The sequence below is a fragment of the Amphibalanus amphitrite genome, unplaced genomic scaffold (genome assembly GCF_019059575.1).
Source record: "Amphibalanus amphitrite isolate SeventyFive unplaced genomic scaffold, NRLGWU_Aamphi_draft 000076F_arrow, whole genome shotgun sequence".
Lineage (NCBI taxonomy): Eukaryota > Metazoa > Arthropoda > Thecostraca > Balanomorpha > Balanidae > Amphibalanus > Amphibalanus amphitrite.
In genome coordinates this window covers 660585-895619 of record NW_024881572.1, presented here as the reverse complement: position 1 = coordinate 895619, position 235035 = coordinate 660585, and the positions used below count along the sequence as shown (strand labels likewise).

The following is a 235035-nucleotide window of genomic DNA, read 5'->3' as shown; positions in this document are numbered from 1 at the left end:
GTCGTCACGATACTGTCCCAACTACCTACTTACTAGTTAGGGTTGTGTGATACCTAAAGGTTATGGTCAGTTTTACATTTCAAATTTAATTATGTGTAGGCATTAGGCGACTCTTGGGACCAGTTTAGGTTACGTTCTGATGAAGGTCAGGTCAAGGTCACTGGTCAGGTCACAAAAACTCAAATCTAAAAATTAATATTATGCATAAAAAGGGTATCGATTCGATTTCGATGCAGCTCGTCACGGGGAATCAAATGGTGCACTTAGTTTTGCAGTGGTCTAGAACGTCTAAAAATGGAGTTAAAAATTTTGTGACATTAATTTTGAGGTTTTCTCCGCCATTAGCTTGCCAAAAAGAAGCAATCGATCCGAAGTTGAGCATATTGATGGTTAACCCTCGCATGTGTGGGGGTCGGATATGGACCCCCCATGGTTTTTGCGAATAACTCGCGTAAAAAGCGGCCGATCGCGACGAAACTTTCAGTACCTTCGCATTGATCCATTATACACCTACCCTGAAAATTTCATGACCCTAACCCCAATGACCTTTGACCTGTGACCTCTTTTCCGAGACCATGTTTGGCCGGAATCGCGATTCCGCGTATGTCGGCTCGCATTAGCGCGCGTTTGCAAGCTTTTCGTGGTTTCAAACGTTCAAACATGTGACTTGATGCTGCTCCCATGCATTAGGGTGGGTGTCAAGGTCACATGAAGGTCAGGTCAGGTCATTGACCTTTCAATTTTTCTGACGTTTTGGGGGGCCAAACAGGCCACTTTAGGCCTTTGGGGGGGGGGGGCCATGGCCCTAAATGCCCCCCCCCCCTGGATCCGCCAGTGTTGCAAATTTATCCTTATCGCATTGAAGAGCTTTGAAATGTCTGTTTAATGCATACCTAGTAGGTATATCTGAAATGATAGGAATTGGTTCAGTGTGGCATTTTATTCAACTTCATAATCGGACATTGTGGGTTTGACGACTTTTTGCCCCACCAGCTTCCCTGGAAAAGCTCCAACCATGCCCAGCACCAAAAGTGTTTATGCTGTTGTTATCGATCTCAGCTCAGCATCTCTCAGAGGCGAACATGAACCTAACAAATTTGCCTGCCTACCGGTATTGAACAATGGATACGAGATATTTAGGTCGAACTAATCACCGAACTGGCATTACGTTTCCCGGAGATTAGGGCTAATTTCTATCCTTGGGACATACCAACTCATATGCCCCAAGCAGAAAAAGAATTTTTGTGCGCCTGTGTTAAAATGAATCGACTCGTGACCTTTTGTTCCTTCGCCGCGCTGTCGGCATGAGTGTCGTTTTGTAAAGGCTTGGTAGGGCCCGAGCCCTACCAATAATTTCATAATTTTAACATTATAAGGCTACGGCGGTGCATGGTAAGAATGTCTTTGGTTAACCATTAGAACCCTACCAATAAATCTTGGAAAGTGACGCCCGTGGCTGTCGGCCTAACTCTGTCGGATATAGGATATATACCAGTGAGTCGGGACGCCAGGCGGCCGATTAGGTATATGACAATTGACAGCCGTCTGTCACGAGCTGTGGCGCTGCGGCTCAAGGAAAAGGACACTTGCCATCTGGAGGGTGGTGCAGTCGGCAATGGGAAGTGTTCGAAACGGCCGCGCCACACAGGACATACCGCCCGATGACCTGAACCGCTTCTTTGTGTGTGTCGTATGAGAGTCGAGTGTGTTTTAGGGGAAGAATCTCACCAGCTAACAACTAATGAGATTCTTTTTATCAACACGACTGCCACCAGATACTGAAGGGTAGTGAAGGTGAAGGGTAATAAAGGGACCAGATAACGAATAGATCAGAGTTTTCAATGCGTGACACTAAACTGAAAGAAGCGGATCAGTGCTGCCCTTCGCGAGAGAGAGAGAGAGAGAGAGAGAGAGAGAGAGAGAGAGAGAGAGAGAGAGAGAGAGAGTCGAGAAAGAGAGAGAGAGAGAGAGAGGGGGAGGGAGAGAGGGGGAGAGAGAGAGGCGTAATAAGTAATATATCATTAATCCATCCATCAAATATCTAAAATAATTAGGCACCTAAGCTACAGCTATACAGTATACTCTATAACGTTTAAAACCTTGCCGGACCTATCGAGTATCGGTTTTGGTGCAAATGGCCGTAGGACATAAATTATTCCCCTAACCTGATCAGGCATTACGCTTCATGGTGGTAGTCTGGCATTGTTCCATGCTATATGAGGCTGGGGTTATTGACAGGTGCGTCGTACTCTCCACACCAGTCGGGTTAGTAGCAGGTGCGTCGTACCCTCCACCCCAGTGGAGCGCCGCATCCCGCCGGGCGTGGCGCGTCATTGGGCCGGTCATTGCGCCAGATCCGGTCCGCGCCGGTCGTCCGACTGCCGAGATCGTCCCGCCGCGCCGGTTCCGATCCGACTGCCGAGATCGTCCCGCCGCGCCGGTTCCGAGTGCCGGGCTCGTCTCGTCGCGCCGGTCCCGACTGAGCCGCTCGCGCTGCGCAGGATAACCACATCCGCAGCGGCTGTGACCGGCAGGCTATGAGACCGTTAGGCCGGCGCCGTGGGCTGCTTTAGGCTAGTGATGCTGGAGTGATAAAAGGTTAATCAAAATCGACCATTGACAGAGCAATCCCGATTTTGCTACATTTATCGGGAGCGGTAAAGAAACGGAAGAAATTCATGAAATTTAAAACGTGAATGAACGAATTCATTAAAAGGCAACTGTATTTCCGACTTTGAACTTTCAAAAACCACTGAAATAAACTGCATTGTAGGCTGTACCATAAGGCAGCCCGATACTAGGAAAGTGTTTCTTATTATTGTAGCTCTTATTATTATAGTTATATTAGGTATACACCATTTTCGATGCATTTTAAGACAAATGAAGTCCAATTTAAAACAGTTGATTTCTGAATTAAAATAATTGACAGGCGGGTTAAAACACGTGACATTCAGCTTAAAACAACTGACATGCTATTTAAAATAAATGACAAGCAAATTAATATAAATGACATGCAATTTAATCATAAAATTATAGTTACTTCAAGCTATGCTGAATAATTACGTTTTAGTGCAATTAAAATAAACAATGTGTTCGACTACATATTTGCAATTGTGAAGTTCGTAGAACTTTAACATAGCAATGCTTCATTGGATTAAAAATTCAAAATGACTGGCGTTAGAGCTTCCATACGATGACATTGAATCGTACACTACACTGTCCTTCTCCTTAACCCGCATCCCGCTGGGGGTCCTGGATTTCCACGCCCTGCTGGGGGGGGGGGGGATTGAACTTTGAACACCCTTCCCCCATGGGCCACGCAGCGATACGCGGCAGGCAGTGTGCGAAAGAGTGACAAACAAAATGACGGAACTACTTCAGTCACTTTTTTGCTCAGGTCAAGGTCAGGTCACCAGAGGTCATTGAAGGCCAAATGTTGCAGATTTTCAGGCCAAATGTCAACAATTTTTAGAAGCCGACACATAACTCGGGAACCAAGAGAGCTACAGCGCCGAGGAAAAGCGCATTTGATAGCCCACTTAACGCTCTCTTTGAATATTTCTCCCTGCATATTTGATCTATGTAACGTCAACGTTCTAGCCTGCAGGTGGCAAAACTGCCAAAATGGACTATTTTTGTGGACAGTTTTTTTTTGCACTAACTTTTGACTCAAGCCTTGCACGAGCTACACTTTACCTGCATCGTGTTCCTCTCGTCAAGACGCATCGAATGAACTATAATTTGACCTTGAAAGGTCAAATTGAAAAAAATACCTCAGGCCAAGGTCTTGACCTGACCGGAAATGGTCATGCTGCGTATCTGCCGATCCGTATCGTGGAGCTTAACAAATCTAAGGCGTTTTCATCGCTCTAACATGCCTCTATCCAAAGTTCTTTGCTAAAACCTGCTAGATACCCTTCGTGACCTGACATGACCTCATGGGCATAAACAAGGGTCACGGGTGCTATGTATTTTTTGTTCATTGGGTCAACTGTCAACGTTACTTGTAATTCGGTGTTTGAAAGTGTTTAGAGGGACTTTCGTCCAAAAGAGGCGTCTTTCAATTTTCTCCCTACAAATAATCATGTAGTCGAACACAACATTTTTTTTCATTTGCAGCAAAACATAATTATTCAACATAGCTTTACGTACCTATATTTGTAGGATTAAGTTGCATGTCATTTATATTAATTTGCTTGTCATTTATTTTAAATAGCATATCAGTTGTTTTAAGCTGAATGTCACGTGTTTTAACCCGCCTGTCAATTGTTTTAATTCAGAAATCAACTGTTTTAAATTGGACTTCATTTGTCTTAAAATGCATCGAAAATGGTGTAGTTCTAGACCCTGTATGGTGTGATCAGCGTGTCACAGCCTACACGTTTACTGCATGGAAAAGCTTGGAAAAGATACCTATCCTTTTCTTCCACTCGGAGGCATAAAGTCATGAAGTCTCTACGTATTAACTTCCTCCCGTGTAGAGATAAATCAGATGTTGACAAAGTGTCACCTATTTTCTTCGGGTAAATGATTAGGAATTAGAATTAGAAATTAGAAAACATTTTCTTTTAATTTGTTTAGTTTTGGGCTACCCTGGGGCATAACACTATTATCTTTAAATTATTTTAAATAATTCATTAACAAATAATAGCCGTTTTCACGACGGGTTATCCAGCGAATGCACCAAACTTGGCCAAATGTGCCCAAGATCTGTTTTATAAGAAACATCTACACATCATAAATTTATTTCACTGTTTTAGGCAATCGAAAATAATCGAAAATAAATAATCAAAAATAATGTCTGATGATTTGGAAAAGCAGGTATACGGGGTACCTATAGGTATAAGCCTGCATCAAATCTGCACCAAATGTGAACCGAATGTATACCAGATAGCTGTCGCAAAAACGGCTAAGAATAATTTGACCAAGTGCTAAGAATAATTTGACCAAGTGTAACCCGTAACTAAACGATAAAAAGAGACATAAATCTTCCTGTTCGTGTCCCTTCCGATTTCATATACCCTACCGTCTTGAGCAAATATGAACAGTGGCGGCGGAACACCTTCAATTAAAGGTGTGTGTGTGTGGGGGGGGGGGGGGGGTCTTGCCGATGCCGACTTTCGGTCCCATTCTTTCCATGCAACGCCTATAGGGCTAACATTTAAATGTCAAAATCAAAGGGGGCACGGTGCCCCGGTGCCCTCCCCGTTCCACCGCCTAGGAATATGAGTGGCGTTAGGAATATCCAAATATTAGTAAAGTTTATTGTAGGCATGCATATAAACAAAATCCGACTACTTCCTCCATTTCGTTGCACCTAATGCAGTTATATTGCATACCTACCATAAGCGCGTTTTTCGGCTACGTATCAAGGACAGAACATCAGCCTTTAAATCATCATGATAATTGGTTTTGGCAGCATTCATAATTATTAGGTATACAAACTTGATTCCGAAAGGAATGCCCGAAAGGACTCATTGAACCAATAAAGGTAATATCATTTAAACTGCCTGTAAATAACGTTAGGCTGCAAAAGGGGAACAAGTGACTTCCCAACTGATGTTTTAGCTGAAGGGTTGCGAAATATCAACATTCGACATACGCCTTGGACATAAAGGGTCTAGGTGCAAGCTAAAAGAAAATGCGTGTTAAAGAATTCAAGCAATAGGTAGTAAAAAGACTTTCGCCGTACTAACGAATCAAACGGCTGTGTTGTTGCGGTGTTGAAGAGCGCGGGCTAATCGTAATTCGGAACATTTCCCTATACTGGACACTATATGCAGTGCTTTGGTCTACTTTGTTATTTTATCTCTATTGTGTTTCAGGCTATTGATGGTCGCATAGACAGCGCGGTGTTCAAACAGCGTACGATGTTCAAAAGGAGACGGTTTCAAAGGTCTTGAGATCTAGCACACCGATAGCTTTTCGTGCTTCGCCTGTCGATTGAATAATGAATTTCAATGCAACTGAGCCTATCAGTGTTTTTATTAGCCGATGACGTTTTCTCTTGGTCTAGCTCTTTTACCGAGGAAGTAAGCAAAATGAATCATCATGAGACCCCGTACTTCCCGAACTGCGCTGACTACTGAGCAGCGTTCGACTGAGTTGCGCAGTCGACATTGCGCGGACGCGCCGCGGACCATCCGCGGCCCGCGCTGAATATGTATGGACGCGGGCGGGCCTGGCTCGGACGGCGGGGGGCGGAGGCCGGCGGCGGCGGCGACCTGCCCCCTTTCTCCGCGCGCGCGCCGGCAGGACCGGCGCTGCCGGCGGCGCCGCGGAGGCCGGCTCATTTTGTAACCAGCGCGGATAAAATGCCGCCACCGCGGTGCTCATTGCGTCAGTGCTGCCGCGTTTGCTGCCAGCCGAGGGGCCGCCCGAAGATCTGCCTTCACCGCTCGTCTCGCCCCTGTCATTTGCCGCTGAGCCCGCAGACAGTGCGCACGTCCGTCCGCTGGCCAGCATGCTGTACCTCATCCTCGTGGTGTGCGTGGCCTCGGCAGCCAGAGGTAAGCAGCAGCGACTACGCTGCAGGGCGGCATTCGATACCTACATGTATGACGTGAGTTAGTTGTGCTTCATGCATCAGTTTGTGTGCCCATACCTATACGAACGTCAATCAGCATAAGGTCACTCGAGGTTACCAAAGGTCGAATTATGTTGCTCGACGGAGGTTATGGGTCTATTTAAGTTTCTGGTCTATATTCAATTAGAAAAAAAATCAAGTTTTTGAACAAGTAAAAATCAATGTCCTGCCTTATCGTTAATAGGTATAAGTTCCTAGAAGGAGACGATGGCAAATGGTCGTCGTTTTTGGGTTCAGCTTGCTAGAGTAACGCATTGGTGTGAATTACTTAGCCCTTATTCATCATCTAGAACATGCAGATGCGGCCTACCCTTACCAAATGAGTACCTACAAAATATATGCTAACGATAGCTAGGCACACCTGCCTCTTATATATCATAGTAATTTGCATGAATTGGTATATAAATGTAATGCAAGATCAGTAGCGGCGGAACGCCTTCAATTAAGGGGGGGGGGCACTGCCGACTTTTGGTCTTATTCTTTCCATGCAACGCCCATAGGGCTAATGTTAAAATGCCAAAATCAAAGGGGGGCACGGTGCCCCAGTGCCCTCCCCGTTCCGCCGCCTATGTGCAAGATTAGAACTTAAAGCGAGTTATTGTTGGCGCAATGACAAACAATCATGTGGCTCATCTTATATACTTACCCAGCTTTCAATAACCTTGATTCATAGGTATGTACTAGGCAAATATTTTATTGACCTAGTTTTTTTTAGTTATAATGACCTTATTCTTGTAGATTTGAAAAAAGTTTAACCCGAAAAAATAGATTATCGGATTACCGTAACATATTTGATTTATAATCACTAATCATTCATATTGTTTCGGTCGGCTTGAACTCATATTGGGGAAACAATTACCTATACCTGCCGTGCTACTTGGCTGCATTTTCGCCTGTAAACGCATAGTGTAGCCAGGCCATGATTTAAAATGATGTGGTCGAGACAAAATGAGGTTCGAATAAGTTCATTCAAACGTTGTTTAAACGGTGTGCTAAATGATACATTTAAACGATGTGTCCAGATATTTTAAATACCTATACGCAGTCTCTCAAAAGCAAAAATGCTATTCAGAATCAAGTTTTGGTAGAATTCCGAAACAGTCCGAATTCCGAATCAATGACAATTATTTTATAGGAGCTGAAAGCGTCTGGAAAGTTTATTTCTGGCTGCAATTTGATTTTTACAATTAATTTTTACCAAAGGAGTGCCGGAATGTACCGTAGCATTTTATAAACATTATATAGGGGAAAGTGGGTGTATTGCGCCCTCCTAACCAATTGCGCCCACCAACATTCCCACGGATTCAATGGCATGTTTAGAATTTTGTGTTCGAAAACATTATTTTCACACCTGGATTGTTCATTTTACCTATGGCCCAAACACTCCGATGAAGCCCATCAGCAAGGCTCATTACGCCATCAAAGATGTTATGGCGTTTTCTTAACTTTTTTGCAGTATTTTGAACCGTTGGCTATAAAAATTTGCGATATTTGTGTGATTTTCAGAGCACGGGTGGAGAATTAGGGGTTTTGGGGGTGCTCGAGCACCCCTGAAATTCAAAGGTCCCTATATAATAGTGCTCCAGTGGTTGCTTAAACTACGTCTGAGACACAAACTGCTTTACGTAAGTCGCGAGAAGAGTGATGCTGTTGGAAAAGCGTACTTTTATGTGCTTTTCTACGCGAAAATTCGACGCTTCCAATCACCAGGTGCTGAAAAGCGCCCCCTGGGATTAGGACAATTCTCCGCCCCTGTTTCAGAGTGATATTTAGAAAGAAAAACCCTTTTTTCATTGTATTTCACTGAAACCGTTAACTTCCTGCAACATCTTTATAATAACTTCTATGCTTTTATTAAAAAGTACCTCAATTTTAATTGCGCCCATGGCAATTGCGCCAGGGGGGCGCAAATAGAATAATGGTGTAGCCATTGTCTCACGACAGTATGAATGCATCATTAACTGATTGCAATAAAGAAGGAGTTTAATGTCAGGCAAGGGAGCAGCCCGCTGTCGTTAGTCCGCAAATTATTTCTATCGTCAAACTTATAGGGGAGAGTGGGGTGGGTTGTATCAGTTTTTACTCCGAGACCCATAACCTCGTAACTATCCGTGATAAACTCATTATTTCTATACTATCCCCTTCCTTGATTCTTCTGCTTTTTTTGTGCAAAGTAACTTTTCCGCTACCTCTACCAGTTTTTCTTCTACGGTCTCCCGAATAGAACAATGTTTTTGATACAACTTGCCCCATGGCTTGGGTGAGTTGTATCACATGGTGGGGTAATTTGTATCACTATTTCACGTTTCAGGGAGTGTGCTTCCTATTGGTTTTGAACATAACAACAACATTAAATGGGGTTAATACAATGTATAGGTATGCTCAAAGGCTTCCCTTTATTAGACCAAACTTAGGTCAATGCAATCCGAACGAAACATCAACAGACTAGACGCAAAAGTGGCCCGTTAAGAGCAAAGAAGCCAACACATTGTGCCGGAATGGAACGAGCATTGACTAGCTACCTACAAACGCGAGCCAGGGCTTAGCTTTCGCTATCAAAAGCAACATACCCATACATACATACATACATACATACATACATGTTACAACATACCCCACCCGGCTCTGATACAACATGTACCTAGCCGCCATCTTGGAAAAAACATCCTCGTGCTAAAAAAACAGCGGACAGCTGGAGAAATCCGTTTTCACTCACGCAGCCTTAGAACCTACCCTCACCACCGCTACGGAGATCTTTCAAATTCGTGCACATCTAAATGCCCAGAACACACATTTTCTTGCAACTTATTTTTTTAGAATGACATTAAAAAAACATAAAATCGGCTCTCACCTCGAGACGCGTCCACTCAGCCACAAGACAGAACAGGGAAAGATGGCGCCCGGAAAACCTCGTCGGCTGGTCGTGTCGCGAGCGCCATCCATTGGATAAGTTTGGCACAATTCGCCCTGATACAACTTGGACATGATACAACTCACCCCGCTCTCCCCTAATGCAGCTGCCATTTAGGCTACGACTTGTGGTGTAATTGACAAAATACGACATTTTCAACATGGACTCAGGCGTGAGAAGTGACAGCTATTATAAAAAAGTAAAAACTGATGCCATTAAGTTGTCAAAACGATAAAAATTATTAATTTTGAGAGAAACGAGTGAAAATTTAACTGAATAGGCGCATACGTTCACATATATCTAGTCGGTTACAGTAAACGTTTTCGTTGCACTTTTACAAGCGTACGGACACATGTTAAGTTATCTACCTGGGCAAAAAACATCGCGATTTATATCTACATTTATTATTTATCCAGCCTGAATAACATAATAAATGTTTAGGTAAGCTGCAATGACATTAGACTGCCGGGGTGTATGCATTCCGTCTCATTCACTTAGCCATGTTAATGTATAGGGCGCAATTGGGTTCTAATTGCGCCATCCCCCTGGCGCAATTTACAGCAGTTGTTGGCAAATGCGCCCTTTTGCATGTTTCTGAAAAAGCAGCTGTCAGAAGTAAACGAAACATTCTTTATTGATCGGGAGGCTCTTAAATCGTAGCCAATGAGCTCCTCTTTGAAATGGTTACCAGTGCATGCTAATATCTCCAGCGGTTTTCTTACAATTAGCGTTTTTCCTTAAAGGGACCCTCCCACCTTAACATTAGATTTGAGTTGAGATAGCCAAATTGGTGGCCATGGCCTGAAAATACCGGTTTGGGCACTCACAACATCGAAAAATGCTTTAATTCGGAGATATCGAATTTCAAACTTGCAGTTTTCGGATTCTAAGGGGCTAATGCATTGGTATGCCCCCTTAGAATTTGTGACGTCAGCGGAGATCTAACGATTTTAAATCTTTTACTAAAACGTTTGGTAGCACGCGGTGGTATATGCTGCTTTGCGCGCAACAAATGCCGCACTTTCAAATAAAGTCGCTAGGAACAGCGGAGATCCCAAAAAGTAAACAAAAGTAAAAATCTAATATCTTGAAAACCGGTGAATATTTTTTCGATGAAATTTGGTAGATATTCGTTTTTGCTCTTTCTGAACCGAGCGACATCACTTTCATGCCAATTCATTAACTTTTTTGAAGGTGGGAGGGTCCCTTTAAGGTGGCGCAATTCACCTTCCTTCCCCTAACGTCATAGCTTTGTAAACGTTTTGTGAAAAGCTTATACGGGTCACGGGATGCCATCTACTATCATTTATAATACATTCGTACCTGGAAAACGTCATGAAAGACGGCATTTTTCACTTCCGACATTTCTTCCAATTCCTGCTTGTCGTTTACCTACTCGCCTGTTACGTAAATGCATATAATTATCTATATTTTACCACCGGTCCTAGAAACGTGTGATTTTGTGACTCTCGTAACTGGTGTTGTTTATGTAGTAACTAATGGTTGCATCTGAAATAGGCCGGGACTTGACACATCGCTTTTTATTAATGGCGCCCATTAGTAAGAACATAATTAGGTACCGAAAATAGGCGTGTTCCCAACGCCTCGCGGGCCCTCACTGATGTTTTATACGCAATGGCTCGATTCCTTTTCAAAGAGACTGAAAATTACCTGGAACTTTATCATAGTGCCAATGCTTACCGAAATGGACAGATAAATTGTTCCTGGCTATTTCTTGTCAGCTATGATGAATGCGATGATACTTGGCGAGCCATAACAGATAAATAACTATTTCCTTCAAGTCAAAGCTCGTTCTCTATTCCTTTTCCAATCGGATCTTGACCAACCTTTCAGATTCGCCCGTCCCTTGCAGCCCGGTTTTTGCAGCACAATCATGCATATTAACGAGCCCGGTAGGTCTCCGAGATCAGTCGACCCTCGGACACCTTTCAGTTTCGCCAGAGGTACCGGCGCCTTACGCGAGTGGCCTTGACAGGTCCGTGCACTTTTACTTCTGACGCTCACTTTCTACGGGTGACGGGACGCGCGAGCCGCCGAGACGTCGCGTATGCCCGGGGGCGGCGGCCCGACCCTCCGCCAAGGCTGCTCAGGGTCAGTGAAACGGCGCAGCGCCGCCCACCCATCGCTGGTCACTGGCGCCTCCCCATCAGCAGCCGGCCGCCGTCATACCTTCAGACAGGCGCCGCCGCCCCACTGCACCGGCAGCCGGGTGACGCAGGCCTATCGAACACTCCCATCTATACACGGCCGGCCGCTGCCCCGGCCTTTATTTTTTGCACGGGGTGGCGCCGCTTCACCCGTTGTCATCGCGACAAGTCGCCAAGTCAGTTTAATCTGTCAACCTACTTTGAGTGAGCATCTATTTGTTTACAGCACCTACCTACCAAATTTACGATATTCCTTGAACTAGTACCTACATAACGTCTATATTATGCAGATAATTATACGCGTCTCACATGCTAATGTGTAATCCCTGAGATTCAATGTGGTTCATCGATGGCTCCTGTCCGAGCTTCATGTCTATCTTAGTTGTTAACAATTTTGCATGACCTCAAATGACCTTATTACCGCCATAACTATATGACTTATCACGCACGGTCTAAAATGCAAGACCATGAAAAATAACTATTCAAAGTGAATGGGATATGATAAGCACTAAGCATTAACTCGGCGAAACTCGCCGCTTAATTAAGTTTCTATCTTAAGTCCCCTATCTTCATTTAAAAGGATGAGGTTACGTGACCGACCTGACCCTACGTGACCCTTATGAAAACTCCGATAGGTACCTATCTATATCATACAAATTGTCAAGAGCTAGAAAGTTTATGTGCTTTGCTAACCTACTTATCAGTATCGTCATAAACTATTTAGGTAATCGTTTTGTTTTATCGTTTTTGAAAGTTTTAACGTTTTAAGTTAAAATTTTAGCGATTTTGAACGATTCGATTCTATTTTAATTTTTAAAAGTGATACCGTCAACAATTTTAACGATTTCAGTATTTCTTTTAATCGTTAATGTTCTTGCAGCACTGACAGCAACCTTCTAAGAAAATATACTTCCCAAGTCTTCACACCGGCGCGACGGCAGATACAACAATGAAAACGACATATACGACTGGCGACAAACGGTTACCTATCAAGAACAGCTGGGGCATTCCACGATAGATCGTACCAGGCCCGTCACCCTCATCTCTCAGATTTTAATGAAAATCGGTCCTAGGGGTAATCATAGGCCCTAAAGACGCCTGGCAAAATATCAGACTTCTCAGATCAAAACTTTTTAAGTTATATTGCATTACATTTTTTTAACTTCGGTTTGTAACGGTCAGTTTGATGGCCTATAACTCAAGAACGGGTTAAGCAACCAACAAAGAGTAAACAACACTAAGCTTGCGATGAATCAAAAATTAATATTACTATTTAAAAATTCCAAAGAAAAATTTTCATGGTTGAGCAAAAACCTTAATCTTTTTTCATTTGCCTCTAATGACTTTTGGGACCAAAATTTTTCATGTTTTTATTTTTTCAAAATAAACTTCATGTCATTGCAAATCGACATGCAAAAAATTAGAAAGGTGTTCTTTCTATAAGTTCCTCATTTTCCCGCAAACAAAATGGGTTTCGGAGGGGTTGATACGACCCCAGCACGCCGTTTCGCTTCTAATAGAGCTAGAGCCTCGCGGAAAAAACGAGCGTGTGTGCCGTTACAAGTCACAGCGATTGGTACCCGATTTTAAGGTCTCAGGTTAACCGGTAGCGTCTGAGGTGAGGTCAAGTGACTGAAGTTACGGGTTCGGTTTTTAGTAAATAACTTCGCAAAAAATGGCCGAAGAGCCGCGATTTTGGCATCATTGTGTTCGCCTAGCTCAGGTGCATCGAATGGTATACTTTTTGCTAGGGTGAGGTCAACTTAAGTAGTTGACCTCGGGTCAAGGTCAGGTCAGAGCTAGAGGTGGCAAAAGATGAAAATTTTGGGAACCAGACTCGAACCAGACCCGGCTGGACATTTCTGGAACCAGTCGGACCCGGTCTTGGTTGGAATCGGAACCATTTGGACCCGTTCCTCAAAAGTCAATTAATACAAACTACTTGTAGGTGTCATTAGTTGCATGATGTAAAACAGCCTATTTCCCACTGGGACTACCCATGAGCTACGGTGTGCAAAGAAACATTCACTTCATATTTTGCAATAATGTGTAGTGTGCAAGATGTATAGTTTATGGTAGGACCCGGTGGGACCCGTCATAAAATTTCCAGGAACCGGTCTGGACCCATATGGGTCCAGACTGGTTCTTTGGACCGGGTCCTCGGGTCCACATTTTGCCACCTCTAGTCAGAGCCCCTCAGGTCACGAAGCTGGGCAAAGGGTATCATATGGCATATCATTCGATTCGGAAGGTCTTCCCGAGTCCATTGGTGGCTTTTCCGACTCTCTAGCTCCATTTGATCGGGAGTTATTGACGAAAAACTCGTACGACCCTAGTGACGTCATAAATGACGTCACGCAAGGTTAACAATGCAAAAGTGAAGCATTGGACTTTGCAAGGAGTGCATAAAATCACAATCCATGTACGTGAGATAGTTTTAGATCATTTTCGGCGACAAAATAACAGTTTTTGTATTTTCCCATTGATTTATAACAGTGATGTCACCAGTGGCGGCGGAAGGTATTTTGGGATGGGGGGGCACACCTGATCCTTCCCGGAACCTAGGGTACCCCCAAATCTAGTTTTCTCACCGGTTTTAGGCCACTTATTTTTCACCTCTTGGCCTTTACAACAAAAATAAAAAATAAAACATTTGCAAATAAGTGAGATAATTAGTCTCATCTGAGTCAAGAAACTACCTTTTTGGTAACCTGGAATAAACGTTTAAAGTATCACTGATGTTAGTTGTCGGACTTTCGTCCCCGTCTTGAGTTGAGATGTTAGTTTCACAACGTTTCGGCCAGTTACTTCTCCGGCCGTCGTCAGGTGTTCTTTGGCCCTTAGAAGGACCTGGATGTTGGTGGCGTTGCGCCGTACGCGTCATACCGTTCGAAAGCTCCTGTAGTCAGCGGGAATCGAACTCGGGTTTCCCCGGTGATAGTCCACGGTTCTAACCACTCCACTATCGAGGCAGACATCGTTATGGAGCTGGAAACTTGGTGTCATTTATCCCCCAGATGTTTTTGTGATTTCCTTAGTAGTGGGAGCCATATTGGGCTGATGTCAACGCTTGGCTTGCTGATGGGGTTGCTAGCCAGCGCCATGTGTGCGGCTTCCTTGATTTTTCTGATTTTCCAGTGTGGCTCCTTGTCGATGATGGTGGTATCATCCCAAGCAGGTCTGTGATCTCCTTCAGACCATGCATGCTCCGCCACACCGGATTTCAGTGTTTCGCCTCGGATGGTGGCCTTCCTGTGTTCTTCGAGCCTGACCGCCAGTGGGCGGCCAGTCTCGCCCTTGTATGACCTGCCGCAGCTGCACGGGATGTCGTATATGCAGTTCTTTGTTTGCTCCTTGGTGGTTGGCGGTCTGACCTTTGTGAGTGACCTGCGGAGGGTGGTGGTACTTCTGAACACCGTCCTGATGTTGTATGCTCCGCAGATTCGCCTTAGCTTCTCTGACAGTCCTCTGTTGTATGGGAGGGATACTGTCGCGATTGGCTTATCCCTTGGTTGTTGTTGGGATGCTTCCTTGGGTTTGTGTTTCATGAAGCTCGTTGGGTATCCGTTTCTCCTGAAGGTGCTGGTAAGGCGTGACATTTCCATCTTTCTGGCTGCTTCGTCTCCACAGATGTTGGTGGCTCGGGTCTGCAGGCATCTTACGATACCTTTCTTGACTGTGTCTGGGTGGTGTGACTTGAAGTTGAGGTAGCGGTCGGTCGCTGTTGGTTTGCGGTAGACCGATGTTCTGAATGCTTCCTCAGATTTCTCCACTTGGACGTCAAGGAATGGTAGTTTGTTGTCGACTTCTGTTTCCATTGTGAATTGGATGGAGGGTCGGAGGCTGTTGAGGTGGTCTAGGAACGGTGTTATGTCCTCGCGATGGTCCCACAGGACGAATGTGTCGTCGACATATCGCAGCCACAGGGATGGTTTCAGTGGTGCTGTTTGTAAGGCCAGTTCCTCGAAGTGTTCCATGTAGATGTTGGCGATCACCGGTGACAGGGGTGAACCCATGGCCATTCCTTCAGTTTGTTGGTAGTAGTCATCGCCCAGTTGGAAGGCGGTGGTGGTGACACAGAATGTCAGGAGTTCCATGATGTCATCAGTCGGGATTGTCGTTCTTTCGGGCAGTGTATCGTCGCTCTCCAGTCTTGTCCTCACTATGCTCAGAGCTTCGGTAGTGGGCACATTGGTGAACAGACTCACCACATCGAAGCTTACCATTTGCATGTTCGGCGAAGGTCGCATGGCCTGAACCAGTGAGACGAAGTGGGCTGAGTTCTTGACATATGTAGGTGTTTTGCCACTCAGTGGGTTGATGATCTTGACGAGGAACTGGCTCAGAGGATGGCAGGCTGAGCCACGGCAGCTTACTATTGGTCTTAGCGGTACATTGGTCTTGTGTACCTTTGGCAGCCCGTACATGTGTGGAAGTTTGCCGACCGCTACCTCAACTTCAAGTCACACCACCCAGACACAGTCAAGAAAGGTATCGTAAGATGCCTGCAGACCCGAGCCACCAACATCTGTGGAGACGAAGCAGCCAGAAAGATGGAAATGTCACGCCTTACCAGCACCTTCAGGAGAAACGGATACCCAACGAGCTTCATGAAACACAAACCCAAGGAAGCATCCCAACAACAACCAAGGGATAAGCCAATCGCGACAGTATCCCTCCCATACAACAGAGGACTGTCAGAGAAGCTAAGGCGAATCTGCGGAGCATACAACATCAGGACGGTGTTCAGAAGTACCACCACCCTCCGCAGGTCACTCACAAAGGTCAGACCGCCAACCACCAAGGAGCAAACAAAGAACTGCATATACGACATCCCGTGCAGCTGCGGCAGGTCATACAAGGGCGAGACTGGCCGCCCACTGGCGGTCAGGCTCGAAGAACACAGGAAGGCCACCATCCGAGGCGAAACACTGAAATCCGGTGTGGCGGAGCATGCATGGTCTGAAGGAGATCACAGACCTGCTTGGGATGATACCACCATCATCGACAAGGAGCCACACTGGAAAATCAGAAAAATCAAGGAAGCCGCACACATGGCGCTGGCTAGCAACCCCATCAGCAAGCCAAGCGTTGACATCAGCCCAATATGGCTCCCACTACTAAGGAAATCACAAAAACATCTGGGGGATAAATGACACCAAGTTTCCAGCTCCATAACGATGTCTGCCTCGATAGTGGAGTGGTTAGAACCGTGGACTATCACCGGGGAAACCCGAGTTCGATTCCCGCTGACTACAGGAGCTTTCGAACGGTATGACGCGTACGGCGCAACGCCACCAACATCCAGGTCCTTCTAAGGGCCAAAGAACACCTGACGACGGCCGGAGAAGTAACTGGCCGAAACGTTGTGAAACTAACATCTCAACTCAAGACGGGGACGAAAGTCCGACAACTAACATCAGTGATACTAACACCTCGTCTCAAGCATTCAGAAGAACTATAAACGTTTAAAGCTTCCACACATGAGCTGTCAAGTCAGGTACGTACAGAGGGGGATTTTTTTACTTAAATAGGTATTGTCTTCCATTCAGCTTTTCTTTGAGGCCCTCGGCCGCTAATATGGGGAGTACAAGCTGCCCCGACGGTTCCTGGCCCTTTGAAACTTTGCGGGGGCAGAGACCCCCACGGCCCCAGAGTTGTGGGGGCAGGCTGCCCCCATGCTGCCCCCCGGCTCACGCGCCTATGCCGGCTGGCGTCTGGCAGAGTCGCGGGGAAAGGCCTGTGGCACGCTCAGACGCACTTTCGTGACGTCCGTGCCGCCTGCCGGGCCACTCGCGTTCCGTCCTACTCTTCCAGACTTCGGTTACCGGTAGCTCGTAGATAGCTCTGCTTGATTTCTGAGCATTATGTGTGGAGGGCGTTTGGTGGAAATAGTCCGTCACGGACTAGCTCGCCGGATAGCCCGTCGTGAAAACGGCTATTATCAATCCAAGTTACTCGCTATATCAACTTAATAAAAAGGTACTCAGCCAAACTGGCATATGTTCCTGACGTAGGTACTAGGTAGTATGGAAGTATTGTGGTACTTCGTCGATAACAATTTTGGGGGGGCAAAAAGATATGTTTGCCCCCCCACCCTGGAAGATGGGGGGGCGCCGTGCCCCCGCTGCCCCCCCGCTTCCGCCGCCACTGGATGTCACGTGACCGACCTGACCTCATGTAATCTTAAAAAATTCCCAGATATATACAAGTTGTGAGACCTCTGGAGGACACCATGTATGCGTCCTGTAACTTTCATCTCGGACAGCTATGGTCATTGGCGTCCAAAACAATGTCAGAACCAAACAGCCTTTTTCACCCTCGCGCTTATAGGAAAGAGGGTCGGATGAACCCTCTTTTCACTTTTTTCAGATGACTCAGACTTCAATTGAAATTTCAGTAAACCGTGATGTCACTAGGCAGCTTTACCACGCCATTTGTAAGCTCCCCTCCCGAAATCACTATTCGAAACAGTTATCGTGACGTAAAACAAATACATTTATAGAAAGAACACCTTCCTAATTTTTTGCACACTTCTTAACAATGAGGCAAATATTTTTTTTAAAGAAATAAAAATTCCAAAAAATTTGGTCCCAAAGTCCAAAAAATACAAATGAAACAAAACTCGATATGTCACATATTAAGAATAACGTATTTTTCGAAATTTCAAAAATGCATATTAATCTCTGTTTCATTGCAAGTTCAATGTTACATAACATTTGGCATTTGAATAATCCGTCTTAAAGTTACAGCCCGCCAAACTTAGCGCTGCAAAGCAAGATCCAAAAAATGTTATACACCATAACTCAAAAAATACTTATCTGATAAGCCTCAAATTGTTACAGGTGGATTCAGAGCCCCTGATTACCCCTGAGACCAATTCTCGTCAAATTCCGAGAGATGAGGGTGTCAAATTGGAAAAAAAGTGGTACGATCTATCGTGGAATGCCCCAGCTAGCCACTTTTTGCTAATTAAGTACAGGCAGGCGGCGATGGATCCGAAATCCCTACAAATCACCACTCTCTCGGCCACCCAGCGTTAAACGGACGGTGTTTCTGCCCACAGCACAAGACGAGCTGCTGTTTGCGTGTCCCGAGTCGTACGGCGACTACGAGGATGCCGAGTACTGCGACTACTTCTGGCGCTGCAACCGCGGCGAGGCCGAGCCCATGGAGTGCCAGGACGGACACGCGTTCGACCCGCGCCTCAGCGGCAACATCTACCCCTGCGACTACGCCTTCAAAGTGAACTGCACCGGACGCGAGCAGCTCCGTAAGTGAAAACTGCATCTTGCTCTATGGGGAAGCGCATGCCGTGTTTCTTTTTCATTTATATATGTACTTTGTTCACAAGTGAGATGTGCAGGCAGACCCGATGTTCATCGAGCAGCCTTGTTTGGGAACATTGAGCGTATGTTACCATCTCTGCTATGCCAACCTTTGGGAATATTAATCGACTGTTGCCGTCTCTGATGTGCTAACATCGTTCCGTCTGTGTGCACGCAGAGCCGGCCATTCCCGGAATCGACCCGGAGTGCCCGAACCAGCACGGCATCTTCCCCGACCCTGAGCTGTGCAACGTCTACTACGTGTGCAAGGACGGCGTGGCCACGCGCACCACCTGCGCGTCCGGCCTGCACTTCCACATCGAGAGCCGCCAGTGCCTGTGGCCCGAGGCGGCCGGCCGCGGCGACTGCGAGTCCAGGGAGAGTGAGTCACGGGGAGATATTCAGTGGGTCGAATCACCGCTTTTTTATTATCCGATGAGGCACTTTATCATTGAGTGTAGCTCTTTCGAACCACCAGCAGGAAACTATAAGAAGGAAGACGTTAAAAGGCCCCCACGGTATTTGAGGAAGGCGCCGATTGCCGTTACAGGTCGGAAGAATTTGCCAGAGTCCTGAGGAATTAGGTATCACGCAGGTACTAAAATCATCGATGGGTTGGACAAATGCATGCATGAAAATGCGCGTATTTTGCATCATTCTCTTTCATTACAAATTCGGTATATATGGCGATATATTCTGAATGTAATGCGATTGGCTATACATTCGTTTTGCTTTCTTTCGATTCCTTTTTTCTCATGGTGTCCGTGACAAATTCAAAAAATAAATAATAATAAGACGGCAACCCGAGACCCGAGACCCGACCCCATACCAGAGCTGACGGCCGCCTCCCCCGCTGCAGAGATCGGCGACTTCTCGTGCCCGCTGGACGCCACCAAGGCGGTGGACGCCAACGGCAACTGGGACAACAACCCGACCTACCTGCACCCGGAGGACTGCCGACTGTTCTACGTGTGTCTGAACGGCATTACGCCGCAGCTGGGCGGCTGCCCCGTCGGCACCGTCTTCAACGACATCACGCGCAAGTGCGACGACCCCATCAACGTGCCCGGATGGTGAGTCAGCCGGAAAGTGGTCCCCGAGAGCGGGGGGGGGGGGGACTGGTGTCATATTATACTGAAGTGCACACATTATCGCGTAGGCAATTAATTGTCAGTTCTCTAGGGATAATGTGACAATGAACATTCTCATTCTCATGAACATTGAACATTCTCAATAGCCACTCTGCGTCGTACAGTCATGAAAACACCTATTGCAATGCAAGATTAGACTATCGACAATGCTTAAGAATCGTTGAATTACACCCTTATTGCCTCGTTACACCCTCAATTGAATTTCACTGACGCCTTTTGTGTTTTCTGTTTCAGTGAGAACTATTACGAGCCTCTTCCCGAGGAGGAGCTGGCATGAGGCTGTGTCAGCCCCCACACAAACTCACTCGCGCGTGCCACGCCCGCTCCGTTGTGGCAAAATGTTAGGACCGAACGGTCTATGACCGTTCCGCCTGTGAACTTTCAATGAATCATCAGGTAAAATAGTAAACACCAGTGTACAAGTTTGACGCGAACCCTGCATGCTTCTTGTATTACCTAATGTTGCATGTATTCGTGATGCATCGCTTTGTGCGTTAGAATTGTGTACTGCCTGAATCAAAAAATTGTTTGTGTTATACGAATTCGTCCACTTGCGATGCAGTTGTGATGTCGCGTGTTGCGTGATGATTGTTTGAATAAAAAGTATGGGAATGAAACATCGCATTTTACGTGGTAGGTACAGCCCACCGCTAAAGTAATGTACTGGGTTTTACCAATCTCAACGGTTGGCTTTGACTGGCGATTGTTTAAAGGGACCATCCCACCTTAACATTAGTTTTGAGTTGAGATAGCCAAGTTTGCGGCCAGGCTCAGAAACCACCATTTATCCTGGTCGCAACCCCCGCAGCTTTATGGTGTTCAAGAAATTTCTTCCCTTTACTTGCAGGGTGGGACCAGCTTAGTCCCTATCTCTTAACCATTAGCGGTTTTTTGATGACGTCAGCAGTCATTTCAACGCCCGCCATTCCTTGGACCCGAGTTTTGCTGACCTTGAGCTCCCTTGTTTATCAACGTGAAATCCGTCGTCGGCGCTGAGAAAGCCTATTGCTTTTCATTTTAATTTGAATATTAGAAGATACCCACCACTGGAACTTGGACTGATATTATACCAAGGCCGAAGATGATCAAGCTGCCTGCTATATCTGGAGCTTGGTGTTCAACTTCAACATTGAATAAAAAACAAAATATCAAAGCAAACTGGATATGGTACTGCAAGTTAAAGTCCAAAGAAATTTGAAGAGCTGACAATTGACATTAATTCTTTTCCTGCAAGGTTTCCATATGGAGATCACAGTCACACCATGAAGAAATATTTTTGATGTTAACAGTTGAAAGGGGATTTATCTTCCAGTTTTGACGAAAGACGCTGCTGACTGTCTTTGGAAAAGGATATCGGCATGAGGTGCAATTATGCTTGTGAAGTGGTTATAACTGGTCTTTTCACAGTATTAAATTAAATGTGCCATTGCAGCCAAGTGTGTTATCATGTAAGGTAAAATCAAAACTACAATGTTGGTTTTACGAGCATTGAGAAGGCTGGTAGGTAACACCTGCCTGTGCTCGTTAATCATGCTGCCAGAGTATTCTAAATTAATTTTATCATACACTTTTGTTGTCCAGAATGGTTGCACTATTGTTTGGTATCATATTATTCCATGTAAATATGGTAGTGTAAAGTCCGACCAACATGTTACCAGATTTGAAGCTGTTACGTTACCTAAGTACCTGTTTTTTACTGGCGTGGTGAATGTGTCACCTGGATTTTGTTTTGAGGTGCAGACCTAGTAACTCTGACTACATGGGTTTGAAGCTATTATCTATTCTGTTTTTACTGGCCTGGTGAATGGCGACCGATGTTGTCCGTGGATGGCACTGAAACAAATTTTGAGTGTTTTGTACAGTGTTTTAATACAATGCTGAGGGCTGAAAGTTGTCTTGTTTAGAGTGGTGAAAGTTCAGGATATGCCAGCCACCATGGTGGGTCAGAGTTAAATGTGTTGCAGTCAGTTCGGCTTCGGCAAGCACACGGATGGGCATACGCATCAAGACCTGCTCTGCCATACTTTCAGCCAATTTTACCTAGGTAAGTCTTTTCTTTTTTCTGCCAAAAGCTATGACATTGTGAATTTCAGCACTGTGGCCTGTGTGTAGCTTTCAGGAAAGCAATTCTAAATAAAGCTCTGATAAAGTGCAAAATCAGCAATGCAGCCCTCTATTACATTTTCTACAACATCTTACTTGTTCCTTGCATGGAGAGAAAAATGCAATGTTATGAATTCGTTTATTCACATAATTTGACAAGCATGCAGTTACCTACTACTATCACTGCACAAAACAGAGCAGAAAACATCAGTTGATCAAACACAAGACATAACAGAAGTTTACAACATAGGGCTGCCGAACCTGCTTCCTCCCACCACAGTTGATGCCATTTCCTAGCCTGGCTTGATGTGAGCACTGAATAGCTGCTTTGTCTAATTACAGCTCACTACCATTCAACTTAAACTACTCTCTTTAAAGTAAGAGTGAGAGCGTTCAGTGTTCATAGCAGCTCGACAGACGACAGAAAACAAACATCTTGACAAACCAACCAGTATTTGATTTGGCTAATGATTTATGTGCTTGTTGTATCATGGCCAAACTACTTTAACAGCAATAATCCCTGTTTCATCTTGATCTTGCTTTTATTTCCATTTGAACTCAGATCTTGAAACAATCATCTGAAGTGATATCAGATACTGGCTTCTGTTTCTCTTGAAAGCAAGTTAAAACAACAATGATAAACTAAGGCAGGAGATGTGAGTTGTGGCAGTAGATTTTTGATTCAACATATGTCAAGTCAACCTTATATTGCTTGAGATCTCTGTGACAGACAAACAAATATTTATAGTTTTTTGATAATTTGGATTCTTGGCTTGATTTAGCAGATCAGCTGTGAACCTTGACTTTGAAATCACATAAATGTCATGGTACCCGAACGAATCCTCGCATGACATTTCTTCGTAGCACAATTTTTCGTCCGCATTTCTTCGTCTACAAATCTTCGTCGGTGCATTTATTTGTCCCTCAATGCTTACTCTTGCATATATTTGCGTTGAAGAAGAAATGCGAGCCGATTTTCATATACCCTGGTGCGAGACAAAGTAATGCGATAGGTACGAATAAATGCCCTGACGAAGATTTGCAGACGAAGAATTGCGATACGAAGAAATGCCATAAGAATTGTCCTGGAACCCTTTATTGGCCATCATATATTGACCTTGATAAGATAAACGCATCATTCGCGCAATATTTGTCGCACTTTGATACCAAACTATTGCTTCCAAATGCCGACGTAAAGAAAACCTTTATGTGACGTCATAGAAACAGCGGATTTCCCAAAAAGTAAACAAAAATAAAAGTCTTATATCTCGAAAACGGGTGAATATTTTCCGGTAAAATTTGGTAGATGTTCATTTTCGCTCTTTGTGATTCACGCTACATCACTTTTATGCCAATTCATTAACTTTTTTGAAGGTGGGAGGGTCCCTTTAATGCGGAGTGATCGAAAAGAAGATGTCAATAGCTAAAGTTGCAGCTGCAAGGGTGACGACACATATAAGCTACATTCAAAGTTTCATTATAGTCTGGTTAATCGTTCCTAAGCTTCAGAAGCAGAACATACCCATGACTGAAACCGCACATTACTTCTGCTGTGGACTGTACCTACCTAGTATCGCGACGATTAAAAAGAACGTAGCTACTAGCTAAGCGTAGCCAATAGCCATTAAATGTCTCCCGTCTTTTTTCGACGATAACGTTTGAAAAAGACATGCTAAAAAACGATGAAAATACATTGGATGTGTTCAGATCTACGAAACGGATCGGTTGCCATGCAACCGATCTCACTTTGATAATGGGTCCGATTATTTAAGTTGACATTTTAGTGTCAAATTGCAGGTAATTCGACGCGTCTGGACGGGGAAGATACGATGCCGATGAAATTGATGTTAAGTTTTGAGTGGAAAGTTATTGCAGAAAAAATATTTTTCCCACGAACGTCAACTTCGACAGCTATTGCATTCTCGAGCCTAAACTGTTGACCTAAGGCGCAATCTGAGGACATTATTAACCCGCACCTATAGGGCTTCTACCACTGAACTCTATAATGCTCCTACTATTTCCACGCCCTGCTTGCTGGGGGGAGGTGTTTGAACATACCTTCCCTCTAACTCGGTCCCTTGGCCACATAGCGATACGCGGTAAGCGGTGTTTAGAGGAGCATTAAAATTCATGACGGAATAACCTCAGTCATTTCAGTCATTTTTCAGGTCAGGTCAAAGGTCAGGTCGCCAAAGCAGAGATCGCCGAAGATCAAGTTTCGCCTATTTCAATATTTTTTTTCTTTACAAATCGGCACATAATTCGAAAATGAATGAAGCTGTATACACGGTTTTGAGTGATTTGACCTCACGTCAACTGTTCGACTGCAGAGGACAGAGGGCAGAAACTGTCGACGTTGACAGTTTTTGCTGTGACTGTTTTTTGCAATAACTTTTCACTCAAAAATTGCATATTAATTTTACCAGTATCGTATTTCTCTTGTCGAGACACGTTGCAGGTATACAGTACCTATAATTTAACCTAAAGGTCAACTTCAAATTTGACCAGAAGTCAAGGCCATGACCTGGCCGGAATATGCTCTATTGCATATCAATCCTGTCAATCCGTACCGTGAAGCTGAATAAAAGACGATGTTTTTCATCACTCCAGCACGTCCCTATAAAAGCTATTGTCGAAAAACTGTTGCGGATATTTGATGACCTGAGAAGACCTCAAGGATATAAATACCTAGGGGTCACAGGTGCAATTTTCCGATTCAATGTTTCGTGTTTATCTGCAACCAGAGAAATTACGTAACATAATGCCTACATATTGTTGCCTCTATCGATAGCTGAAAGTTTCAAATCAATTGGTCAATCGGTGTAACCATGCGTAGCTATGCCAAACATTGGAACTTTACCTGACGTACGGTCACTTGAGGTGACCTGGTGACCTGACCTCAACGGCCTGGGTCTGATTTTTTTCGTAACATGTGTAGAAAAGATTGACCTCTGGTGACCTGACCTAGAAATGATCTGGAAACTTTTTTCACTTTTGACGCCCTTTCGAGCGTCGCTCACCGCGTGTCGCTACGTGGCCCAAGAGACGAGTTTGAACGGTTCACGCCCCTCCCCCCCCCCCGCTCCCCTAGCAGAGCTTGGAAGTTCAGAGGCCCAGCTGGGCACAGCCTAATACACACGTCCATTGAAAGCCACAGTTTCTCTACCATTACTTCAAATAATGTTGAATGAACAAAATCAAACGGTGCCATAGCTGATATGGATGGAAGCTGCTCAACGATATCCAGGGTGGCAACTGGCAATGCCCTCCGTCAATTCATTGTACCGACGCGAGCTGAAGCTGCTTTGTCCTTGGATTACCGAGCCAGGGACGGAGTCAGCGGCGCCTGGCCAGTCGGTCGGTCGGCGGAGGGCATGTGTAAACAGTGTGTGCCCATGCTGGGACGGCAGTGAGAGCTGCTCGGCAGCGAGGGTCTGCAGGGAGATACGCCGGGCTAATTTCCCAGCCAGACTCGCTGAGGATTGTGAGAGACAGTGGTGTGATGTGGCCTGTGCCGCTAGTTATATAACCGGTCCGGGTCGGTAGTGACGTTGGAGTCAGCGGCGTACCGAGTCCGAGTGTGAGCCATCCTGTGCGGTTCGCGTGTCGCCGTGGCAGTGATGGCCGCTTTACTCTGGCTGGGTCTGGCGCTGTCCGCCCTGTTGGCCTGGGTGTGGGTGCACCGTCCTAAGCGGCCGGCCAACTTCCCGCCGGGACCGCCGTGCGTGCTCGTGTTCGGCTCGCTGTCCGCCACGCTGGAGCTGTTCACCATGGGCGTCCGGCAGGCGCTGCGCAAACGGCGCCGTCTCTACGGCGACATCAACGGCGCGGTCTCGCCCACCGGTCTGGGCATAGTGAACCTGTGCAGCCACGAGCTGATCCGGGAGGCCAGCGCCATGCCCGAGCTGAGCGGCCGGCCCGAGATCCTGCCGCTCCTCGTCCGCAGCTACATGAAGAAGATGGGCATCATCTTCAACGACGGCGCCGTATGGCGCGAGCAGCGCCGGTTCGCGCTGCGCCACCTGCGCGACCTGGGACTCGGCCGCAAGGACATGGAGGAGGGCATCCTCGGCGAGTTCGAGCACCTCCGGCGAGACATGGAGCTCCTGGAGGGACGCCCGCTGCAGGTGCTCGGGTACTTCAACCTGACCGCGCTGAACATCCTGTGGCGCGTGGTGGCCAGCACCCGCATCGACCCGTCCGACCCGGAGGCGCGCCTCTACGTCCAGCTCGTCAAGGAGTTCTTCGAGATGATCAGGCCGACGAGCCCGCTGGGCATTGCGCCGTGGCTGCGGCACATTGTGCCCGAGTGGAGCGGCTTCTCGGCGCTGGAGCGCCAGCGAGAGGTCATCAACGCCACATTCCTGCGGCTGCTGGCCGAGCACCGCGCCACGCTGGACCGCGACCACCCGCGCGACCTCATGGACCACTTCCTCATAGAGATGGAGACGACGGACGCGGCCGAGCGCGGCTTCACCGAGCTCAACCTAGCTGTCACTGGCATGGACCTGTTCATCGCCGGCATGGAGACGACGTCCACGCAGCTGAGCTGGGCGCTGCTCTACATGGCCAGCCACCCGGCCGCCCAGCGGCGCGTGCAGGCCGAGGTGGACCGCGAGCTGGGTGGCCGGCGGCCCAGCGGCGCCGACCGGGCGCGCCTGCCACTCACCGACGCCACGCTGATGGAGGTGATGCGGCGCGCCACCGTGCTGCCGCGCGCCGTGCCGCACGCGGCCGCGCGCGACTGCCACCTGGCCGGCTACTCGCTGCCGCGCGGCACTGTCGTGCTCATGGACCTGGACGCGGTGCACATGGACGCGAATCACTGGGGAGACCCGGATAAGTTCCGGCCCGAGCGCTTCCTTCGCGAGGACGGCTCCGTGCGCCGCGACGAGCACCTGATGCCGTTCGGAGTGGGCCGCCGCTTCTGCCTGGGCGAGCCGCTGGCCAGGGCCGAGCTGCTGCTGCTCTTTGTCTCGCTGTTGCAGCACTTCACGTTCGAGCCCGTCGAAGGGGAGACGCTCGACCTGGACGGCAATTACGGTGCGCTGCTGCCACCGCACCCGTTCCGACTCATCTGTCGGCCACGGGCTGCACAGCCGCAGCAGTAGTCTCCAGATGTGCGCCATCAAGCACCGGCGACTGGAGCAGCAGCATTCAAGGTATTGATATCCGCTGCCTCGAACGCTAACTATGTACTACAAGGAGCCGTAACTATGTTTCATGGGACCATTTCCCTTGTGTATCCGGGCTCCGGGGATAAGTAGCGAGCTGACGAGGAGGCTGGTAACATTGTCCACAATTTTACATGTTTGGGGCGGCACTATATACCGAGTATCGACGTTTATTATTTTAGTCGAGTGAATGATTACAACCCGTCCCCTTACGGTACCTATAGTTGATTGCAAAGCAAGCAACTATATCGTTGCTTGCTAGGCATTAGGCATCATTAGGCAGAGCGAAATGAACCGAGGGCATTAGCACTGTAATGCAAGGACCAGAAGATTTCAACAAAATACAAATTTTGTCGCAGTAGGTCTCTGTTTTACTTTGGCCAATTCGCAATTAATCTGTTTGCTTGTTTATATCTTCATGATATAGCGATTAGCGTTATGTATTATCTGACAAAAAACAAAAAAAATGGAGAAGCCCCATAATAGGTACGACAACCATCGGGATGTCAAGTACCCACATTTTCTAAACGGCTTTTAAACGTAAACTGAAACGGTTATTTAAAGCCCAAACGTATGCACTAATGTCGTTTTTATGCATGTCCTTAGAAATGGCTTAGTTTGGGGAGTTCGGCGATTACATAAGTTATGTCCTAAGTTATGTCCTGTTAGTTAAGTTAAGTCCTTTCATGTTTCAACTTCAAGCCCCTATGATTCCTCATAGTTAGGCCTAAGATAGTTGCGGAGCTATTTCTATGTCTCGGATATGTCGGAGTAAAAATGTTTCTTTACCTACCACTAAGTGCCTGACGGTCATCAGCCATTACCCGGGATGTCGGTGATAAATACCAAATTGTACCTTTTCCTTCCACTACACCAAAACCCATTATAATAGCCGTTTTCACGACGGGCTATCTGGCGAATGCACCTAATTTGACCAAATCTGCACTAAATCTCTTTTACAACAAATATCTTCATATCATGAATTTATATCAGTGCTTTAACCGACAATAATGTCCTTAATTCAGTAGTGACCTTTTCCTCGTAGTTTAAAAAGTTGAAGCAAAACACTTGTTTATTGATAATTTCGAGCACAGCTCTTTATCAGAATAGCAAGCTTAAAATGCAAGACATTTTTACTGTACTTAAGTACCTACTTATGTACTGACAGACTCCTCACCAAGGATAATATTTTGCACCATACTATTTGAATATATTGACGAGTAACAACAACAAAAAAAAAATACCTACCTATATATTGGGAACAGTAGGCGTCGGCTTAAACGACCAGTTCATATCTGTGACAACATGAACGCATACAAAATAGTCCCTACGACACAGTTTCCATATATTATCAGCTACGCATGTAATACGATCCATCGCTCGTGGCAGGGACGACTTCTGGCTTCTGCTTCCAAGTAAGAGAGCGTGTAAATCCTGTTCAGCACTCGAAACTCAGGCCCAAGTGCAACCAGTCGCCAACAGCTCACTAAAGAACTCAGTACTGCGAACCGAGCGAAATGAACCGATCACGATAACTGGCGATCTGAATGCGAGCCTTTACAGTAACGACAAACAGCTGACGTCTGAGTTCTCAGAGGGCTCTCAGTTTCCTGAGCTATCCGGGAGTTGGGAATTATAGTTGAGAGCTCAGACACACTGTGAACCTAGGCTGAGAGCTGAGCAGAAACTCTGCGAGTAAAGCCTTAATTGATTCAAAAGGACGGCACCTGAGAGTTGGTCATGATTCAGTCATCTCCTCCTGAGCGGCGGCGGGCGGCTGGCCGTCCCGGCGGAGCGCGAACGCCGTCAGCAGGAACACCACAGAACCTGGGCGGAGAGGCAACGGGGAGGGTCAATACAATATATCACTCCTTACTATGTATGTATGATAAAGTAAGAGATCGAGCTAATATATGCCTAAACTTTAAAAGTATATTCCCGAACGCTGGGCGATATAAATACCACGTCTATGTATGGATGGCCGTATGCACGGTCGTCCGGACTCACTGGCGAAGTACATGCCCGGGTAGAGCACGTAGAGGGCGTCCCGGTAGCCGATGACGTCGCCGAGCCCGTCCACCGCCAGCGGCATGTTGCCGCCCACGTTGTTGATGATGAAGAGGAAGATGGCGACCGTGGAGGACTTGACGTCGGGCTCGACCAGCTCGACGACGATGGCGAGCACCACTCCGAACCACATCTCGGCTGTGGTAGTGGCGGGCAGACGGGGACACTCAGCAGTCAGCACGTCAGTCACAGTCCATATACGGCCATTTACCTCGGTGTCATTCGGTGTTTATCCCATCATAGTTAGAATGCCAACATATGCATCGTTTACGGTCTTTTCTGCCATATTAATTAAACTGAAATTAATGCTACTGAAAGGGACGTTCACACTCTATGTTTATTGACCACTTGTAGATAGGTATTCGAGACCCAGGCATTCAGGCTTGACGATTACAGGATACTCCGCCCGAGCGCCTGTTTAGAGAACCGATCAGTAGGGATGGATATCACATCATGACCTTAGGATCTAATCAGGCGATATGCTTCGATACGAGTGTCGCCATGTCGCGCGCCTCTGCACGTACCGAACAGATAGGCAGTGAGGAGGCTGACGAAGCACCACTGCGGCGGAAAGTACAGCACGCCAACCGCGAACGGCGTGGCCACCAACTGAAACGGAGCGGGAGCGTACCAACGGTACTGTGTGAGACTGGACACCAAGGAGACGGATCGGCGGCGTAAAAACGTTACCGTGTGGCCACAGACTGAAACGGAGCGGCAGCGTTAACATGTTACTGTGAGGAACTGGACAGCTGCTGTGACCGGGCGGCGCAATTTTTGCAGGAAACAGGCAATAGCCGTAATGCTTTACGATTGTCTAAGGCATTCCTAATGGAAAAGTCGTAAAATGGCCTCACATCGAAGCCACCGAAATTGAAAATGTCATATTGCAAACAGCCTTCAACTTTCTAACTACATTGCGTGATCCAGCTTTGAGATTGCAGCTTTTAGGTAGGGAGTCTCGTATTTCCCGTTCGTACCTGACTGGCCGAGAGCACCCAGATCCTGGCCCGGAGTCCGATCCGCTTCACCAGCCGGTCACTAACCACACCGCCTGCCGGACACGAACAAACAACCATCACTAACCACACCGCCTAACGGACACGAACAAACAACCATCACTGACCACACCGCCTAACGAACACGAACAAAACATCACTGACCACACCGCCTGCCGGACACGAACAGATATCACTGACCTTACTTACATCGGACACAGAAACACACAGCAGTCCCTCTGTCACACTCTCTGACAGACACCCCCTGTCGGACACGTGCATACAAACAAACAAACAAACAAACAAACAAACAAACAAACAAACAAACAAACAAACAAACAAACAAACAAACAAACAAACTTCACTAGTTGCAGTCCGTGTCGAACACAAATACGTAACGATGGCTGCTTGACCATCCAGATTCGGACAGACTGACTGGGTACCTACTGACAGACAGACAAACAGGACTGACCTACGGTGACACCGATGGAGCCGCCGACGATGCTGACCCAGGAGAGCCACAGGCCCAGGTCGGCCGTCGGGTAGTAGGTCTGGAAGTACAGCTGAGTGTTTGTCGACCAGCAGAACCCAGCTGCGGGGTAGACAAAACAATCGGATAAATGGACTAGTTAGTTAAACCGGTATGTGTACGCCCTCAGATCACTGCGCCGTAGATATTCCTATTTCGACGAAAACGAGGATAACTCAGAGGTTACTATACCCATGGTTATCAAAAGGTAAGCTATCAATAGGATAATCACTCGTAAATCGTAACATAAAGATGTATACTGCTCCATGCACTTAGATTGTGATCATCAGCTACCCCAAGCGCGGAATTTCAAAATCGTCCAATGAAAGCATCACCGACAAGTTTATATTTTGGTCCAGTACAAATTTGCAGTTTCGCACTGACCGGTGTGTCGCATGGATGCGCCGAGCAGCAGCAGCAGGATGCTCGGCTGCAGGAACACCCGCAGCTTGTCCACCACGAACCGGCTCCACCAGCCGGCGCGCGGCCCGACGCCCTCGGCGGCCTCCGCGGCGGCCACCGGTGCCGCCTCCGACTCGGAGGTCTCTGTGGGCAGCGGACAGGGGCGCTGGGAGTCAGGACGGGACATCGGACAGGGGCGCTGGGAACTGGACGTGCTAACACTACAGGATTCCTCCTTCTAGTGCGGTGGTTTGTGTAACGCTGGATCTTTGAAAACGTAGGACACAATCACGACTCGATAGATATTGCAGTGTAAGAACTGTTTTACGGCGCATCCTGATTATATCCCGTGGTGTGTGACGCTGCGGTACTGCGTTTATCACGGTAGTGCCGTCCGTTCTTCCGTACTTATCCGGTAGAGGTCGTGTTCTCCGTCGCTGAGCGCTGCCTGTCTGGTCCGCGGGTCGTGAGCCGTCAGGTGGAGGCAGCACAGGACGGCCCCGGGAATGGCCGCCACGTAATACGCCCATCGCCAGCTCTGTCCCAACACCGAACACCGCGTCAGTGCTCCGAACACCACGTCAGTGCTCCGAACACCGGGTCAGTGCTCCGAACACAGCGTCAGTGCTCCGAACACCACGTCAGTGCTCCAGACCACAAAATACGACCCACTACTACAGGCGCGCAAACGGACCGTGGATGACCGTTCGGTCGCATACAGACATTTGTTTGGACACAAAACAATAATTAATCCTAGCACTTGGCAAGCAAGTTCGTATCACGTCCCAGGCGGTTGCCCACCTGTCCCATGATGTCGGCCGCCGAGACGTAGTTGCCGATGGCGTAGGAGATGCCGTAGCCGAAGTAGATGCCCCAGGTGAAGATGGACATGGCCATGCCGCGCAGCTGCGGCGGAAACTGGTCCGATATCATGCCGGAACTTAGTGGCGCGAAACCCGCCTCCCTGCAGGGACACACGGGACTCAGATTGCGCGAACCTCGCCTTGCAGTAGGACACAGGGGACTCAGGTTTGGCGGAAACGGGCGGGACGTAATTTTTCACACAGCGAACGGGAAAAATATCGAAGCTCGTCACCAACGAAAATAAAATAAACAGCACAGCCCAGCACTGAAAATTTTGGTCCTCAATTAATGCCCCGGCTCTTACTCTCTTAGTACTCAACTGGCCCGGCTCTTACTACAGAGCGCACCAACCATCCCACCCGGGAGGTCCTGGCCACGGTTCGATGCCGATTGCCGGGCGTCCGTGGCCGGTCCCGGTGCACGTGCACTCACCCGGCTGCGGTGCACATTCTGAAGAGCACCAGGTGCCAGTACTCGGTGGCGAACCCCATCAGGAAGGTGGAGACGGTCAGCAGGGCGGTGCTGAACGTCAGCAGACGCTGTCTGAGGACCGACACGCACAGAGAACAACAGACAGTCACACAGAGTAACACAGGAACACACAGTCAGAGTCAGTTACACAGGGTCAGACAACAAACTAACCAAAAAACGCAGCACTCAATCCGGTCCAAGCCGAGAGTTGAAGTAGTTCAACAGTAACAGTAATCGTTTAGAAAACGTCTAGCAAGTCGTTTAACGTCTAGCGTTTTATTGATTTCAGCTTTTAATACAAAGGCTGAATTAAGAATCAGGGCATTTGATACGGCTAGTCATTCTTCATTCAGGAGAAAGTTATTAAACCTGTTTATCAAAGGACAATTGTATTTTTTATTTGGCATTCAAACTGATTAAAATTGCACTGATATCAAAACATACGTTAACCAAAAAGGGCTATTACTTATTAAATGAGAACATTGATAGCTGCATAGCATTTTGTGACGGAACGAGATAAAATAATCACATTCACTCGAAGGTTAAAAGTATCTGTACGTTTAAAGTTAAAAACGGTAAACGGTAAATAGTAAACGTTTACCATCAAACATGTAACGTTAAACGTTCTTGTTCCTCCTTTTCATGATTTAATGTATAGTAGGAGAAAAGGATATCATCCACTCCGCTTCTGTAAGCGATAACTTTTCCGTGTGGTTTATCATTGAGCTGTGAGTGAGCGTATAGATAGGCTGTACCGCAATGACTGAAAGCCGTGGAAGTTATACTGTGCCGCAGCGCTCTGAACCGAGGCTGGGCGGCTGGCCGCAGCGTTTGCGAGCCAGCCTCCTTAGCCCGTTGATAACAGATAACGGAATATAACATGAACCTACAATCGAACCCACCCAATAAGCACCAAATGGGTAAAATCTTTGTTTTCTGCATATAAGATAGGTATCCCAATTACAGGATTCCATTGCTGTTCCATTGACGTGTTGATATAGGAGCCGCCGTGAGCTGCCGTGAGCGAGAGTACTGAGTAGGTACGTTATTGTTCCACTTACCTATTGAAGGAGTGTGTCAGTGTCACTGCTCACCTACCTGTTGTACGAATCAGCCAGACTGCCGAACACCAGGCCGGCGAGAGTGAAGGCTCCTATGAAGGCCGGCCCGGCCAGCACCTGGTACTGGATGCCCAGACCCGTGTAGGTCCACTCGCAGGCGTCCACTGCCGTGCAGCTGCCCGAGGAGCGGGGGTCAGGTCAGCGGTACCTACAGCTGCCCGGGGAGGTCAGTCCACTGCCGTACAGCTGGCAGCTGCCCGGGGAGCGGGAGGTCAGGTCAGCGGTACCTACAGCTGCCCGGGGAGGTCAGTCCACTGCGGTGCAGCTGCCCGGGGAGGTATGGTCAGCTGCTCAGGAAGCGGGAGGTCAGTCCAGAGGTCACATCAGCTGTCCGGCGAGCGGGAGGTTAACCCAGCTGACCGGGAAGGTCCATCCAGAGGTCAGCGAAGCTGTCCGGGGAGCAGTTCAGAGCTACCTCTTTGGGTAGGGGTCAACATCGGGCGTTTGCATGATTTCATTCAGCAAGAAAGGAAATAAACGATTTCGTTGATGCAGTTTCTAAGATTTATTCAACTGACACACCCCCGGAAACCTCCACTGATCATTGATCAATAAACAAAAACTGTTAGCCGTGACACCGGCCTTAGGTACACAAATATTCGACGCGTGCGTCGAGCCCTGGCATGTGTCATAAGATAAGCAAACAATCGTGGTGTGGCTGTCTGGCCGTGCTCTGTTCAAGGTGACACTGAGTACGTGTCCCCACACCACATCTCCGGAATTTCAGTTACCATCAGTGGATAGCTCCTGGTAGCTATCACAAGGGCAATATCATTAACAGTGTCGCGGTGTCCGGCCCACTCGGGCTCCGGACGTCGGAGCCGGACAGCCCGAGCCTAGCTACCAGCCCCGGAATTGTGGCAGTATGCGAGTATAAATGTGTTTGTCTGTCTGTCTGTCTGACTTTCTCACTCTCAGTCTGTCCGTCCGTCTGCATATTTAGCCGGCAGTCCGTTTGTCCGTCTGTCTGTTACCTGCTGTTGCCGGTAAAGGTGTAACAGTCGGCGCCGGGCCTGACTTTGTCTATCCGTCTGTTACCTGGTATTGTCGGTAAAGGTGTAGCAGTCGGCGCCAGCGTCGGTGGCGTTCTCACGCTCCACGCAGCCGATGTCGCCGTAGTGGAGCTCCTGCGCCATCTGGCGGCTGACGATGCCGACCAGGAAGTGGGAGAGCTCACCGGTGATGTAGGTGGCCGTCATGAGCGCCAGGTGGTACCAGCGGTACCAGGCGCCCGGCCGGGACCGACCCCACATGGCGCCGCACGGGTCACACCGAGGGCGACAGAGGTCACTGCGGCGACGGCGCGGGTCAGTCTGTGATGGTGATCGGAACGTTTTAATGAACAGTACACGGGCTCCAATTAAACACGACGGCTGTCCCCAGTTAAGTTATAGTAGGAGCATGTGCAACACAATCATTTTCGGTATCTAAAATAACAAATAATTTTACTGCTTCACATCTCAACCGTTTAAAGGTAGTGTGCCACCTTTGAAAGATTTCCCATTTTATTTTTCCTAGGATAAGAAGCTTCTGTTTTTACCTAATATCGCAAAAAAAAATCAAAAATGGGCCTGGAATAGTGCCTTTTTCGCCTAAAAGTTTTTCGGTTTTTAGATATGTATAACAACTGTAGTGGGCTCACCTGCAAACAGGCGTCGGGCAACAATCGCGAATGCGGCGCACTTGTGACAATAAGCAAAGGTCATTATAGTGTTACGACCATACGACGTACGGGAATGAGTTATCAGCTGTCTAATCGTAGACAACACAATGTCGAGCCTTAAACTGTAAGCCCGTATTGGTATTGTTTCTTTTATTTGGCTGTCGAACATTATTTATGGTTTGAAATATGATTTTATGTAAAATAATTGATATGAAAAAGCCGTCTTATAAGTTATGACCCCATTTCACCACACGCAAGTGGCAGAAATGACAATGATCAGCTGACGCATTTTTCTTGGCCGAAGTCAGAGCGCGCGGCCCGACGCACCACGCGTATTTGGAAATTCCGACCTCGACGAGCATCAGAAGCCACCTAACAGGCGTGTTCGAAACCGCAGGAGATGATGATGAACGGGTTTATCGAAACTTGATTGGATGAGCATATCGGTAATAGCGATTTCAGTGTGTGCATTTATTGTTCATAGTGGTGTGAAATGTGGTTGGGGTACGACCGACAACCCGTCGGGGCGAATTTCGCACTGGGGTACTCAAAATTTGAAGAATTTACAGGCATCGGTAGGATTGTGATTGCAGGATTGCAAAATCCTGATTGCATTCCTTTTTGGTGGACTGCACCTGGATTTGAAATCCATTCCAAAAAACAGGATTTGATTGCGGATTGGATTGCATCATACTTCCATTTTTTGCAATCCAATCCGGATTGTGTTTGATTAGTGCTTTGAAATGGTTCGTTGCGATTGAAAATTATTAGATCGGCTTCATTGGCTTAATGTACTTTCACTGGCGGTCGCAGGGGGGGGGGGGGGCCACGGGGGCCATGGCCCCCCCTTTGGTGCTGAAAGGTGGGGCCATACTATCTTTTGGCCCCACCTTTCAGATCGAACAAAAGTCCTAGAAAAGCTGTTCGTATGTTTCATTTTCTTTCTTGCGCCATCAAAGAACGTAAATTTCACTCATGAGTGGGCTCAGTTTCGCATTCTGCCAATTTGGCGGTCAGCGTCGCTGGCACCGGTTCACGAGTATGGCCGGATCTTATATGGAATATCAGCGTGGGTTTACTTAAGGCTCTCGTAGGCCCAGCATTCAGCAATGGCTGGCATGAGACCCTCTTCGGCAGTGGCGGGTGGGGTCTGCTAAAGGAGATTGGCTCCAAGACACTAAAGTAAGACCTCAAGGGTTGGTGCTGTGCACCTCAGAAGCCCGGTGGTGATGCCGAATGCCGGCTTGGTTTCTTAAGGATTAGCGTGGGACCTTCGGGGCCTGCATAGAGTTTGCATGAGCTATTATGTAATCTCAGAGGCATGTGTGTAATGTGTACACAGTGGCGGTCGCGGGGGGCCGGGGGGGGCATCAGGGCCATGCCCCCAAAGGTCAATAAAGGGGGCCATCATATCATTTGACACCCCCCCCCCTCAAACAACAAATGGGCCCCCATATAGGTGTATGGGGCCCTGGCAATTATTCGATCGTCACGAGGCTAAAAAAAAAAACACGCCAAGCTATTAATATAGCTCCCACACCGGTCTTTGAGCGTCCTTCACTGACCTTTGAGGGAACTTCAGTGGCGGTCAAGCGCCCACGTTGACCGCTAAGAGCCTACATCAACCTCTGAGGCCCCACATCTGGCCTATGAGGGCCCCTAACCGGCCTCAGGGGTCCCAACCGGCGTCTGAGGGTCTCACACCGGTCTCTGGTGGCCTTATTTCTGTCTCTGGTGTCCCAAGATGAACTTTTAGGTGCCAATAAGGGCCCCGCACTGGCTGCTGAAGACCCGATGCCGGCCTCTAAGGGTCTGCACTGGCCCCTGAGGAGAGCCCATCTTGGCCTTTGAGGGCCCTCTGCTGGCCTCTGGGGTCCAACGACGGCTAATGCCGGTCTTTTAGGGCCCCACGCTGACCTCTGAGGGCCCATGTTGGCCTGTAATGAGTAAGGACCCACATTAGCCTCTGAGAGCCCAACTCGGTCTCTGATGGTCTCAAACTACTGGCCTTTGTAGTTTGCAGGTCCTGTACTGGTCTCTGAGGGCCCTAAACTGGCCTCTACATGAAAACATACATGGGTGGGTTTCTGAAGATCAGAGGGCTCACGCAGTCTCCGGCACAGCCTTACGTTGGTCCTGATCGAGATTGCTTAAATTGCTTTACGTCCTGATGGTCCCGCGCTGATTCCCTCATATTTCGACGTCGGGTCCCCATGAGCCGGTGTGAGTCCTGGGGCTGGCAGAGACTGATGAAGTCCTTAGGGCTCAGGGCCAGTCTTTTTAGCAGTAGGACTACGCAGGTTGAGTGAGCCCCAACAGAGCCGTTGCGAAGCCCCGCAGGAGTCGCGCGCGGCCCTCAGCTGCCAATTCTGAAAGCTCGGAACCTGTGGGGGTCTCCAGAGGTCGGTGTACCTACTCTCCCGCCGCCACACAACTAGGTACCTATATGGGTAAATGTCATAGTCTAAAAATGCTCTCTGGGTTTCACATGCTTGTTCAAAGCAAGAGGTATCTGTACTTTTTAGCAAGAGGTACCTACCTATCTGTACTTTTCCGAATTGTTTTATAGTGGTAAGGTCATGAATCCGCGTGCCTGACCTTCCAGTATACCTATGCTACACCGATCCGTCGTCATGGTGCAGCAGCCCGACCGGTGGGCACACCGTGAGACGGTAAATGGAACTGGTGATTTTGCCTTAAATTGAGCTCAAAGATTTCACGCAAGAATGAGATGGATGAAGCATAAGTAATGCCAACTGTGCGGCGCCTCGTGGACGTAAAAAATTAGCCGATCACCCCCCCCCCCCCCTCCCGGTGACGATTAAATGTTATGTCCCGCGAGTGTGACTTTGGCCCCCCCTTTTGCTAGCGGCTGCGACCGCCAGTGTGTACTTTGCTATCAAGGGCTTTACATCTAAACTTGAAATGATTTAAACGCTTTTAATTTAAACGCTCAAAATAATATACGCTGATGAACTACATAGGAAGGGCAAAGTTACGTATTTGAGGGCGAGTTTCAAAAATATAAAACACTGGTTGGGTAGAGGTTTCAATGTGGGGGGTGTTTGAGGCAAAAAATATTTCCCATAAAATACCTGTGCCTTAGATAGGAATTACTCGCAAGACTAGGTACTAGAAATGGGTGATTTGGGGATGGAGGCACGGCCCTATGCCCCCCTCCCTCCCCCAGATCCACTAGTGCACATAATAATACAACAGGATTGCAAAAAAGGATTGCGGATTTGATCTCAATCCAAGTGAAAAAGGGGATTGCGGGTAGGAATGCAATCCACTTCGGCACTAGGAATGTGGATTGGGAATGCAATCCTTTCAAAAAGGATTTTACCAATGCATGAGAATTTAAGACGTTTCCATGAGTTTTGAAGGTATGGATAAGTTCTAAAAAATCCGGTTCTCCTTATCTGGGCCATTAACTCCATACGGTCCAAGAAAGCTGGCACACTACCTTTAAACAAACTTGGACGCGGGGCACGGCTAGGATCATGAGCCTGTCCGTTTAAAATGATAACAACGATACATCAGATACGGTGCCCCGAGACGGGGCAGATCGCCCGCCGGTAGTGCGCAGTCAGACAGGGTCCAACACGCGACACCTCCATCCGGGAGGGCCGACACGGACAACGCCTCATGAGCCGTCAACAGCTCGATGGAAATACCGCACCACACTGAGACTTCCACTCTGAGTCCGAGGTCGGTGGGAGCTAATTGCTCGTCCCGCCGGCTAGTATAAGCTGAGTGCTGACACAACCGTCTTTTTTGCGCACGCCTAGCAAGGAACGTCTGTGGAATAACTCAGCCCAACAGACCCACTGCAAACGACCTGTAAAGCGGATACAAGTTTTGGCAGGCCAGTTATTTCTAAGCGATTCAGGCTAGGGATATCAATAAGAGACCAATTCCCGGTAACCGTTAATGTTAAAAGCATTTACAATTTCGGATATCTCAATATGCGAGATTTTTGAGGTCTCGACCAGTGACAATTTATTCACACCTTGAACTGGGGACGTGACGGCGCAATTTAGTAGATGCCTGCAGGTACCTATATTTAAACAGCGACAGCCAACAATAGGAGCCATAGTGTCTGAGAGCTGCAGACGGCGAGGTCCATTGTGTGGTGAGGACGACTAAAGTGCTCAGTCATCTCGGAAAAGATCGTACCATATCGCACCACCCGAGTTCGGGAGGATCCTGACCTAGAAGTCGTTCGCACTTGACCCGTATCGCTCCCAGCCCAGATAACACTGAGAATATTACGCTGAAAGCCACTGATTGTTGTGAGGCATAAGAAAACTCATGGAAAAATGAAAATTAAATCATGCCGACCCACGATCTATCCCAAGCACGTCAAACGGGTGCACACTTCCAAAGCGGATGCACACGCATGCGTGTTCGCCTGCACTTATGCCTGAATTACAGGTTGTTCACAAACACGCACATACGAAAATCCCACACATGCTGCTGCACACTGGTGTACACAGGTGCACGCGACCTTATGGTGGTGGCTAGGGGTGTGGCTGAAGGGCGGGTCCGCGCTGAGCTCCGAGAACGGGTCGGACGGAGAGACACTCACCGGACCGCTGATTCAGCCGCCTTCCGTGAATCCGACCGGGACCTCCCTCCCGGCACGCTCGACACCGCGACCTGTCTGCCCAAAGCGCGCGCCGCCGCCGACCTCTGACCGGCGGATCAGCCGACCGGCCCGGAGCGGCGGGAACGCACAGTCGCACAGTCATCGCACAGTTCGGCCGGCGCTCGGTAGGTGGAGGCACCACCACTACCAGCGCCGCCGGGTCTACTATGTATTATGCAATGTCGTGTCACAGTGTCTGCCACTGTATTGACCATGGGTTAGGTCCCAACTGCAGCCCTGTCCTCAGAATCCTACCGTGACTCTAGTATCGTGTACCGACGACTATCCCTAGTGTTCCGGGCCGCTTGGACACCGATTAACGAGAATAACGAGAAATGGGGCACGGAGTTCCTCGAAGTAATCCCCTTTACCCTCTGGCTATGGGCGGCTGAGCTCAGCGAATCACTGGTGAGCCGCTGCTGTGGTGGCCTCAAGGCCCAACGTCCCGTCTCCCCAACTACAGCAACCCTCACCCTGGCTGCCAAACATTGCGTCATCGGATTGTAATCACGTCAGGTTATCACCTTGTCCGAAGGTAGCCCCTGAAACTGAACCAGAATCGAAGAATATGTCTTTGACAGTGTCAGTGGCGTCATCAGCTGACTTATCACAAGCCACCTAGGCACCACTGAATGCTTTGGCAAACAAGACGCGCCGGATCCGAAACGGGTGTCGGTGTATTATCGAAGCCCACTCCATTCAACAATGGACACATCTCCAATTAAAGCAACAAGCTTGTATAAATGTATATTGTATATTCAGCATCAACATGCACGAAACGTGTAGAAACAAACTTATATAACAAAAACAATCAGAAAGCACCTTTTACCAACGCTTGTAAATTGCTACGGACAGGCGATCCTTCACACGAGCAGTCAGGCTAACCATCGAGTTAAAGGGACCCTCCCACCTTAACATTAGATTTGAGTTGAGATAGCCAAATTGGTGGCCATGGCCTGAAAATACCGGTTTGGGCACTCACAACATCGAAAAATGCTTTAATTCGGAGATATCGAATTTCAAACTTGCAGTTTTCGGATTCTAAGGGGCTAATGCATTGGTATGCCCCCTTAGAATTTGTGACGTCAGCGGAGATCTAACGATTTTAAATCTTTTACTAAAACGTTTGGTAGCACGCGGTGGTATATGCTGCTTTGCGCGCAATAAATGCCGCACTTTCAAATAAAGTCGCTAGGAACCGCGGAGATCCCAAAAAGTAAACAAAAGTAAAAGTCTAATATCTTGAAAACCGGTGAATATTTTTCGATGAAATTTGGTAGATATTCGTTTTTGCTCTTCCTGAACCGAGCGACATCACTTTCATGCCAATTCATTAACTTTTTTGAAGGTGGGAGGGTCCCTTTAAGTACACGCCACATGGAGAGCGTTTTTCGCTGTTTCTGTTCTTCGGATTACTGTATGCACGTTTGGGGTGTTTGATTGATATCACACGTTGGTAGTTGAAAGGATCCACTGTTTCCCTTTCGTTGAGGATCTTTTGGCTTGTCCCTAAAATGCTTAGGTGTCCGAGATAACTAGATGAAAAAGAGGAAAGCGCGCTGCTAGTAATAACATTGCAAACGTCTTCGACCGACCCTGCAGCAAATGACGTTCTCCTAACCATTAGTTTCACCACGCATTCGTTGAAAACAGATTCGCTGAACACTGATTCGTTGTAAATAATAGTATTACGTTCTATGACCATCGACCTCCGTCCGACCTTATAGGGATGTTTAGGGCTGAGTGCTTTGGACGCAAACCACCAACAAATTAACAAACCCACCAACAGCAAATAAACGGCTATGTCGGTTTCTAACCTACTCCACGAAGGTTTCCCACAGACTGGTAGCTGTGGGCAAACACAAAGTATCCCGTCCAAACACGTTTGGTCCCCATATTACAGCAACAGCAAAGTTCGATATAATGCGGAATATATGTAACTGATGCCGTGCTTCCGTACTTATTGGCTATTCTACCCCAGAACAATGTGCAATAAACATATACATTATACATATAAGAAAAATACAGTCGCAAACACCATTGTAACACCCGTTACCAGTTGAGCAATGAGTATATCAGTTCATCTCCACCTCCATACACCCCCAGGGCGTCGCTCGAGCGGCGGCGACTGACCTGAGAGGCGCAGCGCCGCCACAGTCTGCTGACCCGAGCCGGGTCCCTCGGCGGCCGGTCCCGGGCCGAGCTCACTGCCGGAGTCGGGCCAGCGGCGGCGCGTTGAAGCGGCGCATCTCGTCCGCCACGTCGTACTGCTGCTTGTCCACTCCGGTGTCGAGCAGCTGGTAGAAGCGCTGCTGCGTCCTGCGCGGCCAGATCCTGACGGTGGGGAGCTGGGTCAGAGGACCGGGCCGGACCGACATACCGGGCCGGGCCGGACCGGGTCAACATACCGTTCACCCGCAGCCGCCCAACGAGCTTCGACACGGTATCAGCAACCGCAAACTATTACCATCACTTGTATGGTCTCTCGTAGCGGGTGACCTCTCATCTTACTTGGCGAACACCAGATCGTCCCAACAGCCAGGGACACAGAGCTCAGATCAATCCCGGGGCCGGGGCCCAGGGCCAGAGAGTTCAAATCGTCCCCATCAGCAAGATGCAGATCTCGGATCAACCCCAGGACCCAGGGCCAGGGTTCAGATCGTCTGCAGAACCCAGAGACAAGAGTTGAGACCGGCCCCAGGACCCAGAGAAAGAGAGCACAGATCGTACCCCACTTCTGCCGGCGGGACCAGCGCCGTGGTCCGTCCCACAGTCCCAGCAGGTATCGTGTCTGACCTGCTGAACAGGAAGGCCGGGTACATCCACTTGGGGAAGAAGAGGATCTCCTCTCCCTGTTTGAGCGCCGTCACTGTCTCCTCGGCCACGTATCGGGGCGTCAGAACCGGCGTCAGCCAGGGGAACCTGCCGGAAAGGCGCCATAGTCAGCGGCAAAGACACAGACATAAACACGGACATACACCATACACCGAGGAGAGAGAGGAGAGAGAGAGGGGGGAGAGAGGGAGAAAGGGAGGGAGAGAGAGAGAGAGAGAGAGAAAGGGGAGAAAGAGAGAGAGAGAGAGAGAGAGAGAGAGAGAGAGAGAGAGAGAGAGAGAGAGAGAGAGAGAGAGAGAGAGAGAGAGAGAGAGAGAGAGAGAGAGAGAGAGAGAGGGGCTGCTGCTCACCTGACGCGCGGGTACTTGACGAGCCGGGTGTTGATGATGAACGGGAAGACGGTGAGGTAGTGGACCGAGGCGCGGCCCACCTGGCTCAGGTGGCGCTCCTCCTCCGTCAGCGCTTCAGTCAGACCTGCAGGCACACAACGACGTAACTCACTTAATACGGCGCGCGCATAGCGTGGCAAAGCAATCATTGCCTTTCAATGCGGAGACAGAGATACAGCGGACCTACCACACGACCAACACGGCCTACCAATACGGTCAAACCCGCACAGCCTACCAACAGGAACACCACCATGACCAAACCAGCACGGCCTACCAGCAAAGCCAAACAAGCACCGACAAACCAGCACGGCCTACCAACAAAGCCAAACAAGCACTGACAAACCAGCACGGCCAACCAGCACAGCGCTGACAGCCGCCACTCTCTGGCCTCTGTGATGTGCAGCACACAGGATGGAGGCCCTAAAGCCCCTGACCAGTACCCCCACGGTCCCGGAGTCTGCTCACCTCGGATGGCGTGCTTGGAGGCGCAGTAGGGCACCAGGTGCGGCGAGCCCATCAGGCCGCAGTTGGACGACATGCTGACCACGGAGCCGCCGCCCAGACGGTACATGCGGGGCAGGAAGGCGCGCAGCGTCTGTAGAGGACACGGAGTCAGGGCCAGCGGGGGTTGGAGAGCGCTGTGCCACACACAGAATCGGGGCGCTGATCGTGATCGCGACGAAAGAATGCGCTGAATCTACTAGGAATGCTAGGCATCTTCGATATTGCCAAGTCGTAATACCTGCACACTTCTAACTTCCTCTTTTATAAAACAGGTGCAATAAGTGTAAATTAGCTTCGGAAATCGCACGATATCAACAACAATAAGCATTTTACTTGCCACATCCTGTACTGAAACCAAGCAATAATCAAATTTCTACGCGCAACCCAAAAAAGTAATGTGCTGAAAGAAATACTGAAGCCAGAGCTGAGCAGCTAGAAGCATGCGTCGTACCCAGAACTGCGACATGAGGTTGATGTTGACGATTCTCTCCAGCTCCTCCGGGGAGTGTTCTAGGAACGTCTTCACGGGCATGATGCCGGCGTTGTTGACGAGGATGTCCAGCCCACCGTACTCTGCCAACAGCTGGGGAGCGGGCAGGCGTCAGCGACACGGTATCAATACCACAGCCCGCCCTTCTCTGAGCTGAGGAGCGGCCAGTGTGACAAAAGAGACATCAAACATCACGAGGATCTGCGGGTAACACATCCACATCATCCGACCGGTGGCACCGCGGAGGGACAGAGGGTAGGGAGACGCACCTGCTGGGCGGCGCGCTCCACCTCCTGGCGCTGGCTGACGTCCACGCGCTGAGACGAGCAGCGGACGCCCGGACTGGCCGCCAGAACCTCATCCGCCGTCGCACGGTTACCCTCCTGCCGCGGCACGAGCGGGAGTCAGTCACTCGGTCAATGAAGCGTCGTTACCGTCGTTCCCCGTCGCAAGGGTACATGGGTAAACAATGCATTTCATGTAGCGATGACAATGGAGATCATTATTCAAATTTAGCATATCCGACATAACTAACAAACTGAAAAACTGAAATAATTAAGGTCTCAAATAAAGCCTTTAAAATTAAAACAATGCAAAAACATACTTGGCATACCATGTCAAGGACCGATGATGAGAAATATGTAAAGAAGTATGAGAGGCATATCAACTTTTATCATACATTCTATGAAGTCCGCATAATGATCGAGCCACATTCATACCTCCTCGACATCCCAGCAGATGACATTGCAGCCTTCCTGGCCGAAGAGGAGGGCTAGCTCCTTCCCCACGCCGTTGGCCGCTCCCGTGACCTGGGCAAAGAGCACAGCTCAGCAGCGCCGACACAGTAGTTCGTACCGTAAGCGCCCGACTCGCCAGCGGACACACCAGATCACACCGTCAGCGGCTGACTCGCCAGCGGACACACCAGATCACATCACCAGCGTCCGACTCGCCAGCGGACACACTAGATCGCATCATCAGCGTCCGACTCGCCAGCGGACATCGGATCGACAGTGGACACCAGATCGTATCGTACCGTCAGTGCCGCACTCAGCAACAGACCCATCACAGTATCATGGCAGCGAATGGTGGCCAATTGTTTATGAATGGGGGGACCAAGACCAAAAATGAAAAGTCCATGACTGTCCCCATGCTTGATAGTTGGTTGGGTACAGTACAATCATCAGGTACTCACCAAAACGGTTTTGCCTGCTATACTTTTTAGAGATTTTGGTATGAAAACATGAAAAACAGTTTTGACCACATCCCAATATGCTCCCCAGAGAAACTCAACAATATCTATTATCAAAACAAACAGGGCAAAGACTGGGGTCACCAAATAAATCATCTTTGTTCTTCAGGATGTTCCTGGAATAAATAAATCAAGTCAATGTCATGATCAATGGTGTGTAGAAATACATGAAAAACAGACTTTTAATGAAGATACATCTATAATTCATGCATTCTGCAATCTGCATAGGTAGCCTGTAGCACGCCACAAGCTGTTGGGCACTGTTCTTAATTTAATATAGGTAAATGAACTAAGGAAATAAAAGTGAATAGGTAGAAGAATACCATATACCTAGCCTATATGAAGCTGGGTATTTGGATACTCACAATGACTTATTGATAGCCAAAAGATGCCTTGCCGGGTGATAAATGACATGATAGTGAGCCAGGCATTTTTAAATAAATTTAGCTCGAATGTTTGAATGGACGGATTGACAGAGCCGGAACCCACGCTAAGCAGAGCTTGTTGCGTAGACCCCGATCCCTACCGTCCGATCGCGCAATTCCGGGTAACGGGAGAATTTAGATGCCAAAGTTTAACATGCCCTTCAAAGCCGGACACGGCCTGTCTCACTCAACTGACTTCAACTGGCTGCGGCTGCTCCCACCAACCGCAGACCATCCCCGTATGCAAGTGTCATCACATGCGTCAAGCTTCTCAGTCATAGCTGCTCATTATTGTTTCACAGATAAAGCACTTGCTCGAGGAAATGGTTCACTTTCCTGGATTTATTTTTTGCAATGGATTTCATTTTTATGCTCAAAATGATCAGAAAAGAAAAGAAAAACGTTTGTATAAAAGGAATACTTCCTATATCTTAATACCTAAAGGAATTGAACTAGGCACCTACATAAAATAATATTTAGCACAGAAGCCTACTAAGTGTTGACCAATCATATTGCATATTTCAAAGCTACGCATGCCGCATTGGCTGTAAGCAGCATGCCAATTGGATTGGCTGACGATGACGTGGCTGCATTCCTCAGCAAGGCACCCATTCCTCTACAACAACAAGGCACTCTTTATGGAATGATAAATGGAATATCTTCGCCATGTGTGATCGTTAGGCCGTAAAATCTTCTGATTTAGTGCTAGTCTCAGCTCAAGCTACAACACTGCTATTCCAGTTTAAAACCCCATGCTGAAAGTGGCCTATTTCCTTAAAATCAAAATAACCTTGCGTTTCTTACTGATTCACACAGATTCTTACTTGTTTAGTATGACGAACCCATTGCACGCTCAGACTGGCTCAGACCCTTGCTCAGACCGTAGCAAACGGCCAACGCCACACGGAAATGTAAACAGTAACGGCTTTTTTATTAGGAGGGTCAACTGAGTACCGTTATATTCATGTTCTATATTTTCTTTACCAGTCAGCATTTCCTGCTCATTCAGAAGGCCAGCCTTGAAGTCTTCCAACAAGTTGCCAACAAGTTGCCTAGCAACGTTCTTCAACTGCAAAAATGCTGAAAATCGAATGACATTTTTGCGTCTCAAATGTCTTGCCTGTGTCGTTTTTGCAACATTTGGCAGCGCTGACGAGGCTTCTGATATGAAGGAATGCCCCCGAAAATGATAGCAAGCATACAAGGCCAGGAATCTTGTGTAAACCAAGCATAGAAGCCTATGCAGGATAAAATCCGCTTACCTGCAATCTTCATCAGGTAGGCATCATTTATCAAATATGTTTTTAACGTCTGTGGACCCTCGCCGAAATAGTTCTCACGTCAGGCCCTCAAATAACCAATAGCACGCATAACCAATAACCCCTAGCACTGACGCAGACGACATCACAGACATGCCACTACTACTGAGCGTCGCGAACAGTGGACGCAGCATCTCGTCCGTGACCGATGGTCGAGGCGGCAGGGGCGGAAGACGGCCGGCACTCAGGCAGGGCCAGTTCCCCCACAGCAGCCGACAGCCGTCGGACGTCGGTGGCCTCCTTGGACGCGCGCCTGCAGCCGCTCGCTCGCCGAGATCGCGAGTCGAGTGGGCGGCTGTGCGTCAGATACGAGTGGTCAGTCGCGGGCACGCGCCATCCACGCGGACTCTGTACCGTGACGCCGCGGAGATCTGGGCTGACGGCTCGGTGCCGGCGGTAGGCCGCAGCTCGGCCGGTGGACCGCGCACAGTCCGAGCGCTGAACTCACGGGCACAGCGTGAACTATGGACCCAGCCATCGCCAGCATACCGCCGTAACGCACTCTGACTCGTCACCGCGCGCCGACCGAACTGCAGTGAGCCCAACCCGCCGCCGAGGACAGCAGACACGTTCTGGCTGCTGCCCGTTGATCGTGTCGTTCCCTCAGACATCGGTGGTATCGCCGGCCGGTCACTAACCGCCTCAGCTGCGCACAAGGTCGAAACGCAATGAGTCTTACTAACAGCATTTATTCAGCCCAGTGACGCATCCATTGACTATTATACTTATTGCAAATGCAGCCACAGAGATGAACGTCTATAAAGTGCAGGTAATGCTGGACTGGATATACGGCATTCCGCAACCCAAATCAAACCGATTTTGCATATTTTAGACACATTTATATGGCATACATTTAGTTCACGGCAGCTACAAGTTTGGCACTTTTCCCGGAGCACTTCCCAAGGATGTCGCCATCGGGTCGTGTGCCGTTGGTTTTGAACCGCCGGGAGCATTTGGCACAAAGACAAAGTCAATCATAGGGACACGGCGAGCCACAAAGTCTACCATACCGACACAGCAAGTCACACAGAAACATACAGACACAACCAAAGATTTCGACGCAGCACACATGAGAGCAGAGTGCTGGTGCAGCAGGGGCCAGAAAGCAGCACGGACGAACGGGCTGACGGACCGAAGGACGAATGGACGGACGGACGGACGGACGGACGGATAGACGGAGCAACAGCCGACATCGGTCGCTCATACACTTCATGAGCGAATAAACGGCGGAATGCAGTACACAGCACACTTCCTCTGCCAGGTGCGAATACAACTGGACGGTGGAGGGCTCTCTCCCTCCTCCAGCCCCCAGTCCGCACCAGCAGGTGAGTATCATGTGTATCACAACAGCAGAGTAGCCACAGCGCGTCTCGCAGACGAAGAATAATGAGCGGTGAGCACCTCTGACGCAGTCCAGCGCCGGCTGAGGGCTGGTGATCACGCTGGAGGCTCGATGGTCCCACACATGGTTAGTTGACGTCACAAATGGCTAAATACTTTTATGCTAGGCATTCACTACAACTGATTGGGCGCGGAGCGGCCCCCGCCTCGACAAATATCGACTCGGTCACTTAAGTGTAATATCATTGCGAGTTCACACACCGTCTAAAAATTCGATTATGTGAGCTGCTAAGAAATTAATTATATTATTTGCCGTATGCCACCGACGGAGTATGCGTTTTCACAGCCCAAAATGGAAAGAATTAGGCATAAAATCGCACCAGAACATCGTCTCCGTGAATGTTAGTCAAGCCACTTAAATCAAGTCTCCCTCGGCCGGGGAGAGCTAAGTGAGAGCGTTTACAGCAATACATATGTTAGCGTCTTCATTAACAGTTATGCACTACGCAATTATTAACATACCGCAGGGGAAGCGGTGTAAGCTGTAAGTGGTGTTCGCCAGTAGCGAGTCACCGACCACCACTCGCCCCAATACGAGCGGCTGAGTCCTCGTCTGTCGCGATGGACGCCCCTCTCAGCCCGGCAGCGTCGCAGCTATGGCACTATTCCTCCGGTCGGCCTACCGGCGCAGGGGCGGGAGCTGAACCAACTCTTGAGTTCCGCCGGCAGACCCAGCTTCACGCTGGATCAGCGCTGACTGTATCTCCGCCGGACGCTACACGGGACAGCGCTGACTGTACTTGCACTCTCCGCCGGACGCTACACGTCCGTGACTTTACACGGCGTGGTCGGCAGCGCTGTGCTCAGCTCCTGCGGTTCAGCCTTCTGTGGCGTCGTCGGCAGCAAGGTTCTCAGCTCCTGTGGTTCAGCGTTTCGTGATGTCGGCAGCAAGGTTCTCAGCTCCGCCTTCTGTGGGGTCAGTAGCGGTGTGCCCAGCTCCTGCGGTTCATTCTTGGGGACCGAAGGCAGCGCTGTGATCAGTTCGTGTAGCTCAGGCTTCTGAGTCCGAGCGCCCACCTCCTGCTGTTCAGCCTCCTCAAGTTCCGGTGTCCGCCTGGCGGGTGCCAGGAACTGCAGATGTTCGTCCGATGAGTCAGAATCTGTTCTGGAGTGGGGGCGAGCTGACTGGATCTCGGCGTCCCGGGCCCTGGAGGGTGTGTGGCACAGACCTGTCTTAGATGGTGTTCTTGAGGGTGTTTTCGGTGAGGTTTGATATAATGCCACACCAGACGGTGTTCTTGAGGGTGTATTCCGTGAGGTCTGTGATAAAGCTACACCAGAGTGTGACCTTGAGGGTGCCTTGGGCGACATATGACATAGGCCCACCCCGGACGCCGACCTCGAGGGCGCCTTTGGTGAGATCTGACACAGACCCACCCCGGACGGCGACCCCGAGGGCGGCCGGGGTGAGTTCTGGAACAGGGCCAGTCCGGCGAGCACCTTGAAGGGCAGCTGGCTGAGGTCGGCGCCGGAGTTGGTCCGGGACGGCGTCTGGCAGAGGGCCACGCCGGACGGCGAGCGGGACGGCGCGCGCGACGAGTTCTGAGAGGACGCCAGCCGCGCCCCGGACGGCGTGCGCGACGGCGGCCGAGACGAGGAGCGCTTGCCGAACGCGATGGTTCCCAGGGTCAGCGGCAGGTGGACGTCCCAGATCTGCAGGCACCGAGCGAGCTGATGTCATCAGACTACAGCAGCGGACGGCAGAGGTCAGCAAACTGCAACAGCAGCTGGGAGTGGTCATCAAACTACAACAGCAGCTGGGAGTGGTCATCAAACTACAACAGCGACCGGGAGTGGTCGCTCATCTCATCTCATCTCATCTCATCTGTATTTCACATATGTGCAACATATATAGGCATGATGAACGTCCTGGGATTGGTGCACAGCCCAAATGTCTGGGCTATGTCTAGGCACCTCTCCCGGTCAGCCGAACCAAGCCACCGCCGACAACAGCGCCGCCCCGCACGACCCTACCCGACAAAAAGCGCAGTTCCAGCGGCCGCCGCCAGGGAGCCCGCGAGATGCCGCCCCGCCAAAACCGAGCAATCGCTGATTAGAGTCGCCCTGTTTCTATTAAGAAAGACTGGAAGGAGGCAGCGACAGCTGCCTGTTGGCTTTCCGTTAGAAATGAGCCTGTTAAAAGTACGTCTACTTTCGTAGAATCGGTCATATTTATAAACTCAGGAAACACTGTGACTACGTTTTGAATAAGTTTAATTCTGGAGGTGGCGAATATTTGGCAAAACAAGATGAAATGCCTTGACCCCTCATTTTTATAGCCACATCTGCACTGAGGAGACTGTGTCAGTCCAATCCTGAAGAGGTGAGCATTGAGTTCGGATGTTTTTAGTCTCAGCCTTGTATTTAGCTTATTACCCAATTTGGTACCAAGAAAATAGTAATGAGGAGGTTTTTGAACACCGTAGTGTTTGGTGACTGCCTTCCCAAAGGACTTAAGGTTAGGCTGATTTTGTGTCTCAGCACTGAGCGAATTCCATTTGGATATGGAGTCAGGGAAAAAGGAATTCCGGAATGATGACAGGCGGCAGTGATGTGTTGTGATGTTGTCTGCGTTTCGCAACACTCTTCGTGTGTCCTGGTTGCGTGTGGAGAGTGCGATGTGATTGAGAAATTGTGGCGTGGCGATGTGTTCGCTGTTAATCTTGTAGAATTCTGAGAGTTTGTGTACTGTACGTCTTGTTTTCAACGTTTCCCACCCAACGTCGCGCAGCAGGTCGTTCGTCGGCGACCTTCTATGAGCACATGTCACAAGTCTGGCGATTTTGAGCTGCACTCGCTCTAGTCGCATAGCGTCAGTCACAGTAATATTCGAGTCATACACCACATCGCAATAATCGAATATAGGTCGCAAATAAATGTTGTAAATCAAGTTCAGAGTGTTTCGCGGAAGATAGTCAGCTACGGCATAGAGTGGACCAAGTGACTTATTAATTTTACAAATTACATCATTGATATGCTTATGGAAGCGTAAATCTGTTGAAAAAATAACTCCCAGGTGCTTATGGCTTTCCTGTATTGATACAGGTTCCCCGTCAAATAACAGTTTAGGAGGCTGACTTGGTAATTTATTAGAAAACGTCTGCTGCACGGTCTTTTGCGCGTTAAAGGTAATCCCCCACGTTCTACCGAATTGTACAATTGCGTCTAGATCTGTTTGGAGCTGCACCTTTGCTTCTTGCGAGCTGTGTCTGTGTGCTAGGAAAATTGCGGTGTCATCCGCAAATAAAAGCGTAGGACTGGTGGTGACTGCCTCAATGTCGTTCAGATACATTAAGGCAAGCAAAGGCCCCAACACGGACCCTTGTGGGCAGCCCGCTGTAATTTTCTGCGGCGCTGAAATTTCGTTTCCGACAGCGACACTTTGCTTCCTGTCCGCAAGGTACGATCCTAGCCATTCAAGGGCCTTCCCTGTAACTCCAAAAAAATGTTCACATTTAAAAAGCAGCCCTTTGTGTGGTATGCGATCAAAGTATTTGGCTACATCAAGATATATGATTGTAAAAGCACGATTACTATTCAATGCTTCATACAGTTTATGGGTTAGATAGACCAACTGCAGCTGGGTGCTGTGCGTCGGACGGTAGCCACTCTGCGTTTCTGATAAAAGCCTGTTGTCGGTAAGATGCTGGTAAATACGCTTAAAAACAAGGCGCTCGAAAATTTTTGATAGACAGGGCAACAAACTGATAGGCCTGTAATTGGTTGGGTGAGATGCAGAACCCTTTCTTTTAAAAATAGCTGTAACTCTGGCCTCCTTCCAGCTAGAAGGAAATCTTCCCTCCGACAATGACTTGTTAAAAAGGGCGGCAAGAGGTTCATAAATTAAAATAGCTACTAACTTAATTATCTTGTTGGGTAGATTATCGGGTCCACAAGATTTGTTAACATTTAACGAATTAAGCGCGTTCAGAACTTCCTGCTCGGTAACCAAGATGTCGCCCAATTCGGGAATAACTGACTCAGGGGGAGGAGGGAGCTCCGCTGGTCTTTCTGAAGTTGATTGCTTGGCAAAATGGGGATTTAGTACGTCCGCCTTTTCTTTGTCTCCTGTAGCTAGTTCACCATCGGGTTTTACGAGCGGTGGTATCTGAGATGTTTTGCGTTTTCCAATCATTTGTTTCAGAATCGCGTGATATCTGCGCGGATTTTGTTTTTCGGCTACTAATCTTTGCGACTGTTGAATTAAATACGACTTTTTGAGCCGTTTGTTAAGATCTGAGGTAGCATTCCTCTGCTGTCGCCATCTCTCCCAATCACTCGGCGAATCAGTGCGTTTGGCTATCCGAAATAACCTTTCTCGTTTCCGAATGAAACGTTTTAGTGTTGGTGTCATCCAAGATTTATCTGCATCCCTAACAGTAATTCGGCGCTTTTGAATCGCTTTAGAAGCTGCAGCTAGTATTGTTTCCGTAAAATCATTTGTTGCCCTGTCCAAGTCTTGATCTAAAATAACATCCCAGCTGACTCCAATGAGGAGATTAATGAGTAGCGCATGATCCATATTAGCATAGTCCCATACCACATGGGTGGTCCTCGTGTCAGCCTTTGTGGTTTCTATGTCAAGTGTAACGTAAACCGGCATGTGGTCAATGTTAGAGAAAGGTGACAAAGTGCCGCTCTGCATGACACTCTGAACGTCTGACACCGCAATTTGGTCTCTTAAATTGAAACAGTTGACAGATTTCCGTGTTGGCTCGCAAATAAGCTGATGCATGTCAACCTCGGCATATGTGTCGAACAGCAGGCGATCGAAGCTATTGATCCCGCTGTGCGTTACGCTACTGTTACTGAGGAAAATGTTACCACAATTTAAGTCACCCAACAGTACTATAGAAGACGCTCTGAAAGCCTGGGCCTTCAGCACATTTTCCTTTAATCTTTCTGAGAAGTCAAACTGTTGCTGCGCCGAGGGGTTGGGCGGAATGTAAATGCAGCACACAATTATTGATTTTTCACCTATTTTAACATTGGCCCAGATCCACTCTATATCGTTCGACTCGAAGTCGGTCAGTCTGTGCACTGCCAGGTTTGACCTGGTGTACAGTGCCACGCCCCCACCATGACGTGTTCGGTGTCGAGTTAGTGGCTCAGAGTAACCAGGGAGGTGGTACAGGCTCGGGTGGACGTTATTGTCGAGTTTTGTCTCTGTCAGGCAAATGATGTCAACATCGTTAATACGGGCAAAGTGAGAAAGCTCGTCAAGTCTGTCGCTTGCAGTGATGCTGTTGACATTGGCGTGGGAAATTTTCAGTTTTTTGTTGACTGGACCTGGGTTGGGTTCGACACCCCCAATAAGCAGAAGGTTTAGAAGGTTGTGCAAGAGCGTCAGAAGTCTCTTTCAACTACGATACTACGATACGGTCGCTCAACTACGATAGCGGCCGGCGGAGGTCATCGAACTACAGGAACGAGGCTGAGAGCACACACGGATTCACCTAGCTTAGACGTAAGCGAAACAGACATTTGTCCAACTAATAACTACATTTCAAACCTTAGACAGGCCACCTTATGAGGATCCCACCATTCCGAATCATCGGGAACCGATAGATGGCAGATCCACTTTCGGCACTAGATCGCCATGGACCCTGCCACAAGATAAGATGTTCTCAACAATATCATGAAACTAAGCCTAGCCAAGCCCCAACATTAACTAACGTTTGTCAACTTTGCCCATTACGCTTATGCTACCAGTACCCACGGTGGGTGCTATTTAGAACAATGCTGCCCTCTGCCCTGCCGGGCCTTTTCTCCGTGGCCGGCGGCGTGAGTCGGCAGTCCGCTGAGCCCGGGGCCGCCCACCCTGACGTGGTGTTGTGTGACGCTCACCTTGACGCAGTGTTATGTGACGTAGTGTTGATTGTGACCTTGATGTGAGTTGTGACGCCCACCTTGATGTAGTGTGACGCGGCGATGATGCGGCAGACGGCCGGATCGATACCGATGTCGTCTCGCGGCACGGTCAGCTGGAAATGGCGCCACTCGGAGGGATCCAGGCCGAGCCGCTTCTGAGTGAGCACCGGCTTATGGTGCTCCGTGCTGGAGCCGGCGCGGAACTCCTCGCACTGGCCGCAGTTACAGTCACACAGTCTTAGTCACACAGTCACCGAGACAGTTACACAGTTACAGACATAGTCAACAATAGTGACAACGTCAGTCACACTGCCAACTGCGACAATAGTGACAGTGACAAAGACAGACTCGACTGGAGTTACGGTGAGTCAGGCGAGCAGTTCGGTGTGCAGCATAGAAAGTGCACAAAACTACAGCTGGCACTGTAACAGAACCTCCCAGTATTACCTACATCTCCTAAGGAAGGACCACACGCAGCGTACTCGTTATGCTTGCTCACCCTCTTCAGTTTGACGAGTCCCTCGTTGCGCGCCAGGGCGCTGAGCACGTCGTCCGAGCCGTCTAGGTACACGTCGATGGTCTCTCCTGCCACGAAGCCCTGTCGCGGCAGCATGACGGTGAATTGTCCGGGGTCCTCGCGGCGCGAGGTGCTGCTCTTGGCCTTCCGCTCCACCACCAAACGACGCTGTCACAGATACGGAGAGCGTCAGTCCGCTGTCACAGATACCGGAGCGTCAGTCCGATCAGTCCACTGACAGATACTGGAGTGTCAGTCCGCTGTCAGAAACCGGAGCATCAGTCCAGACTGTCACAGATACGGAGAGCGTCAGTCCGCTGTCACAGATACCGGAGCGTCAGTCCACTCTACGATATGGATGCGTCAGTTCGCCAGTGTTCTAAAATTGGATATTGGTTGGGTGTGCCGATGAAGAAAAAAATCCTAGGATGAGAAAAAAGAAAGTAAATAACTGCAGTATTTTTGCAAAATGGTGTGATGCCAATTTTTATGCTAACTGATAAACCAGGATTTCATGTCAGGATCCTGACAGGGTGTGGAACAAAAGGATGTGGGTGCATCAACTGTCAAGTGACAAGTGAACTGGCTGTTGGGAATACATGAAACTCTTTTCAGAGATGAAGTAAAGTCGGTGATTCATATTTTAGGGATGAAAATATTTTCCCCATTAGGTGTGATTTGCCACCAAAAAGGCTGAAAAATGAAACACTGCAGTTCGCTGTCACAGACGGAAGGGGGCGTCAGTCCTCTGTCACACAGTTAGCTGTCAGATACGGGGAGTCAGCCAACTGTCCGTCATTCTGCTGACAGATGCGGGGAGTATCAGTCTATAACTGTCACAGTCGGCCGTCGGAGCTATGTCAGGAGCGTCAGTCCACTGTCAGATACGGGACCGTCCCTGGGAGGCGCGACTCACGGCGAGGTGCGGCAGCGCGTTCAGGTCTCGGCGCTGCAGCATGGTGATCTCCAGCTTGGTGGTGCCATTCCAGGCACTTCCCAGCGGGCCGGAGACGGCGCGCGCCACCATCTTGTAGGCCACCTCTCCGTGCTCGTACAGCCGCGAGTGCGGCAGGCCCGCCGGCAGCGTGAAGCTGAAGTTGAGCTGGTTCTCGCCAGGTGGTAGCGTGGCCACGGCGCCCTTCTTCACTGTGGATCACAGCGGGGTCAGGGAGAGGTCACAGCGGGGTCCGACAGCGGGGTTACGACTCACGGCACTCTTCCTTATTGTGGCTCACAACGGGCCAGAGCAGGGTCAGAGAGAGGTCACATCTGGTCACAGTGGAGCCAAACAGTTGCGGGGGAGTAAAAACTTGCGCTTTTAGCGTGGATAGCGCTTCAATCCCAATAAAATATGAACCTAGCATTGCTAGCGCTTCAATTAGGTGGTACTTGGGCGAATTTGAGCTTAGTTTTCAGCGGAAATCGGCAATCGGCATTGAATCCGGTACGATAGAAATCTTAATTCACGGGACGCTATCTCCGTCAGTGGCCTGTGGCAGACGTAGAAACTGCAGTCGCGGTAACTTACCTCGCAGCACGGGCAGTACCAGTTTGAGAAAGGTCTCCTTCTGGGCGTGTTTGGACGACCAGGTGCCGTTGTGGGTGGTCCAGTGGGTCCGCGCCTGGCCCTTCACCGTCAGCGTTACCTCTGTGAGTCGAGTCAGGGTGGGTTAGAGCCGGTAAGACCAGCCTGAGGTCAGAGCAGAACAAGTCAGCAGCGGCCACTGATCAGAGCAGATCAAAGGTCAGAACGGGTCAGAGCAGGTCAGGTCAAAGCGACACGAGGTCGCTGGATAGCCAGAGGTCACGGATCGTCAGCTGAGGTTCCAGGGTGATCGACACGAGCCTCCACTCATCGTTCGTTCATACAGTGACACTCACCTGTCAGTTTGCAGCCGGCGCTGCCCGTGATGGAGACCACCACCGCTCCGCGCACCGCGTCCCCGGGCATGAACGAGTCCGGGCCGCGGCCGCTCGGCTTCAGCACGATGGACGTCCCAGAGATCCCCATCGTCAGAGTCCGCTGTAGCTGTCCACTGCTGTCCACCGTTCGCGTCGCCGTCCGCTGGGCTGGCAACAACAACCGGCCGGGTTAGCGGCGTCCGATGGATTACCAATTGCAACAAATGCCCGTCCGATCGGAAAGGCAGCGCGATATTATCTCGCTCTGCAATTGGTGGAAGCTGTCCCTGGATATGGATTAGTTCGAGATCGCCGAGCGGTAAAAGTACTGGCAGTGGAAGATAGGATTAAGGACATCACTGGTAATGGCAGGGCAGAGCGGGTACAGATACTGATGACCGTACGGTACTTTTGGTGCGACACGGAGCCCTCGATGGAGGACCGAGAGGAACAGGTGCGGAATGGGTCCTGTGTCAAGACAATGTCAGGCCGGTCAATTTGAATCGATTCTCGAAAAGAACTATTCACAAATGTAGTCTCAAGGTTGTTTCCCGGCGGTTTACGGTAAGCCATTGAAGCTTCTATAACGCGTCACATATTTACACAATTACATTGATTAGACACCGAAATCTTCAGTATCACAACATGAAGCATTGGTGTAATGGGGACGCCGCATTCCTTAGTGATGCGGCCCAACTCACCTCTTCAGCTGACAGTCAACGGACGAATACCGGACGGATTCTGGGCGCCTGCTTTCCCTGACCTCCGCCTACTGGGGGAGCGGGCTTCGGTCTCACAGCACTGCAGTTAGCTGACATATGCACTGGACACTCAGCCGGCACCCCACTGGCCCCAAACACCACCTGATGGCCGGCGATACTAGCCCCGTCTGTCCCGCCGCCGGCCGGCTGGACGCCGTGTCTGCCGGCCCCGTGCCCTGCCGCCCGGTCCAGCCGGGTCCGCCGGGGTCCGCGGCCCGCCGGACCGGTCCCAGCAGTCCCTACTGCGCCTGCGCGGCCCGCCGACCGCGCCAGGTGAGACGGCGCCGGTCACAAGGTCAGGCAGAGTCGGCACGGTGGGCGGGCGGGCCGCTGGTGCCGCCCGGACGCTCCCCGGTACGTGGGTCGAACGACGCAGGTCGGGCCGTATCGTGTAACCGTGCGCGACCTAAGCTGTGAGGCCTGTGCCCTGTACACGGTCCACAGCGCAGGACAATTCAGCAAGGGTCGCTCCCATATACCCGTTCCACTCTCTCCATTTCTATAGATATATGTTCGACATATGTATTCTATATTCGTCTACTGCGCCGCACCAGCCGCCGTGGTCCCGCTGTTCGCCAGTGCAGTGCACGGTATTTACAATAGTTATTTCAGACCGCCGCCGGGCGAGGATCAGCCTTGCCACGGCCGTTACCGTGGGGAAAAAGGAACTCGCGGCGCAGCAGTCACGGACATTCTGTGAAACTAACGGGACCGACCACTGCCACTTTCACCAATCGATGCAAGAAACAACAACGAGACAAAGACGGCCTTGTCATGGACGTATTTATACGTAAAGCACCGAAAAGTGAGTCATTCGGCTTCCTCAATCTTCTTTCCGTGCTCTCGCTGGGTGACTTCGATTTTTCACGGACGTCGGGCGGCGCGAAAATATATTTGAATTAAATATCGCATTTGAATAGCCTGAATAATACGCTGCTTACACAACTATAAAGGACTTTATGTCTCAATTCATTTAAATCTTACAGTGACCTATCGGTTTCCCCTACTCCACGTAACTTGTGCAAACCCTCACCGTTTCGTCACTTACTGGCAGTTGGCACAGAGCTTTACCGAAAAGTCGAGTATGCGCCGTTACAACACGAAGCGACTGGCAGCCGATTCTAAGGTTCCTTCGAGGTAAGGCCAGATTGATAGGGTAGGGGACCAGTTTTTTTTCGTGAGTATTTCCCTAAACATGTAGGGCTGCAATTTTGACCATATTGTGTTTTTCATGTTCAGCTGCGTCGAAAATTATGCTTTAATTTGTAACGGTTCCCTGGCACTGAGGGCGTTGCGAAGTTGCGACGTCTTGTAGTGTACCGTACAGGGGTTCACTTTTGACGTCATAAGTCCGTGACCTGGCCTGAAAATACGGATGGTGTCAAAGGATCCGGCTTGAAGCTGATCGGGCCTGTAAGTCACGTATGCTCGCTTTCACTCAGCCCCTATCGCTTATGCACTCCGATCAACTCAGCGAAAAACAGTCTGAGGTAGGTAGCACCCGCTCGGCAGGGAAGGTTTCCGATCTTGGCATGTCGGCTAACGGTCTCAAAATAAATGTCATCCACTGTTTTAAGAACACATCACACAAAGCCCGAGTGCCACGAAAGATTAAAGGCTCTATTTTGTTCAGCTCGCCAGTAATTACCATCCTTCAGATTTCTTCAGCCGAAGACATCGCTGGTCGGGTGGGGTGCATGACCATGTGCCCTTCTCCCACGATGCCGTGAGCCTGACGCCCAGCCCACCCTCGCATGATTCTCACGGCGTCGTGGAGCTAAACTCCGTCTTGTTGTAAAATCCATACAAACATCGTTGCTGAGTTTCGATTCGCTTCGCTCCATTCGAAAATTCGTTTCATCCCTTCAAAATGTACCAACAGCACGCACAAGGCGAACTCCTCGGCCGTTTCAAAGCAAGATAGCTACCTACTTCTTTACGTCGGTAACCTTGAGGAAAACACTGAGATACTGAGATACGATTTAAGACTTTGTAGTTTTCGAGCCTATAGCAATTGTGCCTTTCATTAAAGTTAATAAACGCTACTTGAAAACCACAGTCATTATGACACCGAACATACGAACGGATCTCGTTTCTATATTTTTCGGGTAAAAAAAAAACAAAACTGAAATGATATTGCACAGTTATTCATGTCCATTGCCCAATTCTTGGATTCATCCAGATGGGGCGTAATTCAGTCCACAGCAAATTGTCACAATTCTGAAATCTCAGAAAATATATCCTCTGGGTACTCACTGCACTCATGCCCCATACAATGCCCCATACATACGTGATACAAACTACAGACTGGCCCATATATGTCTTATAAGTTTCGACCCCGTCCCGTCAGGTCCATTGACTCCTCCTTGGCACATCAGACCGACCGAGTGTGGGTGTCCCTCGCCGCTGACCGGGCCGGCGCGGTCAGATCTTCAGCTCTGCGGAGCCCTCCAGCTGTCCCTGGTACAGGCTCAGCACCGGCGCCACCTCCTCAGAGAGAAACTTAGACACCTGGCGGAGGACAGCGGGAGAAGCGGGCGTCAGACCACATCGATCGAACGAACCGTCAGGCAACACCGGTAGGATGGGACAGGACCGTCAGACCACACCGATTACATCGACCGTCAGTCAAGACTAGACGGCCAAACAATACAAGCGCGGAGATGGGAGGCCGGGCCGCCGCGCGGTCTGGTCAGCACATATACACATCGCTCTACAACCGACACAAGGCTCTCTCCTAGCCGATTCTCGGCTCTTTCCCCAGCTGTTTCCAGTCGCGTCCCTCCCCAACCGATTCCCTGGGAAGTGGGTACCCCCTCCCTGCCACCACCGGTGCCCGAAGTCGCTCTCACCTGCTGTTCGGCTCGGCCGGTGAACGAGGCCGGGTCCAGCAGACTATCCAGCCGGGCGTGCACTGGCGCAAAGTAGTCCGACTGGCGCAGCCGGCTCACCAGGTCGTTATCGAGACCCTCCTGTTTGACCCGGTCTCCGGCCGCCTGCGAGAGCACCCGCAGCTGCTCGTGACACTCCTGGGGGAGGGACGGGATTCGGTCACACCTCTAACAATACCCGGTCGAGCTGCTCCTGGTACAAGAGCAGCTCTAACTTGTCCGTCAGGCAGACTCGCAGTCTCAATCACCTACCCGCTGGCGCCCAATCACAGGGGCCCGCGCACCCACTGACCTGTCTGTCGGACAGTGGGGTACACAGTTTCACTGACCTGTCTGTCGGCGCCCTCCTTGACCATGGCCATGATGATGTTCTCGGCGGCCATGAAGGGCAGTTCCTGCTGCACGTGGCGCTCAATGACGCGCGGGTAGACCACCAGTCCCTCGCAGATGTTCTGCAGCGTCATCAGTACGCCGTCCGCCGACAGAAACGCCTCCGAGAGCGTGATCCGGCTGGTAGCGGGAGCCCGGGGCAGCACGGGTCAGAGAGGTCAGTGTGGGGTAAGAGAGAGGTCAACAAGGGGTCACAGGCACAGCAGGTGACAGGGGATCAGCGTGGGGTCAGTGTGGAGAGAGAGAGAGAGAGAGAGAGAGAGAGAGAGAGAGAGAGAGAGAGAGAGAGAGAGAGAGAGAGAGAGAGAGAGAGAGAGAGAGAGAGAGAGAGAGATGGAGATGGAGATGGAGATGGAGATGGAGATGGAGATGGAGATGGAGATGGAGATGGAGATGGAGATGGAGATGGAGATGGAGATGGAGATGGAGATGGAGTTAGAGATGGAGATGGAGACAGACAAACACAGAGCGGGGCAACCGTTGGCCGTTCGTACGTACCGGTTGGCCGAGTCGTCCAGAGTGCGCTCCATCCACTGGGTGGCGGCCGTCTGAAGTGCGTTGGACGGCAGAGTCATCAGGTGGCGGGCCAGCGCGCAGCACCGCTCTGACCTGGCACGGGGAGGACACAGCACCGTCACAGTGAGACACCCAGTGACCGAACAGTGCCACAGTGTGACAGATGGACAAACTCGGCGTCAGTGGCAGTCCATCGGTTCGATGAAGCATCCAAATCTCTGAGGGTTCTCATCGGCGACGTCGCTGATCCAAGTCAACCCTCCACCCTCCCTGGCAGCTGGAGACGGCGCACCGACAAAGCGTCTGTCCAGTTTAGCCCCTCACGCCATCGGCCACCCATGAGTAAAGCGGGACTCCTCGTGAAGGGGAGCACCGAACTCAGGGGTTTCCGCTTCCCCCTTCCCCGAAGAGGGAGGGGGCTCAGGGTACCAACCTCATGGGGTTCCGTTTGTAAGGCATCGCTGATGAGCCGATCTGCGACTTCTCGAAGGGCTCTTCTAGCTCCTTCATGCTGGCCAGTAGCCGGATGTCGGTACACATCTGGGAATGGGGCCGCTCGGTCAGCGCATGGTCCCAGTCACCAGCTCACGGCCCACGGATACCATCCCACGGACAATGGATACCAGATCACGGACAGTCGGAGGTCAGTACTCAGTCCACATCTGGGAATGGGTGTCGCTCGGTCATCACACGGTCCGCCTCGCCAGCTCATCGACAGCCGGCCCAAAATGCCGTCAAAAAGATGCAAAAGTCCGATCCGGTTCAGTCCTGTCGGATTTTTACCAGAATTCTGTCCTGACAGAGACCGTGCCGTAATCTGATCCTGACCGTTTGGGTGCCTCAGCTTTGGTCTGCCTACCCCCTGGCAGTGCCCGTGCAGTGTGGCTTGACCCTAAAAGAGCCCAGCCAGACCTGACGAACCCTGGCCTCTGCGCGTTGGACGAACCCCGGACCCCGACCCCCCACCACACCATCTCTAACTGACCTTGTGCGCGGTGGCGCCGAGCGCTGCCAGGGCCTGCACCACCTGGACGTCCACTTTACGCGGGTACGTCTGACCGCAGATGGTGTAGCACGAGCTGAACCCGGCCAGCTCAGTGACCCGGCGGTCCAGCCGCTGCACCTTGTCGTGGTCGCCTGCCGACGGACAGAGCTCCGGTCAGCTCAGCCCCAGTTGGGCCTGGCCAGGTCGGGACAGGCCCCGTCACTGCAGGGCAGTTCAGCGCCAGTCCGGTCACGTCAACAAGGTTCGGTCAGAGCAGATAATCACAGGCTAGCTCAGCAGGGGCCGTGTTCAGGATAGGTCGGGTCGGATCGGGCTAGGACGGGTCGAGTTAGGTCAGGTCGGGTCAGTTGAGGTGAGCTTGGGTCCGGTCCGTTCAGGTTAGCTCAGATCAGGGCAATTTGGGCAGGGAAAAGTTCGGGCTGGCTCAGGTCAGTTCGGGTCAGCTCGGTCAGGCTAGGTCAAGCAAAGTCAGCCAGCATCGCCAACGGACACTGACAGGTCTATCCACCACCCATGACAAGGCGGTACACACCCATGACATCCTCTGCCCCGATCGCCGCGGTACGCGCCAGGAGTCGCCAATCTGAGCTGCTCCCGACACTCCCCCTCCCCCCGGCCCGCTCACCGTCAAACAGCTGGAGGAACGAGGCCTGCGTGCCGGTGGTGCCCTTGACGCCGCGGAAGCGCAGCTGGCTCCGCAGCTGGCGCAGCGCCGCCTCGTCCTGCAGCAGGTCCTGCAGCCAGAGGCAGGCGCGCTTGCCGACCGTGGTCAGCTGGGCCGGCTGCAGGTGCGTGAAACCCAGTGTGGGCAGCGCGGCGTGCCGCTCGGCGAACGCGGCCAGCCTCTGCAGGCAGCGCGCCAGCCGCGGCAGCAGGATGTCCAGGCCATCCCGCAGCACCAGCAGGTCCTGGCGGCGGGGCGGACCGTCAGACAGATGGAAAGGCAGGCGGGACTGCTCGTCAGGCGGATCAGACGGTGGGGCATGACGGACCGTCACACAAACCGAACGGACCGTCAGACAGACAGACCGACAGACCGAACGGTGGGACGATGACATGTGCCTCTCAGGCACAAATGTGCTATTACAAACCTAAAACCTCTCACACTCGCCAGGTTCTATGGTCCGGCCCTCTCCAGACGACCAGCGTTTGACAGCAGAGCACCTACCTTACCGTGAACACACGTCATCCACACATTTAGAGCTCACCGCCGATTGTCACCGTAAGTGGTTCCCCCTCCCCCTCCCCCCCCCCCCCCCCGCCTGCCTCTCCGGCCCCGCCGCACTCGGTTCCGCTCCTCGACTTCGCATCCGCTCCCGTTCCCCCTGCCGATACGTACCGTGTTGTCGCCCACAAAACACGAGGTGGCGCCCAGGTGAATGACGCCGGACGCCTGCGGACACGCCGCCGCGAACGTGTGCACGTGCGCCATGACGTCGTGCCGCACGCGTCGCTCGTGCTCGGCGGCGGCGGCCAGGTCGACGTCGTCCAGGTGGGCGGCCATCTCCTCCAGCTGGGCGTCAGTGATCGGCAGACCCAGCTCCTGGGGACGCCACGACGGCAATTAATGTACAGCTGACCAGTACAGCTGTGGGTCACAGAGGTATCACATGGGCTAGCAGTCACATGACCCTTCCTGTTTTATGCTTTACATAGCCAGTTACCTTCTCTGCAGATTGAATGTACCTCTGCTGCTTAAACCAACCAATGTTTGACAGACAAGGAAAATGTTTATGGCTTTACTACATCATTTTCTATTTTTGCAGCTCACCTTTTCTGCTTGAGCAAGATAGAGCCAAAGCTTTCTCCAGGTTGAAAACTTCTTCTGGTCACTAAAGTTGTAATTCATCTCAGGTGATGTGTACCGTGAGGCCAGTGGTGACTGGTATCTCTTGCTGATGTCCCTCTCCATGGCGTCACTGATATCACAAAGCAGCTAGGGAGCTGAAATTAGGAAACTTAGTTAGGATATTTTATTTTCCAGCCTCTTTTATATACCTCAATGCATAAATCTGAGGTGAATACAGAAAATGGCAGCCCAAAATGACTCTTAACTTTTTGATGTATCAACCTTGGGCCTTGGGGTCCTAACTGTGGTAGCTGTGTCAATGTTAGGAGATTTATACGTTGTTTGTTCCCTTTGTAGTGAATCCCTTCTTTTTATCAGGGATGCGGAGCCATGAAAATTTCAGACAGCTTTGGCTCCGGCTCCAGCTTCGGAGAAATAAAATCGGCTCCGGCTCCGGGCAAAAATGTGCCGTCTCCGCACCCCTGCTTTTTATCCTAATCATGTACTCAAGCTCAACATATATGCATTGAATCGGTTTTGTTCATAGGTCAACACTCTGAGCAGTGTTGACCCTCAAAAACCATGCCATAACTTTTCAAATAGCGTCACATGCGAAGTCACAGCACCTGTTACAGCTGCAATTGCACACATAATTTGCATACAGTAAAAATACACACTACTCGCAACTCCCTTTCACTTTCCCTTTTTCATATATTTTCCCTTTTTACTGGACTGTAAGCTCAAACTGTTAAAATGATAAAAAGAACTCAAGGAAACATGTTGACGAAAAGTTTAGTTTTAGTGATTATATTGAATCACAGTAGGCGGAACTATGGTCAAGCGTACCCATTTTCGGGAACGCATTTTCGTTCCCATGTTTGGGAACGATAAACCCAAATATGGGAACGCCATGTAGGAATTATTTAAAACAAGAAAAAGAACCGTTAAATGACGTCCAAAAAATATAAAACGATCGTGAACCGCCTGATATTTGTCTCAATATTGTTGCGAAAGAGTTCGATATTGTAAGGCCCATCGTAGTTTCAAATCGTTCCCCTATTTCTAAAGCAGTCCATCATTCGGGCCGCGAACCCAAATTTGGGAACGCTCTCGTACACTGGCGCTGCAAGCGTTCCTTATTATGGGAACGGCGTACCCAAATTTGGGAATGATTTCAACGACGTCTTTCAGGGGCTCTTTTCATTAACAAGCATCACGTCCAACGCCGCAAATTATTGTTAACACAACAATCATCAGATGACCTTTCCGGCAAGACCGTCGCATGTTTCGCCCGGTCTTCTGCGCTTTTATTCCCGTCGATCTTGCAGCGGGCACGCCCCCCTCTGCAGGATTATGTAATTCACAACGCTCAGCGATGTTCAACAAGGTCTTCCATACCTATATCCACCGTCCGCGCCGAGGGTGGAGACATGTCAAGCACCTGTCTGTTTATCACCGATAGGTGACGAGCACAAGGAAGTATCCAAAAATGGGAACGCTGAATATGTTACACCCTCAAAACACCTAGTCCCATGGAAAATCTACTTTTTTCCTTTCTTAATGAGTGTAAGTGGCAAAAGGCCTGGTAGGATGGGCACGAGGAATGATCGAAATCAGCATAAAAATTATAAATAAGCCACACAGAGCGACCTATATAAGAGAAATTCCCCCAAAACGATCATGCTTAGAAACAGGGAAGACAAAAACCACGCTCATGACGCTCCTTATGAAACAACGCTAAACAGCTAGCATCCAAATAAAATATGTCTTTCCGGGCTGATAAAATACAGCTGAATAATTTTAAACCACTGAAACTGAGTTTACAACAGTAGTTCGGTAAAATCACTGACGTTCCACGCGGTCGTGCGCCCCGACACCAAAAGTCAACATAATTACCTCGGGACTGTCCGCGTGTTCGCTTGCATATGTCAGCATCTAGTGTCGCTAGAATGAAACTTCATAACCAGGCGAAAATTATTATACTTGACCTCAAAATATTAAAACCGCTTCATTTTCCTTTAAATTGCATGTTAAATGTAGTATAACCCATGTTTTCACCATTCCGTCATTTCAAAAAATCATTAAAAATATCATTCGACGGTCAATTTCCTTGTTCAACGGTCAGATTAAAGATAATTTTATAGAGATTTAGTAGGTACTTAAATTAGCGTGCACTTTTTTGAGACATGATGCACTAATGAGTTTTAGTGGGCGAACGGCCGAAAAATTACCTTCCGTTCTCATAAATGGGAACGCCCGTTCCCATATTTGGGAACTCCGCTCCCAAAAATGGGAACGTTCCTATATTTGGGTACTCATGACCATAGTTCCACCTACTGATCAGAGTGGCTTCCAGTAGCTCATCTGTGTAAGAACTAGTGGTGTCAATTTCAGAAAACGTATGTCCAAAGTCTGTCCAATGTCCAATGCTTACGTCGATTGTCCGTCCAAAAATGTCCAAGCCAGCCATTTGTCCAAAGATGTCCGACACCTACGCAATAGTTTACACTCAACACTGTTATTTAATTTGCTTTTCATAGGCCTGGTCGGAATCGGCTGACAGAACTTTGTCAGCCGAGAATAAGCCCCGCCCACACCACGCTGCTGATGGGCTTGTTCATAATCGGCTGACAGGAAACGTCAGCCCAGATGGCGCTGAGATGCTAAGATGGCGCTCGACAGATAGTGTTGAGAGTTGAGACTTGAGGAGAGGTAGCATTTTCGCGCTTTTTTCAACGACTATCTTCCGTTAGTCGTTACATTATATTTCTGAGGTTTATTTGCTGAGGCTATAGAAAAAATTACAGGATTGATAATTGAGGCGGTGCTGGCATTTCGATTTGTAGGTACTGTTTTCAGGCTGACTCGCACATTGCGCCATGAAAAAGAAATAATTGCTATCTTTCGCGAAAATTTTTTAAAACAAAATACGTCAAAAACATCGTATATAAAAACTAACCACCTGCACTATAAAGCTGCGCTTTGACTTACATGCGCCACTTTCGAGCCACTTTGAATCTCGGCTGACGTGCTGCTGCCTTCTCCCAGCAGCCGAAAAGCCGGCTGTCAGCAGAGGTATGACGTCACAGCACGGGAAGGCGTGATACGTCATCAATATCTCAACCAATCAGGGGCTTGGATCTCAGCTGACAACAGCACAGCAGCCGATTCCGACCAGGCCTCTTGTACCGTTACAAGCTCAAAAGTGTTAATCATATCGAAAGCTGAGCTTTCTAATAGCCAATCAATGTTAAACACGACTACTTTTTAAAAATGTTGAGGTGTAGCAAGCGATTGTCCAAAGTTGTCCAAAGCCTGCTGCCATTGTCCAACCGAATTCCGAATTGGACATTGGACAAAATCGGAATTCCGAAGATTCAAGTTCCGATTGACACCACTAGTAAGAACACATAGCAATAACAGCGAAGCTCCGACCTATAAATCTATACCAATCTTGAGTATTGACACGATCTAATGAAAATGTTTCTCAAAATGCTAAATTACATTGAAAAACCGGCACATTGACATATAACACTCACCGCACCGCACCACCAGCGTTACCGCTGGCGTCTCGCTGGTTTCCCCAGATTCTCACGAAAATTTCCCTATTTTAAAAATCATTTCCCTAGATACGGTTATTTTCATGGCGTATTTGACGTACTATTTTCATTTGAATTTGACCTCCTCATTCTAACCATTCGTGCTATAGTCGCTGCGTCCCAAAACAGCAATTTACTACATTCTGTGACGTTAACGTAAGAGATTCTAATGAAATTGCTGGCATATAGCAAATAACTGTACGTGGTATGGTTGGTTGGTTGGTTTGGGTTAAGCACCCAGTAAACATGCCGACGTCGGCCCGACGTCGGGCCGAGGCTCGGCCCGACGTCGGCCCAACGTCGGTTCAACCTCGGCCCGACATCGGCTGGACGTCGGATATGCCCGCATGTTCCGACGTCCAGCCGAAGTCCAGCCGACGTCGAGCCGACGTCGGGCCGAGATTGTTTGCCGAGGTTGACGAGATCGTTTGTCGTTGGACCGACGGGGCCGACGTCGGCATGTTTATTGGGACAACGCGCCAAAAATATCAACCGGCGGCGGGATTCGAGCCCCCCACTCGCCGACGTCGGCATGTTTACTGGGACAACACGCCAAAAGCATCAGCCGGCATGGGATTCGAACCCCGTGTTATTCGAACGCGAGGCTAGTGCGCTAACCACTACACCACGGAGCCAGCTAACGAGTACGGTTTGTTTTGTTGGGCTATGCTCTTTCGGTCCGACAAGACCATTTCAGAGCCGGAAGGATCATAGGATGGAGACATTGGTCTTCTTGGCGAGCACCCTGGGTCCAGTTCATATAAAGTCCAGCTGGTCCCATTGCTGTTACGTGACACTTATTGGGAAGGGCGACCCCACAATGGATTCATATAGCCACTCTTACACACCTGCACCAACGTTTCCCAAAGTGTCCCTTTGATAAGTGGCACTTTGGCAAAGTGACACTTGCCGACTGGCCTTTCTATATGAACTGGGCCCGGCTCTGGTGAGTTGCCGGGGCTGAGCCTGACCAAAGGATAGGCCGAGCAGCCCCCAAGCACTGACCGCACCCGGCTACGGGCGAGCTCGGCTTACGGGCAATCCCAAATGGGATAAAGTTTCCCGTCCAGTCCGGATCAAGGGGTTGCGGCGTGGAGGAAGATTTGAGTTTCCTGAGGATATTTTGAATACAGAAGTTCTTTATGAAACATGAAACATGTATTTTATATTATTTTAACGGTCAAAACAGCGGCCGATGTCGGTCCGACGTCGCCCCGACGTCGGCTGGACCTCAGCAATTGATCTCGGTCCGACGTCGGCCCGACGTCGGCCGGACCTCGGCTGGCCGTCGGAACATGCGGGCATATCCGACATCCAGCCGACGTCGTGCCGAGGTTGGACCGACGTCGGGCCGACGTCGGCATGGCGATGCCGAGTTGCCGACGTCACCCCGACGTCGGCCGACGTCGGGCCGACGTCGGCATGTTTACTGGGCACCACATCCAGTGGACCAAGGTGCTAACCGGAACTCTCACGCTGTTCCAAGCGGTCAGGTAGCGGCAATGCCACGTGCATTGCCCGGGAACGTGGTATGGTATAATTGAGTGGTATATCGCAAATTGTGTGTTGCGACTCGAGGCGCGGGAAACTACCGTATGGGTAGCGGTAGTGCTGGCGTAAGAGACAAGTCGATGCATTATTTTGCACCGTCAGTTTAACCGTAAGGAAGTGATATGCGCTAGACATTGTAAAAACCACGCCAAAACAAAAACTGATGTAAAAAATTAGCCGCACCCGAAATGGTACAAAGCAGCAGTTCGTTTTGAAATAATAGCAAGAATTATATATAACTACATGCCTAGGTACGTATGTAATTCCCTTCATATCTTTAAAACAAGAGCATCAAACCTTAATTTTGTGAAAAATGTTCTCATATTTTTTTTTTATATGGCATGCGGAAGAATAATTTATGACAATAATGATTTCGATTGTTGAAAAAAACAACAATTTTTCGGGTTTGTGGCATTTCCCTAGATTTCGTGTGAAATCCATATATCCCTAGATCTTCACTGATTTCCATAGAAAAGGGAAATTTCCCTAGCAGCGGTAACCCTGCGCACCACTCACCCACCGAACGCCGGGAAAAAAACGTCATGCCGCTATCGTATGAGTTGCGCCATATAAGCAACAAATGGCAGCATATGGTAGCTGGGGGAAAAGACCGAAAACCCTTTAGAACCGCAACGAAATGGTCAGCGCTCGGTATAGAACCAAGGTAGAGAGTAGAGACCGTTCCCTGCTTCTATCCTGGGGATGCTGAAATCCTTCTCCTCAGTCCTCCACGCCGCAACCCCCTCCGGCCTGGAAGCGGACAGGCACCTTTATCTCATGCGGGCTGCTCCCTTGGAGCGGCACCGCTGCTCCCTTGGAGCGGCACCGCTGCTCCCGAGGGAACGCACCCCGTAGCCGGGTGCAGCGAGTACCTGCCTGTCCTTCGGGATGGGCTCAGCCCCGGTGACTTACTGGGGTGCCTGCCCAGACCAATGTCTCCCCCTAATTCCTAGCATCCTTCCGGCTCTGAAATGGTCTAATTGGACCGAAAGGGCCTAACCCAAAAAACAAACAAACAAACAAACAAACAAACAAACAAAGGTAGAACGCATAGCCTTGGTCGGCTTCGTAGAATGTAACCGCGGAGCGGATGCTCCTGTCAACATTCCTCGGTTCCGATTCAGACTAATTGATACTCGACAAAGATGAGAGACGGGATAGAAGCGATAACGAGCCGGCACGCACAATGTACAGTGTACACGACCACCAGCAATTACTTATCCAATATCCATAGTCGATTCATAGTATTGTTCATGGCGTTATGCAGCTCTGCGACGCACTTTTTGATAATTAGTAATAAAGAATCGACTAATCGCTGCGATGAGTGAAGGAAGAAGCAATAAATGTTCCACTGGTGGGATAAGTGATTCGTAAAGGCGGCGATGTCAAGGTATTTCACCCTAACTTCAGCAGCAGTAGGCGGCCGACGTTTGGGGACATAAGGGAGAGCCCTCGCGCTATTCGGTAGTCGCTTAGTTTATAAATGTTTGTTCCAAAACGTAAAACAAAGTGGCCACAAGCATAGACATTGAATGCAGACTTCGTTGTCAAGCTCGCATATATTGCAACGTTCAGACGTAAGCCTCTAGAAGCGATGATATGATTTCAAAATCGAGCCTTACACTACCAACTCACACTTCACATGTGTCATGAGTGGGAACAAATGCGTTGCAATGCAGGTGGGAGGTGAAGAGAATTTACACATGTCGTTTCGGCGAACAAGCCTGTCGTCGAGCTGAGCAAGCAGCAAAAACGGCACACCATCATACCGATGGAACAACAACTCGCTTCTAAAACACTACGCCCGCAAACATTTCGTCTCGACTTAAAATCACCCCAACTGCGATGCGCCGCGGCGGCAGTGAAGTCTCGGGTCACTGGTACTCCCAGGCGACCGGCGCGCGGACGGTCCACCGGGTCCAGACGATATGACTGCCGGGGTCGGACCCCACTCCCGGGCCCCGCTCACAGCCATCCCCGTGCAGTCCCGGCCCGCAGAGTCCCGCCAATGGCACCACGTCACAGCTGCTGGATCAGCTCACAGCGGCCGGGCAAAGCGACACCATAGGCCAGCGACACCACAGGCCAGCGACACCACAGGCCAGCGACACCACAGGCCAGCGACACCACAGGCCAGCGACACCACAGGCCAGCGACACCATAGGCCAGCGCCAACAAGCAACGGTACTGACGCAAAGAGCTAACGGAAATCGCTGAGATTACCCAGCGATTCCAACAAACGCTGAAAAAAACTCGGCTAAAAGCAGTATCAAGTTTGTGTTGCAGATGAAACTGCGGCGTGACAGCGGAATCGCGCAGTATTCCGCGGGGTAGGGTCGGCGGTGGGGGACATCCCTCACGGGTAGTGGGCAGACGCCCGCCGCCGGCAGTGGGTGGGGTCCGCCGGCCGCCACCTGCAGTGGTCAGCAGCCGTCGGCCGGGGTCTGCCGTCCGCCGTGTCAGCCGGTGGCCGGCCGCACGCTGTGGTCGAACTCTGGCCGGGCGCGGTAGTCCAGCCGGCGGTGCGCCACCACACAGCCGACCACCCACTCGCCGGAGACCACGGGCGTCTCGCAGAGGCGCGCCCAGCCGAGCACCGGCGCCGGACAGTCGGCCTCGGCCACCACCACGTCCGGCGCGAACGGCAGCGCAGCCGCCGCCGGGTCCTGCCGCCGGCGTCATACAGTCATGTCAGAGCACACCATCACAGTGTCAGCGCACAGCGTCACATAGTCTCAGCGCCACCGCCGCCGTGTTCTGCCACCAGCACCCTCCCCCCCCCCCCCCCAGTCAGTAATAGTATACAATATATAGTGTCAGCGTACAGTGTCATCACACAGTGTCAGCTATTACAACATTACACAATATAAAAAAAACTCAGCACAACGTTTCACACAGTGTCAGCGAACAGTGGCTGCCCCGTCTGGCCCGTCAGCGAGCAAACAAGCCCGTTAAAGCTCGTCAGACCGGTCCTCACCATCTCCGGTCGGTGTCGGGCCTCACCTGGTGTTCCAGTTTGACGCGCGCTCCGGCGGCGGCCAGCACATCGGCCATCATGTGGCCCCACTCGGAGTCGTCCGCGGCGGCCAGCAGCACGCAGAGGCCGGCCAGCGGCGGCGGCCCAGCCAGCCCCAGCAGCTGGTCCAGCTCCTCGCCCGTGGCCGGGTCGAAGCCGGCCGGTAGCAGGTAGTCCTCGTACGCCTGGCACTCGTTCTGCCGGACCGACAGTGGACAGTCGGCGCAGACCCGACACGGCAGACAGCCGAGCACAGGACACACGGCTCCACTTCGATACTCTGAGACACACTAACGACACTCTGGCCGGCGCCGACTCAGTCTCGGCTAGTACATGGTGCGCCGAAAGTCCTAGCGCTTCTTTTGGGCGTCGTCTAACGAGCGCTGCGATTACTGGACATGCAACCAATCACCAGTCATGACCCCTCGTTCACCGCTCAGCTAGGGTCGCAAAAATATGACCATGAAATCGTTTTCAGTGATGGGTACAGTGATGTAGATGCGCTTTGTCGCTGAGAGCCCGCGTGCGGCCCGAGGGAGGTGCGAGTTGCAGCGCGATGCGGCATTTTTCGGCGAACGGTCGAGCAGGCAAAGGTGCATTCCGACTCGATAATTTATTAGAAAATATTATCAATCAGGTACGACCACGGTATGCCGAAACTGCCGAGATTGAAGCAGCATTTCAGCGGCAATTGAAGAAAATCCGGGGGTCTGATGGACACAAATGTTCCATCATCTTCGTCAATGTCAAATAAATGAATAACAGGCAGGTCCACGAGGGGTTCCTGGGAGTTACCCTAAAGGTCACTTCGCATTTCAATAGCACCGAGCGCCCTCCATCAATGCCGTTGCCGTCCAAGTCAAACTGACAGTAGCTCGGCGGGCCAGATCACCGTGGCGAAATGAGATTGGGCCGCCTTATTCTCCTAGCCTAATCCACTCGACTAAGGCATGTTACGCGTTTTGCAGAACAGGATCCAGGCTATCTCTCACTCCAACCTGGAATCGCTGGAGGCTCGCATCATGACACCATGGGAGGACCTAGAAATGTCATACTCCGTAAAAACCCGCAGGCGCTTCCTCCCCTACGCCGAGGCCGTCGTCGGCGCAGACGGTGGTTGTAGCGAATAAGCTCGTGGCGGAAGTATGTGGTTTGGTGTCCCTATTCCTTGTCTCGATCTATTGTTGAGTATCTATGAACCAATGGCATTTAAACAAAAAATGCTGAAAAGCGCCAGGACTTTCCGCGCACCCTGTAGTCAGCAGCGCGGCACAGCCGGCCGGCCGGCCGTCCGGCCCACTCACCCGTCGGATGGAGTCCTCCAGCCAGGTATACAGCACACACGGCACGCCCATCGCCAGGCAGGAGATGTACTTGGGCGTGCGGACCGGCCCGTTAGCCAGCAGCAGCAGGTCGCCCTGAGCGCGCACCCGCTCCAGCGCCTCCGGCGTCAGCGTGGTGTCCGAGAGCACGCGGCCACAGCGCGCCTCGATGTGCTCCGTCACGTGCTCCTTGTCGAACGGCGCTGCCGGCGGACAGGCGGACGGTCAGCGGACGGTCAGCGGACGGGCGGTCAGCGGGGGGACGGAGCCGGTCCGCGGACGAGTATGACGGGGGAGAGGTGCGCCCGCCTGACACTCACAGGGCCAACAGTCACTGGAGGGACGTCAGACTTGACGGTAAACGAAGCCCGATGTGGCTCAAACTTCAAGTCGAGTTAACAACTAAAGGACGAAGTTGTAACAAGTCACTAAAAGCAACACCATTCCATGAGTTCAATCTCAGCTTGTTAGCGGCAAAAGAAATCACGGACGACACCGGGACAAAGTTGTCGGGCATTCACTTTATGTGGTGAATGAAGTACGTACAAGCATCAATATGTAGTTACCACACAAAATCGCTCAATAATGTCCTCTCAACACGGCACTAGCAATAGCAAACTAGAAGAGTAACAAATTGAACAAAGCACCACCCAGGATCGTGACAGCCATTGGATTCAGCCCACAGCGCCGCGTAACCCCACCGTCCCGTTCCCTGGCGGCGGGTCTTACGGCGCAGTTTCCTTTTCATACGCTTCCGGTAGGCGTCTCCGTGAGCGGCGCCGCCGTTCGTCAGGATGAAGGTGTGCTCTGTGGACAGGGGGCGGGGGCGGGGGCGGGGGCGGGGGCGGGGGCGGGGCGTCAGCTCCCAGCCCACCGGCCGCCGACCGCGGCGGTCTCTTTCTAGGAACTGTCTCTGCCGACGTGTATGCACGCGGAGTCAGGCTATACCAACGTCAGTTTAGGAATGTACGACTTAGAGTGTACGAATAAGGTACACATTCTATATTACGGTAAAAACGACATCACCAAGTTTGTACCGAAAGTCTATTTAGGCTTAGTTTCTATAGACAATATGCTGAAAATGCTGCGTAGTTGCATGAATCAGCTATAAACAATACATTGAATCTATCCAATGCAGATTTAAGAAAATCATTCCAATTCCTACAGTTGTACGTCCAGTCTTGACATATCTGCAGACTACAAAATGACACTGCCAGTCAGCAAGACTTCACACTCGTTTCCCTAGGAGCACAAAGACGGAGTAGTTCGTTTGGACTTACTGGCGAACAGGGAGCTCGGAGCGTCGGGTAGATCTCCCAGCGGCCGCACCGGAGGCGCGCCCTCTGCCGGAGAGCAATCGCCGTTAGTCACGAGCAGTGGAGAGCGGCTGTTACACCGGTGCGATTTTCAAACTGGCAGTAAGTGAATACATCACCTAGTCATGTGCTCACGCTTAGCTCATCCCACTTTTCTTATCATGTTTTTATCGCAGTATATGTTTTATCGTGTGTAATGTGGCATTATGTGTATGTACAACTTGTCGATATTTTAGCGTCACTTTGCTTTTACAACATGTATGACGGGAGACTCGAATAGCCACGGTGTGGATGGTCTCAACAATACACGAAACGAAACGATCCGCTGACCTGGTAGTGGTCAGCGCGGAGTGCGGGACAGACACTTGACAGCGATGATAAACTCACTATCGAGTTCTGATTGATAGTGAAGTATTGATGCATGAATGACTGGTATCTGCTCATGATGGTAATGCAATTAGTCTTTTTGGACATTGCTGTAATCCCCTATTTCCCCTGAAGAATTCAAAAGACCGCGCGCACATATGATCCGCTGAACCGGCGGTGTTCTAGGATAATATCGTACGCGGAGCCGCCACCGGCGGAGCTCCGCGGGGAGGGGACCCGCCCTGGGTGTGACCGGAGACGGTAAAGGCCGCCCCAAAATGGACCTCGCATGCAGGTTGCGGGTTTTGGGTTTGCGGGATAATACTCATTCAAACAGTGATCGAATCATTCTCCTACGGTTACTACATACATGAATGCTGTGAAGCCAATACACCATCAGAAAATTACATATTGTCTCAATAACATCACAACGTTCCAACAACCGACTCCGACAAAACACACCATAACTCGCAGCCCTCGCAGCGAGGAAAATCGAAAGTTGACTCAAAATCCACTTTTGGAATAAAATGCGATGTGGCTCGCGTATTAAAAACTTGCAGATTCGCTTGTTAGATGTCAGTGTCAGTCGCTCAACATAGAATGTATTCTTCATCTTTGAAGAAACCCAAAAATCCAAAAACTCGCAACCCGCATGCGAGGTCCAGTGTGGGGCGACCTTAAGACTCGGGGAACTCACCCTCGGTGTGGCTGGATTCGGTGGCGCTGGTCTCGGCGGACGGGCTCAGCGCCAGCCGTTTGCGGCTGCGGCGGCCGGCGGTGGCCGCTACCGCCGGGCCGGCCGGCTGCTCGCCCGGCGGGGACGGCTCCTCGGAGGCGGGGCTGGCCGCACCGGCCCGCTTCCTCCCCCTGCCGCTGCGGCTCACCGGCGTCGCTATGGGCTGCGAGGCCTTCTGTGCCGAGCCGCTGGCCCGTTTGGCCGCAGCTCCGGCAGCCTTCTGCTCCGAAGTAGTGGCGCGCTTCTTTCGTCCGCTGGGCGTCGCAGTGGCAGCGGCAGAGGCGGCAGCAGCCTCGTCTGTCGGTGTGGAGGTCGTGGCGCGCTTCCTGGCCCGTCCGCTGGGTGTGGCGGCGGCGGCAGCGGCCTCTTCGGTGGGCGTGGAGGCGGTGACGCGCTTCTTTCGTCCGCTGGGCGTCGCAGAGGTCGACGCCACCTCCGCGCCGCCGGCTGGGAAAAGCAGAAAACAGAAAACGCTTTTGTTAACTGCAACCACTGCTGATGGTGGAATTCTATTCATAATTAATCCACAATTGGCAAAATATTACTGCACAACCCTTGTTAGCATATGTGGGTTGAGAAGCAATGGCTGATATTACCGCTTGCCAGTGTTACACAATTCCGGACCCATCAGATAATGATCGTTATTACGTTTCTCACTTGCACCGGTCCTTCGCCACGGTGCAGTGGCGTGCTTGCAATAAACAGTTGGCATGGTCATTAGGACAATTATCAACACCCCGGTGTCTTACGTAATCATAAGCCGGGAGGAGTTATAAGACAATTTGACGTATAAGACAATTTGACATCGACCGAGATCTCAAATGATGTGTGAGCAGAGGCTTAACAACAGTTAGACTCGGAAAAATTATTCAGTGAATACAGTAGCCAGCTTAATGGAGCACCCTGTAGAAAAGAACAGAAACTAAGGGTTCCGCCACCTTCCGTCGTCGCTCTTGACGTGATATTTCCCACATAGTCTGCTACCGAAATACACTAAGACGGGCGTCACTTTGGGAAATTTATTGGTAGGGTTCAATGCTCAATTGCAAGGGCATCAACGTCATTCATATTATGGAAATGTCGTAAGGTATTGGTCACCGAAACTATTGGTACGGCTCGGACCTCGCCAGCTACATATTTAAAACGACATCTATGCCAATAAACATTTATTTCAATGTCGATGAGCATTAAGCACCCACTGCAGTGAAGACGAACTCAGACGCTCATGTACCGTGATCCTAGTGAATGGCCCAGTTATCCATGAACAAATAAAAATCACATAGGTCCACGAATGCAAACCACGAATGAAATACAACACAGCAAGATACTATGAGCCTTTGCCACAGACAACATATAACCTTTAGATATTAGATGCCTTCCTGTCATGTAGAACGACCACGCCAAATAACATGTAAAATGATTAAATAAGTATAAACAAGACACTTGTACATAAGCGTAGGAACCATGGGTGCAAGGGTGCAGCTGCACCCACAATATTTATCCAGTGGGTGCAGACAATGTATTCTGCACCCACAATAATCTGAACCAAAAACCCCTTTTTCATCAACATTACTTCCCATGCAGCACGGCAAATTCAGGATATGTTGCCTACTATCCATCTTTCGAAGCATTTGCTACTGTGATCAGTGATGGTCTTCAAAACTTACATTTGTGCTGAAAAAAAAGGAAATGGAGCATGTGATTGAACACATACCGAACCGATGACTCACTGTCAAAAATTTTAGCCCGATATCTTCGAAAATGGCTAAGTTGGCCGCTTTTAGTTTTTGCGGTAGTCAATATTGACAATATTAGCCCTCGAATATGTGCAGCGTTTTCCAGCTTCTAATGTGTAGGGGGAGGGGGAGGGGGGTCGGTCGGACCCCCTGCCGTTCGGCCCCTGATCGAGCTAGAGCTTCGCGGAAAAAACGAGGGTGTTGCCCGTGACGAGAGGAAGCCGATGATACCCAATTTTAAGGTCCTACTTCATTGGTTGACCTTCCAGGTCAGGTCAATATTCCAAAAGTCGGGAAAATCGGGACCTGCTAGAACTGCGTAAAGTGAAGCTGTTATCGGGTTTTTCGGGGTGCTGATCACGAATATCTGATGTTAGTTTTGATCACAGATGATTTCTTCATGCATTTAGGCCAGATCGGGTCAGGTCAGGTCAGGTCAACCATTAGGCGTCCTACCGGCTATCCATAGTAGGTGTCAACTACCACTGACGGCGTCGTAGCTAGAGATTGCAATCCCGGGATCGGGAACCCGGGATCCCGGCGGGATTTTAATCCCGATCCCGATCCCGAAATTCCGCCAATCCCGGGATCTCGAAAAAAATCAGTTTTTCACCATAAAAAGAATGTAGCCGCTGCACGAGTCTTGTTTACACTGTTAATGGTGCTGCGTGACATAAAGCAGAGAAACAGTTTAGCTGGCACCCCGTATCGGCCGTCCACAATCGACCATGTTGGAAGCTCCCGGGCACCACCCACAGCGGTTAAACCGCTCAAATGTGTACGAAAAAGGGTCCCGAACGCCAACAAAAAAATTGCAGCATCAGTGCTGCAACATCTTTATCAGGATCACGGATCGTTCAGCGATTCTGACTTGTCCGTGCGTGGCCGGAACAAAAGAGGTCATCAAGACAGTCTTTGAGCTCGTGTCGCAGAAAAATGTCACAGATGTCACGACGTTGAAGACGGTAGAGTGGAGCTCTCCCAGTCAGTGACTCTCCCCTCAAAGCGACTTTGGAGCAAAGTCTGAGAGACATTAGTGATGGAAGTAGAACCGGAAGGAGGTGAAATGACCAAGTGACGTCTTGAAAACATTGTGAAATAGGGAGCTGCCAAATTTGGCGTACACTGGTCGCGAGTTTTAAAGGGACCCTCCCACCTTCAAAAAGGTTTATGAATTGGCATGAAAGTGGTGTCGCTCGGTTCAGAAAGAGCGAAAACGAATATCTACCAAATTTCATCGAAAAATATTCACCGGTTTTCAAGATATTAGACTTTTACTTTTGTTTACTTTTTGGGATCTCCGCTGTTCCTAGCGACTTTATTTGGAAGCAATAGTTTGGCAGCTGAAAGTGCGGCACTTGTTGCGCGCAAAGCAGCATATACCACCGCGTGCTACAAAACGTTTTAGTCAAACATTTCAAAATCGTTAGATATCTGCGCTGACGTCACACATTCAGAGGGGTATTCCTATGCATTAGGGGGAATATACCCCTCTTTCTGAATCAAAATGGTGCAATTTTGAAATTCAATATTTCCGATTTAAGGCATTTCTTGATGTTGTGAGTGCCAAAACCGGTAATTGTGAGCCAGGGACCCCATTTTGGCTATCTCAACTCAAATCTAATGTTAAGGTGGGAGGGTCCCTTTAAAATAGAGACCTACCAGCAATGGCTTAAAACTGTCGCGCTAAATACGAGTAGGCAGTAGCGTAGACGAAGAGTGAGTGAGGCGTGGATGTGCTGGAACGGCCGTCTTAATGACGAGATGAAGTAGTAAACGCACTGGTCGACGCACAGTTTTATAAAGGCCAATTGGGAATAAATGCTAATCAAATCGAAACGTTTCCTTCGCAAATTCAATCGTTTTTAATGCAAATGACATGGTCTAAGGATAGCTTTTGGTTGCCACTTTGTTTGTGGTAAGCTAAAAGACGCAAAACATGTCAGTAGGAAATTATTCTTACGACCTTTAGTGACTAGACCGGGATCCCGGGATCCCGAAATAAAAACTTTCGGGATCCCGGGATTGCCAAAACGTTCCGGGATTGCAATCTCTAGTCGTAGCATGTCACGAAAGCACTAAAACTACTTCGTAAACGTTCAAATGGATGCTAAATTCGAAATCAGCCCTATAAACTACCCTAGAAACATGTAAAACTCGAAAAAGTGAACCGAGGTCATCAAAGGTCAATGACCTGACCTGACCTTCAGGTTATCTTCACACCCACCGTGATGCATGGGAAGAACATCATTTCACATGTTTGGACGTCTACAATCACAAAAAGACTGGAAATGCGCGGATAATGTGAGCTGACATACGCCAAATCGCGATTCCGGCCGCACATGGTCTCGAGAATCAGGTCACAGGTCAAAGGTCTTTTGGGTCAGGGTCATGAAATTTTTAGAGTAGGTGTAAAACTGATCAACTCGAGGGAACTAAAAGTTTCGTCGCGATCGGCCGCTTTTTGCGCGAGTTATTTGCGAACAACCATGGGGGGGGGGGGGTTCATCCGACCCCCCTACACATGCGAGGGTCAATGCTTCCAAATGCACTTATCGGTTGGTACCTTTTCGACATGGTACACCCTCAAAGCTCGTAACGAGCCTTCGCTCGGGTGTCGCCCCCCCCCCCCCCCCGCTTCACCGGCCATGGCTGGATTTCTGCACCCATGCACCCACAATGCTCCAGCCGTTCCTACGCCCATGCACTTGTATGCAGGTTAACACGCAGCTCCTTCCATTATGCATGCATTTATGACCCGTGAAACTTCACACGACAATATCTAGGACGGCCTCACGGTGATATCTGAACGGTGGCACCGCCGGACAAACGCGCCATACGCTACCCTGCAGGAGAGCGGAACGCCGTAATAGGGCCCCTCAGAACGGCCGGGAGCCCGAACGAGAACAGAACGGCTGGGAGCCCGAACGAGAGACGGCAGAGGCGGCGGCGCATCTCGCAGCGGGCCGTGGAGAGCGGCCGAGTTCCCAGCGCCTCCGGCCGACACCCAACACTCCATCACGGCGCGCTCCCACGGCACACTACGGCCGGCGGAGGAGCCGCCGGACCGCCCGCCAGCCGGCACACACACGGCGCGGGCACCGCCGGCGGCCGGCACGCGCCGCACGCACTGGGACCGCCGGGCCGGCCGTCCGCCCGTCACCGCAGACCGCGGCGCCGCAGCCGGCACACTTTCACGGCCAGACGCGGAACCGGCCGGCGGGGGAGGGGCCATGGCCGCCGTCCAGCGGCGGCAGGATCTAATTAGAGATAAAATCCAGGCTAATCGACTCATTCCACTCCAGGCCTGACCAATTATTGCACATGCCGCCACCACCCTGATGCCACCAGCAGCTGCACGGACTCTTATAGCAAACCACTCGCGGTAGACGCAGCACAAAGCCACCAGTTTACCTGACTGTGCGGCACCATGTAACCCACGCCAGTCTGTCCGTCTAATTAGGCGGTGAAAGCCTCGGGAAGGTCCCTGCTGGCGCCCGGCGATGATACCTCGTGTGATCAATGTCACCCGACTCAGTCGAGTGGAACGCACCAGCACGCAACCACTAATCATCGGCAACACTTGCAACGCTGTCGGGGTATAAACGGTACCTAGCACCGGAACTGCTGACCGGGCATCACCGACACCGCTGTTCAGCACCACCGCGCCGCTGTCTGGGTACCAGCAACACAGCTGACCAGGCGTCACCGATACCGCTGACCAGGTATTGACGACCTCACTGCCCTGGTATTAACGACCCCACTGTCCAGGAATCACCGATACCGCTGTCCAGGTGACACCCACATCACTGTCCAGGTAACACCCACATCACTGTCCAGGTATCACCGACATCACTGTCCAGGTATCACTAACACAGTCCTCACTGGCCAGCCGACACTGCGCTGCCGTCAGACTGTCCTCCCTCCTGTCCTGGTCACGTGGCGTCAGCGCCGCAGACGGCACTGAGAGTCGATAGCAACGTTCCACCCAGTCATCTGGTCTGGACCGGGTCGGTCCCAGACGGCGACCGCGACTCTAACGAGTCTCGTCCAGAGGGTGTCTGTGACTCGATCGAGTCCCGGGCGGTGGGCGACTCTGACTCGGCCGGGTCCCGTCCGGCGGAGGACCGCGACTCGGCAGAGTCGGATGTGACCGGTGAGCGCGGCTCGATAGAGTCGGTCGGTGAGCGTGACTCCGACTCGGTGGACTCGGAGCGCGACTCGACCGACTCGGAGCGCGGCTCGCTGGCCAGCGAGTCGAACAGCTCTGACTCGTGGTCGCGCAGGATGCGCCGGCGGCCGGCGGCGCCCGAGCGGCGGCGCGCGCGCACACAGCCGGCCACGCGCACCGACACATAGCTGACCAGACAGCCGGCGCAGGCCACGAACACGGCCAGCACCAAGTAGGGGAACCAGCCGAGCGCCGCCTCCGAGTCGTACTCCGAGTCAGAGTCGTACCGGCCACCGGCGCCGGACGAGAAGTCCACGGAGCGCGGCCGCGCCGGCGCCGGCGGCAGCCGAGACTCCGAGCGGCGCGCCGCCCGCTGCAGGTTCACGCGCGTGAACTCGCGCTGGTGGAGGGGCTCAGAGAGCCGCGCCGGGCCGGCCGCCGCCAGCGCCGCCAGCAGCGACAGACACACCGCCGCCGCCGCCGCCGCCGACCAGGACATGGCGAGCAGGAGCGCGCGCCGCCGCCGCCCGGACCCAACTGACACGGCGGGACCCACTCTCCCAGCGCGCCGGCCGACACCGAAAGCGGCCGCCCACCACACCGGCGGCCGGCGGCGCAGCGAGCGTGGACGTCCAGTCAGCCGCGACCGAGTGTGACTTTATCCATCACGCCCAGACACGCGGCAAACGACACTTTCCGTTTCACCACAGCTCCAAAGGCGATCGTGATACTCTCATATAACGTAATGTCGAAGGCATTACGTACAGCCCACCGCTAAAGTAATGTAGGGTTTTACCAATCTCAACGGTTGGCTTTGAATGGCGATTGTTTAATGCGGAGTGATCGAAAAGAAGATGTCAATAGCTAAAGTTGCAGCTGCAAGGGTGACGATACATATAAGCTACATTCAAAGTTTCATTGTAGTCTGGCTAATCGTTCCTAAGCTTCAGAAGCAGAACATACCCATAACTGAAACCACACATTACTTCTGCTGTGGACTGGGCTGTACGCCGACGGTAGTCGAACAGGAATTGAATAGATTTCGACATGTTTACGAATAACTCATTTCCCAGTAGCACGAGGGAGTCCTATGAACTGACGGACACAAGTTTCCGCACATTGACAGCCTGCACAGCGCCTTTTCGTCTCCGTAAGCAGAAGATGCCAAGCTGTAGAGATCTCCTATACGGATACCATGCAGAGATATATCAGATCCTAACGGCTGACAGGCTAACGTCTGACTATGGAGCGGGAGAGACCCAATGTATGGCCGGAAAAGCCGCTCTGGCCACGGCACGCCGGTCACCGCTGCACAGCGTGGGTTCGTCGGAACTCGCTAATGTGAGGGAGATCCACTGCCTGTGTGGCCGGAGAGGTCGTTCCGGCCATGGGCGGCGCAGAGCGTGGGTACAGTGGAACACGCTGCTGTGGAGACCCGCCGGCGGCCGTGACAGCCGCGGGCTGCGGGCCACAGAAACAGCAGCGGCAGTGAGCCAAGCAGCGAGTCCCCGCGGACGATTCATAACACCCTGGACGGGCCCCGGCCACCGGACAAGGGCGCGCCGCCGCGGCCGCCGCCGCAGCAGTTTCCCCGCCAGCTGCACCGGCGAATTACACTGTCACCAGACATGACGCATCTGGCGCCTCCCATTAACTGCCGCTGCTAGGAGAAATCGCAGCGAGTGTTCCACGTTTATGATAGATAAGTATCCGGTACAGTGGACGCTTGGCACTGAATCAATAGAACAAACTGATGAATACACCCACCTAGGAATCATTATGACAACCAGAAGTTCAGCAAAGAGAAGGATAGAAGAATGCATGAAGAAAGCAAGAAGAACATTTTTTGCTAAGTGTAAGAAAGGAATCAACCTCAAAATGGACAATCCGATGTCACACTATACAACGTGGAGAATATATGCTGAACCGGTTCTAATTTACAGCCTAGCAGTTACATCCCTTTCACCAACAGATATCATGTACTTGGAAGGGATGCTCATGCGCATTTACCGTCTCATCCAAGGTTTACCAACCAAAACGCAAAAAATGGTGACATATGTGATGTTGGGTGCACCGACATGCACAAGCCTCGTAATGAGAACCGCACTCCAATTCATAGGTTTCCTTCTGAGAGCTGCGAAGGAACACACTCTAACCAGATATATCATCACCCATGGAGCAGTCAATGCTGATCGAACCACGAGTCTTGTGCGCCAATGGGACACATTGCTCCAACATCTGAACTTACCAAGCCTCTCTATTCTGGCTAATCAAAAAATAGACCAACCGCGGACAGCATGGAACAAGTTAGCATCTGCATCAGTGGATCAAAGTATGACAAAAATCATCAGGAACACAGCAGAGAATATGACAAGTTTGTTTTGGCTTTCGCTACTGCCACAAACCGAAAAGTACGAGGCGCCGAAAACATTTTGGCCGGCAAGCAAGTACAGCGCAATTACCAGACAAGCGACACTAACCAAAATTGTCCTACTAACGGGCCACTCTTTGGTGGCCACAAGCATGGTTAGAAGGCACAAAGAAACTGTTGTCTGTCCATTGTGTCGTAATGCCATTGAAACTCTGGAACACATGCTCTTTGAATGTGACAAACTGAAAGACGATAGAGTAGCTGCTCAAAAAATATACAAAACTATCTTGAACAGAACGCTACCAGCAGCAGAACTTATCATCATCGCCGATAAGCCACAAAGCTTGATCATCCATTATATCTACCAAGCTCGTGTGCGCAAGGAACTCACTGAGAATATAACCAAGAAGAGTAACTGTTAAAGAGTCCTCCCAACTATGATGTCCTGAAAATTTATATCATCCAGACAGCTAACATAATTGGAAGACGATCAGAAATGATCCTGCATCTACTAGATGGAGTCGACGAAATAAGTCTAAGTAAGTCTAAGCTGATTAGGAAAGCTAACAGAACCATGCGGAAAGTTTCTCACATTGATGTGGCGATACGCATGGCGTGCTCGGAACTTTCGTTAGACAAACCGACCCGACCACCGCACAGTGGCCCTTTTTCAGAATTAGCACGCATTAATTCCCACATTACCTGAAAGTGGTGCAAGACATCACCACGTGATCAAGGAAGTATTCCCTGCCAATGCAAAGAGAAGAAAAGAAACAAACTGCCCAAGGAGATTCGGCCCAACAGCGAAAGGCCGCTCGGCCCAAGATTTGGCGCACGTTCGCACGGCTCGCCCGCCGGCCCAGGCCGCTCCGAACGCGAGTGTGGCGAGCCCGCCAGCCGACCGCGCTGCACTTGCACTGACCGCCAGGACGCCCCAGGGCGTCACGTGACCACATCTACAGCTGTTGCCAGCCACCGTTAGTCGGCCCCGGCTGGGCAGCAACTAAGGTCAGCGCGACGCGAACAATACAAACACATAGGCGCTTTTGACGTTAGATCTTAAGCCGACCACGGGACTTGTGCGGCTTGGACATCAAACGCGACAAGAAATCGGACAGTTTTTCTTGGGCACAGCGTTATGCCTACATGACATTTCAATTAGCACATCTTATGGCAAAAGTCAAGCCACATTTAGGCGCACACCAGGTGACACCAGCTTCGAGCCAGGTCAATGAGCTTAGTCGTATCGAACAGGAGCCACAGCCGCTCGCGGACTGAACTGGCTCACGTTATCCACCGTAGAAGCAAAATGGCGCAAAATGGCGCGATGCCCTTTGGTGGACATGGTCAGAAGAGATCGGCGATTCGAACGATGTATAATACGACATGTTCCAGAGTGTGCTACTTAACATAAAGCTTCATATGTATGCCGTCATCTCCAGTTAATAATTGTCCTGTTATTGTGTCCACAATATTCGGCAAAAGTGGTCTATTTAAGTTTATACAATGAAAATAGTGGTTTCTAGGGCTTCTACGTAAACTCAACTTCACAGCCATGCCACTGAGTTTTAATATTTTCTCATCGAAAGTCTTACAAATTGATGTTCATCTCACCCTACTTTTTGGGGTCCGCCGGTGGTGTCCGCGCGCCTCTCGACAAACTTCGATTTTGCGGTCAGTTTTACCAAAGGTAATTATTTTTTAGGAGGTAAAAATGGCACCATAGGATAGTTTGGAATGTTTTGCACACGATAAGACTGCTTTTTACTCAAAAGAAGAGAAAAAATATTTTGAATTTATGCGTGCTAATTCTGAAAAAGGGCCACTGTGCACCGGTCAGACTAACACCGTTCCGTGCTTCTATCCTCAGGATACTGAAATCCTTCTCCTCCACGCCGCAACCCCCCTCCGGGCTGGACAGGCAACTTTATCTCATGCGGGCTGCTCCCTTGGAGCGGCACCGCTGCTCCTGAGGGAGCGCACCCCGTAGCCGGGTGCAGTGAGTGCCTTGGGGCTGGGTGGCCTGTCCTCTGGACGGGCTCAGCCCCGGCGACTCACTAGGGTGCCTGCCCAGACCAATGTCTCCCCCTAATTCCTATCATCCTTCCGGCTCTGCAATGGTCTTGTCAGACCGAAAGGGCCTAACCCAACAAAACAAGGTCAGTCTAAGCACTATCATTATACACTCCACCAGATCATAGATGAAAAGGAATTAATATTGGGCATTTACTTCGGATTTTCACTAATCAACTAATGTAACTCTTTACAGCGCAATAAGGACAATCGTCTAGTGTTCCTCAATGCGAACCTTCAGTTTGCCTGAAGCCTGAAGGACTGAAGGTTTAAAAAATATTGTGTCTTGAAATGAAATGACAATGTGCTTAAAATACCAGTGACCAAACGCCATCGGTGTAAATACGAAAGAAAAGTTAGTCATATCCCTTCTGATCGACGTTTCAAAAAACGGAGCATGACTTTGAAACGTTTTCCACATGCAGTTATTGCACCAGAACCGCACTTATACTGGGCTGGGCTATTGCACAAACCAATCGCTGTCAATGACTAAGGAAACCATTTCGGTAGTGACTCGACATCCCGGCAGCAGCAACACTTCTGATAGACCTTTCACCTAACGGCGACTTTCTTCGGAGTGAGAGAGGAAACATTTCAAAACTGATCAACCAAAGCGTAGGCGGGTCACTGTCACTTTCGCCAGTTCACGGAGTCATTTAGAAGGCGTATCGAGTGCCTGAAACATTGCATATAGCCCAAACGAATGCGAATAAATATAAATTGATAAATGTAATTTAAAACACCATTCATAATCAAGTGTCATCCCTGGAAGTTTCTTTGGAAGCGGCGATGTCTACCAGTCGCGGTGCCCGGAGTCTCGGGGGGGGGGGGGGGAGTCCGGTACTCACCAGTCGCGGTGCTCGTTGATGGGGTGGAGGCCGCTCTCTGCCGCGAGCCGCGGCGGCCACTCGCCGTCGGCGACTTGGCTGGAGCACGGGGGAGGGACGGACGGGTGGTTAAAGACACAGCGAGCCGCGCAGGGGACCGGCGAGAGGCGACTGTACCTTGTCACCCGGGTATCCCACTGACCGGGGCTGGGAGGGGGCCGGGCCGGTCAGAGACGCGGCGAGCCCCACAGGCGACCGGCCCGAGGCCACTAGTGGGGCATCACATCAGGGTGACCTGAGCTGGACGGGGTCTTTAGTAAGCACGTTCGTCCAAGAAGTGAAAGCCCCACGTGTGGTTAGAGCTAGAATCGGAGGGGACGGGGGATCGTCATGATCGGTCTCTTATGCTGACCCCTGTTCGAGCTCACCTTCCTCTTTATGCACCGTTTGGGTGAGTGAAGCCTCCACTTGTGCAACGGTAAGAAGCGATTTACAATGAAACCTCTCATAGTGTCCTCAGAGGTTTCCAGTCGCACCGCGAGCGACCCGGTCCGACCTTTGACCCGGTCAAAGGTCGGACTCCGACTGGCACCTGCCTACCCTCCCGGCTTACCTGCCGATCCGGCCGCCGATGGGCCCGGCGTGCTCGGGCTGCCGGCCGCCGGGGAGCCGCCGCCCGACCTGTCCGCCTTGGAGCCCCGCTGCAGCCTGGCGCGTTTGCCTTTGGCGGGCGTCCTCCTGGCGGGGGCGGCCGTCCCGGCCTCCGGCGCCGGCTCGGCGTCCTCCGGCGCTCCGCTCGAGTCGCCGTTGGTTGTCGCCGCCCCGGCCTCCGCAGCGCCGGCGGGCTCCGCGGCAGCTGACAGGTCCGTGGCCGGCCCGGGCGCGATGGTGACCGCCTTCTTCGCTGCGCCCTTCTTACGGCGAGACAGTGACGACTTGGAGCCTGCGACCAGACGATAGACGTGAGCTGACTGACAACCTGATGTTATTGGAAGTCTGCACGTCAGTCAGTCTCGCGAGAAAAAAAAAACTATAATCGAATGATAAAACAGGATCAGAGAAAGGCAATCAATTTAAAATATGACTGTAAACATTGACGGCTCATCTGTCCTGTGTTACTGCTCAGTTTCGTTCACTAGCCTGATATGCATTGTAAATCCCCGAAGCGCAGGTACTGGGTATACCTCTGCCCCGCCTGCCGCCCCCTCACTGACCGGCGCGGCGCGTTCTCGACGTGTCGCCAGAGGCGGTGTCGGCAGCCGCGTCACTGGCGCTCGTCTCAAAGTTGGCCAGCCGGCGTCCGCCGGCGGGCCCGGCCGCCCGGCGCCGGCCCGTCACCAGGTTATCTGCGGCACACACACAGACAGACATGCCGACCACCGCGGATAGGGAGCCGATATAGAAAAGTTGCATGCCTATTTATAGCGAAATATAACACAAAGACGACCCCGTCCCCCAACAGTCCGACTGAGACTGATTCCCCCACTGACTGAGATTGAATCCACCCACTATGACTAAAAAAGGCTAGATCCCCGACTGACTGAGACTGAACTCTCCTCCCCCGACTCCACTAACCGAGACTGAGGTGCCGGGAGGGCGACCCGACGGCCAGCTGTCCCAGGCTGGGCTGGCGCCGCTCGCGCACCAGGGCCGCCTGGTCCATGGTCAGCGACAGCCACGAGCGGGGTACGGCGCTCATCACGCTCGGCTGAGAGTCCAGCGAGACGATGTACTCGAGCGGCTCGGCGCCCGAAGACCTGCGGCACCGACAGGGGTCACACACGCGGTCCGCAGGCACACAGGGTCCGGTCACACACGGTCCGGAGGCACACAGGGTCCGGTCACACACGGATCCGGCGGCACACTCAGAGGTCACTCCAGAGGTGCCGTGGCACACGGGTCCGGTCACACACAGAGGTCACTAGCGGAGCGCGACACACACAGACAGGCGGTCACTACCTCAGACCGAGGGCCGGACCACCGTCAGTGGCAACAGCGCGACGACAGCGCCGTATCGCTGGCACGCAATACGAGTGACTGGCAATAACGAGCACGCGTTACTGCCAGTCACTCTGAGCTAATGGTACCATGCCCCTGGGGAATAACGCCTATCTGACCGGAAGCCAGTGTGGTCGCCCCGGCCTTCCCGTTCCGTCCGACTGAGTCGCCACCCTGTGGGCGCCATGAACGTCCCTCCCCCCCCCCCCCCGGTCGGCTCGCTCACATGCGGTGTCCGGTGATGAGGCCCGCCTCGTAGACGTTGCGCTGGTTCTGCACGAACACGGACAGGCCCTTCCACAGGTTGGTGACAGGCAGCACGTGGTCGGCCGGCACGTGTCGCTCCGAGCCGTCGTCGAACCGTACCAGCCAGCGGTCGGCGCGCGCCTCGGACACCAGTCGGCCCGGGTAGTAGGTGCGGTCGGCCCACAGCCCGAAACACGGCATGTCTGCGCGCAGGAGCGGGTCAGATTTCACAGCGGTCCGGGACAGCAGCAGTCACACACACGGCCACCGGCTGACGATGTGACTGAGATACTGAGATAATGGATTACCACCAGCTCAGTGGTGGAAGCAAGAGCGCGCTCTACCCCGGAGACCAGTGAAGTTACCCGGCTGTACCCCGCCGTCGGTTCGCGCCGGCCGCCGCTGACTCACCGGGCTCCAGTGTCCTGTGCGCCAGCTCACTCTGCTCGTGCTCGCTCAGTTGTTCCTCCTCCTGGTCGGTGAGCGGGCGGACCGGCAGCGCCGGCTGCAGCGCCACCTCGGGACTCGGTGTCGAGCCGGTCACATGACTGGCGCTCGAGCTCTGCGAGGCGGCCGAGCGCTCCGCCTGCGTGGAGGTGGCCGCCGGCGGGCTGACCAGGCCCGGCGGCAGCTGCGAGCCCACCGACTCCTCCAGGTCCGTGCGCAGCGAGGAGACGGCCGCCGGCTGGCCATGAGGCCGCGGCGGCCGGCCGCCCGGAGACGTGAACTCCGGCACCGTGGCCAGCCGCGGCACGGCTACCGGACAGCGGACACAGCGCCCCGCTCAGGTAAGTACGGAGACACAGACAAAATGGTGGTAACAGTGAAACATGCAGCGGTGTCATGTTTGCGATCGCTGTTGCACTATTCATAGCTTAGTGATACTCTGCCGCTGGAGTGCCAATCAGTCATGATCATAAATCAAAGAACGTGTCATGATTCGTGCATAATTTACCTTCACTCCACCTCATCCATAAAAGACTTCCCAGCACTTTTCCTGACAGCCTTATCAGAAAGCAGGAGCCCACTGCGCACTGCAGCGAGAAGCCCGGGAGGGACGGCAAAGCCAAAGCGGTGAGAGGCGCGGGTGGGAGGAAGAACGGTGGGAGGCCCGGGAGGGAGGCCAAAGCCCACGCGGTGAGAGGCGCGGGTGGGGGGTGGGTGGGTGGGTGGGTGGGGGGCAAACTCACGCGGTGAGAGGCCCGGGTAGGAGGGCGAACTCACGCGGTGAGAGGCCCGGGTGGGGGGCGAACTCACGCGGTGAGAGGACCTGCACCTCGCCGTCGCTGCCCGGTGAGCAGGGCTGGACGGACATCACGGAGCGGCGGCCGGCCAGCGGCAGCGCGTCCAATGACGAGGAGACCGAGAGCCGCCCGCCGCGGCCGTCGATGGTCGACAGCGTCACCGACGTCAGCGTCGACTGGCTATCGACAGACAGACGGACACACAGTGGCGTCACACGGCACAGTGGTGTCACCGCGCCCGCCAGACCGCTGGTGAGACTGGCAGTACAGGTAACTAAGCAGAAGCACGACTAGTTAGTGCACCATACTAACATGCAACAGCACACTATCGGCTATTTAAAGTCCGCATGGCGATTGGCGAGTTGCGCTTTTTAATAATAATCATACATTAAATAGCTTTACCCCCGCCAGCCACCGGACGCATAATGTTTATTTCTTTGGTTATTCAAATACACAATTAAAAAACAGAGCTTATTGTCGTTTTTTATATATATCTGTCATGGATAACACACAATTATTTCTTTGGATTTAAACCTCCCGGGGCCGCCCACAATACCTAACCCAGTCAACCAACCCAACGGTGTCCCAAAATGGTATTTTGGCTTGGGTGTCGGAGGGGAAACATCCTCACCAAATAGGAAAATGAGTGGAAAAGTGCCGGCCAGATAAGGCCCAAAATAGTGAAAAAGGTCAACAGCCTACATTTCTATGCATGTGTAGTAGAATGTGTGATGCAAAAGGACCATCCACTCGAATATTAGGTAATCATAAGAATTAGGAGTGGAAAATCGATCTAAAAAAAAAAAATGAAGTAGAGAGTGAACAATGATTTTCATTTGGATTTCATTTCCCATCCAAATTGACAAATTTTGGGACACTGCAACCCAATTTGCTATAGCGGTCAGGTTGAGTCTATTCCGGGGTCGGATCTTAGGGCTGAAACAGACTTTCCGCATTCAGGAAATCGCATGCGAGAGCCTATTCAAATACATTATAATTCTGCCCGCATCAATCGCATGCGGGAGGTGCGTCCGATTGATGCGAGCGTGCTTCCATGTAATTAAATTGGCTCTCGCATGCGATTTCCTGACTGAGGAAAGAGACTGTCTTAGGCTTTACCGTTTGTTGTTGTATCAGCTCACCGTTTGTTGCAGCTGGAGTTGGAGTCGCCGCTCGACTTGGAGGACACGTCCGCCGCGTGGCCGCCACAGGTGGACGTGCTCCTCAGACTGCTCGATGATGTTGAGGACAGCAGCTGGGACGAGGCCATGCGGCGCAGCAGCTCGGCGCCGTCGTGCTCGTCAAGAGGAAACGTCTGCTTTACCTCCTGCGGTCGAACGGGCGGCCGGTTGGTCGGGCAGACGGATGGACAAATGGAAGATTACCAGAATATTGTGAACAAACCAGTGGGTGTCCAAAAAGGAACATTTTCATCGTTTTCTACTACAACCTAACAGCGAGAGGGAAAGTACGTCGGTAGTTGATGTTTTAAGCTATTTTGAGAAAATGTTGACGGAACGCTAGAGTAATTGCAATCGGCTGGATCCGCAGTGGGGGTGAACTTTGCATCGCACGTCACTACATCACAGCTCAATGATGAGTATATAGCAGCCACTGCGGCAGGCGGCCGAGCGGCAGTCCAGGCGGCCGAGCGGCAGTCCCGGCGGTCGTGGTATCTCACCTGGTCCCCCTTGCGCCAGCTCCAGCTCCAGGTGAGTTCCGCCAGCGAGTAGCCCTCCTCGGTCAGTCGCTTCTTCTCGGCCAGAATGTTCTGGCGGCAGACGGCGGCGGTCAGACGCGCTCCGGCAGAGCCGCGCCGCGGTCCGACACGACGGCCGGCCACCCGAGAGGGCGGGACCGGCGGGCGCCGCTACCGGCCACCCGGGAGGGCGGGCGCCGCTACCGACCACCCGAGAGGGCGGGCGCCGCTACCGACCACCCGAGAGGGCGTGACCGGCGGGCGCCGCTACCGGCCACCCGAGAGGGCGGGCGCCGCTACCGGCCACAGGTTGGTGGCACCGACCCCCTGACTCGGGTAAGTGGCACACCCCGAAGACACATGACTGAGTATTCACAAAACTTTACGGTTACTACGTCGACGTGTAATCCAAACATGGCTAGAAGATGTTTGATCGCAAGTTATGTGTAAGCCTCACTTCCACACCACATTCGCTAACACGCTCCATGGATCAATAATACACTCATTCAACCCCATTGCATACGGTTCATGCTAGCAGTGTTCAGTTCATTCAGCCGACACCTCACCCCTGTTTCACGGCACGCTGCTAGTGGCTACCAGTGTTTTGGCGTTTTCGGTTTCCATGGAGACATCATAAAACTCGGACGACCCATTATCGGCTGACGTCATCAGTTTAGTTGTTAAAGTTGCCGCTATCGGGGGCTAATGGAAGGCCGTGCCTGGGCCTTGGCTGGGCCCCAGTCGCATAACATCATACGTATGACCACAAACAATGATGTCAACTCGGGAAAAGCGCTATTGGTGGCTAGCAGCGTGCCATAAAACGCGACCGTCGTCAAAGGGACAGGCTATCATGCATAGCAATTAGCAAATCAATACACTGAAATTGAAGTCACAAGCTATGCCCAGGGGTGGGGTGGGGGGGGGGGGGAGGGAGGGTAACAGTTCGGCCGGGTTGGAGGGTTCGACCGAGGCGCAATTATAGGGATAATCCTCTTGAGGTATAGAGAAAGTCGTAGGCATAGGAAAGGACCATCACAGTATTCACAATTCGGCCAGGTGGAGGGAGGACCATCACAGTTCGGCCCGGGTGGAGGTAGAACCATCAAAGTTCGACCGGGGCTGGAGGGAGGACCATCACAGTTCGACCGGGGCTGGAGGGAGGACCATCACAGTTCGGCCCGGGTGTGAGGTGCAGGGAGACTCGTCACGGTTCGGTCGGGGTAGGATGACCATTAAGGTCCGGCCGAGGGTGCCGGACCGGCCGCCGGCAGTGTGCGGCGTGCACAGTGAACGATGACGTCACTACCATCGGTGCAGGTGCAAATCTCCAGCGGGTTCGTGCGAGGAACTAAAGATCGATTCCAATTTTCCACTTCAACTTTGGATATGCAGCTAAGGACGATGATGGCTAGCAAGGGCTATGGAATGAAGTAGCTCCGCTTATGATAAACGCGATAAATATCAAATCAATAGAAATGATGCAAACATACCGTAAATGTGTCCACTAGGTAGGTAAATAGTAGCGGCGGAACACTTCAATTAAGGGAGGGGGGGGGGGGCACTGCCGACTTTTGGTCCCATTCTTTCCATGCAACGCCCATTAGGGCTAATGTTAAAATGCCAAAATCAAAGGAGGGCACGGTGCCCTGGTGCCCTCCCCGTTCCGCCGTCTATGGTAAATACGATAAGCGAGCTGGTTTCCAAGCACATGGAAGTTAGAGAGCCAGACATGCGAAGAACCCAGAGTTGGAATTAAAAATCCTGAATCCAAGAGGAAACTCCCGGAGTCCGACACCGCAGAACAACAAGCCATGCTCCTTGCTCAATCGATACGTAGCACATGTGCGCAGTGTTCTGCCTACCGCCACGAGTCTCTGAAACGAGCTGTCGGTCGAATCAGCTGCCACGGACGCTCCCGCGGTGGACGTACTTTTGTCTGACGTCTGTGTTTTTGACTGCCAGCAAAATAGAAAATGTGAGGCTTCAAACGGGAACAGCTAAAGTCTGAAGGGATGTTAAAACACGTCAATCAGATAATTAAATAAATCAACATCCTTCGTTGCGAGCCATAAGGGTTTACGTAAAAATTATCAACACTGAATGGAATCTCATTTGAAGAGCAGTGTAATTTAGTATCAATACGGAGGCTACACACGAATGTTCACGCTCTGTAGCCGCACCATTGACTGACAGGTCTGTTATTGCCAGCCCGTCGGCCCACACTGGCCGGAGTCACTGGACACTGACCTTGATGACCGGTCGGAGGCGGTAGGGCTGCGTCTCCTGCGACTGGGTGCCGTGGAACCGGAACGGGTCGGAGGCGGCCGGCAGCGGGTCCTCGCCCAGCTCCCGCTCGGCACTCTCGGCCGCTGGTCGGCCGCCGCTCGGCTCGGCGGCCGCCGCACGTGACTGGTCGGCCGCCGACGCCTCGGCCGTCGTGTGGCCCGGAGACTTCATCGCCGCGCTGCGCCACGCCGATAGCTGCGACAGCTGCGACAGGTCTGTCTGCGAGCCCAGCCGACTGTCCTCCGGGCGCAGGCCGTCCGCCGCGGGCTGAGAGAGCGCGCCCTCTGCCACAGCGGCCGCAGGCACCGGCTCTTCCTCCGTCGCAGGCACCGGCTCTCCTTCCCGCTCCTGTTTCTCCCCGGCCTCCGCAGCCGGCGGCGGCTGCTCACCCGCCTCCCGAGCTGACGGAGCACTGCCGCCCTCACCCGTAGCAGCCGGCGGATTCTCTCTGTCCACCACGATAGACGATTTATCAACAGCTGATGACCGGCTATCGTCTTCCATTGCACCTGACGACGGGTTCTCACTGTTCGCTGTGGAGGGCGGCTTCTCGCCCTCTGCCGCCGCCGGTGACGGCTCAGTCGACTCCAGAGTGACCGCCGCCGGCGTCTCGCGCTGCCCGGCAGCGGCGGTGGACGAGGGTCCCTCCGGGTCGGCGGCCCGCAGCTGCTGCTGTCGGTTCTGCTCCTCGATCAGCCGCTGCGCCTGGCCGAACACGGTGTCGCCATCGGGCGAGACCGAGTCGCTGCTGCCCACCTGGGGTGTCTGGATGTGTGGCAGCCGCACCCCGGCGGCGTCACACCCCGGCTCGGTGGCCGGCTGGAAACCCTGGCTGTCCGAGGAGGCCGGCGACTCCTCCGGCGGGCGGACGGCCGGCCCGGAGCTGCCGGAGCCGCCGGCGGCCGGAGGCGTGCGGACGCGGCCAGGCGCCCCGCCGGCAGCTGGCGCGGCACCGCCGTCGGACGGCGTGTCCGCAGACGGGCAGCTGGGCCCGGGCGGCTCGCTAGTCTGTTCAGCAGAGGCCTCGGCCGGCGCGGGAGAGCCGGCAGGCGGCGCGGCCGGCAGCTGAGACACCTCCTCCGACTGGGACGGCGACAGGCAGAGTCGGAGGTCGGCCTGCGACTCGGCGGCGGAACTGAGCGGCGCCGACTCGGCCGCCTGCGAGTTGAAGACGACCTGTACGTCCGGCGCCACCTCCTCCACAAACTGTATGTCCGAGTCGTCCGCGCCGGCGGCGGCCGTGCGCGCCCTCTTCTCCGGGGTGGGAACCGCCGCGTCGGCAGAGCGCGGCCGCTTCAGCGGGCCGGCCGGCCGCTCCGGGCCCGGCTCCGAGGGCGTCGCTGACAGATCGAGCCGGACCTCGGACGGGGTCTCCGACAGGTCGAGCCAGGCCTCCGAGTGGGCGGCCGACACGTCGAGACGGACCTCGGCGGGCGAGCTGTCGGCGTCCGGTCGCAACGCTGAGGGGGTGGAGGCCAGCAGCTCCGCCGACCTGGCAGAAAACAACCAGCTGTCACTGGTACAGCGGTAGCAATACGGTTGTTTTACAATAGAAAAACACAATTCTAACGAATAGTGTTTGTCTTTTCAAACAACCTGCGGTTACAATTAATGAACACCAAAACACATAGGCGTAGGAACAGGGGGGGGGGGGGTCACGTCCCCTACCCCGCTTTTCAGCCATTTTTTTGGTAAACTTTTTATTTTTACTTAAATACAAAACTAAGATCAGGAAATGGTTCAGCCAGGTGAGCTAAGCAACTGCAAAGAATTTCTCCATAAGGCTCCCACAAAGTGGTATTGAAGTTTCGCTGCCTCCCCCCCCCCCCCACACACACACACTTTTCGTGATGTTCCTACGCCCATGCCAAAACATACTTGTAATCCACACTAAACTAAAAGGTTGACACATAGTACATTGTTGATATCGTCCAAAGTAAATGCATGCAATCAAATGTGCTGAGAAACAGTCAAATGTTGGAAAACAGTATGCCATGCCACATCTGGACACCCAAGATGCGGCCTGTCAGTGCGGTCATCCTTGGGAGGACTCACGTCACTTTATGCTGCACTGCCCTCTTTACGCTGACGAACGGACGCTTCTTTTTAACTCTGTCTCCACTGTATTCCACGACTTTGACGCTTTTTCTCTTAGAAGACAACTCGAAATTCTCCTAGAGGGTCAAGGTATTGGCAGCGGCGGCGGCGGGGAGCTGGTCAGGGCCATTCAAAATTATATCATTGGCACTGGTAGGTTCATATAAAAAGCACGCTTTTGGAAGTAATTTCTCTAAGCATAAAATAGGCGGACTGGCGACGGGCGGCTCTGCTTCTGGTCTGCTGGCTGGGCGGTCGGGGGCGGTGGTCGTGCCTCCTACCTTGTAGGGAACTGGGAGAGGTGCTTAGAGATAAGCGCTTGTCGCTTCTGCACCAATCCGTGTAAATGTATGACTGTGAAAATGCTTCTATAAATAAAATATGAATCAATCAATCAATCAATCAATCAATCAATCTGTGGCACTAACCTTGGATGCTGAGGTGTGCCCATCTCATTGCCACTGAGCGATTGCGACGGCTGCAGTATTGGAATAAGATGTGCAGGTGAGAGCAGATCTGGAGTACTCGATTGGGAAGAAAACATCTCCCCTTGGGAGGATGGTATAACCTCTGTGAAAACAACATAGGGACCATATGTCATAAAAATATCCAATAGCTTAAAATGCAGCAAAAGACAATGAATTGTATATGTTGGGCTGCTATGCATAAAATAAGTACCTACATATTAGCATATTCCCATGTTCAGCTTTCTTCCCTCTCAAAAATATAATATCATGAATATTGCATGTGTATTGTGTGCACCATTACAAGTAACTCAAATCCATATGCACACTATTGCCAACTACAAGCACTTCTAAAGTCATAAGAGTAGAGGAATAATGCCTCAGTGTTTTTCTTGATACTTTATACTCTCCCCACTATGAAAGCGGTAAAAAACAATCAAGAAGCACCGACTGATCATGTATGACTCATGAGTGGATTTCCAACCAGCTCACCTTCCTCCTGTTCTGCATCTTTTCCTTCTTGCTCCATCAGTCCCTCGTTCCTAGGAGCAGAGTGGTCAGGTGATTCAAAACCAATGCACATGACATAGGTACCTACAGTAACCTTTTGACAGCACTCACTCATAAAGAAATCGAAATCCCTTGCCAGGGTGAAACTTTTATCCAAGACATAAGGGGAGTCTCAATGTTTAAATGATTGATTCAGACCCAGATGTCCACCAAGCAGCATGGACAGTAGTAAAGCACGCGTCACACTCATTTTAGCAGCCAAGGAAAGGTGCTATATCCAGAGAGCTCGGATGTGTGCTCTCTGGGTAGTGTTTTAGGACCGACCCTCTTTCTGATATATATAGATGACCTCATGAAGAATTTGGACTCTCCAGGGAAACTCTTTGCAGATGACGCAAAAATCTACAGGAGGATTGGAGGCCCCAGAGATGGAGTCATTCTGCAAGAGGACATTTGCAAACTGGAAGTGTGGAGTCAAATATGGTTACTGGATTTCAACAAGGACAAATGCAAGGTGATGCATTTTGGTCCCAAGAATCCTGGCTATAACTACTCTCTAAGAGGAACGACTTTAATGGAGACTGACAAAGAAAAGGATCTGGGGGTGATTGTTACTCCTGATCTCAAAGCATCCGAGCAAGTGTCCAGGGCCGCGGCAGCAGCGAACTCCATGCTGGGAAGGATAAGAAAAACCTTTACATGTATGGACAAGGAAATGTTCCTGCCCATCTACAAGGCCCTTGTACGACCTCGAATGGAGCATGCCATTCAGGCGTGGTCACCTTACCTCCAGAAGGATATTAACAAGTTGGAGAAAGTTCAAAGGAGAGCCACGAAACTTATACCTGGACTAGCTGCCAAACCATACGAAGTCCGTCTGGCGGAACTGAACATGACAACTCTGGAAGAGAGGAGACAAAGAGGAGACATGATAGAAGTATTTAAATTGATACATGGATTTGATATGGTCAGTGCAGGAGAAGATTTCCTGAAACTTGAAACAGACGGCCACAGGGAAAGGACACGAGGGCACACTCTGAAACTCCGGAAGCCGAGGCATCGCACATTTAAACGTAATAGGTATGTTCTTTTCATCAAGAATTATTGAACAGTGGAATAAGTTGCCTGAAGAAGTTGTAACGAGCAAGAATGTTAACATTTTCAAGAACAAGTACGACAAACACATCAAGAAGACAACGGAGAGAGGCAGCACAGTGTCTCAAAATTTGTTGGTTTGGGCGGGAGATGACACCCAAGGGTGAATAATTTTCCACTCTCACTTTTGATTTTCAAAGTGAATTTTCCACTCTCAAATGTCTCTTTGGCATAAGTGAGTGGAAAACCCCTAACTCCACTCTCCAGCGATGTAATATTAAACTTCCTTGAGAATCAGTGCCGCTTTCCTCATTTACTGAGTTAATATCCCACATTTTGTTTCTAATTTTCCACTCTTATTGGCCTTTAAGGGTTCGAATTTTCCACTCTGACACCCAAGTCAAATTGTAATTTTGGGACACTGAGGCAGCATCCTATGAGCATCCTGCTCCCTTTGCCTCTTACAGATCTACTTGGTAAGCATCTACTTGGTAAGCATATGCTTCTTTCTAACAAAAAGTCTGTCTGTGCTGTCTGTGCTACAGGCCTTGGACACCAACTCAGCAGCAGGCTCAGACGATCTTCACCCCATGCTTCTCAGGAACTGTGCCACTGGGCTTGTCTACCCACTCTACCTGCTATTCCAAAGGTCCCTCGGAGAAGGCAAACTCCCAACTCTGTGGAAGTCATCGAGAGTTGTCCCGATTTATAAGAAAGGTTCAAGGTACGACGCACTCAACTACAGACCGATCAGCCTCACTTCTGTGACGTGTAAATGCTTAGAGAGAATCATTGTTCGTCATCTCTCAGCTTACCTGGAAGACAACGGCATCCTGACTGACCACCAGTTCGGATTTCGAGCAGGCAGGTCTACCATGGATCAACTGCTCCTGGTGTACAATGAGGTGTCTCTGCATGTAGACAGTGGAAGTGTCGTTGATGTCGTGATGTTCGACTTCGCCAAAGCGTTTGATGTCGTTTCTCACCAAATCCTCCTAACAAAACTTCGTCTCCTTGGTATCCAGGACAGCCTGGTCCGATGGATCGAGGACTTCCTAGTTGACCGACAAATGGCCGTACAGGTGAAGACAAAGCTGAGCAGCCCTCACCGTGTCACCAGTGGTGTCCCCCAGGGCTCTGTTCTGGGACCCATCCTATTTCTGATATTTGTAAACCACGTTGCTAGCAACCTGTCATGCCGTTACAAGGTTTTTGCAGATGACCTGAAGATGTACATGAAAATTCGTCATATCCCGCATGCCAGCTATGACCTCGATTCACAGATGTGCCAGCGTGACATTGATATGCTGCAGAGCACTGCTGAGTCTTGGTGCCTTTCTCTGAATGTTAAAAAGTGTGTTGTCCTTCGTTTTCACAGGAAATTCCACGCTCTCCCCCCTCCATGTTATCACATCTCCAATGCCCCAATCCAGGTTGTCCACTCCCACACCGACCTTGGCGTTGTAGTTGATTCAGACTTGAAGTTTCACAATCATATTACAGCAACGGTTTCAAAAGCCGCGGGTCTAACTCAGAACCTGCTTAAATCTACTGTTTGCAGGTCCCCGGACTTTATGATGACACTCTTCAACACGCACGTAAGGCCTTTGATCGAGTACTGTTCTTGCGTGTGGCACACCGGATACGTGGGTGACTTAAGGCTCCTCGAGTCAGTCCAGCGGCGTTGGACGAAGCGCGTCCATGGTCTCGGCAACCTAGATTACTACTCTCGACTTAAGGCCCTGAACCAATTTTCGGCCAAGGGCAGGCTCCTCCGAGCTGACATGATACAATGCTGGAAACTCTTCCATGATAAATGTTCAATCAAACCTTCGGATATTTTCGTGCTCTCGCCATCCTCTGGAACCCGAGGCCACCGCTTTAAGTTGCCACACGTCCGTCCCCAAACAGATTTACGTGCCAGATCATTTAGTGTCCGCTGTATCACTCCATGGAACTCTCTACCGGACGAAGTAGTGTCTGAACCAGATTTAACCAGGTTCAAATCCATGTTATCTGCGACGCTGGGTGATACCCTGTTTGTATACTAGTCTCTAGTGCGTATCTAAATGAATTGTGTCCCATGACCGTTAACTGTGTTCCGATTATAATGTTGCTGGTTGTATCTTATCACTCTTGTAAACTCATTCATTTGGCACTTGTGGGCTCACTTTCCCGTTTGGATGTGTTCTCATCCATCGGGCGAGCTCTTTCTATGCGGGTTCCTTCCCTTCTCCCCATCCCTGCATTCATTTTGGCTGCTCTCAGACCAAGGGAACCCCAAACAGGTGAGTTGAACAGGTGAGTTAAAAAAAAAACATAACAAACCTAGCCTGACCTAACGTAACCTACCACCTACAAATAGGTCCCCTACTATATCCGGGCATAGCGCCTCTCCTTGGTTGCAAAAATGAGTGACGCCTGCTCACTAGGTACTACTGCAGCATGTCAATGTGGGCTGGGGCTGGTTATGTGGGGCTTATTAAGCACATTAATCTGTCAATTCTAATTCACATAAACCTGCACCTAAACTAAATATTTTCATTGTACATCAGAGATTAATGAGTTCACACTGCCTCTGTTATACAAGACGATTGTTCGCCCTCTCCTGGAATACGGAAACACGATCTGGGGTCCCTTCCGAAAGGTTGATCAGAAGAAGCTTGAACGTGTGCAACGGCGTGCAACAAGGATGGTCCCCACGATCAAACGCCTTCAGTACACCGAACGGCTCCGTCGACTAGGCTTGACTAGGATTGCCATCCTTGTACTACCTGAGACGCAGATGCGACATGGTGACGTTTTACCAACTGTTACACGGTGGTCTGGCAATATCACCTGGGCGGTGTTTCACGGGACGCGAGTTACCTAAGTGTGGAACTACAAGTCGATTCTAGGGCTCTGATTGGTGACTTTGGTCGGGGGATGACGCCTATAGCATGACGTCACTCGCGTACTTGGCCGGACCAACGGCGCAGCGCAGGCGCGCCGAGCCAACCCAGAGGCTCTCAAACTCAATTGTACAGATCCTGCGCATTGAATGGCGAAACTTCGGCGAGTTCGCTTGAGTTTGGAAGCCCCTGCCAGAGGACTGGAGACGGCCGGATTATTTGCTGGACAGTGGGCAGCGCAGATGGCGATTGACGGTGCCAAAAAGATGATAGGGAAAAAGGAGTTCAGACTTTAGCAGTGAATTATAAGCCTGTTGCATAGCTGAGTGGTAAATTGTAAAATACTATAAGTTTGAAGAGATGCAGTGTAGTTTAGCCGACTCATGGGCATTCTGCCGAGTTATGTAAGGCGGAAGGGTCGCAACTCGCAAGTCGCTTGTTTCCATGATTGCCTGATTATAATGTAAAGCGTATCTAATGTTTAGTTGATAATACAGCGAGGTTGGGCATCTGCTCAATCCATTTCTTCTCTGCAATAGTGCATTCGCCACTGTAATTCATCGTAAGAGGCACTGGGCTGCGCCGCCTGTTAATTATTCCGAAACCACCAGTGAATTCATTTGCTGTCGTCACAGTCACTCACAACAATACGAATCGTTCAGTCGTGCGCTGGGGGTCCGCCAAGTTTAATTGTGCTGCAGAATGCAGACTGGACCGCCGAGAATATAACACTTCCGTCTGGACGAGCGGCGCATTGGAGCCGCAGGAAACTGCTTCATTTTTTGTGGGGAGGATACCCATGTTTGAAAATTATGTTATGGAATGGTGTGATAAGGAAAAGGACGGTTTCTTGAATTGAGGGCTGTGAAGAAGAGGCAGATTTTCTCATTTGCTACCCGATGCAACGCGAAAAGACGCAAATGTTGCACATTGGGCTTAATAAGTCTAATAAAAGATAAGGGACTTCGTGAATCATGCCTAATTGACCGCGACCAAGTTATTTGCCAATGCAGGTAGGCACTAGGTAGGTAGATACTCATTTGTGAACAGAACGTTCCACCACCCCTCGCCAGAAATTCAATCAGCAGTTGCTTATTAAAACGTTTGAGTGCACCTGACAACCTTTAAAAATGACGTCCTCCCTGTCAATGGTTCGTGCGAAGACACAAAGCCAGAATCAGCCAAGCAATATCGGAATCCATTGCGCAGTGTGTCGGATGTGCCCCCAGTTTTCAATCCACATAGCATAGCACACACTGCTAAATGCAGGTACGCTCACCTACACATTAGGTATTCGAAGGACTTAATAGCTCATACACATAGAAGAAACACATGAAATGTGATTTATAGCTGCAGCAGAAGTTTGGCGTCCGATGCCTCTTCGCCAAGTTAAGATCATGCCAATCTCGGCCAGTCTGCCGCTGCGCCGGCACTGGCCGTGGTGTGACGTCATCCGGCCGGCTCGGCGCTGGGTAGTTCCACACTTAGGTAACTCGCTCACGGGACGCTGCTACCACGCTGCTATCAAATTGCGCGAGCTGACGTCACACTTGTGGTAGTGTTGGAGCAATGGGCCTGTTGATGTTTCCATGGAAACCCAATTTGACACGTGTAAAAGCAGCGTGCTGCTATCACCGGTGAAACAGGGCCCTGAAGTCTTCCTGACACGGAGCGACTCGGACCGCACCAGGGGCCACGGGTGGAAACTCAAGAAGCCCAGGGCATCGAAACTCGTGCGCAGAAACGCATTCAGCATTAGAGTTATCAACGACTGGAACTCTCTACCAAACGCAGTGGTATCAGCCCAGTCCGTGAACCAGTTCAAGGCCCAACTGGACAAACACTGGCGCGACTCGATGTTTGACGTCCCAAACCCCTAAGAGCCCAGCCTGTATTGGTATCCCGTTACGAGCTCGATGTGAGCAGGTTCCCCAGGCCAAGTGGCCTTTTATCCCGATCACCGCAAAGGTAAGGTAAGGTAAGGTAAAGCACTACATACTCAGAGACCGCTCCCACGATATTGATATTATTTTCACCGTTTTGTAACCCATCCACGCTTTCCAATTTTTCCATCTTGGCGCGTTTTCACAAGTCTTGCATCCTCAACTTGTGCTCAACGGAAATTCTAATTAGTTTTGAAATGACGTCATAGGTCTTATCCAAAAAAGTTTTGATAATTTTTTGATTTTAGTCTAAAACTGACACTGAACAAAATAACTGTAAATGCATATTTACGTCTGGACAACGAGTTGCGGGGAAAAGTGCTGACTTTGTTGCAGTTTTAGGAGCCAGTGATTAGGCTGGATTTTTGGGTTACTTTTTCGTTCCGATTCATGTATTTCATAGTGTTTGGCTTTTGAATATTTTAGTTCTTTCAGATAAATATTAATTGCCTTACAACTTCTGTAAAAACGTTTCATTTTCTATAAGCCGACCTTCAGAGTCCTAAAAATACATCAGCACTACAATCATTGTAAACAAACAAATGGAGCACACTTGGCTACCTTGACTTGGCTCTGTTCCAAGGCGCTTTTTAAGTTTATCTGGTGGTTTCCGTACTCTTGTACGTCGTTTTGTTGGATGTTTTGAATCCCTTAAGGTTGACTTATATCATAGGTAAGAAGCATGTGACTGAATACAATCCGAAGTATCCAGGAGGCTGACAGAGGTCCTGACTCCTGAGCAATATCATCAAGTTGAATTTGAAGTTATGAAATTTTGGTTGATAAACGCAAGTTAAACGGGCTCATACATCAGCAAGAAAAAGTAAAATTTAAAGAGCTTATTGGCCGAAAACAAGCTATAATATTGCAGATCTTGGAGCAATACTAAAGAGCGCGCTGAGCAGGATCATGCCAGAAAATGTTGACTGATGAGCGCACTGCGCATATTGATGTATTGGTATGAATATTGAATGATAACTTACAACAGCAAGATAAATTAGTGCTATCAAGTTGAAAATCTAGAATGAATGGACTTTGGCAGCTTTACTATGCTTATGTAGATGCTATGCGGACTGTAATGTGCATCAGGTACTCAGTGTCTGGCAAGTGGCAAATGAAACATGCGATCATTCCATTGCTACTGGAGGAGAAACCTTGGATCGCTAATCCACTTTATGTTGATTTTGATGTTAATCATTACTGTATTTCTTGAAAAAAGGATTGTTATAAAATTGGCAATGTGACAATCCATGCAACGATGTGATCATATATTATAATAATATAATATAATAGTCATTCGTGATAGTGATTGTTGGTCCAATATACAATGGCAAAGCTCCCAGTCTCAGCGTTTCTTCCTGTGGATGGCCAGCAGTGACTCAGAGCTTAGAAGTATTAGTTTTCTTCACAGGACTGGGATAAAAAGTACTGCGGGTAATCTTCCACCAAGGAACTCTACTTTGACATGGTATGAGATGTAGGCACAAGTAGGTAGGTGCTTAGTTCCTATAGTCAGCAGTTGTGTAGGTTTAGTCGGGTTAGCTTAGATTAGGTTATGTTAGTTTTTTAATTTGCCAAGTGTCCATAAAAATGTGACCTGAGCAATGAGCATACCTGAATAACCTGACAGCTGACCTAACCTCAATCAGCACACATATTTGCAGCCTACCCAAGACCTGCATAGCAGTAGCACCCAGTTATAGGTAGGCTACTACCTACTCACCCTAACTCAATCTTACCTGCTATAGTCTGTTTTTCGTATCTTCTACCTTCACTCAAAGATGTTTTGTTCCTCCAGCACGTTTTTAGGGTATAGTTTTCAAATATTGGCCGCATGGCCCACCACTCATTGCAGGAGTTTGTTGCTCGTGTTGGAGTTCGCCTTCAGTGCGCAGTTCAAATCGGAAAAGAAAGAAAAAGAGTATCGCTTGTATTATCGTTACCACGGTTTATTGGTACTGACTACCGACCTATACACAAGGACGTTTTGCTGAGAACATTTAAAGAATAGTTTAAAGCTAGCACTTCCTTGTCATTAGGTAAAAGAAACTAAATGTGTTACCTATATTTTTTCAAATGCTTAATTTATGTTTTGCTTTATTTACGTTGCGATAACTTTTACACCGACGAATAACAAAATTATCTTAGCCCACGCCCGCTTGAGGGGTCCCCAGGCAGATTTGCTTCATCTTATTATTTTCCTATCTGCCTCACGCGATCATCCCGAAAAGTAAGCAAGGTGCGAAGACACGGGCAAGAATCGATAGCTCTCAACAATTACTTTCAGCAGTATAGTATATAGTAGGTATATACCGCATTTTGCTGAGGTCAATAGTGAAGGCCGCTGAAGGTCATTAATTTAAAAAAACTCCCGAGCTCAACATGTTTGGACAAATCTGACCAAACCTTGTCAACCGATTGAACTACAGCGCCGTCGAAACATCTTTAGTTCTAGCAGCTATTAGGTATTGTCGAAAGCTGCTGGTGATCTTTATCATCTGACATGACCTTTTGAGTGAGCGCTGGCAATCACCAACGCCTTAGGGCTTATATTATGATACACAAATGCAGGTAATAACAACAATAACACCCACGTATGCATTTTTCGTATTATATTGCGCTGAAAGCATGACGGAGTTGAGCTGTGCCACCACCGACGGTGTTTCTCCGCGCCTTCAACACTTTTCTTTCTGGTATCCAAGGAGGTAAGTTCTTTATTCTGGCGATATTCGTTGGTTGTGCTCCTTCTTCACCGCCTTACTTCAGTCACCTAACCCACATTTCTTTTGCTTTGAAACGTTGAAAGAAAACGTTACGATCATTTTGTCTCGTCTGAGACCAAGGCCATTGCCCTTCTGTTGTTTGAAAACATAATGAAATTAGAAAGGGATAATTTTGCCAGAATTAAAATATGATGTCACGCTTTTATGCAAATGCATTTCACTTGACAAAGAACATCGCATTTTGATTAAAGGGACAGTATCACCATTTTGATGAAATTTGACATTGCATAGGCCCCACCTTTCTGGTCCGGGAACTGAAGACCGATCCTCGAAGCTCCACACCGTTTTCCCGCTATCGCCGCTCAAAGTACGAAAGGTGTACCACACTTTGAATCGTGCTTCACTATCTTCACTGTTTAAATGTTTGCGCCGTTTTGAATTGACCGCCAGTAATAAAACTTTTACCCTGGTCATTTCATCAAATTTTATAAGGCCAAAACGTTTTTCGCACTTATTCATCACCGTTAAATTCATTAAATAGTCGTAGGCAATTTCCGCTGTTTCCTTCGGATTCTAGCGGCTCAACAAAGGAATTCCTCCAGCTTGAATCACAATCTCCCTCCAATGTATGACGTTTATCACGTGATTGTCACGTGATATTTTCTCCCATTGTCAATTGTCACGTCCAATTGTCACTCCCTCCAATTGTCACGTTACATTTTTATAGGCAATACCTAAGGCTACCTCTCCCTAAGGACAACTCAATCAGAAGAACGACCGCGTAAGCGTAGCGTCAATAATGTATTATCTGCGCCAGTTCTGTAGTAATTTTGCATGCTTCCAAACTGGCGGCCATGCTTGTATAGTGGTGGTTCGCTCATGAAAATGAATCATGAAAATGAAATGTGGTTGCAATATTTTTCACCGAGTTCGGTCCTCAAACTATGTTTTTCTGATTCAGAAAAATAAGAAATGCTAGTAAAAAAAAAATCAGCTCCATACATGGATATTTTTTTCGATGATACTGTCCCTTTAACGGGATAGGCCAAGGGGACACACGTTCGATCTTGCGTTCGAGATAAAAATTGACTTTGCACCGGTGTTGATTTAATTAGATGTTCGCTGGAGCACGTGATTAGAGAGTTTACCGTCTTTGAGTGAAGGTAGAAGATACGAAAAACAGACTATAACCTTCAACTTTCCAATAGTTAGCTCACCTTGCCAAGCTGCATCCTGCAGGGAAACAGTCAACTGAGGAACTGGCTCATTGGGTGGCTGGTGTGAGTCTGTGCATTTAAAGTGTTTCTTCTCTGAAGCTAGGCTCTGCACTGCTCACTACTGTATGTCATGTTAGATGCTCGGAAAATGTGGGAAATGATTACTAAGCTACTTTAGTGCTTTGTTAATGCTTGAGACATGAACAAGTACAGATCCTGCAGGGTACAGCTATGAGTTGGGTGCTAGGTGAGTATGTTATGTGAATGTGCTGTTCCCTGTTTGACCATAGTAAGTATACAAACAAGCACAGGGCAGTGCTGGAAATGAGGCCGCTTTCTGGTCCCGGCGTTTTATTCTCCGGGTGAGTTAGCCCCGTCTAGCGCTTAGCCTTTCGGGACCCTCTCAGAGCCGCGGTTGTTTTCGCCGCTCGGCCCATTCGAGATGCAAAGTTGATAATCGCACGAAGTTTATTTGGGGCCTCTGAATATACGACTTCGAAATTAATCGATTTTACAAAACCTTTTACTTTCATCTATATGCATACATTTAACAGTAACTCCAGACTAGACTGGTTTGGCTGGCCCTAAATAAGCTTCGTGTGACTATTAACTTTGCATCTCGACTAGGGCGAGCGGCGAAAACAACCGCGACCCTGAGTGGGTCCCGAAAGGCTAAACGCTGGACGGGATTAACCCGCGAGGAGAATAAAACGCCGGGACCAGAAAGCGGCCTCATTTCCAGCACTGGCACAGGGTCACAGTTATATTCAATCTCCACATAAACATACAACAAAAACAGCCATATAGCCTCACTCCGAACACACAACAAAGAACTTAATCCTTTGCAGGCACACAATGCTTTGATTTACAGGACAGGTATAGAATATATCCTCTGTCCTTGGGGATCTTGCTGCCAAGTTGAGGTACGATGACTGAACTTCAGGATTGATCAACCTTTTCTTCTTAGCCACTCCACTGCTTATATACGAGAAAGACCAAATTCTTGTTCGTAAACTGCCTTGAAAATTTAATGATCCACCTTCAATTCTGACATAAAGGCACAAATAAAATAGTTCCCTCTCCTTTTGGAATACACAAAGCAAAATATTAAATAACTTCTAGTGGGTGGACAACAGCAATTAGCATAGCTTCCCTCAAGTTAACTTCTGGCACTGATGAATTACACTGACGCTTATTTGCTTCATATTTTGTAACAAACGCGCTAAAACTGCAATATAACAGCACTATATGCTTCTTGACAAAATGCAAAAGTAGTAAAAATTTAGCCCTGATGGCATTCATTCTTAGTGGAAACGTAATAACAAAATATTTTGTAGTAACTATTAAATTCCGGCCGAAAACAGTGCACGGTTTAAAAAAGAATCATTCCAATGACGGTCCATTCTTGCGGTCCTGAAATCGCCACTATTTCCGGCCTTTCCAACGCAACTCGTTGTCCAGACGTAAATATGCACTGTAAATGTATTTATGTCATGAAGCATAGAAATCATAGATATACAGACATAGAAATTGATTTTATGGACTTTCAAAATGTCATAATCGAAATGGAAAAGACCATGAAACGACAGCCTCTATCTTTTTTATGACGTAGTTTTTAGCATTGTTTTAAAATTACGATAAAGATAGAAATATTTTCGCGCCTGTTCATGAAGCAAATATCAGCATGAGAGCATCAGGAAACGGACCATCGTTGCTATGCAACCGGTAGTTTAACCAGTGGTTGCTTGCAGGTTGCTAGGCAGTTCCCTATTACCTAAGTGATACGGTTACAGCATTGAACAGTACTCCTTCACCTTTTACATACATTTCTCCTGAGTCTTCTGAGCACGCCCGGTCATAGCAAAATACCGAAGATACCTATAAGAAACGGTTTGGAAACGGTCATAGATCATCTGAGTGACAAAGTAAGTTGAAGTGTTGGATATATTCATGGAGTAGTTCTAGGGCTCTAAGATATATGCTATGGAGTATGGATATTGTGGTTGTTGTTGATGAGTTAGGGCGCGCAGCAGCTTGGCTCAAGCGTCCAACAAGATATTGTGGTGGGGTGGCGTACCTTGACCTCAACCTATATATTGTGCAGAGCTTTGCGTAAAAGTAGTCATGGCCATATAACAAGGAATGTAGTATTAAAATGTGTTTCGAGGCTCTTGGAAGACAAAGATTCTATGTCTTCCGGCCAATCCCATTCCATAACCGGCATAACCGCAGCCAAGCCCCCAATGACCTTGAACAGAGTTGGCGGGACGATTTAGAATCTAATCTTCACCGTGCGAAAGACTCTGAGCACGGGTTTAGTGTGTTGCAGCTTCAAACTTCTTTTTGGTTCTCATTCTCCATCCTATATCATTTGACACATTGATTTTGTGATAAGTTTGAGTTAGCAACAGCATTGCAAATGGAATGGAAACCTGGTTTTTAGCAGTATTAGCAGTATTAGCAGTATGGAAACCTTTTTTTAGCAGTATTATTTTTTAGCAGTATTATGTGGTATCCCCCCCTCCCCAGCATCTGAGCCTGCTTTTCTTGATTGGTCTGTGACAGTGCTAAATCAAATGGATGTTTGAGGCAATATCAATTTCAGTCAGGAGGTTATGTCATACCTAGTTTACTGCTCCTGCACCAAATGGCACCACATTGCCGACACCCGTGGCCATGGTTTTTCCCCACAGAGAGTCTAATCATGGCGTCGCGGCCGAACCCGTCCAACAAGCTGGCCGAGATGTCTCGGCAGCAGGAGCTGATCGAGCGGCGCCGGCAGGAGATCGAGCAGCGCCGGCGGGCGGCGGCCGGTCCGCGCGGCGGCGGCGGCGGCGACCGGGGGCGGCCGGCCGAATCGGAGGCCGCCCCCGGCCCGTCCGGCAGTCTGAGCGCCGGCAGCAGCGCCCGCAGACTGTTTGAGGCGCACAAACAGAGGTGAGCCGCCGGCCTCCACCCGGACTGTTCCCCGCCGGACCGAGAGGCCTCTGTAGGAGCCGCGAGAGAGCTCACCAGCGATAATTCGGTCGCCTCAGCGCAGTCTCTCTTCAAGTTGTCAAAAAAAAAACCTATTCAGGATAGTGTGCAGTGATGTTTTGATGTTCACTGTTCTTTCACTACCTGTTATCATTTTTGAGAACGCTGACTTTCATGGCTTCTAACTACTGCCGCTGCCGCTGTACCGCAGTTTCTTGGCGACTCAGAAGAAGGCCCCTCCCGCTGAGCCTGCACCACCAGTCCAGAAGCCCGACGGGCCATCCAACGTCTTCCAAAACGACGGCAGCTTCATGGAGATGTTCCAGCGAATGCAAAAAGCCCGTACGTAGCGCAGGAGCGGTCGCGCATTTTAAACTATCTACAACCTGTACAGTGTACACTTGTACAGCGACACTTATGCGTTGATAGGGAGTAGGGACATGTCCGGCGGAATAAGTGACTCGATATGGTGTGGGATGTGCGCGCCGCGCGATTACAGATCTGTGTCTGTGTTGTACCCCCCACCCCCACCTTACCGCTGCCCCCTGTGATCGCACTGACAGCCGGTGGATGTGCGCTGTTCAGACTCGGTCCGGCCACCCCTCCTGTGCCGCTGCCCCCCTGTGACTGATACTGACAGCCGGTGGGTGTGCGCTGTTACAGACGCGGCGGCGGTGCCCCCGGCTCCAGCGGACCGGCCGGCCGGAGCGGCTCAGCACACACCCAGTACGTATTGGCGGTGGGCGGCGGCGGCAGCGGCAGCGCGGCCCGGCGCGGCGGCACGTGCACCGTAACTCACAGACTCGCTAGTCTCGTCTGCAGTTGGCGGCTCTGGACGGCAGGGGACGGAGCAGGCGGCGGCCGGTGGATGGACGGCAGCGCCGGGCGGAGCGCTGCACTCGCGGCGGGAGAGGAGCCCAGCAGGTGAGCAGTAAAGGCAGCGGCCAACGGCCCGAGCTGGGCGGGGGTGATCGGGGTCCTAGGTACGGTTGTTACTTGTTTACTATGACTTGCTGACGTCGATGCTGCTGATGTAATATGACTTTGGTATTGTTCAGTTTGTTAGTATCATATCGAGCAGAGTTGAAGGTGTTGGTGCACCAGTGACTTACATGGTGATAAGCTGTGTATTCTCGCTGGAATAGGGCCCAACGGTTGTGTATCGTGATTTTGCGATATGATTATCTCATATGGTTTTTCCCGTCATATTCAACTTCCGTGATATGCCTATTTCAACGACGAATATTAATTTCTTTTCACGTGCTTGGGGTACATCTCGCTTGGTCCGGTAAATGACGTGTCAGCTTTCAGAACCTCGGCGCCCGTCTGCCTCAGCGCGGTGTGGCCGACAAGGGTAATTTCGAAGGTGTAAGACCTTTTAAGGTGTAAGGCCATGGCGTGGCCTATTCCGCTTTAGTCAATTTTGGTGTTTAACAATTATATGCGGTAAATTTCACATAAAAGTATGGATAGGTCAGTTCTGTATTGCTGGAAACTAGTGTACTGGAAACTTAAGTGATCTGCGGCGAATCGGCTATACATATACATATATGAAGGTATACCCCGGTTCCGAAAACGAAATGCCAGGGTAGATAAGTTAAGCATAAGTGTTCATGAGAGTATGTGCTGTAGTTCCGACGTTCTCCGTGTGATTGTAATACCGTCGCGGCTGGGCGCTGACATGGTCTGTGCGCGCTCGATGGTCGCGTTCGCCCGTGACGCCGCGGCCGGCCGCCCCGTGTCACCAGACGGCTCCGGCGAGCCCCCGCGTAAGAGGCGCAGCCGCTGGGGCTCCGAGGAGGAGCGGGCAGACGTGCCGCCCGTCGGCGTGGCCACGCCCACGCCCTCAGTCGGTACGTACCGCCATGCCCACGAGGCCGGTCACTAATTCCGCCGTTAAAACTAACTGCGGCTTGCAGGCGTCTTTTTGCTGTTTTGTTTGTCTTGTGTCTGAAAAAAATCCCCTGTTTCACTTATCATTTTGGAATGCCTGTCATGTGGCGAGGCTGCCTGGTCTAAGTGGTAACTTGCAGCTGTGCTGAGATTTAGTTTCAGCTCTTTGCCAGGCCTTTTACTGATAGACTGAACTGTGCTGTTCGCAGCGTTCACTGTCGGTCTTACTGGGGCGAGTCTGGTCTCCTGTGTACAGTCTAACCTATGCTGTTGTTTGCAGCGTTCCCTGCCGGTGTGGCCGGGAAGTCTCCGGAGCTGATTGCCTACGCCAAGCGCGTGTTCGGTAACGTGGATCTGATGTCCGAGGACCAGTGGAAACAGTGTGACGATCAGATGAAGGTAACAATAATCATCGACGGCCGCTCACCGGGCCAGTCTCGGGGGCGGCAGTAGGTGACACGCACTTCTGTGGTTTTATTGCATGTTGAATTTTTGGTAAAAGCTGCAAAGAAATGTTCAAGTGATAACTATAACCATTATCATACCTATGATTAGACGGTAATCTTTCAACATTTGCTTTTCAACATTTCAACATTCAACAACAACATTTCAACAACATTTCTGTGATGGTTAAACCCGGACAATTCACTCGTCCCCCGATGTACGATTTCATTAGAACACTGCAAAGGAGCCAAATGTCGATAGTGTGCTGTCGGTGGTGCTCAGTTTCGCTCGGCTCGTATTCGTATCCTGTCCGAGTGAGACAGCGAGCGTCAGTTCGACCTCTGCTCCGTCCCACCCACATTTAGTTCACACACGGAGCCGGCACTGACCGGTCCTGAGTTGACACACAAAGACACCCTCATCTTACACACGGGTCGGGCACTGACCGAGCCCGCCGTCGGTCCGCAGATGAACGTCCTTCTGGAGGACATCAAACGTAAGAAGGCCGAGAGCGAGCGGCTGGCGCAGCGCGGAAAGGTCAAATACGAGTACGACTCGGACGAGGAAACGGACGGAGGCACCTGGGAGCACAAACGGTACCTGGAACACGCGGAGCAGAGTGTAATATGTTCCGTGCCTCACAGCTGCTTTGAGCCCACTGTGACCCTCATAGAGTATATCCGTATGGGCGTCTCTCGCTATCCAATGTGCCTTTCCTTAAAAGCGTCCAGTGTTATTGTGTAAGCCATCTGGTGTTGTACATATCTGTTTATCCGTCACCCCAGTCGCCGTGTGTCCGATGCGTCCGCTGTGTTCGTTAACATCTCTCCGTGCGTCCGCCAGGCGGAAGGCCGAGATGCTGGAGACCCAGCGGAAGGCCGACGAGCTGACCGCCATGAACGCCGGCAAACACCACATCGGAGACTTCCTGCCGCCCGACGAGCTCGAGCGCTTCATGGAGAAGTGGCGCGCGCTCAAGGAGGACCGCGAGCCCGACATGTCCGACTACCGCGAGTTCAAGCTGAAGGAGGACAACATGGGCTTCCAGATGCTGAAGAAGATGGGCTGGTCGGAGGGCCAGGGCCTGGGCTCGGACGGCGCCGGCATCACGGCGCCGGTCAGCCAGCGGCGCACCCTGGACACGGCCGGCGTGGGCACCAGCACAGAGGCGGACGTCACCAAGGAGGACACAGAGTTCGACGCCTACCGAAAACGCATGATGCTCGCATACAAGTTCCGGCCCAACCCGCTCAACAACCCGCGCCGGGCCTACTACTGAGCGGGTGGGTTCGTACAGAGGGGACAGCTAACCTACTACCAGTGGAGAGGGATATCCTGCCAGCAGAGCCGCCGGCGCTGGTCGTCGTCATCCTGCGCTGCAGAGTCGCCGACTGAGACTCCACTCCAACCCACCCCAGCTGGTGGTGCGGGCGCCGGCAGCCGCCGCACGGATCAGCTGATGTGGGGCGATACGGACAACAGTGACTGACAGAGAGCCATAGCCTTCAACACAGACCCTCGCCCGTGCACTGACTGCGGTGTGGCACACGCCTTTATTTCGTTGTTTGCCCAGGCGCCAAGGCGCTGAGAAGCACCTACGATCACAGACTACAGTGTTAAAGCTGCGCAGTATGCCGTGATGGCAGGGCCGCCCCGGACTGTGCTGTGGGTCCGATCAGGGGACGGCGGCCGTGCCCGGCGAGGTGCTGGGCGGCGGGGAGGGACGGGTGGTGCAGGCCGGTGTGTAGGGAATTCTCCCGGTGTTTCACCGTGCAGATCACTCGTCAGTCGTCTATAACTACAGCGTGCCACCTGGGCTTACCGAGCGTCGCGCAGGATGGGCGCTTTGAGGACAGCAGGACAGGACAGCCCGGCGTCAGCAGAGATTGGAGCCTGGCGGGCGCCGCATCGGAGCTGAGCAGAAGTTTTCCAATTGTGTGTAAAAGAATGGAACATTTAGTAGCTCGTCATTGCCAGTGCCTGTGTGTTTATTGGCCTCGGATGAGTTCATTCCGCCGGTACACGGTTCTTTCGCACTCTCGAGAATACTGTCGGAGGCATCCCCTTTATTTTTCCCTGGGGAGGGGCGAATGGGACAACATCAGGTGAAAGACGCACGAGTCGGGAGTCTATCCAGACTCCAGAATCCGTTCAGACGGTACAGTGTCGGCGTGAATTGTCTGGAGAAATACACGGAGCGGTCGGGGACGTAGGCAGGTGTCTTCAGCTGGGTTTCTTCAGGTGATATAGTCCGTATTCTTCTCGGGAGATGTCGCTGGGAGCGCCGGCCATCAAGTCGCGCCCATCCGAGGACTTTGGGAACGCAATAACATCGCGAATGGACGGCACGCCCGCCGCCAGCGCCACCAGGCGATCCAGGCCTGAAACACAAACATATCAGTGATGTCAGCGCTACCAGGTGATCCAGGCCTGAAATACAAACAACGTGAGGCCAGCGCCACCAGGCGGTCCAGGCCTGAAATACAAAACGTGATACCAGCGCCACCAGGCGGTTCAGGCCTGAAGCGCCAACACGTCAACTTGGTTTCCATCCCACAAGCCTCATCGAAGATGCGGCCGCCGATCTGACCGCTAATCCATCCCCCCGCACCCCCTGGTCGTTTCCGCCGTTCCGTACCTAGTGCGATGCCGCCGTGGGGCGGCGCGCCGCTGGCCAGGGCGTCCAGCAGGTGCTGCAGCGGCGCCGTGTCCTCCCCCAGCACCGTCTGCAGCACGTGGCGCTGCAGCGCCGGCTCGTGGATGCGCATCGATCCGCCGCCCACCTCCCAGCCGTTCAGCACCAGGTCAAAGTGCTGGCTGCGCGCCTGTCGGACACAACGGGACCGGGATCGGCGGAGTGAACATTTCGGAGGGAATCGAACCTACCTGTCCCGATCAAACACCAGCATGAGTCTGCCATCAGCATAAATACGTGTTTTGAAGCAATAACATGATGCTAAGCACGAACGTAAGTTAACTTGAAGTTGAACTTAGTACATCGAACATTCAGCATTTTTACTCAAGCTACGTTGTCACAAGTTGTCAATGAGTCGGCTTTGGTCTATATCTTCCCTTGATGGAACCCAGAGCTGCTGATGGCGCTAGAAGGGATGCCTAGTGATATGGCCCGATCAGACGATCAGCCCAGAGTGGGTATAGCTGATAGGGGATACCGTCCCTCCGGCTCCCACCCACCTGTTCGGGGTCCGAGTAGAGCACGTGCTCGTCCTCGGCGTGCGGCCGGGTGAACGGGTGGTGCGCCGACACCAGCCGGCCCTCCTCGCGCACAAACAGCGGGAAGTCGACCACCCAGAGGAAGTGGGGGCCGGCGCGGCGCACCGTCACGCCGGCCTCCTCCAGGGTGTCGGCCATATGGGTGCGCAGCCGGCCGAGCAGCGTGCGCGCGGCGCCCTCCGGGCCGGCGGCCAGCAGCAGCAGGTCGCCCGGACCGGCGCCGGCCGCCGCCGCCAGCCGGCTGCACGTGTCCGCGCCCAGCGGCGCCGCCAGCCGGCCGCCCAGCCGACCGGCACCGTCCGCCGGCAGCGCCGACACGCCCGCCAGACCGGCCTGCTCGGCCATCCGGGCGTGCTGCGCCTGCACCGCCCGGCTGTGGTGGCGCTGAGAGGGGCGGAGGGGGGGGGGGGGAGTCATGGGCGGCCGCGGCGGGACCTAGGCGGAGGCACGTCAGGAGGAGTTACGGTCAGTCGAACTAGGGCTGGGAGCGGGCACAATGGTGAACTCAGTCAAACTCTTACAGCAAACAGGAACATCCAAATAAAACGAATAAGGATACTGCACCGTTATAACTAATAACGGACTGACAATAATGATACTCCGCCGTTATAATAACGGACTGACAGCAAATAACAACTGAGATATAAGCTGAGCCTCTTGACGCGATTCACCCTGACAGGAGGGTACTCACTGCTCCGTCAGGCACCACCAGGGCGACGGCGGCTCCCTCTGGTCCGTTCAGCTGCTTCTCCAGCACGTCCAGGCCGCAGGAACGCAGAGCCCTGGTCACCGTCACCAGCTGATGGGCGCGGGGGGGGGGGAACGGCGTCAGCAGGAAGTCAGAAGTGGCAGAAGAGGAAGGGAGAGACTGATAGAGAGACAAATAGATGGGGAAGTCAGAAGGCGTCAGTCTGAGACGGGTGTACGGCAACACATTACAGAAAGTCTGTCTGAGAGAGTGAGTTCCATTCGGTCCAAATCAATGATGGGTCCGCTGTACCCAGCAGTCAGTGCGGTCAGCTCACCCTCCACTTGAAGCGGACGTCGGGCTTGTCGGTGCCGTACTGCGTCATGGCCTGGCTGAAGGTGATGCGCGGGAAGGGCGTCACCAGCTCCTGGGGCCAGCAGCGGTGCAGCATGCCCTCCACCAGCGCCTGCACCTCCTGCTGGCTGGTAAAGCCCAGCTCCAGGTCCACCTGCGCGGGGAACATACAGAGATAATGTGGTGTCCTGTGTCGGGGCGTACCTACAAATACCACATCATTGTCACTTGTACACTCATACAGAGCTGCTGAAGTAGTCATACGGCGAGCTGTATCGGGCCAGAGGTCCCGGGGCGCAGGCTACCGACCTGAGAGGACTACCTCCATGACTGACTTGAGTGAACTACCTCCATGACTGACCTGAGTGAACTACCTCCAGGACTGACCTGAGTGAACTACCTCCATGACTGACCTGAGTGAACTACCTCCAGGACTGACCTGAGTGAACTACCTCCATGACTGACCTGAGTGAACTACCTCCAGGACTGACCTGAGAGGACTACCTCCACTGACCTGAGTGAACTACCTCCATGACTGACCTGAGTGAACTCCGGTTGCCGGTCGGGCCGCGCGCCCTCGTCCCGGTAGCAGCGCGCGATCTGGAAGTAGCGGTCCAGCCCGCCGATGACGAGCAGCTGTTTGAACTGCTGCGGCGACTGGACCAGACTGTAGAACTGGCCCGGCCAGCGGGTCGGCACCACAAACTCTTGAGCTCCCTGTGAGACAGACGGTATACAGACAGAGTCAGATATAACAGTCAGTGGCAGACTGACACAGTCCTGTAACTGAGTGCGGAGCCAGTTGGACATAGCGGCGCCGTGGATTACCCTGACTGACGAGTGTCTGTTGAGCGAGGGCACCATAGGATCTGTCGTGCTTGGCAATTAAGTTGAAGGCATAAACTGTGTCACACAGTAAGCTCTGGGTTGTCGCTCGCCTATGAGCAAGAAATATTCACGAAAGAATACCTACTTGTTGCGATTCAACTCTACAGAAAACACCTTCGCTGCCATACAATGAAGGTAGCGATTAGCGAAGATGAAGTCATGGCTCCAACAAGCGCGATGGCTTGTGACCGAAAGTATCATATCGTGGCGGCTTGGCAGTAGCCAATGGGCCAACAGAGTACGGAACAGACTGTACCTATACGTCGCACAGCCAGTGCACGGGACAGACAGTGTAAGAGAACCCGCAGCCGGGACTCAGTACCTACCCCGGGTGTCCTGCGAAACAGCGTCGGCGTCTCGATGTCCACGAAGTCGTGGTCTCTGACCAGGTACTCGCGGATCTCGGCAACCATCTGCGGCAGATGGCGGTCGGGTCAGGTACCGACAGCCCCGGAGACCTCACATATTGCCAGTCTGCTAGGACTGGTACTTATCCAGCTTAGGCACGTGCCGGACTGTCGGACTGACAGTTACATTAACACGCTTAATATGAACACCCACCACCCTATCCGCGCGACTTTCATTCATTGATTCGGTCATTCCTCCGCACACTAGGTCGAAGGTTCTGGTGTGGCGGGCGACCGCACTGTATCAACTAGGGGCGCCGTCTGAGCGAGGGGAGGGATCGGAGCTCCGTCTGACCGAGGGGGAGGGATCGGAGCCCCGTCTGACCTCGGAGCGCCGACGCAGGTTCTCCTGCAGCTCGGTGTGCCGCAGGTCCAGGTACCGGTACTGTAGGCGCAGCGCCTCCTTCGCCTGCGGGCAGATGGCGGGGTCAGCACACCAGTGGGGTCAGGGTGTCGTCCGCCAGGGCTCAACGGCCTGCGGTCGGCACCGGTACCGGTACCGGGCGGCGGGGAGAGATACCACAGGTAGGGTACCTGGCTTACGCTGGGTCAGCGATACATAGTGATCTAGGCCAGGTACAGGCATCAACTGTGACCGCGTTTTCCACGAAAACAGTTCCAATGAGGACATTCATCATAATGTTGATCTTAATGAACGGTGAAGAGAAGATGAGCTTCCGGAAAAAAATATAACACATTTGAGATGAGGTGCTTAACAGGATCTACGCTACGAGCGGACTCGTAGATTAACTGAACACTCGCCCAAGTCGCACAGTCAGGGCGACTGGGCACTGAGCACCCCTGTTCGCGTCAGGGCGGCTGAGAATTAGTAGGCCTACAACTGCATTCTGATCCGTCAGGATGGTAGGGTATCACGTCTACGGCTCAGCACCCTTGCTCGCATCAGGGCGGCTGAGAATCAGCAAGCCTACAACTCCATTATGTTCCGTCAGGGTGGAAGGGTATCACGTCTACGGCTCAGCACCTCTGTCCGCGCCAGGGCGGTCGCTGGGCACTGGCCTTGTTGAACGAGCGGACGTTGAAGGGCAGCTCGCGCTCCGGCTTGTTGAGCACGGTGATGTCGTGCGCCACGACCTCGATGTCGCCCGTCTTCATGTCCTGCAGAACAACCAGATCAGGGTATTGTAAGGCTTATCACGAGTGCCTACTCTCGATGTTCTTTCGACACCCCATTGATGAAATGCGTGCTCATGTATTCCCGTACATACAGCAGCGGGTAGCGCACAGCGGAATCACAATTGATCGCTCATCGCTGAGTCATCCGCCCGGCCTGCCCTGGTCGAGTACCGTACCTGGTTCTGTTGGCCGTCAGGACGGAGACGAACGGCGCCAGTCACCTGAAGCACCGACTCCAGGGGCAGGCTGTCGACCAGCTCCGACAGACGACGGTCCTGGGTCAGAAAACAGCACAGACCACGGTCAGGCATGGGGCACAGACAGCAGAGCACAGACAAAAGAGCACAGAAAACAGCACAGACCACGGTCAGGCATGGGGCACAGACAGCAGAGCGCAGACAAAAGAGCACAGAACAGTGACAACAGTCAGACCTGAGGCACACACAACAGCGGCAGAGTGTCCAACAGCACACACATTACGGGTGGTATGCAGCCAATTCAGTCCTTCCTGCCCCGTCAGCGCCCCCCGCCGCCAGCGCCCACCTCGTCCGGCAGGATCAGCTGGGTGACGCCGTAGCCGTCCCTCAGGGTGATGAACTTTCCCATCCGTTTGAACTGGAGCCAGCCGCAGAGGCTGACGCTCCTGCCGGCGTCCTTGGCACGCAGCTGGCCGCACGTATGGGTCCGGTGCTGAAAACTGCCTGCGAACGCACAGCGGCGCAACGTCAACACTGCAGCGGGGATCAGCCGAAGAAATGTGGCGCTTGGTTCGTAAAAAGATCATAAGTTATTTTTTAAACAATGTTGTCAAAGCAGAAGTGAATCATCGTCGTAAGATTCACAAGCGAGCCTGCTCTCCCCCTCGCATTGAGACCCGCCCGCTCCCTTTCCACCTGCCCCGGACCGTTCAGAAGTCCCCTGGCGGTACAACCGAGTGCCAGCGCCCGGTGAGCGGACAGCCGGACAGTCCAGTCCCCCTACCTCTCCCGCTCTCCGGCAGCACTCACTAGCGCGGCGGATCGCGGCCGGAGCCGCCAGGCGCGGCTGCGCGGGCCGTCCGACCGGGCTCGGCCGCAGGCCCCGCAGCAGGCCGGTGGCCGCGGTGTCCGCCAGTCGCCATACGCGCAGAAGGCGGCCGGCCAGCATGGCGCCGCACTCCTGGGGACAGACGCACTGCACACAGAGGGTTAGCACACACTGGTTATCGTCCCATGACTCGTGAGTGGGATTAAGGAACTCATCAAATGATGCTGGCAACTCATGAGTCATGACAATACAGTTCCAGCCTTCAGGAATCAGGGCATGTGTAGAAATGGATGAATAAATGTGTGCACAAATTCCCAGACTTGTCCAGCAGTTGAACTACTTGTTCCAGACCTACTTGTCAAAACCAGCCATGCAAGTGAGGCCTAACTACTCTAGGTAGGTAGCCTCAGTCCCATTTCCCTTCCAAGTTCATTTTGAATGACAGACAGATTGAAAAGGCGTATATTTTCAATGACAACAAAGCGCTCAACATCTGCAACACAACAATCCCAAAATCATGACAGATCACTTTCAATTTGCACATATTCCATTAGCAAGCAATAACACACTATTGCTCTACACCACACAGCTTGCATAATTCAACTGTTAGCTAGCAGTCACTACTGATACTCACTAATACCACTAATTAGTCCATGTTGTCAAGTCATTGCTGCAATATGTGATGTGCTCACCATTGCCTTTCAGTACCTTGTCAGCCAAATACAAAAGCCCTGTGCCTCTCCATTAGCACTATTCCCGTTCTAAGCAGGATGGTTGGCAGCAGGTTGGTTTGCTGCAGTGGAACCACCAGTCTTCCCCTGGGGGTTGTGCTGGGCTTCAGGCTGTGGCCACAGCTCAGGGAACCCGGAGCAGCACACAGACTCTTTGCCCCATGTTCGACAGCACTCTTTCAGTCTGTCTATTTCTTCCTGACACTTATCTTCTTGGAACTTTTTACTGTTCAAACACTTTTGAATCTCACAAGCATATTTCTTACATGGGTCCTTCTTTGGCATTTTTAGATTGCTTTGTATGCATGTATTTATGCTGTAAACAAATAGCACTGTTACAAATAGTTACAGTGTTGATCTATGACAGATATTGGTCACAGACAACACCATATGAGTCCCTATCAGCTAATGAAGAGACACTGGGCTTTAGAGCTAGTCTAACTAGCCACTGAAGGCAATGGTTAGCACATACCGCCATGATACCGCTGCATCAGTGGGACTGATTTAGTGATTTAGTGTCTAGATCGGTACTTGTATCTCTTCATGATCTTAGGTGGTAACTTATATAGTTTCATGCTTAGATTTATACATTTTATAGGTATTAACTGCTGTTTTGATTTGGTCCCCAGTGACAATAAGTTGTCCAGTGTAATTTAATAAATGAATTCAGTTAAATTAATAGCGAGAATATCAAAAACATATCTATTAAATTTAATGCTTACATGCTTAAGACTTCAATTAGTTACAGTGCCAACTGCCAAGGACACTGGCCCCTTTTTACAGAATTTACCAATATCTGTTATTACGTAAGCTACATTGCCATTGACTATCTACTACTGTACAACCATGAGACATTAGACTATTCTATAAATCACAATGAATGACTGTAAGGTCAACCAATGTTTGAGTGCAGTCTTCCAACAGCAGAAAAAGAAGCGGAAGAGCAGGCGGACATTTAAATACATGTCATCAGTCATAGGGGACGACGGTGAAAACAGGGCGCCTGGGGCGATTTGATCAAGGTTCATGAAATTCACACGTGACGTTTAGCATGTAGAAGGCCATAGGTGGGCACGATCCGTTCCTTCTTCTTCTTCTACACGTCACGCCGTGGCCGCCGGGGCGGCCACGGCCGTGGCAGCGTCGACCGGGGGGTCGACACGGCCCACCCGCCGCAGGTACTCGAAGATGAGAGTCGCTGATCCGCCCAGCACATGCCCCAGGCTCGGCAGAGGTCCGCCCCACAGGCGGGACCTCATGTGGGCGTACGCTGGGCATTCGGTCAGCAAGTGTGCTACCGAGTCTTCCTCCTCGCAGTTCAGGCAGTCGGGGTTTGTCGCAAGACCGATCTCGTGGAGAGTCTTCCTTGTGAGCACTGATCTTCCCACTCTCAGTTGAGACAGTGTCACCTGCTCCCACCTGGTCAAGTCCTCGTGTCCGGGCGTGGGTGGTAGGTGAGGATGAGCTTTGGCTCGGGCTGCGGTCCACTCGGCGGATCTGTGGCGTATCGCCGCTCGGGCGCCGGCCATGTCCAGCGGGACCGCTGCCTGGCTTAGCTCTGCCGCGGCTCGGTTGGCTAGCCTGTCGGCGTCCTCATTACCAGGGATGCCAGCATGCCCCGGTACCCACTGGAGGGTGACGTGCTTCCCGGAGCACGTGAGGTCGTGGAGAGAGGCCCAGATGCTCGCCGGTAGCTCCTCCAGTTGGGCTGCCTGCCCGCGCTGGAGCGTCTGTAGACACGCCCTGGAGTCGGTGCAAAGGCGGATCTCCTTGATGGCGTCTAGGGAGTCGGCCGGCAGGCTCGCCAGGGACTTCAGTGCCTCCCGGACTGCCACCAGCTCCGCCCTGGTGCTGCTGCAGTGGGTGCCTGCAGCTGCCAGGCACTCGATCCTGCGGTCGTTCTCCCGGTGTAGGATAATGGCCGCTCCTCCTCCTCCGTTGGACGTGCCTCCGGCCGCCGAGCCGTCACTCCATATGGAGCAGTCTGGCGCGGGCAGGGCGGCCAGGGCGCGCTCTGCCGCCTCTCTCCTCTTGTCAGGTGGGTCTGTCCGCCGCGTGGTGGTTGGTAGGTCCACGATGAAGGTCACTGACCCCTGATGGGCCGACCACGGCGGCTCCGGTGACACCCTCAGGAACGGCTCCGCTGGGCAGCCCGACACTCCCGCCTCCTTCAGAGTCCACTGGCCCACTCTGCGTATGCATGGCTTGTGGGGCAGCAGGGCGTCTTCATCCGGCGGGGCTGGCTCCGGTCGTCCCTCCTCGGCAGCTTGAACGCAGGCCCGTTTCCAGGCCTCGTGCGCGCGGTACTTGAGGCGAGGTCGGGGGTCTCGTTCCAGCAGCTGCTTGGCTCGGTCTTCCGCTGGCAGGCGGACGATGCGGCTGGCTTCGGTAGCTGCCAGTTCCTTGGCCCGTACTGTCAGGGCGGGGAGGTCCGCCTCCGCCAGCAGAGCCGCTCTGTTAGTCGGGAGGATGCATCCGGTGATTATGCGGGCACACCTGTTCTGCTCAGTTTCGATCTTGACGCGCAGGGCGGGGGAGGCGTGAGTGAAGTACACCGCCGCACCGTACTCGAAGACCGATCTGATGTAGGTGATGTAGGCCGTTCGGAGAGTCCTGCGGTGCGCTCCGTAGGTCTTCCCCGCGAGTGCTTGCAGGCACTGTCTGCGCTTCGCCATCCTGTCCTTGAGGGAGGAGATGTGGCTGCTGAAGGTTAGCTGGTCGTCGAAGGTGATGCCCAGGAAGGTCGGGTTCGGGTCGTACCTCAGAGGTTCTCCTGAGAACTTCAACGTCGGTACCACCTTGCCTCCGCACTCCTTTGGGTCGAGGGTGAAGGTGGTGAAGCAGCACTTGGATGCGCTCGCCTGCACCTTCCAGTCCCGGGCCCACGACGCGACTGTGTCCAGCGCTGGTTGCATCTTCGCCGCACATGACTCCAGAGACGGTCCCGTGGCCAGGATGGCGACGTCATCGGCGAACAGAGACCAGGTAGAGTCGTTTGGGGCGTTCTTGTCGACATCGTTGATATACACCAGCCATAGTATGGGCGCGAGCACCGAGCCTTGCGGTAGGCCCTCTGGAAAGACCCTCCAGTCTGATGTGCTGTTGCCCCACCTGACCCTGGCTCTCCGATCGCTCAAGAAGTTGCGGAGCCACTTGACCGCGTGTGCAGGCACTCCCAGGCGGCCCAGCTTGGCGAGAAGGGCGTCTCTCCACACCCTATCGTAAGCCTTCTGGAAGTCTAGCAGGGCAAGGACCGCACGCTCCGGCTTCGGCTTCTCGAAGGCGTCGAAGACGGACTGAGTGACTCTGATGATCTGGTCCATGGTCGAGTGGAGGCGCCGGAATCCCGCTTGGTTGGTGTTTATCAGTTGTCGGTCCTCGAGCCAGTACTGCAGCCTGTTCTGGACCATTCTCTCGAAGAGCTTGCTGGTGCAGCTGAGCAGCGAGATGGGCCGGTACGAGTTCGGGTCTGCTGGATCTTTTCCTTTCTTCGACGATCCGTTCCTCCGTTCCTCCGTTCCGGAACGCCGTTACAATTTTTAGGAACGGAGGAACGGACTCGTTACATATTAAAAAGGGTAACGGACCAAGTAACTTCCGTTACATTGGTTGTTCGTTCCTCCGTTACACTTTACACGGGCGTAGGAACGTCATGAAAAGTGGGTGGGCCACCCTGTCAAGGGGCCTCCTTTTCCAGGGGGCCTCCTATTTTCAGGGGCCTCCAACTTTTGCCTCGTCCTGCTGGCTGCTTTCAAGTATGACCTCCAAATCTAGCTTCTGAGCTCGCTCGGGCAGATGTACCCAGGGGCGTAACCGCTTAAGCGAACAGTGCGGAAAGTCCGCGCACCATTTTTAAAACTTATTCCCCTCCGATTTTTTTAGAATCTATTTGCCGCAAACGGCGCATGACCCCTGAAAACCCTTACACAAATGTCTTCCTCGTTTCCCAGGTGCCCCCATTAGCTTCATAGGCGCCCTCTTTGGCATATAAGCGCCCTATGTATAGTCATCAGAGACATCCCTATATGTCCCACAGTCGCCCCGTTGTCGCATACAATGTGCGCTTATCATAGACGTCTCTCTTTTATGGACACTTAAAGGCGCCTCTCTTTGCCATGCCGGCGCTCCTGTTTCTTATGAATGCACCCCCAGGCCCCATGGCATTGATCAATTGCAGTCTGCAGATCTCTTTTGCATGTGGACGCCCATATATGTAGGCTTCAGAGGCGCCCCTCTTTCGCATTGAGGCGCCCCTATGGGCTTCATAGGCGCCCCTCTATTGCACGTAGGTGCCCTACTGTCTCAGAACCGCTCCCCTTTGGCATGCAGACGCCCATCTTTCGTACGGAGGAGCCGCTGTGGTTCTTAGAGATTAGACTTAGAGGTGCTCCCAGACGCAGATGGGGCTCTCGGAGTCGACAGTGTGGGACCTTCAGTCGCTGATGGGTGCCCACCAGATGTGGACCCTCGGAGACGCCGGTATGGGGCCCTCAGAGATGCCGGTATGTGGCCCTTAGAGACACCGGTGTGGAACCCTCAGATACTTCAGTGTGAAGCTCTTACAATTGCTGGTGTGGAGCTATGAATGCGCTGGCTTAAATCGCTCAGAGGCCGGTACATGGACATTATTTAGAGCTCAGTGAGAGCTTGTGTGGTGCCTTCAGTGGCCTTGTGGAGCCGTTAGACATCAACATGGTGCTCTCAGGAGCCGGTGAGTCCTCGGAGTCACTGGGGGCCTTCAGAGCTCCGAGATACTGGTGTGGGGCCCTCAGAGGTGTCGGTGTGGGTCCTTCAAATGTACCTATAGAGCCTTGAGATGCACAGGTGTGGTGGCCCACAGAGGCGCCGGTGTGGGGCCCCCAGAGCCACCGATATAGGGCCCTAAGAGACACTAGTATGACCCTCAAAGGCGCCGCTGTGTGGCGCTCATAAACACTGGCGTGGAGCCACCACAGGCGGGTGGAGCCGTTAGAGGCCGGAAAGGGCCCTTAGCCCGCGCCCTGGTGGGGGGGGGGCTATTTTTTGCCCCCCTCCAGACTTTTTGATATATCTCCAGAACCGCTGCGCCGATCGTCACCAAACTTTCAGCACCCTCCCGGACATCAATTTTACACATTGTGACCAAAAATTTTTCCAAAGGCTATGATAGGTTGGCCGGAAATGACGTCAGAGTGACGTCATGTTCTGCCGTTTTCGACCCAAAAAAGGGTTTCGCGGGAAGAGCTGTCAGGCCTATAGCTTTGCAAATACAGAAAAATGATAAAGACATAAAAGCTGTAGAATCAGCAGGGCTACAAAACTGCCATCTCGGATTTTTGAAATTTTTGGATTTTGACCCCCAAAAATCAAAAAATAATTTTTTTTCATATAATAATCGAAAAATCCAAAAAGTTTTTTTTATTTCGCAAAAACCGGAACATATGTGATAGTCCTTACCGCCTTCCATCCACATACCAAATTTTAGATCGATACCTCTTTTTTTGGCGAAGTTATAGCGAAAAAACTGTTCAAAATTGATGACGTCAAATTTTTAAACTCAATTTTTAGCAATTCTAGACCCCGTAGCGCAAAACAAAGACCACCATTAGACTCCCCGTGACGAGCTGCATCGAATCAATACCCATTTTATGCAAAACTATCAACTTTAAAATTTGACCTTTTTTGGCCTGACCTTGACCTGACCTTGACCTGAACTTCAACAGAAAGTGACCTAAGCCGTACCTGATAGTCTTATAACCAATACCATTGAGTTGGAAATGAAAAATTGGCCATAAAACATGCATCTTAAAACATGCAACCTTAGTAAAGTTGGGCTCATGTGACCTGACCTGTGACCCTTGGTGACCTGACCTGTGACCTGACCTGGTATTGTCAGTGACCTCTAATAGTAATATATCTACTAGGCAACTGACGCCCTATCGCTGATTCTCGACAAAATGCGTTTTCCTCGGTGTTATAGCGCATTCCCTAGAAGACCCGTGAACGGTGAAACATTTCATCTTTGACCTGACCTGTGACGTCATCAGTGACCCCGAGGTCAATGAAATTTGGTTTTCCTCGACAAATTTGACAGGCCTTTCGAACGCCGTTTGAATTTTGCGGATCCGTCCAGTAGTTTCGGAGATACGAGGGGGGGGGCAAAAAATAGCCCCCCCCCCCACCAGGTCGCGTTATAAACAGACCCCACCAGGGCGCGGGTAGATGCCTACAAGGAACCTTCAGAAGCCGGCGTGGCATCCTTATGGGAATAAGTGTGTCTACTTAGGAGCCCTTGAGGTGCTCTCATGAGCTCTGTGGGGCCCTACCGAGCCGTAATATGGCCACGGCCAGTTGCCGCCGCATGGCTCTTCGGACTATCATTCTCAGGGGCCTCATCTGCCTAGTTTGAATAGAAGGGCCTCTCAGACCATCAGTCTCATGGGCCTCCTCTGGCTAGTATAAATAGAAGGGCCTGTTAGACCATCAATCCTAGGGGCCTCCTCTGGTTAGTATAAATAGAAGAGCCTCTCAGACCATTAATCTCAGGGGGCTCCTGTGGACAGTATAAATAAAAGGGCCTCTCAGACCATCAGTCTCGGGGGCCTCCCTAGAAAAGTGTAAATGTGGATAGAGGGCCCCCTCAGATTCATTAGGAGTGGACCTCTCTGACTATCAGTCTCAGGGGCCTCTTGTGGCCAGTATGAATATAAGAGCCTCTCAGACCATCGGTCTCAGGGGCCTCTTCTGACTAGTGTGGATAGAGGGCCCTCCCAGACCACCGCTTTCAGGGGCCTCCAGTGGCCAGTTATATGAACAGAAGGGCCTCACAGCCATCAGCCTCAGGGGCCTCTTCTGACTGGTGTGAATATGAGGGCCTCTCATACCATCAGTCTCAGGGGCCTCCTCTGCCTAGTGTGAATATAAGGGCTTCCCAGGCCATCAGTCTCAGGGGACTCTTCTGGCTGGTGCCGGATTGAGGGACCTCCTAGACCGAAAGTTTTGGGGGTCTCCTCTGGCCAGTATGACTAGAAGGGCCTCTCAGTCCATCAGTCTCATGGGCCTCTTCTGCCTGGTGTGATTATAAGGGCCTCTCAGGTCATCAGTCTCAGGGGCCTCCTCTGACTACAGTGTAGATGGATAGGCCTCCCAGACCATCAGTCTCAGGGGCCTCATCTGACTATTGCGGATAGAGGGGCCTCCTCTGACTAGTGAGGGTAGGGGGCCTCGGCTAGACCGCCAGTGTCAGGGGCCTATTCTGACTAGTGTGGATGGAGGGGCCTCCCAGACCACCAGTCTCAGACACCTGACTAGTGTGGATAGAGGGGCCTCCCAGACTGCCAGTGTCAGGGGCCTCCCCAGACCAGTGTGGATATTGGGGCCTCCTCAGATCCACTAGGGCCTCTCAGGCCATCAGTCTCAGGGGCTTCGACTGACAAGTATGAACAGAGGGCCTCCTTGGATCTATCACGGCCCCTTGGAGTCCGTGCGTGGGGATTCGTGGAACTTATTTTTACGGAGTTTGTTTATACTGGAAGGTGACGACGTCCTCTCAAATCGAGACGAGGGGCCTCGAGTAAAAAGTGGGTGGGCCAAAACACATGGTTGGCCCCCCCACCTCGAAAAGTGGGTGGGCACTTGCCCACCTGGCCCCCCCTGTTCCTACGCCTATGACACTTTACAGTTTGGTCCGTTCCTTCGTTCCTCCGTTACTTTTCGTTGTCCGAGCGGGTTGATCTTTCAGCTAACCCACAGACGTCAGACATTAATGCAGCAGCGGAATAGTGGATTATTGAACAGCCCTGACTTGAAGAAGGAAGATGCCCTTAGTTACTGGCCTTCCGAAATGAGCCGGCGTTGCCAAGGCCATTTATAGAAGGCACAGTCACTCTCCCGCCGACCAATCAGAGACAGATCCTGAGTGACGTCACCCCTGATGCTCGAGGGTGTGTATCAAATGTACCCAAGTACAATCGGACCCAGAATCCAACGGGACCCAAGATTCATAAGTACCCAGGTGCCTCAGGCTATACGGAAGTACCATAGCGACGTTGGGTCCCAAGGTCCAAGGTTGCCAGAATATGATTGGCTGAGCAGGCAGACCAATCGAACGAGCTGTTAGAAACTACTGTACCTCAGTACACTCTCTGACAGTGGGCAAGTGTGGTGAAGAGTTCGCATACCAAAGTGACCCTTCCGGAGGACCGGCGGCCGGCGCCCAGTCAGGTAACAATGGGAAGGGTCGGAGGGACGGCCCGCCGCGCCGCACGGTGACAGCTGATTCCCGGGACGCTCAAGTGTCGCCTGTCAGACGCGTCGCCTGCCTCCCCCCTCCCGCCCCGCCGAGCCGCACAAAGCAGCCGGACCCTGTCGCGGAACGAACCACCTGACCATGCTGTCATCATCGGCGGCGAACTGAACTGAATGTCTTTCTGAGTCGTGGCGCTGAGCAAGCCTGAATAACCGGTCATGCTTGCGTATTTTATGCTTCAGCCCTGCTGTGAGCCATATTTTATGATTGCGGATCTTTCGCCGGCACAGGGGGGGGGGGTTGATGAGGTTTTTCGCGAATAACTCGCGTAAAAAGCGGCCGATCGCGACGAAACTTTCAGTACCCTCGCATTGATCAATTTTACACCTACCCTGAAAATTTCATGACCCTGACCCAAATGACCTTTGACCTGTGACCTCTTTTCCGAGACCATGTTTGGCCGGAATCGCGATTCGGCGTATGTCGGCTCGCATTAGCCGCGCGTTTGCAAGCTTTTCGTGGTTTCAAACGTTCAAACATGTGATTTGATGTTGCTCCCATACATTAGGGTGGGTGTCAAGGTCACCTGAAGGTCAGGTCAGGTCATTGACCTTTGGTGACCTCGGGTAACCTCGGTTCACCTTTTCGAGTTTTACATGTTTCTAGCCTAGTTTTTGGAGCTGAATTCGAATTTAGCAATCATTTTAACATTTACGAAGTAGTTTTGGTGCCTTCGTAATATGTTACGAAGCTGTCAGAGGCGGTTGACACGTATTACGAATACCCGTCACAACCCCTACCGGTTGACCTGACCTGACCTGACCCGACCTGGGCCTCGTTTCATAAAACTCTGCCGTAACTTACACCTTTCCGTAATTCACACCCTTTCAAACTACGGAGCGCAAATAAAGCGGTTTCACAAAGCCACAACTGACATTGTTTACACCTCCGTAACTAAGCACATTTGCGTAGTTGCCGTAATTTATCAAGCGTCCTACAAATTACAATTTCGTGTCAACACTTATTTTTTTACGAGAAATTATAAAACAATTATGTTGAATTTTAATCTTAAAAATAATTGATGAAAAAACAAAATTGATATTGATGACCATCCTTTATTAAAGGGACCCTCCCACCTTCAAAAAAGTTAATGAATTGGCATAAAAGTGATGTAGCGTGAATCACAAAGAGCGAAAATGAACATCTACCAAATTTTACCGGAAAATATTCAACCGTTTTCGAGATATAAGACTTTTATTTTTGTTTACTTTTTGGGAATTCCGCTGTTTCTATGACGTCACATAAAGGTTTTCTTTACGTCGGCATTTGGAAGCAATAATTTGGTATCAAAGTGCGACAAATATTGCGCGAATGATGCGTTTATCTTATCAAGGTCAATATATGATGGCCAACAAAGGATTCCAGGACAATTCTTCTTATGGCATTTTTTCGTATCGCAATTCTTCGTCTGCAAATCTTCGTCAGGGCATTTATTCGTATCGCATTACTTTGTCTCGCATCAGGGTATATGAAAATCGGCTCGCATTTCTTCTTTAACGCAAATATATGCAAGAGTAAGCATTGATGGACAAATAAATGCACCGACGAAGATTTGTAGACGAAGAAATGCGGACGAAGAAATGTCATGCGAGGATTCGTTCGGGTACCATGACATTTATGTGATTTCAAAGTCAAGGTTCACAGCTGATCTGCTAAATCAAGCCAAGAATCCAAACTATCAAAAAACTATAAATATTTGTTTGTCTTTCACAGAGGTCTCAAGCAATATAAGGTTGACATATGTTGAATCAAAAATCTACTGCCACAACTCACATCTCCTGCCTTAGTTTATCATTGTTGTTTTAACTTGCTAATTGCTTTCAAGAGAAACAGAAGCCAGTATCTGATATCACTTCAGATGATTGTTTCAAGATCTGAGTTCAAATGGAATTAAAAGCAAGATCAAGATGAAACAGGGATTATTGCTGTTAAAGTAGTTTGGCCATGATACAACAGGCACATAAATCATTAGCCAAATCAAATACTGGTTGGTTTGTCAAGATGTTTGTTGTCTGTCCTCTGTCGAGCTGCTATGAACACTGAACGCTCTCACTCTTACTTTAAAGAGAGTAGTTTAAGTTGAATGGTAGTGAGCTGTAATTAGACAAAGCAGCTATTCAGTGCTCACATCAAGCCAGGCTAGGAAATGGCATCAACTGTGGTGGGAGGAAGCAGGTTCGGCAGGCCTATGTTGTTAACTTCTGTTGTGTCTTGTGTTTGATCAACTGATGTTTTCTGCTCTGTTTTGTGCAGTGATAGTAGCAGGTAACTGCATGCTTGTCAAATTATGTGAATAAACGAATTCATAACATTGCATTTTTCTCTCCATGCAAGGAACAAGTAAGATGTTGTAGAAAATGTAATAGAGGGCTGCATTGCTGATTTCATGCACTTTATCAGAGCTTTATTTAGAATTGCTTTCCTAAAAGCTACACACAGGCCACAGCACTGAAATTCACAATGTCATAGCTTTTGGCAGAAAAAAAGAAAAGACTTGCCTAGGTAAAATTGGCTGAAAGTATGGCAGAGCAGGTCTTGATCAGATGCGTATGCCCATCCGTGTGCTTGCCGAAGCCGAACTGACTGCAACACATTAACTCTGACCCACCATGGTGGCTGGCATATCCTGAACTTTCACCACTCTAAACAAGACAACTTTCAGCCCTCAGCATTGTATTAAAACACTGTACATGGCAGTTGACACTCAAAATTTGTTTCAGTGCCATCCACGGACAACATCAGTCGCCATTCACCAGGCCAGTAAAAACAGAATAGATAATAGCTTCAAACCCATGTAGTCAGAGTTACTAGGTCTGCACCTCAAAACAAAATCCAGGTGACATTCACCACGCCAGTAAAAAAACAGGTAGGTACTTAGGTAACGTAACAGCTTCAAATCTGGTAACATGTTGGTCGGACTTAACACTTCCATATGTACATGGAATAATATGATACCAAACAATAGTGCAACCATTCTGGACAACAAAAGTGCATGATAAAATTAATTTAGAAGACTTTGGCAGCATGATTTACGAGCACAGGCAGGTGTTACCTACCAGCCTTCTCAATGCTCGTAAAACCAACATTGTAGTTTTGATTTTACCTTACATGATAACACACTTGGCTGCAATGGCACATTTAATTTAACACTGTGAAAAGACCAGTTATAACCACTTCACAAGCACAATTGCACCTCATGCCGACATCCTTTTCCAAAGACAGTCAGCAGCGTCTTTCGTCAAAACTGGAAGATCAATCCCCTTTCAACCGTTAACATCAAAAATATTTCTTCATGGTGTGATCTCCTATGGAAACCTTGCGGGAAAAGAATTAATGTCAATTGTCAGCTCTTCAAATTTCTTTGGACTTAAACTTGCAGTACCATATCCAGTTTGCTTTGATATTTTGTTTTTCATTCCATGTTGAAGTTGAACACCAAGCTCCAGATATAGCAGGCAGCTTGATCATCTTCGGCCTTGGTATAATATCAGTCCAAGTTCCAGTGGTGGGTATCTTCTAATATTCAAATTAAAATGAAAAGCAATAGGCTTTCTCAGCGCCGACGACGGATTTCACGTTGATAAAAAAGGGAGCTCAAGGTCAGCAAAACTCGGGTTCAAGGAATGGCGGGCGTTGAAATGACTGCTGACGTCATCAACAAACCGCTAATGGTTAAGAGATAGGGACTAAGCTGGTCCCACCCTGCAAGTAAAGGGAAGAAATTTCTTGAACACCATAAAGCTGCGGGGGTTGCGACCAGGATAAATGGTGGTTTCTGAGCCTGGCCGCAAACTTGGCTATCTCAACTCAAAACTAATGTTAAGGTGGGATGGTCCCTTTAAATCAATATATTGAAAACAGCAGAAAGCCTGCAAAGCAGAAGTGCCTTACTACGAAAGTGGCGCGGCGCGGCGAATAAACAAAGTTCCGATAGTTGCCACAAAAAGCGACTGGTACAGAAGAGTTGCAGTTTCTTTTTCTCATTTTGGCTGTTCTTTCTTCCTCATCGGGCTCAACATTATAAAATATATTAAAAATTAGCTTCGAATCTTCACATTAAAGGTAGTGTGCCACCTTTGAAAGATTTCCCATTTTATTTTTCCTAGGATAAGAAGCTTCTGTTTTTACCTAATATCGCAAAAAAAATCAAAAATGGGCCTGGAATAGTGCCTTTTTCGCCTAAAAGTTTATCGGTTTTTAGATATGTATAACAACTGTAGTGGGCTCACCTGCAAACAGGCGTCGGCAACAATCGCGAATGCGGCGCACATGTGACAATAAGCAAAGGTCATTATAGTGTTACGACCATACGACGTACGGGAATGAGTTATCAGCTGTCTAATCGTAGACAACACAATGTCCACGGTGACTATAAATATGTGACAATGTCGAGCCTTAAACTGTAAGCCTGTATTGGTATTGTTTCTTTTATTTGGCTGTCGAACATTATTTATGGTTTGAAATATGATTTTATGTAAAATAATTGATATGAAAAAGCCGTCTCATTAGTTATGACCCCATTTCACCACACGCAAGTGGCAGAAATGACAATGATCAGCTGATGCATTTTTCTTGGCCGAAGTCAGAGCGCGCAGCCCGACGCACCACCACCGCACCACAAAGTATGAGCAGAAGCCGCGCCCAAAGCCAGGGCCCCGGTAACGTGAGGTAGCCGAGTCGGGGCAGCGTGCGCTGACCCAAGCCGGGGCCGCAGCTTTGGGCGCGGTCTACCGCATCCCCGCGGGCAGCCCCGGGCTATCACATGACACCGGGAGGACGCGCGGCTCCGGCTTGGGTCAGCGCACGCTGCCCTGACTCGGCTACCTCACGTTACCGGGGCCCTGGCTTTGGGCGCGGTCTACCGCACCACCTAACAGGCGTGTTCGAAACCGCAGGAGCTGATGATGAACGGGTTTGTCGAAACTTGATTGGATGAGCATATCGGTAATAGCGATTTCAGTGTGTGCATTTATTGTTCATAGTGGTGTGAAATGTGGTTGGGGTACGACCGCCAACCCGTCGGGGCGAATTTCGCACTGGGGTACTCAAAATTTGAAGAATTTAAGACGTTTCCATGAGTTTTGAAGGTATGGATAAGTTCTAAAAATCCGGTTCTCCTTATCTGGGCCATTAACTCCATACGGTCCAGGAAAGCTGGCACACTACCTTTAATTCAAATTCACGCAACATTTTTGTGCGTAGTTTACACCACTGATATCAAGAACTTGATAAAATATTTGGCGTTAATTACGTCGTTTTATGAAACCCAAATGGCATCAATTGGTCCGGAATCGAGCATATGCCGTAAATGAAGCTCCGTAATTTCGATGGCGTGAATTACTCCGGTCTCCGGCTTTATGAAACCGAATTGGCATCAAATACGCCAAATCTGGCATAATTGACGGAACGCCGTAAGTAATTCTTTTTATGAAACGAGGCCCTGGTCTAAATGCTTAAAGACATCATCTCTGATCAAAACTAACACGATATTCGTGATCGTGAAATTACAGGTATGGTAAAACGTCCCAACTTTGGTTGTCACCTGGTTATGAGTATGAGTTCCGTTTGTATAGATAATGCATTTAATATTCCAGTTTCGGCGGTACTCTATTATTTAGGTAAGCAGAAACGTATTAACGTCAGTAAGGTGCTTTGGGAGTATATGATTGGATGGAGAACCGTTAAAAAAAACAATACTTCAGCATTTGCAAGCAAAGCTACCTAGCTCAATAAATTCACCCATTGCAAAAAAAATACTGTTTTCAATGTCTTCGTCATCTATTTACCCCAATCAGCAACAATGCATCACAATATAGCCATTTCTGGATTGTGGCAAGCAAATAAAATGGTCAAGGCTGAAACAGATTTTCCGCAGTCAGGAAATCGCATGCGAGAGCCTATTCAAATACATTACAATCCTTCCCGCATCAAACGCATGCGGGAGGTGCGTACGATTGATGCGAGCGTGATTTAATCAATTTGAATAGGCTCTCGCATGCGATTTCCTGACTGCGGAAAGAGTCTGTTTCAGCCTTATTAGAAACCATGCCGGTGCGTTTTGTGAATTTTACAATGCTTGTTTGTAGCGGTATATCTTATATCTGTCATTTATCCCGCGTCTTAGTCAGTATTTTCAATTGCTTCACGTGCTAAGAGAGAAAATTATCAGATGTTGAGTAAATGATTTGTTTAACAGGCTCTAGACGTGTAACAGTTGTTAAACGTCTACTGTGACGATTAACAAACTGTTAAACGTCTAGTAGACATTGCATGAAATATGTCGGCGGCACGGGATAAAATTATTAAACCGCTCGTAGGTAGAAAAATCTTTTAAACGTCTGGCCTATCGGCTCGACGTTTAAAAAATTTGTTGTAGGGGAGAGTGGGGCAAAGCGGCCACCCTAACGCTTCTCACGATGCCAACGCTTGATTTTTAAACTTGGAAAGATCGGTGGTCACGCTTTTGCGAGGCTTATATCTCAGCAACCACTTGACCGATTTACATGCGGTAATTAGTAAAGAAGCTTCATTCCTTCTATCAAGTATTGGATTATTCCTGATGAATGTGGGTGACCCCTTATGCACGTGCTACTTGCAAAACGAAGAGGTGTCAGTTTTGTAACAATTGCAATATCGGGCCGATTGCGCTGAAAGTTGGCATGTACAGGGTGTCCCATAAGATCGTTCTCACCTAAATTTTACTTTTAGGCGTACTCTTGTTTTACAACACGTTCAGCGTAACTCGCAAATTAACCCGCGCCCCACTGGGGTGGGGGGGGGGGCTATTCAATATTCATAGCCCCCTGCCGTTTTTCTACTGCAATAACTTCTAAACCGCTTGATGTATCGCCGCCACACTTTCAGTACCTTCGGCTGCATCAATTTGACATCTTGTGTCAAAATTTGAACTTCGTATCCATCATAGGTCGGCCGGAAATGACGTCAGAGTGACGTCATGTTCAGCCGATTTCGACGCAAAACATTGAACCACGGGAATCGGTCCCAAGAGCTCAGTTTTTGAGCTAGATCCAATTTCTTTGCATGAGAGGACTCCGAATGGACTGCGCTATCAAACTGCCATCTCGAATTTTCAAAATTTTGAAAATTTTGAAAAATGTTTATATTTAAATTCAAAATTTGTATTTTTATCTTTTTCAAAAACTTTTTGACTTTTCGAAAAAAACGGAATACATATGATATAAAAAACGGAATACATGCTTATGACTTACCTACTTTATGCTTGAGGCTCAAAAAACGGAGCGCTGAGGACACCAGTAAGGTCATGTGGACTAATTCATGATCGAGATGAAACACTCGCCTTAATCCCAAAACGGTCTCATAAGCGCGAAAGACAGTGCCTCCTTTTCGCCCCTCTTGGTTCCTGTTCAAAAGGCCAGGGCCACGGTATTGTGGGGTTATAGGTGCCCAGGTGCTAACTAAAGTTGCACGAGGTACCCCAAAACTAGTTTTTTTATGAAGACTGGTTCACCAGAAGATCTAGGGATCTAAGAGAAGCTTCTTAAAAAGCTCATATGTTTTTCTGTAATTATCGCTGACGAAGCTTCAGGAGCGAAATATTCGATAACTTTAGATATAACTTTTTGGCTCCTATTTCTGATTTATATTATGAGGTTACTGGTTATTCTTACATTATTATTATGATCTAAGAGAAGTCTCTACTTTCCAGCTTAACTCGAACCGCCAGTATGGACTCAATTTTGGAGGGGAAAATGGCATCAGGGAGATCGGTCGGTCGGTGATACATTAAAGCATTGAGGCAATGATGATGACTACACGTTGACGCTTTGATTTAAACATAAATTAATAGAGACTGATTCTATTCATGTCAATACCTTAATTGGTTTGACCTTGGTACGGCTACCTACCGTCAACCCCTACATCGTAGCAGGGCCTCGTCTAACATGTTAACTGGGGGTGGGGGGGGGCAAACCCCCGCAGTCACCGACCTGCCCCCCCTCCCAGTCAGGGTAAAAATGTCACTTCTGGGGGGGGGGCGGCATAAGCGAAAAGGCAAACGAATTTTTACTCCAAGGCGTCGATGCGCATAAAAACAAATGCGTAAACGAAACATGGATGCAATGTGAGCATATTGATATACCCGATTAGTACCTCTCACTGTTTTCACGTTTTTAGGTATCTTGTTTACCTGATGGCATTGTTTTTTTTTTTCTTGGCTCACTGCTCAGCAATACGTTACATTTCGGGTTTTCAGGCGACCTAACTCCGTGTCCCGCATATTATCTTTCACGTATTCTCCTGTTGTTTCTGTCCTCGGGGCGTCAATCTATTGCTTCTACCCATCGTCGGCCTCACTACGCGACGTCGAACTTCTAGCTGAACGGTCACCGGTGTGCGGCAAGAGAAGCTCCTAATCGTAATGAAGCAGGCTCCCTTTCTGGGTGATCGTGAGTTCAGCTTGGTGGTCTGTCTCTGGGGACAGAAAAGACTAGTGTGGGCTACCAGAGGTCAACGTGGGTCCAGAAGCTGGCATTGGCCATCAGAACTCGGCACCTGACGCTCATAAGCCAGCGGGGCCCATTAGAACCGATCAAGGCCATATATACAGGGTGTCCCAGAATTACCCGAACATTGTTAATTAGCGTATAAAATAAGGCAAACATGATTGCGCTTTTTTCTTTTTACCGTCCTGTATAGTCAACTAGGGTGGCTGTCAAATAGCACATGCAATAGATACGCTTGTTACAAGATCAGCCGACAATGATGGAAAATGCCAGCCATTGATGTCCGTGAAGTTAGCGTCAGCAACAGCAACGAATACAGCGTCGGATTCAGAATCGCTTCAAAAAGTGTCAGCAGGTCAATTGGGGGACGGGGAACACGAATATGACATTTATTTTGCCCTAGCTCCCTTCCTTCATCCCTTAATCGTCCCTTAAAGGACGGGGCGCGTCAAAAGTGCCCCAAGGCTTCGTCTGATCGCCAAAATAATGGTCGCAATCGATTCCTCGGGTCAATATCTAACCTCAGTCGAAGGTTCCAGACCTGTGGCTCCTATCCCTCATCCCTTAATCGTCCCTTAAAGGACGGGGCGCGTCAAAAGTGCCCCAAGGCTTCGTCTGATCGCCAAAATAATGGTCGCAATCGATTCCTCGGGTCAATATCTAACCTCAGTCGAAGGTTCCAGACCTGTGGCTCCTATCCCTCATCCCTTAATCATCCCTTAAAGGACGGGGCGCGTCAAAAGTGCCCCAAGGCTTCGTCTGATCGCCAAAATAATGGTCGCAATCGATTCCTCGGGTCAATATCTAACCTCAGTCGAAGGTTCCAGACCTGTGGCTCCTATCCCTCATCCCTTAATCGTCCCTTAAAGGACGGGGCGCGTCAAAAGTGCCCCAAGGCTTCGTCTGATCGCCAAAATAATGGTCGCAATCGATTCCTCGGGTCAATATCTAACCTCAGTCGAAGGTTCCAGACCTGTGGCTCCTATCCCTCATCCCTTAATCGTCCCTTAAAGGACGGGGCGCGTCAAAAGTGCACCAAGGCTTCGTCTGATCGCCAAAATAATGGTCGCAATCGATTCCTCGGGTCAATATCTAACCTCAGTCGAAGGTTCCAGACCTGTGGCTCCTATCCCTCATCCCTTAATCGTCCCTTAAAGGACGGGGCGCGTCAAAAGTGCCCCAAGGCTTCGTCTGATCGCCAAAATAAGGGTCGCAATCGATTCCTCGGGTCAATATCTAACCTCAGTCGAAGGTTCCAGACCTGTGGCTCCTATCCCTCATCCCTTAATCGTCCCTTAAAGGACGGGGCGCGTCAAAACTGCCCCAAGGCTTCGTCTGATCGCCAAAATAATGGTCGCAATCGATTCCTCGGGTCAATATCTAACCTCAATCGAAGGTTCCAGACCTGTGGCTCCTATCCCTCATCCCTTAATCGTCCCTTAAAGGACGGGGCGCGTCAAAAGTGCCCCAAGGCTTCGTCTGATCGCCAAAATAATGGTCGCAATCGATTCCTCGGGTCAATATCTAACCTCAGTCGAAGGTTCCAGACCTGTGGCTCCTATCCCTCATCCCTTAATCGTCCCTTAAAGGACGGGGCGCGTCAAAAGTGCCCCAAGGCTTCGTCTGATCGCCAAAATAATGGTCGCAATCGATTCCTCGGGTCAATATCTAACCTCAGTCGAAGGTTCCAGACCTGTGGCTCCTATCCCTCATCCCTTAATCGTCCCTTAAAGGACGGGGCGCGTCAAAAGTGCCCCAAGGCTTCGTCTGATCGCCAAAATAATGGTCGCAATCGATTCCTCGGGTCAATATCTAACCTCAGTCGAAGGTTCCAGACCTGTGGCTCCTATCCCTCATCCCTTAATCGTCCCTTAAAGGACGGGGCGCGTCAAAAGTGCCCCAAGGCTTCGTCTGATCGCCAAAATAAGGGTCGCAATCGATTCCTCGGGTCAATATCTAACCTCAGTCGAAGGTTCCAGACCTGTGGCTCCTATCCCTCATCCCTTAATCGTCCCTTAAAGGACGGGGCGCGTCAAAAGTGCCCCAAGGCTTCGTCTGATCGCCAAAATAATGGTCGCAATCGATTCCTCGGGTCAATATCTAACCTCAGTCGAAGGTTCCAGACCTGTGGCTCCTATCCCTCATCCCTTAATCGTCCCTTAAAGGACGGGGCGCGTCAAAAGTGCCCCAAGGCTTCGTCTGATCGCCAAAATAATGGTCGCAATCGATTCCTCGGGTCAATATCTAACCTCAGTCGAAGGTTCCAGACCTGTGGCTCCTATCCCTCATCCCTTAATCGTCCCTTAAAGGACGGGGCGCGTCAAAAGTGCCCCAAGGCTTCGTCTGATCGCCAAAATAATGGTCGCAATCGATTCCTCGGGTCAATATCTAACCTCAGTCGAAGGTTCCAGACCTGTGGCTCCTATCCCTCATCCCTTAATCGTCCCTTAAAGGACGGGGCGCGTCAAAAGTGCCCCAAGGCTTCGTCTGATCGCCAAAATAATGGTCGCAATCGATTCCTCGGGTCAATATCTAACCTCAGTCGAAGGTTCCAGACCTGTGGCTCCTATCCCTCATCCCTTAATCGTCCCTTAAAGGACGGGGCGCGTCAAAAGTGCACCAAGGCTTCGTCTGATCGCCAAAATAATGGTCGCAATCGATTCCTCGGGTCAATATCTAACCTCAGTCGAAGGTTCCAGACCTGTGGCTCCTATCCCTCATCCCTTAATCGTCCCTTAAAGGACGGGGCGCGTCAAAAGTGCCCCAAGGCTTCGTCTGATCGCCGAAATAATGGTCGCAATCGATTCCTCGGGTCAATATCTAACCTCAGTCGAAGGTTCCAGACCTGTGGCTCCTATCCCTCATCCCTTAATCGTCCCTTAAAGGACGGGGCGCGTCAAAAGTGCCCCAAGGCTTCGTCTGATCGCCAAAATAATGGTCGCAATCGATTCCTCGGGTCAATATCTAACCTCAGTCGAAGGTTCCGGACCTGTGGCTCCTATCCCTCATCCCTTAATCGTCCCTTAAAGGACGGGGCGCGTCAAAAGTGCCCCAAGGCTTCGTCTGATCGCCAAAATAAGGGTCGCAATCGATTCCTCGGGTCAATATCTAACCTCAGTCGAAGGTTCCAGACCTGTGGCTCCTATCCCTCATCCGATTAAGGGATGATTAAGGGATGAGGGATAGGAGCCACAGGTCTGGAACCTTCGACTGAGGTTAGATATTGACCCGAGGAATCGATTGCGACCATTATTTTGGCGATCAGACGAAGCCTTGGGGCACTTTTGACGCGCCCCGTCCTTTAAGGGACGATTAAGGGATGAGGGATAGGAGCCACAGGTCTGGAACCTTCGACTGAGGTTAGATATTGACCCGAGGAATCGATTGCGACCATTATTTTGGCGATCAGACGAAGCCTTGGGGCACTTTTGACGCGCCCCGTCCTTTAAGGGACGATTAAGGGATGAGGGATAGGAGCCACAGGTCTGGAACCTTCGACTGAGGTTAGATATTGACCCGAGGAATCGATTGCGACCATTATTTTGGCGATCAGACGAAGCCTTGGGGCACTTTTGACGCGCCCCGTCCTTTAAGGGACGATTAAGGGATGAGGGATAGGAGCCACAGGTCTGGAACCTTCGACTGAGGTTAGATATTGACCCGAGGAATCGATTGCGACCCTTATTTTGGCGATCAGACGAAGCCTTGGGGCACTTTTGACGCGCCCCGTCATTTAAGGGACGATTAAGGGATGAGGGATAGGAGCCATAGGTCTGGAACCTTCGACTGAGGTTAGATATTGACCCGAGGAATCGATTGCGACCATTATTTTGGCGATTAGACGAAGCCTTGGGGCACTTTTGACGCGCCCCGTCCTTTAAGGGACGATTAAGGGATGAGGGATAGGAGCCACAGGTCTGGAACCTTCGACTGAGGTTAGATATTGACCCGAGCAATCGATTGCGACCATTATTTTGGCGATCAGACGAAGCCTTGGGGCACTTTTGACGCGCCCCGTCCTTTAAGGGACGATTAAGGGATGAGGGATAGGAGCCACAGGTCTGGAACCTTCGACTGAGGTTAGATATTGACCCGAGGAATCGATTGCGACCATTATTTTGGCGATCAGACGAAGCCTTGGGGCAGTTTTGACGCGCCCCGTCCTTTAAGGGACGATTAAGGGATGAGGGATAGGAGCCACAGGTCTGGAACCTTCGACTGAGGTTAGATATTGACCCGAGGAATCGATTGCGACCATTATTTTGGCGATCAGACGAAGCCTTGGGGCACTTTTGACGCGCCCCGTCCTTTAAGGGACGATTAAGGGATGAAGGAAGGGAGCTAGGGCAAAATAAATGTCATATTCGTGTTCCCCGTCCCCCAATTGACCTGCTGGCACTTTTTGAAGCGATTCTGAATCCGACGCTGTATTCGTTGCTGTTGCTGACGCTAACTTCACGGACATCAGCCATTGCTGGTCTCAGTTGTTTTACGGGTCTCCCGGAACTGGGTGTAGGCCTGTTTTCTTTGACCTCTTGCCGGAGGATATTACGATTATATAAAGATAAACTTGACATCAAAGTGTTCCCAGGCCATAAGGTATTATCCCCCAAAACAAAAATTTCTGCCTACACCACTTTTGCTGCGTTTTTTACATCTGGAGTGGAGAAGCTCCATGTCTGAACATGGCGCGACCTTAACCTGATGTGAATTTTGATGTAGAAAATTGGTGGCTGACGTTGAGTCCTGACGTATTGTGAGTAGTGTACATCTGGTGCATTGAGCGCAGACTTGAGACCAGTGACGTTTGTATCAGTAGACTGTGTTTGAGTCTACTTATATGGGTAGTCATAAAGCAGGCGTCACACTTCTTTTTGCAACCAAGGAGATGCGCTATACCCAGAGATGCTTTCTCACCAAACCTTACCAAACCGAACCTAACCTACAGCGCCTCTCTTCGTTCGTTCATGGTTGCAAAAAAACAAGTGTGACGCCTGCTATACTACTACCCTTATATGGCCTTGGTTTGAGTGTGGTGACTGAGTAAGCTGGTGTGTATAGCCATGCAATAAGTGTTTTGAAATATATTTTTGGGACAGTATTGAAATGGTGTGTTTTGGCCATCTGGCATGGATGATGGAAAGCCACTAACTTAACTTCAGGAACGCTTCTTCATTATGCTCATCTAAAGCACAATGATCTATTTTCTCTTCGCAAGGATTGATTCCTAATCTATATTATGATTCACTGTCAATTATAACCTGGGCCAGAAGGTTTCGCTGAGCCACAGGGTTCATACAGATTCATCCACAGTGCTCAGCAGTGTATGTTTTCAGATTTCAACAGACTGTATTTTTTTCTGTATGTACATATGCATCATGCAAGGGTACAACAGATGCGGTATTTGGTAAGCAGTTGGCAGCAAGGTGGTGTTTGTACTTATTGGCAGAACTAGTTGAGCAGGACTAAAACTACCCTAGTTTCTCTCCAGTTTACTCAGATCCGTCTCAACACATTGAACATATTGAAAGCGTTCATCCATGAAGATGTCTGCATGTATACTCATTTCCGAGAAGGCACGCTCGTCGCTCATCCATTGCCGAGCAGGCACGTGCGTGCCCATCGCCGGCGCGCATTAGCGCGCGTCCATGGCTGGGGCGCACGCGCGCGGCCATGGCCGGCATGCACGCGCGCGCGCGCCCATCGTCGGCACGCAAGCGCGCGCGCGTCCATAGCCGGCGCGCGCGCCGCGTCCGTACCCGGCGAGCACGCCGCGTCCGTACCCGGCGCGCACCCGCGCGCGTCCACAGCCGGGGCGCACCCAAGCGAGTTCGTACCCGGCACGTACCGGCGCGCACCCGCGCGCGTCCGTACCCGGCCCGCACCCGCGCGCGTCCACTGCCGGCACTGACAGACCCTGACAGACGGGCGTGCTGCCGTCGGCGGTCCTGACAGATGAGCGGCGGGCCCGGCTCCCGCAGCTCCGGCAGCGGGCGGCAGCCATGGTCGGCATACACGCGCGCGCGCCCATCGTCGGCACGCAAGCGCGCGCGCGTCCATAGCCGGCGCGCACCCGTACCTGGCGCGCACCCGCGCGCGTCCGTACCCGGCCCGCACCCGCGCGCGTCCACTGCCGGCACTGACAGACCCTGACAGACGGGCGTGCTGCCGTCGGCGGTCCTGACAGATGAGCGGCGGGCCCGGCTCCCGCAGCTCCGGCAGCGGGCGGCAGCTCCGGTGACTGTTCCGGCAGCTCCGGCAGCGAGCGGCGTCTCCGGCAGCGCTCAGCAGCGGCGCCAAGCAGCAGCAGCGGCTGAGCCAACAGGCGGCCGCGGAGGCACGCCCCCCCCCCCTTTGCACATTGTTCGTCCATGGAGATGTCTGCAAGCACGCCCATTGTTGAGAAGGCACGTGCATCCATGGCTGAGCACTGAGCAGGCACGTGCGACCCCTTCGCACATTGTTCATCCATACATATCAATATAATTTACCTTATGATTAGTGTGAGTCTTACAAAATCTTAAACTCAGAAATACCACAAGGCAGGCTGCCTGGGTGAGTTGCTAATATGAACATAATGAACATTATACATTAGTGCAGTTAGCAGTACCTATAAGCATCCATGCTGTGTGAAGGACTTGGCCCTCACGTTCATTCGTTTGGTGATTGCACATGGTGGCATGTGTACCAATTGTTCTCCCTAACCCTTCTTACAACTTTGACTAGCAAGTAGAAGCTGGCAAAATGCAAGGAGCTTACAAAGCATGCCTATATGTAGATAACTGAGGATGATTCTCTAAATTGAAGCATGATCCGCACTCAGCAGCTTCTTCTGTTCTGTTCCACAAACTAAAACTGAAATGCCTCAATTTTCCTCAAAATATATTCATTTATCACTCATAAACAACAACAATATACATTAAGTAGGTACCAGGGCAATAAAAAACATACAAGTTACATATTTTTTCATGTACTGTCCTTTCACAGCAGCAATATGTAGAAACGCACCAAGACGTTCACGGAGAGCCCACCCATAACAAACTATAGTTGAAGCCGGGGCTCTGCTGCAGCAGCAGGGGAGACGTACAGGACACAGAGGTCATGTCACAACATCATGTTGTACAACCTGTTGTTCGAAAAAAAAACAGATCAACATAGATCTTGAAAAACTGTAGGTAGCGCTTTCTTCAGTCACTTAGGTAAGCTTTCTCGCAAGACGTTACATTAGATTCACCACTCTTGACAAAATAATCAGATTGAAACTTAGCTCTTGTGCCTGATGCACTTACATTTCAATTTATTGAAATAAAACACTCAAATTTACCCTTGAAAATTGTTGACATTTAAATGATATTAATCAAGATTTGATGATCAGCAAACAAGCTCAAGCTATTCAAATCACACCCAAATCAAAATAATAACTTTGGCAATGTTGATAACTCTTGCTGTCTTATTGAAAAGCAAATCTTCAATTTGTTCATATCCAAACTCAATGCCAAGCACTGAAATCTTGTTGCAAGGCCCTAAAAACAACAGACAAAAACAAAACAGACAAGGCCCGTCTTGTGGAAATCGACAGTGCGGTGCGGCGGCCTTGGCGAAATTTCCCAAGGCTGCTCTTTGTTTACATTTTAGTGATGGGCCAACTTGGCCGCCCATGTACTTGTTTTGCGTGAGTAAGTACAATTTTGTCAATTTTGAAACGGCTATATCTCGCAAATTTTGGTACCGATTTACATTTTATGCATATATTTAGAATCGGCAGAGTCTGGGGAGTTCATTGATTGGAAATTTATGCCGATTCCTTTCAATTTTTAAACCCTGATAATCCCTTTAACTAGTTTTTAGCTAGATCGGTGACGTTTGTTGTCTATGACAAGCAACCACCTGTTTGACAACTGGTGCATGGCCCTTTTTGGCCGAGCCCAAGCTTGTCAATCAGGTTTATCTCTTGCTCTCTCTCGCTTCGTTAGCTGATATAATTGCGCTTTGCTCAATCCTAACTGCATGCAGATGAGCTGCTGAAGCTCTCCAGCAAAAACCATGCCGAAAGTCCGTTTACAAAGTTGAGAACGGGAGTTGATTCACCATGGTTGCCTGTTAGTGGCTTAAGCTGAAAACGGAAAAGGACTACTCTTACTTGACTCTGGATAATAGGGGAAGCCGGGGGAAGCCCGGGCGCGGGGGAAGCCCGGCCACCCCGTTTCCGGCTAAATTATTCACAATAAAATGCTCAACTGTTTGTCCTTTCAGCGTGGCAGCTAAGGTAACGCCAGTAAAAAAGTTAAGGGTAGCAAAAATTGCATATTGTTAAAGTTATAGAGCAGAAATGATATTTTAAGGGTTTTTAGCTAAAAAGTGAGATATGTTGCACTGTTAATGTTATACCATACACATACAGTACTAATATTTATACGAATGTTATGTAAGGACCGTTTAAGTGTTTGTAGTGAGGGGTGACGAGGCAGGCTGGCTTAAGTATGACATTTTTTTTTCGAACATCGCAGTTCTAAAATAAAAATTAGCACATTGGGGTAACCCCGGGCGAGTGGCCAAGCTTACCCCCAACCGAGAGCAATGCCACTAAACCACTGTTTTCCATGAGATAATAGGTACTGAGCAGGTTTTGTTTACACCTAGATCAAAGATAAATTTCGAAAATAAACATGTTATCATAGACAAAGCCAGTCATGTCACTTAAGGTCAACTAGGGTCAAACTACGTTTTTGCAGATAACGCGACAGACAATGAAGCTAGAGCTTCAAAAATGGTGTCGTTGTGTTCTTCTTCATCAGCCGAGTCGAATGATATGCAATATGATGCATTAAGGCAAAAAGAAAAATAAATTTTAAGGAATTTTGAAATACACATTTTTCGTCAATTTTGCATCACGATTTTCATCGACCTGTACTGTATATGTGGTAGACGCTAGCTAAAATACCAGTAGTGACATAAACTCTAAGATGTCCAGAGCTAATCAGTACCTTATATTTCACTTTCTGTTAATATTTGGAAGACACATAATGGTTTCATCAACTCGTTGTAAAGCGCTGGGGAGGTGGCCGGCGGGCTTACCCCAGAAAAATCAACCCTTTTTTACAACTCGATTTTCTCAACCTTATACTTATTAGAGAGAGAAAATATATGAAAAATTGACCTCTCCTCGACATTTAAAATTATTTGAATAGCCAAATATTACTGTATTGATATTTCGACCAACAGGTCTTCTTCAGAATAAGACAGTGTACACAAGTGTACGAGAATACAATAATTGATGCAGCAGACTTATTCCCGCGGTTTTCAAATTCAAAAATTAGCGCGGTTTATCTCGTGCTCATAAAACAGTGGTCATGGTGTGTCGTTTCGGGAACTAGCGAATGAAGTTTAGTACCGCCGTTCACCGGTGGATGGCGCTAGCTGGTAGTTTCGGCGAAAACTCCGTCTGAGATGTTTGAAGGCTTCCCTTAATCCCTTGTTCAAACATGGACCCCGTCAGCCCCGGCAGAGGTATTTGTCCAGTGTACACCGCACTGAGGACGGGTCAGCTGAGGGAGGGGAGTCACTATTGTGGCCTGAGGAATGCCGCGCCGGTCGGGGGACGGGGTCGGGAGGAGGGGGAGGGAGGCAGCGCCGTTCTTGCGGTGACGGGCTGGTTTGTCGCCTCAGCCTGGCATACGCTCAGTCGGCGAGGCGCTGCGCATGACCCGGGAGCAGCTGAGAGTCCATATAGACAATTGGCTCGTTTGTAAGCACGAGCACTTGGAATGTTGCTGGTGCAGAATTTTAGCATAGGGACGATGTTTTTTGTGCCAAATTTTGTGTACCTAGGTAGGTACATGTAGGGAATTTATAGAAATTTATTGTGACAAAGTTTCCCAAAAAATCGGTCCAATTTTTTTCTAAGATATCGAGGTTTTAGTGACGTCATGATTTGAGTTTTCGAAAAAACGACACATGTTTAACAAAAAAAATCATGGGTAGGCACAGAATACCTAGACATACAGACATGCCGTAAACGTCATATGACTGCCAATACCTACCATGAACAATCAAATTGCCATCTTCGATTTTTGATTATCTATCGTTCTACGGTTTCCAAAATCTTGAATGGAATCTTGACAATTTATTGTGACTGTACTTCATGACCATGATGAATGCATTTCATAACCCGCACCCCGCTGGGGGTCCTGGACTCACGCCCTGCTGGTGTGCGGGGTGTTTGAACACCCCCCTTTTAGCTCGGCTCCTGGGCCATGTAGCGATACGGGGAAAGCGACGTTCGAAAAAGCGTAAGGAATAATGGCGAAATTTATACTTAGGTCACTTTTTCGGTCAGGTCAAACGTCAGGTCACCAGAAGTGTTTTAGACCCATGCTACTGAAAGCCCAATTTCATGTGTTTGATCTGACCTTGACCCGACCTGTGACCTTGAAATTCAACTTTCAGGTGCTCATCGTAAGTGTCTCGTCGCGTTCTCTCGTTTGCCTTCTCGTCCGTTTTGCTGCGTCTATTGGTTCTTGAGTCGGGTAGCTCTATTGGTTCCCGAGTTGTGCGCCGCTTTTTGAAGAAAAAAAATGCTGAAATAATCGGCCCAGCCGTTTTCGAGATCTGGAAGCGCCCCTTGTACGTGCGCACGTGCACTGCACGTCGTGCAGTAGCACCTTAACCGCAACACATGGGAATGCATTGCCTGGTGGCTGTCTACCTGTATGCCAAGTTTCAGCGAAATCGCCCCAGTAATTACCGAGTTATTGAAATGGGAACAAAATTGGCACCTCTTCTTTTTGTATTTTGCACGTGCAGTGGGGGTCACTCACATAGATCAAGAGTCTCCGACCTTTGGTAGAAGGGATGCAGCTACCCTACAAAAATTACCGCAAGACAATCGCTCAAGCGGCTGCTGAGATACGAGCCTTTCAAAATCACTACTTTTGCAAAACAGCTTGAACACCCTTGACTTTTCACGTGGCACGTGCCACGACGGTCACTGAGATGTATCAAAAGTAGTCAATTACGGGGTAGAAGGGATACCCAGCAAAAAAGACCGCAGGCCAATCGGTCCAGCGGTTGCTGAGATATAAGCCTCTCAAAAGCGTTACAGGCCGGGCCGGGCCGGGCCGGGCCGCTCATACTGATATTTTTCCGTTACATTGCAAAGACTCGCTTCGCTCACTGCGCTCGCTCGCTCGTAACTACTATGTAAATGTTCAAACGGATGCCAGGAACATGTTAAACTCGAAAAAGTGAATCAAGGTCCTCAAAGATCAATGACCCTGACCACACCTTTACGTGACCTTGGCACCCACTGTAATGCATGCCGCATGGGACGAACATCATTTGACATGTTTGGACGTTTACAACACAAAAAAAGACTGGAAACGCGCGGATAATGTGATCTGACATACGCTGAATCGCGATTTCGGTCAAACATGGTCTCGAGAAAAAGGCCAGGGGTCAAAGGTCATTTGGGTCAAGTTCATGAAAGAAAAAGAGTATGTGCAAAATTGATCAACTCTGGGGTATTGAAAGTTTCGTCGCGATCGTCCGCTTTTTGAGTGAGATTATTCGCGAAAAACCGAGGGGGCGGGACGCGGGTCCATCCAACTACCCCTACATATGCGAGGGTTAAAATACTAAAACAAAGTCATGATATGAACATATTTGCTGTTAAAGAGATTTTTGTAGATTTAGTCCATATAACAGTGTTTGCCACGGGCCGCAAAATCCCAGTCCAGCCCGACCCAGGCCCATGGGTTGACAGCCCGGCCCAGCGCGAACCCATGCATAGTAAAATTGTTGAAGCCCAGCCCGGTCTAGCCCGTCCAGCCCGGACCAGCCCGTCAACAATGAATGGTTCATGGACACCAAACAGGCATTACATATGTCACCCATAGGCGCAAATAAACAATCTTTTGGGAGCAGCATGCACAATGCACATTGCACATACATGCTTTCATTCGTTTTTTTTTTAGTCTTGCACAGTAATAAGCTAGTTTTTGTTTTTAGCTCAGTCGCGAACCTCTGAGTCCACTTTACAGTCCTTGTCCCAGCCCATCCACACTCACCACAGCCCATCGATTATTTATATTTGAGGGCCCAGCCCAGCCCGTGACCCAGCCCAGCCCATGACCTATTGGCTGGCCCGGCCCATGGCGAACACTGCCATATAAGCCCACTCGCCAGAAAGCCCGTCGTGAAAACGGCTGTTTTTCGGCAGACTGGCTTCCGCTTCGGGTATAACTTTGAGCCATTCAGTTAACGATGTCGATTCTGCTCCGGAGTCGGAGTTAGTAAGATTTTGGTGACTCTGGGTTCAGCTCCGATTCTACTGTCCTGGCTCAGACCCATTCTAATCTTGCTCCACCCCATCATTCAGATCGCGAATTCGCCAAATTCTAAGATCGATGGAGATCCTATATCGATAAAAACGCGCATCGATCTAATGCAAAAAGGCTCCAGAGCGGTCACACGCATGGAAGACATTATACCATGGAGCAGTATGTTTTTGGCGGCGTTTCAAGCTAACAGGCCGGTTACCTTAGTGTTCGTGCAAGTATCTCTAGGGGACGAGAATTGTTGACGACACGTGCGAAACGTCAGAAATTAGTGAAAAGTCTGTGTGAATACCACCGTCACTTATTTTCCTTCTCAGTAGCAGTAACCTTGGCAGTAACAGCGGGAGGTCTGGGAGAGGGACAAAGCGTCCAACCCTTCAGGCGCCCGTGCCTTCGCTATCGCTTTCAGGAACACGCGCGCGGCCGCTATTGTGCGCCCGTCAAACCCAGCCCGCCCTTTGACAGCGGGCGGGTCATCAGCGGTCCGCCCGCGTCCCTTCCTGTGACGTCACTACGGTCCTGGAACGCAAGCGAAGCGTAGCCAAGCGGTGCATTGTTGTCATTGTTGTGGGTACATACTAAATAGGCATTAAAAACAATAAGCTCGGCTAGCATCATGTCTCTCTCGTCCAATAGTGTAGAATGGTGTGTAATTTGACCTCCAACGATGAACATTTTTTAAGGTCGAGCTCATGACCTGACCGGTAAAAATCATGTGGCATCCCAATCGATTGCCTATTGTAAAACTGAACGCATTGCAGCTGTTTTTACTGCCTTTCCACGTCTCATTCACGTCAATTGTCCAAAAGTGCTTTTTCGACTGCTGAACCCTCGCCGGCACAGGGGGGGGGGGGGGGGTATGCAACTATCCACTAAGGTTTTTCGCGAATAACTCGCGTAAAAAGCGGCCGATCGCGACGAAACTTCCAGTCCCTCGCATTGATCAATTTTACACCTACCCTGAAAAATTCATGACCTTGACCCAAATGACCTTTGACCTGTGACCTACTTTCCGAGACCATGTTTGGCCGGAATCGCGATTCGGCGTATGCCGGCTCGCATTAGCCGCGCGTTTGCAAGCTTTTTGTGGTTTCGGACGTTCAAACATGTGATATGATGTTGCTCCCATGCATTTGGGTGGATGTCAAGGTCACTTGAAGGTCAGGTTAGGCCATTGACCTTTGGTGACCTCGGTCCACTTTTGCGAGTTTTACATGTTTCTAGGCTAGTTTTTGGAGCTGAATTCGAATTTAGCAGCCATTTGAACATCTACGAAGTAGTGTTGGTGCCTCCGTAACATGTTACAAAGCTGTCAGAGGCGGTTGACACGTATTACGAATACCCGTCACGACCCCTACTGGTTGACCTGACCTGACCTGACCCGACCTGGTCTAAATACTCAATGACATCATCTGTGATCAAAACTAACACGATATTCGTGATCGGCACCTCGGAAAAACTCCATAGCAGCCACACTTAACGATTTTCTAATAGGTCCCGATTTTCCCGACTTCTGGGTCATTGACCTGACCTAGAAGGTCAATCGATGACCTAGGACCTTAACCCTCGTCGGCCGAGGGGGGGGGGGCGGGTGCCGCCCCTCCCCATAGGGTTTTTTCGCGATAGCTCCGAACACGCTGGCAATAGAAAGCTGAAACTTGGCATACCTGACCTTTGCTTCAAGCCGGATCTTTTGACACCAACCGCATTTTTGGGTCAGGTCAGGTCACTGACCTATGACGTCATAAGTGAACCTCTGCACGGTCTTCAGATGTCGCAACTTCGCAACGCCCTCACTGCCAGAGGAGATGTCACAGGGAAATGAAACTTGCAGGATCTAGTATCCATTATGAGTCTCACAATTTGTATATCTCGGATTTTTCCTAAAGGTCATATGAGGTCAGATCATTTTCGTGACCTCTCCATTATAAGTCAATGGGGAAAAATAAAAACTGCTATTCTGGCGCCGGCAACGATCTACAACTATCTCAAGCACACAGAATCGTGATTTAATGCACTCCTTGTAAGGTTAGATGCGTACTTTTGCAATGTTGACCGTGCGTGACGTCATTTATGACGTCATCAAGGTCATATTATTTTTTCGTCAATAACTCTTGATCAAATTGAGCTAGCGAGTCGGGAAAGCCACCAATGGACTCAGAAAGACCTGCCGAATCGAATGGTATGCGACATGACCTCTTTCGACCAACTTCGTGACCTGGGGGTGCTGACCTGACCTTGACCTGAGGTCAACACCCCAAGCTGACCTGACCCGAACAAAAGTATATCATTCGACGCGCCTGAGCGAGGCGAACACGATGCTGCCAAAATCGCGGCTCTGCGGCCGTTTTTTGCGAAGTTATTCACCAAAAACTGAACCGTGCCTTGGGGCACTTGACCTGACCTCAGAGGTCACCGGTTGACCTAGGACCTTACAATCGGGTACCAATCTCTGCGTCTCGTAACGGCGCACACGCTCGTTTTTTCCGCGACGCGCTAGCTCCACCAGGGGCGAAACGGCGAGGGGGTCGTACTCGTCCCCCCCCCCTCGGTCGGCGCATATCGACACCTTTTTTAAAGGAAATAGTTCACTTTTTAACATGGGTTTTGAACTGGAATAGCAGTTCCGTAGCCTGGGCTGAGACGAGCATAAATCAGGAGCTTTTACAGCCCAACGATCACCCTAGGCAAAGATATTCTATTTCTCGTCCCGAAAAAGGTGTCTTGCGTTGAGGATGTGTGCCTTGCATATATTCGCATCCAGTATGAAAAGAGCATGGGTACCGAAAATTCTTCAGAAACTAGAGAAATTATCTACGAGAACTCTAGAGAAATTCTCGTACTGATCAATAAGGACATTCAGCAGCAGCAGATCACCCAAATGCCGGTGGCCGCGATCATTTCTCTAGTTTCTGAAGAATTTTCGGGACCCATGCTCTTTTCATACTGGATCGCCTGTGCCTTACAGAAACTGAAAAGTCCTTCCTATATCAAAATATAGAAAATAATCTTTTGTTGTAAATAGGTTTTATTTTCTTTGCTGATCATTTTGAACATAAAAAATCATAAATCCATTGCAAAAAAAAAATAATTTCGTGAAAGTGAACTATTTCCTTTAAACCCCACATTTGTTCTCCCGTGAAGTTCAGACAAGCTGTTTAGAAACCTTCAAAAAAGGTACAGGCACTCGATTTTTCCTAAGTTTGTCTGTCTTGGCAGATTAAGCAATGCCAGAGCAAGCTTACGAACACACAAATTTGATCATGATCGGACGATTGGACACTTCTAAAAAGAGATCTTTCGTGCTTCCCGGAAATTCACCTGAGAATAGATGTGGGGTTTAAAAAAAGGTGTCAATATGTAGAAAACCAATAGGGCCGGCGAGGGTTAAAATTGGGTATCATCGGCTTCCTCTCGTGACGGGCAACACGCTCGTTTTTTCCGCGAAGCTCTAGCTCTCAGAGGAGTGGAAGATAGAAATATCCCTGCACTGTAGACCCATTGGCTAAAACCTCTACTAGAAAGGTTTAGGTCTTTCAAAAGTGCTACTTCAACAAAACAGCTTTCGCGTGACACCTGCCAGCTGCCACGACGATCACCTATGTATGTTATATGTACATAGATGTATTAAGAGCAATTAATTACGGGGTAGAAGAAATTATAGGCTTCCCAACAAAAAGGGCGGCAGGTCGATCAGCCCACACTGAAAACACTTTGGAAGAACGTTAAGAACGTACAGGGGTATTTAGAACCCTGTGGGGTAAAATGTTATGCCACCGTTTTTCAGAACCCCCATGGTTCTTCACGTAGACGGCTTTGCATTCTCATGAAAAGAATCCACACGATTCTTCCAAAGACTCCTATGAGGTTTAGGGTTTATAATAAGAGCGTTCCTAGCACCTAGATAAGAACCCCAAAGGGTCTGTGAACAAGTCCCTGAGGTTTATAGGGAAACCACCATGTGTTCTGAATATCGGTTGTAGAACCCTTTCAGTTCTATTGCAATACCGCAAAATCCCCGTTCATTCGTCTATTGAACCTCCCATTGGCTATCAACCTACGCCGTCACATCTGCTGCGCAAACACAGTATTTGATACACCTTAAAATGTATTACCTTCCTCTTTACTCTGAGCAATCAGCCTGCAAGTCTCCAGTCAGGAACAACCAGCCCGCAACCAGCCCATGCGATCAGCCCGCAACCAGCCCGCATTCAGCCTGCGATCAGCCCGCAATCAGCCTGCAAGAACGCTTTCCCCTCGGCCGTGTCACTTGCCTTACACATCCAAGCCAAAGAACTCCAGAGCCTTTCGGGCATGTTCAATTATTCAGGTTGATTCCTTCACGCTCAGGGCTGCTTTCTGTACAAATATGAGCACATTTTTAGCTTTAGCAAGTGGATGTTTTCCCAAGCACAGTATGCGTTATCGCCCATGTCAGCAGCCTGGTGGCGATATCGCATTCTCCCAAATCACATACATGGTTTCTCCTTCCACCACTAGCTTCAAGCCAGCGTTTTCGACGATGTCGACGTCTCCGCGCGCCAGGACGCTCTCCTCAGACTCCAGGGCCTCAATCAGAGCGGAGATGGCCTCGTCCCCTAGAATGAAGAGTCGGGCGGATGCGTTAATGAACAGGCAGGGAGTAAAGAAACTTAAATTGACTTCAGAGACCATGAGCCTACTCCAAAAATAAAATATTGCACTTAACATATAAAGTGCAGCTAGATAAAATATTGCACTAATCAGCAAGAAAATATGTTCATTAACCCGCGCCCGGCTGGGGGTCCTGGATTTCCACGCCCTGCTGGGGGGGGGGGGGTGTTTGAACACCCCCCCTTCTAATTCGGCTCCTGGGCCACGTAGCGATACGCGGAAGGCAGCGTTCGAAAGAGCGTCAAAAATAATGAGGAAATTACTTCGGTCAATTTTTTGGTCAGGTCAAAGGTCAGGTCACCAGAGGTCATTGAAGGCAAATTTTCGCCGATTTCCAGGTCGAATGTCGAAAATTTCCAAGAAGCCAACGCATAACTCGGGAACCAATAGAGCTACAGCGCCGCGGAAAAGCGCATTCGATAGCCCTATTAACGCCCTTTCTGAGTAATTTTCTCAAATTTGACCTAACGTCAACGGTTTTGCCTGCAGGGGGCAAAAACTACAAAAATAGCCGATTTTTTCGGAAACAGTTTTTCTGCAATAACTTTTGACCCAAGCATTGTACGAGCTTACTTTTACCGGCATCGTGTTCCTCTCGTCAAGACGCATCGAACGAACTATAATTTGACCTTGAAAGGTCAACTTGAAAATTTGACCTCAGGTCAAGGTCATGACCTGACCGGAAAGGGTCATGTTGCATATCAGTTGATCCGTATCGTCGAGCTGAACACATCTAAGGCGTTTTCATCGCTCTAGCATGCCTCTATCAAAAGTTATTTGCGAAAAACTGTTAGATACCATTCGTGACCTAAGATGACCTCAGGGCATAAACAGGGGTCACAGACACCATTTTCATGTTCAGTGTGTCTAAACCACTTGTAATTCAGTGTTTGGGAGTGTTTATAATGTCTTTCGTCCAAAACAGGCGCATTTCAATTTTCTCCCATTGACTTATAATGGTGAGGTCGCAAAATTGACCTGACCTTAGGTCATCGATATCAAAATTCTGAGATATACATTTTGTACATGCTAATGCTCTTAGCAATCGCTGAAAGTTTCAAAGCGATCGGTCACTCGGTGTAGCTATGACAGACACTGAAACTTTTTATGAGGTGAGGTCACTTCGAGTGACCTGGTGACCTGACCTTGAATGACCTTGGTCTGAAATTTTCACAACATGTGTAGAATTGATGTATGATAAGGTGTACCAAAAACGGCGGCGCTCCGCGCCGCCGTTTTTGAGATATTCGCGAAAAACCACAGGGGGGGGGTGTTCAAACACCCCCCCCAGCAGGGCGCGGGTTAAAATCAGCCAAATTTATACCTGAATCATGTTGACCCCAAAATGGCAAGCGGATTCTATTCCTGATTTATCTTCATTTGGAAGATTTGTCTAAATACCACATGCATAATTTAAGCTATGGGGCATTTATACAACATATAAATACTTACTGCATTGATTGGTCTTGCATATGAATTTTCTTCATCCAATGCATTCATCCATGCATTTGAAGAGCGTTGTGATATTGCTTATCATTGTCAATCACAAGTAATATAAATAATACACAACACTTGACAAGCCAAAAATTAACCTTATTTCAGTTCTTCAATATTTGATTACTTGCCATTCACCCAATCTTGCACCAGCCGCTCGTCACTGCACAAAGCGTGATACAACGCGATCGAAAAATGGCGATCGCTTCCGGTGGACGCTAGAACGTGGTACCGCGGGCGTGGTCTTGATGAAAGCCATTACACTGATTAAACCACAACCCCTTCTTCTTAAACCCGATGCTAGTTCGTGCAAAACCTTCAAAGGGTTTATCTTTCGCGCGCTTTGTGTGACGTAATATCACGTGACTAGGGAGAACGAAGAAGAACCGGTGTTGGTCGAGTTGAAGCCCCCTGGGGCCGCTAAGACTGCACGCGAAGAAGCAGCACGTGTCTTCGGTCTATGTGAAACACTGTGTGTGTTCTTCATGAACCAGACGTTCTGCTTCGCCTCTAAGCCAGTTTACCCTAATACCCAAAAAACCTATGTGTGGAATATTTTAAGATGCTTTTGCATTACGTTCTTTCAACTTGTTTTCAGTGCAACCACTGCAACGGTTACTGAGGCATGATATATATGCCTCTCAAAAGCGTTACAGGCTGGGCCGGGCCGTTATATGTAAATGCTGATATCTTTCCGTTATCCCCTCGCCGGCACAGGGGGTGGGGGTTGATGCACCCCCCCCCCCTAAGGTTTGTCGCGAATAACTCACGTAAAAAGCGGCCGATCGCGACGAAACTTTCAGTACCCTCGTATTGATTAATTTTACACCTACCCTGAAAATTTCATGACCCTGACCCAAATGACCTTTGACCTGTGACCTCTTTTCCGAGACCATACTTGACCGGAATCGCGATTCGTCGTATGTCGGCTCGCTTTAGCCGCGCGTTTGCAAGCTTTTCGTGGTTTCAAACGTTCCAACATGTGATTTGATGTTCCTCCCATGCATTAGGGTGGTTGTCAAGGTCACCTGAAGGTCAGGTCAGGTCATTGACCTTTGGTGACCTCGGTTCACTTTTTGGAGTTTTACATGTTTCTAGGCTAGTTTTTGGAGCTGATTTCGAATTTAGCAACCATTTGTACATTTACGAAGTAGTTTTGGCACCTTCGTAACATGTTACGAAGCTGTCAGAGGCGGTTGCCACCTACTACGAATACCCTTACTGGTTGACCTGACCTGACCTGACCTGACCTGGCCGAAATGCATAAAGGCATCATCTGTAATCAAAACTAACATGATATTCGTGATCAGCACCCAGAAAAACCCCACAGCAGCCACGCTTTACGACTTTCTAACTAGTCCCGATTTTCCCCGACTTTTGGGTCATTGACCTGACTTGGAAGGTCAACCGATGACCTAGGACCTTAAAATTGGATATCACCGGCTTCCTCTTGTGACGGACAACACGCTCGTTTTTCCGCGAAGCTGTAGCTCGATCAGAAGCAAACGCGAGGGGGGTCGTACACCCCCCCCCCCCTTGTGCCGTCGATGGACGCAAAATGGCCTGTGCCGGCGAGGGTTAAAAAGAGTTCGCTTCGCTTGCGCGGTCCGTTCGCTCGTATATTTCTCCTTCGTTTTAACCCTCGCCCGCATTCGTGTTTGCCAGCGTCTAACGTATATGGGGGGGGGGGGGGGTCCGTTGGACTCTCCTTGCCGTTTGGCCTCTGATGGAGCTAGAGCTTCGCAGAAAAAAAAACGAGCGCGTTGCCCGCAACGAAAGTAAGCCGATGATACCCAATTTTATGGTCTTATTTATGTCACTGGTTGACCTTCCAGGTCAGGTCAATGACCCAAAAATCGGGAAAATCGGGACTTGCTGGAAGTTCGTAAAGTGAGGTTGAAAAAGGGATTTTGTGGGGTGCTGAACACGTAGTTCATGTTAGCTTTGATCACATAGGTACCCTTGATGTCTTAATGTATTTAGGTCAGGTCGGGTCAGGTCAGGTCAGACCGTCAGGTCAACCATTAGGTGACCTGCCGGCCATCCATAGCAGGTGTTGACCACTATTGACAGCTTCGTAGCATACGAGGGCACCAAAACTATTTCATAAATCTCCAAATGGGAATTCGAAATCAGCCCCAGAAACTACCATAGAAACATGTAAAACTCGAAATAGTGAAGCAAGGTCATCAAAGGTCAATGACTTTGACCTGACCTTCACGGGACCTTGAAACCCACACCAAAAAAAGGAAATTGCGCGGATAATGGAGCCTCAGCCGACATACGCCAATTCGCCATTCCGGTCGAACATGGTCTCGAGAATCAGACCACAGGTCAAAGGTCATTGGGGTCAGGGTCATTAAATTTTAAGAGTAAGTGTAAAATTGATTAACTCGAGGGTACTGAAAGTTTCGTCGCGATCGGCCGCTTTTTGCGCGAATTATTCGCGAAAACCCGGGAGGGGGTCCGTTCGACCCCGCTATAGTTATGTAAGTGCGAGTGTTAACCCGCGCCCCGTAGGGCTACCGGCGGACCCTACCACCCGTAGGGGGGGGGGCCGTTTCGGCCCCCCCCTAAGATCTCGGAAAGTTACCGGCCGATTTTCAAAATTCAAACGGCGTTCGATAGCCCCACCCGGGAACTACCTTGTGACCAAATTTCATTGACCTAGGTCAAACCGATGACGTCACAGGTCAGGTCAAAGGTCAGATTTTCACCGTTCACAGGCAATTCAAGAAATGTGCTGTGAAAGCGAGTAAATTGGTAATTTATTGAAAACCATCGATGGTACATTGTTCGTCAAACACATACTTTGCTATCTGAGGTCACTGATACCAGGTCAGGTCACAGCGAGGTCAGGTCACCGGGGGTCACAATATGAATGTGTCGTGTGATACATGTTTTATGGTCCATTTTACATGACAAATGCGATTATGTGGGTTAGGCAGCCTTTGGGGCCAGCCTAGGTCACGTTTTTGTGAAGGTCAGGTCAAGGTCAGGTCAAATTAGGTCAAATTTCAAAGTTGATATTTTCGCATAAAATGGGTATCGATTCGATGCAGCTCGTCACGGGGAGTCTAATGGTGGTCTTCGTTTTGCTCTACGAGTTCTAGAATTGCCAAAAATTGAGTTTGAAAATTTGACGTCATCATTTTTGAACAGTTTTTTCGCTATAACTTGGCCAAAAAACGAGGTATCGATCAGAAATTTGGTATGTAGATAGAAGACGGTGGGCACTATCACATATATTCCGGTTTTTCCGAAACTCAAAAAACTTTTTGGATTTTTTGGCGAATATATCCAAAAAAATGCTTTTTTGATTTTTGGGGGTCAAAACTCAAAAAGTTAAAAAATTCGAGATAGCAGTTTTGTAGCCCTGTCAATTCTACACCTTTTATGTCTTGATCATTTTTCTGTATCTTCAAAGCTGTAGTCCTGACAGGTCTTCTCGCGAAGGTCTTTTTTCGGTCGAAAATGACAGAACATGACGTCACTCTGACGTCATTTGTGGCCAACCTATCATAGCCTCTGGAAAAATTTTTGGTCACAATGTGTAAAATTGATGCCCGGAGGGGTCCTGGAAGTTTGGTGGCGATATCTCCAGCCGTTTAGGAGATATCGACCGAAAAGGACAGGGAGGGGCCGTTTCGGCCCCCCCCCTACGGGGCGCGGGTTAAGTCACTAAAAATCTGTCTTTAAAGTAAAAAAAGTTTATTCCTCGAGCTGAGAGGCCAGAGTTGTACAGTTGGAGTAGGTACTTCAACACATCATGTAGGCATTTGCTTACATCCATGCATACATTCTCGAATTAAACATCAATAATACTCACTAAATTGGCATATTGCTCTTTGGAACATCGCTTTCGGTATGGGGATATCATGGGTCTGAGCCAGCTGACACGGGTGATACCCCCTCAGTGGGGTTCTGGCATGGTCTGCGTTGGATCACCCACCACCACAATGGGCGGTTCCTCAAAACCAGCGTAATTGACCGGTTTTTGAATTTGAAAACCGCGGGAATAAGTCTGCTGCATCAATTATTGTATTCTCGTACACTTGTGTACGCTGTCTTATTCTGAAGAAGACCTGTTGGTCGAAATATCAATACAGTAATATTTGGCTATTCAAATAATTTTAAATGTCGAGGAGAGGTCAATTTTTCATATATTTTCTCTCTCTAATATTCATAATGTTCCTCGCAAGAGCGCTCCAAAGAAAACCTTATACTTATTCCACGAAACCGAATTTTTGGGAAAACACGGCCAATGAACTTAGCTAGCTAACAGGATATCAACATTTTATACAGCACGTATGGTATGTAATAAAAATGAAAAAGAGCTTACTATGCCGGGCTTCCCCCGGCTTCCCCTAATTGATTCGAGTCGTTACCGGCCACCAAAAGCACACAGTCCCCAAGCTCGATAGCTAAGGGATATCTTATAAACGTATGATGCTTGTATATCATTAGAAGCGAGCGCAGTCGTACTTTTAGCCAGAAAATAAATGTTCGGGTAATTCTGGGACACCCTGTAGGAACCGATGTGGTTCGCAATAAAATATATGCGTTCGTAATAAATTGCTAAGATAAGGTCAATGTTCAGGTCATTCGAGGGCATCCATTGTCCATTTGGCTCGATTATTCTAAAAAATATTTGATTTCAACGTTTTAACTTTACCTTGCACGAACAGAGGAGCAGAAGCGCATACAAATAAGTGATGGCTCCCTTATAGCCATAACGGGAGTACGATTCTTAGATAAACGGAAATAAGTCGTTAAATTTGAACTCCGACGAACAGTAAAGCATCCATGAGAGGCTGAAATCGTTTACGAATGACCGACTTAAAAAAAGGTGTAGCGGGTCCAAAACTACGATTTCATTCTTTGCATGCTTATTACTGTCTGGTGGGGCAATGTGAGGGGGTTGTAAACTAATGCAAATGCATGGGTTGGATGGTCTACTTTTTACTTATTTAGTGTTAAAAAAGTTCATCAGGTTTCAGGATTTGTGGGCACAAACTATAGGTACACGCTATAAACAAGGTCATGTAAAGCGACTTGATTATGTCAACAGTGACACATGTAGGTACGGCCAGCACTTTGCGGTCCAGCACCGGGAGCCCGGCCGCAGCCGGGAGGGCGGGGTGCAGGAGCGCCAGACCGTCTGGGAGGTGGCGCGCACCCCTCCTATTCACAGCGCCGGCCCGGCTCGCCTAACGGTCACCGCTGCCACTACCGTTCACATACTCCCCCTGTCATGAGACAGCAGGGATGGGAAGCTGATTGATGAGGATACCCTTGAGGTGGGTCCGAGATTTGCTCCGCTGCCCGGTACGCTCTTACAATGGGCACATCCGATGGTCGGCTCAGTGGCGGGGCCCGTCCCTTGCGCTGCCCCGGCCCACCGGGGGACCTCCTGTGGCGACACTCAGTCATCCATGAATTGAGCAACTGATGCAGCCCAAGATGAAAGCTACTAAAAATCAGCTATAAACCTACACTGAAAGAAAAGTACACCTTGGTAATTTGAATTTGATTATTATACACCGCCATTACACCGAAATCAAGAATATTTATACCCTTTTTCGACGTATATGGGGAATAAAATAATGCTCCGGTGCGAATGTACTCTATCACGAGCGTATTCTTGGGGGTTAATTCAATCCAGTTTAACACTCATGGTGCAATTTCAACTTTTGAGATGTTTACCCCTCTAATTGATGGATGGTAAAATTACTACTATAGTGTATTTTCTTCAAGTGGGATAAGAATACCCATCTGATAGCATAAATTTGCACTCTGATTTGTCAGCTGATAATTCAACCCTCATCATGGTGTAAATATGCATCCTTGGTAAAGTGTGTTTCGATGAGGATGGTGTTATTTTATGACAAGGAATTAAAATACCCTAGACATGATAGTTCTGCACCCATATGCTCATTATTTTACGATAGCGTCCACGTGCGGCTCGCGAGCCTTCCGTTTCCGCCATTTTCATTTTTGTGTCTGCTCCGGAGCCACGGAGACTTCTGGCGCTTGCAAGTGATCTTCTGGCGTTTGAAACAGTGAGATAGGTGCGAGTGTGCTGGTGCGTTCGGTGTGGTGATGACTGACTAGTGCTGGACCCATTTCCGAATAACTTTGAGGGTAAGTTGACTTGATAATGTTTCGATGTAGCAGTTGATGAAATTGATTTGCTGCTGTCTGTATGCACGTCACTCACTTAGCTGTTTGTGTCAATACGTGGCATTCTGCTTAGTGATTCCAAAGGCTCAAATTGACCCTATCAGTTTGTTCTCAAGGGCAAATTGAGAAATCAGTTAAGTACCTACCCAGGGCTGCGGAGTCGGAGTCGGAGTCGGAGTCGGAGTCGGTCGGAGTCGACAGTTGTGACCGGAGTCGGAGTCGGAGTCGGAGTCGATTTTAGAAACCCGAGCCGGAGTCGGAGTCGGAGTCACTGAAAATCTGTCGACTCCGCAGCCCTGCTAGGTCTGCGGAGTCGGAGTCGGGAGTTGGAGTCGGTCGGAGTCGACAATTCTGCCCGGAGTCGGAGTCGGAGTCGGAGCTGGTTTTTGAAAGCCGGAGTCGGAGTCGGAGTCGGAGTCGCCGAAAATCCATCGACTCCGCAGCCCTGTACCTACCTACTGAGGTTGTTAACTGTAACTTCATCAAATGCTCAATGTGTCGATTGATCAATATATGTTTAGGTATGTTTAGTAATTTTATTTCTCTACGCTTTACAAAAGTACTAGAATCATGGCCTGAAAAAGTTGCTAATTCATTTTGTGTATTACTTTCAGGTTTGGGGTGACCTGGCTCTCGTCGTGGGTCACACCGGCGAGAATGGCATTAGGACAAAGTCACCTCAATGACGCGACAGGCGTGCTACACCGCACAACTCCTGCCTCCGGAAGGCGCCACACCCGTTGAAGGTGAGTTTTAAACTACCATTAATGATGACTGACTACAATTGTCCGTCTGTCCGTCTGTCCGTCTGTCCGTCTGTCCGTCTGTCCGTCCGTCCGTTGTCCGTCCGTCCGTCCGTCCGTCCGTCCGTCCGTCTCGCCTGTCTCATCCATGGGCTCCGCCACCGGGGGGAGGGGGAGGGACGGGGGACGTGTCCCCCAATATTTTACATTTGTCTGTTTCGTCTGTCTCGTCTATCGGTCCGTCCGTCCGTGACATACAATATCGTTCTGTACTTAAATGTTACAGTACTTACTACATAGTTATATATCTTTCAGTTTTCACGGACAGACATACAATATCGTTCTTTGCTTTGCCTTATGATTACAGTGCTTAACCCGCGCACCGACGGGGGAGCCCCCCCCCCTCAGGTTTTGTCAGATAGCATAAAAATGGCGGCGCATAGCTCCGCCAGATTTGGCACGACTGTTGATACATCCATTTCGCACACCCTCTGGAAATGTTTAGCTCATATCTTAAAAAAGTCAGGTCACCAGGCCACGTTAAGTGACCTCACCTCGAAACACAATCTTCGAAGTTTGCTATCTCGTTGTTGAAAGCAGATCTTGAAACTCACAGAGATAATTTTGGTGATGAGCACCTACAACTCGTATATCTCAGAATTGGATATCGATGACCTACGAATAGGTCATTTTTTACCTGCCCATTATAAGTCAATGGAATAAATTTCAAGTCATTCTTATTTCCATCAGATTCCTTTTTTATACGACTTTTTATCTCTTTTGTTCATGAGCTACGGAGTCGTTTGTTGAATGTTGTTGGTCTTTTTACGGTTACTCGCATAATTTGACCTTCGATGACCTCTGATGACGTCATTTTGAAACCTAGCGAAAAATGACCGAAGTACTTTTTCATAGACCTTCTTACGAGCTTTCGAATGTCGTTTGCCGCTCCTCGCGACGTTACTTAGTTCTTGAGATCTTTGGGGGGCGGTCATCCACCCTCTCGTCGGTTCTAAGTTGGCTCAGAACCCCTTCGGTGCGCGAGTTAATAGATTCGTCTGTCAATTTTTAAGGATCGACATTCAAAATTGCTATTTTCTTAAAGATTACAGTGCTTAATATTTCTTTACATCCTTCAATTTACATGGATGGGCGGATGGACGGACGGATGGACGGCCTGACATACTAAGTCGTCTTAACTTAAAGATTACAGTGGTTAATAGTTCTTTTTATCTTTCAATCTTGGTAGATGACGACCTGGCGGCCACCTTGGTGATCGGTGGCGGCACGACGATTTCGGAGCTGCAGGATGGGCGCACCTCTGTGTCCGTTCACCCAGAAACCCAGTGCCTGGTCAGCGATGTGAAATATCGTCTCCCAAACAGTGAGATGAAGATGCTGGCTGTCTTCGCTGCGGCGCACGCTGTGCTATATTTGCCTTTTAGAGGGCCCAGCATGATCCTTTTGAGGTTATATATGCACGGGTTATGAAGTTCGCGATTCCGCTCAGTGCGGCCGAGAAGGCCATCCTTCGTATAATCCACTGTTGCCGATTCAGAGGCACCAGTGCAGTGATCGGGTGACCGAGCAGGGCCCTGTTTCACGGCACGGCACTACTGTGCGCTACTAGTATCGCGGTATTGAGTTTCCATAGAAACATCTACAAACTTCGACGCTCCAACATTGAGAGCGTTCGAGTATGTGGATGTTTCCAATAGGAACATAGCACCGCGATACACGTAACGCAGTGTAGTGTCGTGCCGTGAAACATCTTCAGTACCTATAGGCACTGAAGATGATGTGAGTTGAGAAGGCCTCAGTCAGTTTTTTACGGAGTTTTTGTTGTCAGTGCTGTCCTAGTTCGTACACCTGTGCTTTGATTTCAGAGACCGTACGTTTGATGTCGATACTCGTTACACGAAGAAATGCTCAGTTGTTTTTAGAGTACATGATGAAACGTGACTTAGTGACCTGATGACCTGTGCTGTGAATAAAATGTGATTTGTGCAGCTTGTGGTCTCCTCAGCCCTCAGGGAAGTCAGTGTTGGGAGGAACCAATCTGTAGCAGCCTGTGATCTGTCGTTTCAAGTTATTTCAAATAAACACCACGTTGGAGAGATGCACCATAGTTGACTTTATCGAAAGTGCTCAGAAGACGACAGTAGATACAATCACGCTGGGGGATAGTTATGGCTGGCGATGTATATTTACCCAGTCGTATTTTTACTCCCTCTGGAAAAGAACATACAATTATTATCGTTTACTTTTGTTTTGTATGCGGATTATAACGTGAGGTATTTTTACATCTTGACTTAAATTGTACACATTCAGCTTCGCACCCCGCTGGTATTTCTACACCATGTCGCAAGGCGTAGAAATTGTTGTGGCTAAAATTGCACTGTGGCGTAAAATTATTATCGTAAATTACATGCTTAATTCTTCCTAACGCCCCTTTACACCCTTTACCTAGGGGTGTAAAATGAATTGATTTGGGGTGGAGATTTGTGTACCGTACTTTTATTCCGCAACGGGTGTAAATCTAAGCTTACGAGGATATATTACTTACTACCGGGTGGCAGAATTAATCTCCAATTGTCCATGCAAACATCTTTTACTCTGGCATAAAATGAAGTTAAAAGGGGTGGAGATTTGTGTACCGTAATAATATTCCAATTTCAGGTGTAGTTTTTCTTTCAGTGTATTTTAACCAGATCGCACCGAATGTCACAAAATGTGTTCCAGATAACCGTTCTAAAAATGGGTATTATCTTGTCATCTACAGACTTCTTTGGGATAAACTAACTACCTGTGTTTACTTGTTGATAGGGTGGGTGTCAAGGTCACATGAAGCTGCGGAGACGATGGATTTTAAGGTGACTCCGACTCAGGCTCAGACTCCGACTACGGCAAAAATTATCCGGCTTCAAAAATCGCCTCCAACTCCGACTCCGGACATTGCCCAGCAAGTCCATATAATGAAATAAAATTTATTGTCGGATATCTTTTTATCTTGCCTGAAGCGAACTTTTGCGCGTTCCAAGGCCAATGTTGCAAATAAGTGCCTACTTTTTAAATAGCATGCATAAATAAAAACAGGTTTTGACGCAGCAGCCTTCTTCAGTTTTGTTTTTTCAATGAAAACGCTGGTCCAAAACGGGGGTATGTCCTTAGCTTCAACAAAATCAGATTTTGAAAGGTCAACAAGCAAAATATCATGAAGCAACCAGGTGTCGGGCATGACTTTGAGCAATGCAGTGTTAACTTCGGAGTCGGAGTCGGTAAGATTTTAGCGACTCCAACTCCGACTCAGGGCAAAACTTCCGACTCCGACCGACTCCGACTCCGACTCCGCAGCCCTGGGACTCAGGTCAAAGTTATTTTCCTTAGATGACCTCGTTTGGCGTTTCAAAACGTCTCAGCGTAGTTTTTATGAGCTGATTACAAATTAAGCACAGATATAAACATTCCGGAACTAGTTCTGGCAATATGTTACAAAACTGACAGCGATGGTTTATAGTTTATACCTAATGGATAGCCGTCGGGACGCCGGTTGACCTGACCTGACCTCGTTTGATCTACTCAAATGGATGAACACATCATCTTTGATCGTAATAATTCTTAAGTTCGAAATCAGGACTCCAGAAACATAAAGCATCACTTTTAGAAGTTCTACAAGATCTCGATTTTCCCGATATTTGATCATTGACCTGACCTTCAGCTTCCAGGTCAGACTAATGACCTATGTAGAGGGTGAGGCAGAAAGATTTACCTGTTTGTTTTCAGTCCATGACTGGAAAATGTATGAACGGATTTTATTAAAATTTTGCATGCGGCCTCCAAACTGACTTGTGCATTAACATTGATATCGTTTTTGCATTTTGTCATAATTTTTTATGAGCTATGGCGAAGATTATAATTAACCCTCGCCCTGGCAGGGCACCCGAGCTTTTTTTGCGATGCAAACCGAACTATTAGTCGGATCGTGCTTAAATTTTAAATGGCCTCTGGGCATTCTTCGCGCAACTTTTGGTTAAAAAAAAAAATCGGGTCATATCAGGCCACCGAGCTGCGACGTCATATATAGTTACAACCTCCGACCGTTTTTGACAAAATCGCACATACCGTAACTGGGCTTGGTCTCATCGACAAGAACGAAACTATCCCGTGTAATTTATGCTAGAATTTGGCTATCAACTGACCGGTGTGCAACGAGCAGATATGTATTGATACTCGGCAATGGTTATTTTTGTTGTTTTGATTTTTTAATATAGGTATGTTTAGAGCTGTTGTGGCTATTTGTTTAGGCACCAAACAACATCAGTGATAGCGAGGTTATCGTTTTATTGCGTGCAAGGATATGTAGATTGCAGACTGTTCTAATTACCGCACGGTCGGGGGTAACACACCGTGACTTGGTGGAGAATTGAGGTTATACTTTTCCAGGTATGCTCAGCTCAGTTTAGTTTAGTTCATTCAATCAATCATCCATAGGCACACACCCAATGATGGATGAAGTCATAATATAAAACAAAGCTTGTCCAAAAAATAAGGCTTGCATGGTGAAAGGAAGTAATATTTGCGCTACTGAAACAGTTTTTCTTTCTCCAGGGTTGAACTGGAATTTTGTGTGACAGAGTAAACGTAAAAATATGTTACTAGTACCACACCTTACACTTCTCTTGATGCATCTAAAATGACCGTCGTGATGCGTGCCACGTGAAAAGTCAAGGCTGTTTAAGTCCTTCCAAGGACAATGAAAATGGATACCATCGGCTTCCACACGCCACGCCCGCTTTCCCTGTAGCTCAATCAGGGGACGAATCGCTGGTTGGTTCTTTTGACCCCTCCCTCCAGGGGCGTCGCCGACGGGGGGGGGGTCGCGGGGGTCGTGACCCCCCCCCACTCGCGAGAACCGGGGTGTCGACCCCCACTTTTGGCGATGCTGAGTTTTCTTTTTTAAGCTATCATGTCAGTGAAGTTGGCGTAAGCAACCTCAATAAATACAAACGTCAGATTCAGAATCGCTTCAACAGCTCCGTAGCCCTATTGCTTATAGGTCAAAAAGCGGTGGGCGTGGAACATCAGCATAACGATATTTTAACCCTCGCCAGACGAGGGCCTTTTCCATAACACGGACGGCGAGGGGGGGGGGTTGGTACGACCCCCCCCCCTCGCGATTGGCTTCTATGGCACTAGAAACACTAAATGTAGGTGGGTAGGTGGGTCCATAGGAGATCTCGCCCCTGTAAAAGTTTGGTGACTCTAGGTCAATATTTAGGGGGTTTTTGGGGGGTATGAGTGCAAAAATTTTGCTTAAACATGTCAAACGTTTTTCGGTTCTAACTTTTTACCTAGTAAAGATAGTGCAAAAATAAAAGCACCAGTGAACTCAGGACGTCCGTGCGCATCGAATGATATATTTTGTTACCCATTTAAGTGAACTCTGGAATTCAGTTGCCGCTAAGCTAGTCCAATTTTCCCCTGACCTTGTACCGGCTTTTGTGACCTGGTGACCTGACCTGAAAAGACTGGGACTTCAAATTGTCAGGATAGGTGCGAAAAGGTTGCCCCAGAAGGTATGCCAAATTTGGCGGCGCTACCCGCCGCCGTTTTTACGTTATTTGCGAAAAACCTTAGGGGGGGGTTGCATCAACCCCCCTCGCCGGGCGAGGGGGGTTGATGCCACTATAGCCACTATTCTAGTCCTTTTTTATCCCTCAAACGAATGAGCGCGCCAAAACTGACCCAAGCGTTCGTCTGATTGTCAAAATAATGGTTGCAGTCGATTCGTCGGATGACATATCAGTAACTACGAGGTACCTAACTAGCCTCAGCAGCTCTGACTACCCTCGGACCTGCCTGAGGTAGCCGGGAAATGGGGTCAGATTGTGGACCCCTCTCGGGCTTTCCCAATAAGACGCGCAAAAAGGAGCCTATTGCAACGAAACTTCCTGTGACCTCGAGTTAATCAATTTTACACCTACTCTAAAAATTTATTGGCCATGATTCGAATATAGATGACCTTGGTTCACTTTTTTGAGTTTTATTTGCTTCCACTTACAAGTGAAGTTTTTGGAACTGATTTCGAGTTTAGTGCACGTTTGAACTTAAAGAAGTAGTTTTGATAAATGGTGGTTATGTAGTAACATGTTGCGAAGCTATCGTTGGTGGTTGTCACCCACTTTATGTAGATGGCCGGCAGGAAGCCTGCTGGTCGACCTGACCTGACCCGACCCGATCTACCCCAAATGCATGGAGTCATCATCTTTGTCCAAAACTAACATCGAACTCGTACCCGGAACCCCGATAACAGCTACGGCTCACAAAGTTCTAGCAGGCCAGCTTTTTTCTACTTTTGGGAGTTGGCCTAAGATGACCCGGCCAAGACCTTGAAATTGGGCATCATCGGCTTTCTCTCATCACGGGCAGCATCCTCGCTTTTCCGCGAAGCTCTACCTCGATCAGGGGCCGAAAGTATACCTTCAGCGTTGCGTTGGTAAACATTTTACCTTAGAGACCCGTAAAACACGAATAAGAGCTATAGTGACACAGAAAGCGTACTCAATAGCTTTTTTAAAGCTCTTTCGCCAACTTCGCCTCAGATAGGTATGACTTCGGGTCTATGGCTTGTGTACCACAGAGGCCAAACAGTTAAACGGACGGATTTTGCCGAAACATTTGTTCTGTAACAACCTATATGATTCAGTGAATGTGTATGATATTCATGTTAGGTATCACCATCGTGTTTGTTTCGTCGAAACACGTCGCATGGCTTACAATTTGAACTTAAGAACTTAACTAGAAAACTTGACATCAGGTAAAGGTTAATCAATGGTCATGTCCTGACCGGAAAAGAACCCGCTGCAAAAATGTGCGATCGATCTGTGTTGCTGAGCTGAACACACTTGACACTCCAGCACTGAACACTGAACACACACTGAACACACTCCGTGCTGTCATTGCTCTACAGCGTCTCCATCAAAAGTTGTTGTCGAAAATGTGTTAGAGACCTTTGATGACCTAACTAATAGTAATGACTGACCATTCGAGTCACCACTGGTCATTAACTGCACCTTGTCTCTAAAATGAGCAGAGGTGCCATGGCTACAAAAGTATCTTATAGCGTTTTTAGCATATTCGTTCAAAGCAGAGGGCATCTCGTGCATTTTCCCATATCTTATCATGATTGATTGGTGAGGAAGTACCCTCTCGCCCTTCCGCACGTGCAGGGCTCACCATCTCGCTCGCTCGTCCTTCGCCCAAAAGTAAAACCTCTTCGCCCAAAAGTCTGACCTCTTTGACTTTTACTGTATGCCTGGCCTATTCAAATACATTAGCAAGAGGGGTGTGGTAATAAGTTGGTGTAAGCAAATTGACCACGGTCAAAAATGCATTACCAGAATGCACTAAAGCCAACATTTTGGGATGGTCTCGTTCCTAAGTCGGCTAAGAGCTTCGTTCCAGAAAATAAATTTATCGTTGGCATACAGTAAAATACATACCAAACTCGGCCGGTGATAAATTTTCAAGACCTCAGTCCTTACTGATTTTTGAACTCGGCCTTCGGCCTCGTTCAAAAATCCAGTAAGGACCTCGGTCTTGAAAATTTATTTACACCAGCCTCGTTCAGTATTATATAACCCCGAACCTGTGCGTAAATGCTCGATAGAGCCCGGCACAATAAAGGGAGAGAGAGAGAGGTCACATATTTGACCTGACTTCACTTTTCAGATGTAAAATCCCAGATTCATTAACTGTTGGCACTTATAATCCCATTCATTACAACAAATTTCAGACTTATAGGAGATAATCTTTTTTTTATAAATTTAGCTCGAATGTTTGAATGGACGGATTGACAGAGCCGGAGCCCACGCTAAGCAGAGCTTGTTGCGTAGACCCCGATCCCTACCGTCCGATCGCGCAATTCCGGGTATCGGGAGAATTTAGATGCCAAAGTTTAACGTGCCCTTCAAAGCCGGACACGGCCTGCCCCACTCAACTGACTTCAACTGGCTGCGGCTGCTCCCACCAACCGCAGACCATCCCCGTCAGGAGTCTCAAATATCGAGCGCCGGGGCGTCTCGAACCCGGGCTCTCACTACCGGGAGTCCAATGCTCTACCAACTGAGCTACGGGACAGGCAAATCTGTAGGAATGACAAGATTGCAGCTTTTAGAGGCATTAAAACTGAACTGAACATGACATTGTGACCTGGCCTCAGGTGGCCTGTGCTTGATTTTTATGCACGATGCAAAAGTGATGTATGTAGTATGTACAATAAGATATACCGCTGCTTTCGTGGCGCTGCGCGCCGAGATTTTTCTCAACACATGAAAAAACCGGGAGTGTGGCTAATAACACCTCTACCCATCAAGACGAAGACCGGAAACCCGACCCCACCCCACTCAAAAATCCGTGGCGACGCCCCTGCCTCCTCCCCCTCCTGCAATTTAAGTAGCCGCTGCGAACACTAATTCGTGCAAGGGGTCATTTTCACTTCTCCTTCGGACGCCGCAGCACGCTACTTCCCGCCGCGCCCGCGCGGGGGGCCGAGGGACGCTACCTCCCGCCACACCGGATGACCACCGGGCCTGGGCGCCGCCGCGGCGGGCGATGGACGGCGCTACCCTCAATTCAATCTCGAGAAAATCAATCACAAGCACATTGCCAAGTAGTGTACCAAGGTGGTCCAAATTTGTATCCGCCCCTCCTATTGGTCAACGTCACGGCCGCCACAGGGATGCATTACGTCATTCCCGTCTGCCAACGACCAATCACAGTATGGTACTTGCGTCTTCATGGTCCCTTCAAATCCTGGGGCCGAACGTAACCTGGGCCCCTGTGTAACCTTGGTCCCCGGTGTAACCTGGGTACAATTGTATTCTGGTACTTATGAATGTCACCCATGCTCGATAGGGGTACTCCATTCCTTTACAACGTAAAAATGACTAACTTCATTTGAAGATTGTTGGTGACACTCACATATCGCTCAACCATTGATGTCATTGGAAAGTCTAACTAATTTTCTAGCGATAAAAAAGAGCAGCAATATGCTAAGAAATGGCCGGTTTTGATGATATAGACGATTTAAAAACCCTCTGCATTGAAGGAAAGCAACGTAAAAACGCATCGAGCTTATATTTTTACTATGAATAAATCATTTTTCAGTAAGTTTTTAGATATGGTATCGATTTATTCAACAACTTTATTACAATATTTTTATTACTTGGAACTTTATTTCAAAATAATATTTTCAAAAATGGCAACTGTTGGCAAGTAGCTTTGAAGCGATTGTGGCGCGCCGCGCCATTATTGTCCTGAGGCCCCCATATGATGTCATCAAAAGTGGAGTGACATGGGCCTGGGCGTTGCAGTATGTGTTCGTACAGTTCAACACGGGCGTCCCTTCAAGCGCCTCAGTAGAGCGCGTGTTCTCAATGGGAAAAGATATGCGCTACGTGCAAAAAGGGCTACCCTCTCAAAAAGTGGCAGCAAAACATCTTCAATTAAGGGGGGAGGCACTGCCGACTTTTGGTCCCATTCTTTCTATATATGCAACGCACATAAGGCTTATGTTAAAATGTCAAAATCAAAGGGGGGCACGGTGCGCCGGTGCCCTCCCCCGTTCCGCCGCCTATACTCTCAGATGCCAAACCTGGAACGTCTAGTGTTCGTGAAGGGCAACCAGGGCCCTGTTTCACCGGTGATAGCAGCAAGCTACTATCAAATTGCGCGAGCTGACGTAATGTGATGACGTCATACTGCTGACGTAAGGGGCAATTCTGGCGCACGATTGCCGCAATATTGTTTTACGTCATCAACTAAATGTTCGAAGTTAACGTCCAAATTTTCCTTAAACCCAACTTATTTTAAATACATTATATTAAAAAATATATATTAAAAAAATATACTTTCATGACTGCGTAAACTCTTACTTTTAGAGGCTCATACGTCACTTAATGCCGCGGCCAAGGTCGCGGCAATCGTGCGCCAGGGCCCTGTTTCACCGGTGATAGCAGCAAGCTGCTATCACGTTTCGCGAGCTGACGTCATGTCGTGACGCCATACTGTTGTCGTAATGGGTAGTTCCGGCGCACGATTGCCGCGACCTTGGCGGCGGCATTAAGTGACGTATGAGCCTAAAAGTAAGAGTTAACGCAGTCATGATAGTATATATATTTTTGATATATATTTTTTCAATATGATGTATTTAAAAGAAGTTGGGTTTAGGAAAAATTTGGACATTAAAGGGACCCTCCCACCTTAACATTAGATTTGAGTTGAGATAGCCAAAATGGGGTCCCTGGCTCACAATTACCGGTTTCGGCACTCACAACATCGAGAAATGCCTTAAATCGGAAATATTGAATTTCAAAATTGCAGCATTTTGATTCAGAGGGGCTAATGCTAAGGAATACCCCTCTGAATGTGTGACGTCAGCGCAAATATCTAACGATTTTTAAATGTTTGACTAAAACGTTTTGTAGCACGCGGTGGTATATGCTATTTGCGCGCAACATCTGCCGCAAACGCCGCACTTCTAAATAAAGTCGCTAGAAACAGCGGAGATTCCAAAAAAGTAAACAAAAGTAAAAGTCTAATATCTTGAAAACCGGTGAATATTTTTCGGTGAAATTTGGTAGATATTCGTTTTCGCTCTTTCTGAACCGAGCGACATCACTTTCATGCCAATTCATAAACTTTTTTGAAGGTGGGAGGGTCCCTTTAACTTCGAACATTTAGCTGATGACGTAAAACAATATTGCGGCAATCGTGCGCCAGAATTGCCCCTTACGTCAGCAGTATGACGTCATCACATTACGTCAGCTCGCGCAATTTGATAGTAGCTTGCTGCTATCACCGGTGAAACAGGGCCCAGAACTGCCCATCACGTCAACAGTATGGCGTCATGACATGACGTCAGCTCGCGAAACGTGATAGCAGCGTGCTGCTATCACCGGTGAAACAGGGCCCGGGATCTGGTCGGGGACAAGTGATGCGCACTAGTACCTACCACCAGAGGGGTGTTCACGGGCACCGCACACTGCTGCGTGCGGTGTGTGCGGTGCGTCCAGCAGGCGTGGGGGTAGGGGATGGGTAGGCGGCTCTGACGTCACGGCTGCGTGCGGTGGACGGTCCGCTGTGGCCAGTCCCGACCGGCTACAGCGATCGCTGTGTGCGGTGACGGAAGGCTGACGTAGGGACGAAGTGGGCGGAGCTTCGAGGCTGTGTGCGGTCCGACCGCACACAGGGCCCGTGAACAGCCCACGTTCCAAGGTTTAGTGTCCAACCAGTGCCCGCTGTCTTGGTAGATTTGGTGGGCATTCCCCTTTCTCGGTAGATTTGGTTTGTATCAGAATAGTCTCTAAAATGTGTGAAATACACAACATTTTAACGTTTTTTTTTTATTTTGCTGTAACGGAGTAACGGACTAAAGAACTTCCGTTACATTTTATGCAGAGGAACGGAGGAACGAGTAACGGAAGTCACGTTTTGAAGGAACGGAGGAACGAGTAACGAAGTTACAATTTTGGGGAACGATGCCCACCTATGTAGAAGGCCTACCAAGGGAGAGAAGCTCCAAATGTCACGTGACTAATATGCCCTCCGGCGCCCTGATTTCACCGGCGTCCGTCATAGGGGTCTAGGAATCTTGCACCTTACAACCTTTGCAAGCACATGAGAGCAGAACGTGAGGGCCAATACAAGGCCATCTATACATGGCTAATATAGAAAATGTCAAAAATTGTCAGAGCAACGGTATAACTGGGAAAAACGTCAAAATGAAATAAATAAACGACAGCCAATAATACCTCTGTTCTGTATGTTTATTTGCAGATCATCCCCATATGCTGCATCAGTCAAAAGAGCTCAAAGATATATATACTGTTCGAACAGTTCGAATAGCAAGCTTCTAGGTTTTCCATAGACAGAACCTACAAGTTGCCTAGCAACAAGCAACTTTAGCTCTCAATCGCCTGGCAACAAATGCAACAAACGGTCGCTGCTCGTAGTTGCTCATGCGTCGAATAGATTTTCCGTTTTTTTACGTCACAAGAGCGCCAAAAACAGTTCGCAAAAAGCTACCATATGAAGTACCAAATACCGACAAAAGTAGAACAGTAAAGGAATCTTGAGTAGAACGGTTGAATAAAACTGTCATCTCATAGATTTCTATCTTAACACCTACATCATATTTTGTGGCGTTGCGTGAGCCTAAATAAGCAAAAAATGAAAGATAAAATGTCACTAAATGCAAATGTAGCTACAGGTAGTCGGCCGTCGCTAGGCGTCATCTCATCTCCCCGAAAACTGTGCTGGCCTTCTGACCGCGCCTGCGGATATTCAGTCTGTTCAACCCAGGAAGTGGACTGACGTCTTTCAGTATGCCCCAGCACAAACTGTCGACTGGCCACGACTGTTCCTTCGGTGCGATAGCGAGCCCGGTGAGGTTAGGCGTGCATATGGCGCTGCAAGTTGAGCTGGGCGAGCCCACTCTGTCCTCTGAGCGTGTCGGTCCGGCCCAGCCCGGATATGCAGTAGCGTGATTTTTGTGGTGTTCTGAGAACACCACAAAATCACGCTGTTCTCGTTTTCGGCGGCGCGCCGTGAGCGAGTCGGGAGCGCTGTCTCGCCGACCGCGGCTCCGTTTAGGCTGGACGTCCCGAGGATCCAGACCGCAGAGAAGTCGGACCAGGGCGGCGTGGCCCACCGAGTCGGGACCCGACACCGAGGTAAGAACTAACGGTGTACATACAGCGATCATATCTGACCACCGCCGGCCAGCCCAGTCAACAAAACTAAACAAAAACAAACAGAACATAGTAATGGACGTTCGTATTCAACCATTGCAAACAATTGTTGACATCATGTTGGTGGGCATAAGTTGCGCAGTCCCCGCCGTGATTGTGGCGGCCGGCCCCGCCGGAGTGTTGGGCAGCCGCTCGGCCGCCGTCTCTCTCCACAATGATCGTGAAATCGGTGAACAGGGTCGCACCGTCTGGGCTCAGACGTCACTCAGATCACAGTTGGTCCACTTTGACAGTAGCTCGTCCGGTCGTCTGCCGGCCCCGGCCCTCCGCCCCCTCCCACCAGAGACGCACGGCGTGCTAGTACCAGCCAGGATTCTCTATTGCCTGTACTGTACACAAAATATAGTCTCATTTACAAAACTTTACAAGGCCTTGGTTGCCGATCTAAAACTGCAGCGGTAAGGGCAGCGTCCAACCAAGACCAGAGAGCTCTGATGACAATCAAGGGGCATGATCACACTGGGCGAGCACGGCCAACCATACCGGAAAATTTGACGGAACGCTTGCTAAACAAGGCTAGGCAGATGCTGAACCAGCGCAGCACAGATACGCTCCGCGCGGCCCTGCGGGCGGACCGGGGCCACGCGGCCCGCCGGCCGGCCGGCCTCAAGCTCCGCCCGCGGCGGCCGCAGCGCCGGGGGCTGGCCGGCGGCCGCCGTCTGCACAGTTTTGGATACCAAAACCAGTCCAGTAGGCTGGCCGGCGCGCGCGCCATGCTCGAGGTACCTGTTGAACAGCTGAATGGCGCCGGGCGCCGCGCGCCCCGGCGCCCCCACGCCCGCTCACAGTCGCACACACAGACGCGCGCACGCACACGCACACCGAGGCGCCTGTGCGGGCTGCTGAGGAGTGGGCGCCGACACACTATCACCGGGCCGAGCGCCGCTCACATACTCTCCATCTCTCTCGCACACTCTCACTTCCCGCGCGCGCGCACCAGTTAACATCTAATAAATACATCCATGAGGGGCGGGTGGCGACCACGCCGCACCGGTCAGGGCCCAGCGCAGCCGGCAGAGCGGCCACGGCGCCCGTCAGTAATTGCTCAGGTTCTCCTCAAATTGTGCAATCAAGTCTCTCTGTGAGTTCATGTTGATTTGGCTTGTCATCTGTGAAAAGATGGAACAACGGCGTCAGCACCAATTCGCGCTGTGACACAGATAGGGCAGCGATAAAAATCGCACAGAACACCAACACTAGTGATGACAAATACAGAAAATCGAAATACCGATACCAAACCAAATACCAACCAAAACGTAAAGGAATACCGAAACAGAACCAACTTGGAAACATGAAGGGAATACCAACATTTTACCAAATTCTCAGCCTCTTATACATAGGTGAGAGGTAACAATACCAACAAAATATCAAACACATTTGAAATACCAAACCAACTTGGTATCGGTTTGGTATCGGTGTATCAAAAAGTTGGTATCCGATTGACATCTCTAATCAACACACAACTCTGATTTCAGTTGGCTAATTTGGGGAGGGGGGGGGGGGCGGGTCGAACACGGGTCATTTGCGCTCAGGACAAGACTTTAGACAAGCAACCTCATGGTGCGTCCCTGAGGTTCATTTGGGATGGGCCGTATTCACGTCGATCATTTTCGTAAGAATTTTTTTACGCATGACCTAATTCTTAGGATTTTTTTTAATCACGTGAACTCCGTCGATAAAAACTTACGAAGTGTCGACGTGAATACCAAATTATACTTAGGAAAGAAAATCGACTTACGAAGTCGACGTGAATACGGCCCCAGAAATCTATCGAACTGCACTCAGTCATGCCTCATATTCATTAGCGTTCAATTAGTCATAATCATGTCTGAATGGAGCCAGCGGAGGCCGATACCTACACAGCGGTGCCCCTGACGGTCCTTCCCGCCCTAACTTGACTTACCGCCTCGCGTCGCCGGCGCTCCTGCTCCCTCATCCTGGCGCGCTCCCGGTCTCCGGCGGCCGCCGACGGCGTGCTGACCGCCGGCGGCGGCGGCGGCGGCGGCGCGGACTTGGGACTGGCGCTGGCCGGCGGGTGGGCCGCCTTGGCCGCCGCCGCCGCCGCCTTGGCGGCCGCCTCGGCCTTGGCGGCGGCGGCGGCCTCGGCCTGTTTGCGGGCGGCCTCCTCGGCGGCCTCCTGCTCCTGCTTCAGACGACAGAGCCGCTCGAGCAGCTCCTCGCCCTGCCGCTCCCGGCGCCGCTCGGCGTCCTGCCGCTGCCGCTCGCGCTCGGCCGCCTCCTTCTGCACGCGCCGCTGCTCCATCTGCTCCGTCAGCTGACGTTGCTGAGAACGGACAGGGCCGCGGTGTCAGCCAACTGCTAACAGTCGACACACATTACAAACTCCCTACAGACAGCCATGACGGCCCGACACACGTTCAAACCTCCGACACACGAACCAGCCAGGAGTTAGTCATGCCCTCACCACGTCACATCCCTATCTCCAGACAGCTACGCCAATTATAGCGCTGAATACACACCCAGAAAGGTCAAAACTTCACCACACAGTGCCAATGAAACCGGGGAGACTCCCGTCACAACTCACAACCCCGAAATTTTTTGCTCCCCTCCCCTCCCACACAGACACGACACGGAGCGGCGCGGCGACTCACCCTGTCTGCCTTCTCCTTGGCTTGTTTTTTGAACTGCTGGAACGCCGAGTCCATGTGTGACGGCTGGATGTTGATGGGCGTGGTGGATGGGGTGGCGGCCGACTGCGCCAGCGTCGACCACGAGCTCACGTTCTGCACAGCACACACCGGACGGCACCGAGTACAGGTCAGCCCGCGGGCATGGACGGGTGGTCGGTATTTACAAACAAACTGGAGGAGAAATCCAAATAAAGAAACATGAGCTTCGTAACGAACGTTCCAGACAAATATAGCTCAGCCATATTATTCAGTAGTCAGGCCAAGGAAAGATAATGATGTCTGAGTTGAAAGTTCACTAAGATAATGAGTTTAACCCGCGCACCGACGGGGGTCTGCGCCAACTTCGCACCGACGGGGGGGGGCGGATGACCGCCCCCCCCCCCTGAGATCTCGAGAACGAAGCAAGATAGCGACAAGCGGTAAACAGCATCGGATACGCACGGTCAAGATCTACAATTTTTACTAAGGTCATTTTCAGGTCAGGTCAAAGATGACGTCACAGGGGTCGAAAAAGTCAAAATGGCGGCGCTGAATATGGAGAGAGTTTTTCTCGAATAACTTTCGAATTAGTCAAGATAGGAACAAACTAAGGGCAGCATCGTGATCCTCTCGTCAATCCGCATCGAATGATATATATGTTGACCTCGAAAGGTCAAGGTCAAAGGTTGACCTCAGGTCACGTGACCTCGAGGTCATCATGTATATCATTCGATGCGTCTTGACGAGCTGAACACAATGAGACCATCCACGCGTCTGTATCTTGTTCCTGTACGGAGTTATTGGCCAAAAACCTTTGGTGACCTTTGATGACGTCACATGACCTCACAGCTGCCCAACAGCAAAACAGACCTCAAGGTAGTGAAGGTTGATCGTATATGAAGTCATGTATGGTATATGGGGCCATTCCGACCCGTTTTAGTGGTAAAAGCAGGGAGTTGATTTTTCCCCCATTGACTTATAATGGGGAGGTCGCGAAATTTACCTGACCTTAGGTCACCGATATCAAAATTCCGAGATATACAAATTGTAGCTACTAATGACCTAATAACATCCTGCGACTTTCAAAGGCCTCCGACATCTACTGTAGCTCTGGCACGGTGACAAAGTTGCAAAAAAGTGACTTGAGGTTGGGTCATTCAAAGTGACCTGGTGACCTGACCTTGAAAGGTAGGAGGTTCAAACTTGCACACCATGTGTAAAATTGATGAGGGAATATAGTCATACCAAATTTCGCGGCGCTACGCGCCGCGGTTTTCCCGCTATTCGCGAAAAACCTCAGGGGGGGGGGGGCGGATATCCGCCCCCCCCCCCGTCGGTGCGCGGGTTAAATAAGTACTTACCGCCACCTTGGCCGGAGTATTTTTGATAGGCGAGTCGAACAAATTGTCGTCCGTAGAAGTTTCAGTTCCGATGCCGTCTGTGAAAAACAGCAAACTTATTAACACAGCGAACCGAAAAACGACGGAAACCTGCAGTCTGACACTTTCAGTTTGATCAGCTGCTGAGCTAATGTGTAAATGCCGTCTGCAAAATATTGCGTCTGATACAATCATGGTGGTTTAGTTTCGAGGCTAGCACGCCTGGAAGCCACCGCTTCAACATGACGTCCTTATCTGACATCGCCCCATTTCAAGCCTGAATCATCCTCACAGGACGGGACATAGCATCATACGGCAAGGCCTCACTCAATCCCCTGTCGGACCTAAATTAAGTCACCGATGACAAAGTCGACCATAATTCGCACTGAGAGGAGAATAGTTGGCGAGCAGTAGCCGTCATCAGCTGGACGACACAGCCTGGGCCCGCGGTCTCTGCCGTCACTCACTGTCGGTGCTGGAGGCGGGCGGCGCGGCCGGCGCCAGCTCCGGCGGCGGCGGCGCGGCTGCCGGCGGCAGCGCCGAGGACAGCGACACGGTCGGCGCGGCCGGAGCGCCGGGCTGCTCGGGGCCGGCGGCCAGCGGCGGCACAGGGCCGGCCGCCGCCGAGACCGCCGGCGCCGGGCCCGCGGTCACCGAGGGAACGGTACCTGCCGGCGGCACCACACACACACACACGGTCACAGACCACATACAGCAGCAATTAGCGGGAGGGAAATTGACACTCCGATGAGTAACAACTGTGTCAAACAGACAAAACACAAAGAACTTTGCATAAAAAATTACTTGAACCTCATGAAAAAAAGTTTCAACAGAAAGTAAAAATTATGTTATGACATACGGCGTGGGGCCGTTAAGAACTCCGTCGCTGGCACGCACCTGTCAGTGAGACGGGCGGCGTCGGCTCCGGCTGACCGTTGGTGCTCGCCGACGGGACTGCCTGTGCCACGCTCGCCGCCGGTGCCGAGGTGGCCGGCGCGGTCGCCACCGGCGCCGGCTGGCTCGCCGCTCCGTTGGCACCGGCCCCGGTCGCTGCTGCTGCCGCCGGCTGCGCCGGCGCAGCCGGGGCAGCCGGGGGCGGCTGCGGCGCCGCCTTGTTGCTCTTGTTCTTTTTGCGTTTGGGTTCGTCGGGCTCGGAGTCGCTGGAGTCGGAGCTGGAGGAGCTGGAGCTGCTCGAGCTGCTGTCCGAGTCGGAGGAGCTGCTGCTCGAGGCAGACAGGTGGCCGCCGCCCTCCTTCCGGCCCGACTTCTTGCCGGCCGCGGTGGCAGCCGCCGGCGCCGCCGGTGGCGCGGCAGCGGCCGCCGCCGGAGCACCCGACTGGCCCGTCACCGCCTGCAGACGCTTCTCCAGCTCGGGCTTCTTGTCCGACTCGTCCCGCGCCTTGCTGGCCGCCTTTTTGTCGGGCTGTTTGCGCGGCTTTTTGCGCAGGCAGCTGGCCACGTACGACTCGAGCTCCCGCAGCGTGGACGGCCGCAGCGTCTCGAAGTCGATCTCGATCTCGTCCGGATCGAAGTCTCGTTTGGACGGCTCGCGGGCCTGGATGATCTGCACCACGCGGCCCAGCTTGTCGCCGGGCAGCTTGTTGATGTCCAGGCTGAGCTGGCGTTTCTCGTCGTAGGACATGGGCTGCGCCGTGTCCTCTTCGTCCGAGTCGTACGAGCCCAGCGCGTCCGCGCCGCCCTTCTTCTTGCCGCCGGCGGCCTTGCCGGCGCGCGGCCGCCGGCCCGCCGCCGCCTTGGCGCCGTTCGGCTTGGCCGCCTTGGCGTTGGCAGCCTTACCAGCGGCAGCGGCTGCGGCGCCGGCGGCCGGCGGCGCCCCGGCCAGACCGCCGGCGAGCGGCGGCAGCAGCGCGGCGCCCTCCCGGTCCCGGTCCCGCTTCTTCTTTTTCTTTTTCTCCTTTTTCTTTTTGGAGAGGCTCTCCTGGATGAGGCTGTTGATTTCCTCCTGGACCATCCGCAGCTGTGAACGGAGACGTGAAGCCGTCAGACGCCGTCAGGACCGGAACACCAGACAGCAGCCGACCTACCACCAACGCGGACGGAACACGGCCGGCGGACGGCTACAGGACCGGACACAAAGCCAACGAGACAGGGAACCGACAGAGCAGCTCCAGAGCTGAGCCCCTTGGACCCCACAGCAGTAGCACCCCTCTGACCGCGGCGGCTGCCAGCGGGCGGTCCGGCCGCACCCACCTGGTTCTGCAGCACGAGCAGCTTCTGCTGGCGCTCGACCTCCGAGGCGTCCGAGTCGGACTCGGAGCTCGAGCGTGCCCCGGCCGACAGCTCCTCGTCGCCCTCCTCCGGGATCTTGGCGAACCTGCCAAAGGCCAGACAGTCAGTAAAGGTCACATCATAGGGTACACACAGTCCGGACAGTCAGTAACGTCACAAAAACCGGCGGTCGCAGTCTCAGACGGTTCAGGCAGTCACAGACCACAGCTCTCACATCACGAGCATCTTTTACATTTCGAACGGAACATATAATCGATATAATTATGGTCAGTATGTAAAGCTTGTTCGCAGCTGCGCATTGCCCACGCTCCCGCAGGTACGGCAGGCCCGCCCTGCCGCGCGGCCCACCCCGGACACAGTGCGATCGGCTCACCTCATTTCGAAGACATCCTGCAGCTTCCTGGCCATGGCGACCACGTCGTGGTCGGGCGCGTTGTACTTGTAGCAGTTGGTAAACACGAGTCGCACGTCGCTGGCGAACGGCTTTGGCGAGCGGTACTCGCGGGCGTCCATCTTCTGCTTCACCGTGCCCAGGTCCATGGGCTGCTTGATGATGTCGTGGTAGTCGCGCAGACCCAGGCTCTCCGCGTCCACCGGCTTGTAGAACGGCCACGCGTACGCCTGGGGAGTGAGGGAGGCGGCAGGGGTCAGACGGCGGGAGCTCGTAGGACGCGGTCCACGGCGCCCCGGCGACGGTCCAACGGGCAGGACACTGAGCGGAACAGGTGCGTAAAAACGGGCCTGGCACAGTCTTCTTCAGCGGTGGAGCAAGATAGAAGCTGGTGAATTACCAGACAACGAATATTATAGTGATTAGTGACAGGATGGGACAGTTATCATGAAAATAAAGTGCCCCAAACCAACTCACCGAGTGTTTCTTGGAGAAAAGCTCTTTGAGAATCTCGTTGCAGGCCCTCATCGAGTCCTGCATCTTTTCTCGACTCTTGCCCGGCGGCACCTGCGAGTCGGGCAGGTCTTTGACGAGTTTTTTTATCTGTCGGCCCGACTCGCGCCGCTTGTTGCCCAGTTTGGCCACCTTGGGCTCAGAGGCGGCGAACGGCGGCTCCGGCGGGCCCGCCATCGCCGGCGTTGTCGTGTCCGCCTTTCTCTTGACGCCCTTATTGACCTGCAGAGGAGCCTACTTGGTCAGACACAGCCAGCATGTGATGTGGGCGACAGGAAAGAAAGAATAATAAGCCACACGCAACAACAATCTCTGACAGCAACTTATCGGCTCCACACAGTGAGTTTGCCACGCCTGAAATTACACAGATAGTCTAAAAAGTACAAAGCAAAACCTTTCTGTTGCTACACAATCACGCTACGGTTTGTGCAGAGCGGTAGCCGGCGCATCACTCACCTTGTGCGGAGCGGTGGCCGGCGCAGACGCCTGCGGGTCGGAGGTGGCACTCGGAGATGTCGCCGGATGGCCGGCAGGACTGGCGGTCGCAGCTGCAGTCTGCGACACGGTGGAACGATACTTCAGGGTTACACGGCCGGCGGAGAGTGCGAAGCGCAACCAACAAAGGAGGGCTGACTTTCGCGACCTAAGCAACGTTCATCAGTTCGGGTATAGCCTAGTTAAACTACGGACGAGGCCCCACCAAGACACATCAACACGTGTTACGATATGTTAACCGTTCAGTGGGGTTGACAGATCGTTCCCCACGAGGCCAAGCTTTTCTCCAGCCTAAGTGCGCTCTTTGCGACAATGCGATTGATGCCTCAGTCACCTCAAACAGTCTCTAAGCGTCAACATTCGCTATTAGCCGAGGACAGACCGCCATGGGCACGCAGAGACTGCGGCACGGCGCCCTCCCCACTCAGTGCGCTCAGTGTACCCACCTGTTTGTCGGCGCCGCGGCCGGGCGCTCCGGCGGCCGCCGCCGCTGCTGCCGGTACGGTCGGGACGGTGGTGGAAGCCGTGGAGCCCGGCACCGCCGGCCCAGACGGAGCCTTGGAGCCGGCCGGCGGTGCCGCCTTCTCCGCGGGCTTGGCCGGCGCGGGCGGCGGCGCCGGCGGCTTGGCGGCGGTGGCGGTGGCGGCGGCCGGCGGCGCCGGAGAGTCGCGGCCCGGCGACACGGACGAGGCGGCCGACGCCGGCCGGCCCCTACCCACGCCCGTCGCCGACGGCCGACCCTTTTTACCCTTCGCGTTTTTAGGAGGCACCTCAATGAACACTTCCTCCTGCGGCATTTGCGACACTTTAGTCAAAAACATTTTCTCTAGGGTCTGTGCCATGAGCACCACGTCCTCACCGGGCTTGTTGTACATATAACAGTTTGTAAATAGCGTTTGAAAGTCCTCTATACAGTCTTTGGCGGACCGGTACCACAGGTTCTCAGTCCGCTTCTTGATGGTGCCCAGATCCATGGGCTTCTTGATGATCTTGTGGTAGTCGGGCAGGTTGAGCCGGGCGCTGTCGACCGGCACCTGGAAGGGCCAGGCGTACTGGTGTTTCCACAGGGTCTTGAGCACCTTGGAGAGGTACTGGAGCTGGTTGGAGTTGTAGCGCGGCTGGTCGTGCGGCCGGATGTAGGCCGGCTGCACCGGGCCGCGGTACTCCGGGTCCACCACCGGGAAGCCGTCATCGTCGGCCGGCGGCTTCTCCTTGGAGTCGCCGTCCGGCTTGGCCGCTGCCGCCACCGCCGCCGCGGCTCCGTCCGGCCTCTGGAAAACAGAGGGCCGTCAGCGGCCGGCGCACTCGCTCCATCCCAGCCGGACCACAGCGGCGCACACACCGGCCGTCATCAGACACATTTCTATACAGGGACATTACTGGCGGTGGCGAGTGACATGGCTAATGCATATTCTTTTGGTGCTAGCACCATGGTGGCGCATTGACTGCAAAATGTCGTGCTCCCCGCAATACAATAGAAAAGTGCGCACTTTCGGGGAAATTGTTAGAGCAAAGACAAAGAGGGCTGACAAATATCCATAGCATAGCTCACCCAGCTTCATTTTGAAAGTAGCTCATCAATGCCGATTAGAAAGTTAGGATCGCACACAATATCTCGGAAGAACTAAACTCACCTCAGAGTTTGTCATCTGCTTGTCATTCTTTGCCGCTGGATCCTGCCCCCCAGCCCTGCAACAAAGCGAGATGGTAAGTCAGGTGACAAACTGATACAGCATTTACCATCAGGCACCAGTGCTCACAATTAAAAGTTGACCTCCCAAGCACAACAATTTTATGGCGGCCGAATATGAAGATGGCGAATATGAAGCGACGTTCCTCAGATGAGAAGCTTCCAGATAAGGAGCACTCGTCGCTGAGAATCGCTTGCATAAATGGTTTGATTTGAACCTGAGCATTTTCAATGGGTGCGTATTAGTTTGCATTTAACATAACTGTTTTGCATTAGGATATCAACTCGACGAAATGCATTCCCAACACCTCCCCCCCCCCCCCTCCTTTAGACACTTCACAGCGTTCTGGCATGAAACCGTTCTTTTTTTAGTTTAGCTGGCCTGCTGGCGAGTTTTTTAGATGTTAAATTTCTACAAATTTTCTGTTGAAATCGATTATCATTTCCAGTGCTTTAAAGTATCAGCATTTCTTCATCAGGACAATGACCCAAAGGGTCAAAATGTCATGCCATACCATTCTATGCCATAGAGTAATCCAGATTTTGAAAACTACATAGTCCAATAATGGTCCCGCCCTCGTCCAACAGTGCGTTTCACCGATCGGAATGATCACAATGCTATAGCTCCACAGATTGCTTATCATTCGTATGCATAATCACCAACGAGATAGACGCCCAGCAACTGGTATAGTCAACACATAAAACGAGTATCAACAGATAAAGCGAAATCGTAACTGAATATACCTTATACAATAGTTAAAATAACGTTTATATAAGTAATTGAGTGCCTAAGTTGGTATGAGTAGGCGAGGAAGGTCAGCGACTCTCAGGCAGTCCCTGGTGGTTCATGGGCACGAACCGGTGACATTTACACCCTCCCAACTCCCCCCCCCCCCCCACCCCAACCCATCCCCACGGGCTGGCGTAAGTGAATCGTGCCGCGGGCACCGTATCTCGACATAGGAAGTTACATGGGGGTATCAAGGGTATGATCGAGTGTACCGTCCGCGCCAAACGTCGGCTGCGTCCCCTCCAAGGTGATAAGTAACGTCGGAAAGTTAACAAAATTCGGATATTGACCACCGATAGGGGTTCAGTGCGCTAAATGGTTCGTGCTGTATCCTGATACCCATCGACAATGCCGGCGACTAATATTAGCGTGAACCTGCCTTCCCAGGGCCGGTGAAATCGGACACCACCTCACTCAGTGCTAATGCCATCAGACTGGTGTGACATCCCCTCCCCCACTTCTCCCCCCCCCCCCCACCGATCATGAAACCCGATCCATTGAGGAGCAGCAACACGGCTGTGTTTGCAGGTAGGTCCCATGTTCTATCATTGAGAGGACGTAACAGGCTAATGTGTGTCTCGTCAAAATCGTTCTTTTAGAGCCATTACGTTGTGTTGTCCTTTTAAAGGCCGCTCATTAATTTCTTTGATAGACCCCGCGTTCGATGTCTCTCGGACGCGAAGATTCTACGCCGTCCGGCCAATCACGTTCCATAACATCAGCCGAGCCCCCGCTGACCTTGGACGGGATTGGCCGGACGACGTAGAATCTTCGTCGTCCGAGAGATTCGAACGCGGGGATACGGCGAGAGTAAAAAAGAAAACTTGTGGTTACAACAAACTAAAGGAAAATGCGATTGGAGGAAAAAGGTTCAATAGATTCTGATGACGAACGATCATGGATGGAGCGAAGTAACAACGAAGTCGAAGCTCGGTTCGTTATGTTAGCCGTGTGCTTATGAGACGCTGGCTATAAATGCAGTCGTCCGAGCAACAACACTGAGTCGACGTTTCCACTCGTCACTCGGCGCGGTGGCCCTTCACACAAATACCGGGCCACGCCACTGTGGCTCCATTGTCCAAGGTCGTCGCTCCGGGCTGTGGTAAGACGACCCCCACCCGCAACTGAACCCCGTGACTCAGCCAACATAGACTGAAGCGGGCGGATCGAGGTGCTGGTAAACCTTTCAGACATGATTCCTTGACTTAGCGCTTCTAGAGACGTGCGCGTGTAGGACCCCCGTAAGGCCTTTTAGACCTGATTATATTGATAATTCGAGTTTCGAAATGAAATGGTCATGTGTGAAGATGCTCAAAGCTGGCGACTATACGAATCTAGACTTAACTATTTTACGGGATGCCCCAATTTGTTACAATGCATAATTTCAAACAGCAAATTATGTTGTCACGAAGTCCGTTCACTTTCCTACGATAACTGGCGCACGTCCAGCGCTGCGAGCGCTCCCAAAGAGCCCACGTATTTGCTGGGTGATTTATTTGCACATTGGTCATTATCCGTTCCTGTAATCCCAATGGCCAATGTGTGAAGATACGGCATAATGTGCTAGGTCATCTTCACAATGTGATACTTGTGCCGCCATTACCGGCGGTAGGTCCCGGCCACACCGCCTCCGGTAAATGTGCCGCCCCCGGTACCGGTCACTGAGCCCTCCCACTGTGTCACCGCCGCGCCGGTGTCTCCTAACATGACCCGCCCACTCCTTGTGGTTGGCCTGACATCCCCTTAACAAATCAATGACTAGTCTCCCTGGCACCGTGAACGCAGCCCAGCAAAGGCCCGGGTACGCCGACAACAAACGGCGCACCATCATTTACATTACATATCGGTACTCGGATCATCCCACTTTTATCTCTCTAACATATTCCGAAGTCAACCAAAATTGGACTTTGTGCCCCGAACCTTTGACCACTTTGGTGTGTGGACTATGGACGCATACGTTTTGACTCATCCTCTGTATAGTGGCAGTGACTGGCGAGAGCGTAGCTGGCCAGAACTATCACTGAATTATCTTGAGAAGTCCAGCTAATGGTACAAATTGACGAAGCCAGGAACAGTGAAAAGACAAAATGGACGTGCCTAAATAGACGGACAGGGTCCATTCCACTTAGTGGATTCAACTGGCTACGGCTTCTCCCGCCAACCAAAGACCATGATTAGTGGTCGAAAGTATCATATCGTGCGTCTGAGCTACTGGAATCCAGGTCTCACCACCGCGAATCAGACGAATCTCTTCCGAATGAGCCACAGAGCTGGCATCTGAGCTACGGTGTGTTGAGTTCTCAGTTCATCGAGGATAATGTCGCTTCCATCACCTTTCACATGTTTTCATTACATGACAACGTAATCGCGTTCGTCAGTCGCTGATCATTTCCTCATAACGTAGTGCCCAAATAGCAAATACAAATCTGTAGTAATAACTCTTGTAGTAATAGGTAATAGCAAATACTCTGGCGATTCTAAATTCGGTGCTACTGGTTGTAAAAACGACAGTTCCGATGCTACTTTGACCAGTCGTATTGTAAAATAATTGTACGATTCCGTTGAAGACAAAAAAAACGGAGTGTGAGACCAAGAACATCTTACATCGTTGTCTTCCTCGACAGGTCATACGAGTCAATGCAAAAAAATAAGCATAAGATTGTTCAGGGAGTGGAGTGTAGCAAATCAGGATTATGAACAAAGGTGACACGATTGGACCAGTTCGCAATCTGCAGGAACTGAACAGCATTTACATATTTAGAAAGGAGAGGAAAATTTTTAATGCAAAATCTATACTAACCCTCGCAGTTATAGCAGTCCAACGGGTTTTCCGCGAATAACTAGCGCAAAAAGCGGATGATCGCGACGAAACTTTCAGTACATTCTAGATGATCATTTTTACACCTACCCTAAAAATTGCATGTCCCTGACCCAACAATTGACCTGTTTCTCGAGACCATGTTGGGCCGCAATTGCGATTCGGCGTATGTCATTTCACATTATGCACGCGTTTCCAGTCTGTTTGCGTTCTTAAACGTTCAAACATATGAAAATATGTTGGTCCCATGCAGTATGGTGGGTTTTGGTCGCGTAAGGGTCAGGTCAAGTGACTGTCACTGACCTTTAATGACCTTCGTTCACTTTTACGAGTTTTGCATGTTCCTCGGGTAATTTTTGGCTGATGAAGAATTCAGCACCCATTTGAACATTCACGAAGTTTTGGTTCCTTTGTAACATGGATGTTACGAAGCTGTCTTCGTAACATGTTACTAAGCTGTCGGTGGTGGTTAACTGGATGCCTATGGATAGCCGGCTGGAGGCCTCCTGGATAACCTGACCTGACCCGACTCGGCCTAAAGAATATCATCTGTGATCAAAACCAACATGAAATCCGTGATCAGCACCCACCCGCCCCTCCCCCCCCCCCGCCAAAACAAAACAAAAATAACAACCTCACTTCATGCCAGTGTTCCATTTTTCAGACTTTTTGGTGGCAAATCACACCTAATGGGGAAAATGCTTTCATCCCTAAAATATGAATGACCGACTTAACTTCAACTCTGAAAAAAAAGTTTCATGTCTTTCCAACAGCCATACATGTCACTTGACAGTTGATGCACCCACATCATTTTGTTTCACACCCTGTCAAGATTCTGACATGAAATCCTGGTTTATCAGTTGGCATACAAATTGGCATTACACCATTTTACAAATATACTTCGGTTATTTATTTCCTTTTTTCTCATCCTATGATTTTTTTCTTCATCGGCACACCCAACCAAAAATCAATTTGAGAACACTGCTTCATGCAGTGTTCTAGCAGGTCCCGATTTCCCCGACTTTTGGGTCATTGATCTGACCTGGAAGGTCAGCCAAGCCAATGACCTAGGACTTCAAAATTTAGTACCATCAGATTGTTCTAGCCACGGGCAGCACGCTCGTTCTTTTTCTCTCGCTAAGCGAGAGAAAAGCGTTTAACATATTCGCACGGTCAGGGGGCGAATATGTTAGACGCTGACAAAATGCCAGTACCTACCGGCAAGGATTGAGTTAATTTACACATAAATCATAAGAACAACCCCTATTGATGGTAAATGCAAATGCATGGCTAAAACTTACATAGGGTACCAACGAACTCCAATCTGAGGCATGCACATCATCTCAAAGAGCTTTTCTGGAAAATGTCAGCCTCTTTCTTTGACTATCAAACTAATGGACTGATTTTTATGATAATGTAATTGTAGTGAATATGCATTCATTTAGCTGAAGGGCCAAAGAGCCTGTGAGACTGTGAACAACTTGTAATGCATGAGTCCTGAGGTACATAATTTTAAATTAATGGGACCTGACAGAGCAACTATGGTTGGTTTCTGTCAACAGCATTTAAAAAGCTATCATTTTGACAGAAAAATGACATGAAACAATAAACTTATTATAAACAGCCAGTTCCAACTAAGGCTGTCATTGAAAACATATTGTGAGAAACAATGCTAACCAAAACTAAGTAGACAACACAGTGAGATGCACAATTTTGTTTGGTAAATTCAGATTAGGTGCATTTCCATTCAATAAGCCCACCCATCTAAGAGCAAAATTCTAAACGCACAATTCACCTTAAAATTGAATTAAAATAAATGTTATCCCATGACTCTTGACACGTCCTAATCAAATGTCTGAGGGTGAGCTGGGAACTTTTAATGCTTCAAGTTCTGATGCTGACATGGCACTCCCACAAATGAGAAAACAATGAAACTCACAAACCATCACTGTAAAAACTGCATGATGAAATGAACAGTAAATATGACAGGGTTTGTGAAATAGCATCTCTGACAATAAAGGAGACAAATGGGCACTGCAAGACCCAAGAGCAAATATACTGACCCAGAAAACAGCACCAGCACCCAAACTAGCCACTGGAGTGACACCATTTACCACCCCGCAAAGTAAAGTGGTTGGCCTTTCCCCATTCACACATACAAAATTAAAGAGAGTCTCCATAATACCATATCATTGATATTGATGTAAATCATCTGTTATGTAATTGTAGAATTAAGTGATCAAATATGAATATTATGCTACAACAGATTAGAAACATTAGGCTTATTAATAGCCATGTGTTTACTGAGGTTAACTAGCAAAAATGTTAAATAGATTTGAAGTTTTTGATCTGATCAATGCAATTGATAATCAGTGAATAGTGAAAATAGCTGCAATTCCATGGCAAGAATGAACATAACTAGCTAAGCCATAACTGTTCCCTCCCACTCCTCGCCCTGTCCGGTCGTGCGCCGAATTCGCCACCTGAGCCCTTGACCTTGTGGTCCCGGTCCCGGTTTGTTTTGAAGACTCGCCGATTGATAACTAAATGTTTCAGAAGAAAATTGTTTTGGTTTAGCACAAGTTGCTGCAAAATCACAGGAGACTTGAAAATTAAGTAGAAAACATATAAAAAAATATTCAAAATATTTAGCTGTTAGCAAGACTTTGCACTTTCACAAACATGTCCACCAGAGCCCGGCTGGGCTCCAACGCGTCGTCGCAAAATGCAGATAGTCAATGTGTGTACGTTGATGGAGAAGAGGCCGACGAAGGTGAAGGTGGAGCATGGCGGAAGAAAGGTAGGAAGACGAGAAAGACCAAGTACACCTGTAAAGGAGGTAAAAAGGTATGTGGCCTTGCTGTAGCTGATGGGGAAGATTCAATCCAGTGTGATCTTTGTGAACAGTGGTTCCATCCAAACTGTCAGGGACTAGATGATAAGGCATTTCAGGCTATATCAGACAGTGAGCTCCTTTGGCTCTGCATGACATGTAAGCCAAACCTGATGGATGTGCTGCGGATGGGAAAGAGGCTTGAAGATAAACTAGAGGCAGTAGAAAGAAAGATCATCGGAGTGTTCAAAGTGTCGGGTCCCAAACCGGATCAGAACAATCAGTTGGAAGAAAAAATCAATGCTCTGGAGAAAGTAGTGGTGGAGGTAATGAACAAGCAGCAAGCCCAAGTCGACAAGTCACTTGAGGCACAAAAGGAAGTCGTACAGACAATGCCAAAGCTCCAGTCGGAGCTCAAGAAAAGCGCACAAGAGTTGAAAACACTGGTGGAAAGGAAGGAGGACAAAGAGAAGAGAGAAGTGAATTTGATAATTCACAATGTACCAGAAAGTAAGTCAAGTGACCCAGAAGCGAGGAAAGGCTATGACCTGAAAAGTTTCAGTAACATAAAGGAGGCTCTGCTCGGAGAAGGAAATATGGAGGTAGACAAGATCTATAGACTGGGAAAGAAAAGGGAGAGTGAAAATGGAGAAGAAGAGCCCAAACCAAGGCTGATGCTGGTGAGGTTGAAGAAGAAGGAGCATGTGGAAGCACTCATGAGCAAGAGATGGGACTTACGTAAAACAACGTTTGACAATGTATACCTGACAAGAGACCTCACACCTGAGGAGAGGGAAGTTCAGAAGAAGTTAAGGGAGGAGCTGATAGCAAAAGGACGAGAGACACACAGAGTCTTTCGGGGCAAAGTTGTCCCGAGACAGTAAGCCTGCAGAAAGGGACAAGAAAACACAAAGTACAAGTAAGTCCCTGAAATGTATGTATACAAATATCAATAGCCTGTCAAACAAGCATGATGAACTTAAATGTCGAGTACAGCAAGAAAATCCTGATGTGATTGGACTGACTGAAGTTTGGCAAAAAGAGGTGTTTGTGATGGAGGGTTATCATGCAGCTTTTAGAAAGGACCGACCTGATGATCAACTCGGAGGAGGCGTCATGTTGTTGGTTCGGGACAGCCTAACGGTCTCTGAGTGTATGGAACTTAACGAAATGCCATACAAAGAATCAGTTTGGTGTATAGTGAAGCCAACAAGGGCAGTCAGGATCCTTGTCGGCTTATGTTACAGAAGTCCGGCAAGTACATTTGACAACAATGAGAGACTGATTGACCTTGTTGGGCGTGCTAGAAGGTTTCAAGCTTCAAGTATACTACTGATGGGGGATTTTAACTATGGGCAAATAGATTGGGAAGCAGGACTAGTAAGGGGGCCGGATGACTCTGATGCTGCTATGTTTTATGAATCGGTCCAGGATCTATTGCTGTTCCAGCATGTAAGTTTCCCGACAAGATTTAGAGAGGGTTGTACCCCATCACAGCTGGACTTGGTGTTTAGTACTGAAGAACTTATGATAGACAACTTGGAGGCAAGCAGTCCAGTGGGAAAGAGTGATCATGTAGTGTTATCATGGTTATTCAGGTATGGTAATGATAGTGATGGGGAGAGAAGAAATGAACAGACAAAGTTCAACTACAGGAAAGGGAACTATACCAACATGTCTGCAGCACTCAGACAAGTTAACTGGGACGACATCTTGCTGGACATGGATACAGAAGGAACCTGGAATTGCATCAAGAGGAAACTCAAGAGGATGATTGAGGAACATGTTCCAAAGATGAAGACAGGAAGAACTAAGAAGTGCAAAGCGCCATGGTGGCACAAGGGCCTAGAGAGAGAAGTCAAGAAGAAACATAAAGCTTGGAAGGAATATGTGGAGACGAAGAGCACAGAGTATTGGAGGAGTTTTGTACAGCAGAGAAATAAGACGACAAGTAAGATAAGAAAAGCAAGAAGGGACTATGAGAACAGAATTACAAGCAGTCTCAAACAAGCACCAAAGAAGCTGTATTCCTACATCAGGACACAGCAGAGGGTGAGAGCAGCTGTCGGACCACTCAAGGACAACAGAGGCCAGTTGACGGAGACAGATGAAGAAGCAGCAGAGGTCCTGCAATCATTCTTTAAGTCAGTGTTTACTGAGGAAAGAGGAGGTGACATCCCAGAGTTCCCGGATCGTCTGGACAGTGACCAAGTAATGACCGACATCGATGTAACAGAAGAGCAAGTGCTCAAGGAACTGCGAAACCTGAACCCAAACAAGGCCCCAGGCCCAGATGAAGTGCCCAGCGCAGTGCTCAGGGCATGTGCGGACCAGTTAGCCAAGCCTCTGTGCCTGCTATTCAGGAAGTCGATGGAGAGTGGACAATTACCCATGGACTGGAAGAAGGCAATCATCTCACCCATCTTTAAGAAAGGAGCAAGGTGTGATGCGAGTAATTACCGACCAGTCAGCCTCACTTCACAGGTGTGCAAAGTCATGGAGAGGATACTGAAGCGACACATTGTTGAGCACCTGGAGCAGCACAATATCATCAGTGAGCATCAGCATGGATTTTTACAGAAGAGGTCGTGTCAAACCAATTTGTTGGAGTCATTCGAGGAGTGGACGGAGATATTGGATGGGGGTAAGGGACTGGATGTCGTATACCTAGATTACAAGAAGGCATTCGACACCGTACCGCATAAGAGACTGTATCGCAAGCTAAGTGCCTATGGTCTGAAGGGTAGAGTATTGAGGTGGCTGATAGACTTTCTACATGCACGGCAGCAGCAGGTGAAGGTTGGTAGTAGCCACTCAAGTTGGGCCCACGTCTCAAGCGGTGTCCCACAGGGCTCGGTTTTGGGACCGGTCATGTTTCTGCTTTTTGTCAATGAGATTCCCGAACTACTACATAGCAGAGTGAAGATGTTCGCTGATGATATGAAAATGTATGGGGCAGTCACCAGCACCAACGACACACAGGCACTCCAACAAGACATGGACACACTCTCGCACTGGTCACAGACATGGCTGATGAAGTTCAACATATCCAAATGTAAAGTGATGCATTGCGGCACAGGAAATCCTCGAAGAGTGTACCATATGACACAGGACGGAACCTCGGAGTCGCTGGAAGAGACCTGCAAAGAGAGAGACCTGGGAGTGATTGTGGAAAATACATTGAAGCCGACACTACACTGCAAGATGGCAGCCAGCAGAGGCATGTCAGCCCTGAAGCAGCTCAAGGCGACCTTCCGCACAATAAGCAGGAGAAACTTCAAGCCACTCTACAACGCTTTTGTCCGACCCCACATCGAGTACTGTGCCCAAGCGGTTGGACCGTACATGGCGCAAAACTTCAAAGCGTTGGAGAAAGTTCAGAGAAGGGCGACAAAGATGGTGAAGGGGATGAAGAACGTACCATACAAGCAGAGACTCATCAATCTTGGTATGACAAGTGTAGAACAGCGCCTACGGAGAGGAGACCTTATCGAGACCTACAAGATATTGACGGGGAAGACGAAGCTGAAGCCGGAGCACTTCTTCCAGCAGAGCCAGGAGGGGAGAACCAGAGGACACTGCCTCAAGCTGACCAAGAAACGAGTGACCCACCATGCAAGGATGATGTTCTTTTCTCAACGTGTGGTGTCCCCCTGGAATGCTCTGCCAGAGGAAGTTATATCGGCACTGACTACGAACAGTTTTAAAAACCGGTTGGACCACCACTGGGCCACAAGGAATCCTCACTGAGTCATTTCTGACCTTATCCGGATGTGGGCCCTGAATAGACCCGGTCTACCCAAGCCCACTAGTAAAACCTAAACCTAAACCTAAACCTGCTGTACCATGTTCAATTATATGGATGCTGGAGGGCATATCTAGTAACGTGACTATTGAGAAATTCTCCCCCTCTCAATGCCTTCAACACAGTAATTGTCACGTGATTTGTGAGAGTGAATTGCAAGAGTCTTGATCAAATCGCCCCAGGCGCCCTGTTTTCACAGTCGAGTCGTCCAAATACATCAGCGTAGGTACTACAGGTTTCTAAAACAACTTTAAAAGCCATGAGATTTGCCATAATTATCTGCTGCAATAAGCAGCATTTCATCAAGCACCCTTGTGAATTCATAAAATGTTGAGTGAATCATTTTCACAACACCACAGGATTTTGAAAGTAGTGAATTTTTGTTCAAGGTACGAGATCCCAAAGCTCATGGAATAACAAGTCAGAACAATGAATTTTATATTTTAATGACCTATTTAACTAGTATCAAGGTAAGAAGGCATAACTGATCAACATGTTCAACATAAAAATGGAATAAATCTATCAAATGAAGAGATAAGTGTTGGATAAAACGTGGTGCGCCGATATCGTCTAGGCCAGTCATGCTGTAATGAATAACAGCACCCCTATCTTGAAAAACGGCCATCTCTCAGAATCCCTGAACCTTATATCGATCTCCCATGAAAATAATAAGTTTCGTTGATAAGTATTATGCTCAATAACCCTCCCTTTTTCCTTTGATTCAACCACGTTGCGCCACTTCGCCGCCAATCCTGCCCTCTTTCCTCACCCGGTTTCTCCGCCCATAATCAACTGAAACTCAATAATCCCCGGCACACAACTCGCAGACACTTTCTGACTGTTTATTACCAATCATTCTACACAACCACGTCAATCCATGTTAACAAACAGCCGCACAAACTTACGTTTCAGTGGCCATGCCGCGCCGTCGAAAGAATCCACGCCACAGCCACCAACGTGCAGCTTAAGGTCCCTTCCGTCACTTCATGACACCGGAGACGGATACATTGCACGCTGAATAAATAGGGGCAAAACAAACTAAATCCCTATCTCGGCAAAATTCCTTATAACTCTCACGACTTTCACATTTCACTCACAACAATGGCCGCCGCTCCACCGCTCAAAGCCGAAGCACAAACGCAACAGAATTCGGAAATGGAGGCCTCTGATTGGTCCATCGGAGTCACGTGACAGCAAGGATTTCCGATACAAACAGGCAAATTGTAACAGAAAATGCTCTACAAGCCTATATTTCTTGTAAAAATAATGCAACTTCCACTTTCTTGATCAAACCATCTTGATTTGACTATATGATACACCCAGAACGATTTCGACACCACCGAATCGGCCACACAACCCCTACCACGCCAATCCCGCAACCAATGACGACACACAAATGGCGTCCACCATATATGAAGAACTGCGCATGCGCATGTGACGTACAGAAAATGAGGCTATGAAATTAAAAAACGTTCACATTAAAATAAATCCGCCTTCCCCAGATTGACGCCAGTGTTTTTATATACCTTGCTTGACGCCATATCTTGGTCGAAGCCTTGATCTTGGTCATTCCTAGGGAAACACTAGGGATCAATCAATGAATAGGTAAAGGCTTGGGTAAAGGCAGCAAAGCATCTGAAGGAGCTCAATTTTGGGGAGCTGTTTCTCCCAAAAATACGAAGTACCTACCTACAATAAAGTTACTCCTAAGTCACAAAACTAGAAACCTACAAAATAAGCACTCAGTGTTATAAGATCTGGCAAGGGAATGACCAAAGAGGAAAGAAAATGCAGTACTATTGTTTTTTCTCGTATAATAATAATTATAGCTCAATCATCTGTAATTCATCCATCCTTGAATCACGTTACGTAATCGGCGCAAAAGAGACATTAGTGGGGCAAGGTGGGGCAAGGGATTTTTGTATGAGAGAAGGTCAAGGTGTTTGGTTTTAGGGCCTTGAGGTTTTCATTATTTTTGCCCTTTATTACCGAAGTCGCAGATATCTTGATTATATATCTAGATTCTTATAGATTCTTACAGTGATAACCATGCCTGGAAGCCCTGAATTGCCTGGATGGGAATGAGGGAAAAAGAAGACAGTGTATTGGAAATATGTGATATTAATTGATCAATTCATATTCATTCAATTCAATTCAGCTGCCTTGAGTTATGTGAATTCTTGTGCCATAAAAAACAATTTTGACAGGTGCCATTTGGTGGTATACTAGTATGGGCTGATGTGGATTTGTTTGTGTTGGCTGCCAGTGGATAACTACCTATTTTAATTTTCTGGTTTATATTGTCTCATTTCTGGCTAGTTTGATTGACATTTGACATTCTGTTTTCTATCCTGACAGCTCTCACCTCCATTGGGAAAGGTGTTGGCTCATAGGCTTGATTTTAGTAATTAATCAGGATATCAAGCATGTCTACATCAGATGTTGATAAGTGGATGGAAATTGTAAAAGACTGCAAGTATTTACCGGAGAATGATCTCAAGGTGAGTAACTAGTTGATATCATTTTCTTTTAAAAGGTTATTTCAGGGAATGGTATTGGGTAAAATAATAAGCTAATTGACCACATGTGCCAGTTGCCAAGTGTACAGCACAGATCTGTACGTCAATGCTACCTGCTGCTGCAATAGCATTAACATTATAATTGAGGCTGTCAATTCGGTCCCCAGCCCATAGGGTATTCGATATAGGGCAGATATATTTGATGTAGGGCAGGGCATAGGGCAGGGCATGTAGGGCATATATCTGATGTAGGGCAGATGTCACACAAATGACAAAAAAAAAAATCCAATCAAGGAGTGGTCCCATGCTTGGAGATTTAGATGCTCCTTTCTAACCAAACCAAACCAAAACAAACCTAACCTGACCTAACCTGACCTAACCTAACCTAACCTAACCTAACCTAACCTAACCCACAACCTACTAACCTTCAGCACCTCTCCTTGGTTGGAAAAACTTTGTGTGACATCTGCTCTACTAATGCTGGTTATTCAAGGTATAGAAGCTGCTGGTCTTCTTCATTGGCTCACTTTGACCTGGTGGCACATGCAGATGTTTGCTGTAAGCCAAGCTAATTTTTAAAAAATTGTTAATATTAAAGGCACACATTCATTAGTTATTTTTTATTTGCCATAAATTACTCTTTAAAATTATCCCTGCATGGTTTTAAATGATTAAAGTGCAGCATATCATTTGAATTTTTTAATGAATGGGTTCTGTGCAAAAGTTGTGACTTATGTGTAAGCCACTTTTCCCTTATTTTCTACCATGTGACTCATAAAATACCTTCCATTGTTTCAGAGTCTGTGTGACATTGTCTGTGATCTCCTCATGGAAGAGTCAAATGTACAGCCGGTGCCTTGTCCTGTAACTGTCTGTGGCGACATCCATGGGCAATTCTATGACTTGGAACAACTCTTCAAGACAGGAGGCCAGGTAAGCCTATCTTGCTTTCTCTTGCATTTTAATTTGCTCTGAATTTAAGAACAGTGCTTTGACAGTGGTCCACCAGTGAATTGATTTGTGTATTGTCCATTCTTATGTGCCCAGGTGCCAGACACTAACTATGTGTTCATGGGCGACTTTGTGGACCGTGGCTACTACAGCCTGGAGACGCTCACCCGGCTGTTAACGCTCAAGGCCAAGTGGCCTGACAAGATCACGCTGCTGCGGGGCAACCACGAGTCGCGGCAGATCACGCAGGTCTACGGATTCTACGGTGAGCGCGGCGAGTCGAAAGCGGTGAGCGCGGGGAATCAATGAGGCTTCCGTAGTGTGTGTTACAACTTACATGTGTTGTGCAACTTGCAGATGCTTTTCATGAGCTATGTGAGCTGCGTTGGCTTTTTCGGTCTCCTGGCGAGTGCCGCGGTGATAGCGGCAGACATTAGAGACGTCTGGCTGCAGTGATGAGGGTGATAGGCCGTGAGTTTTTTTACGGCCGTTCGCATGTGTTTGTTGTCGATATTGCGCCATCCTGAGGACATATGGATGGATGATCTTACTCGCTGTCAGACCTAAATGGCATATGGGTCATTTGCTCCTGCATCAACCAGGCGTCCGAATAGGATGGAATGATGGACCGTTCCGATGAAACGAATTAATGCCTAGAGGCTGGGAGAAGCAATGCAATTGTCACTGGCCCTGGCGTTTTAAGCGCATGGTGACACTGTTTTGTGCACAGTTACGAGAGCTGCGGCTGTTTGTCTGTTTTCAGACGAGTGTCAGAAGAAGTACGGTAACGCCAACGCGTGGAAGTACTGCTGCAAGGTGTTCGATGTGCTCACCATCGCAGCGGTAGGTGGCGGCACTCGGTGGCGTCCTGGCGGCACACGGTGACGCTAGTTTGGCATTAGATGGCGCCAGTGAGATCCCTCAGACCCCACGGCAGCGGACGTTCCATGGTATTGTGTTCCAGGTTATCAGATGTGAAAAAAGTTAAGTTTTAGAATGAATGTGTTAGGTGGCTGTGATGCTGCAATGGAACACTGATTAGTATACCAAGAGGAAAGATGTTTTATATGCCGGAGCCCGGAAATCAATTACGTCGTCTATATATTTAGTAAGTCGGTATTTTTTTTCGCTTACAGTTGCGAATTTTTATTAACTTTATAATTTAATGTGTCCTTTCACTTGACCTATCTGTACAAGATTCACATTCAAATGATCACTTGGTACGATAGAAGATAGCACCCAGGACACTCGCCCACGTAGACGTTTATGTGTTAATTTGCTTGTTGTGATCGGGTGTGCGCGCTGGTTTCAGTCCACCTAAGTGTTGTGACTGGGAGGCTTTAAGCTCACATTGAATGTGCTGTGACCGGGAGTGCGCTGCCGGTTTCAGCTCGTGGAGGACGAGGTGCTGTGCGTTCACGGAGGCCTCTCGCCGTACATCAAGTCGCTGGACCAAATCCGCGTGATCGACCGGAATCAGGAGATCCCCCACCAAGGTGAGCTGAGAGCTAGTCTGCTCTGTGAGCTAAGGTGAGCCATGGCCCCTGACCTGGAGGTAGTTGAAGCCAGATGAGTCGTTCCTATACAATAACCGGCTAACATGCTTTGACGTAAGCCAGCAATCCAATGTGGATACCTCAAAACGACGTAGGTAGAGTTCGCTCAGTTCGATTGGGACCTTTCAGGACAACTGTCCTTCACAACTCCCGCGCGTTACAGGGTAAGTGGTGAGTGTTGCATCATGCCGACAGTTGGGAGCTGTCGCCGAATGCCAGTCGGGCACTGGCGGGAGCCGCCGCTCGCTGGTGTGACCTTTTGGTAACTTAGTGAGTTGCCGGGCCCGATATCCGAGAGTTGCAAGTGGCGCTTTGTGCAAACATGGCCTTTGGATCTGCAGTGGCGGTGACCGTTCATCGACAAATAGCGGACCGATTTAATTATGGGGTATTCAGTTAGTTGTGGTTGCAACAGATGTCTTCTGCGTTGCTGTAACCATGTCATTTTCTAGATTCTTGGTCATATAATTGATGTAGTATTCACTTGTATATTCACTTGTAGTATTCGCTCTAGTAGGGGTCTCCCTGGCCTTGGGCCAAAGGTTATGAAGAATCTAAAATAAAAAGCGTTTTTTGACTGTGCTGCTTGTTCAAAAATATTTATTTGCCGGCATCTACAAGCACTTTTTGTGTTCATGTAAAGCTCTTTGTACGACGTGGCAGCTTTATCAACGGAAACACGTATTACACAGTTAAACATACAGACAATAACAGGAGAATGGTGACAGTAGCTGTGCGCTGTAGGAGTTTCCCGGCTCAGAGTCCGGAGAATTATGTGGCTCAGCCTGCCTCTTGACGAAGCGGCCTATCGCTGTCTGAGCTATAGATTGCGCCATCAGTATATCCCCTTCCCCGAGCGAGTGCACCGTCGGCTGCGCCCACTACCAATCAAACAGAGGTTTGGCCTCAAACGGAGCGACGGGATCGATCGGAAAGATGCAGGGCCAAACGAGATGGCTCGTGTTGGGCCAGTCGGCCAGCCATTCTTTGGGCTTCTTTTGCGGTATGCGGCAGGGCCACTTCGGTCGCTTTGGGGTTGGTTTTCTAGCCTTGAAGGGAGCGATGTGCTCGACGGGCAATTCACAGGGCCAGACGGGCTCGTTCGTTTTGGGCCAGTCGTCCAGCCAGCCTTCGGGCTCCTTCGCTGGTTGACGGCAGGGCCACTGCGGCCGCTGCGGTGCCAGGCTGACGGCGCCGCGCGCGCGAGAGGCGTGTTGGCCTCTGGCGGCGCCGGTCCGGCGCGTGCTGCCGGCCACTGCGGTCTCTGAGAAGCCGCTGCCCTCGCCGGCGGAGTGGCCGGACGAGCCGCCGGCCGCGGCGTCGCTGCTGGCGCTGCCGGCCGACTCCGAGTCGATCTGGGACGCCGAGCGACTGTCGCCGGCCGGCCGGGCGCCGCCTCGGTCCAGCGCCGCCGCTGACCGCGAGCCGACGGCGGCGCGCGCGCGCCCGGTCCGCGCCGCCGCCAGCCGCTGGCTGGACTCGGTCTCGGCGGCCACGTCCGAGTCCTGGTTGGAAGCCGAGCCGGCGCTGGACTCCCCGCGGCTGGAGGAGCCGGCGCCCGCCGTCCGAGAGCCGCCCACCGTCCGCGCGCCCGTCTCGGAACGCGCTGAACGGGAGCGCCCTCGGCGCGCGGCTGACGCGGCGGCCCGCTGGCTGGCCTCGGCGCGACCCTCGCCGACGGTAGACGTGTCCGTCTGCGCGCCGGCCCGAGAGCTCGCCCCGTCACGGCCGCCGCGGCCCGAGGAGCGGCCTCCCGCCCCAGAGCCGGCGGAGCCCGTCGACGCGCCGCCGCTGTCGGACTCTGCGGAGGTGGCGGAGGCGGCGCCGCGCCCGTCGGCGGCGCTGTCGGAGCCCGCGCTGTGCTGCGCCCCGGAGGTGGCCGCGCCGTCCCCGACGGTGGCCGTGCTGGCGCCGCCCTGGACGGCCGTCCGGTCGGCGCCGCAGGCAGTGCCGGCCGAGCCGGTGGCCTCAGAGAGGGACGCGGCGCTGCCGACGCTGGCGCCGGCCGCCCGCTGCCCGGAGTTGCTGGCGGACCGGGCGCCCGCCGGTCGACACCGGGTCGCCGCTGTGCTGGAGGAGGCGGTGCTGCCCTCGGCGGCGGAGTCCGATCCCCGCGAGGAGAGCGCCAGCTCGGAGCCAGCGCTGCTCCACTGCGCGCTCGGCTCGCCGCCGGACCGGTGCGGGCCGCCGCGTCCCGTCCTCCTGGACGACTTCTCTGCGTGTTTGTCCTTGCCGGGTTTGGATTGCGGCGGCGTCAGGTGCAGCGGCGGCATTGGCGGCGCCGTCGGCAGGCCGGGCAGCGCGGGCAGCTCGATCTCCACTTCGGGCGCGGCGAACCCGGTGGCCGGCGCCAGGAGCGCCAGCAGCGAGATGGCGGTCAGCATGGCGACGGCGGCGGCTGGGGCACACTGCGGCCGCGCCGCCGGCGGGCCCCTGTGCACCGGCGCACCGCCCACGGGCGCCGCGAAGGTCATCACTGACAGGAAGTCATGGGCTACACGCGACTGCCGCCCCCGCTCCCGTCCGCTGACAACCGCCACTGCACCGAGCTCACACACATGTCCGTGAAAACTGTCGGCAGTAGAGCTTCATCATGAAGTGTATCACATGTACGTATTGCATTACCTTTCTGGTGAGCAGACGCTAGCACCCATGAACACCTAGCGTAGGTGGCTAGCACGCGTAGGTGGTTGTTAACCTGACATTGAGTTTGACCCGGCGACCGGCGATATTCTGTGAAGTATTCAAGGCTACGTGTCAGAACTGCGTTTCCCGCCACGATTCTGCTCTATAGTGGCATGCTGTCGTGGTGCGCTCATATGACGCCCTGGTGTGGATCTTGCAGGCTCAGGACTGGGAGAGCCCACATAGGGACACCGGCTGGTCGATATGTGTCCCAGTAATTAGAAAATCAAATGAGTTACATGTCATAGGTCAACTCCTCTTGAGTAGCTAGCCTTTGCGGTGGGCATGGGTTTTTAAACGTAGATAGCAGATTCTTAAAGCTTGTTTTTACCTTTGAATCTAGCGTTTTGATCGTCGCAATTCACAGAAAATCAACCGAAACTGTGAGCATGTCTGGTTACTGGGCTTATTTGCAGGAAGACGTGACGCGATCCAGTTCCACAATTAGCTAATAGCTTTGAGATGACTTGAGTGATCAAATCCTGGAAATCTCTGGAGATTAACTCATACCTACCTTATAGGTCGATTGTATGATGTATGATCTTAGCCGTTACAGTAGAGCTAATTTTAGTGATCCCTCAGGTGCCTTCTGTGACCTGGTGTACCCTGCTGTCACTCAGGTGCCTTCTGTGACCTGGTGTACCCTGCTGTCCCTCAGGTGCCTTCTGTGACCTGGTGTACCCTGCTGTCCGTCAGGTGCCTTCTGTGACCTGGTGTACCCTGCTGTCCCCCAAGTACCTTCTGTGACCTGGTGTACCCTGCTGTCCCTCAGGTGCCTTCTGTGACCTGGTGTACCCTGCTGTTCCTCAGGTGCCTTCTGTGACCTGGTGTACCCTGCTGTCCCTCAGGTGCCTTCTGTGACCTGGTGTGGTCGGACCCCGAGGACGTGGCCACCTGGTCGACCAGTCCGCGCGGCGCCGGCTGGCTGTTCGGCGCCAACGTCACACACGAGTTCATGGAGGAGAATAAGCTGGACCTCATCTGCCGGGCCCACCAACTGGTGCACGAGGGTGAGTACACAGCAAACCTATATCTCGTTTGTTTCTTTATTTGTTTTGTTGGGTTAGGCCCTTTCGGTCTAACGAGACCGTTTCAGAGCCAGAAGGCTGATAGGATTTAGGGGTAGATTTTGGTCTGGGCGGGCACCCTTGTGAGTCGTCGGGGCTGAGTCCATCCAGTTGTTGGGCCACCCAGCCCCCTGACCCTCACCGCACCCGGATACGGGCCTGCTCCCAAGGGAGGACCCCGCATGGGCTAGACTAAGGTTGCCCGTCCAATCCGGAACAGGAGGTTGAGGCGTGGAGAAGAAGGATTTGACTGTCCTGACTCCTGAGGATGGAAACGACGGAACAGATGGCTTGGTTCTGTGTGCCTGCTTCTGTCTGTCTTTAGCCTTGGCACTCGACCAAGGCTCTCCGAGTGACCATTCGCCGGCTCATGGCGTCACCTGTACCCACTACGTGCTGCTTTCCGCGCCACCTGCCGGTCTCGCCGTGCCGCGCCGAGTGTGGGCTGTCGCTGAGCGCCCGTCTCCCCGCTCCCAGGCTACAAGTACGTGTTTGACGAGAAGCTGGTGACGGTGTGGTCGGCGCCCAACTACTGCTACCGCTGCGGCAACGTGGCCGCCGTGCTCTGCTTCCACGACGACGTGCACAGCCGCGAGGTGAAGATATTCCGCGCGGTGCCCGACGACGAGCGCCGCGTGCCGCCCAGCATCACCACGCCCTACTTCCTGTAACTGCCGCCGCCCCCGCCCCGCCGGCACCGCGCACCGGCCTACCTCGAGCCACGCTGATGCAGTAGCGCTGATATACTCACCGCCCCGGGCCGCCCCCGGGACCGCCGGCGGCGGCCGAGTGTCAGAAACGGCTGTGAGACGACGTGTTTAGGAGCATTTTCAACGGCATTTACTGAGCATGACAAAACACGATCGTGGCACGCCCCAAAACCGCCCCACCCAGGCCGTGAAAAAGACGACAGTTTGTTGCCGAATTATGTTTGATGGCCAAAGTTTTGTACGTTTCTAGCCGCTGTGATGATATTTTCGGTGCGGTCCGTTTGCTCGTTTGGCCGCGCGCTGATCTGTCGTACAATGGTTCTGTGATAGGAGCGGCGCGGCCGGGACCGGTGTACCGCTGCCGTGGCCGAGGCGCCGCGCCGGCCCCGGTCTCCGTCCGCCGCTCACCACACCCGCCTCCCGCCTCACGTGCCGGCTCTGTTCCAATCGGGCCGGGTGTTTTATACACGTCCCGGTCCGACCGGTCGTTTTACTAGGTAATGTGATCTGTGAAATGCTAGGAAATACATCGAATCCCAGAGCTAATGTCGTTTAGTCGGGCCGTTGAGTGCTAGAAGAAGAGCATTGAGTACTGAGCAGTGATCATCCCTTTTATCCAATGTCTTATATAGAACGAGGTGTCAGATTACATTAGCGGTAACGTCAATAGACATATGTTGCTGGTAAGACTCGTCAATGACCTGGCATGTTCCCAGCCATGACCAATGCTGAACTTTGCGGTTTTGCTGGGTAACTGCCGGCTGTCGGGCGGCGCCAATCTTGAAATCATAGTTTCTGTTCGAAGATGTATGTTTTATTTGGCGGCAGTTCCATGGAACTACAGATCACTAGTTCGTGTGTGGCCTCGGACTTGGATAATTTTTCATTAGGAGTGTCTGAATTGGTATTGGCTTTCTCTACATTTCGTCCGTTGGCTCGGCCGTCGAAACGCCATCCGTCAGGAGACCTTGGGTCTGTTGAATGGAACTCGATCTGCCATGAAGTGCGCTGAATGCGTCTCCTCTGTGGGAGCGGGCGCCGCAGATGACCGCGCACATTCGCCGGCCGCTGCGTCTCCGATTGCCGGGCTGGTCGTCGGCGTCCTCAGCGGCCTCACAGCCGACCGACCGACGGACGGACGGACGCGTGGGAACGGCCGGCGTGGGGCGCGGCGGGTCGGCCGCCCGGCCACGACCTCCGGCCGGCGCGTCACCCCGGCACTCCCCGCCGCTGCGGCCGTCTCCTCTCCGCCTCTCCCGCCGCTCTGCCAATCCTCTGGCTCCGCTCGTTTACAATTGCTCTTCCCATCTTTGCACTGCTTGGTGCTCCTTGACTCTACCGTTTCAAGATAATTTCCCGCATTGTTCCCTTTCTCGGCTGACCGCTCCGTTCCTCTATCTCCCCCCCCCCTCGACGGACAGTGTCTGCAACATGAGAGGACAGTGTGGGTACATTCGACTGATCGGGTGTGCCGTGAGACAGATTGGTCCGACCGGGATGGATCCCATGTGAACCTGTCTGCGGGGCTGACCTGTCCGCTGTACAAGGCCGGCAATCAGCGCATTCCTGTCACGGAGATGGCGCACGCCGACGCTCCTCCCACGACTGAGGGCGCCCGGCGCCCCGGTCGGCGTGTCAGCGGCGCCCACAGCCTCGTCGTACATCTGTGGGAACCTCTGTACGCTGGGGTTGTAGCCGATCACGGTCACGGCAGTCGTGGGGAATAGGTGGGGCTCGGCGCTCGATAGAACTGTAAGAGTCGGCGGGAACAAGTAAACAGCTGTTAGCGATAACTGTTGATCAGTTCTACAAACACTTGGTGTAGTGGCTTGAAGGCGTTTTCACATCTCGCCGTCAGGTTTTTCGCTCAGCGATCGGTACTGGTGATAATTGTCACCGGGCAACCCGTGAGGGCATACCGCATGAGTACACCCCTGTCTGATATTGGTTGGATGACCTGCCTCCTCTTCATGCGGGACGGCCTCAGCCGCTGCAGTCCATATCAGCCCAGTTTCTCCCCTAAGCTTTATCCTTTCACTTTTTAGCCCCGGAAGGAGCCTACTTGGACCGGACGAACCACAATCGTAAAAAATGACCCGAGATTATAATAGCGGGGACACGTCCCCAGCCTGTCCCCGTGTCCTTACCAGGGCCCTAGCCTGGCCCCTACACCGCGATGGAGCCGTCTTTATGGTGCACGCTGATTATCGGGAATAGAAAATGGTCCCCATGAATCACAAGGATATTAAATATAAAATACCATCTGAAAACATGTGTTGAAAAGGCTCCGCCAATGTTCGTGAGCTCCTGGTGGGATGTTTCATGGGAACATTTATCTGGCTATATGATCTTTGTGAATGTCCTGTGTGAGAGCTCGGCTGAACCCCCAATCATGCTCTTGACTCTCACGCAGTTTCTCACATGTCGGTGGCGGCGGCGTGTCGGTGCGGCGCCAGTCGATCGCAGAATCACGATTTTACCACAAGCCGAGCGGCGGCCATCCTCAAAAATGGCTCCGCCGGTGTGAGAAGTGGGAGACCGTGAGACGGAGGCACGGACCGCCCGAGCGAGCCTAGATTGGCGCCGACGGAAGTGGGCCTGCAGAGCTGCCGGCAGGGGCCCTTTAGCGGGCCGGGCATTCACCAATGCAACAACAGCAGCCCGAGGGAGAGCCGATCTAGGCAGTCAGTCGCCTTGATCACTTTTTCTACATCCCAGCATCAGAAACTTAGGCCGAGATATTGTGTCAATTTTACGGTATCTCGATCTCTCGGCTGGCTGACGTGGCTGACTTGGTCATCGCATCGACATAGGCGGCGGAACGGGGGGGGGGGGGCACCGCGGCACCGTGCCCCGGTGCCCTCTCCGTTCCGCCGCCTATGCGCTTCTGCGCATCGACATCGAAAATTGTCGAGCTGTGAGGGGCAGGGACAGAAGAGGCCAGGAGCACACCGTCTCCGTAGTATCGGCTCCGTTCTGGGGTGCTGGCTGCGGGCGATCGCCGAGTGTCCTGGCCTACGGACCGACGCGCTGGCTGAGGCTGACACATGTTTCTGGCACTTTCTCACGAGTGAGTGGGCGCCACTCTCTCAGGCAGTCTGCCAGTCCCAGCGCCGGCGCCGTGAGCCGGATATTATTCGTGCACTGCCGTCTAATTGCGTGTACTCTGTGAGAGCGCGCCGGTACGGACGGGCGTTCCGTCAGCACTGGGAGCGAGCTCTGAGGGCCGGCGCACACTGGGACCGTGGGACGGAGCCGCCCGACCTCGCGAGCACTCCCAGCACTCCATACTCTCAACATTCCCCACTCCCAACACTCCCAACTCCACTACCCCCCACTCCCACTTCCATAGGATACACGGTAAATAGTACGGTCGAACCGGGATAGTGACCCGGTGACAGGTCCAACTGCTCAGAGCTCATGGAGCTCACAGGCAGAGGTATAGTTAGACGCGCCACGCGACTTCGTCGGCGGAAACTCGGCCCGCGATGTTCGGACGTGGGCGCCCGCGGAGACGGTCCGGGATGTCCCACCACGGCCAGGGCTGCTGTGAGGTGGCAGACCGTGATCTCTGTAATACACCACCGTCGGACGCCGAGCCGACTCCGGGCACGCATATAGATCAGTACCGGGGCCGCATCGCGCCGGCCTTGGCTGCCGCACACCATTAGGTTTTAGTGGGCTGGGAATGCGCGCCTTCCCAGGCGGCGGCCGGAAGCGGTCGGCGCGCGACGACGGCGACGCGCCGCCACCGTGGGCGCCGCCAAATGGTTTGAGAACGTCGGCCGGCTCCGCTGCGACCTTCTGGTGGCGGTCTCCCAGCGGGCGGCGACCCGGGCCGACCCGGACCGACCCGCGCCGACCCGCGGCGACCCGCGCCTCCGCGCACCGGACACAGCCTGGCCCACATTTTCCCTCGACAATTTGCTTCCTGTCATTCATTTCTTGAGAAGTTTTTATCGGGCCTGAGAATGTTCGCGTGATCGTGAGAAAAATTTGCCGGCCGTGAGAGAGTGGGGTGCCGGGTTCCCGGCGACGGCGGCGCGGCTGGGAACGGGCCGACGCGCCGCGCGCCCCGCGTCGGAGCCGACACACCCGGCTGCCCACCGGAGAGTGGAGACAGCGCCAGAGAGCGGCGAGCGCCGGCGCGGCGGGGAGCAGAACCACCAGAGGTCAAAAAAACTTCCTACTCGCTTACATTGTAGGCGACAGAAGCTGACAGGCACCAGAGACATTTGGTGACAAAGTCACGAAAATGGTGAACGCACTGCATCGCATTTGTTGACGGCGTTTTCGCACACTGCTAGCGAACAGACTAACCAGCCAATCCGCGGCGAGAATAACCCTGAGCGAACCAATCGGATGCTGGTGACACGAGGGGACAACGCTGAGCTAACGCCCCAGCCGCCAGGGAGCCTTCACTGTGGATTTTGTAGGCCCCAGGAGCCAACGCATCAAAGATTTTGAGCGGGCCTTTTCGGCGCACGTCTATGAGAGGTATACCGTGATTCATGAACACGTAGCAAAACAGGAGTGGACTCTCGCGAGTGGCGCTCAGTCATTCAGTGCTCGTCCAATTTTCAAACAAGTTTGAATGCTTTCAAGAAAGGGACTGGCGCCGTGATGAAAGCTGAGCTGTTGTATTGTGGTTATGATTTTTTTCTGTTTTAAGCAAGGCAGGACATAACACTGAAAGTAAGGAATCTTGGGTTGTCTAATTTTGCTGGTTTAGGTACTTGTAAGTTGGATATAACAACGCTAGCCCGGTGGGCATCAAAAGCAAGGCTGTGTGGATTTGTTGCCTGATTTTGAAACACTTGCCAAAGTTGTCAATGAATAGATGTTTTTACTGTTAATATTGACACAACTTTCATTTTGATTTTAATTTGTTGAGCCCTAGAAGAGCACAAATTTCAATTTTCATGAGCTAGTAAAAGTATACCAGTCCAAGGATCCTCCGAAAAAATGTTGTAGGTTGGTATGTAGGTTGTAAGCTGGGAGGTTGTAGGCTGGTAGGTTTTCTGCTTTGTGTTGGTATGTTGTAGGTAGGTTGTAGGTTAGTAGTTATGTGAGTTTGGTTCAGGCTTAATTGTTTTTCCATCATTCCGACTTCTACTCTTTTACTCTTGCGTAAAGTGTTAAAGAAGTCTGAATGAAAGAAAAATATCATTACCTAACCTAATCTTACTTTCTACCCTACCACCGACTACCTACCAGCCTACAGCCTATCTACCTTCTACCTTATACCTGTACCTACAAGTTACAACTTCCTTCCTTAAACCCAGGGGCGTCGCCGACGGGGGGGGGTCGGGGGGGTCGTGACCCCCCCACTCTTGAAAACTGGGGGTGTCGACCCCCCCACTTTTTGCGATGCTGAGTATGCTTTTTTAGCTTTTATGTCAGTGAAGCAGGCGTCAGCAACACCAACAAATACATCAGATTCAAAATCGCTTCAAGAGCTCCCTAAAGCCAATTAGCCAATTACCTAAAGGTCAATTAGCTGTGGGCGGGGAACACCAGCACAACAATGTTTTTGAGTAGCCCCCATCCTAGTATACCTTTTTATCCCTCAAAGGATTGGACGCGCCAAAACTGCCCCGAGCGTTCGTCTGATCGTTAAAAAAAAAAAATGGTCGCAGTCGATTCGTCGGATCAGTACCTAACTACAAAACTACAAACTAGCCTCAGCCCCATGGCTACCGTCACAACTAGCTGTACAGTGCACATGTAGGGGAAAGGGGGTCAGATGGAACCGTCTCGGGCTTTAGCAAAGAAGTCGCGCAAAAAGGAGCCGATTGCAACCAAACTTCCGGTGCGCTCGAGTTAATCACCTACTTAAAATAAATCGATATCCCTGATTCAAATAAAGATGACCTTAGTTCACTTTTTCATAACGTGCTTTTAATTGATAGGGTAGTTTTTGGAGCTGATTTTGAACTTAGCGCCCATCTGAACATTTAAGAAGTAGTTGTGTTGCTTATTCATATAACATGCTAGGAAGCAATCGGTGGTGGTCATCCACTATCCACTAGGTACTGGTCGATCTGACCTGACCTGATCTACCCCAAATGCATGGAGTCATCATCTTCGTTCAAAACTAAGATAACATTCGTAATCAGAACCTCGAAAAACCATCACAACTTACATTCGTTAAGTTCTAGCAGGTCCCGAGTTTCTCTACTTATTGGCGATGACCTGAGTCCTGAGATGACCCGAAAACTTGTAAATGGGTATCATCGGCTTTCTCTCGTCACGGGCAGGATGCTCTTTTTTCCGCAAACCTGTAGATCGATCAGGGGTCGAAAGCATGCCTCAGCGTTAGTTTAGTATACGTTATACGTTAGCGACTGGGAAACCACCAATAGAAGGGCTACAGTGAAGCAGAAAACTATTCGATAGCTCTTTTAACGCTCTTTCGCTAGCTTCGCGTTAGATTTCATCTCAGGTCTATGTTTGGCCCATAAGAAGGCAAACAGCTAACTGGACAGATTCTGCCGAAACATCTGCTTTGCAATAACTTTCGATTCCGTGAATTTGTATGGTATGTACATATGTTGTCTTGTCACCACCGTCTTGATCTCTTTGAGACGCGTCACATGAGTTAAAATTTGACCATTCAGAATTAACGTTTAAACGACCTCAGGTCAACGTTATGTCCTGATCGAAAAAGGACCTCCTGCTGCATATGAAGGGATCCGTGTTGTTGAGCTGAACAGTGAACACCTTCCAGGTGCTGTCATCGCTCTACCGCGTCTTCGTCAAAAGTTGCAGAAAAAAATGCTGGTGGCCATCGATGGACATTTCCACTAATGACCTTTCGAGTCATCACTCGCCATAAGTTGCACCCTGTCCCTGGCAATGATGAGCTGATTTGTCATGGCTCCAAAGTGAGATGATGTTTTTCGTACTCCAGCGTAGATGGGTAGCCATACGGCTTCCACGGTTGACAGTGATGACATTAGTCATCTTTTGCAAACTCGTTAAAGATTTGGGCTGTACGGGGATTCGAACCCCGGGCCTTTGGATTAGCGCTCCAATGCTCCACCTCTGATCTATACAGACCAAGTACTTTAACGAGCTTTCTGCCAAGAAAAACAACACCTAAGCATGGCTCCAAAGATATTTTGCGTTTCTGACGAACTTTTTCAAAGCAGGAGGCATTCGTGCTTTTTCTAATTTCTCATTATTTTCTAATGATGAGGTTACGTATTTGACCTGCCTTCAGATCATAGATGTAAATCCTCAGTTAGAATCATGAATTGCTGACACGTATAACCCCATACATTAGGTACCTATACAGTGTACCAAATTTCGAAGTTATGGGAGAAAAGCTACAAGAATGGCGAGAGGGGAAAGTTTTTATAGAGGTATACCGTATAACTGAACTTGACATGGCGACCTGACCTTAAGTGACCAGTGATAATTTTTACGCAAGTGATGTAGGTAGGTATACCTACCTAATAGGTTATACCAAATTTGGCGGCGCTGCGCGCCGATTTGTTACACACGCACACTCACACATACGCACGCACAAAACTGGGAAGTGTGGCAAAAAAAAAACACCCCTACCCATCGGGTGAAGACTAGAAACCCGACCCCCCCACTCAAAAATCCGTGGCGACGCCCCTGCTTAAACCTGCCAACCGACAAGCTCCGAAGCATACAACCCACCTACCTAGCACCTACACCTATTTTATTTTGACTTATTGTATACTAGTACCAAAAATCTAATGATTAGAATTTTGGTTTAACAATATTAGTGGCCTTGATGTGGAAAAGGAACTTTTTGCAACATGTTGCATAGGTAGGTATATTGTATTATACATAGGCACCTATTATTTGTTATGTCATAACAGGTGTGAAATCCCACCATATAGAACACAAATGTAAATGTATTATGGAAAAATGTAAAATAGAATGTCAGCAATTCTTAAATGCATCTGCACAGGATTAGTTACACATGCATTCAGTGTCCCAAAGTTGAGTTTTGGCTGGGGTGTCAGAGGGGGTATTATCCACCAAAAAGGGGTAGAGGGTGGAAACTGCTGGTTAGATTAGATACAAAAAGAGTGAGAAAAGATCAATAGCATTTATTTTTATCCATGAGTATCTATGATCATAAACCAACTCCAAGTATCCACACAACTCAGTCCACCACACCTGTCCACTTGTCCAAGTCCACCACACCTGAACTGCCTTTTGAGGTAACAAGGTGTTCTTGGCTGAGAGTGGTTAATTGCTCTTAGAAATTGGTGGTGAGAGTGGCAAATGAATCTCAGTATTTCCCACCCAAATCAACAAATTTTGGGACACTGTAATAATACATTTTCCAGGTTTAGGGCCACACTCACATTGGTGACACTAACATTAACATTGGCCTGATGAATCCTAGAATTTTTCCAATTTTACCACCCTAGTGCAACACTTATCTGGCCTCCGGGGGCAGGGGACACAAAGGGGGTTGAAAAATTTTGTAGGTGACACAAAATAAGTTTTTTTGACCTCTGAGAACCACCGCCAGATAACGCCGGCAAGGCGGAGACATAAGACGTAGGGCTCAAGCCTCAAAGGCTTATAAGACTACCGCAATGCACGACTAGACTATCACAATACACCATGCGGGACTTACAGGCTGTACCGCAATACACCACACGGGACTTAGTTAGACTGTACACCACTGCAGTTATAAAGGGTGTAGTAATTGTGCCACTCGGGACTTGCGCCCGGAGAATAGGGTGCACTGCAGTGCGGCATTCGGACTTTGGTATAGGCTGTGCCGTAAGTAATACACCAATGAAGACTTACTTACAGGCTGTGCCGCAATACACCAAAGCTGACTTATAGGCTATAGGTTGTACCGCAATACACCGCCCGAGACCTATATAAAGCGAAGACTGTACCGCAGCGCACCAATGTATACTGATAGGTAGACTGTACCGCAATGCACTACTGTAGACTTATAGGCTGTTCCGCAATACACTATACTCCGGACTTGAATGCTGTGCCGTAATACACTACAGGGTGGGGCAGAAAGATTTACCTGTTTGTTTTCAGTCCATTACTTAAAAAGTTATGAACGGATTTTGATAAAATTTTGCATGCAGCTTCCCAACTGACTCATGTATCAACTTTAAGATCGTTTTTACAATTTGTAATAGTTGTTGGTGAGCTATGGCGAAGATGACTAAGTGAGCCCAAATTGCGGCGCTGAAGTAGACTGGCCACAGCTCCCGAAGCGTTGCCAAACAGCTCGGTGTTGCCGTAAAAACTGTTTGCAGTATAATTAAATGACTTAAAAAGACAGTGCTAGTGTCGTCGAAGTACATGCCAGGCAGAACAAGGGATTTCCGCTTCAAAAAGCTGGTTGATGTCGTGCACAAGAAAGTGTTTCAATTCCTAGGCGAAGCATGCGCAAACTGCCAAAGGAACTCGTTGTTTAGCCCAGAACCGCCAAGAGAATCATAAACGACGGCTTAGGCTTTATGTCATACAGGATGCAACGTCGACACCTAATTTCGGCGGCATCCAAGGAAAACCGACTACACAGGATCCCAAAGACATTGGAGGAGATCAGGAGCGCCGGTAACAAGGCATTCTGCTGGTCCAATGACAACATGTTCATGCCTGAGCCCCAGAGACACTCCCAAAGCGTCAACATTTTGGCAGATGGTCCATCCAGCATTGATCCTGCTATTCGCACCATTTTTTGTTGCTTGAAGCCTGCTGGTGTCATGGTTTGGGCTACTGTCGCATCCGACGGCTCAAAAGGAGCCTTGGTCTTCATCAAGGAGGCTGTGAAAGTGAATTCAGAGGTTCAAGTCCATCTGCTGGAGGAGCATGCTATGTCTTGGGTCACTCAGTCGTTCTGAGACGGATACGTCTTCGTCCAGGACGGTGCGCCGCTGCAAACGGCCAACATCGCTCAACCGTGGTGGAAGACCCACATGCCTGGGTTCTGGGACAAAGACATTCGGCCATCATCAAGTCCAGACCTGAACCCGATGGACTTCGCAATCTGGGCCATCTTAGAGAGGAGGGTGTGTGCAGTGCCACACAGCAGAATCGCCGCCCTGAAGCTGGCCCTCGAGACGGCACCGTCGAATCTTGGCGGGGACACAGTGCGGCGCTCGTGCCCCTCCGCAGAGGGACGTTTCGAAGCAGTGGTGAAGGCAAAGGTGACCATATTGAGTCATTATGCCGTCGCTGAGATGTGTACATGTTACTGCATATATGTGCCAGCAATCAATTTGATATCTTTGTTCGGGGCCGAAATATTTAAGAAAATCAAGAGGTAAATCTTTCTGCCCCACCCTGTATACTCGGGACTTGTAGGCTGTTCCGCAATACTCTATACCTACTCGGGACTTCAAGGCCGTGCCGCAATACACTATACTCGGGACTTATAGGTAGGCTGTACCGCAATACCTTATACTCGGGACTTATTATGGCTGTGCCGCAGTGCACTGCTCGGGACTTTAGGCTGTACCGCAATACACCGCTTCTGGCACTTCGGTTCCATTCCTTTATGCGTCTGCAACTTGAGAAAATTGCATGAATGATAATTTATTTATGGTTATCTCTTATCAGCAGCTTAAAACTGAAGCAAGTAGCGTGTCAATCTGTAACACGGCGGTTTCTCGTGCCCAGGGCGGGGCGCGCCGGTGTTGTTGTCAGCCCTTGTCAGAAGAGATGCTCTGCCGGTCCAGGTGTATTGTTTCACGAGCACAACACAGCGAGATGGTCAGCTACGGTGTCGGTCGAGACCGATGCAGAAACACGTCCGGCGTGGTCTGAGGCTGGGGGTCTTCTCTACACAAGCACGCGGAGCAGATGGTATGTGTCCAGCGGCTGTGGAGCTCGGAGGTCTCCTCGAGCGAGAGAGAGAGCACGTCCGACGCCGATGATGGCTCTAGGTCTTCTCCCCGTCCCCCCGATCGGGTGACTTTAGCAGAACTATCCTACTCTAAGGGCGGTGGCCCTCTAACCCTGCGTGGCGACTTACTATTGGCCGTTCCCTATATGGTTGCACAGTTGCGATTGGTCATCACCACGTCGTACGATCGAGAATCATGCGTCACGTGAGTGAGAGCGTCACACGCTGGTCTCGTGGTCCTAAGTGCATCCGGCTACGCAACGTTGCAAAGACATCAGACGGCACTTAGCAGGCAGCGGCTGACTTCTAGGTATAGAGTCTCTAGAGCGCGTTTGACAGAAGACAGACTAAAAGCTGACGTTTGTAGATAACACACCGGCGGCGCGGCGCAGAGTGCTGGAGACGATGAGTCACGATCATGAATAAACTATGACGCGTCGTCGGCCGGCCGCGGGGTCAGCTGCAGTGGGCTGAGCGCGAGCGGAGAGCGGTAAAGGTAATGAGCGTTGAAATGCGAAATTGAAATATAGCCACCACGCAGGTATAACTAGACTACGAACTAATTAAGCCTTAACCCTTAGAAACATAAGAAGCGATTCACGAAGGACAAACATCAATAAGCAAATAACTAGCACACACTTTACACACCTCCCCCACCCATGGCAAGAGCTTTGGCTAGGACAAAGCAGAGGCCGACGCCTGAAGGGCGAAGGACACAGCGGGGAAGGCACACGCAGAACACAAACACATCCGCGACAAGAACACAATACAGGGGCGGGAGGGCGGGAAGTGGCCGGGTGAACGCATTGAACGTCACTGAAGCACTTGTTGCGGTTCACGAAAACGGTTATCGTAGTCCATGACGTCAGTTATTTCGGCGGTGACCCGGATCGTGGGCCGTCGAGTCAACTGGTGACCCGGATTGCTGGTGCGCGGGGGCACTTCGCTTGGTAGCGCACGTCTGCGCTCGGTGCGGAACACTGAATCATACGGTGATTCGGATAGTCCCTCGGTCCATTGTGATGCAGGCTCGGCGCCGTGCATACACAAACACTTGCACTTGCACGCACACTGGGGAAAGAGGAACAAAGAGACCTCACGCCTGGCCATACGTGGCCCGTCACGGCATATCCGTTGTGGCACTAAACTGAGCGCTGAGTGATGCCGGTGCATCGTTTACAGTTACCACGTGCCGGCTCTGCTAGTGAGCCGAGCACAATGTGACACTCGTCAAGTTATGGCTGGCTCGTGATAGTCTCGAGAAATGGAAGCTGGGAGGACAAAGGGAGGAACGGTTTGTAGTCAGGCAGCGAGAGCAGTAGTGGTTAGCGCAAAAGCATAGTAGCAGTCAAGGATATGACCTTTAGTAATCATAGGCGTGTTCGTTATTATCAGCAGCAGCATTCATTCTAAAAAAAAATCCATCCACAATGCATCCGTTGTGACACCTATGGTCCCAATCACAACGACCAATGCATCGTTGTGGCTCCTACGGTCTCTACCACAACGACCGTTTATTACATCGGGCTAGAGATAGCCAAATCAATGCAAAAAAAAACTAAGTAATCGGAAGCTTCCAGTAACAATCCGATGAGTCACCTCAATCATGGTGCTACATCACGGCAAATGGTTGTTGAACGTCAACGTCATTTGGATTGCTAGCTAAACTGCCAGACAATCAGTTCCAGATTGCACCTTCGTCTCTCGATTGCAGGGCACTCATAAAAAAATAGACATTTGTCTCTTCTATTACGCAGCTCTGGTGTACGTTCCGTCGTACACAACCCTTCGAGAGGCTCGAGACCTCAGACCTAATCGTGCAGCCTCTGTGGCAGCGGTAACGTCCATGCTCTCCACTGTCCGGTAACTGTGGCGAGATTACAGTGGGGTCACCTATTGCTGCTGAAGGGTTCTGAAAATTTGCAGTGCACCTGTCTCATACGTTTGTTGGCTTTACTCAGAAAAGCAGACCAACATCAGTCACCATGCGTGACTTGACCGCGCTCGGTCACCAATTAATATACAAGTTTCATTCCTTTCTGAGGTAAATGCCTCCCTAAAAAGATTCTTGCAACATCATAAGGGCTTATCTCAACATCGTAGTCCTATTTCAGGCGTAGTCATCAATTGCACTAATTCTGTTCGGCCCGTTTACATTTTTATTTCGTTTTGTAGGATTATTCAAGGGGCCTAAATTAGTGCTTTTCGGAGCGATTACACGAATCTGAGTTTATCAAGGTCTGGGTATTTAGGTTCCGGCTGAATGGGCGCTTGATTGACTCGTCGCTGTTGGGTTTCGTGATCCTTCCGTCCAAGATAAGTGTCTCTTTCGTTAATGATTGATAATAGCTCTAGGCGTTCGGCTCGCTCACTAGAACTTAGATCAAACAGGTCAGCTTTGTTCATTTCGGAACGCCATAAGTCTAGTTTTTCGCCAAATGGATTTATTCTTACTAACTCTCGGTCCTTTGCAGGCTGGCGTTGGGAAGCACTGGGGTTTTTCTTTGTTACCTTCACCGAGGATTTGGAGGATTCAGAACCAGAAGCATGCAGGCGGGACGAGTTGGATTGAGCCATTATTGACGCGATTGAGAGCCAAAAATACAAAATCATAAAGTGAACCATTTACGTTACGCTGAACTTTTCAGATTGCAAAAGTAAAATTAAAATCCAGTGCCACTCGGGAGATGTCGAGACGTACCTTTGATGGCGTTACCGAAGATGGGTTGTTCGCCAGTTCACTTTCACTCTCACTATCACTTTTAACTACGCGCCGGGCGGACTGTTTCGATTACGCGCGAGTGTCTGGTTGTAGCGCTGGGTATTGAGCGCCTTTGAAGCCTCTCGATGAAGTCGATCTCGTAGAAGAGCGTCCGTTGACCTCTCTGATGACGTCAGTTGACCTCGTTGGAGAGCGCGAGTTGAACTCTCTTTCCTGTTAAACTTTGTCTCGATGACGAGAGACGGTCGGTTGGAGTTATCAGCGGCTTAGATCGAGCGCTGGTTGAGATGGCTGCCGTATAACTCGGGCAGATTGGGGCCTGACTGGTACAGTTCCTATTTCAGAACCCTTTATGACTGGTACTGGTACAGGTACTTGTACCTTGGATTGACACCGATGAAGATAAACGGTGCCGAGCTTTGGCGTACTCACTTTTGGAGCGCTATTGTTCAGCGGCTCACAGTGAAGTGTCGGTCGTTGTAGTAGCCGTGAGAGCTGGCTGGTAGCAGCTGGAGCGCAGCAGCGTTGAATAGGTGCTCGTCAGCGGCAGAGTTCGTCAGCGACAGAGTTCGTCGGAAGAGTCGGCGCACGGAGAAGCAGATGGACGTGAGAAGACGGCTTCTTCGGCAGGTTCGATCCGACGTCAGCGGCACCAATGTAACACGGCGGTTTCTCGTGCCCAGGGCGGGGCGCGCCGGTGTTGTTGTCAGCCCTTGTCAGAAGAGATGCTCTGCCGGTCCAGGTGTATTGTTTCACGAGCACAACACAGCGAGATGGTCAGCTACGGTGTCGGTCGAGACCGATGCAGAAACACGTCCGGCGTGGTCTGAGGCTGGGGGTCTTCTCTACACAAGCACGCGGAGCAGATGGTATGTGTCCAGCGGCTGTGGAGCTCGGAGGTCTCCTCGAGCGAGAGAGAGAGCACGTCCGACGCCGATGATGGCTCTAGGTCTTCTCCCCGTCCCCCCGATCGGGTGACTTTAGCAGAACTATCCTACTCTAAGGGCGGTGGCCCTCTAACCCTGCGTGGCGACTTACTATTGGCCGTTCCCTATATGGTTGCACAGTTGCGATTGGTCATCACCACGTCGTACGATCGAGAATCATGCGTCACGTGAGTGAGAGCGTCACACGCTGGTCTCGTGGTCCTAAGTGCATCCGGCTACGCAACGTTGCAAAGACATCAGACGGCACTTAGCAGGCAGCGGCTGACTTCTAGGTATAGAGTCTCTAGAGCGCGTTTGACAGAAGACAGACTAAAAGCTGACGTTTGTAGATAACACACCGGCGGCGCGGCGCAGAGTGCTGGAGACGATGAGTCACGATCATGAATAAACTATGACGCGTCGTCGGCCGGCCGCGGGGTCAGCTGCAGTGGGCTGAGCGCGAGCGGAGAGCGGTAAAGGTAATGAGCGTTGAAATGCGAAATTGAAATATAGCCACCACGCAGGTATAACTAGACTACGAACTAATTAAGCCTTAACCCTTAGAAACATAAGAAGCGATTCACGAAGGACAAACATCAATAAGCAAATAACTAGCACACACTTTACAAATCTCATGAAACCTCATTAATTCACGTAACCTTGTGGCTTGTCACTTATCCGTGAACGGCGGAATTTCCGCCATCCGTTTGAACTTCAATTGAATTGAAGCATTGTAATGTCTATCTATAGCAGCTTGCTGCAGTTGCACGTTCCGCGCTATATTTACATTTTAATACGTTTTTTTCTGTGTTATTATTTGTTTTTTATGTTGTTCGGTCTTTTTGTCTTATTCTTAGATAGAAGCTATTTAGTAATGGGGAATTTTAAACGCGTGGAATAAAAGAATAAAGGAATCGGCACATGAATAGACACTGGGCTGGTGGTCTGCAGAGTACCGCAGCGCCAGCGGATGAGCCCGTGTTAGTGGACGGGCTCAGCCGTTCAAATGGTTTCCCAGGGAGACATACTCGGGAGGCAGGAGCTGCCCTAAATCTCACCGGTTGTCTGGGTAATTGGGTAGACGGGGATATGGCAGTCAGCCCGGAACAGGCGACAGCCGGCGACACTGCACCGGCCCATCTGCGTGGGTGAGGCCGTGTGCGTGAGAGTGCGTGTCTGCTGGTGCGCGGTGGGAAGGCGGTCGTCACGGACCGCCGTGAGAGGCCAGCGCTCAGCTCGGAGCCGCCGCCGGTCGGCTCTCACCGGCGCTCTCTCACGGCGCTCAGGCGTTACCTTCAAAACAGAAACTTCTCACGCAGTGGGCGGCGCCGAACTGGAGCCGCCGCCGACCAGTGTGAACGCCAGAGAGGAATGTGTCCCACACATCATCCCCGCTCCCACGGCGTGTTTGCTAACGGAAGAATTCCTTCCAGCCGACTGCGTCCGTAATCCCATTGAATTGTATCGAGTGCGGTTTGAAAAGAGCACGGAGACGGAGCCGGCGAGAGTCCTGGCAGTCTTGACATTTCCTGTGCGGTACCGGAGCGGCGGCGTGCGCTGGCGCCGCCCGGCCGCCCTCCATCCCAATTCCCAGGGATTTTATCCGGCGCTCCGCGAACGCCGGATCTTTCTGCCTCATCTCCGGCGCCCCGGCCGCGTCTTATTGGCATCAAAACGATTTCCGAGACATTTGCCGCCGCGCGTATACCTGTCCTGGGCTTCTCCGTCCCCGCTCCACACTCGCCGGCCGTTTATCATACGGATGGTATGAGTGCCTCAGAACCTCTATTTTCGGCTGAAGCGATGAATTTATAGCATTTTTTGGCGACAAAAGAATAACGTAGGGCGTGCACGCTTATTTGTTTGACAAGACATGGATTTTGGATGGCGGTTGCCGGCTACGGGCGACTAGCCATAAAGGAATTCTTCTTCCGCTGTTAAATGCGGTGAAATCCCAGCTTCGTACTTTGAACAATGAACATATTAGGTAAGCGGGCATTGCATCCCATTCTACAGTGTTGTACTCTACAGTCTGTACAGCGTACAAGCTGTGCAGCATTGTGTCAATGAACGGGATGTTCCACCGTTTGCCTTGCGTAGTCTCGTCTGGTGGCGCGACGCAGATTGATTTATTGTATCTATGCATGAAGTTTATACCCATTCATATTTATTTTGCAATATCACCAGCAGGCAATGGCCAATGGCCAATGCCGAAATGGCCATCTATTGATTGGTGAAGTCCTGAACTGAATTGCATTTCCGCTAGCGATGCCATTGCAGACCGTATAGAAAGACAACGTATACTTTTAAATAACGAATGACTTATAGAAAAACCTCGTAGATGAATGTGCAAGTGCAATTCACGCAAATTGTGGCGAATGTTTTCACTTGCCTTGCTGGCAGCCGTTGTCCAAACCAAAAATGTTAGAAACTATCGCCTATCGCTGTATGTCGGTACCTATCTCTGTACACTCGATTAAAAACCAGGCTGGGGTAGGCATGCGTATTGCGTACATTCACAATGCTACATACGGGAATCGTTTCAAGAAATCAATCACCAATTCTCTTAGATATAGGAGGGGTCGCGCTCGCCGCTCCGGTATTTTGTCACGAACCCAGCGAACGAAGACCACCGCCGCCGCATGTGATCGGCCGTCTGTGCTCGCTGCAATTTCAGGCGGCTCGTGAACGCGTTTCGCAATGTCCCGCTGGGAAAATGGCTGTTTGTCGCGTCTGTCCCAGGCCAATTATGGTCGGTTCCCACCACCTCGGGGAGCGGCTCCCCGCCGCGGCTGGGAGGGTCGTGCAGGCCACGGCGACATATCGTGCGCCGCCGCGCTGTACGACCGATACGGGATCGTACAGTACCGCGCCGAACATAGGTACCAAACTCAAAGCGTACAGTACCGGGCAGTACAGTGCCGGGTCGTACAGTACCGGATCGTACAGTGCGGTACCGTGCAGTGCTGTGACTTGTACGTGTAGTTATGCGTCGCGTACCAATGCTGATGTGCCGGTGCCGTATAATTGTGTATGGCGCTGGTTCTTTGGTTGATTTAAGTCAGTCGTCTCAACAACGGAGAGCATACCAAATGTAAACAGAGGAAGCAAAACATAAAAATGCGTTATTATTTCCTTGGGATCAAAAATGAAACTGGCAAATGGGGGGCTCAATTTGCTCTTGAGTGCCTATTTTCTAATGCGTCACAGAAATGCTGATGGTCGCGATATGCTTTGTTTTCGGTTTGGCCGTCAGCCATGTGTACTGATTTTATTTCCCTGACGCTGCTATGGATGTCGGCGAAACATGTGTCGATTCTGAGATAACAGCTCGCAAACCTAGTTTCCGTATCGGTCAGCTAGCATTCGGACGATTTCGCATTGACTGATCCCGGGCGCTGTCTGTAGCATCCTGCTTGGGACATGGTCCTATTCATCTCAGGACGTCCTCTCGGAGATGGACCTGTCGTCCCCAGTACCGTCCTGTCCGGACCGACTGCTGCCGGGATCAGCCCCGGGTTCACAAAGCAGAGAGGGAGTTTTTCCCTGCCCGGCGGCCACGGCAGCCGCAGTGTCCGCACCTCTCACAGCCCACGGCCGGAATTATCCGTGACAGAAACGTGACGCATATCCAACATGGCCGCCATAGTAAACGGTCGGCATCACGACCCGGGACTCTCTGCAGCCCTAATGAATCATGTTTGAGGTGTTTTACAGGAAATCCAGGGGTGGCTGCGGGTCGACAGAGTTCTCTCTGTGATGGCGGACGGACCGAGTGCTCTGTGCACCCGTGTCCGTAGTGCCGCTGTGCCTCCTGGCTGCCGGTGTGGGACGCTGCTGTCCTCTCAGCTGCGCTCTTTGGTGAGAAGCTCTAGCTAGTGGCTCTCGTGAGGTTTCCGTGGGACCCGCGCTCTTTCTCAGAGCTGTCCCCTCCTCTGAGAAGCTCGCGGGTCCAGTAAGAACCGCCGGCTCCCGTGAAGTGTCTGTGGGACCGGCCCGCCCGGATGTGGATATCCGATGCCGCCAGCTCCACTTCCTCTGCGCTCCGCCGCTCTGCTCCCATCCTCCCACGCTCTGCCCCCGTCCTCCCACGCTCTGTCCGGCTCCGACCTCCGATGCTGGGCCGCCAACCCCATTCCCATGCAGGTATACCGGGCGGTCACACCGTTTATCCTGCACCGCCCCGGGCCCCAGGCCGACTACAAATACACGCAAGGCGAGGGAAACGATGGAAATAATGTTGTCATTATTCATCGTGGTGTTGGCCATCAATAGAAACAAGCAATCGAATACTTAATGCGTTTTAAAGCATAATTTAATCAGGCACATACGGAAAAATAAATAGCCGTCCCAATGGACATCATGATTTTATTGTCCATCGACCATCATTATGACGACTTACGTCTACCTATTTATTTGGTACCTATTATTTTATTTGGTAAGGGGTGTCATTTGGCATTGAAAGCATTGTTGCTATTTTAAGGATTTAGGATTGAGTCTTTTGATACGAGTCAGTCCGTAATTACAATTGTGCCTATTACACGGTGCCTATTGCCATTTACGATGCGTATGTACTATGTAGGTATAGTTCTCTGGAGCATAGAGGTTTTCCCGTTGGCTCCCGTCTACCTTGACTCTTAACTACGGTTGTCGATCCGTGTCTGCTCTATGCCGTGCTGCCGTGCCGTGTTGGCGTAACACGTATAACTGCCGCGTTCGGTCGCCGTGCTGCCGTGCTCGGCCGCCGTGCTGCCGTGCTCGGCCGCCGTGCCGTTCCCTCCGGCGGGCCGGCCGAGCGCGCCGTGACCGACGTTAGCCGCTATCTGTCCCCGGCCTGGCCTTGCACTGGCATCTCACCCACCGATAGCGGCGATCCCGGCGACGTGCAATGTGGCGCGGCTATCGTCGCGGCGGCGTTATCGGCGCAGAGGTGACAATGACGTGTGGCCTCCGTGCGCCAGGGATCGGCGCTGAAGCTGATCCAAGTAGACCGACGGAACTCGAATCGCCAGCAGGATTGGGCAAACCCATATTTAAGATAAATAGCACACATCCTGGAGAATGGGTTAAAAGGAAACTTGTGCCATTCATTTTCAACAAAGGGAAAATTGTGTGTAACATTCATGCTTAAATATCAAAGTTCAATAAAGTTTAAATCTAATTAGGCATAAAGTTTCAAATTGGAAGCATATCCATCATTTAATGGCTGGCTATAAAAAAAAAAATATTTAAATTACACCGGAGTGAACGGTTCCATGTAATCAACTTCTCGCGTTTTTAGGAGACGGTTGAAGTAAAGGCATGGGGTGTCGAGGAGTGCAGAAGGGACTGGGATGCCAGTGGAATATAGACTGGGGAGGTGGGTGGGATAAACTGGGAGACTGTCTCGGCCCGCGTGCCGGGCTGATGACGGGCCCAGCCGTCTCTCTGTTATAGTCCCTGGGAGTGCTGCCGCGCCCCCGAGGACAGGGAAATGCCGGTCGGCTCTTACAGGCCGGTCTGCCTCTGGCAGGATCCAGCCGGGAGACTGGAGCCGGGAGGCGAGTTACCTAAGTGTGGAACTACCCAGCGCCGAGCCGGCCGGATGACGTCACACCACGGCCAGTGCCGGCGCGGTGGCAGACTGGCCGAGATTGGCATGGTCTTAACTTGGCGAAGAGGCATCGGACGCCAAACTTCTGCTGCAGCTATTAATCACATTTCATGCGTTTCTTCCATGTGTATGAGCTATCAAGTCCTTCGAATACCTAATGTGTAGGTGAGCGTACCTGCATTTAGCAGTGTGTGCTATGCTATGTGGATGGGCACATCCGACAGTCGACACACTGCGCAATGGATTCCGATATTGCTTGGCTGATTCTGGCTTTGTGTCTTCGAACGAGCCACTGAAAGGGAGGACGTCATTTTTAAAGGTTGTTAGGTGCACTCAAACGTTTTAAGATAAGCAACTGCTGATTGAATTTCTGGCGAGGGTTGGTGGAACGCTCTGTTTACAAAGGAGTATCTACCTACCTAGTACCTACCTGCAGTGGCAAATAACTGGGTCGCGGTCAGTTAGGCATGATTCACGAAATCCCTTATCTTTTATTAGACTTATTAAGCCCAATGTGCAACATTTGCGTCTTTTCGCGTTGTAGGTATCGGGTAGCAAATGAGAAAATCTGCTTCTTCTCCACAGCCCTCAATTCAAGAAACCGTCCTTTTCCTTATCGCATCATTCCAGAACATAATTTTCAAACATGGGTATCTTCCCCACAAAAAAAAACTGAAGCAGTTTCCTTCGGCTCCAATACGCCGCTCGCCCAGGGAGACGGAAGTGTTATATTCTCGGCGGTCCAGTCTGCATTCTGCACTGCAGCACACTCAAACTTGGCGGACCCCCAGCGCACGACTGAACGATTCGTATTGTTGTGAGTGACTGACAATTCACTGGTGGTTTCGGAATAATTAACAGGCGGCGCAGCCCAGTGCCTCTTACAATGAATTACAGTGGCGAATGCACTATTGCAGAGAAGAAATGGATTGAGCAGATGCCCAACCTCGCTGTATTATCAACTAAACATTAGGTACGCTTTACATTTTAATCAGGCAATCATGTAAACAAACGACTGCGAGTTGCGACCCTTCCGCCTTACATAACTGACATAACTCGGCAGAATGCCCCTGAGTCGGCTAAACTACACTGCATCTCTTCAAACCTTAAGTATTTTACAATTTACCACTCAGCTATGCAACAGGCTTATAATTCACTGCTCAAGTCTCAACCCCTTTTCCCCTATCATCTTTTTGGCACCGTCAATCGCCATCTGCGCTGCCCAGTGCCCACTGTCCAGCAAATAATCCGGCCGTCTCCAGTTCTCTGGCAGGGGCTTCCAAACTCAAGCGAACTCGCCGAAGTTTCGCCATTCAATGCGCAGGATCTGTACAATTGAGTTTGAGAGCCTCTGGTTTGGCTCGGCGCGCCTGCGCCGCGCCGTTGGTCCGGCCAAGTACGCGAGTGACGTCATGCTATAAGCGTCATCCCCCGACCAAAGTCACCAATCAGAGCCCTAGAATCGACTTGTAGTTCCACACTTAGGTAACTCGCAGCCGGGAGCGGGGAGCCGGGAGACGGGCGCAGGGAACCGGGAGCAGACGTCATGCGTGGTCGGAGACTGAGAGCCGCAAGTCTGCGGCCCACTTCTGCAGTGGATGACGTGGAAATGACGCATACTCATCGATCACGCTGAGAAATAGATAACACAGTTCGTAATTTAGCACCTCCCTCCATGTGGAATTCAATGTTATCGATAGTGGCTCATTCAATAATGGCTCACGGCTGACTCACGCCAAATTCAAACAATTATCATACAGTAGTGTAGCAGAAGCTCAGTCCGTAACGCATCAAAATGCGATATGTTTCTATCGATTAAGCCCGCTGGTACCTATTTGTTTCGCCTCAGTTTTGCGACTGTTCGTTTGGCTCAGCGTGGACCCTCCGGTCTCCTCAGTCCCTCTGAATGGTGCCGCCACCGACAGCGGGAGCCGCTGCGACGGGAAGGGTTGGCCCGCCGCATTGAGCGTCTCCTCAGCCGGCGGTGCTCCGTTCGACACGGTCCGCCGCCCCGCACTGGCCGCGCGGAAGCGGATTTCACGGTGTCCGTCGGCCGGCGGACTCCGCCAGCGCCGTATGGGATTTCTCGTCGGTCACAAGCATTTTCACACCAGCTGCTGTTGGGAAGTTTTCCTTCAGTCATTTGGTAAATCTGGATTCACAAGAGAACAGATACGAAAATAATAAATTCCCCTTGCCGCTGGGTAGTTTTCCCACCGCGATTAGAAATATCTCACGTTTTTCAGGCAGCACGTCCGGAGCCCGCCTGCGCTGTTCTCATGCGTTTGTGGGATACTTCTGGCGTGTAAAACACTGTGAGAGAGGAGGGCCGAATTCTCAGCGCCGCGGCAGCGCGCGGCCCTGGCCGACGGATGCCGCCGGCGGCGGCGGCGGCTCGGATGACGGCGCGCGCGTCATCGGCCGCCGTCGGATGCCGGCCGCCGCTCCAGGCGTGGTTCGAGGTCCGGAGAGAAGGCACAGCCTCCAGCCTCCGCCGAGACCCGGCCGGCCCTCAGGTGCGCAGAACGCAATTATTTTAATGTCGCAATTACTTCACTGACCGACATCAGTACTCGAGTCGATGAAGGTCGGAAACAGAATGGCGGACAAACGTTCTCTGTCTCGTTTCTTGACGCCCTTCCTAGTTGCGAGGTGTGGCGTCAGTAGCATACATGTCTATTATATATAATCTTTCACTACGGACGCACACAGTGGCTGGGGTCGCATCACACTCGGATCAGACATTCGTCGATCGGCCATGCACCGATATGATGGGAGGAGTTGCTGGAGGCATGGAGAGCCGTCAGCGTCAGCTGGTCTGTCATCTATCGGCACGGAGAACCGTCAGCTGGCCTGTTATCTACGGGTCCGGAGAGTCGTCAGCTGGTCTGTCATCTGGGTCCTGATACGTCAGTTTGATTGTCTGTCATCTATCGGCCCAGAGAATCGTCAGCTGATCTGTCATCTATCGGTCATCTATCGGCCCGGAGAGCCGTCACCTGGTCTGTCATCTGACGTGAGGAGGAAGTATCCCAGCTCGGGCTGTCTGACCGTCCCGATGGCCCGTTGCTCGTTCCGTTGGTCCGTCAGCCGTCGGCAGCTGCCGTATACTCGGGCTTAGTCCGCTCGATCAGCAGACACCGTTCGGCTCTGCGCCGTCAGTCGGCTGCTGCCGGGAGTTCGGTCCGTCAGCCGGGCCGGTGAGACACACCGTTCGGCTCTGCGCCGTCAGGTGGCGGCGTGACGGCCGCGGCGGCGCCGTCTTTGTGGCCGCCGTCACCCTGATGGATGGAGGCGGCGCCGCCGGGTCTCGCGCCGGCTGCTGGTCACAGACGCACGGCCGGCCGCGGACAAACGGCTACTGCCGACCGAGCGCGGCACCAACACGGGAGAACGCCCTGCTTCTGCGGCTCCGGGACCGCGGACGGCCGCCGCCCCGCCCGGACTCGCCGCGCTGCAGGGGCACCCGGGGTGCGTCGGTCAGACCATCCAACCGGAGCGCGGCGAGGCGGTGTGTATTTTTTCGGTGCCGGTTTTTGCAGCGCTCGTCGCGCAGTAGCGGCGGTCGCCGACACGGGTCGACAGTTGTGCCCGGCGGCGTCTATTCATCCCGGAGATGCGCCGTTTTTGCGCCGGCCCGCCGCCGAGCTGGGCTGTGGGAGCGGGACGTCCGCCCGGAGCTCGGAGCTTCAGCCAGTGGCGACCGATGTGAATCCCATCCAGTAACGCTCCGGGACGACTAAATAACATTCAGCAGGAAAAAGACTATAGGGGTCCGTTCACTGACGCACACAAGGCAGTGTTCGGCGGACCGGGTCGTCCCGGCTGCGTCCGTCCGTGTGCCGTGCAGTGTGCAGCAGCCGGGTCGGGCCGCGCAGGGCTCGGGGGCGGGCCAGAGCGTGTGAACGCGGCGCCGTCAGCGGCGGAGCAGGTGGGAGGTGACAGCGGTGACCGTCCGCCCGCAATGGAGGTGCCGCTGAGGCCGTATATACGCGGCTTGCCGCGGAGGCCGTATATACGCGGCCCCCGTAGAGGCCGTATATACCCAGTCTGATCTGATTCGGTGGCGCTGATGCACGCAGAATGTCGCAGTGGGGGCGTGTGTGACGACAGAGTCCAGAGATTGACAGACTAATGTATGTTCTGCATGTCAGCGGAGAACTGACGGTAAGGGAGTCGGAGTTTGTGACGGCAACCGGAACGGGGCAACTTGTGAAGGCAGCCCGGGGCCGCGGCCGGGATACGTTTTTGTCCTTCTTTCTACTGTTGCTCACGGCAAGGCCTAAAGTTGGTACCGTCGAAGGCATACTTATGTCCGGAAGCATAATTTCACATTCATTATTGGACCAGGATTTAGTGGCCGAGCGCATAAATTTATGTCCCTGTTTATCCTTTGAGTCGTGCTGCCCATCGGCCAGACAACTTTTATCAAAGAATTATCATATGACATGACTGAGACTGCAGCGGAGCGGACTGAAGGACGAAATGAGGCATCAGGGCAGGCTGGGGCAGCAGGGCGGACTGAAGAGCGGACTGAAGGTCGGACTGCTGTGCGGACTGAGTCAGCAGCGGAAACTGACGGCCCTGCCGACCGTGGGAGACGGCCGTCCTCCGGGAACACACTCCGGCCGTGGGAAGGCGAGAGCTCGGACAGGACACGATGGCGTCCGATCCAATGGCAGCCGTTCGTGAATGAGCCCGATCGTGCCAACTTTTGCTTTCTTTGGGAAGTTGGTACAGATGAGAATCAGCTGCGATTGCGTGATGTGGTTGCTGGCATCCCACGAAGTGGCGCGTGGGAACGTTCATGGTCAGGCGGCTGTGAGTACGGGAGCGAGCCGGCTGGTCAGTGTACCATAACCCGACAGTTCAATGGCGCGGCCGATGAGTCTAGGTCAGCTGACGGGGCACGGCCGCCTCAGGCCGCTGACGGGGCGGTCACTGGGGACTGCTGATGGCAGCTGACCGTCAGCGCTGACCCAGGGAGTCCGGTCAGTTACGGCCTGTGAGGAGAGCGGCTCCCAGTCGGTCGGTCGGTCGCTCCTCCAGTCCAGTGCAGGTCGCCCCTCCCGCCGGCGGAGCGGGCCCGGTTCAGCCTGCAGAGTACGCCGGCCGGCCCACGGCGGCCTCGGACAGCTTCGGCCGGTATTTTTGAGCCGGGACCAGTCTCGGCCGCGGCGCCATGACTGGTTTGTGCTCAGTGCTCGGTGCACATGCTCTCATCTGCGCCGCCGGCCGGCGCGCCTGTGAGAGCTGGTGACGAGTCGAGAGGACCCCGCAGCGCAGCCGGCCAGGTCACCGGTACAGGACCCCGGATAAGCCTGCTGACTAGTGTAGGGTATGGTTCTGCAATCCGGCGGAGAAATTAGCTCGTGTTTTGTGGTGGCAGGCAGGTTTGGTATTTGGTAACATTATGCGAACACCGCGCTGTGCAAAGTTGATGTCCTACACTCGGCTGGAAATTCCGGCATGCATCTCTCAGCACATCATACTCATCGCTCAGATACGGCTGGCTTGAGGCGAGCAGCGGAACCAGATACGATTAGCCTTTACCCGCCATTCCTTATTCATCACATCGCGGTTACATTGCGATCGCCGGGACAAGAAATCGTGGCTGGTATGTTCGGCGAAATTTCAGCAGTAACTGATCACTAAACTTTGCATATTGCATAAAAGCGAGCCTCACAGCTCTGAGACTAAGCCGTGGCAGCGCACTGGCCCCCTACACATTCAGCCATCTGAATCCGTCCTGTGCAGCCTGATATTATCGGTAGCAGCCGTCCAAATGAATGGGACAGTAATCTGCCACTAATAATGGCCAGCTATGTGCGGAATGCCAGCGGCCGCTGCGCACTCGACTGGACGGACAGACGGACCGACAGACGGACAGACAGACAGACAGACAGACGGACGGACGGACGGACGGACGGACGGACAGACGGACGGACGGACGATCAGACGGACAGACGGACAGACTAACTAGTTATAACAATTTAACGACTCTAACAGTAACCTTTAACGACTATAACTTTTTTAAATATTCAACGGCAATTATTTATCATTGCATAGGTAGGGGGCATAAAACGGGCATAAAATACCTATTGTGGCTAAGCTATACGTTAATTTTTAGGACGACTTGATCTGCTCGGTGTCCGTGCCTGTCTGTCCGTCTGTGACTCTGTCCGTCTGTCTGTCTATCTGCCTGTCTGCCTGTCTGTCTGCCTGCCTGTCTCCGTGAGACCACACGTGTTTGTGACTGCCGACCTCTGACTCAGCTCCCGGGAGCAGTCTGGCTGCATGACGGAGCTTGCAGCGCCTCTCTTCCCACATGTGTCTCGTACACCGCTGGCTGCGACATCGGATCCGGCCCGGCGCGGCGGTCACGTGTCCTCCGTCGATACCAGCGGGGCGGGTCACGTGTCGGCGGCGGCGATCGTCGTCGCCGACGGCGGCCGGTGACGTAAGCACGTGCTGACGCCGCCTGGGAAAACGGGCCCGAGCGTGGGAACGCGGCCGCTTCCGCACATCCGTCCGGTGGGCGGGGCCGGCGCCGCTGGCCGCCCCGGCCCGCCGCAGACCGCCCGGCCCAGCGCGCCGGTTTGAATGGCGCTGCGGACGGCGGTTGAGACGGAGATGATGAGCGGTTTGATAGTGGCGCGCGGATGTGGAGATATCGCCAGCTCCGGGTGCCGCCGGTATGTGCCGTTTGGGACGTAAAAACGCCCGCCGGCCCCGGCAATTAGCTCCGGAATGTGCGTGTGTGTGTTGATGTTCATTATCTTCTTTTTCACGTCAGATGAGCGGCGCGGAGCCACGGCGGCGCCGTTCCGGTATCCCATTAGTGGGGTCGGTTCCAGTGGATTTGTTTCAAGGTCACCCAGTTCCCAGGCGGCCGTCTGAGGGCGCCGCGCCGCGCCGAGAGCGGACCGGGCCGGGCGGCGCCGGGCCGCGGCGGTGGGTCGGTCGGCCCCCGCTCTCCCAGGGCAGGCGGCGGCCCGGCGCAGGATTCGGGGGTCCGCGGACGCCGCTCTCCCACCAATGCCCGTGTGAATCGGGGTAAGCCACTGGCTGGATGTTGAAAATTAATGGGAGGAAATCGGCTTTGTCGGCTCGCTGGACGGCACATTCCGCGGCTGAATCCACCCATCCCGCCGCTGTCAGCCCGGCCAGCCCGGCCTGGCAGCGCATTTGCGGCGTTTATTGGGTGCTTGATCTTCCTTACAGCAATCACGTCATGAATGCCCCCTTTATACCGCGATGTCGTCCTATTCCTGCGTTTGAGGAGCAAGTACTGCACCTACACACGGAGATGTGGTGTGTGCGGTATGGTGGCTCCCACCACCGGCTGATAGCCGGGGAGGGGTAGGGGGTAGGAGGGGAGGAGACGGGAGGGTCACACGGTCCTTCTTGGGCCGCTACCAGTGGTCCTGGGAACCGGGGAGGGTCGCTCGGTGGTCGTCCCGTCGGCAGGCAGGGGACGGGACGATTTATGAAGTGAGTGGCGAATCACGGTCGTAAGCGGCTCAGGGCGGAGGGAATAAATAACTTCGCTTGTAAATCCAATCAAATTATAGGTCCTATAAGTAGACACAAGGTGATGATTGTTGACAATAAACTACTTCCGAGCAAAAAGGCTATGTTTATTGTTTATAGTTCACAATTTCCCATGAATTTTTCGAAGGTCAAAGTCGATTGGCCAATGATGTACTGCTATCATTCAGTGGCAAGTCGTTTCGTTCGCAAATGTTATGTTCGCAAATGTTTTTTTCCGATAAATAACATTGAATAGTGAGCAAAACGAACCTATATCCGAACCTAGCTGAGTGTGAGTCTGTTCTATCGCGGCTGTTAGCCGGGGTCGGTTGGACGGGCTGGGATCGTCCGGGCCCCGCTGCACGGTCCGGGAATGTCACCGACACACTGCCGGCCAGCGCAGCGCGCAGCTCTCCCTCCAGCGCCCGGAGCTGCACCAGCACCCAGCGCGCAGCTCTCCCACCAGCGCCCGGAGCTGGGCCTCCAGTCTCCACTCAGCGCGCAGCTCTTCCACCAGCGCCCGGAGCTGGGCCAGCACCCAGCGCGCAGCTCTCCCACCAGCGCCCGGAGCTGGGCCAGCACCCAGCGCGCAGCTCTCCCACCAGCGCCCGGAGCCGGGCCAGCACCCAGCGCGGAGCTGTGCCGGCTCGGCGGCGACAGATGAAATTATCGGCCCGCCGCGGCCGCCAACGGTTCTTCCCACAGCGCCGGCCGGCGGAATGTTCAGCCCGTTCCCATGGCAGTGACGCGCCGATTAGGTGCCGGCCGGACCGCCCTCCCCGTCCCTCCCCACCCCTCTCCTCTCTCCTCTCCCTCCCCTGCCATCGTACCGCCCGTCCGTCCGCCCGTCCGTCCGTCCGTCCGCCGGTCGGTGCGGCGGCCGCCCGGATGGGAGGGGGCCGTCCGAGGGGCGTTGCAGGGTAATAATGGCGAGTGTCACGGCCCACTGGGCTGTCAGTGTCATCCCTGGGAACATTCCGACGCCGCGCACTGACAAGGGGGGCTGGGCAGGGAGGGAGGGGGCCGCGAGGGGGCCGCGGCCGAGCGGCGATGGGACCGCTGGTGTCAAACAATAAAGACCTTCATTATCATGCCGGGCGGATCGCGGGCAAGTTAATTATGTGCCGGAACAATGTAGTTTGCGTTTGGTATTGATTAGTGACGTGCTGGATGGGCCGGTCTCGGGGAACTGAGCGGACCGATTGGTCTGACTGGGAGCGATTGGTCGGGCTGGGACCGATCGGTCGGTTTTGGGACTCCGAGTGATCTGCCGGCGCCTCGTCACGCCGACAAACGATCGGCCCTGATTCGACTCGTGATGTGATGTGATGTGAGTGACAAACTGACCACCGTGGTGTCCTGATGTGACTGGCTATGTTCTGAAGTGACTGATGATGCTTCGACGTGACTGCGTGTCCTGACGTGACTGGTGATGTCCTGATGTGAACTAGGTGGTGACGTTATTATTGTCGTTGGCAGTGATTGCATGCATTATCATTAGCCGTTGTTATATTTGCAGTCTGTACGCATATAATCATCGTTGCTGCCACCACCCGATTGTAAAATAGGCGTTCATCAGACCGGCAATGAACG

The 235035-nt window shown here is 50.7% G+C and overlaps 12 protein-coding genes across 26 annotated transcripts; 4 read left to right on the top strand and 8 right to left on the bottom strand.

Annotated features, from left to right (window-relative positions):
- Nucleotides 1–6192: 6192 nt before the first annotated feature.
- On the top strand, nucleotides 6193–20761 carry LOC122379338 (protein obstructor-E-like). Its single transcript, XM_043361470.1, has 5 exons — nucleotides 6193–6509; nucleotides 18732–18938; nucleotides 19172–19375; nucleotides 19853–20066; nucleotides 20379–20761. The coding sequence occupies exons 1-5, from the start codon at nucleotides 6464–6466 to the stop codon at nucleotides 20419–20421; spliced, it is 714 nt and encodes a 237-aa protein (XP_043217405.1). The 5' UTR covers nucleotides 6193–6463; the 3' UTR covers nucleotides 20422–20761.
- Nucleotides 20762–25579: 4818 nt separating this feature from the next.
- Nucleotides 25580–27782, top strand: LOC122379390 (methyl farnesoate epoxidase-like). Its single transcript, XM_043361562.1, has one exon. The coding sequence runs from the start codon at nucleotides 25868–25870 to the stop codon at nucleotides 27356–27358; it is 1491 nt and encodes a 496-aa protein (XP_043217497.1). The 5' UTR covers nucleotides 25580–25867; the 3' UTR covers nucleotides 27359–27782.
- Nucleotides 27783–28475: 693 nt separating this feature from the next.
- LOC122379405 (probable sphingolipid transporter spinster homolog 1) lies at nucleotides 28476–40507 on the bottom strand. Of its 3 annotated transcripts, XM_043361610.1 has the most exons (13): nucleotides 40128–40265; nucleotides 34912–35163; nucleotides 33851–33988; nucleotides 32714–32824; nucleotides 32219–32381; nucleotides 31826–31955; nucleotides 31400–31561; nucleotides 30959–31078; nucleotides 30610–30622; nucleotides 30469–30529; nucleotides 30013–30097; nucleotides 29429–29626; nucleotides 28608–29248 (listed from the first exon to the last, which is right to left on the bottom strand). In XM_043361610.1, exons 2-13 carry the CDS (start codon nucleotides 35124–35126, stop codon nucleotides 29160–29162), a joined length of 1485 nt encoding a protein of 494 aa, XP_043217545.1. In that variant the 5' UTR covers nucleotides 35127–35163; nucleotides 40128–40265; the 3' UTR covers nucleotides 28608–29159. The 3 variants fall into 3 exon arrangements, with proteins under 3 accessions (XP_043217544.1, XP_043217545.1, XP_043217546.1); XM_043361609.1 differs by lacking the exon at nucleotides 30610–30622 and having other exon boundaries at nucleotides 28476–29248; nucleotides 30469–30542; nucleotides 40128–40507; XM_043361611.1 differs by lacking the exon at nucleotides 30610–30622 and having other exon boundaries at nucleotides 30469–30542; nucleotides 34912–35186; nucleotides 40128–40199.
- Nucleotides 40508–40922: 415 nt separating this feature from the next.
- LOC122379336 (short-chain dehydrogenase/reductase family 16C member 6-like) lies at nucleotides 40923–47467 on the bottom strand. Of its 4 annotated transcripts, none has more exons than XM_043361462.1 (10): nucleotides 47345–47467; nucleotides 45601–45773; nucleotides 45125–45214; nucleotides 44675–44788; nucleotides 44367–44498; nucleotides 43877–44006; nucleotides 43373–43496; nucleotides 42984–43109; nucleotides 41554–42521; nucleotides 40923–41083 (listed from the first exon to the last, which is right to left on the bottom strand). In XM_043361462.1, the coding sequence occupies exons 2-9, from the start codon at nucleotides 45751–45753 to the stop codon at nucleotides 42392–42394; spliced, it is 999 nt and encodes a 332-aa protein (XP_043217397.1). In that variant the 5' UTR covers nucleotides 45754–45773; nucleotides 47345–47467; the 3' UTR covers nucleotides 40923–41083; nucleotides 41554–42391. The 4 variants fall into 4 exon arrangements, with proteins under 4 accessions (XP_043217397.1, XP_043217398.1, XP_043217396.1 ...); XM_043361463.1 differs by lacking the exon at nucleotides 47345–47467 and adding an exon at nucleotides 47179–47196; XM_043361461.1 differs by lacking the exon at nucleotides 47345–47467 and adding an exon at nucleotides 47037–47061.
- A 605-nt stretch (nucleotides 47468–48072) lies between these two features.
- On the bottom strand, nucleotides 48073–58258 carry LOC122379354. The gene is made up of 7 exons (XM_043361488.1): nucleotides 57794–58258; nucleotides 57072–57260; nucleotides 56719–56838; nucleotides 56107–56336; nucleotides 55173–55358; nucleotides 54712–54885; nucleotides 48073–50455 (listed from the first exon to the last, which is right to left on the bottom strand). The coding sequence occupies exons 2-7, from the start codon at nucleotides 57199–57201 to the stop codon at nucleotides 49562–49564; spliced, it is 1734 nt and encodes a 577-aa protein (XP_043217423.1). The 5' UTR covers nucleotides 57202–57260; nucleotides 57794–58258; the 3' UTR covers nucleotides 48073–49561.
- Nucleotides 58259–59936: 1678 nt separating this feature from the next.
- LOC122379355 (adenylosuccinate lyase-like) lies at nucleotides 59937–70130 on the bottom strand. Of its 5 annotated transcripts, XM_043361489.1 has the most exons (11): nucleotides 70105–70130; nucleotides 68007–68008; nucleotides 64428–64600; nucleotides 63996–64199; nucleotides 63282–63564; nucleotides 62636–62787; nucleotides 62084–62190; nucleotides 61633–61743; nucleotides 61074–61254; nucleotides 60706–60882; nucleotides 59937–60364 (listed from the first exon to the last, which is right to left on the bottom strand). In XM_043361489.1, exons 3-11 carry the CDS (start codon nucleotides 64566–64568, stop codon nucleotides 60278–60280), a joined length of 1443 nt encoding a protein of 480 aa, XP_043217424.1. In that variant the 5' UTR covers nucleotides 64569–64600; nucleotides 68007–68008; nucleotides 70105–70130; the 3' UTR covers nucleotides 59937–60277. The 5 variants fall into 5 exon arrangements, with proteins under 5 accessions (XP_043217424.1, XP_043217425.1, XP_043217427.1 ...); XM_043361490.1 differs by lacking the exon at nucleotides 70105–70130 and having other exon boundaries at nucleotides 67985–68010; XM_043361492.1 differs by lacking the exons at nucleotides 68007–68008; nucleotides 70105–70130 and adding an exon at nucleotides 67895–67977.
- A 1005-nt stretch (nucleotides 70131–71135) lies between these two features.
- On the bottom strand, nucleotides 71136–104151 carry LOC122379350 (streptococcal hemagglutinin-like). Its single transcript, XM_043361485.1, has 20 exons — nucleotides 104099–104151; nucleotides 98059–98108; nucleotides 97531–97672; nucleotides 95242–96497; nucleotides 94967–95088; nucleotides 92699–92788; nucleotides 92160–92344; nucleotides 91050–91197; nucleotides 90185–90458; nucleotides 89754–89976; nucleotides 89105–89286; nucleotides 88744–88875; nucleotides 88143–88472; nucleotides 87551–87628; nucleotides 76313–76798; nucleotides 75214–75276; nucleotides 74663–74740; nucleotides 73916–74136; nucleotides 72599–72808; nucleotides 71136–72261 (listed from the first exon to the last, which is right to left on the bottom strand). The coding sequence occupies exons 2-20, from the start codon at nucleotides 98093–98095 to the stop codon at nucleotides 72055–72057; spliced, it is 4464 nt and encodes a 1487-aa protein (XP_043217420.1). The 5' UTR covers nucleotides 98096–98108; nucleotides 104099–104151; the 3' UTR covers nucleotides 71136–72054.
- A 5618-nt stretch (nucleotides 104152–109769) lies between these two features.
- Nucleotides 109770–115470, top strand: LOC122379393 (SURP and G-patch domain-containing protein 1-like). Of its 2 annotated transcripts, none has more exons than XM_043361564.1 (9): nucleotides 109770–109870; nucleotides 110639–110882; nucleotides 111133–111263; nucleotides 111585–111647; nucleotides 111732–111845; nucleotides 112670–112774; nucleotides 113095–113213; nucleotides 113727–113854; nucleotides 114102–115470. In XM_043361564.1, exons 2-9 carry the CDS (start codon nucleotides 110650–110652, stop codon nucleotides 114535–114537), a joined length of 1329 nt encoding a protein of 442 aa, XP_043217499.1. In that variant the 5' UTR covers nucleotides 109770–109870; nucleotides 110639–110649; the 3' UTR covers nucleotides 114538–115470. The 2 variants fall into 2 exon arrangements, with proteins under 2 accessions (XP_043217499.1, XP_043217500.1); XM_043361565.1 differs by having other exon boundaries at nucleotides 109783–109870; nucleotides 111744–111845.
- Nucleotides 115223–175770, bottom strand: LOC122379392 (aspartate--tRNA ligase, mitochondrial-like). Its single transcript, XM_043361563.1, has 13 exons — nucleotides 175715–175770; nucleotides 120974–121139; nucleotides 120510–120667; nucleotides 120143–120241; nucleotides 119850–119948; nucleotides 119155–119238; nucleotides 118749–118835; nucleotides 118075–118251; nucleotides 117518–117688; nucleotides 117184–117291; nucleotides 116454–116876; nucleotides 115897–116083; nucleotides 115223–115639 (listed from the first exon to the last, which is right to left on the bottom strand). The coding sequence occupies exons 2-13, from the start codon at nucleotides 121110–121112 to the stop codon at nucleotides 115482–115484; spliced, it is 1890 nt and encodes a 629-aa protein (XP_043217498.1). The 5' UTR covers nucleotides 121113–121139; nucleotides 175715–175770; the 3' UTR covers nucleotides 115223–115481.
- LOC122379349 lies at nucleotides 122827–125133 on the bottom strand. Its single transcript, XM_043361484.1, has one exon. The coding sequence runs from the start codon at nucleotides 125131–125133 to the stop codon at nucleotides 122827–122829; it is 2307 nt and encodes a 768-aa protein (XP_043217419.1).
- A 951-nt stretch (nucleotides 175771–176721) lies between the features above and the next one.
- Nucleotides 176722–197755, bottom strand: LOC122379348 (bromodomain-containing protein 3-like). The gene is made up of 14 exons (XM_043361483.1): nucleotides 197213–197755; nucleotides 186006–186060; nucleotides 184818–185642; nucleotides 184333–184431; nucleotides 183841–184098; nucleotides 183346–183593; nucleotides 182934–183057; nucleotides 181620–182700; nucleotides 181266–181390; nucleotides 181190–181235; nucleotides 180705–180781; nucleotides 179326–179457; nucleotides 178617–178997; nucleotides 176722–177822 (listed from the first exon to the last, which is right to left on the bottom strand). The coding sequence occupies exons 1-14, from the start codon at nucleotides 197224–197226 to the stop codon at nucleotides 177748–177750; spliced, it is 3540 nt and encodes a 1179-aa protein (XP_043217418.1). The 5' UTR covers nucleotides 197227–197755; the 3' UTR covers nucleotides 176722–177747.
- LOC122379337 (serine/threonine-protein phosphatase 6 catalytic subunit-like) lies at nucleotides 192405–206334 on the top strand. Of its 5 annotated transcripts, none has more exons than XM_043361466.1 (8): nucleotides 192405–192469; nucleotides 198666–198808; nucleotides 199625–199759; nucleotides 199874–200042; nucleotides 200541–200620; nucleotides 201168–201273; nucleotides 204867–205028; nucleotides 205563–206334. In XM_043361466.1, exons 2-8 carry the CDS (start codon nucleotides 198734–198736, stop codon nucleotides 205754–205756), a joined length of 921 nt encoding a protein of 306 aa, XP_043217401.1. In that variant the 5' UTR covers nucleotides 192405–192469; nucleotides 198666–198733; the 3' UTR covers nucleotides 205757–206334. The 5 variants fall into 5 exon arrangements, with proteins under 5 accessions (XP_043217401.1, XP_043217400.1, XP_043217402.1 ...); XM_043361465.1 differs by having other exon boundaries at nucleotides 192463–192516; XM_043361467.1 differs by lacking the exon at nucleotides 192405–192469 and adding an exon at nucleotides 198200–198240.
- Nucleotides 206335–235035: the final 28701 nt, after the last annotated feature.

Coding starts and splice junctions, on each gene's coding strand:
- LOC122379337 (XM_043361466.1), top strand. CDS start 198,734: ATGTCTACATCAGATGTTGATAAGTGGATGGAAATTGTAAAAGACTGC. Junction 200,043..200,540: donor GCAGGTCTACGGATTCTACG/GTGAGCGCGGCG, acceptor GTCTGTTTTCAG/ACGAGTGTCAGAAGAAGTAC. Junction 200,621..201,167: donor ATGTGCTCACCATCGCAGCG/GTAGGTGGCGGC, acceptor TGCCGGTTTCAG/CTCGTGGAGGACGAGGTGCT.
- LOC122379355 (XM_043361489.1), bottom strand. CDS start 64,568: ATGGAGAGGGACATCAGCAAGAGATACCAGTCACCACTGGCCTCACGG. Junction 62,191..62,635: donor TCGGCGCCACCGCGCACAAG/GTCAGTTAGAGA, acceptor CCCCATTCCCAG/ATGTGTACCGACATCCGGCT. Junction 61,255..61,632: donor CTGGACGACTCGGCCAACCG/GTACGTACGAAC, acceptor TCCCGCTACCAG/CCGGATCACGCTCTCGGAGG.
- LOC122379392 (XM_043361563.1), bottom strand. CDS start 121,112: ATGCTGGCCGGCCGCCTTCTGCGCGTATGGCGACTGGCGGACACCGCG. Junction 117,292..117,517: donor ACGTCCGCTTCAAGTGGAGG/GTGAGCTGACCG, acceptor CGCGCCCATCAG/CTGGTGACGGTGACCAGGGC. Junction 115,640..115,896: donor CCACGGCGGCATCGCACTAG/GTACGGAACGGC, acceptor TTTGTGTTTCAG/GCCTGGATCGCCTGGTGGCG.
- LOC122379354 (XM_043361488.1), bottom strand. CDS start 57,201: ATGGGGATCTCTGGGACGTCCATCGTGCTGAAGCCGAGCGGCCGCGGC. Junction 54,886..55,172: donor GACTCGTCAAACTGAAGAGG/GTGAGCAAGCAT, acceptor AACTGCGGCCAG/TGCGAGGAGTTCCGCGCCGG. Junction 50,456..54,711: donor CCGCGTCACACTACATCAAG/GTGGGCGTCACA, acceptor CGGTGCCTGCAG/ATCTGGGACGTCCACCTGCC.
- LOC122379390 (XM_043361562.1), top strand. CDS start 25,868: ATGGCCGCTTTACTCTGGCTGGGTCTGGCGCTGTCCGCCCTGTTGGCC.
- LOC122379338 (XM_043361470.1), top strand. CDS start 6,464: ATGCTGTACCTCATCCTCGTGGTGTGCGTGGCCTCGGCAGCCAGAG. Junction 19,376..19,852: donor CGACTGCGAGTCCAGGGAGA/GTGAGTCACGGG, acceptor CCCCCGCTGCAG/AGATCGGCGACTTCTCGTGC. Junction 20,067..20,378: donor CCCATCAACGTGCCCGGATG/GTGAGTCAGCCG, acceptor TTTCTGTTTCAG/TGAGAACTATTACGAGCCTC.
- LOC122379393 (XM_043361564.1), top strand. CDS start 110,650: ATGGCGTCGCGGCCGAACCCGTCCAACAAGCTGGCCGAGATGTCTCGG. Junction 112,775..113,094: donor CACGCCCACGCCCTCAGTCG/GTACGTACCGCC, acceptor TGTTGTTTGCAG/CGTTCCCTGCCGGTGTGGCC. Junction 113,855..114,101: donor GGCACCTGGGAGCACAAACG/GTACCTGGAACA, acceptor TGCGTCCGCCAG/GCGGAAGGCCGAGATGCTGG.
- LOC122379336 (XM_043361462.1), bottom strand. CDS start 45,753: ATGATTTATTTGGTGACCCCAGTCTTTGCCCTGTTTGTTTTGATAATA. Junction 44,789..45,124: donor TCTGCTGGGATGTCGAGGAG/GTATGAATGTGG, acceptor GTGCCGCGGCAG/GAGGGTAACCGTGCGACGGC. Junction 43,110..43,372: donor GTCAAGTACCCGCGCGTCAG/GTGAGCAGCAGC, acceptor CCTTTCCGGCAG/GTTCCCCTGGCTGACGCCGG.
- LOC122379405 (XM_043361609.1), bottom strand. CDS start 35,126: ATGTGGGGTCGGTCCCGGCCGGGCGCCTGGTACCGCTGGTACCACCTG. Junction 31,956..32,218: donor CGGCCGACATCATGGGACAG/GTGGGCAACCGC, acceptor GTGTTGGGACAG/AGCTGGCGATGGGCGTATTA. Junction 30,543..30,958: donor CTCCATCGGTGTCACCGTAG/GTCAGTCCTGTT, acceptor CGTGTCCGGCAG/GCGGTGTGGTTAGTGACCGG.
- LOC122379349 (XM_043361484.1), bottom strand. CDS start 125,133: ATGGTCCAGAACAGGCTGCAGTACTGGCTCGAGGACCGACAACTGATA.
- LOC122379348 (XM_043361483.1), bottom strand. Junction 184,432..184,817: donor GCCGCGGCGCCGACAAACAG/GTGGGTACACTG, acceptor ACCGTGTCGCAG/ACTGCAGCTGCGACCGCCAG. Junction 183,594..183,840: donor TTTTCTCCAAGAAACACTCG/GTGAGTTGGTTT, acceptor CTCACTCCCCAG/GCGTACGCGTGGCCGTTCTA.
- LOC122379350 (XM_043361485.1), bottom strand. CDS start 98,095: ATGGAGCAAGAAGGAAAAGATGCAGAACAGGAGGAAG. Junction 92,345..92,698: donor GCTGGCGCAAGGGGGACCAG/GTGAGATACCAC, acceptor GTTCGACCGCAG/GAGGTAAAGCAGACGTTTCC. Junction 76,799..87,550: donor ATCAACGAGCACCGCGACTG/GTGAGTACCGGA, acceptor TGCTTTTCCCAG/CCGGCGGCGCGGAGGTGGCG.